Source organism: Haemorhous mexicanus, chromosome 11, assembly GCF_027477595.1.
Source record: "Haemorhous mexicanus isolate bHaeMex1 chromosome 11, bHaeMex1.pri, whole genome shotgun sequence".
NCBI classification, from domain to species: domain Eukaryota; kingdom Metazoa; phylum Chordata; class Aves; order Passeriformes; family Fringillidae; genus Haemorhous; species Haemorhous mexicanus.
The window spans coordinates 20,880,547-21,168,904 of NC_082351.1; the positions used below are offsets into that span (position 1 = coordinate 20,880,547).

Here is a 288,358-nt window from a genome sequence, read left to right on the forward strand (position 1 = left end):
CACCTGTGACCTTTCCAGATGTTTGTTTGAGCAGTGTTAGTGCCACTCCTGCAGAGACCTGCAGAGGGATTTTGAGGTATGGATCCATTTCTGTATCTGCAACTTATTTTAAAGACTAATAAAAATTGAAATAATGCTTCAGCCTCACAGCAAAGATCCTAATCCTAAATGTGCATCCTACATTTAACGAAATCTGCTTTAAATTCCCTAATTGCACACCCCAGAGCACCTGGCTTCAAAGTGAGAGTGGGTTTATTGGCTATGGGGAAGAGAGCCCTGACTGATGGTGCTGAGGCTGCCCTGGATCCCTGCAAGTGTCCAGGGCCAGGCTGGACACTGGGGCTGGGAGCAGCCTGGGACAGTGGGAGGTGTCCCTGCCATGGCAGGGGTGGCACTGGAGGGCCTTTAGGATCCTCTCCAACCCAAATTCTGTGTCTCTGATGCTGTGTTTGTGCACAGCCAAATGGAGTGTTCTACTTGAAAGAAATGGGAGGTTAAACCAGCATGTGCTTGGTAGTGGTTGTGGGTGGGTTCCCTATAAAAAATTATGTGGGACCAGAATAGAAAGTGAAATGGAATTTATTCTTCAGAGTACAAGGTCGAGGTCAGCACTTGATTCTGCTCTTGATACTTAAAAAAAAAAAAGTTAAAAAATTATTTCTTTATGGTATCCAAGGTTCTCTGTCAGCCTTGATTTTTAAGCCTCAGGGAATACTTCAAAGCTTGCCCTAGGGAGTGCTTTCTAATACAGCATGGATTTGGGGTTGTAGAGACTGGATTTGGACTTAAAATGTTCAAAAAAGTCTTTGAGTTGAGTGAATGGAGCAGGAGTTGTTGGATTTTGGGGTTGATTTATGGGCAGCAACTTCTGCTGAGAGACCATGGGAGGGCACTGCTCCCAGTGGGAGAGGTTTGCTATAGGACAAATCAATCCTGGAATCCTCGTGTGTCCCAAATGGAGCTGGGGACAGCAAAGCCCATGGGCCTCTGGGGCTGTCCTTGCCGGCAGCTGCCTGAGGCAGTACAAAGCTTTGGGAAGGGATTATTGCTGCTCTTTGCATTGCTTACCAGCTCCAGCACTGACTGGGGCTTCTTTTGAAAATCCTTTTGGATCGACTGTGGACTCCCACAAAGTGAACTTTTTTTTTTTAATACAAAAATTGTGTTCTGGAAGTTTCCAAGGCTGGGGCACCTCTGCAGCACCAAGTATTGTTCTTAAACATTTCAGCAGGAAATACTCATAGCTGAAAGAGTAAATTGGAATTGTGTTCCAGTTGGTGCCTGGCCTGGGGGATGCAGGAAATGGGCTAAAATAATCTGCTTCAGCCTGTGAGTTGTTTTGTGTGTGTGCTGTACTTTGCTCAAGCTGCATCACGGCTGTCCTGGGTCTGGTACAAAAGAATCAAGCTTTTATTTTTAGCTTCTTTGTTAATTGTATGTGAGGGAAAAATAACCAACCTTGATAGGGTCTTGGTTCTGTGAGTTTTCTGTTGCAATAGTTAAGTGGCAACACAGTGATTTATTAAAAATAAATAGATTTTTTTGCTAGAATGGATGCCTTCTATTGACTGCAACTGTACAGAACACCCTTCTGCACTCCTTTGACATTTTTCATGCATACAGTGCATTTCTAGGAAGAGTTTAAAGGTTATTTGCATCTCTGTCTGTCCCAGGTCATGTTTTTCAGTGAGATAAGAGTTATAGATTGCTGCTGGCATCCCTCCATTACCAATGGGAGGCCCATGTTGTGTAACTTGTAAACTCTTGTTAATCAACTTTTCATCCTCATTCACCTCAAGGACTTCTTGAAGTAGTTCGATAATCTCGTAGGAAGCAAAATACGGGGTGTGAAAAGAGAAGAGGGAGAAAGCAGAGCCGTGTGGGCCTGCAGCACGATGGATGTGCTGGGATGACACGGAGGGGACAGCGAGCCCAGCACGGCCTGGCCTGCCCTGGGGGTGGTCACACGGCTCAGCACGGCGTGAGCGAGCGGGAGGACGAGGATTCCTTGGATAGGTGAGAAAACTCCTGTGCAAGCTCGCTGCCATGCCGGGAAACCCGGGCTGTGGAGCTGCTCCGGACACGGGGCAGAGCACGAGGGGAAACTCCAGACGCTGCAGGAGCGGGGTGATGGAGAGAGCGGCATTCCCGGTGATGGAGAGCGGCATTCCCGGGTGATGGAGAGCGGCATTCCCGGGGGATGGAGAGCGGCATTCCCCGGTGATGGAGAGCGGCATTCCCGGTGATGGAGAGCGGCATTCCCCGGTGATGGAGAGCGGCATTCCCGGGGGATGGAGAGGGGCATTCCCGGGGGATGGAGAGCGGCATTCTTGGGGATGGAGAGCGGCATTCCCAGGGATGGAGAGGGGCATTCCCGGGGGATGGAGAGCGGCATTCCCGGGGATGGAGAGCGGCATTCCCCGGTGATGGAGAGCGGCATTCCCGGGTGATGGAGAGCGGCATTCCCGGTGATGGAGAGGGGCATTCCCGGGGATGGAGAGCGGCATTCCCGGTGATGGAGAGCGGCATTCCCGGTGGATGGAGAGGGGCACTCCCAGGGGATGGAGAGCGGCATTCCCGGGGGATGGAGAGCGGCATTCCCGGGGATGGAGAGCGGCATTCCCGGGGGATGGAGAGCGGCATTCCCGGGGATGGAGAGCGGCATTCCCGGTGATGGAGAGGGGCATTCCCCGGTGATGGAGAGCGGCATTCCCGGGGGATGGAGAGCGGCATTCCCGGTGATGGAGAGCGGCATTCCCGGGGGATGGAGAGCGGCATTCCCGGGGGATGGAGAGCGGCATTCCCGGTGATGGAGAGCGGCATTCCTGGGGGATGGAGAGCGGCATTCCTGGGGGATGGAGAGCGGCATTCCCGGGGGATGGAGAGCGGCATTCCCGGGGATGGAGAGCGGCATTCCCGGGGGATGGAGAGTGGCATTCCCCGGTTATGGAGAGCGGCATTCCCGGGGATGGAGAGCGGCATTCCTGGGGGATGGAGAGCGGCATTCCCGGGTGATGGAGAGCGGCATTCCCGGGGGATGGAGAGCGGCATTCCCGGGGGATGGAGAGCGGCATACCCGGGGGATGGAGAGCGGCATTCCCGGGTGATGGAGAGCGGCATTCCAGGGTGATGGAGAGGGGCATTCCCGGGGGATGGAGAGCGGCATTCCCGGGGGACGGAGAGCGGCATTTCCCGGTGATGGAGAGGGGCATTCCCGGGTGATGGAGAGGGGCATTCCCGGGTGATGGAGAGCGGCATTTCCCGGTGATGGAGAGCGGCATTCCCCGGTGATGGAGAGCGGCATTCCCGGGGGATGGAGAGGAGCATTCCCCGGGGATGGAGAGTGACACTCCAGGGTGATGGAGCGGGCATTCCCCGGTGATGGAAGTGTCCCGCTGCTGCCGGAGCTCAGGGCTCTGTTGGGTACAATATTTCGTGTGCCAAGGGCAGGAAGGGCCGGGGACAGGGACAGGGACAGGGACAGGGACAGGGACAGGGCCAGGGCCAGGGCCAGGGCCAGGGCCAGGGACAGGACAGGGACAGGGACAGGGACAGGGACAGGGACAGGGACAGGGAGGGGACGCGCGGCCGGCAGAGGCCGCCTCGGGAACGTGGGATGTGTTGGGACATCACAGGAGCTGCCACAGCAGCGCTGTCACATATCCCTGTCCCAAAAACAAACCCAGGAAGTTCAGGCAACTTTTCACGTTACACAAACCAGGGACCCCTTTATAGGATTAAATCTAGCCCCTCTGAAGTTCCCAGCTTTGCAAACTTTCCTCTCCAACTTCCCCCCTGATTTCGGTGGGAGCTGAGCCGTTCCTGTGTTAATTCTTTGGCTCCAGGAGATGGAGCTTTAGAACAGACAAACATCACACTGAGGGAAAACGGGCATGGAGATGCTCCAGGAGCGGCAGCCTGAGAGATGGGAGGTGCAAAAGTTTTTTTGCTTTTCCCCTGTCCTGATTTGGAAAGATGTTAAGGAGATGCTTTGTTCTCCATCGCTGAATGACTGTTCATGTGGGAGACAGACACTCCTGCCTGCACTTGGCGTCACTTATCTCCCTGGAATCTCAGCAGGGAGTGACAGTCCCTGCCACAGGGGCCTCTCTCAGGCACTTTCCACAGCCAGGATCTTGCCTTTGGATGTTCTGCTGCTGGAGAGTCCCCATAAATCAGCCCCTGGTCGGTGACTGCTGCACTCCTTGATTTATTCCAGGAGTGATTCATGTAAATCCCCAATAATTTGGGGAGCAGGAGGTTGGCACAGGTTTTCCTTGGCAAGGAGACTGGGCTAGAGGGTGATGCCCACACTTGCTTTTGTCTTTGTTTTCCTGGGCCAAAGAGACAACTCCTGATGCTGTTGAGTTAGGGACAGAAAGAAGGTAGGATTAGAAGGTAAAAGTGTTTAATGAAAGTATTGGGTCTTTTTATAATGTGACTCGCCAAGGTGATACTTGATTAGTCAAGTAGAAACATCTCACACTATTAGTAAACTATGAGTAACACCCTCTAGAGAACTATATCTGTAAACAATAGTTACAGAAAAAGAAATAATAATTGTTTAAATTCTTTAGTCCAAGTTTCTCACAGCTTCTACACAGCTTCCCAGGATTTTCCTGGGAGAACTCTCTCTCTCTCTGATTAGAAGATATGTAATTGCTGCAAACTTTGACTCCTCTTGAACAAGGGATAAACTTAAGTCATGTGGAAAAACATAATTCTGTTATTATTAGGCTCTTCTGTCTCTGTAATTGTATAATTTAGAACAAAATTCGCTTTAAACAGCAAAAGAAATGCCTTGTACTCCTGGTGCTATTGGACTCTCAGAACAGTTCTGTGTATCTCAGAGTCTCACCAGCTTCTTTCTGTTCTTGGTCTTTTGATTATTTATTCCTTTCTGCATTCTCTTTGACTCGTGGAGGAGCTCTGTGCCCTGCACCAAAGGCCTCCTCCTCAGATCTCCCTCTGTCTGCTGCCACACCCCACAGGAAGCACAGCTCTTGACTGTGTGATCCCAAAGGGGGCTGCTCTCCAAGCCCAGGGGTTTGGCTTTACCAGGGCATTACTGCAGAGCTCTCTGGGGTCTCTTGCAGAACTCTCACCAGGTTTTCCTCAGTCAGAGAGAGTGCCTGAGGCACAGAGAGCTGTCTTGTGTATCTGTGTGTGACTATGGAGAGGTGGGACCTTTTGGAGCTAACTTACTCTAAATAACTAGCTTCTAAACACAAACATTTTCTTCCCAATCATTTAAAGTGTTTACAGTGGGAATTTCACCTTTATGTAGTTTTAAATTCTTACAGCATTTTAAAATAATAACAGGAACTTCCAGTTTAGGAACTTTATGGATCTGGCAGTGCAGGGCCCTGCCTGTGGCCATGGGGGAGGAATTTGCACTTGTGTGTGTCTGATGTTTCTCTGGAAAGATTCTCTGCAGATTCTCTGCAGCTCAACTCCAAGCTCAGCTGCCCTTCTGCTGCAGGAATCTCTGCCTGGAGAGAATCTTGCACTGGGGCAGAGGTGTCAGCAAATTCCTCTCCCTCCCGCAGGCTGCTGTGCTTTGTGTGGCTCTGGAGGGGCTCTCCCCTTCCCCAGCCAGCCCTGGAGTTATTCAGGCCAGGCTGAGCTGAGGAGGGCAGGGCAGATGTTCAGAGCAGCTGGGGGAACTCTGGGGGTGATCCATGGGCCAGCTCAGAGGGGTCAGCCCTGGGATCTTTGATCAGGCAAAGCCACTTGCAGACAGGCTTGACAGGAATGCAGAATTCAGCCTGACAATGCAGAATTAAGCCTGACAGTAAAAGTGGCTTTTAAAACTTTCTCTTCCTCGCAAGTTTCTTTAACTGGAGCTCCAAATCTTGGCACATTTCAAGGCTTGTGATTTCTTCCATAAGTCACAGAGAGGGAATGTTTTATACAACTGAATTTGAAAGAGAGGCATAATTTTATGTTGGAGGCTTGATGCTTTGAAAGTATTTATGTGATGGGGAACTTGTCAGCTGTGGCTGCACAGCCTCCCTTTGACTGGCTGGTGGTTAAAAGCACCACCCCAGAGCCAGTGGCTGCACTCTGGACAGCCTTGTGCACATCTGGTGTCTTTTAAGCTTGTGGGAAGACTGGACAGCTTTTTTTTTTTTTTTTTTAATCACCATTGTTTAAGTTTTAGTTCAGACAATCTTTGTAGAAGTGCAGCAAGAAAATTATAAAGCAGAAGAAAGGTAAAACAGAGAAAAGGAGAAACTGGGGGTGGGTGAGACAAGGTAGAGGGAGAGGGAACATTCTGGGGCAGAGTGGGAATCCAGATCTTTTACTTGTAAGTACAGAAGGTTTTGCTTCCCAGAGCTCAAAGCACGAAATACTGTTTAACATTACCCTGTCCTTAGCCATCAGCTGGCTGTTCAGAGGATCTGAGTGTGTCTGTGTGGGGTTTGCTAATCTAAATCTACTGCAAATGGATGGAGGAGCTGGTTAACTTCTTGTGTGAAAGGTTATTCTCTAGCTGAAATTGCTTTAGGTGGCTCAGCTGTATTTTGTCAATAAAATGTGCCATCAATGGAGGAATTGGCAGTAAAGCTGCTCCTGTGAGCCTGTAAATGGGAAGCACGTTTGAAGGGCAGCAACAGAGTGTTTGGGGGATGTAGTTGGCAATTGTATCATCACCGAGGCTGCCTTTTTTTTGGATTCAGAATTTCAGTGTGTTTAATTGCAACGGGCTGCTGTGATTCACAGCCTGGACGTGACTCTTTCATCTCCTCTGGTGGCTGTAAAGTGAGCTGTGTGCTGTGCACGAGTGCAGGGAAGGGCAGGAGAGAGGGCACTGCCAAAGTGTTCATGGATGTGCTGGGAATGGACCCTGTCCCATCTCTGTGAGGCACAGTGGGTGGGTGTGGGCTGGTCAGGGCTCTTGGTATTGGGTCCTTTTTCACTTGGGGCACATGAGATAGGAGGAGAGGTCTTGCCAGGCAGTGAACTCCTCACACACCACAGCCAGTTTGAGTGCTGATTTCTATTTCCAGCATGACCACATGGGCCAGGTTGTTCCTTAGTGTAGCTCCTCCTCCTGAAAACACAATAATTAGTCTTGATAATAATGCTGCAGGCTGCCTTGTGCTTTTTTCCCCTAATTTTAAGGCTGAGAAATGATGGTCTTGACAATAAGACTGTGTCCTTCTTGGTTCTGAGGCAGATTTTGTGTGACCAAAGGGGAACTAATTTATCTTGCTGTATTTCTTTGGGCTGTATTGAGGGACACCTACAAGCTTTTGCTGCACACTGTGGTTAATGCAATGAGGCCTGAGCTTCTTTAGGGTTTTCAGGTGTTGTGGCAGAACAGGTGAGCTTGAACAGCACTTCAGCAGAACTCATTTGTAAAGGACTTTGCCCAGGGGTTATTAAAGAGCAGCAAGCTCTGGTGTGTGTGGAGGGAAATAGCAAGATGTGGTGCCTGGAAACTTCCAGCTGCTGTGATCAGCTCTACCAGGGTGTCTGCTGCAATCCATGAGGGCAGCAAGGGTACCCAGCCTGTACCTGGACCCTGGCCCTGAAATCCCACTCTGTAACTAATTCCTGGCAGTGTTTAGGAAATGATGTCATTAGCTACAGCAATACCAAATCTGCTGTAGCTGGGCTGGGTGAAACCCTCCCATGAGCCAGAGCAGCACTGTGTGTGTGTCTGGTACAGAGAAATTCAGGGTCACCCTTGGACCCCACTGCACAGGGTTCTGTGGCTCCCATCCCACTGGGTGGGTCTGCACAAACAAAAGGGATTTTTGGAGTTTTTACCATTTCAGGGCAAGCTGAGAAAAGAGCTGAGCTGCCTCTCAGGGCACAGGGCTAAGATGCTGTTTTCCCTGGGAATGCAGATGTGCCCAGGCTTTGTTGTGGCTGTGGTTCTGTGAATCACTTCTCCCTGCTGGAATACAGTGGTGGGAGAGGCTGGCTTTGATGGAAATGGAAATATTTCTCTGGGGGTGGAGAGGCTGCTCCACCTCTGCCTTTCTCTGCTCTTCCTGTCCTGAGCAGCAGCAGCTGGGTACTCTGGGGCAGGAGATTTGGGGGTTTAGCCTTTGTTCAGCCTTAGCTCTTTCCTGAAGAGTCCTGAGCAATGGAGATGCTCTGGGATATGTCATCCCAGCAAGGTGGTTGTGCTCAGTTTGGCATTTTGGAGAGTTCTGTCCTGCCTGATGATAAAAAGACAGGATTATGGAGCAGCTGTGTTACCTCAGGGCAGGGAGGGCGTGGGTTTGTGAAAACTGCTGGGGGATCAAGTGTCTGCTTAATACCAGGCAACCTAAAACAAAAATGATGTGTATCCAGACCAGGCAACTGACTCAAGAAATATGGAACTACTAAAACAAATCCTAATTCTAACTTTCCACAAACCTCAGGAAATAAACAGGTTTGTTCTTTGCAGCTTAAATATAGATATTTTTTATCATGCAAGCATTTCATGATTTTTCTTGTTACAGCTGAGTGTAGGCTTAAGGAGCAATACAATTCACATATGCAGTTTATATTCATGAAGCACCTAGCAGCCTCAGCCAGAGACCAGGGCTCTTTCAAATGAGATATTGTGCAGGTTTCTAAAAGAACAGTGAAAAGCCCTCCTACCACCCTCTGCAGTTTATCAGTTTCCTACAGCTTCAGACCCAGGTGCCTTCTGAGGGTTCAGTGGAGGCTTTAATCCAATGTGAGGGATGTTCTGCAGGAGTATCAGCTGAAACACCAGTTTGGTGTCAGCAGTTTTGCACAACATGGGGCTGTTTTCAGCTCTTGCTCAAAGGCAGCAGCTGGTTTGGTTCTCTGCTGGCTGCCTGGGGAGGAGAGCCAGCTCTGTGAAGGTGCAAGGAGAGCTCTGGTGGGGAATTTACTCACTCCCAGGGCAGGGTGCTTCAGAAGCACTGAGAGGGGTGGGCAGGCTCTCCAAAAATCCACAGGACACCACAAGAGTGCTGATAAAACGGGTGCAGAAGAATTGATATGTTAGCTGTAGGTGAAGCACTAATTACCTGCTGGGGGAGGGTGTCTAGGTCTGTCTGGAGAGCCAAACATTGAATTAGGCTGGATCTGGTGGGCCCTGGACTTTAACTTCTGGATTTCTGGTGTTTTGTCTCATTAGATAAAATAAAATTGGAATTTAAAAAGAAGATCCAGAGTCCAGGGTTTTGAGTCTGCTGGGTGAAGGTCCCTGTAGCTCACAGTCGGTGAAAAAATGACTCTTACAGCATCCACAAAAGTAGAATTCCTTGATATTGGGCCAACATCTTGTTTTTGATTGGTGAGTTAGTAGATATTCCAGGCTGGGCTGTGTCTGAGTTACCATTCCTGAGCCTGGCCGAGCAGCAGAGCTGGGTGGGGATGAGGAGGGAGCACAGAGCTTTTGCTGGAGCCCCACTGCCCTGGCTAAGGCACAAAGCACAGAAATTAATCCATGCCATGCAACAGGGCCATCCTGACCTGTACATTGATGTTCTCTGTGTTTTCCTCTCCCAGAAGATCAGGTCCATGGCAGGACAAGATTCTTTGTGACCCAGAAAAGGCTTTTTCAGGCAGCTATGCAGGCAGGGTTTGGTGGCTTTCTTCTGGCCTGAGGGAAGACTTAGAAATATGAAATTTGATACTGTGCTGCTCAGGAAATAGATTTTTTTTTCTTGTGTTGCTCTCTTAATTATAAACCCTGGATAAATGTGTATTTTCGTATAAATATTACCAACGTTGGCAGTAATAGAAGGTGAGCCTGGCAAATGTATCTATCAAGCCATTTCACAAGGTAATCATTTATGAACATAGCTCTATTAGTTTGTTTAGTCAGATGCAGAGAAGCAATAAAAGTGATTGACTAAAAACAATTAAAACAGTAAAAGTAAATTGTTGTGTGCATTAAAACCTGCTGAGCCTGTCAGATGAAAATTGTAGGTTTAAATGTGAAAATTAAAGCTATTGATTTTAACTAGTGTGGATGTGGCTACAGAGTCCTAATTTGTTCTAGTTTCCTTAGCTAAAAGTTGCTGAGATAAGAATAAAGAGAATCCTGAAACTCATCCCCAAAAAGGCAGAAGCTTTCAAAAAGACACATATGATAAATATTTGTCTTGTCTTGGGAAGATGGGAACGTTTTTTGGAAGACTTATCTTAACTGTCAGTATCTTGACACTGCAGAACTGAATATAAATATTTACCAATAATGGCAACTTATTGTACTTCAAAGAAGGTGAGGAATGAGACAGAGGCATGAGAGAAAATACAGCAGTGGGAGAGACCAGATTAGAGGGCTTCTTGCTTAATTTATGTCTGTGACTTTATTGTCGCTTTATTTTTATGCCTGACAGTAAATCTTGCATTCAGTGAACTATTATTCTTTAGTATTCAATTAAAATGGTGGCACAAAGAGAGGCTGTGTCCAGACAGGAATTAAGGGACAGGGCTTGGGAAGGAGGCTCCAGCCCGTGCCCAGGGCTTCAGCACTCAGTGGGGCTGGGTCAGGAGCCAGGGCTTTAAACAAGAATTAAAGGTCCTGGCTTGCCAGTCTTGAGCAACAGGCTGTGGTGTTTGCTGGGTGCCCAGGAGGAGGTGAGAGATGAGAATCTGACTCCTTGTTCTCAGAAGGCTGATCTAGTATTTTATGATATTATATAATATTAAAGAATGCTGTACTTAAACTACACTAATGATCTGCTGGGGGAGTGTGTCTAGGTGTGTTTGGAGAGCCAGACACTGAATTAGGCTGGATCTGGTGGGCCCTTGGACTTCAGCTTCTGGATTTATGGGGTTAGCAATATTTATTTACTTAGTAATATTTATATTAGTTATAAATATAGCTATTAATATTTATATTAGTTAGCAATATATATCTATATATTACTATACTATATTATATATATCTATATATTACTATATATAATATATATATAGAATATTAGTTATATATACTATATAATATATTATTACTATATTATATTATATAGTACATATTACTAATATATTATCTATCTATATTTCTATAATGATATAAATATAAATATTTATATCATTATATAAATATTTATATAATGATTATATTTATATTACTTAGTAATATTTATACCATAAAGAAAGAAGGATACAGAGAGAAGGTTTAACAAGAATGAATAATACAAACTCATGACTGATTCCTCATAGTCCAACACAGCTGATGGTGATTGGTCATTAAGTTAAAACAATTCACATGAAACCAATCAAACATTCACCTGTTGGATAATCAACCTCCAGACCACATTTCAAAGCAACCAAACACAGGAGAAGCAAATCAGATAATTATTATTTACATTTTTCTCTGAGGCTTCTCCATTTCCCAGGAGAAGATCCTGGGCAAGGGGATTTTTCCAGAAAATATCACGGTGACAACAGGTTGCTGAATTATTTCCTCTTTATACCTCTTTAAATATCACCCTCTAGACTGTACAATGGGTTATTTGATAGCTAACTACTTGATCAATAGACAGAGGCTTTTTAAGTCTTGCTTTGAGGAGTGTAAAGCAGTTTTCCAGCAGCCCTGGTTTTTCCCCTTTTGGAAGCAGACTGAGAGTTTCTGTGACCTACAAACACTGAATCTATCTAGACTAACGTGAGAGATGGGGGAAGCTTGAATTTTTCTGTGTGCTTGAGCAGGCCAGGGTTCCCAGGCAGTGTTTGCCTCAGTAGGGGATTTTTGAAATGAGAGATCCAGGTGCTGGGGCTGATTCCCCTGAGCAGTGTGGCACCCCACGAGTCCTTGTCAGCTGCTCCCCAGATGAACTCCTTGGAGCACATCCTTGCAGTAGACACCACAGCAGAGGTTACGAGGAGCTGGCAGCCCCTGCACAGCTCTGAAGTGTCTCTTTAGCTTGTCAAAACACCCAGCTCTGTCTGCAAGCAGTGGGGCAGCACTTCAGGGGTGGTGGCACTGAAATGCCAGCGAGGAAGGAGTGAAATCTGCCTGCTTCTAGGCAGCTCCTTGGTGCTTTTTGAGCAGCAGCTCCATCAGCCTGTTCAGCAGGAGCACTGGATGGGTTCAGAGAGTGGTGTTTGAATCCAGGCTTGGTGCCAAGCACAGCTGCTGCCCTGTGCAGGACAGAGCCCCAGAGCAGCACAGGGGCACCCCCGGGCAGATGTGCCCTCCTCCAGGCTGGCAGGGTCCCCGCAGGGGGTGGCTCTGGGCAGTCACAGGGAAGCACAGAGCCCCAGAGCAGCACAGGGGCACCCCCGGGCAGATGTGCCCTCCTCCAGGCTGGCAGGGTCCTCGCAGGGGGTGGCTCTGGGCAGTCACAGGGAAGCTGTCACACGGTGTCACTTCTGGGCTCTGCCTCAGCAAAGTTCAGGAACATCTGCTGAGATGCTTTGCTGAATCAAGTTCCAGCAAAGAAACTTGTCAGAAGCGTTTTACCTCTTCCCATGCAACTGTCAGGGTGATCCTAATCCTTCCAGAAAGTTCTGTGGGAAGGGTGTTTTCCTAGTAGTGACTCTCAATTCAAGGAAAGGTTTATATATTCCAGTTGTGACTCTGAGTTGAGCCACACTAGTTTTTTCTACTTCAGGCTTTTAGAGTGATGCTGTTTTCCTAGAAAATAACAAGAAACCTTTATTGAGAACAACATTAAGCCTTTGTGTCACATTGATGCAACAGCATGTTTGGAAAGGCATTGCCTTCTGCATCTTTATCATCTCTGCCATGACCTCCACCTCTGAAGGATTTTCATCTGAAACAGAGACTGTGAGGAAGAAGAGGAGCAATGACAGAAAATTAAGCTGGAGGAATTTTCTGGTGGAGCATGTTCCCTTTGTTTTAAATTCTTGGTAATAGTACAAGTGATGACTGGGAAATGCAGTGCTCAAATGGAAAGGGGAAACAAACAGCATCCCCACGAGGTGAGTGGGTCTCACTGCTCATCCAACAACCCACAGCTTACTCCTAAAGTAGTTTTACCTCATTTTCCATTAAATAATGGAATGCAGTGCTCAGGCAGTGAGCCTGCTAGGCAATGAGGATAAATGTGTGGCCACAGATGGACAATAGCTTTCCCCAGTATGCTAAAACAACAAAGTGAGATACTTAAATTTTATGGCCTTACATATGTAGTCGTTGTCCTGACTGTGCATTTTCATATAAATAATAATTTATTCACCCCAATTTTATTTTCACCAGCCCTAAAATTCAATGTGTTTTATGTTTAGCATTATCACAGGAAGAAACTATTCCCTTGAGGGCAGGAACTTAGTGAATTTTCACATAAGCACCACAGCAGCATTTCCTTCCTTGTGCAGACTGTAGCATTCAGCAATTCCAGCCCTCCTGGGAGCTGGAGTGTGGCACCTTTACAGCAAATAATTGGAGTGGTTTTGCTCTGTGTGCTGTCACTGGCAATGCCACCCTGAGCATCTGAGGCAAAGCAGGTGGGGTTTTGAACTCTGCTTTAAGAATAAGAGTGCTCCTTTTCCTATTTATAAGGAGTGACTTGGCCAGGATGAATATACTGAGGTGAAGGTCAGTTGAAAAAAGCAGAGCTCACCTGCCTGTCTGCAAAGGGAGAAGGGATGTGATGGGGGGAGCTCCTGGTTCAGTTTGTGACAAACAGCTCAGTGCCCCAGCCCCGGGTGGAGAAAGGATAATGGGAGGCAAAGGACTCTGAACATCAATGTGAACTTCTGAGGCCCTTCCAAAGGGGAGTGTCCCCCCTGAGGAATGGAGCAGGAAGGAATAACACTGATTTTCCCCTGAATGGCTTGCTGGAGGCTGGAGAAGATGCACCCCCAGTGGGATATTAGGATTATTTTGACTCCTCTCCACACGAACCATGGGCTGCTCTGTAGGAAGCAGCAATTCAGAGTGGATGCTCATTGCTGCCCTGGCTGTATCTCCACATCTCTGGTAACACTGATTCTGACATGAATTCAGTTTGGCACTGAGAGCTGGGCTCACCTGAGGAGATGATGAGATTTTGAGGGACCAAATTTTGTGATTCTAAGCATTGCAGAAATTCTGGTCTGGAATTGTGACTCCTGCTGGTATTGAAGCTGAGATGCAGCTGGAGGTGCTCATAGTCCTGAGTCACCTTCCTACCCAGAAAATTTCTTAACTGGAAGCTTAGATCCCAGGGTGCACCCCCCTCCAGATTAAGCCTTTATATTGTGGTGAGATGAACACAAACTTTTTGCAGATGTGACTTTATTCCTAAGACTCTTAATGCACCACAATGCTTTAAAATGTCAAGGTGAAATACCACTTACTAATTGTGTTTTCAGTCAGGATTGAATAACCTGTTACTTTAGGTATTACAGAAACTCAGTTTTAGTTCTTTTCCCTCCATGTATTGATAATACAAAATTCAGCTTTGTTACAGAACATTACTACATAACTTTCCCTGCAGTTTTAAATGCAAACTGTATTTAATATATATGCAAATGACCTTTTTCATGGAAGTAAAATTTCACATAAATTGATAATTAGCAATTCAGCTTCTGCTGTGTAACGTGCATTATGACATTAAAGTGCTAAACAGATCTGATTTTTAAAAAATTCAGTGTGAACTATGACTTTTGGCAGCACATTATAAAGCAGTGCAATGAAAAAATAATAAGTCCTAAATGTATAGGCCTAGTCATCCTAAAAAAGTTTTTTTGATGATCATTAGAGTGGCTCCTAAAAGCTAAGTTTTGTATATGATCACCCCTGAAGTTTTCTGGTCAGTCCTCAAGTCTGTTGGGATATATGGAAGGTTTGTACATGTGATTACCTGACATTTGCATGCTAAAATCTAAATGAAATCAGAATCTAACACGGAATGGCAGAATGCCAATTTTATTTGTGTCAGGGTGCCCTGTGGTGCTGCACTCCTTGGGCTGCAGGTGGGGACAACCAAAGGTATTGAAAAGCAGCCAAGGTGAAATCTGCCCAGGAGCTGTTGGCTCCTCCACCACCTCTTAGCCTGGAGGCTGCCAGACTTTGCACTGCTCAGGTGGGAGCTGGGTTAGCTGTGGCACTGAGGGCTTGGGAGGTGTTTGCAGGGTCCAAGCCCATCTCTGGTAGGGCAGAGCCCTGCCCAGCAGCCCCTGCTGGCTCAGTCACTGCTCCCTCCACTGCTGCTTTGACTTTTTCTCCAAAAAAGCATCTGGAAAATAAACCCCTTTGTTGCTGTGGCACTGCCTTCCCCAGCACCTCTTTGTCCCTCTGTGCTCTGCTCAAATCCAGGGGATTCAGCATGAGCTCCTCCTCAGCTGGGCTATAAATCATGAGAAATGCAAAGCTGAGCTCTGTGTTATGCATCATTGTCTCTGGAACCTCTTTTTTTGGTCATCTTCACACTCTGTGGAGAAGCTTTCTGCACATCTGCCTCCTTTTGGAGGGAGGATCTCCCAGGAAAAATGAGACCACTCCATCGAGCTGAATTGAGGGGCTTGGTGGAAACCTTACTTAATCATAGTTTTGGGCATCATTTCAAACAAAATATAAATCAGGCCAGATCTGTTTGAGCTAAAGCTCAGATCTGCCAAGAAGATTTGCAAACTTGAGAAAATGCAGTCCAATTTTTACATCTCACACTGAAACCCAAACGTGCTGTGATTTGATCACCTTTGCAGAAACTGCACAGCTCCAACAAGACACTTTTTTTCAAACACTTCATTTAAACTTTATGCCATGAGAAGATGTGAACTCCCACTAACTTCAGCTCTGCAAGGAAAAAAATGACTGTGGCTGTTGTGTTTGGAAGTGGAAGTGTGTGTGCACTTACAGGAGGGGTTTGCAGAGGAACAGAATTTGTTTCACTGCATGGCTGGGGGAGGAAAATACTCGTGAAGTGTTCCAGTCCTAACGTAGCATGTGCTGCAGTGGATGGCTGCAGCACTGCCAGGAGAGGAAATAGAACATGATGTGGTGCAGAGCAAGATAGCATTTCCAGAAATGAAGAGCTGTTTCTTCTGGAGGTTGCTGGTGGGCTGTGGATCTCCACTGGAGTCAGAAGTACTGGAATGAAATTCATGTTTTGTGCGCAGTGCTGAGGTGGTGAGCAGGGCTGCTACAGAGAATGGAGGTGCAGAACAAACCCCGAGTTTAATGTGAGTGTTCTTGTGGACTTCCCCAACTCTGGGATTTCACCTGGCCTCTCTGAGGACCCTGTGATGAATCCTGGTAGTCCTGTGAGGGGCTGGAAGATGTGTTGTGGCAGGGATGTGTGTCCTGCCTCTGGGGGTTTCGGGTCCTGGCTGCACAGTTGTGCTGGCTTTCACAGCCACACTGGCTTTCAGCTGGTCTCCTGGCTGTGGTGGATTTAATGAAGTTTATTTAATACAGGCACTTAATTCCCATCCTGCTTTTCTGCCTTACTCTAACTTGCTAAGGAGTTTGCTTAACCATTTGACAAGAAAAGATCAAATAAGGAAAGACAGTCACAGCCAAACACCACTGTGGTTTTGGCTAGCTAATTATTTTACTTCTTTCTTTGCTCTTCAGCAAATACTGGAAAAATAATTTTTACAGATCTCTTTTTATTTTTTTCCCCAGTTCTAAGAATTCTTGTGATTAGCCAATGGTGGTTTGTTCTTCAAACGATGCTATGTGTTATAAATGAGCTTTTATTTTAAAATATTTTTGCAGCAGTAAGTTGGGGGTGGGAAAAGTGCCTTTGTTTGCCTAATGACGTTGGCTTTATGGATCCATAGAACATCAGTGCCTTAATTACTACAAATGGATAATAAACACTTTCCTGGATAGGAGAATGGGAGAGGCACAGTGTGACTGTCATTAGGAACAATTGGATTTTCTCGTGATAAGTTGGTAAAAAATGTAAATACTACAAATAACTGCCTGAGGGCTTGTTTAGATAACGGTGCCAGGAACCAGGCAGCAAAACTGGGTTTTACAGAAATTGCTTCCTCTGTTGGAGCTGAATACAGAACAAGCTGAATGCACATTCTCACATAAGCTGCAACATTTTTCAGCTTCTTTGTGACCACTTTGCACTAAGATATCTGGTACGTGGTTCCCTTGAATTGCTGAAACGACCTGAATGTTGGCAGAGGAGTGGTTAGGATTGAATTTTTTGACAAAACCATCACAGGGCTGTAAAATCTCTGCACTGCCCTTGGATTCCCTATCAATCTCTGGGAAATTTCCTCCTTGCTGGAGCCCCTGGGAGCTGCCAGATCACACAGGGGAGAGGGAGAGGGAGCAAGTGCAGAGCTGGTGGCCAAAAGCTTGGCTGGCCTTTGGGTGTGTTGGCTCTGACACCCCACGATGGGAGCACTGGACAAGCTGGTCCTGCTGCCCAAGGGACATTTTGTAGGGAGCTGCCACACCATGAACTGAGGAGGAGGAAGCACAAGATAAATGAGCTGTGCCATCCTTTATAGGGGAGGTTTTATGATGTATTCTCCCCTGCCATGGACTCCCATCATACCTACCCCTTAAAATGAAGGCTGGTGAATAATGGCTCGGGCAGGCAATAAATACATAATGCAGTGCCACCTCTGAACCTTGTAGCTTGTGTGTAGGTCAAAGATTATATGGGTTGTAATCATGATTTATGCCTTCAGTCTCTTGATATTTTTTAGACCATCTTTGTTTGTCTGCTGGGATGACTTTAATTATTTAATTATTCTATTTTAGGAGGCCACTGTGATCCTTCTGATACTGCTACAAAGCACACTTCTTATTTTTCTGAATATGAAATAACTCAAGCTTTATGTTCAGTGTACAAAACCTTGTGTTTGTTAAGACAAGTATATTCAGAAAAATGTCAATAAGTACATCGTGCAAGTGTCTATATTCAAGTTTAACAATTTGTTAAAAAGAGAACTTGATTTATTACTAGTACCAGGCTTAACAACTGCCTGTCTCAGAGCAAATAATGTAAACTTCCTAATTGTTGCAGAACAGTAATTACACAAAGACATCTAGACAACTTCTGTATTAATTAATCTCTCAGTGGTTGATTTGAAATCTTATAACTGATGAATGATGGCTTGATCTCAAAGCTTCCAAGATGAATGTTGTTTGATGGTAAAAGTGCATCAATCAACCCCTAAGCAGAACTTGACACAATAATGTGATAGAGATGTTTTCACCCCTCTCCTGGTCCTGTTTCTGTGCTCTACCTGAGCTCTGGGCTCACCTGGCTACATTTGCTCTCTGGTGACATGACAGCAAAAACTGACACGTAGTTCCACTCTTTGCTCCTCTGGCTGTTCATCTGGCAGGATCTTTGCTGCAGATGAATGGAACTTGTTCCCAGCCCTGCAGGAAAGGTGCTCACACAAAGCTCTCCCTCATTCCCAGCTCTCAGGCTGAGCTGCTGAGGTGTGTGAGCACCTCGTGTCTGCTGCTGCAAGGCAGCTCCCAGCCTCCACTCAGACACCTGGCTGGACTGTTCCTTTCCTCTCATGCCCTGGGCTCTGATGGTTGAAGTCACCTGCTCTGTGGAGCAGTGGGTGCTCCTGACTCACCTCATTCCCTGCAGGATCCCTCAGTGTGCAGCTCTCACTCCGTGCCTTGTGCTGTACTTGGCAGGCTCCTTTTGTGCTCCCTGAGGATTTGGAGGTATTTTTCTCCTGGAAGAGGCTGGCTTTATGGTATCTATGCTCAAACAGGGATGCAGCAGCCAAAGAATCCCTGCATTCCTTCTCCAGGGGCTTTGTCACCTGGGGGCAATGACTGATGTGACCCTTTCCCTCCTTCCCTGGTTGTGGAGTGTCACTGGAAAGCTCAGGCTGTGCCTCAGGAGGCTTTTCTGGCCTTCTTGGCGGGCTGTGGGATGGAGGAGGATGCTGGCAGTGGGAGGGATGGTGCAGGGTGTGCAGCCTGAGTGCTTCAGCCACTGCCACAGCCATGCTGGGAGGATGCTGGCACATCATATCCTCAGTGCCAACTCTGTTTTTAAACCTGCTGCCTCTAAAACACACCACCAAAAGATTCCAAAGCCATACTGCTGTCTGCTAGCACTGATATTTTAGCCCACTATTAGCTGTACTAATGTGTTTTCACTTTGTGTTTCAGTCCTAATGGTCTGGATAATCCCATTAACTGTCCAGGAGCTCGAGCGTGGCCCATCAGAAGGAAACCTCAGGACTGCAGCACTCAAGTGTAAGTGGTCCTGAACATATACAGTTAACAATCAAGTGTAATTGCAAGGAATAGTGCTTGGAATAGATGACTGCACTCCAGCCCCAGGGCATTGTGGCAGATGCAACATAAGGTTTAATAAACTAAGTCCCTGTTGCCACTATTACTATATAAGAGCAATAATAGCAGGGAGAGTGAAAACATCCATCAAAAGCTGACAAATGTGACACAGATTATACATATGCACATGCACAGACTAAAGATGCCATTTGAATCTGATGGAGCTGCTAATAAAAATCATTGATGGTCTTAATGAAACATCATTTTGTGCTTATTGCTCCTTTCACATGAGGTTATTTTTGTGGAAACAATTATTTGAGTGTTGGAAAAAGGTGTTTTTAATTGCCAAAGTAAGGAGCAATGTGTTGCCTGATAAATCATGGACACAGTAACTCTATTCAGGGAGCACCTGGTAGTCAAAGCTTAAAGTCAAGACTAGCAGCATGGTGCATAGATACACTTATTTTTAGCACAGAGGCTGTGTCTTTCTTGTTGTGTACTCCACCAGGAAACCCTGCTAGACAAATGACTCTTGTTTCAGTTTGTGGGTGGCCTGGTTGCAGATGGGCTTTTTTAAGAACCAGGAAAAGAACATGTGTGTGATTGTAATGAATTTGTGTGTGGGGAGGTTTCTTTTTTAAACAATGTCCCAGCAGAAGTAGCAAGGAGGACATTCCTTTGAGCTGATCCAGCTACTGCTGCTGCTGGTGCCACCAGTTTCCCACTCAGGGGGCTGATGTCCTTGCTGGAGCTGGCTGTGGTACCTGCAGGACACAGCTCTGACATGATTTTGGCAGTACCTGATTATTGTAACTGTAGGGCACCCCCAGTGAAGGAAGGGATTGGTATCTGACTCTAACCCTCATTTTATTAAAACAATATTATATTACATTATACTGTATTAAAGAGAGACACTATACTATAAAGAATACTAAAGAATACTAAAAGATACTTATGAAAAGTTGTGACTGTCCTGACAGTCAGGACAAAGTTTTGACTGATTGGTCAAGGAAACAAAAACCAATTTTCAGCAGAATCCAATTACCAGATTCCTTCAGGTAAACAACTTTCTTAACACATTCCACACGTGCACAAACAGAGGGGCAGTAAATGAGATAAGAATTGTTTTGATTATTCTTTTCTCTGCTTCTCTCACAGCTTCTCTCTGTTCAGAGGCCATGTGAATATCTCACCTGATGGGCCAGGTCATCCTTCCCCTCCTCTGCAATGAAGTGTTCTGAGATCCATTGGTGAGAACCAGCGTGGGTGGGAGTGGGCTGGGGGAAACTGTTCCTATAACCCAGCTTTTATGGCAAGACTCAGTGCCAGTGTCTTATTTAAATAAGAGCAAGCTGCATGTCACAAATGAACCTAAAATGGCAGAGTAAATAAAAGCAAGGTCTGTGCTTCAGCTGTGTGCATGCAGCCATTCTCCATCTGTGTTTGCTCCTCACCCACACTGCACACACATCTTTGCAGTTCAGCCTCCAGATCAATGTTTCTGCCTGGAATTTCGAAGTGTGAGGTGAAATGCAAACCCTGGGAGCTGTGTGCCCTCCCCAGGGCTGGGGCAGCTGCAGGTCCCAGCCTGGAAGGGAAATCCTGTGCTGCCAGCTTTGGGCTGTGCAGCCTTTTCTCCCTGTGTGCCAGATAAATCCCTGCCCACTGGAACAGCAGCCACCTGGGATGCTCTGGGGCTGTGCAGGAGGAGAGGGACTCTCCCCACCAGGCAGAGTCTCAGACCCACTAGAAACCCTATTTAGCCCTGCTCTGTGGCTTGGTGAAGTGATTTTTGTCGTGCTCTCAAACACTCTGGCACTCACAGCCTGCTTGCTTAGGAATTTCCTCTTGTGTGCTCCATCAGTTCAGAGCAATTCTGGACATTTCCTGCTGGTGGTACTGGGGCATCCAAGGAAGAGCTTGTGCCTCACCAACGTCTGTGGAAGCTGAGGTCCTGATTTGGTTTTTGCTCCTGAAAAAATGTGCTTGTTTTCAAGCAAACATCCTATTTGCATTCAAATGCAAGTGCTAACAATAGTGTGAACCTGTTGCAGGTGCTGAAATGTGGCACCTGCTCCGGGGGGTTAATAACACCAGTAAAAAAAAAACCACAGCCATGAGGCTTTCTTAATATGACCTCAGAGACTGGGTTTGCTCCTCTGGAAATGTGTGCTGATGAGAGAGCTGTTCAATAAACCTCCACTTTTTACTGCACAAAATGTGTGGCTGTTGGAGCATTTAGTTTTTGGCTTTCCAAACGAATACCTTGCAGAATGTCAGGGTTGTACATGCCTGTGGGGAGAGCTAGGCAGAAACACTCTCCACTCTAGTTTTTGGATAAAACTGCTCAGACTTACAAGGCTCCTACTCTGGGAGAATTTGGAGGCCTGGCTTTGTCTTTGAGTCTTTTTTTTTTTTTGTGTTCACTAAGCCCAAGGAACTATGTGGATGTGTTTATTAATTGTTATTATTGTTGAAAAAAGAATTATGGCAGGACCTGAGTTATACAAAGGTGCTTTCCAATTCAGGAAGGTGATATATAGGCCACAGCAGAGATCCTGTTTGTTGAAGTTAATATTATTTAAGTGTGTTCTTTGTGTATCTTGTTAGACTTATTTGTGGCCAATGACCAATAAAAACACCACTGGATTTTGCTGGTTTTTTTCCCAAATGTGTGGTTTATTCACATTTTCCTAAGAGAAGGGGTTTGTTTGCATGGTTGTGCAGCAAGAGCTAATATATTAAGCATTTTCCCAAAGGATATCAGTGGTCTTTAATTAACTTTTTTCCCATAGGCCTATAATACAGAATTATACAATATTTGGTCAGTTCCCTGCTCTCCTACTCCTGGGTTGGACTTATTGGCTCTCATTTCCTGGGGGAGCATTGTGAGTGCAGACAGGAAGAATGCATCAAATGAAAAGTTAATTGTGTTTAAGCTGTGGGTGAGAGGGAAACAGGGTTGATCTTTTATTCTACCGTGCCTCTACAATAAGAAAAGCTAAATATACATTTCCTAGGCCACTCACCCAGGAAAGAGGGGAAAATTAGCTCAGCCACAGAAAGGACAAAATATAAAACATGCAGGCAGCCACAGGAAACTTCCTACTTCAGTCTGAAAGCTGTGGCAGCATGGTAGAGGTAAGAATTCCTTGATGGGGATCACTTCCTGAGGAAGGATAAAATCAAAATCCTGCCTGCTTCCCAAGGCTGCTCTGATTGCTGCTGTCATCCAGATCCCACAAAAGCAACAGCCAGGGCTGGGACAGAGCAGCTCATCCCTCTACAGACCCCTGATCAATCATGACAGAGTATTTGGTGCCAGGCTGTGGGCAGGGTCATGGCCAAGCCCTGCTGGCAGGGTTTTCAGGGGGAAGCCAAATGGGGCGGATCTGAGACGGGATTTTGGCACTTGGAGCAGCTCCAGCCCCAACTCACAGCTTCCTCCTGCAAAATCTGCTTTGTGCAAGGACACCAGCTCCCAGGGGGGTGATAACATGAGAAATAGCAGCTGCTTCAGAGCAGGATTTCCAATATCCTCCTCACTGGAGATGTCCCTATTGCTTAGAAGACATTTTCATTGGAAAAGCTCCAACTGTCAGCAGCAATTTACCCGGCCAGGGTCTGTTATTTTCTGCTCTAATCTGGTTAATGGGCCTTTGTGGTCCTCAGATGTTTGCTTGATCACTGCTCTCAGTGAGACAGTTCTAGATTTTCTTTTTTTTTCGGGTTTAGGGTTTTTGTATGAACTAAAATTTGGTGAAAATTGCTGCATCAAAAAGGTGACTTCTGCCTTAGTTCTGTGCCAAAGCACTTAAATCTTATCTTGCACTGGGGTTTCAACTTTAATCCAAATTTCTTTGATACTTGACAGTAGTTTACTCAAATTCATAAACCAGAGGATTGTTTTGCTGTGACTTTAGCAAAAGTTGGTTATGTTAGTTTAGAATTTATCACAACCTGTGGCTGGTCCTATTTCAGGTTTGAACAGTGGAGGCCAACTCCAGAGACAGAATTTTGTGAACTTCTGGGGAATGTGATGTGGGGGAGGTGGGAGAAGACAGACAAAAATGCCCCTGTGATGATTCCCTTGGAATTTGATTTGGATATTTTCAGTCTTCAGAGTGCACAGACCAACACTGATTGAGTGAGAGCACCTTCCCAGCAGTGAGCATGTGTGTTCTTGTAAATCAAAATTAACTGGTGTGCTGGGATCTAAAGTGCCAACTGCACATGGCAAGTGACAACACCACTGTGCCTTTATTGCTTGGATGCTTGTAACCTCTAGAGATCTTAATTAAGGTTTCATTGCGCTGTTCATACACTTAATTAAAAATATCAGTTCAGTCTAGTGTCCTGATTCTGCAAATACCTGCATCTTCTTACCTTTATAATGGGTGATTTTGCTGGAAATATTCATAGCATTTCAATAGAATAATGAATCAGGCAGGATGAGTACTTGTCTATGCCCCCAGGTTGTTGCTATCAGGCTGATACTGATGATAATGTTTTAAGAAAGGTGGATTATTAGTAAATATGTGCTCAGTTGTCACAGCACAATCAGAGGAGCTGCACCCCGTGCTCCACATTCATGTCCAGGTGCTCCAATCACTTTGGATTTTCCTCTCAATGTGATGTGACAGACTGTGACTGACACTGGGTAACAGGGAGAGTCACCATTGCCCAGGAACCTTGATTGGCAACCCAGGGAAATAAAAGTAATTTTCTGAAAGAAGCCTGCTGGAAGAATCTTAAAATAATAATAAAAATACTGGGGGAGGAGTATTTAGCTTTTAATAGAAAGGAATTCCTACAAGGATCAGATTTTTTTGTGAATATGTAGATGAAGTACTGAAATGCATTAAATCCTCTCTCTCCTCTAGCACCCTGGCTTTATTCAGATTGCAGGCACACAGATGCTGCTGTGCCTGACTTTAGCTGTTATGTCCATAATACTAAAACAAGATGATTGCACTGAGGCTGTTTGTACAGAACACATTTAAATTAATTTAGAAACGGTGGTTTTCATTGAGATGGACAAAGTTGATAGTTTTCTTGGATATTTGTTGTGTGATGGGCTTTTCTCTGCTGTTGGGCATTATGCAAACTCCCATTTTAAACAATTTCTTTGCATGCTGTTCTTCCCTGTAGCCCAAACAAGAACATAAAAATTGCTGCTACGCTTCTAATCCTGGTGACAACACGTTATAAAAAATATCTCCTGATCTCAGACATCATTAACTGTGATTAAAACAACTGGCAGTGGTTTGATGAGCAGCTCTAAGGGGTGTGTTTAACTGCCTGCTCACCCTTTCCTTCTCCTAACAGGACACTTAGATCAAATTCAGTATCAGTGGAACTGAAATATGCAGTTTCAGGTAGGATGAAATAAAGATGATCACAGCTTGCATTCTTTTGTGGAGAGAGCTTGGAAGACATCACAGGAATCTTTATTTGAAGTTTGAACAGGTTTTTTTTTCTTGTGTAGACAAAGGAGTTGCCTTTGAGCTCAGTTCTGTGTGGATGATGGGGGAATAATTCTCCACATTGATTTGTGACAAACTCAGGGTGCTGGTAATTCAAAGTCTGGCCTTGCTCAGCTCTTACAGGGAAATGCAGGGTGAATTCTGGATTGGTGTGCTCAGTAGTAAGCTGTATTTTTCTTCCAGCTGGATGTTGTGAGTGCTGCAGAATCTCCTCCTGAAGGAGCTTTAGTTAGATCTCACCTCACTGCCCCAGGCTGTGTGGGAGACATCCAGCAACAGCAGAGCCAGGTCACCATTTGCTTTAGGTACCTGTCAGAGATGTATCTGACAGGTAAAAATTACACATAAAGTTTGTGTGTGTGCTTTAAAATAATAATAAAATAATAAAGTTTGTGTGTGTGCTTTAAAATAATAATACAATAATAAAGTTTGTGTGTGTGCTTTAAAATAATAATACAATAATAAAGTTAGTGTGTGTGCTTTAAAATAATAATAAAATAATAAAGTTTGTGTGTGTGCTTTAAAATAATAATAAAATAATAAAGTTAGTGCGCGTGCTTCAAAATAATAATAAAATAATAAAGTTAGTGTGCGTGCTTTAAAAGAATAATAAAGTAACAAAGTTTGTGTGTGTGCTTCAAAATAATAATAAAATAATAAAATTTATGTGTGTGATTTAAAATAATAATAAAATAATAAAGTTCGTGTGCGTGCTTTAAAAGAATAATAAAGTAACAAAGTTTGTGTGTGTGCTTTAAAATAATAATAAAGTAACAAAGTTTGTGTGTGTGCTTTAAAATAATAATAAAATAATAAAGTTTGTGTGTGTGCTTTAAAATAATAATAAAATAATAAAGTTTGTGTGTGTGCTTTAAAATAATAATAAAATAATAAAGTTTGTGTGTGTGCTTTAAAATAATAATAAAATAATAAAGTTTGTGTGTGTGCTTTAAAAAGTGTCACCTGCTTCTTTGTTCTGGTGGCATTGGCAGTGGCAGGGTGAGGCACAGAGCAGGATTTTGGCTGCTGGCCCTGCAGAACTCACCCCAGCCTGAAGCAGGTTCTTTGCTCTGGAATCTTTGCCAAATTCCACAGGCACCTTTGCTCCAGCTCTTCACTGGGGCAAACCCAGCTGCCAGCAAGGCAGGCTGGTTGATCAGCCTTTAATGCTCTGCAGAGGTGGCCAGCCTGAAAATCCCAGATAATTCTTGGGATGTCCTGTCCTTTGCTGGGAGCTGTGTGAGAGAAAAACCCCCAGTCCTTGCAGAAGGGTTTGGTGCCCAGAGCCAGCTCTGCTCAGATCCATCACAGGGTGAAGGCTCATCCTGTGGAACTAAGGGGACCTGAAGTCTCCTGCTGCTCCTGTGCCTGTCTGGGCTAAATCTGCCTCTGGAGAGAGGCAGGGCCAGGGCTGCAGCCTGTCCCATCTGTCACTGGTGCTCCAGCAGTGACACAGCTCCAACAACAAAGCCCTGCACCTGTCTTGAGCAGCTTAGAGCTCCTCAGGACTAAGCTCTAAAGTTAGCACCTACCTGAAAATAACAGGAGTTGGAGAGAGAAAATCTGTGCTCTGCTCTGTGTTTGTACTGAACTTGCTTAAACTGTGCTCTGAAAGCAGCAGGATTGTTATTAGGGCATAAAGGAGTTTGTTTGTGAGTCTATATATGGATTTCCCCAGGATCTTGGATCTTGAGGAGAATTTAGAGCATCTGAATCTTTCATTATCTCAGCTCTGGTAAAGTATGAAGGCTTTTTATGCTGTGGCACAACGATATTTTATTATAATTTATTTTTCAGTAGGCCCCAAGAAGCAGAGGAATTACTTTCAAGCAGTCTAATCTGGAGTCTAATATTTATATGGGACTGATTCACAAGTAATTAGGTGTCTGTGCTTGTATTGAATTTCCTTTTAAAGAGCAATAACTTAACTCTATAGGAAATGCTGTGGGATTTCACCCACTCCAAAGCCTGAAAGTGTTTCTTTTTTCAAAGTAAACAATGGATGACACTTATTTCCCTGCATGTAAAACAATGGAAAAAACTTTTTTTGAGGGACACAGGTTCATTCTTTTAATGTCCAGCAGCCACACCCCACTGCATGGTTAATGGGATCACCAACACCAGCTGGATGATCTGCTGCCCCTTTGGGAAGCCAAACTCCCTTGGGAAAGTGAATTTGGAGATTTTTAAATCTTATCCTGGGAATTTTTTCCCTCATCCAAGTTATACAATCCACACATCTCTCTTGTGACTGCTTTGTACTTGACAGATTTTCTTTAAAAATGGCAAAATGTGAGTAAGAAAAGCAGGAGGGGTAAAAAATCAAGGGGGTTCTTCTGTATAGAGGGAGATGGTGCTGGATCTTGGTTTTGAAAAGCATTCAATAAATGGAATTACTGGGCATTTGTACACTGTATCTGTTCCTCTGACCTGCAGTAAGATAAAATGGGGGTGACTTAAAAACTTAATTCTGACTTGGAGAAATTTAGCAGCATTTGGACAAGGCTGAGAATGAGATTCCAGAATCTTAAATATATGTTAGGACAACCTGGACAGCAAGCAAATCAAGGTCTGCTTGATGTTTAGGTACTTCCCCATACAGCAGTGAGTTTGAGCTTGTGCACAAGTGTGGATTTGCAGAAAATTACCAGAATTTCAGGACTGAGCACAGTTAGTTCTGCAAAGAGCCCCCTCACCACAGGGAGCTGTTTGGGGATATTGGGTCACTGCTGGTGTGCTTTGGGTGGTGTTAATATTTGTGTTTATGGACATCTGGGTACTTTCACACTGTTAACTTTTATAGAGGTCCCTAAGGGTGTGTCTGTGTGGAATTATGTGGCTTTGTGGTCTCTATGGAGTTCTGTTACCCAAACTGGATGTAGCTGCTCTTCTGAACATTTCAGCTTCACCCTGAGCACTGAAACTTTGGGGATAGTTACATAAATCAGCCAATAAACTCTTTGCTTTTAAGAATTGGTTGGAGAAGTTGTAGAATTGTGGAAATATCTTATATATTGAAATGCCCCCAAAGCAACAAAACCCCAGCTTGCTGAAAAGCTGATTTTTACCTCGTACTTATTTTAAAATCACAAAACTGCTATGCTTGGGTTGTGAATTACCAGAGCAAGTAATATTCTGCATTGAGTTGGAGTTATAGTAATCTAAAATGTCCCACTGAATACCTGTTTGAATGATTGTAATGGTTTAGAAGCCTGTGGAGAATTTCCCAGGCAATTCTGTGCAATCACTGCCTGGCAAACCTGGCTGGGGCAGTGCCTGAGCTTCTGGAGGCACTGTTGCTGGGAGTGATGTGAAGCTGGAATGGGAAATTCCCAGCTCTGTCTGGAGCTGTCTGTGGGGAAGCAAAGAGAACTTGGTGCCTTCACTTCTGTAAAGATTGCAATGAATAGGGAAACCTTGCTTTGCCCCTGTGAACTGTGAGATTTCTAACCACCTCTTTGTTGTGGTGTGATTTTGGGCTGGTGGTGTTGGAAGAGTGAGATCTGCAAGAGGGGTCTTGATAGGCATTTTCCCAGCAATGATGGCATTTGGGTATCAAGTGAAAGATCCAATCCAAGTTTCCAATTCCTATTTACCACGAGTTTTTAGAAAACAGAGCTGAGGAGGGAGAAACCCTGAAGTGGTTGAGTGGGACATAGAAATCCCACTGGTGCTGAGGAGATTTCCAGCTCCTCAGTGGAGCCACGCTGTACCTGTCTGCAGGAATGTCACTGGCAAGGCAAGGTAGAAAATTCCCTGGGTTTCAGCCCTGGAGGGGTGAGCCTGTGTCCTCAGGGGTTTGTACCTTTCAGCTGCTTTACTTTGGCAGAGGCTGCTGTAGGAATGACTCCAATGGCATTAAACATCCCATGTGTGGATTTCTAACACACATCTGACTCTGCAGTGACTTCAGAGCTCTTGTTACCCACAAGCTTTATTTCATCACCGAGGGCTCTTTCTGAGATCAAAAATACTGCTGTGCTCTCTGCAAACACCTGCTCTGAAGGCTTGGGACGTGTCTGGGTGCATCACCTCTGTCCTCCTGGCTGTGCTCACTGCAGGGGGATGGCTGTGGGTGGCTGCCCTGGGGACAGCACAGTCCCTCAGGGGCACAAAGGATGTGCTCAGCCTGCACTGAGGTCACAGAGAGCCCTCCTGGCTGTGTGCATCAGCCTGGAAGGGTTTAAATGGTTTAATATCCTTTTATGCCACTGCATCTTAAACAGGAAGCAGAGCCAGGACTATTGCACTGTTATTTTTATTATTTGTGCCTTTATGCCCCTAGAAATTGATGGAAATGAATTCTGTACAGGGCAAAGTTTAATTCAACAAAACCTTCTGTATCAGTCTTTGGGAAAGCTGCCTGAAAACATTTCTGTCAGGACTAGGAGTTTGTGACTTGTTTGCTTTTACAGTCCCTTATGCCAAGTTGTAATTGTACTTTCATCCAGTATTTGATGTATTTTCCATTCTCCTGACTCAAAAAATAAACCCTTATCAAAAACCAAAAAGTTAACTCTTGTCACTGAAATTATTCCTTGGTGCCAACCAGAATTCTTACATAACATTTTCTTTCTTTAGAATGAAAATTTTAGAATTATGATTTTTTTAAAGATCTGCTAACTGATTTTTGAGTGAATAACTTGATTTTGCAAAATTGCCATGATTCCAGAGATGCTTCTTGCTGAACATAGAGCAGCCAGTGCCTGCTCAGCAAGATTCAGCAGGACTGTTTAATGAGGGGTGAAGACAATACAAATGCAAATCCAGGGAACAGTTGCTTTTTCACAGTTGGTAGGCTGTGTTGCAGGTGCATTTTCTTAATGAAGGTTAATTTGTCTCATATTTTAACCTGACAATACTTGGCATTGTTAGTATATGGGCTTACTTAAAGAGGTAGAGGGGAGTTTTTCTTAGGTAAGATTGGGTATTCAATTTCAGGTGTGCTGAATATTAGCTGGAGTTATTCAGAAAAGTCCTATTAGGTTTTTATGAGAGAAAGAGCCTTTTGATTATTTTGGCAGATTGGCACAAGGCCAAAATCAGCTCTTTTCCTTGGATATAAATCCTGAAAAGCTGAGATAAAGTGGAATAGGTTGGTGCTGATCAAGATTTACTGAGGGAGAACCAGAGGCAGGCTTGAGTACCACAGCAAGCAATAAAAAGGCCTTGGGCACTTTCTGTCCCATCAAACCCAGAGTAAGAGCCACTGGCCTGGCTCAAGTTGGTCAAAATCCCCTTAGAAACTTTACTGTGTGACTGTAAAAAAAATAAAAGAGAAAAATTACCCTGGGCACAGTCAGAAGAAAAAGCTTTTCTGCAGTTGCTTATTAAGCATCATGTGTAAATTATCCATTGTTATCCTACTGTACCTCAAAGCCTTTTAAATCTCTCCTGCCCCTTGTATCGACTTGTTTTCTCCAATATGAGCTCTCATGAATGTGGATGCTGAAGGACTGCTCAGAAATCAATTCCAGCTGCTGAAATATTACCTCTATGCCAGTGGCTTCTGCTTCAGGGACTCCAGCTCAATATCCTCTCTTACACCCATATAGATGACTCCTTCAGCTTTCTTATTTCTGCAACATGCAAAAGGGATATTTCTACTGTTGTAAAGTAAATAACAGCAGAAATCAACGTGTGAAAAGGGTCTTGGAGTTTTCCCCCTCTTGCCTGAGATGTGATCCCAGTGGATAATAACTGAAAGCAGCATTTCCATGGTATTTATACAAGAAAGCAATGGCTTTATTCTGGTCCTTTACAGATTCTCATGGAAGCAAAAGCAGCATCATCTGGCATCTGGGTTGAAAGTCTCAGTGAGATGTTGCTTCCACTGGCATTTTCATCTTGTGCTCTGACACAGACACAGAATTGGTAAAAGGATTTCTGTATTAAAAAGATGATTATCTCATTCAACTGCTGATTTCCCTTTAGGAGTAGGTTTTAATAAGAAATTGCCTGTATAGTAGGATAAATTCAGATTAGAATCATAGAGCAAACTACTGAGGGATAATTTGCTACATGTTGCTCATGGTGAGGCGCAGCATTTTATCCTTTATAGCAGGTTAAAATTGTGGAATACAGAAAAATCTGGATGTTTGCCAAGGGTTGTACTTAATTCATGTGACAGATTTTGAATTTTTTTTTTTTTTTTCTCAGAAGCACTTTTGAAAAGGATCTCTGTTACACCAAGAGTTTGGTTTGAGCAGTGCCTTTGGCATTTCTGCCTCCATCTACACTGTGTGTGTGTGCTCCATCAGTGGGAATTACACCCGGCCTTACTCGAGGAATCCTTTGGAGAAGATGATGTTCGAATGTTTAAATGTTTAAATTAACAACCCAAGGCCTCAGTTATGCAGCAAGAACCAAGACAGCTCCTTGGCAGAGTCAGAGCTTCTATGAAAATTGAGGATAAAGGGAGTTTTGATCAGTTTCAGGGATTAAGGCAGAGGAAACAGTTTAACAAGGTGAGATTTCAAAAATGGAGGTATTTCAGGGCCTCTGTTTTTAAAAGAAATTCTTTTTCTTCCAGAGTTAGAGCTTCTCTCACCTCACAGACTCAGTTCCTGCAGCGACCTGGCAGCCACATAAAACTGAAGATTTAAAATTTTTTGAGACAGAGCAGGATGAAGCTGACTTGCTTTGCAACAGCAATTACTGATCAACCAAACTTAACATTAAAAAACCCCCACAATGCAGCAGAAGAGGCAGAGATGAGCAATGTTGGCAGTGAGTTCAGAGCAGTGCCTGGGGCTCAGCTCTGTGGGTGAGCTGCCAGGGCAGAGCTCTCAGGAGGGGACACAGGGACAGCCCAGGGTGGCTCAGAGGGACACAGCACCTCTGGGCACCCAGAAATGTGAGCACATGAACAGCCAGCAGCTTTACAGAGGCTGCTCCCTCCCTCCTGAGTGCTGGGCTAGGCTCATTTATTTCTGTCTGGTCCGGGCAATGACAGACACAAATCTCAGCTCTGACTAAAACCAAATCACACCATCAGTCCCCTGCAGCAGCTGGGTGCTGGCCACGCTCTAAAGCAGCAAATCCATCTGAGTGCAGCTCTGAAATCAGCTTAGCACCAGGTCCTGAGCAGAATGGTGCTGGACTTCCACATCAAATGCAAATACTCCTGATTTTAAACAATTGTGTAACACCTCTTTAGGTCCTGGCTTTGAGAAAAGAGATTTGTTTCCATTTTCCTTTACTTTGCAGTGTGAAATTTCACTTGGATGTACCATATCTGTTCTTGAAAGGTGTGCTCTTATTGCATCATATTTTATGGGCATAAATAATTGTGGGTGCTGCTCACAATGATTTGTGTAACACATTAAGCTACAAACTTGCTTTTTATTTTGATTAAATTCCTAATAAACTTGCTGGTGAGTAGTGATTGCTTTTTATTTTTAGTGTTAAGTTCCAGAGCATATTTGAGGTGTGGTTAACAGCACACCCAGACTGCCCTGCTGCTCATGACCTGGTTTATTTAGGTTGAGTGCAGTCAGGGTTTCTCATTAAGGAAAGTTCTGAGTGATGCCCTGAGTTCCTTCACCTGCCTGTGGGGAGCTCAGGTGTGCCTTGGCCAGCAGGGAGGGTGCTACCTGTGATCACACACCTGTCTGTCCCACCACAGCTGTCTGTCCTCCTGGCCCCATCCCTTACAGAAAGCTCCAATGCTTTCATTAACCCTTTCTGGGGAATGTTGGAATTTCAGTGTAAGGAATTCTTAGAATTTTCAACCTGTAAATTAAAACTTAGAATTAAACACAGGATTTGAGATTTTGAAAAAATTTTCTAAATTTAAGTGATAGAAGTGAGAGCACAAATTTATAGTTTAAAATGGAAACACTTTTAAGTGTTAAGTGTTTGGGTTAGATTTCCTAAACAGACAACTAAAAGCACTGAGCTGTTTGAATGGATACTTTACCCATACATCTGAGCCTTTCTGAGGAAGCTTACTCTGGGCATTCTTCTGGATGTCCTCTGATTTATACTTATTTAAAAATTCTATTATTTCTTTAATAATTTCTTTATTAATTAAATATTTTGTTTACTTTTAATTTTTATTTATATTAAAATGATTTCAATATACTTTTATTATATATTATATTTTATATATTATTATATTTTAGATATTATAACATATTACATTTTATATAATATTTAAATAATTATATATCAATTACTTATATAATTAATACTATAATCTTAATTATATATTAATATAAGATATAATATTAATTATTGGATAACTGGGATAATATATGAATTATTTATATATCATTTATATTGTAATATATTATATTTTATTATGCATTATTATTTATTGTATATTATTCATGATATATTTTAATTATCTCATTTTATCAATTTTTCTTTTATTTTTATTTATATTCAAAATTTTAAACTTCTCTATCTTTGGTTGCAGAAATGATGAAATGTGCTGCTGTCTCTGTCACAAGCAGTGTCACAGGGCCCTGAGCTTTTGCTCTGCAGCTGCACAGGTGCCTGTACCTGCAGCACTGGTAAAGTTTCAGGCCTGACTCTCAGGAAGTTTTGTTTAGAATTCTCCCTCTTTGCTCCAAAAGGGAGCTGTAGGAGCTGCCCTTGGATGGAAATCCTGCTGCAGAGTGGGAGCAAAGCAGGTGGTGAGTGTGCTGGACTGGGAGGATTTAGCCAAGAGATGGATTATGCATTTCATTGAAATTTTAAGCTCTTCCTCCCTTCTCTTCTTTCAGAAGCTGGAAAGATCAGATGGATCCTGAAATGAAAATCTTGACGTGCTCAGCTGAAGATCTCTGCTTCAGATCACCAGAGTGCTTTGTTGTGTTTCACAAAGGACTTTGTTAAAAGCAGAAATTCAGCTCCAGGAACTGAGGAGGAAATGTGCTCTTTGTCAAACAAATCAGTGTGTACAGAGGTCTGTTTGTTACAGAGTGTTTGGGATGCAATTAGAGCACAGACCTGAGGAGGAGTAACCCAAGCATTCTCCAACATCTGATGGAGAGTGACCTGTGCAGGATGAAAGAGCTCTTCTGCACACTGGGGCTGGAAGAGGCTGCACAGGTGAATGGTTTCTAGACCCTTCTGAGGTAATTTGGGCTTTGATTACCAAAGCAGCTCACAGTGCTGACCTAACTCTGCTCCTGCTGACGCTGGAAGGGGTCGGGGTGAGGCCAAAGGTGGATTTTGGAAACTCTGCTGGGCTCTGGGTGCCCTGTGCTCTGTGGGAGGCAGGAAACTTGGAATTTTCAGGGTAAAATATTAGAGAACAGCATTGCTGAGCAGTGATGGTGGCCATCAGCAATTCTCTTCAGCCATCACAGCATAGAAAATATTCCTGTTTATTCCAGTGTTGGTGTGCACTGGAGTTCCCAAGATAACTTTTGTGAGTTATTTTAATTGACTCTGGGAGCAGGGGAGTAAATATTATCAGGTGTTTTGATTTGTTTCCTTGCTGAACAAAAGGCAGGCAGAAATTGTGGAAAAGCTGGGCTCCATCCCAGGTGCTGCCTCTTCCAAGCCCCAAACAGATGCAAATAACCAGGCTGGGAGCATGGAATGAAACTCTGGACAGCAATAATGCAAAATTGCAATGCAATTGCAGCAGTGCAGAGTCAGAGGATATTTGAAGGAATTTTGAGCAAGTTGGAAGTGGGATCTCTGAGTTTTTAGATTTTGTGGGTTATTTTTTGTATCTTCTATATAGATAGGAAGGGTGAGTTCAGTTCACATCTTCACTGCATGGTTTAGAAGGTCATAAGACCCTTAGTCACAAGGCTTTTTAAGGATTTATTGAGCAATAAAATACTGTTAATAAGGATACTTATGTTTTTGATCTAATTTTTAAATATTTTGTCTTATGGACCTAAGCTACAGTGTAAGTTTTCTTAGTCAATCATATTATGATATATAAACCTATAATGCTGAATTATAAACTTCTTGTTTGTCTGCACAACACTTCTGTGGGTTTGTGAGTGGTTTGTGGTGAGGAATCAGGCAGCCAATGTCTTAAGGGATTTCTTTGTTTCTGCAAAGAAATTTTGCTTTCCACTCCATAATTTGTGTGTGTGGGGGGTGATTTTACACAGGTTCTGTTGGTAGTTTGGAAAAAAAAAAGAAGGAAGTCTTTGTGAATTTCAAAATATGTTAATATAAGTTAATCTATTCAAAATATATTAATATAAATATTAAGTTGTGTAATAGTAATCAGCTTTCTGTTAAAAAGTTATTTAGCACAATAAAAAGTGCAAAAGGACATTAAAAGACAATGGCAGAGAAGAAGTGAAGTGCTTCCCCTGGTGATCAGTGAGGGTGGGAGATGCTGGAGCTGTGCCTGGGAGGTGTCAGGATGGAGCAGAAGGGACATCCCCTGGGAGCTGCGGCTTGGGCCACCTCCAAGCAGGCTCAGTGAGACAAACACTGTTTGTCAAAAGGATGGCTGGGGCTCTTGTGCACAAATCTTAACTTTATTTGGGGTTGGCAACAGTGTCCCAGCTGGAAGGTTTCCCTTGGGATCAATAGGAAAGGCTCAGATTGCTTTGGGGGCATCTTGCTGCAGAGGAAGTTTAAAGTTGTGTCTGTCAACAAAACTGCTGGAGAGAATCACAGGAAGTGGAATTTTATATATTCAAAGCAGTGTGTTTGTTTCAACTCTTTCAGGCATTTCTGCTCCCCATTTTTCAAAAAAGAAATGAATAAAATTTCAAAATTAGAAATAATATTTCCTTGCAAGTGTACTTGTGTAGAAAGGGAATGAGAGAGCTAGAAGGAAATCAAAATTACTTCAGGATCCCATTTCACATCTTCCCCTTCTGAGTCCCCTTTGTTTTTCCAGTTGTTTTGGGATGGGAGAAGCCTCATATCTTCTGTGGAACGAGGGGGAGGAAATTGTTCCATTGTTCAACCTCCAAAACAATCAGTAGGAGCCTGGTCAGGGTGACTCTGTCACTTGGTGTTATCACTCCTGACAAACCAAGGCAGTGGCAGTGAGGCTGTCCCTGGCAGATGGGGCTGTCTGTGGCACCCAGCTGAACCCCATTTGGGTTTCCTGACCCTCCTTGCCCAGCAGCCGGCCCCACTGCCAGGGCAGGGCAGGGATTTTGCCAGCCCTGGCAGCTGAGTTGCCCCAGGGAGGTTTTTATGGGGCTGCTCTGGGGCCAACCCACCCCAGAGCTCTGCTTTGCTTTCTGGTTTAAAAGGGCTGTGGTGCTGTGGCTGTGCTCTGTGCCTCGTGGCATCATTACCAGGAGAGATCTGTCAGCATTTTCAGGAGAAGGTGTTAATTTCAGGCACTTAAAACTCAGCAATAAAAGTTGCTTCAAGCAGGGATGCAAAATACAAGTGCTTAGTGGTGCTGTTAATATTTATGCCCAGTCTTTCAGAGCAGCAGTTTAACAATTTAAAAGAGGTTTCAGCTGAACTCTCCTCTCAGAAGGTGGATTTCCTTACTGCCCATGCGGGCTCCAGGTTTGTTTCACCTTGGGGATGACAATTTCCCTGCAGGGCACACCCAAATTTATGGGTGCCAGCAGCAGAAACCCAAAATTTGGTGTTTAAACTCCTCACAGCTTCCAGCAGCACAGGATCTCCCCTTGTGGCTGGTGAGGATCCTTTGGGGAAAAAACCCAAACCCAACACATGCTGCATGGAATAAATCCCTTGCTATTCCTTTTTTAACTGCAGTGAGAGTTTGGCTGAGACTTCCAACACATTTGCTTTCTTTGGGAGTTTGCCAAAGGTTTCTGTACTTATTCTTTAGTTTGCATCACATTCTCCAAGTTGTAATGCTGATTGGGTGTCTTTTCATGTCAAAACTGTAGTATTTTATCCTTTAAAAAAAGAAAATCTATTTTTTTTTTCAGTCTCCTGCCATTTTGAAGCAAATGGCAGCAGTCAATCTCTGAGAGTGAGTTTGCAGGGCAGAACCTCAGCTGTTCTCCAGCACAGCTCTCAGGGTTTAACCCAGCCAAGGAGCTCTGTGGGAGCTCCTTCTCCACCCAAGAGTCCCACAAGTGTAAGGGATCTTTCCAGCTTGACCATTATTTCAGATTAACAGCAGCAGCTCCTGAATTTCAAACACAGCAAGATTTGGGTGAGGTGATGCTCAGTGACTTCTCACAGGAGCACTGTGGTCACAGCTGAGCCTGTGGTGCAGAGAAAGAGCCCATAAATGGTGTTACTGACCCATTCCAGGCAGAATTCCAGACCCAAGGATGCTCTGGGAGGTTTCCCTTGGAGCTGCCTGGGCACTAACACCAGGTAAGAGCCCTCTGGACCATCTTGGCTCTCATTTTCCACCACAGCTCCCAGCTTTGCAGGTGAATATTTGGGATAACCTCAGAACCATGCAGGAATGTGGAATTTGTAGTCCCATCTCTTGTGTTGGAGGAGCCCTGTGGGTTTTGGTGTTCTGGTTTTGGTGGCCTCACCTCTACCAAGACCCGTGGGGTGTTTGGGATTTTGGAGCTTGCTCTTACATGGCCTCTACCAAAACTGGGGCTGGAAAAGCATCCTGCAAGCCTGTCTCTTTCAATATTTTCCTGAGCTGCTTGGCACACTCCTTTCTCTTTACCCTTTCCATGCAGTAAATCTGGCTCTTGCTGACAGCCCTGGTAATTGCCTTATGTAGAATGAAAGTCCTCCATTCTCTTTGTTTTTATAGTATGTAGCCTTCCCCAGTGAAGTTTAAAAGGACAGAAAAATTCATGGTGTTTGCAGTAAGAGCATGTTTTATGCTTCCCTGCTGCTGCAGCACAGACAATGCTGCCCTGATATGGAGATGTCAGGGGCACAGGCCTGTGTCTAAGGCAGTAAATGTTTCTTTTATTTCTTATTCCCCTTTATTCTGGTTGCTAATAATTTTAAACTTTTCTTGGCATTTGCAGCAATAAAAAGGATAAAATCTTGAGGCTTTTTTCTTCTGCTCCTGAACCAAGACTTAAAAGAGACTCAAATGGGGCTTGGGCTTATTCTGCTTTCAGAGACAGCTGGGAACTCTAACAAATTCATGTGAGCACTGGAACACCACTGCCTTGGGGCTGAAGGAACATTATCTGTTCCTGATGAGCTCCTCTCAGAACATGTGCAGCGGGGATGAATGGAGACAAATGTCTAAGATCATCCTAAAAAACATTAAAATCCATCTTCCAAGCCCTTGTGACTGTGGCCAAGTGTGGTGCTGAGGCTTCTCTGTGGGTTTTAGCTGCAGCCTCTGAAGGATGTGCACAGGATGTGCCTCCAGAGTGTGACCAGGGCTCTGCTGTGCCTTGTGCTGCTCAGACCATTCCCCTCTCACACCTCTCTGGGTTCAACTCCTGTGATGATTCATTTCAAACTTGTCCTGCCTTCGGCAGATCAGCCTCAGAGGAAACAATGACACTTAGCTGCTCTTGTGCCTGTCAGGGTTCCAAAGGCTTTGCAAGCTCAGATTAAGGAGTTTGTGGTGCTTGGCAGTGCTGGAAGATAAATTCAGGTGTAGGAAAGTGCCAGACGAATTTCCACAGCCCTTGATGTAATCAGGGGTATTGACAGGAGGGTTCAGCTGTGCTCCTCGGGTCCCAGACCGAGCAGGTTTTGTCATGTTAATGGAGGCATCCCCAGCAAGCTCTGCCCTGGCTCACAGCCTGCACAGCCAGGAAACAACAGCTCCTTGCTTGACCCAGGCTGTGGTGGAACTGGGCTTGCTGGGACAGGACAGGCTGTGTTCAGTCTGGGTGGGGATGTGAGAGGCTGTGAGAGCCCTGCTCTGCTCAGGGCTTGCCACAGGAGCCCACCTGAGCTGCAGGGGAGGCACAGTGACAAAGGCTGGCGCTGCCCACAGATGCTGTGGCCAGTTTTGTGTTGTTAAGCCCACACCATTGTATAAAGTTCAGCCCTGTAAATAAATATTTGTAATATAATTACGTGGTGCTGACGAATGTGAGCAGCTTGGGCTAGTGGAAGGTTCTCTGCCCATGGTGAGATGATTTTTAAGGTCCCTTCCAGCCCAAACCATTCTGTGATTTTACTGACAAAGTTTTCAGGAGACCTTTGGCCAAGATGCTGCTCCATTATGTCATGGGAAGGAAGATTCCTTCCGAGCATTCCTCTCTCTGAAGTGAGATTTCCCTTCTGTTCTGTATAAATAAGCATGGAACTGCTCATCCTTTTTTCTGATATTACAACAAAGGGGATTTATATGTGAAATAAATCTTTGTAAATCTTTGCAAGGGTGCCTAAATTATTTATGGGGGTTTGAGTTTGGTTTGCATGCCATATTGCTCTCTTGTGTTAAACACTTTATTCACCACCCAGCTTTTCACATTAATCACTGCAGGATGTGCTCAGCTATCCCTGCTCAAGAGCCATCTATTACATTCCAGTGGCCACAGCCAAATGGTCTAATTTTTGTTAGTTGTTCTATCCAATGGTTCATAAACTCATGGCTGTTATTACAGTAGCAGAGATGTTGTGTTACACCACATTGATGCATTTGTTATTTTCATGATTTTGTCATTTTCTTCTCTCCTTTTGGAAGAAATCATGATTGAAATGGAAGCTTGTTCACAGGGCTTTGTTCAGCGGGTCCTGTCCTGAATTTCTTTGTCTCTTTATGTGTAAATAGGGCCCTGGTATTTCAGCTTAGGCTGCTTTCCAAACCAGGTGATGACTGCTTTTTTGGGAACGTGTCCAAAACCTTACAGACATTGCAACCCTTTCTCATTTTGATTGGGGGGGAAATAAAAATAACCTTGACAGACTGACATCTTTTATGGTGTTGTTGGCACAGACTGGGAGGCTGATGCAGGTGACCTCAGCTGGCTGGGATGAGCTGCATTAGAATTGGCCCCAGTCCCTAAATGTGACCTCTGTCACTGTGTCATTGGAATGTTCAGTGTCTGGGCAGCTCTCTGAGTCTGTTTTAGTCTCTCTAAATCTAACATTTAGGCAAGGCCTTCTGTGGGTGTCTCAGTGCTGTGCCATCTCCCCTTGCCTCATTACAAACAATAAAAGGGGCATTAATTTGTGTGTGCCCACACAGCAGGGCTTCACTGTGCTTGTGGGTCTGAATGAGAGCTCCAGAGATGGTGAGCAGCATGGAGATGGGCAATGGGTGAAGCTGTGGAGTGGAACTTGCCTCACATACAGCTGACAATGTCTTTGAGGCTGTTTTGATAATTCCTTGGGAGATGGAATTCCTTATCTTTGTGAAGGTGAACTATGGGACCTTGAGGGCAGTGCAGGCTTGTCCTGGTGCTTCTCTATTGTATTTTTGGGGTGCCCCAATGAAGGAAGGAATGATGAATCTGACTCCATGTTCTCAGAAGGCTAATTTATTATTTTATGATACTATAATATATTAAAGAATACTAAACTATACTATACTAAAGAATACAGAAAGGATACAGACAGAAGGCTAAAAAGATAATAATGAAAACTCCTGACTCTTTCCAGATTCTCAACACAGCTTGGCCCTGACTGGCCAAAGAGTGAAAACAACTCCCAGCAGAATGCAATGGAACAATCTCCTGTGGGTGAACAATCTCCAAACACATTCCACACCAGCACAACACAGGAGAAGCAAATTAAATAATATTATTTTCCTTTTCCTCTGAGGCTTCTCAGCTTCCCAGGAGAAAAATCCTGGGTGAAGGGATTTTTCCAGAGAATGTGAATGCCCCACTTCTCCTCCCTGGTGCCTCTCCTCCCCTGCCACGGGCAGCTCAGACCTGATGCAGCAAAGCTCACACCAGGTCCCCTCTCAGCAGAGCAGGGTCTGATCACCACAAACACAAATCCAACACAACTTTGGTGGGAACAGCCAAAATGGTGCATTAAAAATACACGAGCACAGATGGCTGCAGAGTAAGAAAGCCACAGCTGTTTGCTCTCTTATGGTTCTCAGGAACTTGTTTCTAGCTAAGGTGCCTGCACCACCTAAAAACAAGGGAGGGGAAAACCTCCTGCCTTTGGGAGAAGAGCACAACAGGAGCCTTGTTCTGCTGTAATTCATGGGGGTGTTGCTCCAATCCGTAAAGCACAGCCATGTGTTCCCATCCCAAAGGGGCATCATTATTTCATGATAACAGCTCTCCCCAGAGTGGCCTTACTGGTATTTTAAAAAGCAATTATTGTGGAGCAAACCTGTCTTTTTAGTGCTGACAGTTTTAAGAATATCGAACAGTAGTTGCAGCTGAGACAGTGATTCACAGAGATTAATGCAGCTCTTCCCTCTTCCCAAGGCAGGGGGGATGAAAGAATTCTTTACATAAACAGCTGTAAAAGTACAGAACTTTGAACACCATCGTGCAAACACCAGCAGTTGTCAGGTCCAAAGAGAAATTATTCATATTTTTCTTTTAATAGGCCAAACTGTGGAGTCCTTTGATCCAAATCTCTGCCCTGGTGCTGGCTCAGGTTTTTCCAGGTGCTCTGGGAGGGCAGTGAGCAGAGTGTGAGTGGCATCTGCTTTGTGAGGGAGGGCTGGTGCTGAAAGCCTGCATGTTGTGGGAGGTGAGCTTGCCACTTTCTGAACAGCCCACAGATACTTGCAGCACTGGAGGTGGGCTTTGTTCATCCCCTTGTGCAGAAACCCATCCTCAGGTGACCACAGTGCCTCACACAGAACTGCTGCAGCCCTTGCTGTGATGCTGCAGGAGAGTTTCACTCTGACAGGCTTTCAGAAGCACATTTCAGAGCTCAGAATTCGTTCTTTTCTAAAAGTTCCAGTGAAAGAATGTATTTGCACATTTCCTGAGGTTGTTCTGTGTTAACTCTTCACCTTTCTCCAGGGCCAGCAGTGCCCATAGGAAGTGTGTGAGTGAGTGGCATTTTCTTTGCCTGGGCACTCTCCACATTTCCTCTCTCCCAAAGAACTTGGGGTATAAAAGCACAGGGTGAGTTTGGCTGGCTGGAATCTCTCTAAAGGTCTCCTGAAGCCTGGATGTCTCTCAGCACTAAATTTCCCTTCTGCTCTGGGGGAGGTGGAACACGGGGTGGTGCAGCAATTGTTTTTGTTTGTTTTTAATAACAAGCTTTAAGGCAATAACAGGCAGGCAGTGTCAGCCTGATGCATTCTGCTTTGATTTCAGGCATTACACAAGGGACCAGACTATTTTCACATCTCCCCCTAGAGCTCTTTAGCAACAACAGCAGCAATAAAAACATCCAGGTTATTAAAAAAAAAAAGAAAAGAAAGGAGAAAGCATCAGCCAGTCCCCTTAAGGAGCAGCACAAAGCCAAGGTGAAGGTGCACAGGACTGGGCATCTTTGCTCCCAGGGTAAGAACAGTGCACATAAATAACAATTTCCAGCAGTGTTGCACTTTGAGCATTTCTGGTGTTCAGGAAAAATAGCCTTCCTTTCAGTGAAGGAAAAAGGAGCCTTTTCACAAAAAGAATGCTGCCTTTTCAACCTTTGCCTGTGTAGGAAAATGAAATAATTTTCTTAAATCTCTTTAGAAGAAGCATTGAGAGAACTTAGGGGATTGCAGTGAGCCAGGCTGATGCCCAGGGTGCTGCCTGGGAAGGAGCAGTGAGTTATGTCAGGGGGGCTTTGCCTCACCTTGGGGCCTGGAGAAAGGGAGTGGCAGCAGAGGGAAGAGCTGAGCCCTTTTTAATGTGGCAGGGTCAGGGGGCTGGCAGGAGGAGTGATGAAGTGCCCCTAAACCTGCTGTGTGCAGCACTGAGGCTGTGCCAGCTCTGTGTCTGTCCCAGGAGATGGCACAGACTCACCTCTGCACTGGGTGAGTCTCCTTCCATCTTCCACAGCTTCAGTTAAGGCTCTCCTTTCTCTTTTTTTAATCTAAAATGATTAAAAAGAGAAGCTCTAGGCTCTTTTGTGCAGGAACTCTCAAGAGGATGCAGTTCTGGATTTCCTGTGTGGTTATCAGGTGTGTTTGATGCCAAAGAGAGGAGCTTATGAGAGGAGTTGAGGAGAGGGGGAGCAGTGCTGGAGGGCAGAATTGTGCAAATGTTTGGTATGGATGTTTCATCAGAGCAGGAGCAGCAGAAATGAAACTTCTTCCTGGGGTTGGAGGAGGTTGGTAGCACTGCAGAAATGTTCAGAGCCTGTGACCTTATTTTTTCCATTCAGAACCATCTGTGGGGATAAACAGAATCCCAGAGCCAGGTGGGAAAACAATACCCTGGAAGGAGCCAGGTGCAGAGCCTTTGTCTCTAGGTTGTGGCAGACGTGGAAGAGTCCTCTAAGTTTTGAGCCATCATCTGCACTCCCTTTGCCATTATGGGCAGAAGATTTCTTTCAAATCAGTAACTGTCAGGATTAATTACATTAATTACCAAGTTTTTGCATTGATTTGGCTGGGCTGACTGTCCTGAAGATCTTTGAGGCAATAGTTGTTGAAGAGTTAAAGAAATGCTGTTTTGCAGAGGAGGGTGGTTATGGCTGCCCTGTCAGCTGAGAGTTATGCTAATGGAGAGGGCCCAAGAACAAATGTGAAATGTGCACATTAGTGAGCACACTCCTTGTTAATTAGTGCTGAAACATGGGCATTGTGCTGGGATTCAAAGGCCCTGGAACATCTCTCTGACTGCAGTTCCACTGCAGGGCATTCTGCCTTCTATGAAAATGTTTCAGGAATGCAGGTTCACCTAAAACAGCCAATTTTTCAGATTGAGAGGAGCAAAGAAGGAAAGAATTCTCTTTGTTTCTTTCTTGGTTTAACCTTCTCCTTGCTCTTCAAAACAGGGCATTAATCAATGACAATAGAAACTGCTACTCTTAGGGCTGTCAATGTTTATAGCTTTGGGTTTAATAGCAAGGACATAAATATATACCTTTCATTACATTCTTGCTGTTATTTGCTCATCATCCACAGTGTCTGATATTATCATAACTCCTTGGTTGAAGCTATTAAAGTTATGGTTTGTAGCTCACACTGGCACGAAGCAGACAGAGAGCCATAAAAGCAAAAAACCCTCAGAGACTGAGATCAGCTATTAGGAAGAACTGGTCATTTTCTCCCTGGTCACACAACAGCAGCACCATAATCTTTCCTTCCTTTCCCTTCCATTCCTTCATTTCCTTTCATTCCATTTGTTCCATTCCTTCCTTTCCCTTCCTTTCCCTTCCATTCCTTCCTTTCCTTCATTTCCTTTCATTGAATTAGTTTCATTTGTTCCATTCCTTCCTTTCCCTTCCTTTCCCTTCCTTTCCCTTCCTTCCTTTCCCTTCCTTTCCTTTCCTCCCTTTCTTTTCCTTTCCTTCTTTCCCTTCCTTCCCTTCATTTCCTTTCATTCCTTCCTTTCCTTCATTTCCTTTCGTTCCATTCATTCCATTCCTTCCATTCCTTCCTTCCCTTCCCTTCCTTCCCTTCCTTTCCTTCCCTTTCCTTTCATTCCTTTCCCTTCCTTTCCCTTCCTTTCCTTCCCTTTCCTTTCATTCCTTTCCCTTCCTTTCCTTCCTTTTCCTTTCCTTCCTTTCCATTCCTTTCCCTTCCTTTCCTTCCCTTCTCTTCTTTCCTTCCCTTCCTTTCCCTTCCTTTCCTTCCTTTCCTTCCCTTCCTTTCCCTTCCTTTCCTTCCTTTCCTTCTCTTCCTTCCCTTCTCTTCCTTTCCTTCCCTTCCTTTCCCTTCCTTTCCTTCCTTTCCTTCCCTTCCTTTCCCTTCCTTTCCTTCCTTTCCTTCTCTTCCTTCCCTTCTCTTCCTTTCCTTCCCTTCATTTCCCTTCTTTTCCTTCCTTCTCTTCCCTTCCTTCCCCTCCTTTCCCTTCCTCCCCTTCCTTGTTTGGGATGGACCAACACTACAGAACAGAGGAATTCTGTTCCCATGCTGAGCAAAAGCAGCACCTGGAGTAGGAATTAGAGCAGAGAGGATTGAGGCCGTGCTTGCAGCTGGCCCTGGTGGTGCCCAGCCCAGCTCTGACTGTCAAGATCCCCTGGGTCACATTTTTAGGAGGAAAATGGAGTTTTTCTCCAATGGGAAATCTTTGCAGAGAAGCTCTTTCCTTCTCTGTGTTTGGTTTTGCCTGGCAAATTCCCCCAGCGGTGCCCTACCCATGAGCTTCTCCTCTGCATGGGAGGCCTCTCTGCTGTCAATAATTTGGCCTCTTTCCAGGTGGGTGGGTGGGCAGACAATGAGCTGATGGAGCCAACTCATCCATTAAGGATGGCCAATATGCAAACAAAGCCTTGGTTCAGACTTGTCAGGGTAGGAATGATTGAGGTGGTGACTTCATGGGTATAAATCATTCATCTTCTGGTAGAGGAGGTCTGGCTTCCTTCAGAGTGAAATAAGCAGCAAGATCAAATTCTGATCTGGCTGGAGCTGGGCTTGGTCTTGTAGTGCTGCCAGGTTCTGATAGGCACGGTGGGAAGGATCCTCCTTCAGAGGCCTGATCAAAACCCCACTGCCTCTGGTGAGTTTTGAACCAACTTCTGAGGGCTCCCAAGCACTTAATTCTCTCTATTTAAGTTTCTGTTTACACACTGTACTTCAGGATATAAATTTACAAAGAGTATCAATGCTCTTTCATATCTCCCCCTTCAGAACCTGTTGGCAGAGACTTCTGCTGGGTTTTCCCAGCTTTCTGCAAATAATCCAGGCTAATCCTTTAATAGCATAATTCTGTGTCAGAGAATTTTAGGATTTATTTCAGCCTCTAATATTTCACGTGACTACCAAATAAAATAAAACATCCTTAAAAAAAAGTCTTGATACAAATCTAATTGTATTTCTCTCTAACAGTATCATGTTTAGTGCTTCAGAACAAGTTTGATTTCTATTTCCAGTAAGGTGTTACTCTTTGTAAGCTGCTAAATGCTTGCAGTAGCCCACAGAGAGGAAGCAGGAGTGGCTGCATTTCCCATCTCCCTTTCTGCATTTGCTGCTTCCTCACCTGAACCACTGTAGGACATGAAATAACACGACGTGGACACACAATTCTTCACAAGGGTAAAAGAGAGTGTCTAATTTCTGACTCCAACATGTATGGATTTCCAAAAGTGGCAGTGGGTAGGAGGGTGACAGTGCCACCTCTCCAATGGCACTGGACAAACCAACAGTCCATCAAATTTCTCCTCCTCCATAAAAGAATGCCAAACAAAAAGTTATTTTCATAAAATATCTGAGAAAGTTCATTACAAGAATGCAAACATCAGAAGGCTTAGAAAAACTTCAAAAATCAGGGTGACAAACCAGCACCTCAAGGCTGTCTCTGACTGTGGGGTCCTTTTGTATTTGCCCCATTTGCATCACAGCCTGGAGTGATGGGGCAGACCCCAAACCCATGTAATCCAGACTTTCCTCTCTAGCCATGCTGTTCAGGAGATGCTTCTGGAACCATCTCCAAAGCAGTGCTGTAGGTTAGCCCTCATTAATTCTGGCAAATCATAGTTTGGTGGTAAGTGGAGGTCTGTGAGAGTGAGGGCCTTGTGTCAGTGTCCAAAGCAGCAATTTTGGCCAGGTGTGTGCAGGGAGGAGCAAAGAGAGCCCAGAGCTGCCATGGTGGCTGGTGGCACAGCTGCAGATGCTCTGCTGTTTGCCCAGCTGCTCACCTCCTGTCCTGCCTGAATTCCTCTCCACAGCTCAGCCCAGTCTGCCAGTCCTGAGGGTTTGTCTGTCCTTGTGGGTGAGACCTCCCAAGGACAAACTGCAGGCTGGCCCAGGACAAGGAAGGTTCCCACACAGAAATCCAGAGCCTGTGAAAGCCCTGCAGTCACTGCTTCTGGCTGCACTCTCTTCTCACTGTGGGTGCTCATTTCTAACCCCCTCTAGCCCTACATTCCCTGGGCATGAATTGCCTTGGAAAGTCCTTCCATCTCTGTAGAGAGGGACAGGTGCCTCTCCCTGAGCAGAGCACTCCTTTTTACTTGCCACAACCATTTATGTCTGAGGGCCTCAGGAACATGAGCTCTACCTGAGATCTGCCTCCAAAGAGAACTGACTTAGCTTACATAGAGAAGTGCTGCCTGTGTTTGTGACTGCTGTTGGAGTGAAAATTCATAATTTGATCCAAAGACATTAAAAAAAAAATTAGTACTTTTAGAGATGAGTGATACGCTTGGTTTCTGAGCTCGGAACTCTGCGTTCCTGGGTTTTTTTAACAAATGGTTGTTGTCACCCATCAGCCAGGAAAGAGAGAGAGGTTTGAGGGGCTGCTGGCAGAGTTTCAGGGGAATACCCTGAGCTCTTTGCTGGGGTCTATTGCTGCTCTTTGTGGGGTGGCACCTGGGCAGCCTCAGCCAGAAGCAGGTCCCCTCCTCCAGCTCCGGAGAGGATGAAAACCTGAGCTGCATTGTTAAGGCACCCTTGCTGCCTCAGATGTTGGGGATGACTTGAGGTTTAGGGCTGTGCTGGGAATACACAATCTCTTTGGCAGGCACTTGTTATTTAGCAGAATTACTGCATTTTGGGCTCCTGTACCCCTGCTGATGGCACTAATCTCCATGTCAGGAGACAAAGTACCAGCTGTGCCTGGCCCTATTTGTACCACTTTAGCCACATGGATGTGCACCCATTTAATCTGGAAATATTTCTCCATGCTCATCAACAGCCACATGCAGGCAAATGAAATTGCCACATTTATTCTGACTTAGTTTTGAAAGCGACAGATGCTGCATTACTGTAAAACAGGGTGAGAGGGTTTGCTAGCTTTGGTTTTGTTCCTTCCTTGTGAGTGTTTGATATGTGAGCTATTAATGCTGATGAGGGAAGCTACTTCTCTTCAAGGTTGGCTCCTTCCCTCAGAGCATCAGGCAAAGCTTCCACTGCAGGACTGGTGTCATTTATGCTCAGATAAAGGACTTAGAAACTGCCCTGGGACTCAGGAAGGAGAAGAGCTGGCACATGTGTGACTTGCAAACACAGGCAGATGTGTTGTGTGGTAGTTATTACTTTTTCTTAATAATGTGACTTTTTCCCCAGCCTGAATAATTCAAAGGATGCTGTTGTGCACGTGCCTGAAGGAGCAGAACCTCCTGCATCCTCTGGGTGTGGGGTGTGTGCTGCTCCCAGTGCAGGGATTTTAAGGGGGCAAATACAAAACCATCTGCCAAACCTGGTGCATCAAGAGTGAGCCTGGTACAGCTGCTTCTCTTCTCACACCTGACCACTTTTAGGGCTGTGCCATTTTGCTGGGTGAGGTTAGAGCCTTGCTCCCACTCCTGACCTCGTGGACCAGCTGTGCTTGGGTCACCAGAGGGGACAGGGACTGTCACTGCCCCTTAGCAGCCCTGGGACCCACAGGACTCTGTCCATGCAGGCACTGCCCTGTCCCTCGTGCCAAGGGCCACTCAGGTCACCTGGCTAAAACCTGAGCCTGTCAGCACTTAGCAAATCTGGAACTGGGGGTCCTAAATGAAGAGGCCTGCAAGAGCAGGACGGGAAGGACAAGCTCTAGTGTCTGGCAGAAAATGTTTGTGGAGGAGAGAAAGCCTGTGCTGAAACTGCTGAACTCCCTTTTAGTGTCTGGGTCATTGTCCCTTTGGGATCTGCCTTGAAGCTGCATCCTGCAGCACCTCCTTTGTTTATATTGTGTTTAACAATCCTTCCTAATGCCACGTTTGAGTGGTGAATGGGGCCAGAGGATCTCCAGAGGTCCCTCCCAGCCTCAATTTCTCTCTAATGCAGATGTGCAGGGATGCCTGTGAAGACTCCTGGAAAGAATAAATGAATCAGAACCTCTCAGCCTCATTGGGAAACACTGACACAGGAGAAAGCTCTGGAGTTGCAGGTATAGAAAGGGTCAGTCTTTCCTCACTAGAGACAGTTTCTCATGGCTTTGGAGTGGACATACTGAGAAAGGCTCATCAGTTCATTACCAAACAATCGTGCAGTGCCTGAGCTCAGTTTGTGAGCTCAAATACAGCAGAGCAGACAGGTGTTTCTGGAACAGCTTTGTTGTAAGCTTGCTGTTGTGTTTTGCTACATTTTACATCTGTGCTTGCAGGATTTTATGGTGTAAACAAGTTGTGTTTCTTGAGGAAATTATTTGGATGTGACCTTACTGCTTTTATTTGGGCTGGTCCCTCAAGCTCTAAGGAATATAAATTTTGGGTGCTTACACTGAACTGGGGCAAAGCAGCAATTTCATAAACCTTGGGTGCCTTCAATTTGCAGCCTTTTGATTTACTTTTATTAAACAATTGTTGTTGGATTTGCCTTTTGGGGAGCCTTTGTTTATGGCATTCAGAGCTAACAAAGGCCAGCTAAGCCTGAGGATGGATTATGGAAAATCAAAGCTAGCTCTGCTAAAGGGGACAATGGAGCCTCACCACGGCACCTGGGAGGCCCCACTCCAATATGATAAAGTATTTTCTGTGAGGGAAGGTCACCAGAAGTTCACTTTTACAGAGAAGTTCTTATTCTCAGCTAATGGGGCTCCCTGTAGCATGGTCCTGCAGTTGCTTCACATGAAAAGGATGGATTGTCAAAGAAATTACCTTTAAAGCTCCTCCCTGGCAAACTGATTTGAAAGGACAGCCCAAGTGTTGTGTCCTGGCCAGAGGAGCAGTCCCTGAGCCAGCCACACAAGCTGGGCTGCCTCTTTGCACTTGTGCACTTTGGGATTTGTCAGCAGCTTGAGCCCAGCCCTTGTTGCTGGGCAAGTGCCATTCTTTGGGCTTTGCTTTACAGCAGAATCTCCTGCCTGGCTTCCAGAGCAAGCCATTTAATCTTTTCATGCTGTGGAAATGAAGACATTTCCAGTCCTTTGGGGATATTATGTGCTTCTCATCTTGTGAGTGAGATGGACTAAGTCCTTTTTTGGTCCTGAAGAACTAAACACAAAATCAAAACACATAAGCAGAGCCAGACTTGGCTCTTGTTCTGTGTGTTACATGTGTAATTTCCTGCACATGTAATTGATCCCCAGTCATAGCTGGGCCCACACCCAACTCTGGGAGGCTGTGGGGATTATTCTTTCTGATCCTGTTCTGGCTTAGCTGGCTCAGTTTTCCCAGAAGGGGGAGAGGGATGCAAGCAGGGTGCAAGAAGTGTGACCTAAAGCCAGCATCCTCTGCTGGGAGAAAGGAATGGGCTGGTGGGGCTTGCTTCAACTTGATGGTTCTTAGAGGGGATTGAAGAAGATTCTGGAAAAATGTAGCTCTCTTTTTAAAATTACTTTGGTTTTGCATAGAAGGGAGAAATGATATCAGCCCAGATGTTTATTTGGGCACTGGCTCCACTGATTTGGCTCCATTGATTTTTTTTTTATGCTATTGGCATTACACTTTTATAAATTAAAACCCCAATTGGAGCGTTGTTGCCAAGTCATTATTAATTGATTTGATTAAATCTCCTGTAAGAAACATTCTGTGTCAGAAGATGACAGTTGTTCATAGGAAACTGGTAGAACCTTGTTCTCATTTTGATCAGTAAAAAGCATTGCAGTTATGCACTTAGAGCCACAATGCTGGTGTACAAATTTAGGTAAAAGAAATCAGGTAAACTTTTAATTCAGAGCATTCAAAACTGGCAGATTGACTCCAGTAGAATAGACACGTGGCTTTTAAATTAATTTTGGGTTTTGTTCTCTACCTAGTTCTCAGAGTAGGCAATTGCATTTGTTTTGCTGCAGGAATGAGGATGTTTCTAGTATTTTTGGGCATTTTAGGATTCCAGCAAGAAGCTTTAGACCCAAGAGCCCTGAGCAGGGCTTGCTGACTGTGACCCCACTTCATGGTCAGTCCTGCAGCAGCTGCACAATTTGTTTTGAGCTCGGGCACAGATCCCCTGGAGCTTCTGGAGGAGAGCACAGGCTGGGGGGGCAGTGTTTTAGCAGGGCTGCAGGATGGGTTTTTCTCAAGCAGTGACCATTAGAAGGTCTGTGGGAGGTGTGCAGAGCAGCAGGAAATGCAGTTGTGCTGTGATGGCCTGTCCCTTCAGTGCTACAGTGCAGGGTAATTAACTGTGTAAGTTAATAGAGTGTTTCAAATCCTCTGGGGCTGCTTGGAGTGCTTCAGCTCCATAAGTGGCTTTGTGGCAGGCCTGTGCATTAAAGCCCTCATGCCTGAGCATGAAATCAGCCCAGCTCCCCTTTCTTTGGGACCCCTTCTATTTGGTAATGTTAAATACACCCCACTGTCTCCACCACCCTCAGCTTCTCCAGTGGCCAATCCTGTGGCTCTGCAGACATGATCTGATGGTGAGATCTCCCCACAGCAACCCCTGAGTCTGGGGCTGCTTTGTGCCACTGCAGACCCCTGGAGGAAAGGGAGGCTCACTCTGCACGACTGCATTCAGAGAACACATCTCCACACAAACCCTGCGTGGCTGAGGTGCAGAAAGCACCACTGTCCCAGCTCAGCTCTGGCTGGGAGCTCACAGAGCTGCTCTCCTGAAACCCCAAGCAGAATCTTTGCTATTTTGTCACATCCCACAATTTCCATCCAATAAAACCAAGGGCCTTGGGATGGAGGTGCAGCATTGGCTGTGTCAGTCTCTGCCTCACTTTTGGTTTTTGAGTTTTCTAATTAGTTTATGTTCCAATAAATCCTTAATACAAAAACTGCTTTAAAACAATTGAAAATAAAACAAAGAGAGGAATTTAAATTGCTTATGGCTTGCTTTGTATGGCTTCCAGGCATTTGAGCAATTTTGCTAACAAGTATCCGGTAACCTATTTCCAAAGGCCACTAGCAGATAATTATATTTGGTTAATTTGCATACTTTCAGTTTATAATCCTAATTAGTTCTCCAACCAGTAGTCCCTAGGCAATATGTAGTCTTACCTCATTTTATTTGCCATCCCTACTGTGCAAGTTCTCTTAATTTACAAAAAAATGCTGTTAGGTTTGGTTCAGGGCTTTCCCATTTCAGTGCACATCTAAACCTGGCGATTCCATGCCGCTTTCAACCCGATTTGCAAAGAAGTATTTTACATTTTTATAGATTTTTACATCTGGGAGACGCTGTGCAGCTCAGGGAAGCTGACCCCAGTTTGACACAGAGCCTGTTTGCAGTGCAGAGAGCCAGCCAAATTCTGCACCAGCCTGTGTCCAGGGTGTCCCCTTGTCACCTCTGGTGGGATGGGGCTCTCGGGGGATGGGGCTGAGGTGTTGCCATGGCAGGAGCAGGGACAATGAGTGACAATGTGCTGAGGGCTCTGGGAGAATCTCCAGGAGCTGCACACACACATTCTGGTTAAACCTCTCAGCTTGGCAATTCCTTGCTCCCTCTTGGTGTATTTAGGATCTCTCCCTGCACTCTTGTTATTCTGGGATAATTTTGCACTCAGGCTGGAGGTGATGCTCGGTGAAGTGGCTGAGGAGGAAGCTGGATATGAAGTTTTATACTTCCAGGTTTAAATGAACTTCAAAAACCACTTGGAATGAGCATGGCCATGGAAGGAGCCCATCTCCCAGTGCTGATCCCTGCAGGACTCTGGAGCTGAAGCTGTGTCCAGGCAGGACCAACCCATCACATTGTCCCACAGGAGGGTGGCTGTGGTGGAGGGTTTTGGGTCTTGGGTACAGCCTGTGGTAACCCAGGGACAAAACCTCTGCTGCTGTTTGGAAATTCCTGGTATGAGAGGTCCTTTAGATAACAGCACAATTCCCAGTGTTATCTTTTAAACACTTTTATGCACTACACTGTCATTTTTAGAAAAACTGTTGGGTGAAATATTTCCTCTTAGGTATCCAAGGCTGCTTTTAGTTGGATTCATTGCTCTGTAATGTCAGGTTTGGATTAACGTTATGGTAATTTCCAGTGTTTCCTTGCAAGCAACAAAAAGAACCCAAATCTCCCTTTTCAACACCTCATTAAGTACTCTGATAGGGCAATGAGAAGTGGGATGACAACTGCAAAAGGAAAAGGAAAATCTGCAGTTTGCAAAGCTTTTGTTCAGATTTCCAGTTCACAGGTGGATCCTGTGAACTGATGCTAATTAATAAATCCTAATGCTAAAGGAGAGAGGTGATTTTTAACTGTCCAAAATAACAAGTGCAGGGAGAAACTCAAAGGTGTGAGAGTAACTCTTGGCCAATAATTTTATTTCAACACCTTAACGAATGTAAATTTTATACTGTGGATGCTTTGTTGTAATTCCTGCACATCACACAGAATTCCCAAACACATTCCTGCTGCTACCCAATGCACAAAATGCTCAGCATTGATGTCCCTGGTGCCCACAGGAACCACTGCATGTGAGGCTATTCCAAAGGAGCCTGTTTTTATGAGGAGCAGCTTGGTAATAATTATTCCTCATTAGAACTTTTCCAATCTCACTCTAATATTTCCAGGCAGACTCAAGGTGGTTTAGCTGTCTTTCCATGCCTGGTTTCAGGAGTGTTATTCCACACTAATCACAGCTCTGTACACCTGAGTGTGAGGCCTTGAGGAGGGCAGGATTTTGCTGTGGCTCTCACGCCTGCAGCTGGGACGAACAGGAGATGAACTCAGGGTGAGATTTGGGACAGAGATGGCAAATGTCTTACCCTGACAGCAGGGTGGGTGTTTTCCCCACTGTGCCACTGGTGATGGTAACAGCTGGTGCATGTCAGGTGAAACCCCAGCTCCAACAAAGTCAAGAGAAACCTGCCACAGACCACAGCAGGACTGGCTCTTTATCCCCAAGGAAAATACAGCCTGAAGATAAATTGGTAGAGGCTTATTGACAAGAATGCCAGATTACACGGGCTGGAGGGGCATTTCCAGGTATATAGAAGTTCACTGTGGAGTGTGGCAGGCACATTTCATGGAATTCAGTGCTAGTCCACAGTGGGAGCAGAAAAAAACCTGGACAAATCTGCTGTTTGCTTCTCAATGACAGACAAAATAGGCACAAGAAGCTGCTAATCTCCCCCCTTCCAGCTTTGCACTTCTATCACTAAGATTGCAATTTTTGCTCATTTGAGTTACGACAGAAAAGTCCAGATGAAAAACTTAAAAGGTTTGGGAGCAAGTTTTCAAGGAAAAAGGGAGAGGGGATGGAGAATCTGGGAACTATTCATTAATCCAGCAGAATATTCCAATTTATATCTGAATTCTTAATCAGAAATAGAAAACACAGGAAGCAATGTCATACCTCATTGACACCTCTGTTATTTTTTCACCATCTCCTTTAATTTGTATATTTATTTGCTTTAGTTTTTATATGCTTTAATTTATATATTGTCTGGTTTTAATGCAAACCCCCACTGAAGGATGTAGGTGGGGTTTATACACCACAAAGAAACCACAAACCAAAGCAAAGCAGGAGAGCAGAAGTTCTATTTCTTTCTCACAAGTCACCTTAAAAGCCTTGTGAGCTGAAGACAGGCATTGCTTGATTTTACTCTCGATATTCCATGTGCTTCTCCCTTGTCTCTTCTGTCAAGAAAACCCCAATCCAAATTCCCCCCAAAGTCAGGATGCCAAATATTCCCTCAGGTTTGGCTCCAGTGGCTGTCCAGGCATTTCTGCAGCACAGGAGCTGCACTCCATAAAATTATATTCTAAGTGGTGAAACCAGAAGGGAATGAAAAGAATTTAAAGTAGTTTGAAATATAAAACAATAATTTATTTTACTTCATTTTACTTGTTAACGTTTGTAGCTAATGATGATTTCATGAAACTGCTTTTATAATTCAATACATTCAAATCTATAAAGCAAACAGTTACTACCATGGGCTTTTCAAATTCCACAAACTGTCTTATATAAACAAATTAGCTGTACATGCACGTTTCTTCAATAGGTTGCAACATTTGCAAACATGCTTTAAAATCCTTTAAAGCTGCATAATAGTGTACTTTGCCTCAGGCTTTTCAGATGAAACCTCTACACTTCTTTCAGAAACCTTAAAGAGAAAAATGTTTAAATGTTGAGCATAACTCTAAAAACTGCTGTTTGATAAATGTTAAATCTTACAAGAGAATGATTCTAATTCTGAGTTTAAACCTTGAGCTAAGTATTGATAAACAGCACTCTGTGTAGAAGTGAACAACAGCAAAATAATATCACAAAATATGGTTTCACAAACAAAAATACATATGTGCAGTTGCTCTTGTGGGTTTCTTGCATTTTATTTTTCTAGGTAAAGAAAAGCATGGGTACCTTTTAATATGAATATAGTTTAAGCAAATTACCTGTGTAAGTATGGTTAATACATTTCTGATATTTAAACACTTCATGTAAAAGGTAACAAGTAAAAAAGTACAAGCAGTACTCTAAAAAGCACTGCTAATATTGCCTTTGAAGGAGATGGGCAAGCTTCCTCCCCACTGCAGAATGGAGATCCTGGCACCCACGGCTGTAGAGTTCAGTATTTGAACCATAAACTTGGTGACTGTATCTTATATACAAAAATCTTGCCACATTGAACGAGGCATGGATTCCTACCCCACTGGTAGTGTTTTATGTACATAATTTAGCCCTGGGGATGGATTATACAGTAGTCACTGACAGGAAGGAATTGTACACCCGCGTGCCGTCCGGTGACTTTGTTCCATGGGTTAGCAGTTCTTGGATTGTCATCCAATTGTCAAATATTTTTTTATTTCTCTTCTTCATCATTTTTTTGTGGCTCAGTTCAATGATGTTCATCTCCTTCTTCTCCTCTGCACCTTGCTGCTCCTTCAAGCACTCTAACCTGCTCTGCATCATGAACTCCCGCCGCCTCCTCTGCTCCTTGGCTTTCACCAAGTGCTGCTTCCTCTCCTCCTTGCTCCAGTACCGGCCCATCTTCATCTCACTGATGGCATCGTCATCCGTGGTCATCCCACTGCGCTCCTCCTTGATCTTTATGGCCCTTTCCCTCAGCAGCCTGTCCCTCACCGGTCTCTTGGTGATGTAGCGCGTCCCGTCGCTCCTGACCTTGACCTTCCACTCCATCCTGGGCTCGCTCTGGCCCGAGGCCAAGTCCTTGCACATACTCACCAGGCTCATCTGGCTCTGGGCGTACTCCACGGCGGATTTCTGCTGGATCAGCTGCATGTAGCTCTGGTAGTGCTGGGCGTGGGCAGGGATGTGAGCGTGTTTGTAGGGAGAGTGGTGGTAGGGGGACACGTACGAGCCCGAGGGCTTCTGACCGTGCGTGGGGCTTTTGCTGCCGTCGCTGCCTTTCCTCTCCTTGCTCTCCAGCTGCTTGCCAGGGTCAGGATCTTTAGCAGAGGCGTGGCACTTACCAGCGCTGGAGTCGTGGCTCTCTGAGCCAGCAAACGAATTCTTTTGGGAGACATTATAGGCCACTGCCCCCTCGCTGCCCTGGCAGCCGACGCCTTCGGCGGTTCTGCGCAGGGAATTGTCGGGGGAGATCTCCAGCGTCAGCGGCGTGCTGCGGCAGCTCTCGCCTGTGTTGTAGGCACTGGAGCTGTCCTTGTCAGACTTCTCGGGCAGCTCGGTGATGTCCGAGAGCTCGTGCCTGCGCACGTCAATGCTGGTGTTGTAGTTTCGGAAGCCGCTGTTGTGCAGCATCCAGGGCTCCCGGTACTGCTCCTTCAGCTGCTGCATTTTGTGGGCCCGCACGATGTTCAGGCACTCCAGCTCGATGTTGCGCAGCTCCTCGTTGAGCATCTCCAGCTCTCTGTCCACGCTCTCTTGGTCGCTTTTGCTCATCTCCAGGCTGCTGTTATGGTAGTACAGGCTGTAGGGGTTGGCAGACTTCACCTGGCACTTCAGCTCCAGCAGCTCCCGGAACCGCTCGCACTCGTCCACGGGGATGCCGAGGAAGTCGACGTCGGTGCAGTCAGCTGAGATGAACGACTCGTTGCTGAACTGCATGTCCCCACTCCCCAGGGTGTCGTGGCTGTAGGTCAGCTTCTTCTGGCTCCCCAAGGTGTTGGAGGAGGTGGTCTGATCGTCCCCATTGTTCTCCTGCTCGGAGCTCTCGTCGTTGCGAGTGCTGTCGTCCGTGCGCCCCACGCCGCTGTCCTTCTCGTGCTGGTTGGACAAAATCGTGGCTGTGTCTGTGGTGCCTCCATCCTCCTCGTGCTTCTTCTGACAACACAAACAGCAGGACACAAAGAAAAATTACTGCAAGCACGTGAAACATTTCAAGGTCTTTATTTTTAAATAGTTCTCCTAATCCATCACTTTTTACACTTTGTGTGTCCTATATGGAAAGAGTATTATTGAGAACTCAGAGGAAAGGTGAGCAAGCCCTCAGCCTGCTGTGGATGTCCTTTCCAGAAGAACCTGAGGTCTGAGTTTCACCAATGCAGCAACAGTGGTAGAAATCCCATTTTCAAAATGTTTCTGCTCCCATTTAGGTGCACAACAATATTCAATTGTCCTGCAGTGCCTAAGTGAGAGCATGACTCCTCACAACATGGAGATGGCACAGAGGATGCAGAGTTCTAGAAAACTTTAGGAAAAAAGTCTAGGCAAAAATTGAGAAACTGCTTTAATCACAGCAGAATGATGGAGAATATAAGCCCTGTATCTCTTGCCCTGCATAAAATTTATAATGTAAAAACTTTTTCTTTGTCTTTTTCCCCTTGTGTAGGTCTTACTTCAGTCATTTGCCTGAGTTGTCCATTTGGGTTCAGGGTTTGGGAGACTGTTTCCAGTCTGTGCATGCACATCAAATAGGAGATTCTGTAAATCAGCTCTCTGCCTGCTCTACCCACCACACACCCAGTACTCCTCTCAGTGACCACAGTGTTAAGGGATTTCCAAGAATTGTGATCAGGTTGTTGTAAGGGGCAAAACACAAAAGGTACTATTTTAAAACATTTCACTGTGGACAGCCATGTAATATCTTGATTTTACAGAAAGTCCTTTTGCCTTGATCTCAGTGTCACTTGAGACACCAAGTATATTCAGCCAAGCTCAATATTGAATATTGAGTGCAGTGGGAAGTTTGACAGCCCTGCACACCAGAAGGGCAGTACCTGCTGAAGCATGCTGGCAGTAAATTGCATTGCCTGGTGGTGCTGTTCCTCTAACATGTCCATGTGCAAGTCATCCAGAAAATCGTTTCTGTCATCATCCATCCATCCTTCATCCAGCTGTGTGAAAAGGGAGGGAAAAAACAAACCAATCATTGTCAAAAGAATGAAGACTGACATAAATTACTGCTTTTCTTTGTGGACAGTGGTTGGGAAATCTCAGGAGATTCCTTCCTGTGACAGTGCTGCTGTGTCTTGGGAAGGGGCCTGTCCTTGTGCTAAGTGTGGATATTGACTGTGCTACCTCCTCCCACAGCTGCCTCCATCTCCAAGAGCAGGGTTTTATCTTCAGCAGCTCTCTACATATGAAAAAACTCAGTCTTTTGATCCGTGGAAATACTTGTAAGAGTTGGGGCAGTTTTGGTTTGTGCACAACTTGATGAAGATATAAAAGCACTCCAGAGCCCAAAGCTCGAACATGCCTCCTGTGAGGCAGCATCAAACTCCAGAAGGAAAATCTAGCTGGAGTCTGTAGGACATTTTTACTGCCATTCCTAATGATCCCCACGGGAAAGATCAGAAATATCCAGGCTAAGAGGACAGTGATGATCCTGACCCCGTGTGTGCAGGTGCACTGGCAAGGGCTCTCTCCCAGCACCAGGAGCAGAGACAGATCAAACAATGCTGCTCCAGGCTGTTTGTTCTACACCTTTGTTGTGCTAATCCCTGCTCTGCAAAGGGATCTGGTTCAACCTTTTATTGCAGCTCAGGAGGCTTCTTGACAGTATTCAAGTACTTTAAGAGACTGTGTATGAAGGGCTAAATAAGAGTTGTTTTAATGAATGAATAATCAATAGCTATAGGAATTAAGAGTTCAGCATGTTCTTCAAAACTGTGGCTCAAAACCATTCATAACACCTTGCACTGATGTTTGTAATAGCACTGCAGCACAAATAAATCACCAAATGTCTTAGAAATTGAATTTTAATATAAAATATATATGTTAGTACCACGCCTGCTGAATTCCATTATTTTAGACCACATAGATATATATTTGCAGTCAAAGTGTATAATAAGGTTTTAGATAGATCTGGTAGACTTAGACAGGTTAAACAATTTGAAAGCATTGCTTTCTACAAAACAGCAACTCTTTTAATTAAGACTCAGGTGAGGGTTTTTTGTTGCTACTGTACCTGAATTTCTGGTCTTGCCACAAGTAAGGAGATATTCTTGCTCTCCTCACTGGAGAGAAGTGCCACAGCTTCCTCTCGGTTCTGCACCTCGATGCCATTGATCTTTAAAGAAAAAAAACACCACCATGAAGGGTTTCCACAGGCACCCCTGGGTGCTGCTGTGCCCAGCTCCATGGAATGCCTGGCTGGATGGATCCACACACACATCCCCAGCCTTGTGCAGAGCAGTGCTGGCCAGTGTGGTGGTTTGGACATGTGATGCTGTTCCACCCCCCTGCATGGCAGGTGCAGGGCCTTGTTAGGAGGGCAGGAAATGGAGTTCTGGGGTTTAGGACACTGGAATTCTGGGGTTTAGGACACCTGGAGTACTTCCAAAGGAGGAAGGCAGGAAGTGGAATTCTGGGGTTTAGGACACTGGAGTTCTGGGGTTTAGGACAGTGGAGTTCTGGGGTTTAGGACACTGGAATTCTGGGGTTTAGGACACTGAAATTCTGGGGTTTAGGACACTGGAATTCTGGGGTTTAGGACACTGGAGTTCTGGGGTTTAGGACACTGGAGTTCTGGGGTTTAGGACAGTGGAGGTCTGGGGTTTAGGACACTGGAATTCTGGGGTTTAGGACACTGGAATTCTGGAGTTTAGGACACTGAAATTCTGGGGTTTAGGACACTGGAATTCTGGGGTTTAGGACACTGGAGTTCTGGGGTTTAGGACACTGGAATTCTGGGGTTTAGGACACTGGAGGTCTGCGGTTTAGGACACTGGAGTTCTGGGGTTTAGGACACTGGAATTCTGGGGTTTAGGACAGTGGAGGTCTGGGGTTTAGGACACTGGAGTTCTGGGGTTTAGGACACTGGAATTCTGGGGTTTAGGACACTGGAGTTCTGGGGTTTAGGACATTGGAGTTCTGGGATTTAGGACACTGGAATTCTGGGGTTTAGGAAACTGGAGTTCTGGGGTTTAGGACACTGGAATTCTGGGGTTTAGGACACTGGAGTTCTGGGGTTTAGGACACTGGAGTTCTGGGGTTTGGGACACTGGAATTCTGGGGTGTAGGACACTGGAGTTCTGGAGTTTAGGAGACTGGAGTTCTGGAGTTTAGGACACTGGAGTTCTGGGGTGTAGGACACTGGAGTTCTGGGGTTTAGGATGCCTGGAGCACTTCCCACAGGTACCTGGATGATGCGATCCCCTTCCCGCAGCCGCCCGTCCTTCGCCGCGATGCTGTTGGGATCAATCTGCAAAATAAGAGAACTCTCAGTGCTCTGCAGGTTTGGGAGCTCACTATTCACTTCCCCTTATTTCCTGGGTGGTGCATGTCAATGGAAGGGTTTAGATTTAATTATGAGTTTCTTTCCCCAAACTGGTGCAATTAATTTGAAATGGCTCTGCGTGGTGAAAAAACTTTGCTGTATAAAATTCGACTTTTCTCATGGAAAGGGACAAGGAGAGAGAAATGGGCCCCAGATGTTTGCAAATAAAAGTGTGTGGGGTTTTTTGTAATTTATATTGTTTCAGGAATAATCAAGAATAAAAATTAAAGGGGGAATACATGAAAATACTCTGAAGGCATCATCTGAAATAGAACATTGTTAATATAATGAAATTTGACTTCAGTGGGAGCAGGACTGCACTCAGTTTGGAGAGAAGGAAAATAATTAGATTTCTTCCAATTACTGCATTTTGGCTGTTTATCCAACATGGCACAAACAGAGGGTAAATGTCTTAACTCCAACGATGCAGCTGGAAAGACAAATGGTATCTTATGGAAGGCAGCTCAATCTTACCTCACTCACATAAATACCCATGTCATCTTCATCATCTGTTCTGTAACAGACAGTGAGGCCAAGCTTGTCCTGGCTGTTCACTCTGTGTAAATCCACTTCCTGAGGTTAAAAAAATAAAAAAAAAAAGGAAAATATATTGTCAGTGGGACACTGGTGACTGATGGAAGCAATTTTTCAAATGCAATGAAAATATTTTGCTTAAGTAATATAGTGGATGTCTTTTGATTTCACTTGTAGACGAGGTTAACTTACTGAGCAAAACGTGATTATATGCTGACAATCAATACCTGGGACATTTTAGACCCTTCAATCAATGGGAAGTCATTTTGAAAATAGACCTTTTATTGATCTTAAGGAAGAAAAATTACCTATATTTCATGTGGTGCTAAGACTTCAAAGGCTAAAATACTTACAAAGTATGATTTCAATATTTGTCACAGCTGATACATATTTCCTCATAAGCAGGGTAATTCTCTGGCTTTTCAGAAAAAAACCTAATACTCTATTACTTTAAATTGTATAATTTTCATGAAGTCATCTAATAAATTTCTCAAAAGTGTGACTGAAGATCAATATATTGTCAGCAAAGCATTTGGTATTGGTAATAGAAACATAATAAGCATTTCAGTATCTTGCAAGTGTTTGCTTTCAGCAGGTCATGGTGATCTTGTTAATCTCAGAGACATTTAACCCATCTTAAAAATGTATGTTCTTCCTCTATGCTTTTTATTTCCACGAGGAATTCCTGTGGGCTATTATTTTTTTCTTCTGTGTTTGACACTGTTTGGTAGGAAGGGCTGTAAAATCCATGGAGATAGCCCCAGGCTGGGGGATGTTCCTGGCTGGTGACCATCCCTTGGCATCTTTCAGTGCTGCCTTTTTGCCTCTGAGGGATTTCCTGGGGGTTTAAGGTGTTTAACCAACTGATTGTGGCTGCTGGGCTGGTCCTGAGGATGCTGCCTGGGGAGGAGGAAGGGTTTTGCTGCACAGACAGAGGTGTGAAGCACCTGGAGCTGTGTTTTTACCTCCTCAGGTGAGGGGACTGAGTGAGGCTTGGCAAAGTCCTGCTCCTCCTCAAGCCAGGCAGATCTGGGCTGTGCTGAAAGGGAAAAGTGGGAGCAGGCAAGGGGACACAGAGGGACCTGAGAGCTGCCCCAGCCCCAGGGCAGACCCTGCACCCTCTGTTTGTGCCTGGACCTGCCACTCCAGAGGAACAGTCCTGACAACACAGCTCCTTCTTCCTGCCATCTCTGTTGCTGTGCCATTTGGAAGGGGCAAGACAATAAAACAAGCTGATATGAATAATTTATTGGTGTGTCTGGCTGACAGCTGCCAAGATCAGCAATCTCGTGTTATTTACTTGTCAACATGTGTAATTTCTTTTTTTTTCCCCCCAAAGAAGCGTAGCTGTAAATGTCAGTGACATTTCAGCTGGTATTTAAGTGGTTTCAATCAATAGTATCCATGGTGAACTGCTGTGCTTTTTTCCCCCCCTCTTTTGTTACTTAAAGGTTTGAACACAATGCTTTAATAGTGGGGTTTTCTTCACATTTCTAAAGCTTTGGAGCTTTCTAGAGAAGGAGATTCTTCAGAAGAAAGATGAGACAAAGTGGATTCTGTTCTGATCTCAGCTGATCCTCCAGAAAGTCCCTGCAGACAATGGGTTTATCCTGCATTTACCCTTGGAGTGAACTGGGCTGAGGTGGGAATTTGTGGATTGAGCCTAATTCAGGCCCAGAACGATTCCCATATTTCCTGTATACTTAAACAAACAAGTTTCATTATCTTCAGGAATGCTTTTATATTCATTTGAAAAGGTGGCAAGAAATTTCCAGTGGGGCTCATTCTACTGCTTGCCATACTAGCATTGAAAAAAAAAATATATAATGTTAGAAACCCCCACAAAACCAAACAGAACTATATGGTGACTTTGGCCATTGATTAAATAGATCCTGAGTAACTACAAACACTTGCAGTGGAAGGAAAAGAGGGAGCAAGCTGTTATTTTCATTCTTATCTGCCACATGTTTTGACTAACATTGGGTGTTTTTCCAACAGTGTACAACTATAAAGGCTATAATAATTAAAAATAAACACAGGTTTATATTTAAATTGTACTATTTGAGATGTCACCTGTGATATACTGGAAGGTAATAAATCATCTGGTGAATTAAATAATATATATTTTTAAAAATATACATTACATTTATATTTATATAAATATTTATATATATTTATATATGTATAAGCATATACGTATAAATATATTTATATATTTTGAATATATACTTTGAAAGGAAAAAAGCAGTCTGTTCTTTAAAAACACACAGAAATAAAGCAGCAAGAAAAGCTAGAGCAGAAAAAATTTATAGAGCAGGTATTTAGAACCTGAATTTTTATGAGCAATTAGTTGACAGACTTACTCTTGAGTACAATCCCTCTAGTCCTTGGTAGGAAGAGAGAAAGTGGATTTGATGCTCCCCAAATATGATAATTTTATGAACTTACACTTAGGAACAGCTGCTTTCTGTGGGTCTTTGCGTCAGTGAAGTTTTAATATAATCATAAAGGTTTGAAATATTTGAGAGATAAAAGTGTGCAATTCCAGTTGGAGTTGAAGAATCAACACCAGAGTCTTCAAAGCAAAGGTTATTTTCCATATTCACAGGCAAGTCTGTGTAATGCAGAGATACATGAAAGGGGAAACCAGAAAACTGGCACCTGCAAGCACAGGTATTATGGCAGCTTGAGTAATTGTACCAGGAGTTAATTAGAGAGAGGAAAATTAATATGGGCCTGGAGGAGTTTAAAAGTGTAAGTCCCTGTGTGTGCAATGCCACAGGACTTGTCATTTCTCACAGCTTTGTCTCAGGGGCTGCACTCCTGGGCAGTGGAAGGGGCAGACTGAGGTTATCCCACAGCTGGTCTGCAGGCACAGAAAGCAGCTGGCAGGCAGAGGTGGGAATGCTGGGGCTGGGTTAATGGCATAAATGGGAAAATTCCAGCCATGACAACTTTTACACTGGCAGATAATTCAAATCTGCTTCTTCAGATCAGGTAAAAGTGACATTTTGAGAGATGTTCAAAGGAGGATTTGGATGCTCTTTCAAAATAGTCTGTGCAAGAGAAATGTCTGAAAGATTATTGGCTGCTCATCAAATGCAGAGCCAAGGAGGGCTCACAGAGCTGGTTGCTGAAATCCATCTGGCATTTACAGCAAGACAAGAAGAAATGAACATGCCCTGTGACATTATACCTGCAACCACTCATCATAATGAATTAGGAGCAAGTGATAATAGTAAATTAACCTCTATAAGCTCAGAAGATCCTTCATTTGCAGAGGATTATTGAATTATTGTACTGCTGATTTAGAATTATGGCCTGCCTGCAGATTTATAAAAATCAGAGTCCTTTCTCTAACAAGACAGAAATGAGCAGTAGAGATCTGAAATGACAGCAGTGGGTAAGAACAGCTCAGTCTCTCAGAAAGCCTCACCCACAGCTTGCATGATTAGTGCTCTGTCCTTCTCCCTCTCTCTGTAAAATGTGGTGCATTTTTTTTTTTTTCTGTGCTGACCTCTGCCATACCTGACCAGCAGGGTTCCCTTTTTTGTGCTTCCTTTTGCTAGGCTTCAAGCAGAAAAGAAAGTCAGGGAAATAAATAAACATAAATAACTATTTCCTTTTATACTGCAAAAGGCCCTCTTGCTAATTTTTGGTAACTGACCCTGTCAGAGCAGGAGGGAAAATCTTCTTCATGCTTTCTTGAACCTAAGAAAGTAATCTTTATGTTTGTATTTTCATATCAAAGTGGTTTTCAACACAGGTAAATGGAAAAGAATCCCACCCTTTCCCTTTTCAAGGGAGAAAAGGCTATAAGCCAGATTTTCCTTCCAAAATTCTCTGCTCCAGAGAAGCAGAACTCCACCTGGAGGTTTCTGTGGCAGCCCAGCTCTGAGATGGGAATCCTCTGTCCGACCACAGAGCCTGGACCAGCTTTAATCAGTGGTGCTGGGGAAGGGAAGTTTTTCTCACCCTGATGAAAAGAGGTTTGGGATGGCTGTAAGATAACTTGGAGGATGCCAGGCTCTCTGCCAAGCAGATGGGCAGAGCTCCACAACTCAGACCTTTCTCACACAGCACGAGTGCTGAGGCCAGGCTGAAAACCCCCAGAGAGCCGAGGCAGGACAACTTTTCAGTGCTGGCTTGTGAGCCAGATGAAATGTTTTACCACTTCTGCGTTTGTTCCAAACAGAGAACACACAAATATTTGTGTTAGAAAGTACAGCTGTGAAGCTTTTTAAACCTTTCCATATTCAATCACTGCCTGGAGCAGGCCTGCTCAGGCTGCAGCTCTTTGTATTCCCAGACACAGCACTGCCTTGAGAAGCTCCTGATCTGTGCAGCTCCCTGCAGAGCAGGAGTTTTCATAGAGAAGAAATATATTCACATAAAAGATGCTTTGAAACGCTTTGTAAACCAGGATGGAATAAAAATTGCAGAGTGCCTGTGATGGAGCCTTCCAATTCTCATGTTCAGAGTCGCCTCTCACCCCCCTTGCAAACAGATTATTGGAGAAGTGAAAGAAAAGTTTCAACCAAAGGAGCAAAGTACACAAAGCGGAGAGCTTGAAACCCTGGCACTCAGCTTTTCCTCATGGTTTCCTAAAAGCAGTGGAGTATTAATTTCAGGTCTTGAAGCACTTTTTTTGTGCCCAGTGTGTCCATCTTTTGCTGATCTGCTGTTGTGGTTTCATGCTGGGAACACTGGGAGCTGTGCACCGGGTGGCCAAAAAGCTCTTTGAACGAGTTTGGTGTCCTCTTCCCTCCTTCAGTCTTTTGACAAGAATGCTTCATTTCTGTCCAAGACTGAGAGAGAGTATCAGAGGGAAATTTCTCAGCAGTAGCAAACATTTCATCTAATTTTCATCTGCAAGCTTCACTGACTTTCAGCTAACCATTCAGCTGAGTTCAGCTCTTTTCTTGGAAAGAAAGACTTACCCACAAGTTGCATATTGGGGAGGGTGAAGACAGAAAGTCAAATGGGAGGGAACAAGCCCCTTTTTGATGTAGAATGTTCTCCTTTGTAATGTGAGAAAGTTCCACTGAGAGAGCCCTGGCTTGGGCTGTGTCTGACAGCTGGACAGACTTGTTTGAATAAACATATTAATGCATAACACTGCTGGGGAATCCTGGAGTGACATTATTCTTCCTTTATGAGCCTGAAATGACTTCTAGCTGGGCCTCCGTGAAGAATGAATGTACTTTTAATTTATAATAAAATAGGAGTTCACGATTTAGTTCCTCTTTACTTGTGGCACGGAAACTTCAAAAGAAAAGAAATGGTATTTATTTATTTTTGTAGCAGAGAATATATGGCAGTTACCTCTGAGTCATCAATTTTAAGACAAATGTTGAGATAAAACTGAGAATACAATTTTGGCACCTCAGCAATACTGCCAGCATAAATTCCTTCCTATGGATATTTACATTGGAGGTTCCTTGCAAACTTGGCTATTTCACCTTTTTTGTCTTGTTTGCTTGTTACAAATCACTAACCAGTCAGTTACAGACCATAAAAGTTTAGATGAGGAGCTTCTGATTTAAATTCAAAGCACATTTTATAGACATAGAAACCCAGAAGGCTGACTTGATGGCTTTCTTACTTTCGACATTCCTGCTGCAGTCAATGAAACAGTGCCTTTGTGGTCTTTTAAAACATATCTATCAAAAGGCAAACAAAAAAGCAACCAGCCAGTTGAGTCCCTGTTAGCACTTTGACCTTACCATTGATCACAGTCTTTACAATTTGAGCAGGAATCTTTAGTGGTTTTTAAGAAACACTATTAGGCTGCAGAGAGTTTCCTAATGTTCATCTGCCTGTGTTACTGGGCTGATCACCTTTTGCCATCAAGTACTATATCAATGTCACAATTATTAATGTTGTGGTTTAAGGCATATTAAGGTTTGGCTACTGGAGTGTGTGTGTTCAAACTGTTTTCAGCTCAGCTGGTTGACCTTCTAATGGAAGCACAAGAATTTATCCATAATATTAGATTTCCTAAAAAGTAGATTTTGGAAAGATACTGGTAGAAAACACTGATTTGTTCTACATTTTTCTTTGAGACTGAAATTATATTGTATTTGTTTTTATTTAAAAGAGGAAAAAAAAAAAGGGCCTTGTTTGAAAAGTAAGGCCTTGAAGTCTGCTAGGTAGCATTTGTTTTACTGGCACTTTGATTTTATCCTGCCTTTGATTTACGTTTGTATACAGAGATGAATTGCTACCAGATCCGCAGAATTTGAGAACAGCTTGCAAACTTTTTATGGGGTTTTAGGCCTTGATCCTGCAAACACTTTTATAGAAGGAAACAACCTGGTGCTCATGGAAGGGCTGAACTCTGCTCCCACGGAGCTGTTGGTAAATCTGCACTGGTTTCAGCAGAGCTTCAGGCAGCTCAGCACTGCTTGCTGTGACAAACAGGTGTTTGCAGGACCAGGATCTAAGAAATGAGAAGTGCAAGCCAGCTAAGGGTATAAAATATTCTCTCACTGATGGTCCTGGATGGATCAGCTGGGTCAGACATTGCTGGCTGTATTCAGAACTACTGGGATACTTTGCTGCTATTTATTACAAATAATTAAAACCACTTCACTGGGTCAGTACTGCTTAAGTATCTTCCAGAACTCCACAATTTCTGTGCTGCACCTTGAATGGTTGGGAGCAGGTTATTAAAATTAGGAATAAGAAAACTGAGGATGAACTTCTGATGGGATATACAAGCACTAAAACCAAAAAAGTGTTTTAAAAAGATTTGGCAGGGAAAAGGGCTTGCATACCTTCATGACTGGTTCAACTTTTATTATCTGTAATTTCATATGTATACATATGTCACTTAAGTAATGAAAAAGGGAGGAACAGCTTAATATAGTGGCAAATCTATCCTGGCCTTGTCTTGTAAACTTAACATACTTCAAAATTATATGATCAAGAACATCTGTTTCTCAGCCAGGAAATATTTAAGGGAAACTCACACATTGTTACTGTGGTTATGTGGAACAGGTCCTGCCACTCAGCAGAGCTTTTCAGATTTTCAGAAAGCCTAAATCAGCACACTTACACAGAATTTAATTAAAGGAATCAATGACTTCATTATTTATGTTAGCTGAAGATCATCAGTGCCTGGCTCACAGTTCAATGGAGTGATAAAGGTATCAGCAAGTAGTGAACAATGCTATCACAAATATCTGCTTGGGAAAGTCTTTCCACTTCATGCAATTCAAGGACCTTGAGGTGCATATGGAAATGAAAGAGTTACTCAGATTAAGTACCTCTAATTCCAACTCATCCCGGTCCATTTCTTGATGAATTCCTCCCATGTAGTCATTTGGGTCATAGTATTCATGCACGGATGGATGGCTGGAAAAAAAAAAAAAGGTATTTTTTAGGACAGCACTCAGGAGTTCAGTGGAACTTGTTAATGCATTCCAAGCTTGTAGGGGAGATGATGGAGTGACCCCCACACCGAGGAGCTGCATGTGGTTAATTCTGTAAGCTACACCACTTACCCCAGTAAGTGTTTTAAATGAAAATTCCATGTATTGGAGGAGGACAGCCTGCTGCTTTTTACTGCTTGAGCTCTCCCACACTTCCACTGCCTTTACTTTGGAAGTTGTAAGCAGTGTAATGCTCTTGTGATCAGTGTTTTCTGTGCTGGAGTGTTTTATCTGCAGTGAAAGCAAACTCCCTGTAATTCTCTGTTAACTAGACACGAGGCTGATTCTGTAACAGCATCTGCTAATTGGCCAGGATAGTCAAGTTGTTAGAGGCAGGCAAGATTAATCTGAATGGAATTGGGAGAACTGAGAGGAAACACAGGGAAAAAATGACTTTGCTTTCATGTGCTGGGTGAGAGCACAGCCAGAGAGCTGAGTGTGGCCCTGGCATGAGAAGGGCACTGGTGACCCAGCAGCTGGGATTTATAATTCAGGAACAATATGGAGCTGATGGGGCTGAGGTGGAATAATGCAGGTACATTGCAACCTAAATCACAGAATGATAAAATCATGGGACAGTCTGGGGTGGAAGGCAAATCTTTTCTTAAGGAAAATCTCATTCCACCCCTGCCATGGGCAGGGACACCTCCCACTAGATCATTTGCTCCAACCTGTCTTGGACACTTCCAGGGATGGGGCAGCCACAGCTTCTCTGGGCAACCTGTGCCAGGGCCTCAGAACCCTCACAGGGCAGAATTTTTCCCTAAATGGTTTATCAGGAATGAATCTTTGCCATTTTCTAAGTGCAGTTGGCAAGTCAGAGGTACTAAAAGCCCCTACTGCAGATGAGGCTGGGAGGTGCAGTGTTGAGGCCCTAGGAATAATCATGTCCTCTCCACAGGCTCCAAATCCTGCTGTTTGCTCACTGCAAGCTCAAAGCTCCAGCCTTTTGTCAACTCTTTCCACTAAGTCGTGCTGCTGGGCTTGAATTTTGAGTGGGCTGGGAATAGGTGGCTGTGCTGGAACGTCTCCTTCGAGCATCAGCAGAGAGAGGCATCAGAGGAGCAGGCACTGCCATGGAAAGGTCCTGGCTCATGTGTGGAGGTTGCTGAGCTCTGACAGTCACTCAGGGGCAGTGCAGGAGCAGTGCCTGTTTGCAGCCAGAGCCTGTTTCCCAGGAGGGCAGGCAGGGATGCCTGGGGAGGTGCCCTGGGCGGGGGGCACACACCAGCCCTGCTCTCACCGCCTGCAGGATCACCTCAAAACCTCACAAAAGAGGAATTGCTGTGGCTTGACCAGATCAGCCTCTCACACACAGCAACTGAGAGGGTCAGAATCCTTTCCATTCCCTGCTCCCTGTGGAGAGGCATGGCAGGATGACAGGCAATCTGCAGGGGCTCCTTGGGGAGCTGTTTTCCTCTCCAGCAGCATGTGAGGGCGGGGGGGGTGTGCGCCAGGAGATAATTGTCATTTGTATTTGTAAGTACAAAAGCATCAAATTACCATTAACAATAATTAAAATTTGATTCTAAAACATCCATGACAACACTGGTAAGTAATTTTAGTCCCAGAAAATAACTTATTCGAGTAACAGCGCTGCAGGGTTATAATAAAGTAATTAATACACTGGAACAGAATGCAGCAGCTCTTAGCATTACACAATTTATGGCAGCCATAAAAAATAAAGTTAAAACATAAGCAACCCAAAGAGGCAGTGAGAGGAATTACAAAATGCAATAACTTTATCCATCAAATGCCAGCAAAAAAAATGAGCTTTATGAGGCCATGTTGTGACTCAGTGGCATTACTCATGTGAGTAATGTCTCACTAATGTGTAGGAAAAATGAAAATGCTGTGAGTTATGGCTCAGTGGTGGATGAATCCTGGCTATTTCTGGGAGGACATGTTTACCAGAGAGTGAGGTGAGGCTGTGAACTCATAACACACCCCTATGGAACACAAGTGTGCAAACCCAGAGCACTGGGAATATTTCTCTGTCTGCTCTGGGGTGCCCTGACCCCCAGGGCAGCACTGACTTTGACCCTCATCCATGGAGAAAGTTTCCCAGACTTCAAGATAGACTGGAATCCACAAAAGTGTGAAACAGATTATAGAGAGCAGTGTAAAGAAATTGAGAAATTTGGTGAGAAATTGAGGTTTTGGGGTTTTTACCACGTTGTGGGTGGAAGCAAGATGGAGGGCACAGGGTGTGGTCCTGGGTTTTTTCTTCATGCTTCTTCTTCCTTCTCCATGGGTTTGGGTGGCATTTTGTAATTGGGCAGGAAAGTCCCATTGAGGGCTCTTTGGGATCAGTTATTGGGTTAAAAGGGAAATAATCCAGGTGTCAGCTCTTAATTGGAGAGTTTAGTCTTAAAAGCCCTTGGAACAAGAGACTGTTGGCCATTTTGTGCCTTGCAATGAAAAGCTGCCCAACTCCCAGCAGTGAGACTGTTTTAGTGATGAGAAATAACAAACACCTGAGTCTCTACATGAATTACTGTCTCAAGTGCCTTCAATCCAGACCCAGAAACACCAACGACTGGGACCCCCCACACAAGGATTCCGAGGCTCAGAAAGCATCACTTACTCTTCGGGCAGCAGGAAGGGGTCCAGCCCGGGGACGGGCGGGCTGGGTGAGCCCATCTTGCTGAGGGCCATGATGTGCTCGAAGGTGATGTCAGTCTGGGTGCCCACATCCACCAGCTGTGGCTCGTGGGCCTTGGCACGCGGGGCCCTCCTCAGCACCTGCACCACGATGGGCTCCTTGGCTGTCTTGAACGCCTCCACCGCCTGCTCGTGGGTGGCTTTGGATAAATCCTTCCCATTGACCTGTGGGCAGAAGGAACAAAGCTGTAAGGGACCCAGGCTCAGCTCCCAGCCGTGCCAATGATGCCTCAAGGTTCAGCTTTCATATTCTCCAGCTTCCGTACTGCATTGGAACTCCAAACTTCATTTAAAATGTCAGCAGCTCTCCTCACAGCTCAGTCCCACAGAACAATCCTTTCCCAGCCCAGAACCAAGGACAGCTCAGTCCCACAGAACAATCCTTTCCCAGCCCAGAACCAAGGACACCTCTGCAGCTCCAGCCCAAAAAGTGCAAACAGCAGGGGATGGAGGAGAGCAGCCTGGGAGGGTGGGACTGCATCCCCTGGAGCTGGGACTGGACACTGAACCCAACATGGAAATGGACCCAAACTGACCAAAGTATAAAAATTCATGACACACCATCCCTCTTGGGCAGAACCATGGCCAGGCTCTAGTAGTGCCCAAGGTGTATCCTTTGAAGGCCTTTAAATAAATCCCTACTTTATTCTTTTAACTCTGCCCAGTCTCTGTTCTAGGCCAGCCTCTTCAGCATCACCAAGGTGTGAGCAGCCAGTGCCCAGCCCCACAGTCTTGTGCATCCCTCATTTTCCCTTTTCACTACAGTAACTTTACAAATCCTCTGCTCTGCCTTTTATTTTGATAGATTTTACTGGGCTTGCTCTTTGAGGTGAAGTACAAACCAGCACCCTATTTGTTTCTTGCAGATAAGAAATCCCTCAGCCCTTGTTCAGACACAACAAGTTATTGATTCTCCTGGAGTTTTTCTAGTTTTGGTTTGCTTTTTAGACTCCCTGCCTTTTTGCTGAACAAAACCAAAACTACAAAACTATATGTTTGTGTCTGATAAACAATTTTTCAGATGAAACGTGATGGTAGTAGTCAGTCACTGCAATAAATAACTCAATTTTAGAGGAGTGGACAGAAATAACAGGAGACATGCCAGGCCATGGAATTGGGGGGCTGAGCAGAGAATTCACACACTGCACTAAATACACACTATAATCCATGTTTAGTCACATTAAAGCGGGGCTTCTGAACGAGAACATTACTCAGCACAACAACTACATTTAGCCCATATTTAACATACTTGCCCAGGGCAAAAAGCTAGCTGATATAAAGAGGGTTAACTTGAGTGCAGAACAGATTGAAAAGGCCAAATTCCTGCTGAATTACCTTGTGCAACTAACACTTTTTCCCTGCTGTCATCTTGGGTTTGCCCTAGGGAGGTGATGACACCAGGATTTTTCGTGAAGCCAGCTGAGAGGGGAAGGTGTTAGCATGACATTCACATCACACAAACTCTTGCACTGCACAGCATTGCTCCCAGTAATGCACAGCGTGTGAAGTTTGGCCTGGTCAAATTAAATATCATTAACTCGCCCAATTGAGCAGATTACTTTAAATCAGTTTGTACAGCTGTAAAATTAGGTTCAGCCTAATGTTTTCTCTGGAAAAAGGAAATGCTGATTATGGTTTGAGTTTTATTATTTGCAAATTAAATGATGCACATTTTACTGTGTGCATCCTATTTTTTTTAAATTTTTTTGTACAACAAAACCCAACAAGCAATCAAAACAAAAGTATCTAAATTGCAGTGTATAATGTTTTTCAGAAATGTGCTCAGAATAACTCTTGAGCAGGAAACTATTTATGAAGATTCTTTCTCCATCTTCATAGCAAAACCTGGTAAAATCCTGCCCAGGACAGACTTCCAGTTCATTCCCAAATGCTGTCATGAACCTGGATTACAGACAGTTTAGTACAGGCCTGCATTTTAATTTAGGTTCCTTAGGACACTTTTATTTCTGCAAATCCACGGGCTGGCATCCTCTTTGTGCTCTCCTATGCAATTGTTACATAAATAATCCTAATTTCAAGGACAGCTTGATGTCATGCAGGGAACAGGCAGCAGTAGCTGCACTGTGCCATAAATTGTTACTGCAGGAATTATGCCCAAGTAGTTTCCTGACTATGTTGTCTGCAAGCTGATAATGCCATGAAAAAGCAAAGGTGCTGCACAGCCAGGAGGAAGGAAATGGGACCAGATTTTAGAACTGGGGTGTGAGCCAGCTAAATTCTAATCTAGACTCTCTCCTGCTGCAGAGGGACCTTGTGTAGAAAAGGTTTGTGACTTTCTGGCACTCAGCTTCCAATGGGTACATTGATAGCTCTACAACTGATAACTCTGCAACTGATAACTCTACAGACCTATATTTGATGTGTATCCAATTTTAAAGGGTGGGTTTGATAGGATGGCAATGATTACAGTGAAATGGAAGCATAAGTCACTGTACTGCTGTTATTATGGGCTTCTTAACCCACTTCAAAGACACGGCTGGGGATTTTGTCTTTAAAAGTTAATATTCCTATGAGCTGTGGCAGCACCCACATTTGTTAGGCAAACAATCCTCTGGACAGTAGCTGTCCACATGATGAATGGTTTTGGGGTCAGCCTGTGGATCCCTTACAGGAGGTGATTCCTCAACCCCAGCTGAGGGGAATCCTTTCAGCTCTGAGCAGCAGCCTTGGCCACTGTGGTGATGCTGATCTGAGACGTGGTCAGAACTGCCCTAACAAACGATGAAAGAACACACAGTGACACAAAAATACACTTTAAAATGCTTTACAGCAAGGAATTACATTTCTGAGTCTGGTTCCTAAAAGACCTGCAGCAAGTGCCATAATATGTGGTAAATACTGAGCAGTGAATAGTTTGTAATTACTTTTTTTTTTAAGCATTTCCCATCTCAGCACACCAATATCATTTTCCATTACAGGGAAATAAGGATGGCAGTGCTAAATATTTGGATAATAAAAAGCAGTAATTCCCCAGTCTGCTTATGCATAACAGAGATAAATTGCTTTTTAGTCTAGGAAAAGTAGCAGGTATTGGTATTTTATTTTTAGCAGCACAAAAATGATGCAGAAGAGAAATATACTGGGATGATCTCAATGGCTTGATTTCTGGTGTCTGTGTAGAGTCAGTACTTGTGGCTAATCCTGAGTCTATCAAATAGGTGATAATAGTATGCTTAGTTTCAATCTGGTAAATTTGTTACAATTGACAAATAATTATTCCTAGTGCTTAAAAGCCAATAAATACATAATAAAATAAATAAATTAATAAATCTGTACAGATTTGCTTTGATTAAAAAAAAGGGGCTTTATATTCCTAGACTTTATTCCTAATGCTGCTGAATTGTGCTCAGCAAATTTTTTTTCCTTATAAACAGTTACATCTGAAATAACACAGAAGAAAAAATAAATCCATGCACACGAACGCTTCAGAAGACTGCCAAAAAGGACAAATATGCACAATTTCTGAGGAACATGCCATGTGACAGAGACAATGGGATCTTTCATGGCACAAAGGATGGATAAATTAACTTGTCTGGAAGGGTGAAATGCTTAGCTTTTGGACCTTCTGAGCATTGGAAATGTACTGAATATGGAGAAAGCTGTATATAAAAGGCAGTGACTGGAGTTAAGTGGAGCTGAATGGGCTTGGGTGAAACTTGTGGTGCAGCCAGAGTGGGTTTAGCCACTGCAAGAGGCAGAGACACAAATACTCTGTATTAACACCAGACAGTGAATAAGGAAGGCATGCTTGAATTGATTTTTTTTTTTTAATAGAAGCTGTGCAATGATAATGAAATAAAATACCATTTACAGTATTTTATTTTATAGTATGTAGTGTATGTTCTGAAGTAGGCTGGAGAGAGGACCAAGAAATCTACAGATAAAGATGGCATAATCCTGTCTGGGACATCTGTGTCTCCTGGAAGTTTTAATACTTGGAGTGAAAATAAAATAGTCACTTGAGCTTGATTTGATGCTCACTGGAGTCAAGGGGTGTTTTGCTTTTGCAGTGGCCCAGCTCAGGCTCTGACTGAGAGAGGACATTCAAAGCAAATCAAGAAGTTATGAAGCTGATAGAGGCCAAATCAGCATTCCATGGCCAGAGTGAATAATGGAAGGGAAAATGCTGCCATGGCCAGTGAAGGTGGGAGTGATGTACATTTGAATTGAGAAAAAGAGAGATGATGCCCAAAGGCAGAACAGGGGAAGCCATGGCACAAATCCAAAAGGGTGAGCCCAGCAAACAAACAGAAGGAAACAATGCCTTCAACTCTCATTTTGATCATGGAGCTCTCATTCATTCCTACACCCAAGAAGTAAATGGTCAGAAAAATAAACAGGAATTAATGAAAAGAGGAATGAAAATGAATATGCTGTATCTGGCCCCAAATGGAAGCAGCAGAACTCCACTGAAGAACCCTAAACATCAGGGGAAATTGCTGAGGAACATCCCATGACAGCCTAGGAGGTGTGAGTACAGCAAACATGTGGGTAGAGCTGGAGATCAGACTCCTCAGAGCCATGAAAAAGGCTGGAAATGTTTGAATGCTACCTTGGAGATAAAAGGGTAAAATCAGGCAGCAGGATCTTGGAGGCTGTAGGGTTGGTAAGACCCAAGTGCCTTCCTGAGTCTGTTTTCAAATCTCTCTCTATTGGCAGCTACATATTCAGTAGAAGAAACAAATAAATCAGTGATGATTTGTGAGCAGTGATCTCAACAAGGAGAAAAGAAAAAAAAAACCAACAGGAAAACCCTCATATCTCTTCAGGCTTGTGAAGAATTTGCTCTACCTCCCTAGGAGATGGCTTTCCATATAATTTTCCAGTGCTGTGAGTGTGTAAAGCATTGGATCTGCATTGGCTTCTCTCTGCTGGAGCTGTGCAAGGCATTTGGCATCCCTCCTGTTGAAATCTCCTCCTTCTATTAATTCCAGATATGTCACAGTGAAATACCTTTCACAAGGACAGATTTTCTCACGTTTTTATATTTACAGATGTGCTTTTACTTTAACAATTGTTCTGCTGAGAGGTTCCTGAGCCAAGTGCCACCGTTTAGATGCTAATTTCCTGAGGTCAGAATTGGCACAGGGTGCAGAGGCTGGAGCCTTCCAGCCTTCCCACAGTGAGGACAAGGCTGCACCTCCTGTGCAAGGCAAAGGGAATCTGCAGCCAAGGCTGGGATGACAGAATTGTTCTCTGTTACTAGAAAACACATCCTTATTTTTGCTAGAGGTATGAGGCAGGATAGGGCATGGCTGTGCTATTACATAAATGTCATTTTATCAATAGCTGCTGTTTAATTATTGAGCAAGGTAAGTGATTTACATGCTTTATTTCTCTGGGTGGGAAGAGAAGGCTAATTAATTGCCACTTTTAAAGAGACATAAATTAGAGGCCTTCAGGTATATTCAACTATGTCACTTGTTTACAAGAGGACAAAATTTCCTCCTGGTTGCCACCAATTCTGATTTTCTTTTCCTTCTGACACAGAGCTCATGCAAAGCCCAGCAGTGGTGGTTTCTGTTTTCCTGTGAGAGCAGAATTAACACACCTGGGCTCTCTGCCCAAGGATGTGCCTGGAGCTCATTCCCAGTTTCCCACTTGCAGCCACAGCAGGGGCACACACAGGAGCCCCAGGAGGGGACACTGGGACAGGGCTGGGACAGGAAGAGAAGGTGGGGAGGGTGCTCAGGGCATGGAGTTCAGCACTCAGGCATGAGCAAACATCTGCAACAGCACAGATGAAGTGACTTCAGGCACTGGTGGAAGTAGTTACTGAAAGGCTGAGAAAGCCACAAAATCCTGTGCAGAACAGTTTAGTTATAATGAACTATTATATTGTTTTATTTTACTTTGTATTTTATTTTTGCAGCAATAGTGTGTGACGTTGTTTCCTGGATGCTGGGAGCACCCAGCAGAAACCACGGGTTTCAGTAAATTATTTTTTCCCATTAATTTAGACTGATTTCTGTGGGTTTAATGCCACGCATGATAAACATTTGTATGCATTGTACAGCTGGTTGGCTCTTCTGTGCCTCACAAATGTCACAGAAAAAAAAAACTATTTTGCCTAAGAATGAGTAAGCAGCTTTTCTTTGTAGAAATTCATGCAAATCCTTGGGAAGTGCACTATAAAAATGCTAGTTCTGTTAGACTACAGATGCCTGTGCTCCTTTTAAAATGCTCTTTATGGTCTGATTCACTCCTTTAGCAAGTTCTTAAGGAGTCTGCATACTAAGAAAAAGCAGCACAACTTTAAAGATTTTTATAGAAGCAAGAGCAGCAAAAAGCCTATTTTAAAACCCCCTTTTTCCTCAGGAATTGGAGAAAAAAGGTTCAAAATACAGGTTAATTCTTCTTGCAGATTCATCTAATCCCTCTTTTATTTCCCTCATATGTACAGTCTCCCTCCTTTTGAAAACCCCAGAATGATATTGTTTAGTAATAGACTGTTTCCATGTGTGTGCATTTCCCTTCTGCCTTGTGAGCCATGCATGACAAAACAGTTCAGACCAAGGAAAAATTCTTTTCCTTAAGAGCACAGAATACATTTGTTCTCCAAACCGTTAACTTGCAAATGGAAAATCTTGGGAAAAAAAGAGCCTGGAAATAAAGGAATTTTTATTTTGTTAGTAATTAGCACATTTAGGTATTAGCAAGGCAGTGCCAGGAGTGTCTGAGGCATACTAAGATGCTCTTGGTTGGGTTCTCAGGCTCTGCCCCTATGGATCACTCCTCCAAACAGAACCACAGGGGATTTTATAATTTCCTTCAATGAAAACACAGAGCAGTGCTGGGGCTTCTGAGACTTTCACTAGAAGCAAAGTTTACTTGGAGCCTCTTTTTCTCTTAAATATGCATCAATCGTGTTAAATGACTTTATATCAGGGCTGAAATGCTTTTCCTTATTTTTTCAAGTGATCTTTTGTGTATCTTTTCATGGCTGAATAACCCAGGTCCACCTAGAACACAGCCAGAGTTGACAGGCCTCCCCTTTCAATGCCTCTCTCTGCCATTCCTGCAGCCTGCCCCAGAGGGGGCCAATCAATGGGATCTCTGAGTGAGCTACAAATGAGCCATAAATAACCATGAATTACTAATGACTGGCTTCAGCAAGTGTAATTACCCCGTTTCTCACATCCTCTGCTTTGTCCACCTCTAGCACTGCACCTCCAGCGTGGCTCCTTGGGAAATGCTCTTGCCCTTCCCACGTGTGCTTTTCCCAAGGGGCAAAACCCATGTCTGTGTGTTCATCCAGTACAGCAAATGCCAGATTTTTATCAATGACAGCTCTCAAAAAGCTCTGTATTCTATCTTTATGTTTAAAATAACACACGATGAGAGTGAACAGCACGAAAAAGTTCAAACCCTTTTAGCTGAGGGTGCAATGTTATGTGGATTCAAGCTGAATTTGAGGAGCTTAAGAAACAATTCTTGTCCTGAATCAGACCAAAGGTCCCTGCAGAACAGCACTTTTTTTTTTTTTTCCCACAGAAAAAGGGAATGGTCAAAGACAAAGATTTGGAGGGAGCTTTCCCCTGCTATGGCCTTCCAGCACTCCCAGTTTGGTAAGGCAATATTTAACACCATACCCCAAATAAAATCACAGTAGTACAAGTTTCTGGTGTACAGAGCAGCACTTCCAACAATACTGACATCACTTCAGCAGCATTTCAGACCGTGCAAGCACACAGCCAAGGCAGGGCTGCCTCTGGAGACCTGCTCAGGGCAAACAAAAGGGATCTCGACCAAAGATGAAACACAGAACAAGTTGTGATCTGCCTGAGGTCACAGGAGGGCACAGCACAACTCAGACCTCCCACCCCACCACCCAGGCACGGTGCTTAAGATCATTCTGATTCCCAGCACCCCGTTTTCACACTGCTGGTCATTGTTTGTGGCTTTCAAGTCCATCCTCCACTCCCTCCCCTCTTCCACAAATGTGATGCAGGACAGGGGAAGAGCAATTTTGGACAGCTCTGAAGATCACCTGTGCTGAAGAGGGTTATGGAAGCTGGTTCCAAGAAAAGATGGAAAGAACAGCCTGTGCTGCTCTGTGGGAAGCCAGAGACAGATCCCAGAGGGTTTCTCAGCCCTGCTGCTTCAGGAGCTTTGTCACCTTGGGCCTTCTGCAGGCAGAGCTGAACAAACCTCAGGAGGGAGTCCCACCTAACCCTAACCCACCACCACCTCCCTCTGTGCTGCCATGGCCATGAGTTCTCACAGGGTGACATGGACAAAAACCTTTCATTTTCCTTTGCTTCTTTCTAAAACTGATGGCAGTTACCCAGATTTATCAGGTCAGACACAAGAGCTTCTGCTGAACTCTGAAGCACTTCAGCCAAATTTAAAAGTTCTTATCAGCTGTGATCTTCCAACATATGAATGATTGCTTTCTCTAAAATGATCTTCAGTTTTCACTTTGCAAGAATGTACAGACTATTGGTCTGAAGTTGCAAAAAACCCTCTTGCTGCATTTCTGTTTGTAGTTTTTGTGATTATTTGGGATAATTCTGATATATTCCAGTGGACAGCATGTCCAGTCACCTCTGTGTCCCTACCCAGGATTATCCCTGATGGACACAAGGAAGAAAACAGTGCCCTGATTCTGGCCATTTGTGGTTTGGATGGTGGCATCTGGCTTTTTGCCTGAAGATATTCCATATTAACAGGAAGTTTTTCTTCAATTGTAACTGTGTGAATTAGTGAGTATTGTAATATTTAATGTTATGTATATTTGATATTATTTATTCTGCCCCTCTCCTGTCAAATCCCTGACTTGTGCCCAAGTTCCACTTGGATCTGTTTCCCTTTGCCCATCAAGGACCAATCCAGTGTTCATGTGACTGCAGAGTTGTCCTGTCCCAGTGAAAATAAAGCCTAACCTTTTTCTTCCATTATTAATGAACACAGCAAAACACATTTATTGAATCTGCACTTTGTCATTACTCCATATGTTTCCTTTTTTCCCAGCCCATGTCTGACAGGTGACAGTAGAGCACAGAGTGATTGTCCCTGGTGCCTTCTCCCTTGTGACTTCTGCCACCTGCTTTGTAGCATTAAACAGATGTTTAAGTGTAAAGCATCACAAAACTCATCCCTTCAATCATTCATCCTTTAAAAAAAATCCTAATAAACCCATGCTATGGCTGAGCATTTTATCTGCCCACTGCAAAGATGAAAGGCACTGCAGATTTTAGGAAGATTATGCAACACTGAGGCATTTAATGTGCAAAATAGGTCAAATTAGGCATTTATATCACAGGTGACCATTAGGCATTTGTTTATTTCATATCAGATCTTGTTTATGTTCCTTTAATGGCCAAAATATCCCTCTAACTTCCCAATAAAGAATATCTTCCAGAGAAATCCTAACAGAGGCACTGCATTATTCATCATCAAGTGAAGAGGAAAATTTCAATTGCCAGTTTCTGGTAAATGTCTAATTAGGAAAGGGGACTTGTGAGCCACAGACAGGCGCCACGATCATTAAAGGGCAGTTTTCTGAAGATTATGAGTCTCCAGTCTGTCAAGCAGAGTTTTTCTACAGCTGAACTAATTCTGCAGCAGAAACCCCCGTCTAGAACAAAGCCCTTGGAATTAACATCTTGTTTAAGCAAACACATGACTACTTTGAAGTGAGTGTGATAGGTTCACAACTGTTATTGAGGTCGAGTTTAATGGTAGTGAAGTGACAGAATCGAACTTCAGTGCTAGTTTTAATTTCAGCTGCAGCACAGGCTGCACATACAGAGCACTTGAAGCCATACACTGTATTTCAAGTAGAGCAGCTCCCTATAATTGGCACCACCACTTTGGTCTTAACATGGAAAACTACTGAAATGTAGAGCAACTAATTCTCTGGCTGCCCAATTAAATTTGAGGGTGTGAAAAGCATATGTACAGAGGCAATTATTTCTGTTTTCCAAATCTTACAGTTTTGATTAGGTGGTTTTTTTTGAGCTGAATGTTTATTTTGGCAAGCTTCGCTTTGGCCCTGCTTTAGGATAACATCATTGCTCAGTAGGTTTAAGTCTAGTTAGTCTGCTTCCTTGAATTAGGCTTTCTTACTGATTGATTACTTTGGTCTCATGTTCTCAAGTCTGAACGTGCAAATGGAATTCTGATTCAAGGGGGCCTGCACTGGTGATTAGCTCAGTGCAGCAGGTTTGTGTGGGAGTTCTGCTGGAGAACAGTGCCCTGCAAGTGATGCCACTGGAAGCTGCCAATGGAAAACAGTGTTGGCTTGTTCCCCATCACTGCCGACCTCTCATTAGCACTGAATTTGGGTCTGACCTTGGTGCTTACATAACCTTGGCCACAGAGCATCTCAGTCTGCTTTAAAACACAAATCCAGCTTGCCCACTGGTGGTTTTCACCAACCCTGTCGTTTTTCCATGTCTCAGGGACGTGCCAGGCTGGGAGCATGTGAGTGAGGCTTTCAAGTTTCCGACAGGCTGCAGGATCATGGCAACAACTGTTTATTTATATATGAACTTTAGTATTTGTGAGGGGTGCCAGCTCAACAACCACGGGGCAGAATCCTCTGACCTCAGCTCAGCTGAACCAAGGGCAGTGGCAACATGAGCTTGTTTCCTGCCAGCCTGTCCTTAGCCCGGAGGGACAGCCTGCAGGAAGGGGCTGGGCTCTGTGCTCACTTTCCTCAGGGATTCTCAGCTGCAAGTGCCAGTTTGGATGGGCTGCTCCTATGGCGTCTTCCCACTGGGTGAACTCCACCATCCTAAATCCCAGGGAACAGTTCTGGGCATTGCCCATGCGAGTTTAGAGTCATCTGTGATTTAAAATTCTATGCTGGCATGCTTGGAGATTCTTCCAGTGGAAGGTGTCCCTGCCCCTGGCAGCAGGGTTGGAATTACAGGATCTTTAAGGTCCCTTCTGACCCAAACCACTCTGTGATGCTGTGAGGATTCTATAAAACACTCTGTCCATTTAGGAAACAATTTCACTGTGTTTTTACCTCCCATACTGTGGGCAATGCATGCTTAGTGTGAAAAAAGTACCAAGAAAGTTCCTTAAACTGCAGGCTTAAACTTTTTAAACTCTATTTTGCACTCTCAGAAGCTCTATCTCTAATGATTCATTCTTCTGCAAGTTTCCTCCAACGGAGTTTACTTTTTGGTCCCTCAGGAATTTTCACACAAAGGGAAAAGCCCTGATTGCTGTTATTGTTTATGTAGGAGTTGATGGCACTGAAAAAAAGCACATCAGAAACCTGATGTTAAAAACCCCCACCATTTTCTGGTTTTCTTTCTTCCCCCTTCTCCTTCCATTTTCACAACTTTTAATATCTTCTGAAGATTTCCAATTTAACCAGACACCCAAAACCCTAATAATGTATATTCCTTCAATTAATATGCTGCATTCAGCTGGGCAGTAAACCTTGGGACACATCTAAGATGGGATTTGCACCCCACTGCTGCCACACTCATCAGTGGTGACACTGCCATGCACCAAGCTGCCCCCTTTGTATTTGTAGCACAAAGCATTGAGATGCACAGCTACAACAGTCTCTAATGACGAGGTGTCTTAATTTGGTTTTTATGATGTGATTAAAGGTACAATAAGGTAAGTCCTCAACAAGAGGGAAGACCATTGTTCTGCATCATTAAGCTCACAGCGGCCCAAAAAGAAATTGTAGGCAATGTGCCAAAGCCCTTAATGAAGAGGATCTCTTTGAATTATCTATGGATGAGGAAGGGATAAAGCCTGAGCCCTGGTATATTTGATCCTCTTTGTGCTCACTGTTAGAGGACTTACAGAGCCAGCCGTACCAGACCTTCTGGAATTGTAATTTATGGAAGCATTAATTTCCCAGCCACACTAAAGCTCTTGGCCTAATAGAGAAAGTGAAGTTATGTACTATTATTAATTCCTTCGAGTGTCTTCTGAATTCCTACATCTTGGAGTCATGAACTTTAAAAAAAATAAGGATAAGGAGATTTATTTGTAAGGATGCTCGATATTCCCTAAAATCAAGTTATGCAAATTTTGTCTAACTCAGATTTCTTAAAATAGCAATGCCTTCTTATCACATGATATTAGGGTTACATGGATGACACAAAAAAAACCACTGTAAGAGACATTTTCTACTGTTGGCAGATTTTGAAACTTTTATCTTCTATATTCTGTAATTTAAAATGGCAGTGATCCTTCATCTCCCTCACCATTAAATTTTAGGTGATTGCTCTTGTGTGTAGGTTACATGAGGACATGTTTTTATAGTTGTAGTGACATATAATTATCTGGATGTGCTCCACAAGCTATAGAATTCCCTCCCTCCTGTCTTGCGAAAGAGAGAAATCAAAGTAGACCCCTGCTAAAATAATTTTGCAGTTATTTATATTCTAGAATAATCAGGGATTATAGTCTTAAATAATTCAGTTTTTGCTACGTTAGAAATCCCAGTTTTACAGGATTACATGCACCTTTCCTTTCTGTGGAACTGAGGGTATTCCAACAGTGTTTCCCAAAAGAATTCCACACTTCTTGAGGAGCACTGGGCTCTCACACAGCCTGCAGCACTTTGCAGGTTGACAGAATCCTAAACCCAAGCTCCTGCCAGGGATCTGCACCTGCAGCCAGCACTGGATAGTTCAGTCATCTCAGATATCAGCAGGAACTGTTCCTGGGACTGATTTCAGGACGTGTATTTAAAGAATGTTGTCCTGCATCTGTTGGGAGATGTCAGTAAGTTGCAAAGGTTCTCTGCCACCTTCCCTTCACGACAAAAATTGAGCAAGCCCCTGAGCAAACACAACGTTCTGATCAGGTGCTGTCTGTCTGTCCTGGCTGTTGCACTCCTGAACGTGACTCACTGACAGTCCCCAAACCCAGACTGCACAGAACTTGTCAGGATAAGGAATTACTCCCACAGCCACTGCTGGTATCTGAGCAGGGCATTCACACAGACCGTACCTGGCCCCAGGTGTGTGCTGCAGGCAGCATCTGCAACTGCTTCTCAGTTCAGAACTCTGGCCGAAAAATCTGATTACCTCCCTGTAAAATTCCTGCCCCCATCACATGCACAGCAGCTTAGCAAGTGGAAGTGTGCTGGTATAAATAGAAATGACAGTCAACATGTCTTTCTATTTGCTCCCACAGGTTTTTTTTACTCCGCAAAGCGTCAGCGTCCTTTGGGTGAGCGAGCGAGAATTAGATCACAACTACGTGGTTAAAATTTAATCACTTCCCCACTAGCATAACACACAGAGCACATCTTTTATTCACTTTGTTGTCAGTGACATCAGGGTCTGGGATCAGCTGCAGGTGGGAAGGCAGCAGGACACGGGATTGCTGAGCAATTCCCTCTGCCGGCAGCACGGAGCAGCGCTGGGAATGTCACCCAGCACTTGTCACTTCTCCTGAACCACCTCAAGAATGGCAAGGGGGAAAAGTGCAGCTGGAAGGATCTGGGTAGTGTCTGTCCATCCAGTCTTGGTACAGACAGCCCAATCCACTTTCTTAGTACTGACTGTGAGTGTAAATGTCTGAGTATTTCCAGGGAGATCTGCAGGCACACATCCTGAAACACCTGGCCATCACTCTGCAGGGCTCCATCCCCCTGTCTCAGTCCAAACTGTAGATGTGACAGAGTAAGGAATTTCAGAGGCACACAGAAGGAAAGGCAGAATCAGGAAATAAAATCTTTGCAATAGAGGTTGATGTGCTAATACATTCACAGAAAACTTCTCAGAAGGTTCATATGAGTAATTTGGTATACAAAGGTCTGTAGGGCAGTAACCTGCTGTCAGATCTGTTAGCTGGTGTTTTTACACAGCAAGGTGCAACAGCTACAAGAACTGGCTATAAACTCTCAGCGACAGGCACTCAGACCAGACTGAGCACCAGTGAACACACTGCACACAAACAAGTGGCTCTAGGTACTTGAAAACAGGTACAAAACCTTCCTCGTGCATCTCTTCCACTTGTCCAAGGAGTGTGTGACCAAGCCGTGATCCTTGACAAGAAATTTATCCTAATCTACACTGGAGAAACAAACACAGTCTTATTTTGTGATGGAAGTTTTGGGAAAAGTTTCCTGTATAATAGTTGAATTTAAATATCTGATGTTCTGCACATGTAAATGGGAACATACAGGCTAAAAACATAATGATTATCACACAGATTTCAAACAAGGCAAACTCGCTTTCATTTCCAGTTCCTGATATTCCATCCTCCCTACCCTGAGCAGCGGCCACAAGCCTAAGAGAGAACATTTCCTTTCAGAAAAGAAATCTAATTCTTTACCTGACAAACTTCATACAGCAACTTGTACTGCTCTTCTGGCTTCTGCAGAGTGCACAAACTGCATCCCATGTTTAAATTCAGGCGGCAGAAAGGATCCTCCTTATTCCCCCGAGCAGCCAGAGCGCTGCCTGTGGCCAGGGCGCAGCCAGGTGAGGATGGAGGTGATGCTGCCAGGTGATGCTGGCCCCGCAGGTGAGGCGGCTGCTGCCGGCACTGGCGGTGGCAGCACCGCGGAGCTCTGCCCGTCCCCGGCTCGCAGCTCCCTCCCTCTGCCTCTCCCGGCTCCCAGGCACGGCTATATACCGCCACTCATGCATATTAATCAGCTCTCATTGACTATTCATAACAGACAGTGATACACAAGCTATAATTGCCAGCTATGACAGCTGAAATTTCTCTAATTAACAGGCAAGTGCTTCAGTAGCAGGCATAATAAAGGACACTAACAATTTTGTAACGCATTTTGTAGCAATTACAAATAAACACGACTGCGTTTTACTACGGTCCCTCAGGATAATTCTTCCCACATTTCAGCAGGCTGGGAGCAGGGTTTAAACGTAAGGCACAGTGAAATGAATGTCGTGGTGCAGAACTCAGCCAGGGTGAAGTTGAATATGCTCAGCAGCATTTATTTCCCTCCTGGACTGTGGTGCTATTTGAGAGCCTCAGTTTTACAGCAGCAGCTGACTGAACAGCGTGTTTAACAAGCACGACAGAGAAAGGCATCTCTGTCCCTGAAAGCCTCCACAGCCTGGCTGCAAAGCAAAGATAGATGTGAATGTATGTGGATTTAGGGGAAAAAAAAAAAAACAACAAAAAATGTCTTGTATTAATATAGATTAGCTTTAGATTAATATGTGTTCCAAGTGAAAAATGGCCATTTATGCTACTGACTCCCATTGTGTATTTGAGCAGTGTAAATGACAGCTTCACATATTATCTGTGATATTAAAAATATAAACTTTATGAGATTATAAAAATACGTACAATAAAATCAGCATGGCATTTATGAGTACTCAGCATTTGAGAGTGTAGATCTGCACTAAACCTGTACCACAGATGTAAAGGATAAGACAGCAGTGAACTGCCCAATGAGCTAGAAAAGTACTCGTAACTCACAGGCTTTATGGATATTTCCCAGCCTGTGAGAAGCACTACCTTGCCTTGGGAGTGAGGACTGACCATAATTTTTCCAGTTGTTTAAGCATTCAGAAGGGGCTGCATTTTTATAACCTCACTGCAACTCACTCTGCCATAAAGAAGGTGACAGAGCAGCCAGGAGTGAGAGCAAGGGTGCCATTCCCACAGGGATTGCAGGGACAGCCTGGATGGATCCTGGCCATGGTTATCTGACTGGTTTTGACATTTGCTGAGTGAGTTTCTGTGGATCCCAAGGGAAGTGTTGTGCAAGGACCATCTCTCCTGCCCAAACTCTGCACACAGGTGCCTGCTGCAGGGATCCTGTAGGATACTCAGCTCTTGCTACAATGGCACTGACTCACAGTTTGCATTAAAATGTTCATTACTGCAGTGCAGTTCATGCTTTAGTACAACTTTGGTAAACTGAGACTGACAAGAAGGGGTCCCTTGATTCTGAGACTTTATTTTGGTAGCAAAATTTGCCTGCCTACAGAAAGAAAGAACAGAAAGAAAGGAGACCTCGTTTCATTGGTGTCCAGCAACAGGACAAGGGACAATGGGCACAAATTGAAACACAGGAAGTTCTATCTGAATCTGAGAAAAAACTTCTTTATTGTGAGGGTGGCAGAGCCATGGAACAGCTGTCCAGAGATGCTGTGGAGTCTCCTTCTCTGGGGTTATTCAAAACCCACCTGGTATGAATGACCTGCTGTGGCAGGGATGGACTGCATGATCTCCAGGGCTCCCTGCCAATCCCACCTGTGCCTGAAACCCCTTCCCAAAAGAAGTAAGAACTTCATCCCTGAGCTGTTTCCCTGTTGAGAGAACTGCTGCCATGGTGGCAGAAGCTGCAAGGCAGAGGAAGCCTGGATGTTACTGCTGCCCTCCAGGAAGGATTCAGGCTATCCCTGGTCAGATATGCCACTCAAATACTGCAGCCTTTCCAAGGCTGACAGCCAGTGACTGTGGATCTTAAACAACTGGAAAATTCTTGCATGAGGGGACTAGTGTTCCCAAAGAGCAGAAAAAGATGATGATGATAAGTGAGTTAAATAAAAAAACCTCAGGCTCTATGGAAATTGTAAAAAAGTTTATGGCTTTGATTAGATAATTTTTTGGTTATGTAATTTGATTAAGCAACTTGAGGTAAAGCGTCCAAAATGTTGTCTGTGATTTTGGCTTTCTTCTTAAATGCAATTAAGTTTCTTCTCAAATACTAGATGCCATTTAAATAAATGTTAGTGTTCTGTTCAGGTGGCTGAGGTCAGTCAGGATTTTTTTTTTTTTTTTTAGGACTAGCATGCAGCTGGATCTGCTTAGAAATAAACCAGAAACATGTGGGATATTTAATTTCCAGTTTCAACGGAAACACACCTATTTGTTATTTCCCTATAGCAACGTGATAGACTGCAGGAGATAACGTTTCATCTGATTCAGAGAGATAATCCCTAAATCAATCCAGGAGAATAAGCCCAGCAGAAGACTTGTTTTGATGTGTGAGTGGAGGGTCCCATAAATGTGATGTTTGGGATTCTCCAGCTGCCGTGGCCCCTGGTAAATGAGCTGCTCTGGAGCCAGGCCAGTGCCCATCTCACTGTAGATGTTTCCATTGTTCAAATATAACTTGTATCTCCCCTATTCATCTCATGGGCAAAAATAGTAGCACTGCCTCGGGTCAATATCGACTGGTTTTTACAGCACTTTGCCAGACTTTAAACATTTGGGCAGCAAACTTGAGTTCTGGGCTTTGTCCAGTGCTGATTTCTGCCTTTAATGGTGCACTCGGGCTGGAGCTTCAGTCATTTCCAAGAGTAAGATTACAGGGAGGAAAAAAAGTTTGCCTATGTTCTGAAATTCTGGATGCTTTCTTTGAGAGGGGTTTCAGTATCAACACAATTTGAAACGAGAATCTGAAGTTTGGCACCGGGATGGTTTGTGCTGTCCCTGTGAAATCTGCTAAATTTGGTCAGCTCCTCCTGAGCTGCTGCAATTTGTGTGTTCTCAGCACAAAGTCGGTGCAAGCTTCCAGTTTAATTCCTGAGAGACTTTGAACGAGTTCAGTGAGCGGTGTCAGGTCTGAGGAGGCCAGCTCGGGTTCCTGGTGGCTCTTTGCGAGGAGGGAGGACGGGTTCCAGGAACAAAGGGATGCTCTCTGCGCTCCCCACCAGGCAGGGAGAGCCACACGAGCCGCTGGGGTGGGCTGGGTGTTAATGATGTGACTTTTTAAATAACGTATTGACCAAGGAAGCCTTACAGGAGCGCTCCTCAGCACCTGCTGTACCTGGGGCAGGTAAGCCCAGGCTTCCCTGAGCAGGCAGCTCGTCCTGGGATCTGTCACCAGCGCTAACGATGTGCCATGTGCGGTCTCGCCAGGGCCACAGATAATGAGCTTAACCAAAAGGACAGCAGCGCAGGGTTTACATCACGTGTAATGGGAATGTTAGAGTGGTCCCAGCTGAATGGGAGCAATCCGGGCTGAATGGGAAGTCAGCGAGCCAGCTGACTGGGAACAATAGGAAATAGCCTTTGAATACACAAGGTGCCGGCAAGAGCTTTCATTAGCATTTATCTAGATTACTCACTGCCTGCCCGCCTGCGTGTGACCGCGCCTGCAAAATCCCTCTCGCCACAATACCTGGCTCCGACTCTCAGACATTTGCTTTTGTGTCCAAGAGCTAATTCCCAGGGAACAGGAGAAGGTGGGAAGCAGCCAGACTGCCACCACAAAGGGGAGGGTGCTGCTCTTGTCCCCGAGGTCCTGGACGGACAAGGAGGGAGCGCTGCCACACACCACGGGCTGGTTTTGCTTTTGCACGTGTCTTAGCTTCAATTTGCAACCTCTCGGCTTGCAACCACAAACCCAATATAAATTTTGCTGTTTCCATGTTTGATTTATTCCCTGATTAAGGCTGCCAGGTGCTGGCAGGTAAGGGCAATCCACAGGAGGCTGATGCACTTCAGGTGTCCTGCCTGTCTGCACGGGACGCTGAATCAGAATAAAGGGGGAAATGAAGCACTCATGAGGGACCTGCACCCTGGAGGGGATCATTATTAGGGAACTCAGAGGCTAAAAAGCACTCTGTGCCAGCTTTTCAAGGGTAGGGACTGGCTCTGCCAAGGGTTGGCTCTCGGACAGCAGTTCCCACCAGCAAGAATAAACTCGTGTCCTTTGTGTGAGGAGCAGATGGCACACAGCTCCTGCTCAGAGCTGGCCACACACCAAACCCAGCTCCTAATGCTGGAGTGGCTGCCTGCGATAGCACTGATGGCTTGGCATTGTTTATTTTGTTTCTTTAAATGCAAGTTGGCTTTCCTGCTCTGCAGCAACTATTTAACACCGTATTTCTGTACATATACTTAGCAAGTTCTGTTTAAACAAGTGATTCCTATTTAAGCAGCGTGATTAGGGAAGCGTTTGCTTAATGTATCAATACTTTAATTACTTTTCTTGTTTTTGCAAATATTTAAGACTTGTGAGAAACAAAAGCTAGGAAAAAGAACAGCTGTGACTTTATAAATAATTCTTGCTTTGGTGTGTTAAATAAACAGAAGTCATGGAACTGGACAGATTATGGTTACCCAGAGTGGTGTGAAAGGGAACTGTGTTACACAGCCATACTTCAAAGTTAAGTATCTGGGATTTTTCAAAGTGTGAGAGGTGTTTTTTAATTATAACCATTGGGTTACCTTTATTAAAGCTCGAGTGCCTCTGCTGGGAATGTGTTCAGACTGAGTTCTGTTTCCCCGTGTTTATTTGAAAATGTTCAATAATACAACCCACTGATAGCTGTGAAGCATTGGGTTCTTAATAATACATGTAATTAGTGCGGATCTAATTTAAAAATACCCTTCTGAAAAGTTCTTTGTTGAATATGTGAAAGCAAACCAGGGTTTTCTATGGCATCGTGCAGGCACAATAATTAAATACACACTCTAAATATAACAGCAAAAAGATCTCAATTCTGGTGGGGGTTTTTTGCATGTGGGCATAGCAATCTGCCTATGCATTGGAAGCTTCAAGACTGAGCCAAAATATTTAAACTAAAACATACCACAAGAGAGGATGTGAAAGCAAATGTAAAACTTTGGCTTTATTCCCATCAGTTAATGCTGAAGTCTTGAGATCCTTATTTGCTCCACTTAGCATCTCTGAAAGAGTTCCAATCCTCAGAAGTAACTTAAATGAAATGATACTTATTGTTAAACTGCTGAAGGAACTGCTCTGTCCTTGAAGCTCTTTAAAAGTCCAATGTCTCTGTAATTTATGCCACTTGAGGAAGGCACTGATGCCTCAGGAGCATCCCTGCACCATCCCTGTAAGCTCTGCAGGGCCAGCAGATCCAACACTATTGTGTTAATTCAGTCTCCCATGAAGCAGAACGATGAGGTCAGAATAGGGTAAATAACTGTTTAATATGCCACTGAGACCTTGTGGTGGGGAGAACCAGGAGAGCTGACCTGTGGACCAGGGAACTCCTCCTCCCCTGGGCTGCCCCTCTGGGTGTTGATTACAGCAGTGCAAAGGGGTCTTGGTCAGAGCTGCAGACAAAAGGTGATCCCTGAGCCTGGGGATGTTCAAGCTGGATTTACAGCGCTGACACTGGGAGGGAAGGGGGTGAAACAGCGTTTGAGTGCCGAGGCCAGAGAGGGAACTCATCAAAAAGGGACTGCTCTTTCACCTGAGCAGACCCAGCTCCAAAACCACCAGCTGCCAGCCCAGCAAAGCCCAGCTGAGGGAAGGACCTGGAGGCAGATCACACTCCTCATCCTTCAGCTCAAATCCCCCGTCCCTTTTCCATTCATGACACAATGGAAGCAGCCACTGCGAACCGCAAAGCCAAAAGTACGGTAGGCTGGCGAGGAAATGAGAAAATCTGATTATAGGCTGGATTTGTGTTCTAAAAGCTTCTTCCCTGATAGCTGAGACCTCAGCTTCCTCACAAAAAAGCATCTTTGATTTCCTGTTTTTGATGCTGCAACAGCCAAACTAATCTCAGTAATTTTTTACGGGTTATTTAACTGGACGGCTTCTACTTAAGAAGAATGACAAATTTAAACTTGCACAAATTGTCACTTTTTACGTGGTGAAAAGTGCTCTGGTTATTGTTAGCAGTTACAAGAATATGCAATAGCAAATTTGGAAGATTTAAAGGAAGAAAGTGGATAATGAAAGTACAGGAGTGTGGAGTCAAATGTTAGTTCTACACTTGTGTTTATAAGGTTGACATGCTCGCAAATCTGAAATTACTTACAGAGCATCAACCCCCTTTTGATTTTGCTGCAAAATATCACTTTAGAGAGACAGTATTGGTAGGCACAGGCTGCTCTGAGTGATGGTTATTTCAAAATAAGAACGTTTTCTGTAGAAGTGATAATCCCCTTTTAATAATCTCAGAGCACACCAAATGATTCGGTGGACTTGAACGCTGCATAAAAACTATTGACACAGTACTTCATCTTTAAAACTGATAGACACGTGCCCCAAAAGCTAATAAAGTTCATTCCAATACAAACGAGGAAGTAAAATAGTATATCATGGCCTCTGATAGCTTTGGCTCCTGACCATATAACTGTAGCCCAGGGACAAAGAAAATTGAAGTGATTTAGAAAGGTACCCAGTAGGATATATCTGATATTAGGCAGTTTGCTGAAGCAAAACAGTAATGTCAGAGAGACACAAAGGTGTAAAATCCATTTGACTGTGTCCAAGTGCTTCTGCTCTCTGACCTTAATGTCTCCAGATGAACTCCCCTTAGGGTCAGCTGAATAATGCTTAATAACCTATGGCCAGAAACTGCCAAGACCTGCTAAGGATCACAGTCTTCACTTCTGTGCTTTAGCTACTGTATTCATATTAAGAATTTTAAGCCATTTCTATTTGAAAAGATATTATCTATCATCGCTCAGTTTTTACTGCTCCACACTTAATATGAAACAGAGCAAAACAGGAATGCCATCTATGGTTCATTAGGTTTTATATTAACCACCCAATGAAAAGAATATGTGGGAATATGAAGTATTAATGGTAAATGGCAGGACTTGCTTATATGTTTGCCTTTGTTTTCATTTCTAGGTTCAGGGGGACAATGAGGGGCTTGATTGCTAATTCTCAGCTAGAGCTCCTGTGCAGGGAAGGCCCAGGAGAGGAGCAGACCTTCAGTGAGACAGGATTTGAGTCTTTTAGGAACAAAGGAAATGTAAGTGTTCATTTCTGTCTTTGAAGTTGGGAAAGATGTGTTCTCACTGAAGGAGACTGGCATTAGCTCCAGAGCTGGGGTGTGTGATGAACTCCACTGTGGGCTCTCAGAGGGGACAGCAGGGACTCTGCTGGGGACATCAGGCAGCAGCAGAGGCTGTGCTGCAGCTAAAGCACAGCAAAAGCAGAGCAGGTGTGGGGTAAGAGGAGAGGAACAGAGGGAAACAGGGGCTCTGGCTGGCTGCAATCCCAGAGCCAGGCTGGGCCTGTGCTGGAACTCACCTGTGCTCTCCCTGCACCACCAATCCCGAAACTCTGGGAGGACACAGCAGGTGGCTCAGGCCCTGCCCAGAGCAGATTTCCATTGTTTAGCTCATGAAACACACCAACAATACACAACAATATTTGCTTCCCATTTATCCTCTTTGCAATGTAATCTCACCAGCCCATGGAATTGCAGCAATGCTGGTTCATTCATTTCATTATAAAATCAATCCTATTGCAAAAACATTGGTTGGATAAAAGACACTCTGAGTATGAATGCCTTCTCTGACACAAGAGGGACACTTTTTATGCTTGGCTCGTCTTGAACAAGGAATTCTGGTTCAATGAGGAAAGTCACAGAAGCATTTAGGCTGGAAAAGACCTCTGAGGCCATCAGGTCTGAGCTTTAATCCCTGTTGGAGGGCACATAACTCCCAGTTTTGTTCCTTCTCCAGGTCACATCACCTGGCTTTATCTTCAGTGGCAATGGAAGTGATTTCCACCTGTTATTAGCACTGTGTTTCTGGGAAGCCCTGTGAATCAATGTTTACCTTAATGAAAGACATAAATTACCCACACTGGCTCCTGTATTGGCCAACTGCACAGAGTTATCCCACAGCTGCACCTCCTCTGCCATTTCTGCCTTTAAAACACACATTCTGATAACAGCATTGATCAGGCAGCATTGAAATGAATACACAGATATAAATATTTGATAAAAGAAAAGGCAAAGTCCCCAGGGAATCACAACCCAGAAATGATGGTTCCTATCAGAAGACACAATCACTGATCTTGTCATTTCCAGGGAAGCCTCAGAGCTGCTGGCTTTCCCTAATCCAGGAACTGCATTCCAGCTTTCCTGCAGACTGATGATTCTCTGCAGAAGTAAACCAATGATGAGACTTTTGATGAGACTTTTACAGACAGAATGGAAGTTAGACTACAAATATTAATTAATGAGGTTATCTAGTAACAAACAAAATAAGTGGTTGTGTTTCTTTGAAAGTTGTATTATGTGTCCAGAATTTTCATCCTGGTGGCTACAGCATGAAACATGGGATGCAGAAGTTGAAAGTTTGTGTGATTTATGGTGTGGTGGTATTTATTTTAAATATTTTCGTGGTTTGAGTTGCAATTTGACTGGTTTGGGGTGTTAGGTATAGATGGGAAATAAGATTTCAATGACAATCCTTATCTCCTGCCTATCTTTGCTCTCCTCTGTCGTTTCCCCAAACGAGAGGGTTCTGCAGAGAGCTGCACATTCTTTTCAAATTATTTGTGTCTGTTCTGACCATGGTGACAGAAAACTCAGACTCTGTTTAGGACACAAATGTGTCTGCACATACATCTCTAGAGGCACAATCACATGGCTGGGGGAAGAGACTGAGTTTCTGAGAAACACACCTATGAAAACATTAATTAAATCACAGATGAAGCCCAGATGATGGGGCTGCCTACTTAAAACACTACATTGGTTGCCAGAATGATGATCAACACAATTTTCTGTGCTATTTAATTTTTTTTTTCTGTTTCTTGGCTGTAGTTAGAAGGTTATAAACTGGCAGGCATGTATTCCTAAGACTTTGAAATTCAAGTTGCTCTCTGCTTTCTTTGAGTTTCATGTTCTTAGCAGAGGAGAGAAATCACAATAATTACAGCTTAAAATAGTCTCATTTCATGGTGTGGCTAACAAGTGAAACTACAAGTAATGATGTAATCTAACATGTCAAAAAAGAAAATGAAAAGAGGAGACAGAAGGCAGGACGGAGCCAAGGGATGCGATGTGCCATGTCATCTTCTAATTAACTAACTGATCCTTTAAACTGTCAAAATCAGCCAGGAAATCCATGGCCCAGTGTCTTATTAATATTCATACTGGGCCATGGGAAGCTCTGATTCCAGTCCCAGTGGTTATAGTTAAACATTAAAATAATAATAATAAAAAAGCCTGGCTACCCAGGGCTGCAGGAGCATCACAGTGATGGGGAGATGCAGGCAGGGCACTCTGCTCCCCAACCCTCCCAGGCTGCATATTGATTTCTGGATTATTTGGGGGGTCCTATATTGGAAAACAAAAAAAAACCCAATTATTTTTCCTCTTGCTACGAGCTGCCACATTGTTAATCATATTAAGCTCCACATTGTCAAAGGAAAGAAGGATGCATGGAATGTTTTGCAATATGAGCCCATTTTTAATTTTGCCCACACCAAAGGAATATGCAGTTAATAAAGCCTGGTTGTTTGGAGGAATGGGGGAATTCATTTTGCCATGTAGGATGCAATTCAGGATTGTTTTTGCAGAAATCTGGGGCCCACAAGAAAAATAATCTTCCATAATCTTCTTATAATGCAATTATTCTCTTACATTTCAGCCTGCCAGTCTCTTCCTACTCCCACTAAGCAGTTTCCTGAACCTTGAAGTCTAAGGGAGCAGCTGACATTTGGTTTCTCCATTCATTTTCTGTTTAATTCTTCATGGCAGGACAATGCTTTAAAAAAAAATAATAAAAATCCTCTCTGCTCTGAATTACATGGACTATTTTGGGGCCCACTCTGCCACAGACGGGGATGTGCCTGTGTGCAGCAGGAGATGGGGATGAGGAGGTAATTCAGCACCTTCTGAAGTCAAAAAGGAGTTTTGACATCAGCCTTTTACAATTAATTTCAAGCCCAGACTATTTTGAGGGCAGTTAATCCTGTTTTATTCTTGCCATTTCTAGCTGTGCATGGCATAGTAGAAAGCAATATATTATGTAGCCCTTTATAGCAGCATGATCAGTAAAGGAGTAGCTGAGCTGTAAATCACACACTGTACCCCTCAATGAAAAATAATTAAATTGTTGGAATCTCATTAATTGATATCCTTTATTTAATTGATACACTAAAGGAAAAATATCTTGGTTTGGCCCCTATTTCTTCTGTTCATCCCCTGCCCTTGCCAGTTTCCTCTGATATAACTTTCTGCAGTTTAACACTGCACTTAGGGGGAACAAAGGGCACATTTCCATCTCAGCCCCCACTGTGGGTGCCTGCTCCTGGGGATGAGCTGGGTGAGGAGAGGATTCCCTGGGATTGCTCTCCTGCTGCTGTGGGCTGCCCCAGCACCCCCAGCCTCCCACCAGGACCTTCCCAGCAGATGGAACTTGGGCTCTCACCTCCCAGCCCTGGGTCAGCAGCCCAGTTTGTGGTGGCCCAAGGAACTTTCCCTGGTTTTCCATCTGCCCCTGGAGCAGTGTCAGGGTATTCTGGGATACACCAGAACTGCTGCTCTGGAGTTCTCTTCTTCTTCCCTGCCCACGGATACACAAACCCTGGGGCAAGTCCTGCATCAAAACCTCCACACTGTGCCCACAGAGAGCTGGGATTTCTCTGGGAGCCACTCCGAGCTTTCTCACCCCCCAAAAAAGAAAATTTATCTTCAAGCAAAGCTACCAACCCAAATATTTAACATCACCTATTTAAGTCAGTTGTATAAGCTCTATTATGGATGAAAGGAAGGCTCCATTTAAGAAAAAAAATAAAATTAAATACTCCAAAGTGTCTATCAGCCAGGTTACACCAGGCACTGAACTGCCAGACCACAAATCTTGAATGTGTTGATGCTAAATGTCTACGAGGAGCATATGTTATGGATCAAAGAACACACTGATTAATCCAGCAGAGACAAAAGTCTGTCACTTTGGTCATGGTGCCATGATACCACAGAAGACAGCACTGAGGAAGCACATGAATAGAGAACAAATGCCAGTGAGAGCAAGAAAAGAGAGGAAAGGAGGTTACAATCTAAAATAGCAGTTTTATTGGGTCAAATGCAGTTTCTTAATGCATTTCCTATTTTTTAAAAAATTAAATTCTCAAGATTTTAGGGTGATGTGAATTTCTATCTATTTCCCTGCTATCATTTCATTAATATAATTTTGTATTAATTCAAGCAGTCCATAATTTTCCTAGTGAAAGTTGTCTACCTGAGGCTGTCTATTTACACTGGGAGATCACGAGGGAGCAGGAACCTGGAATCACAGCAATGCATTCTGAGCTGGGCTGGTTTTCTCAGGAGTTTGTTGGTTTATTTTGCATTCTGAGCTGGGCTGGTTTTCTCCAGGAGTTTGTTGGTTTATTTTGCATTTCTGCCAAGCAGTTTAGCAGAGCAGTGTCTTGTTCACGTGTAGTTTTACTTCAATCCTTCAACTGAGGTGCTAAAGTAGAACACACTCTTCTTAAAATCTACTTGAAAGCAGAGAAAGACTTCTTCCTTTTTAGTATTTTAAAGTATTTTTCCATTCAGTGTCACATCCCTATTTCTGGTATGTCTCCCTAAAGAATGCTTCAGAAAACCTTTCCCATAACTTACAAAGGAACACTTATTTCAAACATTCTCCATTTCGTTTCAGTGTTTGTTTGAAAAGTGTTTCAAACATTTGCTTTCTCTCCATTCATATCTTCTTCCTCGCTGTTGCAGCATTTAGTTTTTAATTAGAAAGGGGGAAGAAAACAACTGAGGAAAATGAGACTTTCCCAAATTCAAGCTTTAATACTGAAAATATTTCATGTTCAGGAGGTAGCAAAGCCTGTGAGGATCCCCTGCCTGTAAGCTGGGGGATCTGTTCCCAGGTTACATTCAGGGCCACCTGATTTTCTGGCAAGAATGGGATTCCCAGCACCCTTTTTAGCTTCCAGAAGAGTCTGAGGCTGAGCTCTGCTGCAGGGCTCCCAGCCCTGCTGTCACTCAGTGCTGTTTTAATGCATCCCCTACATTTTGACAAGGTGGCCACCTTCATCATCATAATATCCTGTCCATGCATGTGCAGTTGGCTAAATTAATGTATAATGCATGAACTAGGTTTCTCAAAAGTGGACTGGGAGGGGGGTATATTAACTATACACGTTTTGTCACTTTTCCATCTCATTTGGGTGCAGATAAGTTATCAGTAATCTCAGACAAGAGATATTTGTGTGTGAGTGGCTGTGCATATTTTATTCTAGCCACAGCTCCTTTTACCATTGTACCTAGCAAGCATGTCAGGAAGCACAGGCACCCTCAATTTTGCCTGATTTTATTGCACAGTGATGCCAGGGGTTCTCTGAAGGAATAACCACGGCTGTATCCTGGAGATTCCTTTAACAAGCCACTGCTTGGCTGTATTTGTCCTCAGCTTCTTTTTCTGCATAATTTAAAAGGCAGCTGTCACAGCTACCTGCTGTCCTGCCTGAAACCTGGGCAGTGCTAAATAAACCTGACATTTGTACAGTGCTGAAGAAACCCCAGAGTGATGGGGAGAGGCTCAGCCCTCTCCATGAGCCTCCCTGATCCCATTCCCAGCAGCCAGGCTGGGATACAGGAAAATCCAACAGCAAGAACTCATCACATCACCTTCCACTGCCAGAATGAGCAGGCCTTCCCTCAGAGAAAGAGTTAAAGTTAATTGCATGGTAAAGACCATGAGATCAGAATCCTGGGAGTCAGGAACTGATTTATGCACTGCAAATGTGTATATCCTTTGCAGAAAAGGCCATTTCCTGTTTAAAAATGTAAAAATACTTGATTAAACTCTGCGGTTCCCAAAGCAAACACATTACACTCTTTAGTCCATTAAAACTCGGCGAGCCCGCTCCTCCTCGTGCTGTGATGGATTGATTGTGTTTAATCTCTCCTCCTTCTGAAGTTGTTTTCATTTCCTGCAGCCCCCTGCCCTCCCAGCCCCAACACACCAGCAGGGCACTCACCGGCCGCCAGCAGAGCTGATTATAAACATCTATTGTCACTTGGACAATGTTTATATGAAAACAGCTACATTTTATGAGTCATTATTATTATTGCTATTGTTGCCACAAAGCCAGGTGGAAGCTGGAGCGGGATGGCAATAAGGACACCTGAGCAGGCACCACTGAACATTCTTGTCTTCTACCATTAAATTAAGTCAGTGTCAGAAGGGCTGATGCATTCAAATGATGCTGCACTATATTACTGTAGGAAAAGCACTCTTTAGCTGAAGCTAAACACAGAGTAAACATGTTTCTTGAAGGGAAAAAAGAAGTGGATTGTGACCTTTACTCTAACTGTCCAATAATAGTTTGCTATTTACCAAGAACAAAGGTAAATACTATTAGCAGAGCAACCTTCCCTGCTGTATTAGAAACACACAGGGGCACTGGTGCCGTCAGCCCTTTCCTTTCTCACACCTACTCAGGGACTTCTTGTACAGCTGAGACTCTCTCAGAAGTGTTAATCAGGCTGGTTCAAGGAATTTATGAAATAGAAACTCTCCCCAGGTTGGAGCACAGTGCAAAGCCCTGATGTACAATATTAGTGTCGTAGATAATTAATTTCCTTAAAGATCCAGTTCAGGAATCTTTTTCTGTGGAGTTTCTGAGTCCTTGCTCATTTCATGGTTTAGGGCTCTGTTTATCCTGAGCTTGCTGAACACAAACAAGCTTCTTAAAGCTCTTTTGCAGGTCTGTGCTTTTAAATGGTTTCCTTTCTCTCTGCCACTCGCACATTCAAAAATACAAAGTGTAACATCAAAAAAAAGCTAAACTGCAGTATTCATAAGTTCATCAGTTTCAAAAGAATGGAGTAATTTTTCAAAACCAGTGTGTGCTCTTGAAAAAATGTAATACAGATCAATTCTACTGCAGACTATTTTATATTGAGAAGGGAAACTGTCTGCTCGGTGTTTGTTTTCACTTAGAGTTCTTAGAAGTGCCCACCCTAATTTCCTCACAGCCCCTTGTGTATGAATTCCATTGGGAACCTTCTCCAACAAACTTGGGAAAATGCTGACATGGAGTTACAGACTTCGTAATTCATGGAACACCAAGGCTGGTGCTTTTTCATTTCTCTTAAGCACAGAGATCTAGGTAAAACTCAGGATTTCCATTAGTGCTTTTTCAGTTCAGGGTGGTGATCAGGAGGCAGAACTAATGGGATGGCTTCTGAGTGATTGCAGGAAATCTGAATATGTGGCTCAGACATCGAGAGCAGTAGTAAAGAAGAAGTGAAGAATTACTGCTCTGGCAACAAACACATGGCTTCTGAGTGGTGGGAGGCAAGAATTGCTGCTATAAAATATAATGCAGCCAGGAATTTCCAAAAGGGGATTTTTAAATGCCTAACATCAATTTAATTCAAAATGATGCCCCAATGGAAATGGGATTATTTTATCTGTTGACTTATCTCCAGGAATCTGAAAAGCTTTGACTCACCAGTCAGGTATAGTTAATGTTACACCTTTCAGTTCTTCAGTAAGTCATTTTTCAGCTCAGTCTGCCTGTGTGGCTTTTACAACTGACCATTTGCTGCAGAAAGTGAATCAACAGGAAGAAATGGTGTGAATTTTTCCTGCTGCTGTGGATACAGCTTTTTGGTTCCTCTGGTAATTACCTGGATCAGACCACAGGACTTGTGTGATTAGCCTGCAAACTTTGCTCTGATCTGGAAGAGAAAAGATTAATCTTTTTAATCTTTCCAAGTGTCACAGCACAGCCTGGCATTGTGCTCTTGGTCAGGGGGGTAATTTCTTAGGTTGCTCTTTGGGGTTAAAGTCTTGCTCTTGAGTTGCAATATGTGACTAGGGTTTAAGTCACTGTTATGTGTGATTAAGAGTAATTCTGAGCAATTAAAGAAAACAGTTCATTTGTGGCAGGTGGCAGAAAGATAAAGAAGATAATTACTCTTTTTAGCCATCTGTGTTAAGTGCCATTAGCAGAATTAAACTGGGATTCACCACTTTGAAATTTGAGGCAAAGTTCTTTTCCCTTAGCTACACAATATAATATTGTCTGAAGCCTAATTACAAAAAAAGGAGTAACTTCACCCTGCTTGCCATGAGGTGCCTGTTTGTTAATTTTGTTAAAAATGCTGGCACTCCAAGAGATGATAAATTGGACAACTGCTTGTACTAAATGTCTTTGAATTACGTGTTGGCTCTGAAAAGCTGTTCAACTTTGAGTGAGTTTATCCTGAAAAGCCCTGATCTGCATGATGAACTTCTGCTGAAAAGAAGAAACATTTCTACCCTTCTGTCAGGTGTCTGAAACATCCCACTGCCCTTCCCAGGTCTGCTGAGGATCTGAGCACTTCCAGTGCTGCTGGAGGGATCAGGCAGTGAGCAGTTCCAGGAATGTGTGCTGAGGTGTGGAAAACACACATCACCAAAGCAAAACAGGGAGCAGGGCAAACCTTTCCTGGAGGAATGGACACACAGAGTAGGAACTCCTGCCTCCTGGGAACCCCCAGGGAGTACAAACCAATCCTGTCTCTCTCCAGCTGTGTGATGATAGCAGCAAGCACTGCTGGAAATGAAAAGTACAATTCTGGAAAAGCAGTCATCTCTGGAAGTCTGGATTTTTTCCCAATTTCTCTGTTTTCTGCTAATTATAAGGAGGCTGAGTTTCATGACTATAGGACCTGGCTCATGTTTTACCCACTGGTATTTATCAGTTGGGTCTGCTCTGTACTCTCACTTTGGGTCTTGGGATCCTGGTAAAATTCATGTCACGCTGTCACCAGACACAGACACAGTCACTGTATTAAGGTTACTCTGGAAAAATTGCAAATAATAATGAAGATTTTGATTATAGAAGTACTTGGGCTTGGGATTTTTTACAGTAAACTTTAATCACCAGTAGGAGTTTTCATGTTCACAAGATGATCCCAGCTAATTAAAGAATCCTTCTTACTGATTAATACCAACTACATTTCATTTAAAAATGGATGGATTAGGTTAAGGGAGTTTTATCAGACTTTAATGACTGTAATGACCAATTATAAATTTAAGGGTATATTAAGATTCCTGTCTTGTGTGAAATACTTCACAATAGCATTTTTTCATAACCTGAAGAGGTGTTTATTGGCAGTGCTTGTGTAATTCTGTGCCAAAATTATTCGTTAGCAAGGACAGGAAGAGGACACCTACAAGGACACTACAGCAGGGTTGTTCAGAAGGTGCTGCTCTCTGAAGGCAGCACAGGACAGAGATCTAAAATGGTCTTTAAATAAGGAAGAGGTTCACAACCTGAACCTCAGTGATGTAACAGATGTAGAAGAAATTAAGGACTGAGGATGGGAGCCCCAAAATCTCATTTATCTCCTAAGAGCACTAAGAGAAATCCCCAGGGTTTTCTGATGCTTCTGGAGCAGCATCTCCAGCTCTGCCAGAGGTTTTGAACTTTTCCTTTTTCAGCAGACTTGATATGAATGTCAGTCTGGGTGATTTGTGTTGGCAAACTTGGATTAACAAGTTCTACATTTCTCTTAGCACGGTATTAAAATGGAGATGCAGATACAGACACCCAGAGTCACCCAAGATTCCTTCAGACATCCCTGCAGCTGGCAGGTGGGATGCAGGGCTCAGGAGCACCTGCAGCACCTGGAGGCCAGTCCTGACTTTGCACAGTGCCTGAAATGCCACTGGAATTGGATGTTGAGACAGCAAAATCCCAGTTCTGGCAGGGTATGAACGCTACTGCCAAGCTGATCAGGCTGGTGGAACGAGCTGAGTTGTAGCTACATGCAGATGAATTAAACACACATTTACCCAGATGAGATGTTATTCTGTCTAAGGTTTCTCCCTCTGTTTATTGTGCTTTGGTCTGTAAGTCATTGCACTGCTCCTTTAGCTGGTGAGATGTCTTTGTTTGAAATAAAAACAATGTTTGCTATGGAGGCAATATAAGCATGTTGAATTCTGATGAGTAGGTTTATGTTAAATATACAGGACAGTAATTCAAATCTCCTCTGTGAGCCAGATATTCTGGGAGTGATGTGCTAAGCCAGCTCTGCTGTGGAGCTGTGTCCTTCCCAGATACTTCTCCCTTCATTATTTTCTTCCTGAGCTGTGTTCTGGGACCGGTACAAAAGAAAGGAGTGGGAGGCAGAGATTGTGCAGGAGAACAAAAGCCTTTCAAATAACTCTTTTAGACACTTTTCACACTTTAATTGAATAAATTGTACAGAAAATCCCGTGTCTGTGGTATACAACTCCCCAGGTGCTCTCAGCTACCATATCCACAGCTGCTTATATTCAAACTAGGTAATTTAATACACTTTTATCTGTATATATTGTACAGTGTCTTTTAAAATCAAATGGCTGTGAATTTTGACTTGGAACAAAGCAAACACCCTGTGAAGGAACACTGCCTCCCTCCTTGGATGCTGATGCTCCTCTCTGAGTATCTGAGCACCATTAAAAAAAGCCCTTTATGCTGATGTGTAAACTCTCTTTTCAGCCCCTGTGTAATGCCACTAACACGACATCCATGCACAAAAAAATGTATGGCTCATGGCAGTTGGCAAATCAGCTCCTGCCTGGTGCTCCCCAAGGGGAGGGATTCATGCATGAGGCTTCCAAAAGAAGGGTCATGATTCAGTTTGGCAGGGGCATAGCCTGGACACATTTCCCTTTAATTGCTCCTTGTCATGTGAGACGTGGTCCTGGGTGACACAGTAGCTAGAATAATACAGAAAATAAATGCTCACTATCTCATCCATGCCAGAATCTTGAAATGCTCTGTTTGTTTTGCCATTGATCATTCAAGAAAAAATAACTGGCATTGCATTTTCTCCCACCTTTCCCCCCCCCACACTTCTGAGCCATGCAGGAGTCAACATAAAGGAATGGCAGTGCATGGAACCATTTTCCTGGCTGATCCCTAATCCTACAGTCAAACTGCTCCTGCCTCACTTTGTGACTTCATCAGCACAGGGAAGAGAGGCTAAAGGTATTTCTTAGGTGTCCCTGTAAAGCCTGATGGCCAGGGATGTCCTACAGGTCCTTCACAGCAGGGAGTGCTGTCATTGTCAGCTCCACGTCCCTCCCCTGAAGAGCTGCTCTCTGCTGAAAGCAGGGAAAGAAATGTGAACAAGATTTTACAAATTTGGCATATGGCAGAGCGACTGCAGAGGCTGGAAGTGGCTCTGCAGCTAGAAACTACAGGGAAGAACATAATTCTGAACATAATGAAACTCCTTCTGCACCTGGGCACCCTGCACACCAGGCTGGGCTCATTGGAGGTGCAGTTTTAGAACTGAGGAGGAAGGAACTGCCTCTGCTCCAGAGTGAATTTGCTGGAGATGAAGAACATTACAGGGAGGGATGGGAATGGTTTTTTTATTAACACATGACTGAGATACATTCCCAGGCAAGACATTGTGCATCCCCCAGGAAGCAATGCTAAGGTTTGCATATTATTGCAGTCTTGCAGTCCCTTTGCTGGGCTCAGATCGTGTAAACTGACATAAAACTGATATAAAATGATATAAACTGACCATGAAGGCCTGCAGAGATTCCAGTGCCACCACTGAACCACTGGTACAGAAGTGTCCTGACCTGTTTGATGGCTGAGCTCTGCCAGGGAACACTGGCCTGGCCTTGGGGCAGCTGGAGAAGCTCCAGCCCAGGGCAGGGCTGTGGGTGAGGGTGGCTGAGGGACAGAACCCTTGGCAGAGCAGCAGGGCAGGCCAGCAGAGGGGACACTTCAGACAGCATGAGCAGTGACCCAAAAAGTCATTGAGAAGAGCCAGACCACCCTGGCTTGCCAAGTGATCCTTTAGAGGCACCAGCAGCAAGGTCTTTGTCTCACTTGTCCCCAATCAGTTCCTTGTGCAATTAGCATTAAGAGTGTGTCGAGTGTTTGAAGGAATCGCCCATTTAATTGTATGAAAGCAAAGGTTTAACCACAAAAGCTGCCAGGCACTCCCACAATTATCATTTATCAGCCAAACAGAATGTCCTCAGGTTATGTATTCATCAAATGGTTATTGATTTAAGCTTTGGGCATTTTACAAGATTAGAAATTATTACTTGTGATTTAAATAGTGTTTAGAGGACAGAAATCAAATATAAAGCAGTGTGTTTATAAAATGACAGGCCTTTATAAAATTGCACAACAGAAATATTGTAGAATGGGAGCCTCCTTCCAGTGCTTTGAAACTAAAGAATGGTCTCCATACACAATTAGCCAAGTATTAAAAACACAGTGGGCTCATTTTTCATGTCAAGGGTGCTCTTCCCTGTGACTCTGTTCAGAGTATTAGAGAATATCAGGTACTCTGAAAATCTCTGGAATTAATGTGAGAACACAGAAACATGAAAGGCTTCTCCTGCTCCTTCCTCTCTTGTTCTAACAGTCTAATTAGTCAGAAGCACTTGAAAAATGACAAAACTCTTTTGGTTTTCATTTGAAATACAGAGAGCAGTCATGGTTGAGTGTCTGTGCTCTAGTGGAGTTGGTGGCTGGTCGCTCAGAGGGGGTGCTGGCAAATGATGAGGGAAATGCTCCCAGCCAGGGCAGGGAGAGCTGCTCACCCCACACAGAAATGCTGAACTCCTTGGCAGGACAAAGCACTGGCTAGCTCTGTCCAGGATGGAGATCTAAACTAATTACCTGCTGAACTAAGCCTCTGAAGCAGCTCAATCCCATCAAAGCACCCATGTCCTGAAGGTGGAGCTGGTCCCTGGGCAGGGCTCAGCGAGGACATCCCAGGTGCTGAGGATGAGCCCCACCAGCCCAGGGTGTCCCTGCCCCAAACGCCAGCCCAGAGGGGCAGCCTGGGCACAGCCCCTGCTCCCAGCCCTTCTGGAAGCTCACTGAGGGCTGTGTTTATAGACACAAAAGCTGCTCTCATTTCATGTTTCCCTTGGCCTTGCAGGCTTGGCCTCTCCGAGTGTGACACTTGTTTACAGGTGAAAGGTGCTTCAAGTGAAGGGCATTTCTCACAGCAATTTGTCTGTGTCTAAAGAGCCCAGGGCAGGGCTAGACATTTACTTACAGAATCTTTAGAGTACTTTAACCAGGCCTTTGGGACCTCCCTGGTGACCAGCCTATACCATGGCCTTCTGTAGCATTTCTCTGTGCTATTTCCTTTAATTGACTAACCTCAACTCTGGCTGTTCAAAATCACTTTAACCCAAACATGCCCCCGGTCTGAAGCGCCTAATGACCTTCCCCTGGCCCTAAACACATATGCTGAGACAATGCAAACATCATTTGGAAGATGAGTAAATTCAATAACCCAATTACCACTGCACCAAAATACCATTTATCAAAGCCTGGCCACAGCAGTTCAGATCTTTAGCTCTCTCTGTTTCGACGGCCCAGCATTTGGGTGAAAGTAACTAATCGATTTAGGAATGATTAAATAGAAATTTGTAACACTTGGCATTATTAAACCTTCAATCTTCATTACAACTGCTTAACAATTACATCATGGGCTGTGTAAAATACATTAACAGTAGCTGGAAACAATCTCATAAATAAAGACAGCAAAGGTATTAGAATAGCATTCAATAGGAGGTCTCATAAAAATACATATATTGTGGCATTATTAGGAGGTTGTAAATTCTGAACTTTGGAGGTGCTTCAAGACTGAAAAATTTAAAAAGCCCGGTGAGAATCCCCCAGCTGGTATCTAACACTGAACTCATTTATTTTAAAAGGTCTAATTTAGTGGCAGAGCCAGCAGCCTGAGGGCTAGAGCTGAACAACAGGTCACCCTCCATCCTCCTCAAACAGCAGAAACACTTCTTCACAGCCAGCCCAAACCCCAGGTTCTCTCATGGGCTGCACACTCTCATTCATGCCCTGAAGTTCAGGGAGTTTCTAGTTCCATCTGCTCCTTTAGACATGCAGGGCATGGTCCCCTTTTCCTCTTTCAGTATCAAACATCCACTATTTTATATAATTAATAAATGTTTAATATAATTTTTAAATTTTAAAAATAATTTCCCAAGTCCTTTAGAACTCTTTTACTGAATTTTCCTACCATCTTTGTCAAAGCCTGACCTTCCCATGAACATCCAAACTGGGCAAACCATTCTATTCATTTTGGAAGCCTCACTTACTGCTAAAAGAAATCACAGCATTTAAAAAGCTACCCAGGCTAGCTATTACACAGATGCATTTGGTCTGTGGGTCACTAATCTAAAATATATTTATGTCCTAACACTTGGATGCTAATACAGCAGATCTCAAAGTGAAATATTTGCCTCATTGAAATTCAGTATTTACATTAACTTTTGTGTGCACTGAATTAGCTCTAGACCAGCTCCTTCCATAATCTGACAGATCCATTATTCCAGTGAAATTAATGGATTTAGAGTAATTCCAAAGAGTATTTAGAAAAAACACAGCATATTTTGAACAGATAAAGTGAAGTTTGGTATGAATTGTCACTAAATGCATCTCAGTCATTAATGTGAAATACATAAAGCACTTTTCCCAGGCAGAGCAACGTGTGCTCCTACAGGGCTGTGATTAAACTTCCACAAATCTGATTTTGGGAAGTTCTGCTCCTCTTGCCAGCCAGTTGTGATAATGAGCAGTGAAGTCACAGATGTTAACTGTAACAATATTAAACCATGGATTGATTGTGGGCTGGGAACTGGGAAAGGTGTTTCATCTCAAGGCTACTGGTTCGATTTATCCCAGGTCAGCGGCTGCTGAAATTTGTTCCAGCTGAGCGAGAGTCACTGTCCCATGGGAAGGAGCTGGGTGGGCCTGGACCAGGATCTGGGGAATCTCATTAGAATCCTACAGTGATCAGGACCCTTAAAGCACAGCCAAGATGCTAAAAACCAAAGGATTGGCCTATTGCTCCAAACCAACAGGCTTACAAGTCCTATTGAAGTAACGGGGGAGGAAGTTTGTTTTGCTTCTGGCTCTCATGTCCCACAGTGTTTCTCTAAAAACAGAGCTTGCCCTTAAAAGGCAAGGAAAGCTGATGACAGTGATCCAGAGGGATGAAGCACATTTCTACACCCACAGCTTTAAAAGCCAAGTCCCAAAGTGTCTGAAGCCAACAGAAGGATTTCTGTAGACTTCAAACGCCCTCACATCAAGCTCTGGGGAGCACACGTGTCCCCTGGGAACCTGAAGAAAGTATCAAAGAGACAAGAAATTCAGATGCTTCCAGTTAAGTTTGTTTTATGACCACACCACACTGCATCAGATATTATCTCTGGGACTGATAAAAATGTAATTTGTGTAGGGCAGGGCTAACGTCACCAGTGCCCCAACCAGGGCAGATCACGTCCCAGGCCTGGCATCTCAAACCCTGGTGTGACAGAGTCTGTTTTCATTATTTTTCAAAGTAAGATCTTAACCAGAAAATGTAAAATATATGCCTTAACTTCCCATAGCCTAATGAGGTGTATTTGCATTAACTCCCCAGGCTTGAATATAAATTTAGGATTCTGTTGGTGGTCTGAACTAATTCCCACATCACTGTCTGTAGTCCAGAGGTTTTGAATCCTGTTGATGCAAACAGGTATTTCTAGGTTAATTACCTAAGACTGATCCTGTATTCCATGTACAAATAAACTATTTAGGTCATACACCTGTGCCTTGCATCCAACTTCACACAAGAGGCTTGTATCTGAAGTTCAGAATCTTTATTTTGACCAAAATATTTAGCAGATGTTATAAATCCGAGAATATAATGGCATCAGTAATTCAGGCATTGAAAACAGCCAGTGAGGAGCACACAACCCCTTTTAAATGAGGATTACAAAGGTGCTGCAGCCAGGACTGAGGAATTAAAGCTGAGCCCAGCCCCAAAGCCTGTGATAATGAGTGTTACTTAGTCTCTGACTGAAGGTTCTCTAACACCAGGTCATGTCACCTTGGACTTTTCCTTCAATCCCAGGATGTCTGGAGGTTGGACAGACAGCTGAGCTTGGTTAGGGGTGACAATGGCTGGGCATCTTTTCAAGTGTTTCACTTTGCTGAGCTTTGTTTAGCTTTTGCAGACAGTTTTAGAGCCGCTACTGACGTACATCCCGCCAGGCTCCGCGGGGTAATGGGCAGCAGATGGGGAAACCCTGCCCCAAGCATGGCCAGGCTGTTATCAGCTCATAGGACATGGTCCTTCCTGCCTCCTTGCAAGAAAGACACTTTGAAATGGCTCCTAAACCAGCCACATATCCCTCGTGGTCTGGCTGTAAGGACCAACTGGGAAGACCACAGTCTTGGGGATACTGGGAACAGACAGAACTCAAACACAGTGAAGATGTTTTCAAACATGAGTTCAGCTCATGTTTGAATGAGTTGATGTTTGAGTTCAGCTCTCTACACTTCCCCCTGGTAGTTCCTCTGTTTTTGTTTATTTACAGAGAAATAAAGAGTATAATGGGGAACAGTAAAGCTAATCGAAAACATTCAGCTGGGTGTGTTTGAGTTGGCAGCACAATAAAAACTGCAATCATCTCACAACAGCACTGGCTGTCTCAGAGAACGAATTCAGCCTTCACTCATAAATGTCCAAGTGTTTATGGAGGAGGATAAATCCATTCCCTGAGTTCACCAGCTGCTACTGAGCAAATTATCACCACGGTGTTTGAGATTTTCTGTAGGTGTTGCTCGGGAGCTCTGCCTTGTCAGACACCTAAATCACCCGGGCACAGGGCTGGGAGTAACACGGTGTGCTGGCTGCAAACCCATCCAAGTGTCACCTGAGTGCCTGGCACTGCTCTTATTTGGGAAGAAACCACACCCCCACTGGGGTCAGCCTGGTGTCTGGGAGATGCTGGCACAGACATCCTGATGATGTTGTCATCAAGTGTCACCTCTGTGCTGAGCCTGCTCTGTTCTGCTGTGGTTCTCTGTTTGAGGGTACAGCAGGTGTAGATGAAGAGACCCACTGCCATGGGATACCCCAATCAGTTCAGCAGGAAAATTAACAAACTGATAAGAACAGGGGAGAATTAATGGCTTTTCCTTGCATTTCAGCCTCTCCTGCTTCTCCCTTCTGAATGTGTAAGGCTGGCTCTCCAAAGCAGCCATGGAGAAAAGGGCATCAGTCTCAATGTCCATCTCTTTTGTTTGCTAGAGCCTAAAAACTGATGATTTTTATAGAACATATAGCTCAAGTGAACTCTTTAATTCATGCTTGAAATTCTGAGGACTTCATCTAAAGTTGTTACTAAATGAAGAAAAGCCCAGTGTAACCAGGTGAAATTTTTAAAGAGAAATTTCAGTTCTCAAATGTAATTTTTGTGCTGGTATCTTTGACATTCTCAAACTCAAATTTCTAAAGCTGAATTACAACCTATGAAAAATGCAGTTACTGATGAGGTACCTAAACCAGCCATATTGCATTGGTGCAAATGATACCATTCCAACACAATAATCAAATGAGTTTCTCATAACCTCTCCTGTAATCCAATAAAGCAACAGCCTTTGTTATAAAACCTTTATCAATCTCAATCTGTAATATTTACATACATATCACAGGGCATGAAAGGGACCTGGAACAACTGACAAGCAAACTGAGATAAATGACAAATAACCATCATTATGGCAAAAAAAAAAAAGCAAAAGGCAGCATTATGTAGAAACTTTATCAAGTAATTAATGATCTATCTGGGAATAATTACATGTGACTCACCACTCCTATTTTCTTAAATGAATTTTAAAGCTATTAAATATCCCCTCAACAATAACCAGCATGTGAGATGCAGCTTTGCCTCTTTTGTCCACAAAATTTTATCTTAATCAGGGAATATGGAGAGTCTTGAGGAGGAGTGGGTGAGTGGATACAGCTGTCAGGTAGTGAGGGATGGGTGTGCTTGTAAGGACAAGGCTCTGATGCCTCAGGTTTAGCTTTTATATTTTTCACATTCTGTGCTGCTTTAGTGTGTGGGTCTGGGCTTCAGGGGATGGTGAGATCTCTGCACAGAGCAGGGAGACAAAACAATTCCTGCTCCAGCTGGGGACCAAGGACAAATGATCCAAATCTCAGCCCAAGAGCACAAACACTGTGGGCTGAAGTCCTGTATCAGTTCTACTTCTTCACCCTGTTTTAGGAGGAGATTATTTTGCCTTTATTTTAATATTTTATCGCATTTATCTACCTAGACTGTAACTTTTCTGGGCAAAGTCAGTGTTGACAAAGGTATGCATGAAAAAGTCAGTGCTTCAGCTGCATTCTCATGCACGAGGAATGCAGCAGAACTCACATGCACAGACACCAAAGTTTTGTTCCTCATCAAGCAAAACTCCCTCTTACAGTATGCACCTGTTTCAGTTCATGATTACAGCTGGGTTTTCTTCTAAAGCTAAAATTTGCTTTAAAATTGTACAGGAATTTCACTTATGAGTCTACTTTACTGCATTTCATATATAAGCTAAATATCCCAGAAAAAAAATTTCATCAAAACGTCAGCAACCTTTAAACCCTATTTCAAAAGACACGGTTTTTGCCATTAGATCTTTTTCTTTTCACCCACAAAACTGTACTATGCAAACTTGGGAAGTACATGAGAGTTTATTGTCATTGTTGGTGTTCTGTATGAGTGCTAACGACCTTGCATAAAGCAGACATGAATTATTTTCACATACCATCCCTGGAGTAGCTTTATGGAAATGCCCAGAGTGATTGCGTACCGAGCTCTTCAATTAAATGCCAGAGAAAAAGTGACTTTGGTAGGGTTTTGCCATTTGATTTCATGGGATGATCCCATTCCCCAAAGTGACAGTAACCTACTTTTATGCTAAAGGGCAGTGGTTTGAAGGACCATATCAAAAATCTGTGCCTGTTGTAGCTAGCATTTAATTTCAACTCAATTAAATTGCAATTTGACTGGGGAGACATATATTTTAAATATTCAAATGCAAGCATTCAACGACAATAATTTCATCTGAAAGGAAGAAAAATGAATACTTCTGTGCAAAATTTTAAATTCTGTATCAAACCACAGGCCACGTTCATGCTGGACTTTTCACAGCACACAGGCTGGGTATGAGATCTGCAGGAAAGAGAGGTTTTAAAACATGGGTTGGTTTGATGTGGACAAAGTGCCAGGAATGTGGTACACACACACCCCCCTACTCAGTTTTGTAGTTATTCCCAAGCCAGTGTATGTAATGAGGGAAAGACAGTTTTACACAGGCACTCTGTAGGCTCACATTAAAATGGATAAATCTGTAAATGTGTCTGTTTGTGGAGGGATCAGGTTTTGTTGCATCTTTTGGATCCAGATGTGAATCTTGGAGCTGGAGCATTCCCAGCTGCCATCCTGGCTTTGACCATTTGCTGTCCTCTCACTTGAGTGCTTGATTTAAAACTGGCTTCAGTAGCACACCTGGTGTTCCCAGAGAAGCCTTCTGGAACTAACGTGCTGTGCTGGAAGGATCTCAAACAACTCCATGAAATGCAACACAATGGAGGAACATGTGTGTATCCTGTTTGTGTAACTTCAGCTTCCCCAGGTGCTCCTGGATTAAATTCTCCCATCTTCAGCAGGTTTTTTTCAAAAAAAACCCCAAACCAACCCCCCCCAGATATTCTGTACTGAGCAATAAATGTGTAACAACTGGATATATATTACTTTAATTGTTTTATATCTCAGGAAAAACAAGAAACATAAGAAAATAGTTGAATTTTTTGTTTGCAACGTATTTTCTTTTGGTATCTACTCACAGGAAAGTTAGTTTTCCTTAAAGAACTCCTCCTTTGTCCTCTTACTTTGAAGGAGAGCAGCCTTCCTCTGGGTAATAACACCTGAGCTGACAAAAAGGATTGTGCAAGCAGCTTGTGAGCTTCACTAGCTCAAGCTGCTGCTTGTGGCAACATGGAATTAAAGCCAGGGCTGCCCTTGGCCTGGGAATTGGTGCATGGATGGACTCCAGGCAGGGCAGCACTTCCTTCAAACCCCATTTCCCAGAGATAGCCGAGCTCCAAAGGCAGACACACCGTGTGGGGTTTGGAGCAATTCCCCAAGCCAGCCAGCCCTGGCCAAGGTTTCCACTTCAGCCTGACACAATGGCTCACAGTGTTCCCTGTGCCAGGTCCCACCAGCCAAGAAATGCACACTGAATTTCATCATAAGGAAAATAAACCTGGGATTATTTAATTTGACATCGATTTCTCCTGAATTCGTGGCTCAGCAATTGCACAGGGCAGGGGCTGAGCACCTCCTCCAAGCCTGGGCTTTTTCTGTGTGTAAGGAATAAAATCACAAGCTTGGAAGAGTTTCCCCCTTTCCTGTTGCCCAGCGGGAAAATATGGGGAATTGTTATCTTTGGCCTCCGTATGATGCCATGAAAGTGATGCATATAAAATACGTGTTGACAGAAAGCTGAAGTGCCCTGCTCTTTTCTTTTTGATCATCTCCACTTTAAATAGCTTCAACTCTATGTAATTCTTCCTTTCCATCTAATTTGAGAAGGAGAAGCGAAGACAACTGTTTCCAAAGATAAACTCAAGGAATTAAAATTATATTGTTCTTTAGTTCCTTGCTCCTATGCTGGTAAATTAATTCATAAATGGAAATATTAATACTTATGATGAAAATACATCCTATAATTGCCCAGCTTAATAGATAAAGAACCAGGAGAAAGACAAAGCAAAATAATGAATTAAGGAAAATTAGGGTTTTCTTTTTGGGCACGAAGTTTTGAGTTGCAAATGAAGATAAGAAAATGAACCACATTTCCTGTTTGTGTTACTGAGATTCTCATTAAGGTGTCTCCTCTTTGACCTATGCTGTTATGAGAAAGAAGCTAAGGCAAGCAAGCTTATCCTAATGAGAGGCAAGAATATCCCTGCTTTTTCACAATTAGAATAAATGTACTGGGGAGCCAGATGGGGCCTTTAAAATTTTCCACAATTATATGCCTGCTGCAGATAATGGCAAAGACCTCGCTGGCTATGGTAAGGCAACACTTAAATGAACAGATTAGGAAATTTTTGGGGTTTTAGCTTCATTTTTCCTCCTTTCGTTGTGTTTTGATGTGTAGTGAATTCTGGGGAAGAGAGAAGAGGGGGGGAAAGAGGTGATTTACTGGAATGTTTTCATTTCAAATGATAAATTTCATACAGCATAACAAAAACCAGTTTTTTACTTGATAAAAGGCGAGCTGAATGAATTCCAAAAAAAAAAAAAAAAAAGGCAAGCCTAGGGTAGCTTTCATAAGCATCAAAAAAATTCTGTCATTTCTAACTGAAACACCAGTGTCCTTGATACTTCCACAACCTTGGATGTTGCTTCTCTGCTTTCCTCACGTGTCCCACGGCCCTGGCTGCGCTACAGCAGCTCCTCCAAACCACATCATTCCTGGGTTTCACATCCTTCTCTGTACTGAGAGCCTTTTGCCTGCCTGTGGCTCTGCACATCTGCTTCTTGCTGATTTAGGAATGCCCTTTTTTCTTCAGAATACACTTTTCCTGCGTTGGTTTAGTTGTGATGTTTTTAAAGACGCTGGGACAGAGTGACAACAGGAGTCAGAGATGTGCTCAAATCCACCTTTGTGGCTCAGTGGCTTCAGAGGGACCTGAGATATTGGTAATCTCCAAAAATGAGACCCCTTCATGACACCTGAAAGTGGGTGTTACCAATGAGGTGAACAGAGACTGACTGAGCATCGTTGATTTGTGCTGTTTAGTGTAGTTCAAGCATTTATTTCCAAACCCTTCACTTGCCCTTTTCTTGGAAAGCCCCTGTAAAGAACAGGAGTGAATCTGAGTGAGTTTGGATGACCATGAGTAGGAGAAAACTTCACTGAGTCTGTCTCAATACAAGGACAGTGGAAGGTAGAGAAAAGCTGCTTCAAAATTTAAACCCAGTTGTGCTTCACTTGATTTAGATCTGAAGATAATCAGGAAGCAAATCACCAATACTTGCCCTAAACCTCCCTGTGGTATCCAGACCATGGGTTTATTTAACTGCACTGACTGCTGAAAACAGTCATTCAGGAAAGCCTATTTTGGCACCATAAACAAGGTCCAATTATTTCATCTTTACCGTGGCACCCAGCAAAATTACCAGCAAATAAAACAACTGGCAAGGCTTTAAGATCCATGAGAGGATCCAGCAGTGTGACAAACAAAACAATCGAGTTACAACTCTTATAAAGTGGGTAATAGACACAGTGGGCCCAATTTTCCCAACTTTACAATAATTTGAAAAGCCCTGCAGAGCTCTTTTCACTTGTTCATCTTCCTTCCTTCACTGGAGCTCATAATTAATTTAAACCGTGCAATTCACCAACAGTTGTTCCATTGTATTGTCAGCTTGGTGGAGTTTTCAAATTGTAGGAGCTCTTTTTGGAAATAATGATGGAAAAACTGAAATTGTGGTTGCATCTACCTTGGCTGCTTGCATTGAATTAGCATTGTTCAAGGGGTGCACTCAAGCACAGTGTCTCCTGAATGTGGAGAAGATGTGTTTGCACAAAGCCCACAGCAATCCCTCCACAGAAGTCTAAATTTCTGAGGGATGGGTGTGATCTCGAGGTGATGGAGATGCAAAGGTTGCAGCCTGGCACGGCCCTGAGCAGTGCAGGCTGCCAGCCCCTCTCAGGGACAGGGAAACTGGGCTGGATGGGATGGGAGCTTCTAGACAAGAAGTTATTGACAGTCAGCTGATGAATGGGAACTCATTAAGCCGTGGGAATATTATTGCTTGCAATGCTCTGTCCATACAGCTAATCAATTTTCTAAGTGAATGAAACTGCATTAGGGTTACTTTAATTTCCAATGAGAATGTCGACACAAGCACTTAGTGAAGTTTGACTAATCTATTTAAAACAAACTTAGATTTGTTTCTCTCAGTAGCTGTACGTAGGCAACTCTTGGACAGGATCAACACAGCTACTTCAGGATTAACATGCCGAGGAATTCTGCCATTTCTCATTTCTCAAAGTGTATTTCACCTCAGCATCTTCCAGATACAGCTTCAAGCACCTGCCCTCCAAGCTGATGTTGAAGATTTATTTCAAACCCAAAGGGACAGCAGACTTACTTTGATTCATGGCAAATGTTTTTATTTTTTCATTATAGGGTGAGATGGAAGTGGCAAGAAAGTGAAATTAAGGAAGAAAAGGAAAAGAAGAACAAAGGTTTAATAAAGACCAATAGTTGTCTTATCAAGTAATCCACAGGAAACGTGGGAAAAGCAGAGCATTAGCATAGTGTGCCACAGAGAAGAATCTCACACTGAGCCCAGAGAATTGAAAAGGAACCCTCATCTCCTTGAAGCTGATGGGAATTTTCCCACTGACTTGGTGGAGACGGGTTTACACCCACACTGTCTGAGGGGAATGCTTTGCTGCTGAAGCACACCGTGGCAGCCACCCCAGAAAAACAGCAGCCTGCTGCACCAGGACAGATGCTGACTCAATCCAAACCCTGCTCTTAGCTCAGTCACTGAGTTTTTGGCATGGCTTTGTACCTGCTCCTCTTTTATTTCCTACATATGTGGGGATGGCACAAAGCTCAGGGAGAGAATCTACTAACAAACGTGAAATGGAGATCACAGAATAGCCAGGATGTTGAACAGTGGCAGGACAAGAGAAGGCAAATGCTAAAGGAAATAAATATTTATTTCCTGCCCTGAAATATTCAGAACAAAATCAAATTATTAAACCTTATTTCATCCCATGAAAAGATAAATTTTTTGAAATTTTCCTGTGTTCAAAACATTCTGTATACAAAATCAATCATTTTTATTTATCTAGTTCCTTTCTGTGGAAGCAGTTTTGCCACTGCCCTGGATGTTCTGGTAGGCAGAAAATCTGGTCAGGGATAAAAAATACTTTGTTGTACTGACTGTTAAGAGAGCCTCAAAACATGGCCACTGTCCTATTTCTGACTTGTGCCTCAAGTTACCCATCCTGTTGGTTTAACATGGATTTGTCTAACAAAAGTGTCAGATTATTTTAACTACTAACCAGCCTCCAAGGAGTAATTACAGCAACAAAAGAAGCAATCACTTGAACACAACTGGGAATCTGTTATCTCTTACTGGTCACCCCAATGGCCCAAATAAATAAACCACAGCAAAGGCCCTGATTAGTTCTGAAACTGATGGTTCAGCTCACAACAAAGCCTTTAACCCTCAACAGCAGACTTGGTGCACCACAGTGAAGAATTCCTTGTACTTGTACAAGAAATTCATGTACCCAGGAACAGCTGAGTACAAAAGGCTCAGAGTTTTGAAGTGAATCTCAGCCAGTTACAGATTTTCTGCAATCCAAAGGGGCACTGTCCTGGATGGACTGTGAGGAGCCGTGGGCACAGGGTTTTCCTGGAAGCATCCCCTTGCAAAGGAGCTGCAGTATGAAACTCTAGTGAGTGCCCTTCCCTGCTTCTCTCCAGAGCTGTCTCCATGGAATCCATCTCAGCAACCTTGTCCTGGCTCCGTGTGAGACAGGCCAAGAGGTGAAGGAGGGTGAACCTCCTCTGTCCAGGGGGATTGTCAACCATGCACAAAGAGTATTCAAATGATCTCATTAGCCAACAGTCCTGCTTCCAAAGATCCTTTCAGATGCCCACAGAAAGACAATTTCTGTTAGTATGGCATAATTTCCATCTGATATTTTTTTCTTAAAAAGAACTGTGCACAGTTGGCCACAAGCTTTTCATGCTTATCTGGGAGTAAATACCATAAATTTGGGGCTCAGCAATGTTTTAACTTCTATTAACTTTTCTTTTGATTATTTCTCACATGAGAAAAGATATCTAGAAAATCGCTGCAATATATTTCATACCATGCAGGAAATCAGCCTGCACCTAACCCAACACAGGCATGAGAGGGAGTCAGATATTATGGAAGGGAAAAAAAATATTGCTTTTAAAGTATTCCAGCTCCATTCCCTTCTTGCTGTTTTGGATGCTGAAGAGCCATCCATCTCTGCATGTCTACAGCCAGAGCTCATCCCTTTCCCAGGGAAGCCAATGCCATTGATTGGGAGGAGAAGTGCCTGGTTAGCCACCTATCCATTCTGGAGGAGGGAGAGGGTAACACACTGCCCATGTGTTACATCCTCATCTCCAGCACTACAAACAGGCCCTGCTTTGCCTGAATTAATGGTCACAGACACATCGATCCCATGGCAGAAAGGTCACACTCCCCAAAGCCAGACACATAAAAGAGAAAAATGAAGATGAAGAGCCTTCCCTCTTCCAAGTGAGCACTCTGTCTGCTGAGCTGCTCAGCATCTCTCCAGAACTCTCTGCCTGCATCCAGGCCTGGGAGCTCAGACTTGCCTGAGCTGAATATCCCAGTTTACACAGCCCAGTCTGCAACATCCCAACCTTTACAAGGCTCACTGTGATTACAGCAAAGCCATGTTTTAATCACAAAGAATGTCACCTTCATGTTAAAGCCATCCAGACAGTTTTCAGCAGATGTGGTTCAGCAGGGTCCTCTGAGGCTGCAGTGTGCCCATGGTATTATCATTGTTTTATGCTGAATGAAGAAAGAAACTAATTCACTGTCCTTTTGTACTGGGAATAGAATAATGCATGTGATTTTCCACTTTGAAAAGACATTTATTAATCCCATTTAATGTTGAGTTAAACATTTCATTGTTTGCCATGACTAATCCACAGATTTGAAGGGAAAATTCCACTTTAAAGTGTAATGGAGCTTCTCTGCTCCTTCACTTTTGAATTAGTACTAACACAATTTTAAAAATAAGTACCAATTTGTGGAGATATTTTGCAGCACGTGTCCTAACACACTTATCCTAAGTGCAGTTAAATAGAGGGTGCTTTGGATAACAAATGCAAATTCGGTAAAACCAGTGCAATCTTCACACAGAGAAACCTTCTAATTAAATGAATAAACTTATTCTGAAAGATGTTCAATGAAGGATGCAGAATAGGATTATTCTACTCCATCAAGCATCCTTTTGATGTTTAATGAAACTACAACACCAGGTAAATTATGGGTTTGTGTTCACTGCACACTTTTTAATGGGATTATAAAGAAAAATCCAATATATTACAAGTGGGTTAAATATATTTTTATATGTCTGTCTGGAGAGGCAACCTCCAGAATGATCATTTAGAAATACCCAGCTGACTACTGGAAAATATTGAAAGAAACACACTGTTATTAAAACACAAAAACCACAGAACTGTTGCTACTTTCAATCTGTCATGGCCAGTGAATACAATACAAAGATGTGTAAATATTTATGGGTGCACAGTAATGACCTATAATAACAAATTCCATTGCAGTATTTTTAAAGAAATACAACTGCCATAGCCATTTTTGCTATTTCCATATTTATTTTTTTAAAAACACTGTAGGTGTCAGGATTAAGAGGAAAGAGGCACTGAAGCCTCAGGGGCCATGAGGCGTGTGCCACACTGCACGAGGTTACAGCCCTGTTAACATTTCTTAGGAAATGAGCCTTATTATTCAAATACTTCAATTACAGGAGCTCTCTGCCAATTTGAAGCAATTGAAAATGTCACACCTCAGTGCAGAGGGTGATCCTGGCACCAAATGGTTTCTGTGTAACCAGCCCTGCTGCTTGGTGACAGCAGTGATGGAGCTCCCCGTGACTTCCAGGGGTAGTCAGGCTGTGGCAGCTCCCACCTGGAATAACCCGTGGCACCAAGGCAGGGATGCTCTGCTGTGTCTCACCTGATCTCCAGAGCAGCTCCCAAGCCCACCCAACCCCACTGAGCTTCCCCAGAGAGCTTTGCCATGATCACCACCTTCTCCTGAGCAGAAGTGACACTGGCCAAAGTGGGTCAGCACCCAGCTTAGCTTTAAACCAAACAGAAACATTTCATCACCCCTAATTCTGCCCAAAGGAGGAGCCCAGCCCAGTGTGGGTGGGAGCAGGACCCATTTACCTGGCACCTCCTGTAAGGCAGGCACTCTGCTGCAAGGCAAAGTCTTTAAATCCTGGCCAAATGGCTAAATCACTCCTCCACTTGTCAGTGCTTGCTTTGGGGGAAAGCCAAGTTGTGTGGGGAGGGCTGGATGCACATCCCAGCAGTCTGAGCTGGACACAGACTGATTGGGAGCTGCAGGGCAGATGAACTTCTGCCACCCCTGCTCTGCCAGCTGGGCAGTGGCCCCACCAGCAACCAGAGGAGGGCCAGATGGAAAAGCAGGGTTTGAACACCACAGAATTAATCTTGCAGTTTCTCCTGAGATTTTGGTGTTTGGTGGCTGCAAAGCAACACAGACTCCTCAGAGGTGTGACTGGAGACACACAAATGAACATTTTCAGACACAGATTTGTGAAATTTGGAGAAAATTTAACTTCACTTGCTTCTGGAACCTACATAGCTAAACCCACGACTTGTCTGATAGCCAGGTGACATAAATAGAGTCCCTGTATTCAGCAGTTACAGTTTTGATAAAACTTTTTCTTTTACCCAGAGACTTTGAGTCATTGATGACACCAGTTCCAATGCTAAAAGCACCTTCATACAATAAAACTTGTACCTCAGGAAAAAGACTCTTTTTCACTGAATCAAGAGGAAAAAAATTGGTTACCAGGCTTGGAAATACTGGAAAAGAATTTTTGTTTTCCCTAAAAATACCAAGGTTATGCTTCAGCCTCACTCACTGCCCGCCCTATGGACTGGCTGCTGTCTCTGAAGAAGGAGAGCCCTGCCTAAAACAGGTCTTGAGCCTTAGCTCATGTAAAGTACTGAAGGAACATCAAACACTGCAATAATGTCAGAAAACAAAACTGCAAGTAATTTCAATTGAAATAATGAAGTGGAAGCTGCTCACTTTGACTCCTTGATCAAAACTGATTCAAACTTGGGGAGTTTTGGCAGGCTTTGGTTGAGGGATTAACATCCATGAAGTGGATGAGATTGAGAAGGTGTTCAGTGTTGGCAGGGCTGGACTGACACATGCACAGACACACAGACACACACAGACACACACAGACACACAGACACACACAGGCACAGACACACACACCTCTGCAGGTCTGGTGACACCTTTGGCTCCTGCTGTCACCCTCAGCTTTGGCTGTTGTCCCACCCCAGCTGCTGGCTGTGTGTCCATCCCTCAGCCTGGCTCCCCCCAGCATTTCACCCTGCCCCTGCAGTGCTGCCAGCTCACACACCAGGCTCTGCCCTGGGCCACCCCAGTGCTGTCACACGTCCCCTTCTGTCACCCTCTCCAGAGGACCTGGTGCTGGCAGGCAGAGAGGCTTTAGGGGAACAGCTGGAGGTGCTCCTGTCTTGGGCCACTGCAGCTGAACCTGCCAAAGCTCACCAGGCAGAGCACAGCTCACACATTCGACTGCACTGCCTGAGGATGATCAAATTGCTGCTTCAAACACAATGCATCAGCCTGGGTGAGACTGATTAAAGAAGAATGCAAGTAACAACCAGAACAGCTGAGGGCTGCCATAGAAAGCACACTGCTAATGCAATTTAGGGAAAATACAGGATGCCTAAACTTGGCACGTAATTTAATAATATTCTTCAGGATAAAGGAAAAGAAAAAAGATGTTATCTGCTCTCTTGATAAATGCTTCAAACTTACAGAGATCTGATCTTCATCTGGTTTAACTCAGAGTGACTTCACTTAAACTCAGAGGAGCCACCAAAGTCAACAGCAGATGAAGAGCTGGCCCTAGTTTGCTATTCACTAATCTTCAGGGAAATAGTAAGATTATGGACACAATACTTTCTTTCTCCAAGATAAGGAAATATAATATCCCTAGAATACCTCTTATCTACCCTCCAATTCAATCTGGAAAGTCTTTGCTCTTTTCCAAGCTTTCTGTAGGATTCTGTTCCACGAGCACAGCCCCTCCAAGTTTACTGGCATTTTTAATGTGTTAAAGCTGTCACTCCATTTTTGGCCACTGCTCTTTCTTTTCCTGAGTCCTCTCAAAAAATTAAAATCCTGTTCTTTTCCTGCTCCTTCCACTCTTCAGAGAAATTTCTCTGTTTTTGTGGATGGAAATGTTTGCTCCAGTTAGAATCCCCCTGACCCTCTCTGTGGTGTTCCAGGTTCTGACCTCCTCAGTGAATGTGTGGGACAGGGCCAACCAGTGTGTGTGAGCTGAGATCTCAGCATTGCTTCTCCGTGGCAATTCTCATCACCACCACAGCTCCTTTATGGTATAAAAGCAAACTGGATTCCAGATAAACTCAGGAGCACGTCCGTCCAACATTCCTGGGGCTGTGGTGCCATCTAGTGAGTTAGTTACAATACTCTGTGCGTCCATTTTTGCACAAAAATCAACTTTATTATTAAATGTGATACTAAATAAACATACTGCTGTCCTCTGGCAAAATTCCATCAACAGAGTAATCAAATCAAATAAAATTTTTGCCCAAACAGTGCCCTGTAGTACTGCATTCCCAAGGCACTGGGGCTGCACATGATTTAACATTCCACTGAAAGTATCAAACTGGAATCTTTGATAAAGTCATTCCAAGCAGAAACAAAGGTGCTTTAGTTGGTGGTGCCCAGCTTGTAGACTAAACACATCACTTGTAGAATCTGTCTTTAAAAGCCCTTTACACTCTTTGCCACGCTGGCAAAGGGATGTGTAAGGGCCTGTTATCTGCCTTGAGTATTTCCTTGAAATCTCAAGTCCTGCAGAGCTTCTTTGTGGCAGATGCTCCAAACCACCAAGAAAAGTGGCTCAGTTTGAGCCCAAAGGCTTCAAAAATTGGAAATTTTCCATTTAACCCTTCCTGTGCCTTCAGGTGGGACATGGGGTTTCTTTCTTTATGTCTTCACCTCCTTCAGGTGAGCTCACTCTGAGCCACAACAGGGGCCTGTGAGGGGACCCCAAGACACCCCCAAAGAGTTTTTAATGTTCCCCTGCAGCCTCTGAGCTCCCCTCCGAGCCCAGCAGCTCCATGGCCAGCTCCCGGCCAGCCCAGCCTCTCTCCACTGCACAGAAATGAAAAACCAGTGTCCACCTGGTCCTGTTTGATCCTGGATATCACCAGCCTCCAGCTCACACAGTTTAGGAGAGCCACCAGTGAAACCACCCAGGCATTGTTCAAGGCTCCATCATTGTGTCATCTTTGCCTTAGACCTCCCGTAAAAAACACCGCGCGAACGACCAAAAGCGCTTTCTTCTGTCTCACGTGCTCCCATCTCACCTCTGCCACTGCTGCTCTTTATGGGACTGTAAACATCAGCCCAGCCCTACAAAACAGCTCTCCTGTGTGATGGCTGGGACAGCTCAGACAGCTTCCACCCAAGAGACTGCAGATCACAGATCCGATCCGAAATCTGCAAGTGAACATCTTCTCAGCCGTCTCACAGGGGTCTGGAGTAGGCCTAACACCAAAGATGTTGTCTATTAAGTTAAATTCTGTTTTGGATGACATTTTGGAACTGTTGGCATAGTTGATATTTCAGTTTCCATTGTCTGCAAACAGATGAATTTAATATTTTACAACAGTTTTACGTAGAGATTGGAAATCTGATTTAAGTTACTCCTCCTGCTGCTTTACTTCATTGAAGGGAATTGCTATTAAATTGTTGGATATATTTATGTGTCCACATTTGTTACTACTTTAGTCTGTCTGAAGTACCTGCAACCTCCCATACTTCATTCTCACCATTAATTAAAACTTTTCCAAGCTTAACACACCCAGGAAGGAGGATTGGGGAGCAAGCGTTGTGTAAGAGATGAACTCATATAAAATCCAAATGTGATTTAATTAGTTGATAATGGATCATTAATTACAAAGCTAGTGAAATGAAGCACATTGTTGTGGAAACACATAATGGAACTATTGAGAAAGAATGGATTTGTTTTTACTGAGTACTTGTCTGCTAAGAAAACCACCTGTGCAAATAACCGGCTCAAATCAGATGACAAGCAGATTTTTTATTGCTCAAGAAAGATTTGGGTTTCCATGACAACACACCCAGGTCAAACCAGCAAATTATATATTTTTCTACAATAAACATCTCATTTACTCTAAAAGGTTTAACGTCCAGGTTTATAATGTGTCTAAAATATATTTATTAGCTAGGAATTATTTAATACAGCAGCTTCTGCCCAGAAATGGCTGTCCAGTGACTGGGGATTCAGCTCCAAGTGTATGGGATCTATCCTAAGCCTTCTGGCATTTTAAACAAATGCTGTAATGCTGTTTGGCTTATAGTAACCTACTGTAAGCTCTGGGGAGAACTAAGCAAACATTTTAAATGTTATACAAAAATTTTTATTTAATTGAATTCAAGCATTTATAAAATTACATTAAATTAGGTCATATTCATAGGTTATCCAGTATTTAACATTTTCACCAGTAATTGCCTATCCATCTAATTTAAAATTTAATGACATTATTTAAGAAAAAGGTTTTCTTGATCTGAGGGCAAGTATGCTTTATTTATAGGCCCCTTCTTAGAGGGAGAATGGAAAGTACAAATGTGTTACTCATTAAGGCCCACGTTGTTACGTGGCTGCATGACTGAATCACTGCTTCCCCAGGGTGCCTGACCAAAAACTGCTGCAGTCAGCACAAGGAGGAGAAGAGGTGTTCTCCTCTCCAGCCTGCTGAATGGAGAGAGCCATGAGTAAATCTCCCAAATAATGAGGGGTTCCATCCACCAGAGCTGCCTGGAAGTGGCTCTGAGCTCCAGCTCTGAGATCTGATGGAATTTTACCTCAGCCAGGGTAAAAAACAAAAATCAGGGGACAGGCCACAGGCTGAGCCCAGCTTTGCTTTAGGTGTGACACTGTGCCTTAGAGATGCTGCTCTATAAAATCCTCTCCTTCTCACAACACTCCTCATCCTACAGGGAGGAGAAGGAGAAAGGGAAGGAGAAAGGGAAGGAGAAGGAGAAGGAGAAGGAGAAGGAGAAGGAGAAGGAGAAGGAGAAGGAGAAGGAGAAGGAGAAGGAGAAGGAGAAGGAGAAGGAGAAGGAGAAGGAGAAGGAGAAGGAGAAGGAGAAGGAGAAGGAGAAGGAGAAGGAGAAGGAGAAGGAGCCTCCTCAGTGTCCAGCAAATGTTTTCAGGTTCTTTTTAGCCTGAAATTCCGCTTGTACAAATGTGCTCTCGGCTCCTTCTCAAAACTTCTCAAACTCCTGAAGTTTTTGGTGTGCTGGGAAGCCTGGCAGCTGCCCCAGCTGTCCTGAGAGCTCCTCTGAGGACTCCTCAGAGCACATTTTGCTCTGAGGAATCCACAGCATGTCCAAGTGCTGCCTGGTCACAGAGATATGGGGCTGAGGCTCATGTGGGAGAGGGAAACAAAGGAAAATCCTCAAGGAAAAATGTCTTTAATTGATAGAGAAACAGCTTGATGAGCATTTCTGGGCCTAGAACAACTTGTTTTCTTCCATGGGATCAGCCCAGGCTAGATGGTAGAACACACCTCCTTGCACCTGGAGTGACCACAGTGACAATACTGACTCCTTAACCAGAGACCACTTGTAGAAAATCTTTCTTTCACAAAGATTTTCTCCTTGTTTCAGTCTGAGCTGTGCTCAACAAGGGGTTAAGGCAGGGAGAGTGGGTGCTGCACCTCCAGCCCTGTCTGGGGCTGTGAGGGGCACTGCAGTGGGCACACAGCAGGGCCAGCTGATCTCTGGTGGCACTTAGGTGACACACAGGGCTTCTCCCTGCAGGATCCCAGCTGGGCCTAAGGCTGGGGCAGCTCAGAGGAGAATTGCTGCAGCAGCAGCAGGAGAGGCAGGGACTGGACTCCAGCCACAGCTCTGGAGAGCCTGGGCTGGGCTGGAGCTCTGTGAAGGGGCTTAACAGGGTTTTATGGTCACTTTGGAAAAGAAAGTGCAATAATCACTCTCGAGTCTGGAATTCAAAGGTAGATTGTTGTGTTGTGAGGGAAAATAGGCAGCTGGATCAAACACCTTTTAATGCATGAAATTTTTTAAAAAAGACTCTCTGAAGATAGCCTGGGTCAGCTCTGTTCCTTCTTTTCTAAACTTCCAACTAAAAGAAAGACTTTTCCTAGTTTCAGTAAGAGTACATAAATACAAGTCACACCCCTCCTGAGACTTCTTTAGAACAAAACCTGAATATAAAATTCTCGATAAAAAGAGAAGTTTGCTTTACCTAATTCTGCTCCCAATATCCACAACTCCCAAGTGGCTTAAGAATAACAAAGTAAAGCTTAAAAGGTGAGACTGAGAAAGAAGCAGTGAAAAACAAGGGCTGGTGGAACTTAGGAAAATCCCAGCATGTTCAAACACCAGACAAGCTGCTTCCCATCCTCAGAGCACATCCTTTAACGTGAACAGCCCTTGCAGCAGTCACTGGGAAGTGTGGAAGGAGTTTAGGGGATTAGCTGTGCCCTGCCCAAACCTCTGGTCCCACACACAGAAACATTGCACAGGGCAGGGAGCATTTCCTCACCCTCCTGTCTTTATTAATATCTGTAGCCAATGTGCTAATTACTATTCAAAATAAAGGTTAGATTCTGGGAGCACTGACATGCAATCATCAGAAGAACCAAAACATTTCTACATCCTGTCAGCTTCCAGGACTGGACACAAGCCTGGGGCAGTGGGTTTGGCACATCCCACGTGCCTTGGTTTGGTTTGGGGTGCAGCTGGGCAGTTTGTGTCACCCTCCCCTTGCAGGGACCAGGCAGGCACTAGATGGCTCCCGAGCGACAGGCTTGGTTTGTTTAGAAATCCAGCTTTCTAATGATACCTTCCCTTCCTGCCTTGGAAACTTGTTCAAAATCTCTGTTCCCTTCTCACAGACTTTTTTCTACAATTTAGCTTTGCCTTCCCAGGCACTGTGGAGTTGGTTGTTTCTTGAAGTGGATGGGATAAAGCAGGGCTGCCCTGGGTTTGTGGCAGTCTGGGACTGCCAGGGCTGCCCTCACACAGCTGTGCAAGGATTTCCTGACTCTGAATCCTGCAGAACTGGGTTAGCTCAGCTGGGAGCCAGCTCCACTGGCACCAACTGGCCTCCCTTGGCTGGTCATGTCTCTCCAGAAGTGACTTTCATGTTACTTTTCTTGGGCAAGCACGTCTGCTCCTTCTGAGAATGTGACAACACTCTCACCCTTTCCCAAGGCAAACAGCTACTGTCAAAATCAGCTTTTCGAAAGAAATGGGCTTTGTAAACAACAGAATGCTCTTGAAATCCTCTCCCTGTTGTGATGTGGTGACCACACAGGAGTACAACTGCTCCCAGCAGCACAGCTCCGAGTTCCACAGAAAATCTGCACACTGAGAGCTTTAGGAGCCTTTCTCCAGTAAACAGAAATAAACAGAAACCTAATTTCCTCCCTGAAAAGAGGCAGAGGAGCACACTTTCTAAACATGGCACGCACTTATGATCCCAAGGTAAAGCTTCCCACATGGTGAGCCTGTCATGGAAAACTAGGTCAGCTTGCCTGTACTGGATTTGTGTTCAGTGGCTTGGACACAGGCACTGGTAATGTGGAAATGCTGGGGAGCCCAAGCTCGGTAATGATGGGTTTAGATGTCAGTACAATTGTCTGAATATTGTAACACTGAGAACACTGAAGTTTCTGGGCCATTTAATGGTGGCTGAGTGACAAGGGCTGGCCTTGGGAGCTTTTCAGGACATCATTTGGGTGATCATTTGGTGTTACCCAAATTCCCATTCTCCACTCTGCTCCTGTTGCTCCTGGAAGGGAAGGTGTGGGCAGAGGGGTCCCAGGGGTGGGCTGGCAGCAGGACTGCAGGACACTGCCATCAGCTGTGCTGGTCACCTCTGCTCTCAGGAATTGTCTGCTGTAATTTCACAGCTGTCTGGGTGAGGAGAAATGTATCACTGCAGTCTCCTGCAAGTCCAGTCACCACTAAAAGTCTTTCTGGATGTGTGAAAAGGGTCTAATTAAGGTCACCTCAATAGTCCTGAAGCCCTTTGCTGAGATGGGACCTACTGGGCACTGCACTGAGCCCAGCTGGACTGCTCAGAAAGAACAAAGCCCAAACTCAGCCCATTAAGAGCAAACATTGGGGAATTACCATGAACACACAGTGGAGGCCCAGTGTAGAAAATATCAATTCCTATTGAGTTCCTCACTTTCCCACTCCCTGTTAGGGAAACAGTTCACAGAACTCCAGCAGAGAAGTTGGAATAAAGAACAGTGGCAGCTCCTTGTGCATATTAAATAGATTTCCTGAGTCCATCCTCCACATTAGATTAGGCAATACCAACGTTTAAAAGTTTTTAACCATTTGAGTTTGGAGGGATGAGGCAGGGTAAAACGTGGCTGTGCTGCACATTAAACTTATAAAAGCATGGCTCAGTATCCCATCACACACCAGCAGCCTTCCAAACTCAGACAGGAAACACCTGGACCTCTGTGGTCAAACATCACTGGGAGTGCACTGTGCATTTTGGAACAGATCATTTCGAATTGTTAATAAATATTCATCTTATTGCACTAAAACACTGTGTGTCCCCTGCTATAAACATTGGTGGAGCTAAATTAAATATGTGCAAGGTTAGTCATCTTGACTTTTTTTTCCTCCATAAAAAAAAAAAAAAGAATGCTTGACTTCCCCTCCAAGAACATCCAAAGTCTTAAAACCTTTAAACCCCTGAAGATAATTCTATGGGATATACAATTTAAATATCTCCATTTTGGTTGCATTTATTCTTTGTTAACACATTCTTCCATCTTTTCTGAAAGGCTCATTATGAAGCTCCCTAAAATGAAGCCTTTGTTTCCTTTCCTGGGAAAAGCCTTGCACCTTGGCAGAGAGAGCCCTGTGGGCTCATACAGGAGTTCACTGTCTCTCCCCTCATGGTCTCAATTTGAAAAACAAATCTGGAGATGTCCCTAATTAATGTCAGAGCCAAAGGGCAAAATGCAAATTGTGTACAAATCCTCAGACCTTTCCTCAAGAAACTGCACCAAATCCCTGCCTCTAGCTCTGCTGCATTCATTTGAGGTAAACGGCTCCAGAATCATACCCAGACTGAGATTTCCCAAATTTTAAGATTAATCATGTAATTGTTGCAAACCAGCCCTGAACTGAATGAAGCCCTGAACTTTCTGCTGCTGAAAGAGGCAGAACAGATGATCCAAATTGGACTCAATTCCAAATCATAACAAAGATTTGTTAAAGATCATTATTTACAAATCTTGCTTCCATATCCTTATATGTAAAGCAGATTCTTTATAGATAATTTGCACAGGTTTGAGGGCTGTTTCAATGTTTCTCTTGCCTCACTATCTTTTTTTAGAGCTTGCTTGCTAATACTGTATTTCCATGTCTTAACAGCTTCCATTGTTTAGATTTAATATAAGCATTCACCAATTTTCTACTAAAATATATTGGCTGTGGAAAATTAATGTATTTTTCTGCCTTTTCTCAAAGCATTTTAATACTCAGGAAAACAAGATATCATAAATCTAAGGAAAGAAAAGCTGCTTTCAATTGAGCAGAAAAAAATAAAAGGGAAATCTGTTGTGCATGTGTGTCAACAGCTTTGAAAGCTGCGAGTGAAGCACAAAAAGCAATCAGAAAAATCCTACTGCTCATACAAAAAATATTTCCCTTGGTGAGAACTCCACCAGCACTGAAGCAGCCTTAAAACTTGGCTTATTTTGTCTGTCTGTAGCTCCACAAAGAAGACTACTTGTTTCTATTTTCTGAACGTGTTGAAAAGTAGAACATGGCAGCTGTAATTCTGCTGCAGAGCTCCCCCAAACAAACAGCAAAACAACCCTGGCCACCTGTTTTGAGCAGACTTCAGCTGTGGAAAATGCCTCTCCAAAGTGAAAGTGTTGGAGAATATTTATGAGACCCTAAAAGCAAGTGGGTTCTAGCTGAGACTCTTCTATAGGCTGTGTAATTTATTAAATATCTGTTGCTTTGACCCCTCTGCCCCAGGGAGGTTGTTTATTTGTGCAGTCATCACTGCTGGGAAGAGCAGGGTTTCTGCACAGGCAGATGCAGGATGCAGGCAGAGCTGAGATTCCAGCCTCAGTTGTTACTGCTGGGCTGTGGGGACAGGAGGAGGAGGAAGATGGACCTTCTCCTGACCTTCTCCAGACCTCCTTGTGACCTTCTCTAGACCTACTCCTGACCTTCTCTAGACCTTCTCTAGACCTACTCCTGATCTTCTCCTGACCATCTCCAGACCATCTCAGACCTTCTCCAGACTTTCTCCTAATCTTCTCCAGACCTTCTCCAGACCTTCTCCTGACCATCTCCAGACCTTCTCCAGACTTTCTCCTGACCTTCTCCTGACCATCTCCAGACCTTCTCCAGACCTCTCCCTGGGCTGGTGGCTCCTGAAAGGGACCTGTCAGGCTGAGTGCTGGTGAGAGGGCACAGGATGTTGAGCCAGGGGCAGCACCATCCCTGAGCTCCAGCTCTTCTGAAGCCACCTCAGGTGTGTGAGCCTGGCCAGGCAGGCAGGGAATGAAGCTGGAATCAGTGCAGCTTTGCCTCTCGAGGGGGTCGGTGACATCTGGAATTTGCAGCCCTTTGGAGTGACACAGGAACTGCTCACACACTCCTACTCCCTCTGAACATGGGTGAGCCACCCTGCAGAGCATTCCCTGGATCCTGCAGCAGTCCCAATATCCAATAATGACATAAGTGGAACCACAGTTGGCACATCTGCTCAGCAAATTGTCTCTGAACCCTCCTCTTTTCTCCCAGCAGTGATTTTTTTGGACTGTACCTTCACAGTGCTGTGGATAAATAATGCCCCAGCCCCCCTGCCCTCCACCCATCCATTGCCTGAGGATATCCACGGAGCTGCTCCTCACCACTGCTGCTCCCCACACCCTCCCAGCTATTGCCACACTCAATTTCCTGCCTTCTGTTGACACAAATAAGCTTCCAAAATTGCAGACATTCTGGAAGGCCATTGTGTTCCACAGATATTGGTATTTCCATAAGTATTCAGGCAGCCTGGGATTTACAGGACACAGAAAACTGCGTGAGACGCCCAAAGTGTTCAAATAAATAAATAAATTCTGAAAATGAGTGGTTCAAGAGCTTGGAAAGGCCCATGCAAAGCATTCTCTGGAAGTTTGTAAAGCTCTGGTTAGCAGCATTGCCTGCAAAACAGGAGGGATGAGTAACAAACTCACTCAGCTGAAGATGGACAGAGAGAGGTGGAAGAGCTTCCTCGGTGGCTGAGCTCTCTTCCCTAAGCCATCTAAACAGAAGCAATTTTCATGTAAAAAAGAGATCATAGATCATCTGACATGAAGACTGTTTCAGCTGAGTGGCAGCTAAGCAAATCATCCAGTAGCTTGATTTGTTTTTTTGGCCAGTGTGCTGGAAATGAAAAGGAGGAATGGCAGAAGATTAGCTCATCCACCTTGAACAGATTTAATAATCCCTCTTTCTTAATTTTTTTTTTTTAAACAACTCCCTACTCTAATTAGCAAAGAAGGAGAAGCTCTCATCAACCCCAGCCCAGCATCATTCCCTGCCTGTCCCCACTGCTGGATATCCCCATGTTTCCCATCTGCTGCCAGGCTCGGCGGTGACTTCACCACAGACACTCATGTGCAGACCAAACCTTTTCCCTGCAACCTTCCAAACATTCACAGCCTTCCTTGGTACCTAGAGACCTTTCACTTCAGAATGTGTTCCAGCTGGACTGCAGAGCTGGGCTGGGATTTCCTTGCTGGCCCTGCCCCACTGCCATGAATGCTGTGTTTGTGCGGAGCTTTTGCCACCAGCCCCAGCACGGTGAACACTCTCACTGTTACTGTTTAACTGCAGTAAATCAGTTAAAGGCTAACTGTGGTGTTCCACAGAAATATTTTATTTCATGCAACCAGACTGGCCTGCAGTCATGGACCTGAGTGCCAGGCTGGAAGGACTATAAAGAACAATGATTTTGGACTTCACTGAGTATTTTTCTCTATGACTTAAACACACACAGAGTAAGGAAGAGAAGGACTTTGTGCCATAGCAAGCTCACATGTGAACACATCTGCCTTTTCAGGTAGAGAAAACAGCCTGCTGGGTCTGAAAAATCAGCAAATAGGTATTTTTAATGAAAGATTTCATTGTGCATTTCTCCAGCAAACTAAAGAGCTAACAGCAGGCATTATTATGGTAACTCCTGAGTGACCAGTTCAAACAGGGCAAACACGGATGTTAGGATAAAAGCCTTTCCAAGAAACCCTCCAGATTCTAAATGACAGCATTTCATTTTTCCAGGAGCCTCTCAAGTGCAACTGTGTGGATTTTCAGTGGCAGAAATATCCTGCTCACAGCTGATGTTTTGGTTTTTTTCCCCAAGCCAAGTCAGGAGAAAACACATAAATATTCTTCCGAGCAGATCACTTATTTCCCAGCTGACATGCATTCTGCATTCCCCTATTTTCACTCTATTTTCCCTACACACACAGTCCATATTGTAATAGGGAAAGCAGTTTATATGAGAACACTGGCCTGGCAGAGCTTAAATTCTCCTCGAAAATCTTGAGTAAAAAACTATGTGGGGCTCTTTTCATTGGAGACTGGAGTATTTTTATTTAATGTGAAGCTGTTAGGGAAGGATTCAACTAAACCAAAGTTTAGTTTGAAAACTAGAGTTTGGCAGCAGCTAACTCTAGTTTTTGTTTGTTTTCTTTTTTTCAAAAGACAGATTCAGATTATATCATGGGGACTTTTCCATGCAGAGAAACCCTTAAACTCTGAATCCTTTTGAGATCCAAGGCTTCCTGCAACCAAACTGCCCAACTTTAGGATACAGAGAGAATGGTAAGTCTGTTTTGCATTATTCACCATCTGAATAGGGACTAATCCCACTAGAACATGCAGCCATAAAGCAGTGAGGGATGAAAATCAACTCAACTGATAGGTAGGATGTCAGAGGAAAAGGAAAACCCTTGATGCAAAATACTGGAGAAAATGAGTTTTAAATCCCTGTATGAAGAGAACAAACTTCTGACATCTGGAGCATGATTTAATACTCCACCAGGTGCTGCTGCATTTGGTGTTTTCAGAAAAGCATATGACAATCTTGTATAGGATTTTTGCTTTAATTATCAGTGTGTGAAAACAGCATTAAGGAGGTGATCACAGTAAGCCTGAAGCTTTGCTCTGATTAACAAATTAGCCAGTTCTAAACAGATCAAGTAACAGTCAGAAAAGCTGATGACCCTTGAAAGCAGGCTTAAACTTTCATTGGGCCACTTATTACAGACCACTTGCTTTGGATGCAAACCATATCAGGTGTGCCCCCCTGGACCAGAAAATCTCTTTATTAAAAAATGAAAGAGCCCTCGGTTTCCACTGGATGCTTTGAAGTAACAGCAGTTATTCCAAATAAGAGGGATTTTCAGGAACCAAAGAGTCTGTATTTAAAAAGAGATTGCTTACACTGGCATACTCCAATTTAATTAACTCAGATTTATAAGAAGAAAGTCTGTGTTAGTTGCATTTGTAATAGGAAATTAAAAAAAAAATTAAAAGAGTTTGTAATGAAATAGAATTTATAGAAAGGGAAACAGTATTTTAAAAGTCAGCCTATCAGAAATATGATGTTGTTGAATGATGAAGAATTCCTTTTTTGTATTGGGGGAGACCCTTTGCAATGTTTTTGCCAAATGCTGAATGACTCTAAAGTGACATTTATAGGAGCACTTTCTTGGACTCCAGCAGGTGCTGAGCTGGGCAGAGGCACACTGAATAATGAAGCTTTATGCTTTTATCTCTGTCATTTCTCAAATTTTAAAATACTAAATCCTTCAGCTTCTCCTCAGTCTTCAGAGGAGATATTTGTCAGGAAGAGAGATGATTTCTGTGCTGGAGTAACTCAGTGTAGCTGAGGACCTGTCTGGAGGATTTACTTGTTCAGAGATAATGTTCTCCTACACACATTTAAACAGGTACAAATTAGGAGGAATCTCACAGGCTGGGTCAGTGCATTGCCTCACAGTTCAGCATTAATGAAGCATTTAACAAACCATTTCAATGATTCTATTTGTGGAAAATTCTGTTTGTGAATAATTCATTTATGGCACAGAGTGAGACTAGGACAGTACAGCAAACGACAGCGTGTACTGAGATTACAGCAGTGTAAATTGTCTGTTCATTAATTATATCATTGATTACAGCTCCCTGTGGGAATGGCATTCCTCCTCTGAAGCTACACCATCATTTGCTGTAGCATTCAGTCATGAGTGGTTTCACCATTAACATGCAGCTCATAATTGCTGCTGGGAGAAAATGTAGGTCCTGACCTTGCAGGTACTTCTGCATGAGTAACTTTACAAACAAATGTAGTGCACAAAGAGCTCTCTCTGGAAAAGCAGAATGCCTTTCTCCAGGAATTAGAGAGTGGTGTGTCAGTAAATACCTTTACTAGGGGAGGGTGACATGGGACAGAGCCACCAGATTAAAGCTGAAAGCACACCCAGAGTTCATCTCTGTAGGACACCCACTGCAGAATGCACCCTGTGATGGGTAGCCAGCTCAGGGGCATCTGACTTTATTCAGGGCAATATTTATTCAGAGTCCAGAACATATTTTCTCAGTCTCCAGGTTTCAATCTGCTACAGGATTTCAGTTCCAAACTATGATCTAGTCTAGCTTGGGAATTTTCATGTGAAGGCTGTTCGTGCATCTGGTTTGATTTGTTTCTAATCAACCACTGTGGACTTTTAAAATGTATTCCCTTGGAAAGTTTAGCTGATATTTTCAAGGAAAACAATAAAGCAAATTCAGCTTTGACATGCACATTTTTTTTGCTTACACAACAAAAACTTTTGCTTTCAAGTCTGTGGTGTTCCAGAGACACTGGGGAACAGAACTATTTTTTCATGCCAAAGTATGCATTTCTGGTGTAAGTAGATTATTTAAAGAAATCTGTCCTATTGAATGAAAACCCTCAGTGCATCAGTTCATAAATGAACATTGCCAGTATCAAAAAAAAAAAAATCAGAATAGTCAACAACAACAACAAAAAACATTGCAGATCTTTGTATTTTTATCAGCTACTGAAATTACCTGTGAGGAATCTTAATTTTCTGTGAGTCAGATCCATGCCCCAGAAGGTACAAGACCCAAGGAGGCACCAGGGAGCAGATTTTCAAATTCAGCTTCAGCAGGCACTGCTTACACTTCACCCTAAATCTGTGTCCCTGTGCTGGGCTCTGATTCTCTGCTGCCTTCTCCTCGAGTTTTCACTTGGCTCCAGCATCACTCTGTTGGTTTCCTGCTCTGTGTCATGTCCCAGCTCCCATTTTTGCCTGGATATTTGTCTTTCTCCTGGTTGCCCTCCAGCCTCAGTTGCCTGCTGTAATTAATGGCTTTGATATCTGCCTTATTTCATCCCTAGCACTTTCTGGATCACTGAAATACAGCCCTTTGGAATATTTACCCACTTCCCTACCCTCTGGTGGGTGCCTGGCTGCAGAACATGCACTGCTCAATAGAACTGCCACCCTTTCCACACAAAATATAAAATAAGTAGGGAGGTTTCCAAAACAGGATTTTGGAAAGAAACAGCACCCTTTTATTTATTATATGTTTGAGATTGGTAAAGATACCTGCAGTTAGTCATCCTGGGCATCTTTTCAGATTATTTTTAAGTTACTCACGCTTTATCAGCTTTATCCAGGAGGTTGAAATTATAAATTATCCACATTGGATATCTGCTTTACATTTAGTTTTGTGGAAGAATTTTCAAGAAGGAAAAAAAAAAAAAGGCTCATCTGCTCATCTGTTTCTGAGAATGAATATAGGGGAAAATATGCTGGTTTGCACACAGGGAGTGTTAGGACATCAGTGGCAAATTGTGCTTGCACAAGCAGGGTCTGGCTGGGGCAGGAGATTTAAACTACGGGGTGCTGTGCCAGGGAAAAGGAGCCTGAGGGACACAGAGAATCATTAAAGGTAGAGAAGACAATGATGGGAGAGTTTTGGGGAAAGTATGGCCTGTTTTTTAAAACACTCAAGTCTTGCTGCTGATCACTGAAAATGAGATTTTTGCAGGCGGCCCCAAGCTGGACACTGCCCACCATGTCAATGCCCAGTGTGAGGCCCCTCAGCTGGCGGATCTGGAGTGCTGCCACCCCACAGCCTCACAATACAGCCCAGTCCCTTCCCTAAACACCCAGAGTTATGATGTAACTCTAAATCCTCCAAGAAATCCCGTCTAGGGCTCACAACATGCCAAATTTCCTGTCACCCACCACAGAATTACTTTTTTCCCCGTGTTTCAGGTTTGTCTGGCTGTGCACTTGAGGAGATTAGTTAATGTTTGGGAAAACGCCACAAAAGGGGACAACTGTGGCAAAATTAGCAATTCTGTCCTTGCAGCATTGTGTCAGGGAGTCAGTCATGTGAAACAGCCACTGAAGAGTTTGGGGAACACAAAAGTCCTGCAAAGCTGCTCGTCCCAGCTGGGCTGGCCTTGTGTGCCCTGAGGGGAGCTTGGGGGGACAGGCTGTGATCACAGGGATAAAGGGAAGGCCACAGGGCTGCCCTGCCCCTTGGGCCTTTGCATTTAACAATTTACCAATCCTTTAATGCACTTGGGGTGTGTAAAGGAGCACACGGAGCAGCTTCTTGCTGTTTGCTTTAGGAATTCCGAGCTGCCCGGCTGCCGCGGCCCCGCACACACAATAACCCCGACAAATTGCTCTCGCTGCTGATCGAGGTGCCAAGGGCCAAGGTCAGAGTTCAGCTCTTTCTGATGTCGAGGGCCTTCCATGGAGCCCATGTGATGCAGGGCTGCTCTTTAATGCCAGCTCCATTAAGGGCTGCAGCGTTCACGCTCCGCTGGAAGCTGCCTGGGACATTCTGCTCCACACGAGGGGGTGGGTGAAGGCTCCTGCTGGTTAATCCCCCCAGCGGCCCACTGGCTGCTTTCATGAACTCTACTGGCAAGATTAAAGCTGCCTGATTTTCTTTTCCCCCCTGAAGTTCAAGAGAAACTGCCAGTGTAATGCTAAAAACCCGCAAGAGCGCCCAAAAATGTGTTTGAAAGAGCAACAGGTCTGTGAGGGATGTGGATCCTGAGTTTCCTGGTTTTCAGACCAGCTTTGAGGGATTATTTAACACATATTATTCAAAACATTAGGAAAATATAGATTATATCTCCATTATAGTTGGGGGGGAAAGGCAAGTCTGATACTCAAAGCTTTTCTCCTCCACAGCCAAGCTTTTATGTTCCCCAAAGAAAGCTGGCATGCCTAAACAGATTATAGGGAATATCTGACACTTTTATTATTGCCTTTTCAGGAAGAAGCTAATATTCAACATGAAAGAACACTTTGCCCTTCAAACTTTAAAAACCTGAGTGTTAACTGTGACATTTATAATTCTCACCTCAGCAGTGAAAGTCCTGCTGACATGTGTGAAAAGGTGAAACCATAGGAGCTGCAAGGCAGAGTGTCAAGCTGGGTTTGGCTCTTCTGAATGTTTGGTGCTTATCTCCTTTTACTGGATTGAAAAGTAGTTGGGTACGTAACTTGGGGGTCCGGGTTTCATTAGGCAGCAGGGATCTTCACTGGGGGCTGTGGAGCTCAGGTTTGCATCATTCCACGTTTATTTTTGGCTCTAAAATGGGATTTGGCTGTGGTTCTGATATTATTCCTTCTCATCTCAAAAGCACCCCAAGGTTTTCTGTGCTGCCTCCTCCTCTGTGGCTGCATTCCACATGAACTGGGGTTTTCAGCTTTGAACAGTTGTCATTTTGGATAAGGTTTTGTCTGTGCAGATAAGCATGATCCCTTGTGTCACCATTTCTCATGATGACCAAGAACCAACACAACTAATTCTCATATTCAATCCTGTAGGTAATCCAAACCCTTTTTCCTTCTAAACTTGAAGTTAAAAGTAAGAACAGGATAAACTAGTTGTTGTACTTTTCATTCTTTGAAATCCTCTCCCTGCTTTCCTATCTCTTCAGCCAGTGGGAGAGGGTACAGAGTAAGTGCAGTACAAATCAAGGTATGTGACTGATCTGTTTAAATTCAAATTAATGGTCTCTATCCTTTCTAGCTGATGTTTCTGAGTCCTTTCACAGTGTTTCTTCTACTGCAGGGGGCACTGGGAACGCCCTTGGAATCTCCATCCCACACTGTTGCTGCTGTTTTGCTGGAGCTTGGAAATTTTACAACTTGCTTTTTCATCCTTATTTGTAAATGGTCCAGAAAAATCAGCCAACTTCTTACCCACACGTTGGCCATTCTTCTGAAAGTGTGAAAACATGACAGCATTTTTTCCATCTTAATAGAAAATGTCTTTTTCAATGTAAATATTTGCAGATGAAACTCCCTCCTCATTTTCTCCACTAGCAGCTTTTTTCTTCTTCAAAGGGCAACTTGAAGTATTTATAACTTGAGCTGATTACAAATAGCCCATTATTTTAGTTCTAGGAAATTTTCTCACTACCAGTCAACTGCTTTTACCACTTTGTACTCCACTAATACACTAACAAGAGGTATAAATAACTAGGAATGAAGAATTCATAGGTCTGCAGAACAGATTCTTGCAATTAGAGGACAAATGCTGCTTTTCATACATACATCCTTAATTAATTCATCTAACACAATCATATGGGAAGGCAATCTGATCCACATCTTGCCTGTTCAAAACTGTTTATGGTACATGATTAGTCTTCAATAAGACAAAAATGTGAATTTATATTTTCTTTTGCACCCAGAGAAGGCTACAAGTAAATATTATATGACTTCAGAGGAACTTAGTGTATAATAAAGCCAATCAAAAATCCAGCCAATTGACTGGGAGAATAAATATCATCCATAACTCCACAGATCTTTAATTGGAATAAGAACAAAAATCACTGTGGTGGGTTGATCCTGGATGGATGCCAGGTGCCACTAGAGCTGCTGCATCACTGCCCTGCAGTAGTTTGGAATTATCTCTGATCCCCAGCTGGGCAGGGAGAGGAAAGACAAGGAAGGGCTGGAGGGGGGTGAGGGCAGGGAGATCCCTCATCAGTGACTTTCACAGGCAAAACAGACTCCACTGGGCAGACTGGTTTCATTTATTGCCAGAGAAGAAGGATAATGAGGATTCAAAACTAAACATTAAGACACCTTCCCCTCCTCCAGCAGAGGCCTTTCCAAGGGATGCAGCTTTTCCCCTTCTCAAATTTGTTATCCCAGAGGTGCCACCACTGCTGGGGCCTGGCACTGGCCCCACTGGGCACAGGGGGAGCTTCTGGAAGCTTCTCACAGAAGCCACCCTGGAGCCCTGGCTACCAAAACTTGCCCCAAAACCCAAAGAATGGTCAGGCAGCTTTCAAACAACCAAGTCCTGTGAGAGACAAGCATTATCTCTAAGTTTGGCTATAACAAAAAGGAAAAGATGAACAGAAAATGAAATTGCAAGGCACATCTCCTGGTGTTCTTTTTCCACTGAGCACAGAAAGCAGTGCTTTATATTAGCTAAAAACCCAACCTGTCATTTTTTTAAGCGACCATATTTTTTCCAGCACACTCATGAGCTGATGACAGCTGCTCAAGGCTTTCCCATAAATGACATTCCTCAGCATTTTACTGACACAGGCCTGAGCTGCTCCAGGATTTCATCTGCATGAATTAATCTCTATGAATTAATGTTATGGCTGCACCATACTCATTTACCATTACTTACACGCACATATATTCCATGACTACTTGTAAAGGAATAAGGTTCACATTTTCTACATAAATACATTCTCTTCATGTCTCTCCTGACTTGCTCTCATTAGCTCTGCACTAAATGATGTTAGACATGAGACCCAGGCAGTGCTGCCTCTGGAATGCAGCAGTTGCACGTGCTTGACTGGCCCCTTTGCTAAGGTTTATAGTGTGCTTTTGTAGCTCATAATGCAGCCAATCTTTACAATCTAACACCCCTGCTAATAAAAATGAAATTGTTATGTAAGGCCACTGCTAAATAATGAAACCACTACTATCTTTAATTTAGCTATTAATTTCTGTGTGGCAGTAAATGCTGTTATAGAGTTTGTTATTAATGTGAGTAACCTCAAGATTGCTGCCAACACTTCAAACATAAAATTTCTGTTAAGATGTTGAAAACAAATGATACAATGCCCTGCAACTTGGTCCTTATTCCACAATCAGGGGCAGGCTCCCAGTGATTAAATGTGAGTCCCAGTAACATTATGGAGTGCACTGGAATGGAGAGAAGGAGAGGATGTGGAGCCCACCTGCTGAACCACCTCAGGTGCCTCCTCCATGGGATTTCAGCACAGTTTCATCGCCAGTTGTTCTGGATTGACTCAGTTCAGTGATTCATGTTCACCTTTTGAGTGGAATCATGGAATGATGGAATAGTTTGTGTTGGAAGGGACCTTAAAGCTCCTCTCACTGCAAATCCACCTGCCCTGGGCAGGGCTGCTGTTCACTGCATCAGGGCCTCATCCAACCTGGCCCTGAACACCTCCAGGGATGGGGCAGCCACAAACACATGAGTGTGCATGAAATGCAAGGAAATCTCACAATTGTGACAGTTTATTGTCAAACTTCCACTTATTTCCTCTAAGGACAGTGTGAGACCTCCAAAAAAGATGCCATAGTGAGCCCCACTGAGCACCAAGATGCTGTGCCAGGCTGGGACAGCCCTCTCACAGAACATAACCCTCTCCAGCTCCAACCTCCTTGGACCATGGTAACAAATAGCTCTTTGTTATAACTAAAGCATACATAACTGTAAATTGCAATTATTATCTACCTTCATAATGAAGGAACTCTGAAATAAAACTCAATAAATAACTAAAAGAAAATACAGCAGCTTTAACAAAGTTCTGCCTCAACAAATCTTCACTGTGACCCTAGGATTCAATTTTAACAAGTTGGTTTTAATCCTGTTAGTTTAAGATCAAAGGAAAAGATTCATTGGCAGGGTTAAATGAAGCAACACTGAAGGATTTGGAAAAATAAGGCCAATACCCACACCAGTCCTTCTGTCCTAATTAAGTTTATATTTTTTCTAAGTATTACTGGCAGGAATTAATACTCAGAGACCTAAGCCAAAGTAGCTCACTTTAACCCGAGGACATTTTTTCACTTACTCTGACTGTAGTTCAAGTTTTCCATTTTGAAGTATTTAGCTTAATTTCCTACTTGAGAAAGTAAAGCTCTTCTCAGCAACTCTTCAAGTAACAACTATTTTCCTTTTACATGACTGAGTCCACACTGCTGGGCTTGACATTAACCTGTTCTGGTCTTTCTGAACAGTTCCCTCCGGTAAAGGTGCTGACCAAACCACGGTGCAACTTCCTCCTCAAAAGGATATTTATTTCTGTTCCTGCAGCTGCTTTATCAGTGTGAGAAATGGTGAGACAATGGATGCCAAATATCATTGTTCTTTGTAGTTATGGGCAAGTAAATTCTGACATGCAACAATACACATTTACTGTTCACTGCTCAAAAGGGAGCCCGTGCTGCTCCCGCTCTCAGTGGAACTTGTGCCCACTCTGAACATCTGGCACCACTCAGAACATCTGGCACCTGGAGGCAGGTGGGCTCTGCCTGCTCTGACAGTTCAACTGCTGTTCAGATTATCTCCAGCTGAAAACATTCGGGCTACTGGAGCTGGTAAAACCTCAGAGCTTTGCACAGAGGAATTTATTCCTGAAAATACTCCCTGAGAATGGGTCACCTGTGGGCTTTCCCTTGTTGTAGAGACACTGTGAGGAGGAGGGGAGGTTGAAGGGCAACCACTCTGCACTCAGCCGACATGTAGAATAGAAACAGACAAGCCAGATTCAGAAACCTCTGAAAGAGAAGTGAACATCTAAAAGTCCTACCTCTAATAATTTCATTTATCTTCTAGTCCTTCCAGCTTTACCTTGCCTGTCCCTGAAAAAAGAGCTGTCCTCTGGGTTCCCAAGACAAACACTTCAGTGCAAGTTAAGTACTTGTTACATCCCCATCCTGTTTCTCCTTTTGTCTGTACAAAAGCTTTCATTAACTTTCACTGATCTCATCCTATACTGTGGTCTGGATAAATGCTGCAGGAGTTGCAATTTTGGCTGCCTCTTTGATCTCCCTAAGATGAAGGATAATTTCCATTTTTAAGTGGTTTTGCTTGGCTCTCATACAGCCTAGCACATGGTGTAAGATTGTCCTGAGACAAAATGGAGAGGCTGAGAGGTGGTGGTAAAATATCCAGAGTGGTAATGTCAGTTCCTTGTGCCCCTCCTGAAAACCAGGAGACCAACAGTTAACTCATCCATTTCTGCATCTGTGTGTGTACATGTCATGCACAAACTTAATTAAAACCAATTGTAACTGCTGAAGTGTAACATTACTGAGCTTAACATGTATTTTGTCATGACTTCAAAATGAAAATGTGCCTTTTGACTTGTTATGGAAGTCCTGCTTGCCAGACATTTCTAAATAAAGCCCAGGAGACTGGATTTACATCTTCCCTCTCTTAACCCTTCTCTTAATCACTTCCCTCTAATTCCACTTTTTTCTTTTTCAATGTGTGTGGCTTGAGCAAAGCCTCTTCTCTGTAATTGTCTTCTAAATTGGCAAAAGGACAGTGCAGGGTGTGACCCTCCTCCAGTTTTTGTGCACAGTTGTATCCTCCTGGGCCCCATTCTCCTACGAGCTCTCCCACATCTCTGTTAAGTAGCCAAGATTATCCAAAGCAGTCAGATTGCTGTTACACATCTGTGCCCTCCTGCAGCAACTGGAGCCATCAAATGAGTTGTCTTTGTGGCATTTGATAATATTCTGAGCCAGAGGCACTGTATGTTCACCTCTGGGACTGAGTGGGTTCCCTCCTGAGGTGCAGAGGATGGTGCATCTCACTTGCACACAAGTGGCAAGAGATGCAGCCAAGGATTTCAGAGAAAACAAAGGGAAATGTTTCTTTTTGTCAGGGATCCACGTTTAGCTGTTTCCTTTACGGTGTCTTTTGCAGCCAGGGCTCAGCTTTCCCTGAGTGAAGGTTCTCTCAGCTCCTTGTGAGCACTGAAAATGCTTTTCTTGCCTTGGGGCTGCACAGGCACATCCCATTCCCTGCTCACTGCCCTTGAGCTCGGGATGAGCTCCAGGGTTACACACCAGAGTGCAGCTCCCAGCCAATGCAGGAACAACAGTCCATACTGCGTTCTGGAGGACCAATTTTGGAGAAAAAACATACATTGTATGTTAGTCTAAAGTTGTTGCTTTTGCCCTAATTCTCTTCTGTTTGCTAAACCCAATGTTTTCAGCACCTGATGCTCGGCAGTGAGCAGGGCTGACAGCTTCTGGCGTGCACTGGTTTTTAATGATTACCATCCCCTGGCACACACTGCCTCCTCTAATAAGTACCAGCCACAGGCACACATACCAGGGATGTAAAACACTTTTATTAAATTAGGTGGAGGCACAAACAATCACAATTATTTTCTAACTAATAAAGGGAAATGTTTGCATTTATTTACACTCTACTGAGTTCAAGCTGAATACCCCGTTGGCTGTTTTGCAGTGCCTCCCCACACGAGTTTTGATGGTTTTCAGAACTGGGTTTTCTTACCAAACACAGCACTTCCCAATGTTCTGACTGTTCCTAAGGGCACTGTCCTAAGGAGATGCAGCAGCAGTTTCACACCCTTGGCTCCAGCCCCAGCCCTGCCCTGGGGTGAGGTGTCGGTGTCACCTCTGTGTCCCCACCAGGGGCTGGGTTCACCTCGGTACAAACCCAGCAGTGCTGTGTGCTCAAGCTGCTCCATCACCTGCACTATGCCTGATTCTTTCTCCTGAGAATCCAATTTATCACCTCAGTGACTGGAATTCAGTGCCAACAGAAGGGAGCCAGCACGAGCTGAGCCCTGTGGCTGATCCCAACTGCTCTGCTCTGTTTCTCTGATCCACCAACAAATACCCAAATATCCCTCAGCCCCAAAGTTTCCCAAAGTGTGGAGAATCTTTTGTTCCTCTTCTACAAGCATCAGCCAAGGCTTTCACTGGTTTTTCATAGCAGGGTTCCACTGCTATTTAACTGGAGCAGTTTAGTGTGCCAGGCTAACAGAATCCCACTGATGGCTGCCTTAGGTGTGGGCTGTGTACATCTGTAGAGGTGACCTAAAAGTGAATCAAAATGATGATGAAAGATTAATCTAGGCCCCTTGGCCATTGAATTTTCTTCATGGCATCACAAGTGCAGTGAGAAAAGCTTTTTGTCTTCAGGATGCATAATGCAACGTGGTTTTATTTCTGTTCTTTGAGAGAAGTTTACAGGAAAAGGATAAATGGATTTTTATTCACTATTCCCTGAACACTGGAATAAAAACTCAATCTGCTTTACATGGGAATAAGTATTAGGAGCTAGTGCATACTTTTCCTGCAGAAGCAGCTCTTCAAAAGAACTAGACAGGACAATATTCTTTCTACCAAAATACTTAATAATGTTAAAGAACAATAGGATGTTATGTGAGATGCATCCTGTTATATTTAGAAACTGCTATTGTTAAAAAAAGACCATTCACAAAAATGTGATCTTCCAAGTGGTGTATTTTAGTACTGTGAGTAGGGGCTGGTAAAACCATGGTTACTTGAATCTTGCAAATAGGGCACTTTTGAACAGTTTCTATCAGCAAATATGAGTATTTTGGAATTATCTCTGATCAACCATCCTACCAACAGCCATACCTAATTCCTCCCTTTTTCCTCCTTTTCTCCTTGTAAGATTTCTGAGCAACCAGGCAAAAATGGGGTAAGCACGGGAGCCAGCAGATCTCCCAGCAGCACTGACAGAAAGATTCTCATGCTCCAGTGTCACCTCAGTAAGAGTGTTATAAAATCCACCCCGAGTTCCCAGTGGCACATCCCCACCCCTTCCTGCTGAGAACAGCACTTGGCTCAGAACCCCTGGCTCTCCCTGTGGATGCTGCTGCTCTAGGGAATGTGGGATCCAGATCTATGAAACACTTTGCTACCTCCTGCTGCATTTTCTTTTCCTATAGTTCAATGTGTTTCTTTCAGGTAACGTGATCTCAGGCTGGTATCACTATCGTGCTGCTTATCTCCAACAAACTGCCCTTACTGAAGTCATAAAACCACAAGATTTATCTGTAGGTATTTGTACAATCTCAGTATTGTATCAGCATTTTATAGGGTGTATCTAGAAGTTCCTCTGATTTCTCAGATGTCTTTAATTTTCTGCAGTAGTGTAGGTAAGATTAAATGCAAATCTTGGCAAACAAACCTCTGGCATTGCAAGAACAGAGAGATATGGATTTTTTTTTTCCCCCTCTATTATTCTGCTAGAAAAACTTGGAAAATGCAGGTTTATTTTCTCCCTAAACTCTTGCAGACCATATTTTGTGCAGGATTTTTATCCACTAGAAATTAGAGTTCTATGGTGAGAGTGGCCTGGCTCTCCCAAAGGATGTGGCATTGCCATGGCTGCACAGACATGGCCCCAGGTATGTCCCACACCCTGCAGGATCTCCTGCAGCAGATTTTGCCACAGAGGGAATGGGAAAAGGAGCAGAAATGGGCTCCTGTGCTCACATGGCTGGTGAGCTCAGGGAAAGGCTGGGGTGAATTCCCAGCTGGAGTCAGCCCCACAGCCCTTGATGTCAGCGGATCTGCGCCGAAGAATCGCAAACTTGAGCACATTTGGATCACACGCTGCTCCTTTCTGGCTCCGTGGATGTGACAGATTTCCTGCCGGGCCCCAGCTGCTCTCACTTTCCCGTTCACAGGGCAGATCCCCAGCGAGGGTAAAGCCCTGGAAGATGGGCCAAGCCACGGCTCTGCCCGGAGAACAGCTGAACTCCCCGGGAGCTGCATGAGCTGGGCAAAACCACGAGCACAGAGTCAAAACCCAGCGAATATTCCAGCCTTGGAAATGTCTGGAATGAGCCTGGACGGCCGGAGGAGGCTGTGGACTGTGATTTATGTCTGCTTCCAGGTGCATGTACATTTTCCATCCCCCATATAGACTCGAGCTCTGGGCTACAGTCACAAGAGATTAAAATTCCTGTGTGTTTTCTGGAACTATCAGCCCCGCTGAGCAAGGAGCATGGGAAGCAGAGTTTGTTTGGTGCTTACAGGGATCCTTCACAGATACATGTATTTTCTTAGCATTTGGTATTAGCATGAATTAAAATATTCCATTTGGGCGAGATGTTATTTTAGCTAATTTCCTGCAGGCTCTCTCCAGCCCGTTCCTCTGTGAATGGTGAATAACTCTTCAGTGGAGCCCAGCACTTTCAGCCCCTGCTGCTCAGAATAGCTCCCTGCTTCTCTAGTATTAATTGTGTCTGGTTATGTTTAAATGTCATTAAAATATGCAGCAAGTGATCTACGGGGATTCATATTTCTACCCAAAATCGAGCCTGCACCTTCACTTCCCTCTGCAGGAATCTGGGATGGGTTTTTCCCGCTGTGCCTGTTGCAAACATCTGCCACTTCTGAACACTGAATAGAGCCCTTGCAATCCAAATTTTAACGTTGTAACCCAACGCTTCTGAGAGAGAATATTGCTATTTTATTCATAAACTGTTTCGAGAAAGGAAAGGGGGAGCAGAGGCGAGGAAGGAAGCCAAGAGAGCTTTGAGTCGCTTTCTGTTTTCAAGTGTCTTGGGGAGTGCTGTGCCAAGAAAAACAGAGTCCAGAGCGGTGAGCAGCGGGGAGATCCTGTTACAGCAGCCCAGCACCTCGGGAGACGGGGCTGCCTCCGGCAAGGAGGAGGAAAGGAGGGGAGGAACAGGGACCTGGCTGCCCCTGCACCCCAACAGCTGCTTTCAGGGGGTGGCTGATGACAGGGACCCCATTCTGCACGCCACGGCAGCTCAGCGGGGCGTTCGCGTGGGCAAGACAAGCAAAGGCTGGCCCTGGCTCCAGAGCTTTCAGAAATGGGTGACTGGGGAGAGGGAGAGGGCTCGTTATTATCAGAATAATAGGCTGAAGGAGGAAAAGTATAAGTGAACTTACACATGGGACTGCAAACTGCTGCACAGCCAGTGTGGGCAGCTCTGGGCTTCAGAGCTTCACCAGTGAGCTCACTGGAATAAGGGAAGGAGAAGAAAGTCTCCCTTTCCCCAGCACAGATGTGTATTTTCTCTGCGTACATTTGTTAGTCTTATGTGAGAAAATGAGTATTTTTGTCTAGTTAGGGTAGAGATTGTGCAAAATTGCTCAGGACAAGTCAGCAACTCACCCTATACATTTGTACAGGGAGCTGGGGCAAGCCTACAAAGCTCCTATTTATCCCCTTTTAAAAAGAAAGCAGAGCTGCAAGTCCTTCCAGGCAGGCTGAGAGGGAATGGGAAAAATGCAGAGCACATACCAGTGAGCCTAAAGATGGAGCCTGGTCAATGCCACACTGTCCCCCCCTTACACATGAAGTCTGTCTTTCAGAGGGATGATAAAACACAAGGAGTTACATTAAATAGTAAATTTGTGGTGCTGTTGTAAGCAGTGACACCAGCCTGGCCACTGCCCTGTGCTGTCACTGAGAGGGGCAGAACTGGTGAGCCCAAGGAACAGGCCAGACCCCGTGTGTTTTTGAAGGATCATTATTTTATGAGGGGTCAGGGCTGGAGCAGGTGCTGTGTGAACTTTCAGAGGGGGCAGTGACCTGCAGCAACCCTGCTATTCCTGTCCCTTGTCTCCAAGGGCAGCTGCCACTCTGCTGGTGACAAGGAGTGCACATGGCAATGGCACAGAGGGGAGTGACACAGAGGGAGAACATGGAGACAAAGCTGTGCTGTTTCTGGACAGCAGAGATGTGGCACTTCAGGGGTCTTGCAAGAACAACAAACTCTCTCCAGATTCAGATTGGGACAATGTGGCCCAAAGGCACCCTGCCTAATGAACAGGTCTTTGTGCTGCCCTGGGAGGGACAGGGAGTGCTGAGAGCCTTTGGAGGCTTGGATGGCCCTGACCAGCCCCACCTGGGCTCTCTGCCCACCCCCAGAACCCACTTAAGCTCAGCTGTGGGGCTTTGTTCCCTTCCTAAGCCATGCTGGGGCTGTCCTGCTGCCTGTCCCTCTTCCTGAGGTCTTTGTGCTCTTTGGCTTGACCGTGGTGCTGCCTCCCTGCCCTGGCTCTGCCTGGAGATCACCAGCCATGGGTAGGACATCTTGTTATTGCTGCCCTGCTTTATCAGCTGTGGCTTTCTTTTGATGGGCTGCTTTACATTGCTATCAAGGCTGCATGCTAGTTGTATCAGGTCAAGATTTGCTGTCTGTTGCTGGTTGAGTCTTGCTGGGGTTTGGCACCTTGCCTGCTACATTGGTTGCATCCTAATGAAACCTAATTTCTAATGCAATCCTAATTCCTCTTTGCTAAGGAAGACAAGGAATGGGCTCAAAAATGATCTGGAAAAGGTTGTGTTTCATGGTGGGTGAAAGTCCTCATTGCTGTGGTACAGCTCCAGGCACACAGTTAAATCCTGGTCCAAGCCTTTCTGGGAGACACTGCAGTGTCTTGGAAATGAGGATTTCTCCTTTCACATCCTTTGGCTGGGGGGATTGTTTGAGCCCTTGGCAAACTTGGAGCAGTTCAGGTTTGCTCTGATTTGTGCCCACAGTCCCCAGCTGCCAGGGATTGCTGGGGAAGAATAAGTGATAATTTGCTTTAGGCATTTCCATGAGGTTTCAGCCTCTGAAACTGCTCAAACCATCCTCTTCCTCCCTTCCACTTGAACAGGGGAACTGTGATGTGGCCCTGGCCACTGGTTTATAGATGAAGAGCTTTGTGGATGATAAAATCACTGACAGCATTGCCAAATACTCCCCAGAGCACTGAACAATCACAGGGATCTTTATTGTGGCTTCCCTGCCATGAAATTGTTGGATGTTGCTGCTTATTTCTGAGCACAGCAAAAATAGCCAGTGCAACTTGAATGTATTTTGTAGAACTGACTGAGCTTCCAACCAACCCTTTAAATCTGTATGGAGACAGGGGAATCCAGTGGTTGGAGCACAGAAATAAGATCTAATAAACTGGTTTCTAGCACTGCCTTCTGGCCCTTGCATCACTCTCCCCACCAAGAGATCTCCATCTGTAAAAGCACTGCCAGCAGCACTCAGCCACCATCCCATCCATGGCTGGGGTGTTCTGATGAAAAGGGATCTTAACATGTGAAAGACATTAATTAGACTGCAGAGAGAGTAAAAGGCATCAGCCAATATCCAGCCAGGAACACATTAACTGTAGTTGCTCACTGCTGGCCCTCTCACAGAGTGCTTTCAAAGATAAGGTACAAAACACTGCAAGCAAGCAGTCCAGAAACCTAAATCTGAACTCCAGTTATCAAGGGAGAGTCAATTATTTGGGATTACAGAAGTTAATGCACTTCAGGATTGATTAAGTGAAAGATTGTTCTGAAAAAAACCCCTGTAATTAAAAATATATGTATTTTTAAGGAGCTTTTCTTACTCTGAAAGCCTTGTATACAGTAGTGGGAGGAAAGCTTATGTTATATATGTGTGTGTACATGCACTACCCAAACTCTGCTATCAATTACAGATACAAATCTGGAACAACTCCAGTGCTATTTGCATGGGCCTGAATTAGAACAGCCTGTGGTTTGTTAACGAGGTGTGTGTGTGTGTTCAGAGCTCTTTGCTGCTCTGTGAGGGCAGAGACTTGTGCAAATCAGCTTCTCATATTTACTGGTGGCATCAGTGCTTGAGGGATCTCTTCTACAGCACTGAGTGCAGTTGTAGTACATCCACTTCCCAAAATTTAAAATTATCACCAATGAAAACTCTGTGGTTGCTTGAATCTGCCATGATGATAAATATTTTGCATGTATGAAAATCTCTTACTGGTCAATCTCAGTGCTTTTATTAATTTTATTCTGATGTCCCCACGTGTATTGGGTTATTCATCCTGATTCTTAGCCAACACTCAAGGTCTTGGTTGTTTTCCAGGGTAGAACTTTGCATTGCACTGGGTTTGTCTCTGAATCACTGTGCAGGTTTTAGCTTAAATATGGCTCAATAAGGTATTGGAATGATATGCAATTGGAAATATGACCTGTATTTTCAGAATCCTTACCACTGGACCAAGAAATACTAAACACTGATAGATGTTTGCACAATAAGGCTTGATGCACACAAGAATTGCTTGAAAATTAATTTATTTTTAAAAACTAGTGTCAGTTCTGCTTCTACTTTAATTCTTTACATGCATCCAGTGCAAGCTGTGCTTTACTACATTCAGATGGCACTTCACATACCACAAAAATATAGTTTGTGACACTAAGATTATGCAGCCATTTAGGTCAGAAAACATAAAATAAAATCTTTTAAATAACTTATTACATCAGCTCCAGGAGGTGAGGAGAAATGCAGTAATAAAGGATTTAAGCACTGCTCATTTTTCATTTTATTCTTGCTAGAAAAATCTATCAAATTTTCAACTATTTTCTTTAAAAGGTGGAAAGACAGGGTGGGTTAAGCTCTTCCACTGGTGTGAAAAGGGAGCTGCATTTCAGTCATCCCACGGTGAAAGAAATTTCTCCAGCTTTTAAAACTCTAGTTTTGAACAACCTTGATCAGTACCAGAAATAAGCAGAGGAAGTTGACAAAGCATGTTCAGCTTACTAAAACCAGACCCATTTTCTAACAGGCCAGGGCAGCCTTGTGTGGCTCAGACAGTGCAAGGGAAATAACTGGCATGGCAGGGACGTGTGAGCTGGGCTTGTCAGAGCCCACCCAGCCACTCATGCACACTGAGGACAGCACAGTGGCACTCAGCACACTGCAGTGACTTCTGGAGTGTCATTTCAGAGCATTTCTGTTCAAGCTTTGGGCTGCTGATTTTTAAATCGTGAGTTCCCTACAGATAAGTGATGGCTCACAACTAACAATGCAAACTCCTCCTTCAGCATGCTCAGCTTTTTGGCCTGGTTCTGAAAGAAAACATTCTGCTGGTTTAGGGAAAGCAGCTGGTTTGTGTTTCTAAAATTTGCATTATCTTTACTTGGAGCTGGATCATCGGCCTTGGGTTAGAAAATCTGGAAATATTTCCCTGGCTCTTTCTGAGCTGATTTCCTCAGCCTGGCTGCAGGAGCAGGATGGACCATGTGGTCACAATTTATCCTTGATTTCCACCAGCAGAGGTGGATGCTGAGAGCAGGACTTCAGAAAAGTTTTAGGGTGTAGTTCTTAAATACTAACTATGGTAGAAGTGTTCAAATCATCCTAATTGTTACAGGAGGAAAGGATTAGCTTTATTTATTCACTTGTGATTTTGCTGTATTTTTTTTCCTTGTCTTTTTACATTTTTAACTTTACAAACTTCTCCTAATAGAGTGCCCTTCCTTTCTTTATTCCTATTATGAAGTAATGAATCAAGTCATAATTGCCATGAAGTCAAAACCAAAACAAGGGCAACATAAAAACCTTTCATAAAGTGTAATCACCAAAAATCAGGAAATCACTAATTAAAACCTGCAAAGATGCACTTGTATTATCACTGTTGTATCAATATGAGTGTGGTCTGCTCTCCTGGACCAGGGACTGAGAGAGACACCAGAAACCCAAATCTGGGTTTGTGTTTTTAGCAATGACAAACACCTTTTAGTCACCATCAACACCAAATGGCCAAAATATGGTTTAGGAGAGTTGAAGGTTTTGCAAATTGAGTTTACATGCCTCCAAATCAGCAATAGTAACAGCTCCAGGGGAGTTTGTTTAGCCACCAGGAGGGTGGGAGGGGTGCTAAGAGCCAGGATGAAAGCACAGTACCGTGGGCAGTCAGTGACAGGCGAGGCTGAAATGTCATTTCTTGCAGCTCTGGGGTGCCTCCTGCAGAGTAAACCAGCTCCTAGGACAGTGGGCTGCACACTTGGAGAACCTCACAGCTCTTACAGCTGGCAACTCCTTTTGGTTAACAGCACCACCAACTGCTCCATGACCCAGCCCGAGCCCAGCCTGGCCACTGCCTTCCACAGCAGCTGGACAAAAGCCATAACTTTTATTTCTGAAAACATTCTGGCTGTGTGTCCTGATTGAGCCAAAAGGAATGTTCTTACAGCTACAAATGCCCTTAAATATTTCAGCACAATTGGATTACAATTATTTTGCTGTGCTTAGCCCTGGAGACACTCGTGTATCCATAACAGAGCTGAGTGCAATCAGATCCCACAATAGGAAGGAGTTTTTCTCAAAACTGTGGCATGATTGTATGTATTTTTTAAAGCTCCTAAGGGTGAGATGTTTCAAGTCTGCAGATGTATGCATCTATTTTGGGAAAGCACTAAATCATAAAAGCATTGCCCTGAAAGTTGTGTTCAAGATGTGTTTACATGTGTATGTTTTTTGGTGGGTGTTATTTAACAGTTAATGTGACACATCTGCTGGTCAAGAGCTGTTTTAGCTGGGGATGATTGCTCAGGTGTTTTGAGGGACTCTGGAGTTTGATGTAACCAGACTGATATTTGATAATGCAGACCTTGCCTTAGGTGGCTTCCATGAGAGACAGGAGTGTGAACATTTGAAAGGTTATTGCTGTGCAGGCCACGCTTCCATGGAGCATTTTGGTTGCAAAATATTTCTCCAACTGGCCACTTTTAAGGAGTGAAACATCAAATAGCTCTGCTTAAAGAGGATGTAAATGATCTCCATCTGACATTTGTTAGCAAAGGTTTAAGTCATTTTGCCATACACCTGTCTGGATTAAATTTGTTTCCTGACATAAGTATTACATTGGCTTAATCACTGAGTATTTTCAGGGTTTGATGCTCACAAATATTACCGTAACTTGCAGCATGTAACAATAGGAGGGAAAAGGGAAGGTTTTGTTGTGTTAAATTCCTCCTGCCCCAAAGCACTTGTCAGATCTCCCTAGGAGAGGTGCAGGAACAGCAAAGTATGGATTCCTTGGTCGGTGCAGTTCTAAAATCCTCTGCACCTGAGGATCAACAAAGCCCACATTGGACTGTCTCATTTAAAACAGCCCTGTCCTGAAATGCTCTGAAATCCTTCTGTGTGTTCAGCCTGACAGGCTGGTACCACCTGCCTGGGGCCTCAGCCAAACACAGACTTCAGATGCAAGTGTGATTTTCATGAACCACTGAACTGTTGGCAACCAAATGTTTTCTGGATCGTGCTGCTGAGAGCACAGAGCTGTTTTCAAGCTTAAACTTTGTTCCTAACACTTTCTGGTAACTTCTGCTTGTTCTAATAATTGAGATGTACCAGGGAGATGAAATAATTAAATCAGGCTGTGAATGTTCTGGATCATTAACAAAAGTATTCGTGGCATTAGTCTGAGATATCTTCAAGAAAATAGGGTGGTATTCATTCACTGTAATGCACTGCAGCCAGCAAGTGGATGAAGAGAGTGACTGCAGATCACTGTGAATATCAGATTGGGCTGGCACACAAAGTCCCTTCTTGCTGGGGGGCTGCATTTTCCATTTCTGTGCATTTTCTGTATTTTTCTGTATATATATATATTTGCCTATACTTGAGGGTAGGAATTTCTCCATGGATTTGCCCATGGATCCTTCCTTTGACTCTGCCACCTCTGTGTATACACTTTCCTTGAGCTCTGTGAACAAGAAACTGGGCAGATATTTGAGTCAGACCTAAATGTCTCAAGGCCAAGATTCACAGCATCAGTTCTGGCTCTGATTCCTTATTTTTGGTGCCTGTAGGAAAATCTTGAGCTTCCTTGCAGCCTGCATCCCTTGGTGGCTGGCAGCCAAAGGAGGAGTGTGACAGCCTGCTGTCCCCTGTGACAGTGACAGCTTTTCCTGCGAGTTCCTACATCACTGTTAGATATATTCCTGTGTCTAGGAAACCTTTATGTACTTGCTGGGCAATCAGGACTTTTCAAAGGCTAGGAACCTTAACAGATGATCACTGACTGTATCAATGGTTCCATTTTCTATGTTATGAATATTTTTATTTCGTTCTGTAAGGGCATGCTGTGTTTGTGCACATTTTCCTGCTGGAGCAGGTCCCTTCCATCCTGCCCTGTTCTGTGCTTTTGTCATTTAAGTACAGACATGGATCTTTTGTTCTGGGATTGTTTTTGTTCCACTGCAGGACTCTGAGACACTTCTTTGCATAAAGCCCAAGCAGAATAATTATAGAGGCTCCAACAAGACATATGTGAATAACAAACAAGACATAATTCTTCTCCTCTTGCGTTACACTGTCAGAGATTTCTTGAAGTGTACTAGCATAAACTTTTGCAATTAATAGAAAATCATCACCAAATACTTGCAATTAAATAGCATCTAGTGTTAGGAACTATTGCACCAATCAAAGTTGTGTTCTGGAAGCCTTCATGCAGTGATTTACACTGAGTTTGCCTGGAAAGGGCTGAGGAGATGCCTCGGTGCCTTTGGAGGAGAGCAAAGAACAATAAATCAAGCTACTTTGGATTTGATTTTACAACTGGAAAAGATTACACTGATCTTGACAAAACAGAGAGGCCAGTGCTCTGATGCACAGAATTTGATGGTTGCCACTCATTTTTGTCATAGAGAAGAAAGGAGCAAATTGCCCATATGCTTTTAAATAGTACTGTCAACATACTGTGTTTCTAAATCAGCCTAATCCCCTTTGCTATAAATGGAAACCATGCTTTCAGTATTTCTGGTGGGAATTAGTTAACTAAGTGCTAAAACTTGCCAAACTGCATTTTATATAAAAAAGGAGCTTCATGAATCAAAAGCATTCATGAAGCTGCACGTAAACAGGCTCCCAGAAAAACGTATGCCTTGTAATCACATCTTGATAGTCTAATACCTTCTATAAAATCCAGAAAGTATTTTTTGCATCTGACAGTGTTTACAGCACGGAGCCTGAAGTCTGCCCTCCCATAGTTACTGCTGGATACAACTTTGTTTATGGCAAAAAACTGAACAGGCTTCCTGTTCACAGCAAGGGTATTGATCTGTCAGGTGAGCACCAAGTGTCCAATTCCAGTCCCCCTTTCTGTAGGATGTGAGAACAAATGTAATCCCAAGCAGAATGTAAATTGTCAAATACCTGTGGGCGTGCATAAAGCTCAGCATCCAGTGAGGATTGTCCCTCAGAGTTTAGACCTTCTATGCAAGGACAAAACTTTGTGTTTATCCCAGTGATGTTTTGTGACTGGGGAGGCAGAGGCTGCTTGAAACCAGAGAGAAATAATCTCAGCTGCACACAGAGCAGGTGCTGGATCAGTATTTTACTGCATTACCTGGAGCAAGGAGGCAAAAGAAATGGCAAGGGGGGGGGTTGTGTGGGATTTGTGGAATTAGGTTAAAAGAGTCTGGACAAATATCCCATTTGAGGCAAAACAAGAGGGATGCTCCTGTGAACTGGACCTGGTTGGGCTGGGCACTCTGGTGTTCAGCCTTTAGATTCCCTCTGGTTATTCTGGCCTATGCACTGCAGGTATATTTATGTCCCACAGGGTTTCCTGTGGATTATCAGGTGCTTGTTTTGCTTTCAGCTGCAGAGGCCCTTTAGGGGGGAGGTACCTTTTACTATCCACTTGACAGCAGTAGATTTGATGGATGTGATTTACAAAGAGGGGGAAAAATGGAGTAAGTGCTTGGAGCTGATTGACAGCTGCAGTAAATCTAAGCCAGCCTTTGAAGAGCAGTAACGAGTGGTGGGGCAGATGCAGCCCCATCCATTCCCTCTCTGTGGAGGCATTTCAGCTTGTGAACAGTGCCCTGACTTTTCCATGTGCTGCTGAAAACCAAACAGATGGTTCTGCTCAATGAAAACAAGTTGGAATCACTGTCAGATGAAGCCAGATGAAAACCAGAGAAGTGACCCACTCAGGCACTGTGGCACTGCTGCCCTCCCACCCAGCTGAGAGCACTCAATGCCTCCCTCCTTCTCCCAGGCTCTGCTGGGAGCACCCTGGCAGCAGGAGAGCAGGAAATGTTCCTGTTGAGGATGATGTACGATCTCCAAGCACTTTGCACAAGAAGCAGCTGGTATTGATGTGATTATTTGCTGAGGAGAACACGCTATCACTGCGTGGCCTCATGCCCAGCCTTTGTAAGGGAGACTCGGTGCTGGCACAGCCTCTGCTCTCCTCCTCAGAAATCAGGAGCTGAAGTTGTGCAGCTCCCCTGGTGAACAGTAACCCTGATGTAATAATGCTGTTTGTCTCCTTTTCCACTGCTGGTTTTCCCAGGATTGTTATCCCCTCCCTTCTCCAGGGGTGCAGCTCACCTTCCCTGCAGGTCAGAGCTCCTCCTGCCTCATCTACTGGGTGGGAAAGCTGACTCTTCTGCAATATCCATCTTCCAGTGCCTCTGCCAATTCCTCTGTTTGACAGGCCAAGTCCAGCAGGGAGTAAGCCCCTGGAAACCTGCAAAATCCCCCCTCAGCATGGGTTATTTTAAGCAGCAGAATAGAGGGAGCCTGTGTATAACAGCAGGGCTTGTCCAGCCCAACGGCTGCAGCTTTCCTCAGGAGCAAAGCTTTGCAAGGCACATCTTGAATTCACTGGAACAGCTGCAGCTCTTAAATCCCACAGGAAGCAGCTTTGGCTTTCAGGATAGGGTGAGACCAGCCTCTAACAGGCTGCTGACCTTGTGAGAACAGCCCCTCACAAAATTAAGCTTTTTGCAATAAAACCACATAAGGAGATGACTGCATTGCAATCATAAAGGGTGCAGTGCTGGAATTACTGCTTTAAACTATTTAGAAATATCTTGCTTTGTACATGAGAAGTTTATATGGATCCCAAAATGATTTATAATCCTGCATTTAGGTAGTGACCAGGATGATCAGTGTGCCAGTCCAGTGCCAGTCTGGGGGTTGGTGTCACATCTGATATGTTTCCTATCTGATTTCCATGAGTCTGTGATATGTAATATCCATCATGCTTTGCTGGGTTAGATCACATCTTAGAGATCTGGTGCAACATTTGTCAGCTTCTTTACAGAGCAAAAAGAAACCCAAGGAAACGTCCTGGTGCACTGCTGATGTTTAGCCAAACATGCAAAGCTGGTAATATTCAGCTGCTCCAAAACCCCAATGGAGTTGGTAGCAAATCTGATCTGAGAATTTCCTCTTCCAGAGAAACTGCAATTCCCATTTACAAATCCCAAACCTTAGTCTTCATCCATTTACCCACAGATTTAGGATTTATTTTTTGGAGGAGTAATGATATCACCTAAAAAAAAGTAATGAAATAACATGGTTGAACAGCACAAGGAAGGAACATTGCTGCTTTAAGAGGGAAATCCCTGAAGGAGATGCACAGTTTTTTCTGCACAACTTTGCTCAGAAGCAGCTGAAATCCTCTGAGTGAAAGTCTGTGGTGCTGCTCTGTGCTGCACTGCTAAAGGTTAAGTTGCTGGCTGTCAGAGCTCAGTTATCCATCACATTTCTGGGGGAAGGGAGCACCAACTGCTCCTTTTCCAGACTCTCCAAAGAATTTCCTGCACTAGGCTCATGTAAGAGACTAAACTGTTCTAATAGAAGGAATGCAGTTAACTACAACTGATAGACAAATACCTTTTCTTATCACTAATGGATTACAACACTTGACTGCAAAAGCAATTTAAACTTTACAAATGGCATATTCAAACCCCCACCAGCAGCTGCGCAGGGAGAATTGTTGTTAGAGCAGCTTTTCATTACATTTTTGAATGTTTGCACTGAAAGTTGATTGCATTTTTGTTGAAAAATCAGCAATATTGCTTTTTATACCCTGTATCTCTGCAAATGATAGTTTAATGAGAATATTCTGTAGCTGTGGACAATATTTCATGTTTAGCAGTTCATACTGACACTGAGCAGCAAAACAGTGATGGCTCAGGAACAGTTTAATGAAACAAAAATCACTATATTTATTAAAACATCTGAGCTTAGTGTCCCAACATGATGGCAAATGTTGTGGGTAAAAGCTGCAAATGGGGATGCACATAAATAATCCCCAAAGACATGAAAGTATCACAGGTAAAATGGGATTTGCCTGACATTGCTTAGCTCAGGGGACTGGGGAATAGAAACAGGAGGGAAAACTCCTCTTTCATGGGCTACACTCCTCAGAGTCAGGCAGCAGAATTGCTCCTTCCTCTTCTTCCTCTGAACTGTCATTTGTATTCCTGTGAATATTCAGTGTGTGTGGAGGGGATGGGCCATGATGAGCAGCCAGGACAGTGACAGGACCTCCAGGGGTCCCTTGCAGGCTCTGTGGATTCCAGGGGGAATCACTGGACAGAAGGACCTGTTTGTGCTCTGGGAATTTTCTGCTATTAATGCAATCCTGGTTTTGTGTTGTTCTACACTTACCCTACTCAAAATCCTAATTACTGACAGGTTATCTCAGCCACATCAATTTTACTGTAAATCTGTGACTACACAAATCAACACTTTCTGACATAAAGCACAAATTATTCCTTTCCACATTTCTTATCTGAATTATGAATAATAGCTCCTAACCTACAAAGGTATATTTGGCATAAATCATGTCACTAAGCTGAAATGTGTTATTCCAATGTATTGAGCCAAAATCATCCTGGAAGTCATGGGCTTCAGCACTCTGGGGAAGTAGAAACAAGGATTTAATCTGAATTTTGTGCCTCAGCTGCCTACTCAATGACTACCTAATAGTTCTGGGTGAAATGGATTGGAAAGGTGCATCTTTTTCTAGCTAGTGGCACAAATCAAAGCTCTGTTTATCAGATCTTCCAAGGCTGCAAAACATTGTGGATGGGAACCCTGGGGGTTTGCTGGGGAGGCAAGAACATGGAGTGAGCAGAGCCTCCAGGGACAGAAAGCAGAAAATCCATGAACAGCTTTTTCTGCACAGAATTCCACCTGCACTGAGTTTCCTTCCCTTCTGCTCTGTACCCTTTAAAATTACAGTGAGTGTGAAACACCACCACTGAGAATAAGTGTTTTACACCTTTTTCACATTAGATAAAACAACCACCCACGGGACAAGACAAGGGAGAATATGGCCCATGGGAAAATTTATCTGGAATAACTTTTTCTGAGTGTGACAACCCCCTGAGATTGTCTGAGGGCTCTACCTTGACTCAGTGACTCCTGGATTTGTGGGGAGTGTCTTCTCTGGATCCTGATTTTTCTGCTCCCCAGGATTAGAGGCCCAGCATGTGGGGGGTAGTTGTGAGCTGCAGGTCTCAGCCTCCTCTGCATTTTAGGCAGCATTGCATCACTGCTCTTCCCCCCTGTAAACACCAGCAGCTCTGGGGCTGAGCTGTCTCTGGTGAAACCAGCAGAGACGTGGCAGTGCTGCAGGCTGTGCACACCAGCAGGTCCTTGCTGGGTGAAGGGGTCAGCAGACCCCCAAAGACATTCCCTGAGAACACCTCCGTGATATGTCACTTCCCACTGAGAAAACTCAGCACAAATGTCAGGCATGGCACTGGATCCTCACCCAGCCTTTGGGGGGCAGGCCATGCTGAGCCTGTTTTTTGGGAGGGGGTGCCATTTGTTGGAGCCTGCCCTGAGCTGTCACATACCTTCCCCATCACAGAACAGCTGCCAGACTGATATAGTCCTGCCCCACAGCCCTGCAGAGCTCATGTGCCCCCTCTTATCTCCCAGGGGCTGGAGCTGCTGATACCAAATCACTAAAAATGGCAGCAGAAAGAGCAATTTGGGGCTGGCCTGACAGCCAGGGCTGAAGGGAAGCCACAGCCCACCCCACCCTGCATTCCTTGGACACCCCAATCTCCCTCTGGGACTCTTAGGTACACACAGAATAAATGTTTTCTCCATCTGACACTGGTGCACGTTGTGCTTTTTATTTAAAGGAGTAGTATTGTTAGAAAGAAATCTAGCAAGCTGCAGCTGAACACATAATTCATGGAAAAACCAAACTTTAATACAACTGGAATTTTAAGCAGCTGTTATCCAGGTCATGGGTGCTTCCCATTCATGAAGGAAGTGCAGGTATATCTTGGTTTTAGGGTAGAGAACTGCAGGTGCTCAAGCTGTGGCTCAAGAAGTATTTTAGTAATCGAAGTATTTGTTTCCAAGACTTTTCTGAAAAGATCCCTACTTTGTCTCAGACTTACTGCTCTCTTAGTCTCAAGGTATCTGATGTATATTTTAAGGATGAGTAAAACTCTAAAAAAACATTCTGTTATTAATGAAGGGATATTTTCCCTAATTTTCTCTGTGTTCATTTTTCTGTCACTTTAGGCTGTGCCCTAATTCCACTGATTCCAATTGTGTTAGAACTGGTTAGCAAGTCTGGTCTAGCATGACCCAAAAAACCCCAAAACCAGAGTAGGTGTGATCTGTACTTTAATACAAGCTCAGCTGGTCACACTGAAAGTGATGCCTCCCTAATCCCTCCCCTGTCTAGCTCAGCATACAGTGATTTATGTCACATGTGTCATACATTGAATTTTTAGAATTATCTATTTAAATCTTAGTCTAGACAAAGGCACTGTGAAACTACCACGAGCTTCCATCTCTACCCAGGAGCAGCACTGAACCTGGAGAGGATTACAATTGGGAATTTATTCCCCCTCCAAGGGAAGCTGCTGCCTTTGTGGTTAGATCACTCCCTGGACTAAAACCTTGGGGTGCCAGCCCCTGGAAGTGGGTAAATTGAGATTCTGTGGGTCACTTCTGACAGCAATTGTGACATTACCCCTCTTGGCTTCACCCTGCTGAATATTTTGGAATATTTGTGTTTCAGTTTATTGGAAATAAGCTCAGGTGACAATGGGGATTTGATTTCTGTGAGGGTCCCCAGGCACTGCTACAGAATAACAACAAATGCTGAGCCCCAGCCTTGGATTTTGTGTGAGTGTTCTGTGGTGGGTTAGAGGCTGAGGAGAGCAGGAGGTGCCCACCCTCTCCAGTGCAGAACGTGTGAAACAACCCCACTGCAGCCCTGTTTTATATCTGGTGAGCTGCTGAAATAAACCTGAGGGTTCCCCTGGGAGAGCTGAGGAAGTGAAAACCCCTCGGATGCCCCGTGGCACCCACAGAGCTGGCTCTCAGCACCTCCTCCAGGCATGAGCTGCTCTGAGGACTGAGAAAGCCAGAAATGGGAAGAGCAAAGGCTCTTTATCCCAGTGCAACAGCTGTCAGGAATAACAAGCTGGCTGTAAAACTGTCAAATATTTGATGTTTCTGTAAAATACTGTTATTTACCTCCTGTTGCTCGAGTCTGTTCTGCTCCATTCACCCCACTCAGGTCATTTCTCCACTCAGCACTGGCAGTAGGGACACAATTTTAGCAGGCCCTTGTTATTACCAGAATTTGATCATTTTCCTCTCCCACCTCCTCACTGGAAACAGCAGAGGCAGTGTGGCTGTGCTGAGTGCAGCAGGGAAGAGCTGTGAGAGCTGCAGGTATTCCAGGAGGGCACTGCTGGGTGAACCATGCTATAAATGAGCACAACTCTTTTTTCAGAAGGATTTCAGGCATGAAACTGTGGGGGTTTAGAACTGACAGCTGGCACTGCAAGAAGAACCATGAAACCTTCACGTGGGCCAGTTTCTGATGTGTACTTGTTAAAGTATATTCTTATATTCCTGGGAGAAATAGGAATGGAGATTCTTCAAACCCCTCTGACCCTGCAGGGCTGAGGGCAGCCTTAGTTCAGTTTTCAGGCAGCAGTTCTGCTCTTGCTGGGTCTTGGGGCCCAAATCTGGTTCCATCCAGAGGAACAATAAAAACAGAAGAAACCTCAGAAAATTTTCCTCTCACTTCAGGCCTCGAAAGGAATTGACATTAATTCAATGTAAGAAAGCCCTTGAGAAGAGTGTGTATCTTGCTGGCTCATCCAGCTCTGTCATCAGGAATCCTTTAACTGCCCAAGTTCAAGTTGAACATTTTTAAAGTGGAAAGAATTTCATCTATGGACTGGAACAAAAATATTTTAAAGTATAAACAAGACATCTGGTCATTGTGCTGCTGCTGCACATGAGATGAGATGTTTGTTTGCTCACACACATTCTGAGGCAGAGAGAATAGAAATCACCCTTGCCCTGGCTGCTTATTAGAAAAAGCAAATAGAAATTACGTGCACAACTTGCTGAAACTCCTGCCTCACTAAATGAGACATAATTCATGGGGCTCAAATGAAAACCTTGGAAAGACTACAACTTTTCTGCACTGCAGTTTGACTCTAACCACCTGTTGCAAGGATTCAAAAGTTTCCAGTGTCCTTCCACGTCCCAGAGCTCAGTGAGAGGGGTCTCTTAAAAGGGGTCTTTGAAACAATCCCAGTCCCCACCTGGAAAGGAAAGTGAGTGTGAGCCTTCACAGCAGCCTGGCAGCTGCTCCTGTGGAATTCCTCCTCTACTGACAGGGCAGAAATGGCCATTTTGATTTATAACTCAAGTCTTACCTTGGTTTAAGAAGGTAAAGTGAGAAATTTGCCCTGGTGCCTCTTAAAATGGATTGGACATCATTTTGCTTCATTGAACCTATTGGCTTTTACAGGCTGACAACTGATTCTATCAGTACAAAACAGCCACTGCAGGAACATCTGTTTAACCAGAAAGCCTTCAGCTCCATCTTGAACAAAAATCAGCTTTTCCTTCCTCCTGAAAACTTCCCTGGTGTCCCCTGCAGCTGTTCTGCCATGAAACAATAGCTGGATTCAGGCTCACCCAAAAGAAGAGATCACAACCCAAATTTCATCCCCTCAGGGTTACCAAAGCAAGAACTCCCTCACTTCTTGCTGGCTTGCAGCACAGGAGCACAGCCTGTTCCACCAGCCAGGATGTGTCCACTTGGCCTCTGCACTTGTGCTCTTGGATTCCCCAGTGACTGGGATGGAGATAAATGTCTTTGGGAATAAAAGGTTTTATTCCCCTCTAAATTCCTCCCCAGTGTTCTCATGGAAGCTGAGCAGCCAGACAAACAGCAGTGAGGTGTAGCTGTTGTCTCTGGAAAATATTCTCAGTGAACTTCCAACTTCAGCTGACAGCTTTTCTTATTTCTGTGTTTTTTTGAAGTTTTTCATGCACTCAAATGGGTGCCCTAAACTGGCTGTGGTAATGCCCTGCCTCGAGTTCAGTGCTCCACACCAGCCTGTGGTTTGGCAGTCAGATTCTCCTATTTTGGGAAAATCTATGATTTGCAGGGGAGCAGGACCCCCAGGGACAGAGCTGCCCCTTAGTCTGTGTGTAGAATGCACTGTGCACATTGCCCCAAAGCAAACCAGGTTATTTAAGGGTGAATGTGAATAAACAGGGTAAATATTTAATCCAGAAGTGAATTTTAAGTGAAGAGACATCTATTTGTCACCAACTGAGACTTTATAAAAATAGTTTCTAAATAGTTTCTAGATAAATTGCTTGTTGAGGTCCCAAAAGAATTTAAAACCTCTTCCCTAAAAAAGCCTCTTCTGGAGAGATGCATGCTTTGTTTTCTTTCCCTTCCTTATCTATTTACTTATTTTCCCTTGTTTTAACTGTAAAGTCAAGGAATTATGTAAGACAACATCTGAATAAGCACAGATTTTATAACAAGTTAAGTGTATAAAATTATATTAGGTCTGTCTAGAAAGTCTCTAAATGTCTAATGGCTTTCCCTTAAGTGGCTCCTTTTGCTTTTTATTTTCTCCCATGTAAAGCTGTTCCAAGTACCAAAGTGTTACCAGAATGGAATCATATTTTATTGTTCCACTAATTTTCCACTAAGCTTTCCCTTATTTGTTTGTTGCTGGGCTAAGGCTTTTTTCTCTCTCAGAATTTCAATGACTCTCCTCTCAGGGTAGGTGGTCTGTAACACTAAACCATCAGGCAATCAGTTTTATGCTTTCCTTTCCAGCCCCAGCTTTCTTTTCCCAAACAACGGTAGGAAATCCTCTGTCTGACAGTGCAGGATAAAGAAAAACAAAAATCAGGCCCATTTGTGATTCAGAGATATGCTCAGTGCTCTTAATGCCTAAAATGCCCCGTGTTTTGGTAGAACAAAATACTTTAATCCAAAGGCAATTTAAATGATGGACAAAGTCATGGTTGGGAGAGAACAACCAAAATAAACTGGAGCTTTAGAGCTGACCTTGATCTAGAAACTGTTGAATTTGTACATCCAAGCAAAAGAAAACTTTTAACTGTGGAGCTGAACTATAAACTTGAACAGAATAAATCTAGTTAGATCATGACATGCACAAAAAATTTACATTCAGAGAAAAGTGATTTTAAATAACTTGGATGCCTGACAGTAACACAAGTCTGATGTCCCTCTAAATCACCAAGAGTGGTAGAAGTCAGTGTGTTTCAAAGTCATTACTCCAGGCTCCAAGCCTGTATCTACTCTGCAGTTAATGACAGAAATCAAAATTTAAAATCAGGACTAGAAAATGACTGCACTGTAAAAAAATAACAGGGATATTCTAAAAAGGATATTAAAAACCAACCCAATGTTTTTCATTTTCAGACATTAAGGTAATGCTGCATTTGCTTAGAAAGGAAATATGTAGCACTTAGGCAGCAACATAATACATTGTGGTTCACTTTCTCCTGTCAAAAATCTGCTTTATTGGGAGGATAAAAGCAGTTGCAAATGTGGATATTAGGAACTGAAGGAAGCAGAAATGGAGATGTTTACAACAACTGTGTTGTTACAAAGTGGGAGACTGAACTGAAAATCTGACATTGTTTTCCATAGAATTCTTCTCAAGTGTCAAATCCCACAATTTGGATTCTCCAAAGATGAGTTAATGTTTTAAGTATTCAGAATAAATGGAAAATACATTTGTGCCTGTTACAGATCAGGAAATTTGCCACTTGTAGATTATTTTCCCATGTTTATGGACTCTGACACTGAGCAGTGCCTAAGACCCAGTTGTTGTTTATCTAATGCATATCCTTTAATTTAGGCAACTAAGTAGTGACTTTGGCTGTAGTAAAACAAATCCCCCCCTTAGCCTGAACATCTCAAACATGCTTCAGTTTCTGCACTGTGATAGACAATTTATGGGGCAGCTTTATCCCAGGGGTGTCTGCTCACTACAGGTCCTATAGGCTTGCACAGAACCTCCAGTAACAGTTCCAAAAAATAGTTGTAAATTTACTTTTTATCCCTAGCTTAGAGCAGACTTTATGAATGTGGCCATCAGTTCCCAAAAAGTCCCTCAGTGAAATCTTCACTGCTGACTTCAGCTAGACAGATATCAAATTCATCACACATTGTGCTCCTTACTTCAGGGCAGCGTTTGCCTTTCAATTTTTAGCAACTTTTAAAACACCATCCTTGGCCACCCAGCTCAATTTCCTTGGAGAAGGGCCTTGCCTGGCTTGAAATGTTGTGGTTTGCAGCTGACAAGTGATTAACACGTGAGGGATAGACACAAACAAAGGCATTCATTCTTCCAGCACGTTTCACTGGCCCACTTCACTTCCCAGTCCTTTTTGCCCCTGCAGGAGATGATGTACATCACCTGATTGCCTCAGAACATGAATGACCGGGGGTGATTATAAGCCTGGAGGCAAAAAGCAGCCAGGACCTTTCCCAAGACCTCCATTTATAACCTTAATTTGCATTTTCCTACAGGGATAAGCAAATTCTACCATGGTTTATCGCTTCACTGACAACTGCCTTGAAGCAGCCATGATAATTGCATTTTTTTCCTGAAACACTTCCTAAGCAGTTAAAAGCTTTTGGGCTTAGTTTTTCTCCAAAGGTTTTCTAAAGGAGGGGAATTCAGTCCTTGCAATCAGACACAAACAAGAGCTGAGCACCAGTGTCTGCATCTTGTTCATGCTGAAGAGCACCTCAGGCAGGGGGACAAACAAAAGTAAAACAAGTTATTTTTAGTTATTTGGGACAAAAGGGACAGAGGCAGTGACAGGTGTATCATCCTAGCTCTGGCTCCTCTGTTCTGTGAATCTGTTCAACTTGTAACACAGCATTAAAGCAAGCAGAAAGTTTAAATGATGGAATGTCACTCCAGTCTGGAGGGCTTTTCTCTCAAGATTATGCACAAAATTCGTTTCATCCCAAAAGAAACTTCACAGCATCTTCTCAGCCTCCCAGCTCCTATTTCTGAAATAGTGAGGGCACTAAAAAAGCCACTGAGATATTGAGTCACCAAAGTGTTTCTCATTAATCTAATGAGTTTGGGTGTCTAACAAAGAACCAGAGCAGGGTCTGGGGAAGGCAGGCTGGGAAAAGGAGCTGGGCTGCAGTGCCAGAGCAGGGAAAGTGCTTCAGTGGGCTGGAGATGTGCTAGAGGCTGAAATATCCTGTACTGCTCTCTCTGCCACCCTTGGTTTGTAACTCACTTTAACATCAGCTGCTCTGCAAGTCTGCAAATGCCAAAAATGGGGCAAAAAACTTGCTTTTGGGTCAGCTTAGAAGCAGAGAAAGATAGAGAGCATTTTAATTGGCAGCAGGACATAAAAGTGGCTAAAAGTGAAGAGGAGGTTCTCATTGCTAGAGGAAGGTTTGTAATAGAAACAGCGAACGATTCCCCTGCTGCAGAGGAAACTTTGCCTACAAAGGTTTTCAGGGGAAAGAAGGAGGCCAAAATGAAGGGAAAACAATGAAAAGTTGGATTTAGAAGTGGCTCAGTATGTGCTGGCTCCTTCAAACACAGGAAGGAATCACAGGGCTGGCTGTGTGAGCACTGAAATTAAAACAAGAGCTGCTAGCAGGACATTGCTGGGCTGGGAGTGCAGCTAGCACAGCTCAGTGCATCTGTTCAGCCCCAGCACCCAAGGGGCCAGACCTGCACTCCAAAGTGAGAGTCACGGCTCTTGACAAGCTAGCAGAGAAAAGACAAGAGTGAGAATTACATACATTCACTTTTTAATCCTATTTTATTGTGGTTAAGAGCTCAGCTCAGCTGTGGGAACATTACTGGGTGCAAGGCAGAGGCAGGCTCCAAGAGGTGCAGCTTCCAGAGCTTCCCTGGGTGCCAGCAGCCTTGGTTCCTCAGCAGCATCTCCTATTCCATGGTATTATCATCACCTGCCTTTGTTTGTTTGGGTTTAGGATGAAGCAAGCTTTAAGAGTCTGACACACAGGGTTTTTTTAATTCAATCACTTAAGCCTTCCTTGTAACTATAGACAGGAGATTTCTTTAAGACTTACAAAATAGGAATGAATTCTGAATGAGCTACAAGGGAAAGATAAATAAATATGCAGTCAGTGAAGAATCCTGACAAAACAAATTTTTTTTTTTTCTTTGCAAGAAAGTTGCTTGGGAAAAAAAAAGTGCTGTACAGAAAAGGAGTTATTTGTTCTTAGGTTTTGATGAAGATGATCAGCTTGGGCTTTTTGGTTTTTTTGTTTTTTTTTTTGCTAAAGGGAAACACAACTAGGCAGAAAGCAATTTCATCTCCATATGTCACACATCTAGAAGAGGCTGACAATTTTCAATTTCCAATTTCCATCCCTCTGTCAGCAGATCAGGTTGGGTGCTTGGGGATTTCCAAACAGGACCTGGTCTGAGCCAAGAGTCTGTGTCCAGTTTTCATCCAGAGTGGCCAGGGAAGCCTTGTCCTTTCCACCATGACCCTGGCAAACCACAATGCTCCTCCATCCAAACCCATGCTCCCAGAAATACGGGCCCTAAATCTCCATAAATAAATATTTTTTATTGTCCATGGCATGGCTTCTTACTTACGAACAGTAACAGAGCTTGAAGTAGCAAAAATACAAATAATCACCTTATTCACTTAACTGATGAAAGCTCTGCCCAGAGCCCTTCACCATTAGCTGTCAGATCCTGGGCTTGAGAAAAGAAAGGAGAAAAACATTTCTGTTTAGGAATCAAGTTAGAGAAAAACACTTTGGAGAAGGCTGCAAGGGTGGAGATCAGATGATCTTTGTGTGTTTCTTTAGGAGGAAAAAGAAGTTATGCAATTCCAAGCAGTCATGTGGTATGGCAGCTGCTAAAGTTACTGCTAATTTTTATTAGAGCTGGCCAGAGCCAGAAAAAGGTCTGCTTTATAAGCAAGACCTTTTAAGAAGTAAACTAAATCTTCCTGAGCTGGGAGGCCTGCAGAGCTGAGAGAAGGAAAAAAAATAGCACTAAAAAGTTCTACGTCTTTTTTTTTTTTTTTCTCCTCCCACCTTCAGGAAACATTTTCACTCTCCCTTCCTGTTGCTGGTTTCTTTCTCATATTCATCCAATCAATCAAGCAGATGTAGAATATTTACCAGTTTGCAGCTCAAATTCCTGCTCAGCCCAAAGGACTATTCAGGTGCAGGATGTGTGTGAGCTTTCATTCCCCCCAGGCAGACTCGTGGCCCTGGGTCCAGGCTCTGGGAGCAAGGGCTGGATTAGCTGCTCTCCAAAGGTCCTCTCCAAGCCCAGCCATGCCATGATCCTTGGAAACACCCAGGGATGTTACTCTGTTTGTTAAAACTGGAGATGGCATTCCAGTGCTCCCAACAGCCTTGTGGTATTTTCCAGGACTGAGCACCTGTGGCTCCTGTCTTTGACATTGTGTGCAGGAGTTAGACTGGACCCTGAGCCAGGCTCCATCCCCAAACTGCTCCTTGCTTTCAGCTTTGCACTTTTGTGCCCTTCAAAGTCATGGGGAGGATGGCAAAAAATCATAAAGACTAAATGCAATCACTATGAGATAAAATTCACCACGCTGGAGAGACCAGACACAGCTCTTCACATGGCATCTAATCTCTGTCCAAACAGGATTAATTTTGTACTGCTGTTAAATGGAGCATGTAATTAATGTGGATACTCCTCTGGGGCTGTGAGTGATAACTGTGCCAGGGGGAAAGGGAATGCCCTTCCTGAGATCCACAGGTCCAGTCCTACTATAAGGGATCTAGAAATTAGTGGGTTTTTGGTTTTTTTAAAAGAGTATTTTAACACCAGGCTCAATTAACTATGGAAAATGGGCACTAACAAAATACACTGTTTTCCATGCTCTGCCTCTTTTCCCACCTGCTTCACACAACTGAAGCACATTTAATGCACAACTTAAGCTGGAGATGAGACACTTGCACTGTTTGCACCCTTTGGGACCAGGAATGCCCAGGTCCCTCACAAAGGGATGTTCCTTGTCATGTGCACAGGGATGGGATGTTCTCCACCATTTACTGCTCAGCCCACATCACCCTCCTGCACCACTCCTCCTTCACCCCAAAGGCTCAAATTTCCTTTTTGGATGGAATATTCCCCCACACAGCCTCTAAAACCAAAATTCCCCTTTCAGAGGTAAATTCCCTTTAGAGATATAAGACTTTACAGATAGAAGCTACTTGAAAGATGGCACTCCTTTATATGAAAGCTAACACAACACAAATTTACTTTGGATACTAAAAATGTACAATAAAAGTCTTAAAAGGAAAATACTGTTCTCATTTAAAAGCCTCAGTGGTGAAGCAAAATTTTTCAACTGCTATTATTGTCAGCCCAGTCCCATTTGTATTTATGAGAGCCTAAAAACTTTACAAGTCCTGTAGTTGCACTTTGTAGTGGAACATAAAGTAGTCAGGTTACATTGTTTTGAAATTTATCAAAACATGCAGAAAGTAAAGCAGCACTCAGCCATGTTGGAACTAAATTCCCAACGTTGATAAGTTGTCACCTCTCAGTGTTTCAAGCCCAGAACTGCAGTTAATTGTGGATAATTTTTCATAGTGTAAAGAACTGATTAATTAAGCAAAGGAAAAAGCCTCATGTATGAAGGAGAGCATGAATGTAAAGCTGTGATTGCCATACAATTTTCTAGAGTACATTTGATAAGCTTCTATTGAGCTCTCTCCTTTTCCAGGTTTCCTGTCTGCAGTGTTTCTTGTCCTACCATTCCCCCACATTTGGCAACTTTGATAAAACAAACAAAAACCCCCACACCCAGTACTGGAATCGATTTTGTTTACTATTAAGCACCTTATTTGTCATTAAAACTATAAAAACCACTGGGCAGGAGAGACTTGGTACTTCACACCAGAGCAGCACCACGCTCTTGTTCTGAAGAAAACTCCCTCCACCCAAAGGAGCCAGGGCTGAGCTCCAGGATCAGGATTTGGGATCCCCAGGCAGACTGGGTCATTCTCCCACACTTGGCATTTTTCAATTGCTGAACAAATTCCGTTTTTAATTCCAAATGAAGAATTATGCAAATGGGACTCAAGTGCCTTTTGATAGAGCTGGTCTGAGCTTGCTCCTTTTGTCAGTTAATTTGCACTTACTTCATGAATATCTTTAACCCAACTGGCATGGTAATGTGCCACATATGCACTAAATTAAGGATGATTGTGCCTGATTGCCCAATTATGATACCAAATGTGTGAAAATAGTCGATAGGACATTCTGTGTGTTTTCTCTAAAAAGACTCCGTGCATTCAAAAACCTAAAAATAAAAGCTAACAGTTAATCATAATGGTTTGGCTTGAAATGTGGAAAACTGATGAGAGGATTTAAAATGCAAGGAATTGCACCACAAATGAAAAGATGAAATTGTCCCATTGTTATATACTCTATGAGCATCCTTTAAAATGCCCCAACATTTAAGTCTGACACGTTTCTCCCTGATGGGCTACAGAGGATGTACCAGCTATTTTCCACTTCTTTGACAGAGTAATAATTCCTAACCCCAAATTCTAGATTGACAGGTGGTTTGTATTTTGAATTCATCACAAACCGTCCCAGGTCCCAAGCCAGGGCTGACCTGCAGCCTCCACGTGTCACACCAGGCTTGGCACAACTTCCCCCTGCCTCACCCAGGGCAGGCAGGCACCCACCAAGAGCTGGATTATCCAGGCAATTAGCAAGGATTGGTTCAGCAGAAAACAGCAAACACAGCTGAGGGAGGATGGATGAGGGAATTCACCACCACAGGAGTCAGTGGAGTGAGCCCCTGACTTCTTGTGTGATTTGAGTGGAAATCATCAAAGCAGTTTGCATTTCCTCCCCAGTCTTGCTCCTTGTGGCCCCAGACAAGTTAACCACACCAAAGAGAAACAACACTTGCTAAACAATCTGTGACTTTCACTGTGCTTTAAAACACTGTATCAGTAAGACCTTTCTCCCAATTTTTCCAACCTTACAGCAATGAAAGGTCTGAGGCAAGAGGATCTAACCTGGAAAGCAAATTCCTCATAATTGACTCTCCTTTTTCTCAAGAGCAATTTCCTGTTTAACTGCAATTCCAACACAAACATGAGCAACATTTTTTAACTTCTCTGCAAGGACTGTGGATGCTCCATCCTACTAAAAAATCTGGCACTCCTCCCAGTTCCAGCAGTGGCAGTTCTTTTCCTGATTTGTGCACAGTTGTCATGGTCCCTACCTCGAGAGCACTGATGGTTTTATGGCAGAGATTTCATGCTGGCTAAAGACTGAAGTTATTGTTTTCAAGCAGACTGTGTGAGCAAGGAAAGCAAAAGTGGAGGGAAGTGCAGGGGAGAAAGGACTCCAAACCATAATCCCATTAATTTAAGACGTGTTATGCATAAGGGATCTATTCCTGAGTTTAAGAGAGCTTTTTTTGATAACTTAATTACCTCTTATTTATCCAACACACCCTTGAGACCAATATCCTAAGCTTCCACAGATTCAAAATGCCCACATTACACTTAGGGTCAGCATGATGTGGACTTCTATTGAAGAGAAGAAAGAATAAGATGGTGTGGAAATTTGAGGGGAACCCACACAGGACCTTTCCAAAAGGTGCAGCATGAAATGTGCTCATAACCTGAGCTCTGCAGCCTGCAGGTCAGAGAGTGCTGGTCCATAACATTTGAAACAACATTGCTTTCTTTATTTGCAACACTTATATTTTCATTCCATCCAATTTTTTCATGGTTTTGCTTGTGGGAAGAACAATATTACAGTATTTAGTGTAGAAATCCCGTTGCACCTCTTTGGTTGGTTCTGTGGCTCATCCCCCTGCTCTCCCCACCTCCCTGCCACAGCTCAGCCTGCAGTGCTGGTACAAAATCAGGGAAATAAATTTAGAGAGGAAAAAATGCAGTGATAACCAAGGGCGCCTGTTTTCATTTACATTCTCCTCTCCGGGCTGTTATTATTCCTCCCTTTCTCCCGAGCTGTGGGACCCGTGTTTCAGCACAGGCACGATGCTGCTTTGAGAGACACCATCAGCAGATATGGACAAAGGCCTTGGAAAGTTTTCTGGGAGCACAAGCTCCAAAAAGAGCTGACTCTGCTGGAGCTGCAGCGGCTGCCCCGCCGCGCTCGCTCCCCACAAACGCTCTCGTGTGCTTGCGTGTCCTGGCAGGAACTGCAACAGCCAATTTTAAGTCACTGTCTGAAAATGTTTTCTTCTAGAAAATTAATTCCTGAGCGTATGGAGCTGCACAGTAAATCTTGTTGGCAGGGCTGAGTTTTCCATTCAGGACAATTCTGTTTAATCCATATCCTTGTCAGGGTTCAGCTGGCACCGAGCGTCCCGCGAGGAGCTGCAGGCTTAGGATTATCCTGCTAAAGCTGGCATTGTTTTAAAAAGTGCTCACCAGCAAATCAGGAGTTGAAGGTGGTGCTCAGACAGTAATTTTATGGAGTGATTATGTGTGGAAGCTGCCTGTGAGTGGTGATAGGTGAGCAGGGCAGCAGCAGTGTGCAGGGACAGTGCAGCCAGAGCAGCACACTGAGCCCTTTCAGCCACAGGCTCAGTCTGCTGGAAAAACGAGACCATCACGCACCACCAGACCACAAGGAATGCTTCTTCTTTTATTCATTCACTCAGTTTTACAGCCATCCTTGCTTCACTTTGTGTCACTGGCAGGGAAAGGTTCACCATGCTCCTGCCAGAGTGTCCTTTCCTGCCATTCCTCTGCGGCTGATGGATTCCTCTGTGCTGATGGGACTTTTCAGAGGCTGTGCTGTGAACACAGCTACCAAATTAATCTGCCTGAAATCCACCTAACCCCCTCCTGCGAGCAGAAAGTGGCTCTGCCAGAACACCACACTTACAGCAGGGTGAACAGGCAGCAAACGGGAAATTTTGTTTGTACATCCACGAGATTTGCTAAAAAGTTTCATTGTTCTCGTGTGTAATCTGTGAAGAAATGCACGTCCTGGAAAAGCAGCCTGTAATTTGTAGCACATGAGTGTGCTTTGGGGAAAATCAATCAAATGAACTAAGACGTGTTCTCAACTCCTAAACTAATGATCCTTCCTGTGAGCAGCATGAAACACCGGGTGAGTCCCAGATGGCATAAATCCTCCAGGTTTCAGCAAGGCTGTGACAGCTTAGACTACCTCAACAGTACCCTAATTGTGCTGCAAACTTTTTAAGGTGGCCAGCAGTCAGCCTTTTCAAAAGCCTCCTTCTTCCCCAGCAGTCCCAGGGCTAAACAAACAAGTTTACCAGTTAGTGAGAAGAGAATGCCAGATTTAATTTATACTCTTTCAGGGCTGATGGGCTTAAAAATAATAACTCTGAAAATCTGATTTTGTCTTAAGAAATGCCAAGCAGCTGCGTAGAGGCATTCAGGGCTGGGACCTGAACCAACTTCTGTTGAGAGAGGAAATTAGGACCATTTTGTTACCCTGACAAAAATGAAATCTATGAGAACAGTAATTCCTTTGCAGAAAAATCAATAGTTTCAGCATGTTTTTAACGTGGCAATTTGCTGTGGAACATCTTAACAATACCTCAGTAAATCACCAGTTGAAATCAGCTGCTGGCTTTGATTGTGCAAGTACAGAACTGCGTGAAAAATGTGTAGTCAAAGCAGAGGAAATCTCCCAGAATTGTGACTTCCTCACTCCTAAAGTAATTGTGAAAAATCTGAGAACAGATACAGGTGAGAAGAAGCTTTGCTCTACACAGAGAAGTTACAAAACCACCAAAATCCAAATCTGTAACCCTAATCTGGCAAGAACTTCCAGAACTTCTTTCCCTCTGTGCCTCAGATCACCCTTTTGGAGTAAGGCTGTTATTAAACAGTGAGGGGAAATTATTGAGCAGTCATTAGCCACAGCATGATCTTCACAGTCCTATGTAAGCACTAAATATCATTATCCAACAGATTCTGTAAAAGAAAATACAAGAAAAAGGCTATTTCTCTGTATTTGCTACATGCTGCTCTGATGACTGAGTAGTACAGACCACGCAACATTCATCTTGGTTTTTGTCATTTAGTAGTAGCAAAATAGGCCTCACAGTGCCATTACTTATTTCAATGATATGAAAAGGGCCAAAAAATTGCTTTTAAAGAAAATTCAAGTCAATTCTTAAACCTGATTAACTTTGCATTTAACCTTCTGAAAAATGCAGAACAGGAAATCCAAATTACACAAGGAAAATATGTTTAAAAATTATCTCTGACATAATTCCAAGGTTATCTCTGGATCAAATTGTCAGGGGATAGGATTTGCAAGCAAACAGCAATAAAAAATTGCTTCTGCTATCAGCTCTGAACTGTACCCTGATGTGTCTGTATTCCACTCTGCCCAATCCCTGCTCAGTAATTAGAAATGTGGTGGCAGCTCTGAAAATGAGAAGTGACGCTCTGATTTTACATGTGCTCCAAAACACATCCACCAGATCTGCAGCAAAGAAACATTTTCCAAGAGGAAATCAAATGATTTGTGTTTTGCTTCATTGTAAATTCTCTGTGATGGATGCTGGAATTAATTCAGGAGATGTTATGCTCAGCATCTTCTACTGGAAAAAGAATTCTTTGAGAAGAGTCTATTTAGAATCATGCTGATGATCCATAAAACCTTATTGTTGAATGGACAAGTTAAGGGAGCTCTAGATAGCTAAATTCAGTTCTAGGGAAGTAAGCTGCCATCTTTCCTCACCATCTTTTATGCCTTTGAAAGCAAATGTGACCTGCTAGGATGCTCTGCTCTGTGCCAAGTTCTCCAGCTGTGTCCTCCTAGCTACAGCTACATCTGTAAATAATTTTTGAGTCAAACTCCCAAATCAAAACTTTGACAGTGTGAAGGTTATTAAAAAAACTTGCCTCTAGAAGGACACCACCACTGGCCATTACTAATTCTCACCTAGATTGTTTACAGGTATTTCAATTATCTAAGATAATTGGACACCAGGATGATAAAGCTGCCTTAGATGCCTTGATGCAGGAGGGATCCCCTTTTTCCTTCTCCAGAGCAAGGCCAGATAAAATGTGCTAAATATAAACTGCAGAGAACACAGGGTGAAACAGCTGCTCTAGGAGCTGGTGTCCACAGTATCTGTGTTTAAAGGGCTCACTTTTAGAGCACTCCAGTCTAGTGCTGTGAACTGGATGCCTGTAGTGGCTGGGCTGCATGAAACAAATGAATTTATCTAGAAGAGCATTCCATCAGCACTCCTGGAGACTGCTCCACCGTGGGAATCAAACCACATCAGCTGGGCACCACTCAGGGCTGGCTTCCACAGGGCACTCCTGGTCCAGAGTGAGATGCTGGTCTGGAGGCACCCAGAGCCAACTCTTGGGAAACAATGTACTCCATTTTCATCAGCATTTTGTGTATATTTAGAGGTGAGAGGAGTGAATATGACAATGAGTTTGTGGTCAGCACAACAAGAGCTGTCAACACGTGTCAGCCCCATGTCAACACATGGCTTCCTGCTACCCTTGGCGAGTTATTGATCCAACAAATCCCTCAAATGTCTTTGTTCTGGGCTCTTCTCTTGGCTGAAAATGCAGCTAGAACTGTGCACAAGGCTCTGCACCAACCCTGCTGGCATGGCTCTGCCCAGGGAGGGGACAGGGCAGGAAAGCTCACCCAGCCTGTCCCCTCGGGTCCCTCTCAGCTCCTCTGGACACTGAGAGGGGCTCCTTCCTCAGCCTGCACCAACACCAAGCTTGGGGAGGAGTAAGGAAGGAGCAAAAAATACAATCAGAAGGAGGGAGGTCCCTTGCAGGGCAGCAGAGCCCATGGAGGCTGGCTGCCCTTGTCCCTGCACTGTCAGCCAGGGTCACTTCCACAACTCACAGAGCCTGAACCAGGACCAGCACATTTCCCAACCTTGGCATTTGATCTCCCAGAGTTTTGGTTTTCATACAGTTGTTTGGTTTATATGACTGTGCACTACTTCAGAAACGGATGTCAGCTTTCCAAGGAGGCTGTGGGGAAATTCAGGCTTATGGGAAACCTTCAGCTCAAACAAAATCACCGAGTTCTCACAAAACTGTCCAGACCTTTTCGCAATTATCTTACATCACACACAGGGTCTGAGCAACTCTGGATCATTTCACAGCTCAGCTTCTTATCTTTTTATAGTTCTGCTACTGTGGCTCCATTCTTTCCCATATGAAGAAACTTTTATTAATATTTTATATCCTTACTAGATTGTGAATACAATTTGCCATAACAGTACAGAAAAAGCAAATACACTTTGTCCCCTGCCAACAGAAAATCCTTAACAGCTGTTTGTTGCTCATTTGCAAAACATAAGAGCAATGGAATTCCATTACTTAGAGAAACTGGCTGTTCCATGATATCCTTGGCAACAAACACCACACTTATCTTTTTGAACAATGGACTCTCAAAGTTTCTGCAGCCCACAAAAATAAGACAGTGAGGAAGACTTTTTCTTAACTGCAAAATGCCAAACAATGGGAACTGACTCACCGTCAGCTGCATTGTGTTTCATGAAAATGAAACTTTTACTTGTTCTCTCTCTCCCCCCCCTAAAAAAAAGAAATTTGCTCGCTGCAAATTTAGAGAAAAGTTTCATGCAACCATCTCCTTCACAGGAAGAGCTTTTTATTGAGGTCAAGACTTTGGCAAAATGAGGAGAAATTCAGACTGCAATCTGAGTAATGTAAGAACTCACAAACAACATTAAAGGAGTTACTTAGGTTTATGATAAACCATAGAGAAATCACAGAGTGGAATTTTCCCTGACTCTTCAAAACTTAAATACCAAGCAAAACAACATCATGCTTTACACCACAGATATTTCACATATGGTTTTAACTAAAGAACTTCCAAGTTTCCAACAGCTTAAAAAAGAACTGTCTATGGCATACCAGAGAGATGCGAGCTCCTCAGAAAGCCAGGACATGCACATACCATCCATAATCTGGTTTCTATATTTAGGGAAGGACTATACCTAAAGCCCTGGAGGTCAGCACTGACTCAAGCCCAGCATATTTTCACAGACAGATGTTCTAGACAGTGTTTACCACGGTCCACTCTCCCAAACCCACAGCAAATGTGCCGTGTGAGGACCTGAGCTGGAGCCTGCACTGTTAAAAGTTTTATTCTCTTACCTCAATAATCCTGTCGTGGATTTGCAGCCCTCCTTCCTTAGCAGCAGGCCCAGTGTCAACTATTTTGGATACAAAAATTCCTTCGCTGGATGAGCCATCCTGATTGTCCTTCAAGGATGAAAAGGAGAACACATTATTGTCCCTCTCACCTGCCCTCAGCTGAAGCTTGTCCGTGTCACAACAGTGCATGTCATTTGAGAGAAATATTCTTCCTGATGTCTTAATCTGGAATTGCTTTGTGCTAATGAGAACACCTGATACTCTGATTTTGGAAGATTAAGCAACCAGGGATGGGCTTCCATTAGGTAAATTAGTTGCTTGATAATCATTTTCCTCTGGCTTAGGCCAGCTCAGGAGTAATTGTCATGACAATTATTCTCACAGCAAAATCCAGTGAGACACAGCCTGCTTGCACATCAAACATAACAGGGAAATTTTCATTTTTAGCTGCAGAGCTTTTCCTCTGGAGACTTGAAAATAAACCCATGAAAACACCTTGCACCTAAAAAGGTACTTTCATATTCCTGTGTATTGTGCCTCTACCAGTGCAGAACAATGTCTCAGAAAGCTGAAAAACTCTAAAGAAAGAATAACTTTCAAATGAATTCACTAGGAATAAATCATGATTAATGTCAGATTTCTGAGCAGCCAAGAAGTAGTTCTGAATACTTTCTAAATTACTAGGACAAGGTATAATCCACTCCTTGATGTAATTAAAGTCATATGCAGCAGCTCCAGCCAACAAGCATCCCAAAAAAATACATTAGTGAGTGTGTGGTGCAGGAAACATCTGCTGAAATCACAGAAGTCAAAACCAAGCTGTTCAAGTTCCATCCCTTCACCTGCACACAGGGCTGCTGGATCTCTGCTGGAAAGGAGAGTAAATAATATTTTTTTTTGAAAGGGCTTAAGTTGTGGCTCTGAACCCATGAACTTCACAGCAGTAGGGTCCGAGAAAGAGACGCTGTGGGTTTTATCATGTTGGGAGTGGCACTGCTCTGGGATTAGTGGTGCTGGCTGTGATGATATGCAAGAATAAACAGGCAGCAGGAGAAAAGGCAGCGTGGTTAATAGACATCCACACAACCTCAATGGAAGAACTGCTCTGAAAGAATCCCAAGAGGACCAAATGCTTGTCAGCAACATTTTTCCTCTAAGGGTTGACCTCCATGCTTTTCCCAACTGGAAAGGGCAAACATATTTTAACAATTAACATACCACGCATGGCCGGCCACCAATAATATTAAATCCAAGAGATCCAGAGTCCCGATGAAGGACCAGAGTCAGTGCTTTAGTTTCTTCACCCTGCAAAGAACAGACAAACACATTCAACACATCGTGTCTGGGGGGTAAAACAGCACAGGTAATACTTCCACCCAGGTTTTTTGCTGGGTTGGTTTCTCATTTTTGTTAAATCCCCTTGTAGTTTGGAGACAAAAGTTTGGAATAACTCTGCAGCTCCCAGTGGCTGCTCCAGCCACCCCACTGAGCTCCAGCAGCAGAACCTCCCCTAAGATTTATGTGGCTTTTTTATTGAGATCTACACTGAGACACTTAACAGCAACAGAAGGGGTTTATATGAAATTCTGGTTCCTGCAACTACTTGACCCAGTCATATGTGATGTGTTATGTAAAATACTCCACGTTTCCAGTAGTCAAACTCTGACTTTTCTAGGGCTGGGGGGGTGACTGAACCTTAGGACTGGAGCCTTGCATTGCCCCTCTCTCCTGCTGACTACGTGACATTGTTTTAAACAGTATCAAACGCAAAATTCTCTGCAGAGTTTTAGAAAACAGCATTAAACAAAACTGTGACAAATGTTGCCACAGGCCCAGAATGTCAATTGCTATCCACAGCACCTGCTGTGCATGGTTTTTTTTTCCTCTGGCATTTTAAGGCCAGCAAACCAGAAATCTCCCATCACTGAAATTCATTATGTTAATCCCCTAAAATATGAAATTCTGCAGTGAATGGTTTTCTGGACAAACAGCATACAACAAAGATATACTGCAAAGACATGTAATATCTGGGGGGCTGTGTGAACAGGTTTTGTTATTTTTGTTATCCTGGTCTCATCCCAGCTTGTTCCTAGCTAGCAACTCCTACAAAATGTCCTTTATGACACAGGCATGCTACTTAGGCCTATTAACTTTTATGAAGACAAAACTAAGTGCATGAACTGTTAAAGACAACTAAATGTTCACAATGTTCTCCCTTCAGTCTGAATCTAGTGTAGTTATTTACAGCAGAGCACTACAAAAAGTCCTCTGAATAACAACATTTAGAGATCAGAATAGATCAGTATGTGCATCTAGAGATACAGATGAAATTTTCCACCTCCAAAACCATTTTCTTTGTTTTATGCAAGGGGTGAAAAAGTTATGAACACAAAAAAAGCTTGAGGAAGTTGTCTTAAAAGTCTGGTTTTCATAACCAATTAATGACAAAAATTGCAACAGTTACATTGTAATTCAATGCAGATGGTTTTAGTTTGTGCATTTTTCTTCTAACATGTCAATTTGAAGTTGTCAATCAAATATTAATGTCTATTAAAGTCATAAAAAATGTCAGAGTAATCCTGGATTACTGAATTACTCCCAGAGATCTGGGGATGATAAGGAAGCCCAGTTCCCTGCCAGGGTGAGCTGGCAGAGCTCCACTGACTGCACACTCCGAGTCCTCCTGGGGGAACTGCACCAGCAGCTCCACCTGAAATGTGCTTTACAACTGCTACGTCACTTTCTGATCAGTATCTTCCCTAATGACCCACTCAGAAATAGACTTGGACCTGATACAGAGCAACATGAACAAGCTCTGGCTGATTTCATTTGAATCTGCCTGCACTTGGCAGCAGTGAGAACCAGGTATCCAGAAGAGAAGGGGAAAATGAAGTAAAATCTATTTCCCTGCAAGTCTACAGACCCAGACCTCAGACAGGATTTCAAGGAACAAATTTCCAGTCCTGTGAGACCACTTTCAAGCACTGCTGATTCTGGATTTGAAAGACAAGCACATGCTAGCATGACTGTTTCCTTCTATTATCCCTATTTAAGAAAGCAAATCAATTACAACAATCAAAAAACAATTACAACATTGCTCTCAAGACACTTTCAGTAATTGGAGTTGCCTGTTTTCATTAAAGCCTCCTTATGAGGCTTTGATTTGACACTTTTACACCTGGCTGAACAAGTATTTAAGCAGGTGGGATTCAACCAGTCGGGTTGTGAGGGAAAAGAAACAACTAATGCAGCTTTCTGTAGGTACTTCTGCAAAAGTACTTCTGTCTACAGGGGTTTTAAAGACATTTCCAGGTTTTTCTGGTGGCTTTGTGCAGTGTCCCCATGCTCCCCATGGCAGCAGTCACGTTCCAGCCCCACTGTGGGTGCAGAACTGCCCAGCCCTGGGAGGCAGCAGCGCCTTGCCCTGACACTCGGCCACTTCTGCACACCCACATCTCAGCTCTTCAGGACTCCTCCAACAACCTTCCCCTTCTCTTCAGAAGGAAGCCACGATGCAAATGATTTTTCCAGGGCTCTGCCTTTCTCTCCCCCTCCAAGATCTGGCATTCCAGCAGAGCAGTCATTAAACAGTGAGGTAACTGTGGAAATGTGGTGGCCAGGGGCCAGCCCTGCCCCGGCAGCTGCTCCGGCAGCAGACCTGATGGTTCCTGGCATGTTGTATTCCCACAGCTGAACAGAACTCTTAAACATAATTCTTGAAATTACTGTACTTCCCAGCTGAGTAATGTGCAGCTAATAGACTGCCTTTCCCTTCAGATAGCAAGGACTAATGTCTTTGGTAGTGCTGTCCTGGTAGGAAGGTCTGTCCTCACCAGAGGAGGCACCTCAGCTCCTTCCTCACTGGTGAAAGGGCTGCCAGGACCAGCCTGGCCCATCCTGCTTGGGGACAGGCTGAGAAAAACACATCATCTTGCTTTAAAGGACTTCATCTGGCTCTTAGAGAATTCAGATCTTTGTCACCACCACCACAGAGGTCCTGAATGTCAGATCATAACTGGTTCTCCTGGCTGATCCGTTTAAAGTCAGCTCCTGTCTCTGGTTGCCAGGAGAGCAGAAGGGTTTCCACCCTGGGCTGTCAACTGCTTCTGATTCCCTCTCCCCTTGCCCCTTCCCAAAGGACTTTGCTGGCTGTGTAAATAAGGGATTGACCAGATCAGCTTATCAAGAGGTGTGCACAGGCCTGTGTTTCACCAAGGATTAAGCCTTGTTTGAACTGTACAAGTGTTTTTTCTTGATTGTTTAGACTTTGATATTTCAGGATTGACATGTCTGATGGAAGGACACATTTTGAGGGAGACACTCCACCTTCCCTCCCACTCCCTCCTCAAGCTCATCCTCAGTAAGCCTCTCCTCTTTCCACAAGGAATAAACAGTCATTGTCTGAACAAACCTTGGAACTGTACCTGGTAAAATTAAAGTGTTCCCTCAGTGATAATACACATGGGCAACACAACTGGGGTCATTTAAGGCACATCTACCTGCCCAAGGGGCTTAAAAAATTGTGAGATGCTTACAGATGAGTGTGTGTATAGAAAATATATTTATTTATGTCTTCTCTCAATATGGTTATAGTGCTAGTATAGAACTCACCTCAGCAATGATTGATGAAAGCACAGCAAAGCTGTGATTCATCCTGCACCACAAACAAGGTCTATGCTAAGGTGAATCCCCACCTGGGTCTCCAAAGCTGCCAAAAGACCATGAACTTGGGTCTTTAAAGAATGATTTAATGTCACTCAGTATTGTATTTCCCTTTCACTAAGCATTTAAACACAACTGTGTGTGGGCATTTCTTCTGTTTTGACTACAGATCTGATTTATTCTGGATTGGTTCTACATCTGCAGCAACAAGCAGCCATCAGGCAGGAAAGCCAGCAAACCCTTTTTTCTCCATCTACTGAGGAGCCAGAACATCCCAGAGTAAGTTCTGCAATCACCACTTGTGAGCTATGAACCCAGATTGTTGGTGCTCAGCACAGACCAAACTACTCCATCTGAGCATGTACGAAATATGAATAATGGCCATTATTTAAATAATGACAGCAAATTGGTTATTTCACACTCTAATCCCTGTGTTCAGGGACATAACCCTTAGGAAAATTTATACATCCTGCTGAGTGCTCCTGCACAGTCTGTGCTACTGTCTCTGAGAAAATAACCCCACACTTGGAAGCCTGCCACAGCCCCAAGGAGGGAAAGCATCCCCTGCACTAGGTGATCACCACAGGTCTTTTACTAAACTCTCTGTGTCACAGAGATGCAAGTTTGCTATTTGTGCTTGCCTGGGAGCTGGGCAGCAGAACTGTTAGTGTTGGCCAGCTGCCCAAAATGCTGTGAAAGACAAGGAATTGACTGACCACGGGCCCGGGGCTGTGGTGACATGACACCTCCCAGCTTTCTCCAGACTGGTGGCTGCTCCAGGGAACTGCACAACAGCCCTTTGTAACGGGGCTGGACCCAGCACAGGGGTCTGGGCCAGCTGCACCCATAAATCTGGTAGAAGTATAGCTGAAAATATGTGTCATGAACATTTGAGCTGAGAAGGAGCAGCTCTCAGGATTGCAGCAGCTCCTGATACTGTACAGAGCTAAAAGATGCAAACCCCACATCATCAGCACTAGCCACGAAAAAAGGGTGGTGTGAGAATAAAGGAGATCAAAGATGAGGAGGCAGGGATGGGCGAGATGGTTTCTGACAGCAGGACAGTGTGCAGGGCTCTCCTGTCCTCAGCAGTGGAGATGGAGCTGTGTGCCAGCCTGTGGGAGCAGAAACCCCCCAGAATGCCATGGCAAAGTGCTGCAGGAAAAGGGGGGACAGAACTGTCCTGAACCTTTGTATGACTGTGAACCCCCCATTTATTTGGATGGTATTACAAAGATTTTGACCAGCACACACCCAGTATTGCCTGAAGTTAGAACAGTTCATTTAGTATTGAAATATTTTCTGGTTTGAGTTAGGAAAACAGGATGGGTTCTGTCCTGGATTCCTAAGGTTAAAAAACAAAAGATCCTCTGACATGAAGTTTTATTTCCTTTACACAGCTTTTAGAGCCTCAACATTACCAGAGGTGTGAATACAGATGTTTGACAGTTTTGAGCAGTTTAATACTGCTGTGTCTGTGGTAGCACATTCCAGGTCACTGGGAGGACTCTGAATGTCTTCATTTAAAAGATAATTGGCTTCCAGGGCTTCCCTCGCTGGGGAGCCTCATTCCAATTAAAACTTGGGGATTGTTGCAGCTCTGGCTTTTGATTCTGGTCATTTTATAAACGGTCTAATTTTGAGGGGTTGAAATCAAGTTAATTTTTCCCTTCCTAATTAAAGAACCCTGTGTGACGCTGTGAGAGAAATGACAAGTACACAGCAGATGTCTTGTGTTTGGATGTCACAAAGATGATGGCTGCAGATCCTGAAATAGCTGCTGAGGTGTCCGAGTCAGATCACAGTTAATCCCAAAGGCTGCATTTTGTAGGAAGCCCTACAGTGGATGCCAGGTGAGCCCGGGCTCTGGAAAGCATTGGGTCACAGCCCCTTCCTCCAATGCACTCCACTTTGTGTGCCTCCTGGGAGTCAATTTCTGCTGCTTTAATACCATTTCCAGCCCTGGAAATTCCACTTTTAGAGTTTTCTTCGGGGAAGAGAACCAAGAGAAAACAGTAACACCGCAACCTTGTTACTTTTCTGTGCGATTTACTCTATGGGGTCCAGCCAGCAATGACGGTCACACTTAAAACCGCACCTACAGAAAGATGCACCTATAGATGCACCGCTTAAAGATGTACCTATAGAAAACACCATTTTACCGCTATTAAACCCCAAAGCTCAGCTATTTGAAAGGATTTGCGGCCGGATCGGCTCTCCGGGAGAAACCCTGCACACGGGAACGCCCCGGGCGCCGCGCACGGGACAAGGAGCATCCCGAGGGACAAGGAGCATCCCCAGGGACAAGGAGCATCCTGAGGTACAGGGCGCATCCCGAGGGACAAGGAGCATCCCCAGGGACAGGGCGCAACCCGAGGGACAGGGCGCGCATCCCGAGGGACAGGGCGCGCATCCCGAGGGACAGGGCGCGCATCCCCAGGGACAAGGAGCATCCTGAGGTACAGGGCGCATCCCGAGGGACAAGGAGCATCCCCAGGGACAAGGAGCATCCCCGAGGGACAGGGCGCAACCCCAGGGACCCCGGGCAGTGCGGGGCCCGTCCTTACCTTGCCGGGGGAGGCTGCGCGGGCGCGGGCCAGCGCGTCCAGGCGGGCGCTGTACTGCGTGAAGCGCTTCTGGTAGCGCAGCGCCGTCACCTGCAGCTCCAGCTGCGCCGCCGCCAGCCGCGACAGCAGCGACTGCTCCCGCTTGCCGGCGCGCAGCGCCTCCTTCTTCAGCGCCTTCTCCAGCGCGGCCGCCCGCGCCTGCAGCGCGGCCCCGTGAGCGCGCAGAGCCCGCAGGCAGCCGTGGCCGCCGGCCCGGCGCTCGCCGTGGGTCAGCACCAGCCCGCAGCCCTGCTCGCAGAGCCCCGCGGGCCGCGCCTCGCAGCGCTCCCGCATGTGCGCCTCCACATCGCGCAGGTTGAGCACCTGGCGGCAGCCGCGGTTGCGGCACTTGGCCGGAGAGAAGTCGCAGGTCTCGGCGTGCTCGCCCAGGTGCTGCAGCGGCACCACCGCCTCGCAGCCCCGCGCGTGGTTGTCGCACTTGATGTCCAGCTTGAGGATGAGGCTCTTGAGGGGCAGGACGTGGTTGAGCTCCTTGGTGGAGATGCGCTGGCAGTTGACGGGGCAGCTGCCCTGCTGCACCACCCAGGGCAGCACGCAGCCCGCGCAGAAGACGTGTCCGCACGGGGTGGTCAGCGGGTCCTCCAGCACTTTGTTGCACAGGTTGCACTTGAAGTCGGGATCCACCTCCCCGCTGAAGCGATCCAGCTCGAACCCCATCCTCCTTCCGCTCCGCCGCGAACAACCGAAGAAAAGAAAAAAAAAAAACCAACAAACCAAAAAACCCAGAAAAAGTACCCGGAGCGCGCAGACGGGCCGGGGAGAGAGGCGGAGAACGGGAATAAATAAGAATGAGCCGCTCCCGCCGCCGCCCGAGAGGCAGCTGAGCCCCCGGCCCGGCCCGCGGCCGTGCCCCGTCCCCGCGGTCCCGGAGCGCCCGGGAGGAGCCGCGGCCGCGCCGCCGCCTCCGCGCAGCGCCCGCCCCCGGCACCGCCCCCGCCGGCACCGCCCCCGAGCCCGGGGGTCCCGGCCGGACAAGGGGGCTTTGTCTGGGCCACGGGCGGGGCCGGCTCCGCGCTGCTGCCCCTTCCCCCGGAGGGGCAGGTAACGGGGCCCGCGGGGCAGAGCGGCGGCAGCAGCGGCACACGGGAGGGGAAGGGGCCGCGCCTGGGGAGGGGAACGGGGAGAGCGAGGGATGGAGGGGAGGGGGAGCGCAGGGAGGGTCGCGGTGGGGTGTGACAGGGTGAGACCGACCGGGCTCGGCCGCCGGCAGCGGTGACGGACGGGATGATCGCTCGGAGCGATGTGGGACACATGGGCTGGGCACAGGCACAGGGCGGGGGCTACACCTGGAGCTACCTGGTGCAGTGGAGGTGTCCCTGGCTGTGGCAAAAGATTTGGAACCAGATGATCTTTAAGGTTCCTTCCAACTCAAACCATCCAGCGGCTCTGTGATGACTTTTGGAGAGGGCACTCATGGAGTTGCCCCTGCGGTCAGGTCCTGGCTGAGCTGCTTAGAAATTGGGCTGTTCAGTCCTCAGGTGAGAATTCTTGCATTACCGACGGGGAAAAGTGCAAACAGAACAATCTGCCAGTGTGTGAAGGACTGAAACTTTAAGGGTTAATGATTTGCAAAAGCACCAGGATGCTTTGCTGAGGCCGGGTTTGCACCCCGCAGCCGAAGGGGAGGTGAAGATGTTTTGGGGGTGTGGTGGCAAAACTTCTGATCTGCCCAGATACAGGAGAGATGGACACACACCGCCAGAGGATGGCCACAACAAATCAACCTTTGTTTAGCAACAAACTGAGTTTTGGGCTGGTAAATACAGACCCTGTGGAGGTGGGGTGTGGCTTTCTGTGGTGCCCATGTCCTCCCTTACACACCTGGCTCAGGTGTAGATGCCTTCCCAGGGGAGGTATCGGGGCATTCACACGCAGACCTGAGCATTTTTATCCCTTCTGAGAAGGCACAACTGACTCAGCTAGGAGTCATGTCTGAGAAGGGGCCATAAACCACCAAAGATTCCCAAAGTGCCCCCAGACTCATGATCCACAGTGCTGCCACAGAGATTGGAAATCTCCCCCTCCAGGGCGGGCACCAGCACCTGAATCTGAACGTGTGTCATCCCACCAAACTTTATGTTCCATGGATTTCCTCCAGCCCTGATGGAAGAAGGCTGAGACCATCACTTTGACAAAAGGGCACCAAAACTGCAGCAGTCAAATCTTGGTTTTGGATCCACGGGTGGTGATATCTTTCCTCTCCACTGTCTGCTCTTATCCTTTCTCTTTGTTCCTAATTATTTTCTTCAGTGATCTCTTTATACTTTTCTATTGCTCTATTACTATAGATAATACCCAGAAGAGCTATGTACCTCCTTTCCCTTGCATACGAACTGTTCCAAAATAAACTTGCCATACATTTTATATAAATAAAAACACTCCATTCGGTGTCATTTCATTCTAATGCCCCCAAGGGATCTGTGAACAGGAACCTCAGTTCACAGAGCACAGTGCTGTCCACATCCTCATGGAAAAGGAATAAGATTGTTCTGTGTTTGCACAGGCTGCTAATGCCCTGTTGCTGCCACTTGGATGTAGCTCATTAAAAGTCACCCCTTTTGTACCCATTTCTGCCCAAAAAAAAGCTCTCCTGAATATGCTGTAAAAAGCCAGCCAGACCACACCTGAAGCACCAGACATAGCATTAGGCAAAAGCAATTTCTCCTACAAGGCAGATATTCAAGTACTGAAAAAAAAGCAATAAAAGAGACCAGCTTTGTTCATTGTGGATGGTGATGCAGAATTCTCACGTGCACCAGAGCAGCTCAATTGTTCCTTTAATGTGTTTAGAAGCCAGCAAGAAACTTCAGCTTCAAGTGACCTTTAGTGCATGTCTGTGATGTCCCAGTAAAATGACATTCTGGATGCCTGGGATGATTTTTTTGTGTGTTGGTGACCTCTAGAAGGTAATAAGACTTGTGGTTACACAACTGTGTTCCCATTTCAGTCCCAGGCAAGTATTTTTTAGTGCTAAGGTTTTTCCTTTTTCAAATCTGAATTCCATCTGTAGTGCTCATTCTAATTATTAATGTTCCATAAAGCTTGAGGTTGCTTTTGGCTGCATACATTGCCCTGCTGAAGGGAGCATGCATCAGTATTTAGGGTGATATACCTAACTAAGGAATTTTTAACAGATTTGGTCCTTTTTTTATAAAAAAAAAGCAGATGATGTAATAGAGAACTGTGCATGTAGGTTTCTGTTAACTCCATCTGAAGGTTGTGTGCACTGCAGGGTGATAAAATTTAATTAATCCATGTATATTGCTGACTTTTGGATTATTCTAATTAAACTGTAATAGTGATTCTCTTACTTCTTCTTGTGCCTCACTGCCTTTTTCATCTTCCTTCTCTTTGCCATCTGTTTCTCCTCAGGATATCTCAGCTCACATGTCCCTCCTGCCATTCCCCTTCCTTCAATGCCCTTCTCCTCCTGCATCCCCTGGGGATGCAGCCCTGCCCTGCTGAGTCCCCACACTTCAGCTGCAGTGGCACTTCACACTTCCCTAGCAGCACTCTCTTCTTTTGCAGTTTGCCACAAAACCTGGGATTGCTGTTAGCAATCACAGCATCTGCTCCTTCCAAGGGCATTGAAATGAAATAAAACTTCACACTCCCTGCTCAGGGGATGCACAGAGTCCAGCTAAGGGGGTTCAGTGCCCGGTGCTGTGTCCTCTGATGGGGAAATCCACCTGGTTCTGAGCAGGCTGGTTTGGGATTGCTGCTCCAAATCAGCCACCATCGCCTTGCAACCCTTTACCCCAGTTTATAAACTGCCCCATGTGCTCAGGATGGTTGTAAATAGAAAGAAATTAATTCCTTCAAGGATTGCTGTGGAGGTTTGGGTTTAGGATTTCAAAGTTGTCACCCCAGGATGCTCGAGGCCACTGCCTGAAGGCAGAGGCAGAGCTTTTATTGATTTCCACCAGGGTGACGTCAGGACCAGGTTCCTTGGGCTATTTGAAACTACACAAATATTTGGATGGAAAATAGAGGCAAGAACTGGAATAACATTTGCACTTGGAGCCATGGCTGGGCAGATGCTGTGCTGAATTCTGTGATACACTTTAATGTGACATTTATGTAGGAATAGATACTTTATTTATAAATTAAAGCTTTTGAAGGCCACTGCAGCCTTGCACTGAGATTACAGCTTGGAGTCCTGACAGGGAATTGAAGTTCCCCTCTCCCTGCTGCCTGTATCCATGGGAGAAGGCACAAATGGAGCTTTCCCTACTGGAGACACATTTCTGTTCTCCCTTGGAAAAAAAAAGAAAATTCTGAAAAGCAGTCTCTCCACATGAGCCTTTAATGTTCTTTTCAAAGCCTGAGGTTTGTAACTGACGAGAGGTTTGGCTTCCAGGGCTGAAATTACACTGCCCCAGCTAAGGAAGGTCGGTTTTATTTAGTAAGTTCTCCCATCCTCAGAGGTAGTGCTGGGGTGGGAGCACTGCTGAGCCATTCAGGCTCTCCCATTTAGCTTTGCTGCCCTGTCAAAGGAAGGGTGAGGAAATCTCAGTTTGGGATGTAGCACAGGCAAAAATGCCAGCTCTCAAAGGGCTGCAGGAATGAGGGGTTTGCTGCAGGTTTCACTCAGATTGTGGATTTTTTTCCTGCTGCTGTGAAGTTTCCAGTCCCACAGAAAATCAAATACAATTCATCTTCAGCTGCCTTTTGTCCATAAAGGTTGGCATCATTTTAAGCTGGATTGTGAAGTCTTTGCAGGAAATCTGATTTTTTTTTTAATTATTTTTTGCCTCAGTTTGCTTTTAAAATGGGGGAAATGATGAAGTAATGCAGAGAAAGTGTTGAGTCCCTCTCCATGTCAATCATCTGGGTCATTCTGACAAATCCCCTGTGGTTTACAGGACATGGCCATTGTAACATGCCCTATGGTTTCCTCATGCACTTAATTCATGAGTTGGACCACTCCCAGTGGTCCTGGGCATATTTCAAATATATTTAATGTGTCTAGAATAGGTGCAGTATCTTAAAATGTACCTAAAATGTTAAGATCTTCTCAACATTCTGTTCATTGCCAAGCACTGTAGAGAGTTATGAAGTTGAAAGTTTCTGTCTTCTTTGACATTTTATGACCTTTCTTGTACTATGTTTGTCTTACATGGGTTTTTTTATCTCTCTATGTAGCTCCTATCATTAAATTTCATGTGAAATTGCCTCGATCCTTTATTTTTACTGCTGGCAGAAAGCTAAGTTTGCATTAATGGAAGGTGCACAGAAGAGCTGGGGAGCATGGGCCAGATAAAATGTCATTGTGTGGTGGCAGAGCCATCAAGCCCAGCAGAGATGGTTGATAATGATAATGGTTTATATGACATTTATAGGCAGTATTTTGTGAAAGGTCAGGCTCTGACTTGGCAGCTGAGTGACATTTCAGGGTTTTACATGTGCAGGGAGAAGGTGGATGTGAAATAAAAATGGGTTCTTAGAGATAAATGGGATTTTAACAGACCAAGCTGTGTGAAGAATCCTCACCAATCCCCTCTGTTTCAGGAAAAACATCTAAGCAAGAAGTGAAAGACAGCACTTGAGCATCCTTCCTGACATTCCAGATGTGTTTTTGTGTGGCTGCTCTAGAGCCACTTCAGTGCCTCAGAAATGTTGCTGTCTTCAGACAAACTTGGACTGGCAGCATCTGAGCCTGTTTCCTAACTGGCTTCCTCCTCCTCCTCTCTGCACACAGCTAATGAAATAGAAGGGTTTCTATTTGATTTAGGAATAGTTGAGAGGAAAGAGCCACAAGAATTTTGGCTCTAAATACACATTCCTATATTAATATGGATAGAGAAAAATATAAAATAATTCTCTTCTTTCTGGGGCTTTTTAGGAAATTTGATCAGCCAGCCACGCTGACTTTTGCTGCTCTTTGCCTGAATAGTTACATTATTCACCACTACAACATCTGAGCCTTAAAGTTATTTATTGTGCATTTTATTATCAACAGCCCACTTTGTGATATGGGAGAGTTAGCCATGTTTAAAAACTGGGCTTAATGTAATAGAAGTTGTAATGCAGCAAATCTTTATTTGAAGTGCTAATCTTTGTCTGAAGTGCTAGAAATTGAATTCTGCTTTTCCTGAGCTCTTCTTCTCTGGAGCCAGTTTTGGTGAGCAGTTGCTTACTCTGAGCAAGTCTGGGATTTGAGAGCAAGACTGAGGCCCAGACCTGACCACTGCTGGAAACTGCTCTGGGATTCCAAATTCCCCTGGAGGCTACATCCCAGAAAGGTTTTGGTGCCACAAATGCTGCATCTTTGGCTTTCCCCAGCACTACAAACCCCTGCAGTAGGTATCAAATTCTGATGTAGACACCACATTTTGCACTATATAATTTCTTGTCTTTTCCTCCCTTATTTAAACAATTTAGAGCGGGAGAACTGACATCATGTGCTCCTCCTCCCCTTTAACACATCTTGCACGTTGTAAGTAATGATAATGTTTAAATCCAGACTGTGACTGATGGGTGGGACACAAAACCCAAGCCATAATTTAGAGGCACATTCTGCAGGGGTTTGGAGGGTGAGTTCAGCCATGGTGGGGGCCAGCCCACGTCTCACAGGGTGGATGGAGAGTGCTGAGGGAACACAAATTGCTGAGCATCCTCTCCCATCTCTCACTTTTCCAGGCGTGTGGATGCTGCAGAGCTGGCACTTGCTCAGGCAGTGCTCCACACCAGTAGGTGTGCTTGGGATTGCCCTGAGCTGACAAATCTGATTGCCCTTAATTGACAGTCTGGCCCCATGAAAACCAGGTGAAGCTCTATTTATCCCTGTCTGCTCACACACAAGCATTCCCTCAAGGCTTTTAAAGTCCAACCTTCCTCTGTCGAAACATGAAAAAAAAAAAAAATTCCTGTTTTCAAGAGCAGGGATGGAAACTGATTCACTTTTCATAGTGGCAGGATGGCTGTGAATGATGTGGAATGTTCTGGTTTTTCCACATCAGCAACGCTGCTTTATCTCAGGATGCTTTTGTTCCGTTTCCAAAATAAACAACTCTTAATTCTTGCACGAGGTGTATTTGACAAGCAGGCTTTTGGGATCATCCACCATTCCTTAGGTAAGCAGTCATCCTGCTTATGTATTTACAGCTCTGTTTACATTTCTATAAACGAAGGGAAAAATCCCTTTTTAAAACATGTCGCTTCAAAACCAGAGGCCTCATGGAAAGCCCAGGCTGTTTAGTACAAATTCTGAATTTTTGGGTCAGGTGAGCCCAAAGATAGAAAAGAATAAAAGGTTGGGGGGTGCTGGTTTTTCCTGATGAGTGTCACAGCAGGATGTTGCAGAGCCCAGAGCTACCTGTGGGTTCAGGTAGGCCTTGGAGCATCTTGGGGCAATAAATCCAGCTCGTGGTACTGGCCTCTATCTCCAGAAGTTTCTAAATCCCTGCTTGCCAGGAGCTGGGAGAGGATCCCGGTAAACAGCCCCTGCCATTATCTGTGCAAGATGAGGATCCCCAGCTGATTGCTCTTAGGAAGGATTCTGGGCTCAAGCTCCTCTAATTTGATCTTAATGGAGCTTTTGGCTGCTTTTTTTTTTTTTTTTTTTTTTTTTTTTTTTTTTTTTTTTTTCTCTTTCTGATAGTCCAGTTGTTTTGGAAAATGCTGGTGGTTTAAGGCAGCCTTTCAATTCTTGGACCTTCTGTGCAGTTTATATTGCTTTAAAACAAAAGTCTTCAAAAAGGAAGCTCCAGTACTTGGTGAGCACTGATCTCAGAGTTGTTTCTTCATTTCTGGTCGTTAAGGGGGGTGGGAATAAACTGAGGCTGTGGGTTGAGAGGTGGAACAGGGCTTTGTGAAGCTGTGAGGTTACACCAGGTCGGGCCATTGTTCTCCTCATTAATATGCACCAATATTTACCCTGAACTCAGCACGGTGGGAGCTGTGTGTGTTTGGAGCCCCAGGCACTCAGTTTAGAGCAGGAAAGAAGGGACACCCCAGCTATTGAACATCCTCAGCCTGGCTGTTCAGAGACAAAAGGTACTTTTTTTTAACATGAGGATGTTTTGTGGTTTTTTGCTCTTTAAAAACCCCCCTAAGCATTCCTAAAGGTATGAAGACTCTTCCTCTTTGCATGAGCAGAGTCCTCAGCAAGCTCTGAATTTCTTTGGGGTGGTGGCTGAGTGGGTTCAGGGACCCAAGGCCTGCCCTCAAGGGTTGGTTTATTTATTATTTATTTGGGTGATGATGTGGAGGGTCAGGAGCTTTTAAATCCATGTTTGTGCTGAGAAGAGCCCAGCACTGAGGACAGTCCTACAGCACAGGGCACTGGGCACACCTACCCCACTGACACCCCTAAAAATTCATCTCCAGACCTCTCTCCCTCTAATGAAAAACATTTTGTGGAGCTCTCATAACTATTTCACTTTTAGCCTTTTATTTTTGTGTGTTTCAGATATCTTGATCCAGGCAGCTTCCAGCTCCTTTCTCCTTTTTTCTTGAAGAGGGACTTTGTGCCAGGGACAGCCCCAGTGCCAGCTGAGGCTGTCCCCAGCATCCTCCCACACACACCAAACTGCTGAGGGACCTCACTGATGTTTGCTATTTAAACAGCTGCATTTTGGGGCTGGGAGGTGCCTTTCCTGCCCAGTCTGCTGCTGGATCCTCAGGGGAGGGAGGGCTGCCTGTCCTCCCAGATGTGTCAGTGTAAGGCCCTGCTTGCTCTGCTGCTGGCAGTCAGTGGAGCTGTGCTCTGCAGCCCCCAGCAGCTCAAACTCCCAAGCCTGTCCCTTTAACCCAGCTTCTAAACACTAAATTATTTAGCTCTGAAGGCAGGTATTACATAAATATATTTTTTTTTTATTCTGCAATGACTTCATGCCTTCCAACCCCTTTTTTTTTTAATCCATAGTGGGCTTTTTCCCCCCCTGTAATATAAAGAGAAATTCAATAATGTTTGTAAAGAAAACTGGGCTGCCTGGTGAAAAATCATCAAAAAAACCATGGCAAAAATAGTTGTTTTATAGATTATTGAAGCTTGATGAAGTAGGCTCTAGTGAGTGATTTAAGTCATTGAATAACAAGATAGAAAGTAATGGAAAAAGCCAAAGGTAACAACCTTGATGGCAGAGTTAAATGATTTATCTGACTGCAGCTATTCTAAAGGCAAAGGTTAGTGTACTGAGCTGGTGTTGGGAATTATGGCAGGAGGCATGCAAAGCTCTTTCAAGTTGCTGAGATTTGTTTTTGTTGTACATTTGCCATTCCCTTAGCCTTAGCCTCAGTTATTTTATAAAAGCACTGCATTGACCTCTGCTGTGTGAAGTTTGCACACGTGGTGCAAGTACCAGGAGTTTATTGAAGACAAAGAGATTGAGAAAGGAGGGCAGTGGCAAAAGCAGGGGCAAAACTGCAAATAGTGGTGGTAAAACTGCAAATAGTAGTGGTGAAAATGCAAATAGTAATGGTGAAACTGCAAATAGTAATGGTAATGTTGTAGGTGTTTTTTTATACACAGTGAAATTCTGTGATCACAATTTCATGTTTTCCCAAACATCCTGCCCGTGTCAGCTCTCCCAGCTGCTCTCCTTTTGTTTCTCCTTCCATTTCTCCCCTCATTTCCCTGTCTCCCCCCTTTCTGCTCATCCCACACTGCCAACCAGTGCTGCTCCCACTCTGTGCCTTTCCAAGCCACCGCATCTGGTTTTACTTGGCTGTCCTTGGCAGGCCTGTTCTATTGCTCAAGGGGTTGGCTCCTTCCTGGAATATCCACCCTTCTGGGGCCTTGGCTGGTGACTGTTAATGCTCAATCTGTGTCTGCACGCTGCTGGTGGCATTTTGCAGTTGTTCTGGCTCTTGGGAGGTGAGGCTGTCACAAGGGCAGGGGCTCTGTGTGCTCCCAAGCTCTGAGGTTTCTGCACAGCAGGGCACAGCAAAGTGACCTGGAAAAAATGAAAAAAGGCTGAGGTGGGGTGTATATAACTTTCAAAGCCATGAAACTACAGAGAAAGCTTTGAAATAGAGCAGTAGAGAGAGGTGGAGGCAGGTGCTGAGTTGGGAAAGCTGCTTCTCTTGGGTTGGGAAGTGTTCCACAGGGATCAGGACAAAGGGAGAGGGGTATAATCCTTAAAATAATGGTGAAGAAGAAATATATTTAAGGAGGGAGCTACACCACGAGTGAATATAAATTTCTGAAGTGACTCAGTTCTGCACGATCCAGAGCAGGCTGTTTCTGTTAAAACAGTGCCTGCCTTCTTGAAAATTCACAAAAGCTGGGTAAAATTAATGATAAGCCAAGAGGGAGGAAGGTGAGAGACTGCCAGATTTCTTGAAATGTATGGAGACATTGGTGTGTCTCTCATCTTGGTGGAAGTAGCAATGAAGAGAACTGAATATAGAAACAACACAGGGTAGCCTGGAGCTTCCCTAGCAAGAAATGCTGCTGCACACAGTGTACTGTGCCCTAGCACGGATTTATCTGAGGGATAAATCAGCTTCTTTCATTATTATTTGTTGTTGATTTTTTTCACATGGCTCTCCTACTTGACTGCTATTTTCCCATAGCATTTTCCCAGCGTGCCTTCAGAAATATCAGAAAATACTCACAAATGCTCCAGGAAAGTGCCAACTAAATATTCCACAAAGTGCTTGCAGAGCTTGTGCAATGTTTCCCCTGGTCCCTCCCAGCTGTTTTTGAGCATTGATCTGATATTTCCCCCGTGAGCAGTTAGCATTTTTGGGACATTAAACATAGTGGGGAGGTCGTGTTTCCATGTGTGAATAAAGTGACTGATCTGATTTTTCAGATGAAAATAAATGCTGAGTGTTCCTCCTCACCAAAAATTGCTGCCTGAGGGTTTGGTTTCTCCTGCTCTTTTGGGGTTGTCTGTGGCTTCTCCAAAGGAAATAAGGTATTTTAGTGTTACAATTCAGACTACTCCAAATCCATAGCATGTGACACTTTGGTTTCCTTCTGGCATTGGATCAGGCTCTTAATAGTCTTTATAATATTTAAGCAGATTACCTGAGGTATTTTTCAATATACCTAAAGAGGAGGTGGCTATGCCAGCTGTCTGCAGCAGGAGGAATTTAGGCTTTATGGATGTAAATAGAAGTCATACAGGTCCTATCCACCTCATGAAAAACTTTGCATTCATTTTACCAACAGTTCTTCTCTCTTTTCTTCCCTACAAATTGTGCCTAAACAACATGACCCGAAGAAAGGCTGACAAAACCAAACAAGCACAAATTTTGTGCTGTTTGCTCAAAGGTAATTGGTTCATTGCAGGTCAAATCCTGAATTGTAGCTCTGAACCTGTTCAGGTAAAACATGTGGTTTTGGGAAGCACAATAGTCATTATGCAGAATCAAGCCTCTAATTAGACTGATAAAATCCCAGTAATGCATAAACTTCAGCAGGATGGGTGACACCCCTGTTCCAGTTTGCAAAGCTTGTTGTCTTTTGAGGAAAAACATTTTTATACAGTATTGCAAAGTATTCAAATCCATTTCTCTGTGATTATAATTGGCATCAATCAACTTGTGCCACTTTTACAGAGCTAATGGATGTCTTGAAAATGTTCCAGCTAGATCTCAATGTGGCCTTAATGCAACAAATGTGCTGTTTAGTAGAACACATTGGTGAAGCCCCAAATTGCTTGTCTGGTTTTTCACTTCAGCCATTTGTCAATTTATCCCTGATTTCATTGAGAAAATGTTGACCCAGGAGATGTCAAAGGCAGAAATTGTAGTGTAGGCAGCACTTTTCTGGGTATCTTCTTCAGCCAGCCCCCAGGAACAGCCAGTTTCAAGAACCAGCACTAAAAACTAAAACTGTATCAGTGAGAATACGTGTAGAGATGTTACAAGAAAATTCATACTATGAAAAGGATGTGCTTGTAATGCAATACTGTATAAAAATGTTTTTTCCTCAAAAGCCAACAAGCTTTGCAAACAGTAAAAGAAAGGAGAACAGTTGACTGGTAGGGACTGAAAAATCCCCAGTGTTGCAGCTGGCATGCAGCACTTGCACTGAGTGGGAGCTGGGGTGCAATCCCTGGCTGTAAGTGCTGTCTGCAGACTCCCACAAAATCTCTATGAAGGAGAGTTTCTGTTGACTTGAAAAATGACTGTTAGCAATTTCTTTTTCCTGGTGATTGGCTTATTTGTTCTCAATACTGATTAATTAGAGAGGAACCAAAGCAAGACATGCTCCAAGGCTTTCTGAGCCCCTTAAATCAATCTAGAGAGACCACTGCTCCAAATAAAACTGCCTGTATAAACACACCACTGTATAAATGTTTGAGAGATGCTATTGGACTGGAACAATATGCCAGACATCACTTCTAGGATTTATTGTCTGGGAATCTGAATAATATTCTGTAGAATCTCCATTATGGCTCAGGCCACGATCCATTTTAATTGACTGGCAGCACAGAGTGCAGCTTGTTCTTTGTGCTATCTCCTTAATCCTAGGGAGAATAAACCAGTCTCTGGAACCAGCAGTGAGGGAAGGAACCCTCAGGGTTTATATAAACCAGCCTTGGGGTTCAGAGCCCTCTCTGGGCTCAGGAGTCCTTGCATGAACAGCCCCTGGGGAGCCTTTGTGTCTTTGCTCTGTGCTGAGCTGCAGTGACCCTTCAAAGCTCATTTTTGTCCTGCTGAGCCCAAGCCAAGGCAAGAAGCAGCTTCTGTGCTGCTGACAGCCTTTGAATGTCCCCGGGCTGTGGGAAGCAGGATTCTTTCTGCAGCAGTCTGTGCATTTCTGCTCCAGGGTGATCTAGTCCAGTTGAGTTGGATGTTTGCACGTTTGACTTCAAATGTAGTCCTTGCTGAGAGAGAGATCCAGGTTGCAGATGGCATTGGGATGCCTAAATAAGAAGACAAAGCGTGCTGAGCTGCCCAGGGAGATGGCAGCTGTGTGAGTTCACAGTTAGTTTTCACATTTCACAGAGAGGAGTTTACATTTAGGCCCTTCCTCAGGGAGCTCTTTGGCATCCTTGTGTAAACAGCCAGGTCTTCCTTGGCCAGGACAGCTCCTATCCCAATCTCAGCAGGCACCCCCACACAATCCACGGGATAGAGCCCTGGGTGTGCAGGACCTGCAGCACCCCACCTGAAAGTCTTCCCTGCCAGGACCCTCCGGAGCTGCTCCAGGGGTCCCTGCAGCTCCCAGGCAGAATCCCAGCTGGAATACATCTCAGACCTGCTGTCCCTCCAGTCAGGAGCAGGGCTTGGCATTCCTCCTGTGCCACCCCTTCTGGGAGGAGCTGTGGCTGCATCTCCTCATTGGGAGATGCATTGTGAGAGAGATGCATTGTGTCCTTTGCTCATTGGGAGCCAAAGGACAGCTGGGGATGGCTCAGCCTTCCCCCAACTAGTTAAGCAATTTAGTTACTTAATAATTAACCTGCTAGACTTGCCCTAAGGGGGGGAAAAACCTGACAAAAAACCCTATGACTGATTTATTTTAAATGGAAAAATGCACAGTTGCCAGGGAACAATAGCAGCAGCTGGATGGGGGCTGCCTTAGCTGGGGTGCTCTGTTGATATTTTCTCCTCCTGAAAAGCAGGAGGCAGAAACCTCGTGGGCTGTGGTTATCTGTGGGTGTATCTGGTTATCAGGGGTGGTGTAGGACTTGTGTAAATACCCACACAGCCCTTGCTGAGCTCTCTGCAGTGGGGGAGTTCCTTGTGTTTTGGCTGAATGTTGTATCATTGTCCAAATAAGCCATTTGTTTGGAGTGGAAAATCTTTTAAGGCAGAGCAGTTTTCCATCTATTATTAGATCAATTGATTTTGTTAAAAAGAACACAAAGTTTTCTGGCACTCAGGACATTTTTTAAAAGATCTTGTGGGATTCTTTAGGGTCCTTCAGTGACGTGAAAATGAATTATCTGTTCCAAATCTGAGCATTTTTTTTCACTGTATCATTCAATCTACTAAGCATTATTCCATCTTGCAGGCCTTGCCTCCCCTCTCCTCTTGGAAACATTGCAATTTGAACTCATAAACCTTCACTTGGGAATTGCAAAACCTCACATTACAAGTCTTATTCATTGAGGAATTTTAAAGGAACCCCTGGAGTCCTACTTGCCACATTTTCATAACACTTAAATCTGATTTGTTGTATCATTCTCCAAAGCTTAATTGGAATAGTTTTCAGCTGAGTGGATGGAGGGAGGATCCAGGGATTTATTTTAAAAATATCATGCAAGTTACTTAATCTACTTGAAAGAAAGACAAAATTGTGGCTGGACATGAGCCTGATCTTTCAGATGTGGTGCCTCTCAGCTGAGTCTGGTGAAGCTCCAGAGCTGGTGCTTAGTGATAGTTAGAGGTAGCATAAAGCATCAATTTGATTTTTTTCCAGTCACTTTTTAAATTCCCTGTCTTATGCTTAAAAATATCTCTCCTTTTTTTTAGTACTTTCAAGCATTTTTCAGAAATTTGAAACTTTTTTGGACTCATAGTTACTCTGAAGGTGTCTGGCATAGCACAGGTTCATTCTGATGGTCAAAGCCTAATGTGAACCTCCATGAAAATGTTCTTGTGGCTTTTGTTTTCTTTTTTTAATTTGAGGCAAATATCTGCCATACTGCTGTGACCACTGCAGTCACAGAAAGCTGCCAGCATTTCCCAAGCCAATAATGTTAGGGAAAAGCTGGAATTACAGGGACATTTAGGGACATTATTTTTAAAAATAGTAAGATGCTGAATGGAATTGATCTGCAGAAGTAACTTACTGAATTCTGAGTGAACTCTCCCCACAGCAGAAAATTAAATATATGTGGACACAGATGTGTGCTCAACTCTTTAGTCAGGATGGTTTGTGTCCTGATCAGTATATTAAAGATGTTATATATGTTATCTATATTACACTAGATGTGTTCTGCTGATTTCCTCTGAAGCTGTTTCTAATGCCAGAAGTTTAACTGAGATCTGAAAAATAGAAAAATAATTTCTAAAAGCTTCCCCTTTTACCCTTCTTTGTTGCTTGCTAGCAATAGTTTCAGCCCAAATAAAGCTTGAGAACTGAAAGAAGTGTGGTTTTTACTTTAAATTAGAAAATATAAAATGGTCAGACCAGAAATCATCCAAACCTCTTTGCAGGACTGTTTTCAGAATCAGTTTTCCCCAAATGCTGCAGGGGAAAGAGCCAGCCCTTGGCTGCTTCCAGTGGAAAATGTTAGTGCAGTTTGCATGGGACGTAAATTACAGCAGCAGAGTCGTGGGGAAGCTGACAGCAACTGGGGCTGTTTGAAAGAAAACAAAGTGAAAGTCAGTGGGAGCCTGGCTGCCCTGGAATGCCTGCCCCAGTTGTGAACTGTGGGATCCAGATGGTTTTCCTCCTGGAGCAGGGAGCACAGCACAGCCAGGACACAGCTCCCAGGGCTGCTCCTACCTGGGCAGGGAGGCTGTGCCCCAAATCCCTGCTCCAGGCTGTGGGGAGCTCCCAGGCTGTGCCCCAAATCCCTGCTCCAGGCTGTGAGCAGGGTGTGCCCCAAGTCCCTGGGGATGGCTCCAGGCTGTGGGCAGGTTTTGCCCCAAATCTCTGGGGATGGCTCCAGGCTGTGAGCAGGTTTTGCCCCAAATCTCTGGGGATGGCTCCAGGCTGTGGGGAGTTTTTGCCCCAAATCCCTGGGGATGGCTCCAGGCTGTGGGAAGGGTTTGCCCCAAATCCCTGGGGATGGCTCCAGGCTGTGGGCAGGTTTTGCCCCAAATCTCTGGGGATGGCTCCAGGCTGTGGGAAGGGTTTGCCCCAAATCCCTGGGGATGGCTCCAGGCTGTGGGGAGTTTTTGCCCCAAATCCCTGGGGATGGCTCCAGGCTGTGGGGAGTTTTTGCCCCAAATCCCTGGGGATGGCTCCAGGCTGTGGGCAGGTTTGCCCCAGATCCCTGCTCCCAGCTGGCTGCAGGCTGTGGGGAGCCCATGAGGGTTTTTCTCCTCTCCATGAGGAGAAGCAGAGGTGCCCCAGCTCTCTGGACAGGGAGGAACAGGAGGAATGTGGCAGGGACAGCATGATGCAGTGCCCCAGACTGGGGTAGTTTGAATGTAAAAGGAGCTGAAATATTCCAGATATTCACCAAATGAAAATGCCCTGTGTTCTGCAGAAGACTGTTTCTATTCAGAGGCAACATACATTTTGCAGGTTTGCCAGTGTGATGAAGCTTATGTGGAATTAGCAGCCCAAAGGAGATGATTCAGGCTTCTCCAGGGTCTGGAAGTGGATGATAACCTCCTTGTTTGCTCTGGGCCACCTAAGCCAGCATCACTCTGAGTGCCAAATGTCCTTGGGAGAATGGTGGAAGGATGGGGGGCAGGTCCTGCCTGGGGTGTGGATCTCTGATCCTTGCTCATCCTTGCACTTGGGTGTAAATATTGTTAAATATTGTTTTCAGACACATGTCCAACCCCGTGTGGGTCCTCTCCACTGACAGGGGGTGGGAGAGTGGGCCCCTGATTTTGGGGCCCTCTAAGATGTTAACAGTGCTCATGGTGTAACTGGAGATTAAAGAGCACTCTCAGAGGACTCTCTGCCTCCTGCACTTGCCACAGGGCTGCAAGGTCACGTCTGATGCTGGAAATTCTCCATTATTTTTCCTGAGGAGTTGGTGTTAATCAGCTTTCAAGGGCAGGCTGGCATCTTAATGGAAATATCTAATGCTCCTGCTTTTCCTGGCTATCTCTTGCCTGCCTTCCTTTCCCCCATCCATCAAGATTAACAAGAATTTATTATGCTCAGCTTCCTTTCAAGAGGTGTCATTAGAGGCATGTAACCATCTGTAAGATTTATTTATTCACCCCAAGGATGCTGGAAAGGTGTGCAAGCTCGAGGAACACACACATAACTCCATCTGGGATGGGGGGAAGGCTTCATCTTATCAGAATTGTTCCTTAATGAGGAATAAATATCAGCCCAGGGCACCTTTCTGCCCAACACCAGTGTCCCTCTGAGGCAGATGCTCTCTGCTCCTGGTGGAGTTGTGTTTATACAACTTTTAAATCAAGTTTGGCTGCCACCAGGAGGCTCAGAATACCCCCAGTGCTGCCTGTGGCTCATCTTTAACTTCTCCATGATGGATCTCATCTCAAAACTTGATCCACCCCCTCCCTGGCCTGACTAATTCACACCCTGGGAGGGGATGCAGAATCCCAGAGCCTCCTGTGGTGGATTTCAGGAGTGAGCACAGCCCAGCAGTAACAGAAGTTCTGGAGCTGCTGGGGCTGTGATATACAGAGTGCTGCAGGGTGGTTTGCACTGCTCCATGAACCATCAGGATCCATCTCCCCACACATCCATCAGGGCCTGGCAGTCCCAGGGCACTGCTCTCCTTGCAGGTGTGTGGCAGAGTTGATCCATATGTGGCAGGGCTGCTCAACATCTGGAAGTGCCAGACAAACTTACAAAAATCCTCCTTTTTTTTTTTTTTTCCTCAGCAACATTTGTGGGTGGGAAGGATTTGCCTCATTCACTCATTCACTCATTCATTCTTTCATTGATGTGATCCTACACTTGTGAGTAAGCCCAAGGAGGAAAATGCATGGAAATAACAGACTTTAGCTGTAACTTCTGGAAATTCCTTTGAAGGGAATTAAGGAAATGGAATTTTAGTAGCTGCTTCCTTGTTTCCAAAACTTTATAGAGGAGTGAAATGAATACAAGATATTGAGTTCCTCTGTTGAGGAGCTCTGCAGATGAAGTGTGGGGAGCTGATGGAGTGTTTCCTGTTTCTGTGACTCACTGGAACAGTCTCTGTGACCTTGATGTCCTTCAAAGCAGGTCATGGCAGTGGGAAAACTAACTCAGGCCCTTAGTGATGCTGTTGATATTCCTGAATTTGAAAATCCATGTACCTGAATAAAAATTTGGGGAACTTAAACAGTGCCTATGTCAAGAAGGTCACCTGGAGCCCATATGTAAATTATTAAATACTACATTTAACGGAACCCAATATTCTTGGAACATGAAGCAGCAGCTAAATGGAAACTTTGGCTATTACCATATTCATGTTTCATGCAAAAATATTTTCAAGATCAAAGTTCTGTTATTAAAACAATGGCCATGAAAATAACGAAATTACTTTTCATAAAACAAACATATTCTTTGTATCTGAGAGGCTTTTCACAGAAATCTGTATTTTGAAGCAGTAATATATTACAGATTTCTTTGCTGCACTACTTTGATTCATTCATTAAAATAGTTTTGATTTTGGCATGTTGCAAAGGTCTAAATAAAAGCATTTTAGTTACATAAATACAGACTCTGTGGATTCAACAGTAATACAGTACGTTTGGAAAAGTGTCATTTATTCTGAAAATACACAAAGACCAAACCACAGACAGAATTTTCTGTACATTGTAAACATTCTCACAGTATGGGTATAAATATCCCTTTTTTGATTCATTGCATGCCAGGTCGTCAAGCAAATAGATAGAAAAAGAAGCTAAAGAAAAGGGATTATTAATCTACTAAGATGCTTAAAGGCAGTGAAAGCCAAACAATAAAAGAGCTTATGAAGTTTTAAGTCACTGTATACAGACAGGGCCATAAAATTACAATAACAATAGCAGATAAAATAATCTCATATTTACATCGCTTCCATCCACAGGATCCCCACAAGCTGTGGCGTGTTGAGGGGTTTGTGCTGGGGGTTTGGTGTCTGGTGGGTCCTGGCCAGAGCTGGGCTGCTGTCCCAGCTCAGAGGGATGTTTAGGGAAGGTGGAAAAAGGTCTTTCTCCAGTTTGCTGCATTTTCAGTCCCAAGTATTTTGAGCCCAGGTCACAAATTCCCTTCCCTTCCCTTCCCTTCCCTTCCCTTCCCTTCCCTTCCCTTCCCTTCCCTTCCCTTCCCTTCCCTTCCCTTCCCTTCCCTTCCCTTCCCTTCCCTTCCCTTCCCTTCCCTTCCCTTCCCTTCCCTTCCCTTCCCTTCCCTTCCCTTCCCTTCCCTTCCCTTCCCTTCCCTTCCCTTCCCTTCCCTTCCCTTCCCTTCCCTTCCCTTCCCTTCCCTTCCCTTCCCTTCCCTTCCCTTCCCTTCCCTTCCCTTCCCTTCCCTTCCCTTCCCTTCCCTTCCCTTCCCTTCCCTTCCCTTCCCTTCCCTTCCCTTCCCTTCCCTTCCCTTCCCTTCCCTTCCCTTCCCTTCCCTTCCCTTCCCTTCCCTTCCCTTCCCTTCCCTTCCCTTCCCTTCCCTTCCCTTCCCTTCCCTTCCCTTCCCTTCCCTTCCCTTCCCTTCCCTTCCCTTCCCTTCCCTTCCCTTCCCTTCCCTTCCCTTCCCTTCCCTTCCCTTCCCTTCCCTTCCCTTCCCTTCCCTTCCCTTCCCCAATTTCCTTCCTTTATGGCCCATTTTGTCCAATATCCTTCCTCTGGCAGCTCCAAGGGTTCCTTCTTTCCCAGAATGGGAATGCACCAGTTGGCAATCAGATCCTGTGCTCCCAGACATGGATTCTCCCTGGTTTGGGTCCTGCAGGACCCAGCAGGAGCGTGTCTGACATGCAGGACTGCACCAAACCTGTCCCAGCAGCAGCAGCAGATGCTCTCATAGCCCACAGCCAGCAGGGCATTTGGAATGACATTAATATCTCTCATTCTGCTCCACCTTGTGTGTATCTGGTGTTTGGTGGCCTGCAGCACTCATTGTCTTGGCCAAGGGGTGAGGAGCAGATGCAGACTCCTTCTCTTGTGAAACAAACAATTTTTAAGGAGAGGGCAGAGATTTGGGCTGTTCCCTTGAGCAAACACCCAGGAGAAGTGACCCCAACTGGACCAGCCCATGGCTTCCCCACCCCACTGGGAATGGAGAGGGAGAAGGTCCCTGGAATGAGGGGAGGGAGCTGCTGGGGGCCCAAAGACAGGATTCCACTCCCTGCCAGGCAGGGGAGCTGCATAAAGCCTCATTTTACATGTAAATGTATGTAAATTTTGGTGGGTCTAAAGGAAATTTAGAATGATTTTGGTGCCTTTTGTTTTTTTTTCTTTTATCTATTAATTGTCTTTTAAATATGCATTTAAAAATGTACCAGTTTGTGCCCAATAGAGAAAATCCTGGAGCCTTTCTCCAGCTGAATTCCTCTTAGGAGCCTTGTTTGCTCTTTTCCTGGCAGAGCTCCCAATGCCTTGATGGCAGTTTTATCAGAGTAAAGCCCTGTGTATTTGCATGACACTGACGAGCTAAAATTATCTCTAAATGGAGCAAAAAAGAAATTGCCAATATATATTGTTCTGAGAAAGATTGCTCTTTGGTGGGCCCAGAGGGGACATATTGTAAATATGATTTAAAAATGTCTCTGCTACTACTGTCTGATCTTATCATCAGATGTTGCTGTGGAATTTGTCTGCACAGACCCCAGAAAAGAAAAACAGATTGAGAACATTAACTTGTACTGTGAGAAAATATCCCCAACTTACTTTGTCTGGCACCAAAAAAAAACCCACCAACCCACCAACTCTGCATTAGAAATGTGCTCTAAAAATGGAAACAAACATTAAAATGCTGTCTGTCTGCTTTGATCCCTCTGAACTGAAAATGTAAGTGCTGCTCATGGATTCTTTGATGTCGGGGAAGTGACATTTTCCCCTGGTTCTGTCTGACTGTTGTGATGAACTTCAGGTTTGCATCTGTCTCCCTGCCACCAAGGGTACAACACAGCTCTGAGCAGGATCCCTGCCTGGAATCTGATTACAGCAGCCAGGCAGCCAGCTCTTCTCAGGCTTCTCGATGTTAAAAACCTTGTGTTTGGCCAATAAATCATTAGGTGTCTCACAGACTGGCCTAGAGAGAGGCTGGGTTTTGTCAGCTGAGCTTTTTTAGCTTAAGTCAGCAGCATATCATGCAAGAAACCCCCAATTTTTGGGGTTTTTTTGAGGAGATGCTAATAATGCAGCACTGGGCAGTGAAGATGACCAGGCAAGTCTGAAGTTAAATGCAGTTTAAGAACTAGAATATGTAATCAGGCAGACATCACAATTAGTTTTGTAGAGCCAAAAGCTTTGACATTTTCTCGTTTTATAAGCACTGAAACATGAAATAATCCTGGAAATAACAGAGAGGCTGTTATTGAGAATAACATTTGCATTTTAAAGTTGTTTTCAATGAACCTAGGAAAGAGAGAGAAATTCTCAGGTGTGAAGGAATATGTGCAATAATCTGGCAGGATTTCTAGCATGTCTTCTGTGTAATTCATACCTTGGGGTCTGTCTTTAAGCTGTCAAAGAGGGTTTCACAGGTAAAATCAATGTCATTTCTGGGGCTGGCAGCAGTGTTGAAGGCAGGATGGAGAAAATTCCAGGGCACACGTGCTGAGGGTCTGTGGGCAGGCTCAGAGCTCTGCCACCCATCCAAGGCCACTCATGAATTCCTGTCCCATGGCCCAGCTGTGTCTCAGCACCAACACGAATTTGCCTGCTCTCAAACCCTCAGCTGGGGTGGAGCTGTCCTGTGGTGAGATCCCCCAGACAGCAGTTATAATTAAACTTCTAATGAAGATAAATGGAGGGAAAATTAAAAAAAAATAACATTTTTCTGGTTCTTTTTGCCCTGTAGGGTGCTTGGTGCATGGCTGTCCACAGCATGGCCATCCACAGCCCATGTGTTGTGCAGAAATCTGCAGTGAAAAGCATTTTCCTGTTCAAAGAGTGCTGACCAGGCAAATATTCTAGGGTGAGGACTAGAAAAATAAGTCTTGGCCCCAGGACTTGGATATATTTGCCACTTCAGGTTGCTGATTGAGTGGGATTAGCTAGGCTGGGTCTATGTGTCCTTCAAGCTCCTTTCCAGGCCCAAGCACACACACAGCTCAGAAGGAACAGAAAGAGGTCACCTGGCCTTGTGTCCTTGTTCTGTGCCAAACTTGGTGAAAAGTGCTCTCCATGCCATCCTTCTCAACATGGGATGCCCTCAGGGCTGCATGGATTTACCCAAAAACCCTGCTCAGTCAGCAGGGAGCAGTGATTTGGGAGCAGAGCTCTGGGCACAGGCACAGAGCTGCTCACACAGCTGGGGCAGCCAGAGTGGGAAGGAGCAAACTCTCAGAACACAACATAACTCAGAGTTTAGGCTTCAAACTGGGCTACAGCAGAGCTTACCAGGAGCTTCTGTGCCCACAACTGTGGAGTTCAGGAGGATGCTTAGCAGGGGTTGGTGTGGTTTGAGAAAAAATAAATGTTACCTGCAGGAACTCAGGTTCTGCAATCAGAAATAACTCAGGAACTCAGGTTCTGGAATCAGAAATAACTCAGGAACTCAGGTTCTACAATCAGAAATAACTCAGGGACTCAGGTTGTGTAATTAGAAATAGCTCAGGTTCTGCAATCAGAAATAACTCAGGAACTCAGGTTCTACAATCAGAAATAACTCAGGTTCTACAATCAGAAACAACTCAGGAACTCAGGTTGTGTAATCAGAAATAGCTCAGGAACTCAGGTCTGCAATCAGAAATAACTCAGGAACTCAGGTTGTGTAATCAGAAATAACTCAGGGACTCAGGTTCTGGAATCAGAAATAGCTCAGGAACTCAGGTTCTGCAATCAGAAATAACTCAGGAACTCAGGTTCTGGAATCAGAAATAGCTCAGGGACTCAGGTTCTGCAATCAGAAATAACTCAGGAACTCAGGTTCTGGAATCAGAAATAACTCAGGAACTCAGGTCTGCAATCAGAAATGGATCTGAAGGTGCAGGAATCTCTCATTCATTGATTGTTCTGTGTGAAGAACAGAGTGATGAGTCCTACAGGCTCTGTGTAGTCCTTATATTTTTATAGATGAGTATTTATGGTCGAAGGAGTTGTGCACTTGTGTGAATAGAAGCTTCCACGTGAGGTTTGTCTATTTTTTATTATCTCAGCTGCTTTCTTGGCTTCTCTAGCTGCTGCTAATGCATTCTGTGGCTCATCTTTTCTGACTGGATTTTGAGACGACTGGGGCATCATGAGGAGGAAAATGTTTCTGGAGTGCTTCCCAAGAGTGCAATTATTTTGAGCAAAAATTGCACAATCAAATATTTGGAAAAAACCCTAAAATATTTCACATTTTGGTAATGTGTATACTCTGCTCTTTTCTTGTTTTTATTGTTTTATTTCAGGAAAATGGCAGAAATCAGGGAAGTTGTTACTGTTCCCTCCCACAGAACAATCAGACCAAATGGCAATGGCATGAAAATTTCCTGTGCAGGAGCAGTCAGTGTAAGGGCATCTAAAATAATCTGTCTTCCCTAGATTCTGGTTTGCAGTTATTTGTTTCCATTAAGGTTGTTAAAGGAAGAATAGAAATAAACTTGTTTAAGTTTATCCTCAATGCTAGTAGCTTTGAAGTCATAGTGTACATCCACTTTTCTGGTTTGATTATTTGGGGTATTTTAAAATGCAGAGATTACATAGAATAAATCCCAATAAATACCATTGGAAATGTCCTTCCTTTTCCCCTGTGTCTATTTTGGAGCAGGCTGGAGAATCCCAGTGATGGCAATGTGTCATTTTGCCTTTTGTTTTTCTGACTATTTGAATTCCAAATGGAACATGACAAGGGCAAACTACACTTTTGAACTCTGACCCCTGCTTTAAATCGAATGTGAAGTCTAAATATCTCCCTCTTTGACTGTATCCAAAGAGAGGTTTGTCAGAGACATCTTATAACCTTGTGGCTGCAAGGCTATCCTCTATTAATTAAAAAAAGTTTTCTGAAGAAGTTCTGAGGGGGCAAACGTGGGGAAGAAAGGCACATTGTTCCCATGGACAAAGACAGGGGATCAATTTTCATAAATCTGCATTCCCAAGACAACTGTTCAAATCTGGTAAAAGGTCCATTTCTTTGAACTTACATACCAGAAAGCTTTTATTCCCCTGCTCTGCAGCAGACAGGAGAGCAGGTTAACTGTGTCTCATCAATGTCATGCTTTAGATGTTCCAGAGAGAAATTCTTTAGTTCAATGAGGGAAGGTACCACCTACCTCAAGGAAAAAAAATAAAAAAAAGAAGAAAAGGGAAGAATGAAAGGGTTACCTGTGGTGCCAGACTATGTTTTAGAAGATTCAGTTTCTCCAAGTTTTCAAAGCCCAGCTTTTAAGCTTCATGGTTTAAAATTGCTAGATGTTATAATTAAGGATTTAATGTCACTCAAAAAATTGCTTTTCTATTTCTGGAATATCACGTATCAAAATTCTAACCACGAGTGTCCTGCCTAACCTCAAATCTTTTGCTTTGGAGTTCTCACTGCTATTTGTTCACTCTTTTGAGACTAAATGATAGTAAAAAATGAACTTTACTTAACCACAGTTCACTGCTAACACAAAATCCACACCACTTTGCAAGTTCTCAGCAGCATTGCACTGGAATGATGTGCTTGGCCACTCATGCAGAAGAAGCATATTTTTATTTCCAGAGCTTGTGAAGCACAAACATTTGCCTCAGTATTTTCTCCAATAATATTAATATTTATTGAATATTTTTGTTAGAGGAGCTTCTGGATATCCTGAGTGTAAAGAGACCACAGGTACCTGCATTTACATATGACAAGCAGGGCATAGTCTAAATTTAATCCCAATCTCAAAAAAATTAAAACAACCAAGGCAGAGAGGGAAGATTTATTTGAGTTATTTCCTAGACCGAAATTCATTCTGTCCTCTTGCCCTTTTGCTGCTCTTCATTCTCTTGTTTTCAGTCCTTTTTTTTTTTCTTTTTAATGTTTTCAAACTTTTTCCCACCACCAGGAGGGCCAGGAATAGGCTTTCCTAAAAATGAGTCCTGGCACCATCACAGCACTTCCACAACTGGGGCTAAAAGACAGGAAATCCAGGAAGATTGGGGCCATAATTGGGATCTCTAGATCAAGTTTGTCTGTGCCAGAAGAGAAAATGCCAGGAGCTGCTCTCAGGTTCACAGGGTGAGGAGGCAGCAGAGCTCAGCCAGGAGTGAAAACACCAAGAGCTTCATTTGAACACCAGCAAATTAATTGATGAATTTCCTGGTCTGAGCTCACAGACTGCCAAAATGCTGCCAAATCCAGGGAGTGCAACCTGTAAAAAACCCTGCTGAGCTGTAAAAATACAATTTTTTCCTGTTTTCTTTCTTCTCCTCTTTGATTCCCTGACTATTTACCCCTCATGATCTTTTCCTCATCTCTGCACATGAAGGTTCAGCCAGACTTTAATGAAGATTTTACTGCATCACCTTTGGATCTGTACAGGTGTGTTACACCTACCTAAAAGTCTCCTTTTCTCCTCTGGCTACAGGCAGGCACACCCAATTAGTTGGTTTGTGTTTTTCAGACATTTTTAATATTAAGAGAAATCATATCCACGAAAGGAATGAGGAAAAAACCTCAGAGGAAAAAAACCTAAAAAACCTGGCAACAGAGTTTTAACGACAGCATCTCTTTGTAGGTATATATAAAAATATATATATATAAAGATATATATGCACTTATGATTTAAAGACAATTTGATAATTAAAGTAGCTGATCAGTATCTTTACACTTTTAAATAGAGGAAGCTTCTCTGAATTGGTGAAATTTGAATCAATTATAGAACCAACTAATTAAGCCCAGTGTCCATAAAATAATTTGTTATAAGGAATAGTTATAGCTGAATGCCCCTTTTTCCCCAGAAATAAAGGCTCAGGAGTGTGGTGTAACCAAAATTTCACTTCTCACCACTTTGGCCATCTGTGCTTTGATCCTTGTATTGTCACAGACAGTTCTCAGGAGTTATCCTTGGGCACTTACTCTGTGGCTTTTTCATACACATTTTAAACCTTCTTTCATCCTCCCCTCTCAGTGTCTTAGAGCCTCTGCTTGATTGAAAAATCTGCAGAGATTTTGAGGAATGAATTCTGCTCTCTGTGCTGCAGCCTGGCTCCTCCTGGCTTTGGTGAGAACTGAGCTGTTGCAACTCCTGCACAGGATCCCCAGCAATTGCCAAAACCTAAACAGACTGTCACTTCAAAAGGATCAGCGTTTCCTTGGGAAAAAATCAAGTTAAAAGAAACATCAGGAAGGCCCAGGATGACAGAAAATATTTGGAATATTCCACAGGAAAGGAGAAACTCCAAAGCAGAGGATTTATGTGGTTTAACTCCACTGTTTGTGTGTGGAATTATTATAAATGCTTTTCATCAATGGGAGGAGTTGAAATAAGGAATTAACTCCTGATGAATTGGAGATGGGCATGCACTCCCAAGTGGAGAGTGTAACCTAAGATACAGTGGCCCTTTAATCTTCAGGTTCACAAAATAAGTGATGTATTCCAAGACTTTCCATGCTGGGTCATCTGGCAGGCAGTGACCATGATGGTTTTCATTAGGAAAGACTGAGGGAGATAAAGGCTGAGGGAGATAAAGGAGATTCACAGGCCCTGCAGGCTTTAGACAAACACAGAACTGATTTGTTAAGGGAATAGCTTTTTGCTTTCTGGACAAAGCAATAAAACTGCAGTCAGGGGAGAGGAAATGCTGGGCCCTGGAAGTGTGGGATGTGGGAAATGGGAAGGTTTGCACTCTTGGGAGGTGGAAGGTGAGGGTGGGATGTGGGAAATGGGAAATGGGAAGGTTTTCACTCTTGGGAGGTGGAAGGTGAGGGAGTCCATGGCTGCCAGTAATTTTAATGTGCTGCTGGGTTCCATGATGTGCTATGCCATATATAATGGGCACTGATGGGTTATTACCAGAGCAGGAGCTGGCTGGCAGCTCTGGCTGGATTTATGGAGTGGCTCTGTGGAGAAGGCACTGGATGAGGTGCAGTAAATAACACACAAATTAGATTGCAAAGCAAGGAAGGTCATTCCTGAATTGTGGCCCAAGGACTCGGGCTGAACGGATGGGCAGGGCTCACAGAGCTGGCTGGGAGCTGCAGGAGGCTCCAGGAGTGTGGAATAACCAGTGGGACACATAAGAGAGCTGCAAGTACCCCAGCAATTGTTCATTTGTTCTCACCCTGTGTGCTGAGGATGGGCAGAGCTGGCACAAATGTGTCCTGCACCCCCACACAAGCTCTGCTGGGCAGAAACCCCACAAGCTGGTGATGTTTGTCCCTTTCCCAGCCTGAGCTGAGGCTGTGGCAGGTGTGAGTGGCTGTTGTTTCTCAAGCTGAGCAGCCAGATTAGAAGGCCATGGTCAAGGCAGAGAGCTCTGGTCCCTGAATGCTCAGCAGCACTGGTGGTAGAAAGCACAAAAATAAAGCACAAAAATCTCTGTGGTTTAAAGAGATTTCCCAGAGAAGGGCTAATGTGTGGGTAGAGGAAGAGAGAAATTGTGAGGTGATGTAGCAGTGACTATTTAAATATTGATATCAAGTTAAATCTTGAAATTAGTGCCCAAGCTTGGTGCTGTGTGTGAGTTCAACACTGATGGTCTGGTGAGTGCAGGGGACTGCCAGCAGTGGAGTTCTCCTTGTTCCAGCAGAGTGAGCCACAGCTAAGCCTGCTGTAACCAACCCAAGTGAAAGGATTCTTTCAAATTCCATGATCTTAACCTGTTTATTTATCATTGACATTTATGGAACTGATTTCTGCAAAATATTTATAACAGAAGACTGAGGTGGTCAAACTCTCCTTAAAAACCCTGACTTGGTTGGCCAGCCACAGTTATTAGTGTTTGCAGAGGGAAAGAGTTATGAAAATCCCAGCATTTCCAAGTGAGCTTTCCTTAGCTTGGAGATAGACTCTCTGTGTTTACAGAAAACTGAAGTTTTAGAAAGTGATTTCATAGTTCCCAAGGAGAACAACAACATCACGCTTCTGTCCAAGGGGAAATGGATCAAAAGGGGTTTGTTTAGAGAGCAGTCACATTTCTTCACTTCACTTCCAGTTGTTGCAGGGCTGCTGTTGCCACATCATCACCCCTAGAAGTGCATCAGCCTTGGAATGCCATTAAACTTTCTCTTGTGGCTTGCAAAAATGGGTTCTGCTTTCTGCTCAGTGCCTAGGGGAGGGGGCATTTTTCTGAACCCATTAACAATATAACCAAAATGATGTGAGGAGGTTTTTGAGCTGGAATGTTTATGCAGAGGTGAAAAAACTCTGTGCCTAAGGGCCTGAGACAGGTGTGAGCTCCATCCCACCTCAGCCATGTGCAAATGCTGTCCTTGCAGGGTGTCAGGGCAATGCTGAAGGTGGATTTCCACGCTGGAGGTGTGTCCCTCCTGCTGCTCTGCAGGGCTGCAATGCAGCTCCAGGGGCTTGGAGGGGCTGGAGCTGCACAGCCCCAGCCTCTGCCTGCCTGGGCTTTTCCCTTCCCTCAGTTTGTGCCAGCCTGCAGCCCCAGCTGATGCCTCAGGGTTTCAGCTTTTCTATTTCCATCCATTTGTAACCCTGCAGTTCTTTAGTGTGTAACTCCAAACTCCACACTCAGTGGGAGCTGCTGCTTCCCCATTTGGGGCAGACACAGCAATTCCTCCCCAGGCCTGGCAGCCAAGGACCCCTCACTGCCTCAGGGCCCAGAGATGGGAACAAAAGTGAGTTGGGGGAGCAAACCTGGGGTCAGTGACTTCATTAGCTGGAGCTGGAATTGGCAGATGAACCCCCAGAATGCAAATGGACCAAACTTATCAAAGTGTGCAAACCCTGACCCATCATACATTTTTGGGTGCAGCCCCTGGGGCTGCCCTAAATGTACCTGCAGGCCTTCAATAAATAGAACAGCTTCAATAAATAGAACAGCTTCAATAAATAAAACAGCTTTTTATCCCCTTAGTTCTGCCTGGCCTCTGTTTTTAGGGAGCCCCAAAGGCATCACCCTGTGGGATGTGGGACTCTCCTTCCATCAGCTCTGCTGGCTCAGGCTGGGGGACTGGAACTGCCTGGTGCTTGTTCTGCCCACCCTCCACAGCAGCAGCACTGCTGCTTTCTGCTTGTTTTCCCCCAAAACCACTTCCCAAGGCTGTTTCTCCAGTTACAAGGGATTCTGGCTTGCAGGTGAGCTGGTAGCTGTGAGGAGAGAGCTGCTGATCCACTGGGTGCACCCAAACAGCCAAAGCAAAACTGGTTTGTATTTACCCTGCAAGGCTGTGAGGAGATTTAATGACAGCTACAAGCAGCATTCAGATGATGTGAACCAGGATAACCCTGGCCTGAGTTTTGCCATGAAAACACATTTTAAAAAATAAATTAATGAGGATTTCTACTTTTATCATCAGTGGAAAAAAAATCTTTTAAAAGTTGGAAAACAGTATGTTTTGTTTGCTTCTTGTTTCACAAAAGTTTAGACTATTTTGAGAGGCCAATAAAGATTCCCTGACGTCAAAATGGAATATTAAAGGCAGATGTTCCTGGTTAGCTTAGTTACCCCTAACCACTTCTCCTGATTTATTTATTTTTTTTGGTTGAGAGATAAGTCTAGACTAAACCAAGCACATTTCTGAAGTGTACTTTTAACTGGTTACTTGGTTATTCAGTGATTTTCAGCATAAGGCTATCAATTTTATTTCCTCTACCTAGTTTCATTATTAATTAGTGGGTGACATTTTGATTAGCCAACAATATAACTGAGCTTTATCCAGGGGGGGAAAGTCTCAGCAGTGTTATTAGAGACAGATGAAATGTGCCACTGGTTTGAAAAATCAAACATCTGCAGAAGATGGATGTTTAGGTGAATGGTATAAAAGAGCTTTAAGATTTAGATAAAGCAACAAGATTAATAGATATGAAGAATGTTGCCTCAGTGAATTATTTGCAGTTCATTCCCTGCCATAACCTCAAATATATTGTACCCAGATTCGTTTCTCAGAGGAGGCAAACTCAGGGCTGGAATTTGCTTCAGAGAAGGGTGAGGAAAGCTGAGTAGCAGCACCCAGGTATCCACAGCACCCTGTGCTGGTCAGAGAAGAAATACTGCTCCATTAGCTCTCATGCTAAATCTGCTCTGGATCAGGACACCAATAAATATAAATATAAATATAAATATAAATATAAATATAAATATAAATATAAATATAAATATAAATATAAATATAAATATAAATATAAATATAAATATAAATATAAAGATGGTTGCTGGAACCAGTCTGGCCCATTTGCAGGAGCAAAAGCCCTCAAGGCTGCTTCCAGTTATGGCAGCACATTTTAGGCAGCTGGTGCAGCCCTGCCTACATTCCTTTTCCACCAGGAAATGGATTTTGCCTCTGACAGAGGTCACAAGGGACTGAGGCAGCAGATGGAGGGATGACAGGCTGCAGGCTTTGCCTGCAGGAGGTGAGGATCAGTTGTTACAGGGTTCAGTCTGTGTCCCTGCCTGGGCTGTCCTGCTGCACAGCCTTTCCCCTGGGGGGCTCCTGGGCCCAGGGATGGTGTGGGAGTGAAGTGTGGGAAGGAGGAGCAAACAGGACAGGGACTCCCCTGTGCTCACACCCCAGCCTTCCTGAAACACCTCCGTGCCCTCCTGGCTTCTTCCCAGCCCTTCCTCCTCAATCCCTTGTTTCATCCCCAGTCCCCCCACCTAGTTCACATCTCCCTGTTCCCCTTCCCCAGGAAAAGCCCAGTGCCAGCCAGACTGCCCCTCAAGCCCTCTCTTGTATGAGGGATGGGTGAGTGAAGCAACACAAACTCTCAGGTGCTCAGGAGGTAAATGTAAGTTTATTAGATAGCATGTATTCTTTTATAGACAGTTACATACAGCTGGACCTGACTGCTCCTTAATCAACCCCCATTACATCTTTGGTTAATTAGGAACAGCACCCTTCTTCTAAACATCTTACAAGAAACCAACACGTTCAGAACACCAGCTGGAAAGATTTAGAATGGTTTTAATTTTTTCTCTGAACGTTCCCAAAACTTCCCAGAGCAAGGCCTGGGGAGGTTTATCTGAGTCTTTCTCTGCCTGGACTTTCAGCATCCACACTCTGCCCATCTCCCACCCCCAAATCTGGGCTGAATTCTGCCTGTGGTGCTGGGCAGCCCCAGCACTGCTCCTCTCCCACCTCCTGCCCTTCCCAGTGCTCAGCTGCTCCTGCCCATCCTCCCAGCTCCTGCAGCCTCTGCACTGTCCCACACCTGATCTGGGGCTCAGTTAAACCCAGCCAGGGTCTCCTGGGCAGCCTTTCATTAGCTCTGGGAGTAGAAGCTCTGCTGTCAGCCTTGGAGCAGCCAAGGATCCTCGTGCTCCTCTTGCCAGGGTGCTGCAGCATCACCCCACATTTGGCTGAGCCTGTGCCTTGGTCATGAGGCTTTTGACCTTTTTTCCTGCCTGACTTAATGCTATTTTTAAAACTCAGCCAGGATTTCTTTTCCCCCTTGACAGCTGGATTTGGCTCAGTGTTTCTCTGTGATTCCATAACATCTTTTTACAGTATTATCGTATTACTTATTTTCATTTTTAGCCCAGGGCTTCATTTGAGGGCGCTGAAGGAGTTATTGTAATAACTAACATTCCACCAGATGTGTAGAACAACAGCCAATGGCTTCAGACAAATCTTTTTATGGTTTTTCTATAATAATAAAACAATAAACTTTGAGTTTATGTGAAGACACATTAATGTAACTTTCCACATGTAATTCAGCTTATAGAAATCTTAAACCTTGCAGAAAATAATGCATAAGTAGATTAACATGAGCCTTACTTGACTTTTAAGGGAATATATTTATTAAAATGTACTTTGGTCATGGGAATGTGCTTGACTTTAAACGTGCAATTGAAACCATTTCAGAGTGGACCCTGCCTGCTTGTGCTGCTGGGCTGTGACTTGTTCCAGCTGAAACCAAGAGGTGACTGCTGGAAGGATTCAGGATTATTTCACCTGAAGTGCCAGAGCTGGGGCTGCTATTGAGGCAGCTTGTTATTAACAATTAGCTGATGATGTGGAACGTGAGCAGGTGTGTCTAGATGGGACCTGCCCAGGGCAGGAGATGGGGTGTTCCCACAGCCCTTACTCAGGGCTTTGCTACGAGCTCATTGCTCAGAGACTCTGCTTCTCCTGAACAAACTGGGGTGGGCTGTGCCTCTCAGCCACAAGCTTTGTCCACTTTTCCCCTGTTCAAGGGTGCACTTGCAGTTCTGGGAGTGGGTAGCACACCTTCTCTTATCCCTTGGTGCATTTTGCTTCTTAAATACCAGGATATTTCCCCTCCAGACCTGCTGCTTTACAGCCCTGCACATCCTCTGCTCCTCAGCTCCACTGCTCACTCCAGACACTGTTCTCACACTTTTATCACTTTTCCTTCTCCAAATCCTCTAGAGAGACTCTCTCTCCTCAAGCAGTACCTTCCTTCCCAGGGTTACTCCAATTCTGTTGCTCTTTATTGTCATTTTAGGAGTGCCAAAATCTGGAAACAGTCTCCTGCTAACTGGAGCAACAAAGAAGCTTTGATTGCAGTAAAGCCTGAGCAAAATATATAGCATGAAATTATGGGATGATCCAAATAAGTGGGAATGTTGCCATTGGCTCCAACAGAGCAAAGATTTCATGCTTCTTTAAATTCAAAAGCTGAAAAGCTGAAGGAAGTGAAAATGTCATAAAAGATGCTGTGAGAAAAAAAAGCCCCAAACCACTTAAAAAGGGCTGATTTTCTTTGAAGCTCATTTCTTGATAGCTAAACTGAGCCTGGATGAGCATCAGGGTCTCCAAAGAAGAAGTTGGGTTTGGTGGGGGAAGAATCTTCCAACACAGATAACATAAAACATAAAAGGGCTTGGACAGCAGAACATGGACATTTCTGCTCCTTCCTTTGTTGATCAATTATGATTTCAGTCGATTCCCCAACCTCATTTTCTTACCTTGAGCTCTTTTAAAAGAAACAAATGTGAAAGGTGGGTGCCTGTGAAACAATAATGTCAGTGCACAGTTGCTCCACTGAAACCCAATACATTCCTTCACATTTTGGGCCATTTCCTTGAGAGCAGAGTTTTTACTTTCTAATCTGTCATGTCAAATTCTTTGGCACTCACACATAAATAATCACTCCCAGGCAGTTGTTAAAAGTGGCACTGCACGAAATGCTCCCTTATCCAATACTTCCACAGAGCCCTCTGTTCAGCTGTGAGTTATTAGGGAAGAAGAACAGATGTGATTAGCTCTGAGAGCCAGTTCAGCCCAGTTGCTGCTGTTATTTCATGGAAGTCTTGCTCACCCTCCAAACTCCAAAGCCCTTCAGCAGCCTGGCAGCTTTGCAGCTTGCCCCAGTGATTTTTCATCCATCTTTTTTACTGCTGGTAGCTCACATTAGGAAACCATGTGTTTCTTTTCCTGCAGAAAGTTTCATCAGCCCTCAAACACCTTGGGAAGTCTTGCAGCTTGTTTAACCTGGAGTCTCCCAGGTTCTTGTCAGGTGTGGGAGCTGAGGCTGAATCCAGGGAAATCTCACTGCTGGCTATTAGGAACAGGTTCATTAAAGCAATTCTGATCCAGCCTGGGGCTTTGCTGAGGCTCAGCTTTTCAGGCAGAGCTGCTCACCAGGAGCTGCAGACTGAGAGTTGTTTCCTGTGTTTCTCCTGTCTGAACATCTCATTCCAGGGAGAGGGACTGTGTGGATAACCAGCTTTGCTGCTGTCTGACTCCTCCTCTGCAAACCAGGTTGGATGTGGGTTTGGTGGCAGCTTTAACCTGGCCAGCTTGAAAATAGGAGAGATTTTACATTTCCCTTTTGCACCTTAATTATTCAGGTTTAAAGGGAAAGTTTAAAAAGTATAACTGGATAACTTGAAAAAGTTTTCTTCCCTGTGTTCCTTCCCTTTTCAGATTTATCCAGAAAAATTCTTTGGTCTGTTTGTGTGGGTACCTTAATCCCAGGCTGTTCTGTTTGAGTGCTCCTTGTTAAAATCAGCTGTGCTCTCTCTGCTTTCCCCACTCCCCTCAGCTCCCCTTGTCCCTGTGGAATATCTGGGTAATTTCAAGGACAAAGGCATTTGTTTGTTGGGATGGCTGGTGCTCACCAGGTCTCCCAGGTCAGAGCCAGCAGAGCACGAGGAGCAGAAATGGGGTAGAAATGTCTCAAGATCATTCCAGACCTCCAGGTTCTTAATGCAGCATTAGAATATCTCCTACAATTAACTCTCCAGCATTGCCATGCAGCTATCATAGCCATAAACCTACACTTTTATGAGGATTTCAGCCCAGCTGGACTCTTCCCACTGCACATTTTGCTCCAGTTGTGAATTTAAGCAAAGCCACACAGTGTTGGAACAGAGGGCTCCATTTCATAGGAGTTCACTGGGCTTGCAGATCACTTTGTGCTCCAAAATGAGAGTGCAACACACTTTTGGGTTCTTGAGGCATGAGATTTTTGGGGGTAGGGATTATTTTAATACAGCAGCAAGTTTTCAGTTTAATATGATTTTGGTCTGAAATGGATTTTTCAGTTTTATATTGTGTAACATGAGATTAAAAGGATTGAAAAAAGTGCATTTCAAAGCAGAAAAGTTCCACTCAAAGGAAGTCTGAGTCCTCAATCTCAACCTAAGCCCTAGTCCAGCATTTTTCAAAACGGTGTCACTAAAACTGACAGATTTCTGCAAACATTTTGGATTCAAGGAAACCAAATTTCCTCCTGGAAGAATGTCCTGCTGGAAAACTTCTCACCATCTCCCTCTCATATTACTTGGCAGATTTCACATTAGGCACTGCTTGTTTCCTTAGCCTGATTTAATACTTTTCTTGGAAGTATTGCCAATTTTTCAACCCAAATGTGGGGAACCTTAATATGTGAGGAAATTCACATCCATAAAACCCTCCTGACTGCAGTCAGTTTGCCTGTGGCAAGGCACAGCTGAAAGGCTGGAGCCCTGGGTGCAGGGAGCTGAAGGCTCTTTGCATCCACCCAAGGTGTGAGTTCCTGGCACAGCAGTGCTACCCCAGTTTATTTGTGGCACTGCTCGTTGGGCAAGTATTTCTTTCCAGTTTGTGTGTGCAAGGGCTTTTACAGGACATTTGGAGTGGCATTAGGCTCTGGAAAGCACTTAGAGAAGGTTTTATTAGTGTGGCTACTCCAGCTCAGGGCTGTGATGTGCATCTGCTCACCTGCAATAGCAGCAGGCTGGTCCTTCTTCCCTTCTCCTGGTTTTGTTCCCCATTTCCCTTTGTCACACACAGCAATCCCCTTCTGCCTGCCCAGTCAGGCACCAGCACAGGTGAGGCTGATCCCCATCCCTGCAGGGGAGACATTTCTCTGCAGAGACACCCAGAAATCCTCTCTCCCCATTCCTGGCCAGCTGGGGCTGTGGGATGAGCTGAGGTGAAGCCTCTCCCTGCTCTGGGACCAACCCAGCCTGCAGAAGAGATCATCCCACCCCTGTGATGGTGTCAGGTCCATCTGCACCCCTGGTCCCCTCTGCCCCAGCTCCTGGGCCACTCTCTCCTCACAAGGATAAGTCTTTTTTGTCTTTGGTGCTCCCTGCCAGCCCCTGGCAAAAATCAAATCAGCTGCCACACTTCAAGCTTGCTGTTAACACACACAGGCCATGAGAGATTAAAGGGCACTCAGTTCCTCTCTCCACATGAAAAGGGTTTGTAAACTCTTTCAGTGGCTATTTTTTTTTCCCCCAATACTTTTGCTAAGGAAATAGAGCTGAGTCAAATCATTTTGCAAGATCTAAGACAGAGAGCTCGGGGTTATTTTGCACCCTGCCTTGGGTAACATAGCTAATAACTGATTTCCCAATGCTCAGGGCTGTGAGAGAGGCACAGGGAGCTGTTGTCAGGGAAGTGCAAAGAAATGCAGGAGACTTCAAGAGACACCTCAGAGCAGAGCTGTGAGCTTCTCAGCAGCTCCTTAGCTGGGCTGGAAGTGGAATTCCGCTGTGAGTGTTAATGTCATCACCTCCACAGACTTTGGGATTGTAAAGTGACACTTCCTGCAGCACTGGAGGAAGTTTTCTGCCTCCATTTGGGCTTTTGGATGTTTGCTTACTCTTTTTTCTTCAGCTTTGAAGTGTTGGTTTTGATAGCTGGTACATTTTGGGGAACCAAGCAAGAAGAGCAGCCCTTGTAAAGCCTCTGGATATAAAAGAGACTCTCTTTTATAAAAGTGAGGGATCTGATGGGTTTGGGTGAGCATCTCTGGGGCAGACAGGCAGCAGCATCCTCTGTGCTGGGTGCTGAATGCCCCCCAGCCCACACCAGTGAGCTCTCCCCTCCACATTAGTGTGCAAATTAATGCCACAGCATGAATGCCAGTGCCACTCTGGGAATGTACAAACACCCAGAGCAGCTCTGGGCTGTGCCTGTAACTTGTGCTCCTTCTCTGTGATTTTCCTTATGGGCTGTGGTACAGGCAGGGATTTGTGGCTGAAGGGTGCCTGCTGTAAATCCCCTCCACAGGCAAAGCTGAGGGGGGGATGTGCTCCCCAAAACTCTCTTCAGAGGCCAGCTGGAGCAAACATCTGACTTCAAAGCTAAATGAGCTCTGTCTTGTCTAAAGGAAACTTTTCAAGCTGATCATTAAGCAGAATTAATCCCCCCACTATGTTTTTCTGTGAGTTGAAACCAGAGGCTCTTGCAGCAAAATGGCTGCAGGTTTTAATCCCTTCTTAGAAAAGTAACTTTTTCAGACCAAATAAACAAACAAAGAGAGAGGAAATGTAAGATGATTAAACAGGATTCCTCTCTGTTCCCCTGCGTTCAGCAATTGCTGTTTCTCTTAGGTCATCACCACCATGAAACCAACATTTCAGTCACAGACTGATTGCAGCAGCTGCCTGAAGCCCTGCTCATAACCTCAAAAACCAAACTCCAAAAAATATCCAGATGAACTCAGTTTAATTTGCTCAATATATTTGTAAGGGAAGGCGGGATTGCAGATTGGCATTGAAGTTCCAAATTTCATCTGCATTAGATAAGGGAGGAAAGTGCTACTTCATACAGCAGAAACTGCTCTGGGTTTAATTCAATAAATTGTAATCATGTGCAGCGTGCTCGTGTTCACAACAAATGTCCCACATATCCTGGAGAGAAAAACATGAAAGGCTCCATGTCTTTTAGCTCTGGAGTTGTTAATCTTCCTGAATTCATTTGTTTGGTTTCCCTTGGTGGAGCACTTAGTGTATGTAGAGCATGACAGTGGTTCAGTGAGCATGGCTGGTGGGTCAGAGCAAACAGTGTTTTTCCAGTTTTAAGAACATTCCCATCTGTCTGTGGAGTACAGGTTCTGCCTGGTGGAGAAGGAAAAAAATCCCTTTTCTTCCAGCTTGTGCTGCAAGCCTGCTAGGTCAATGTGTGTGTCTGCAGTTGAGTCACTTTTATTGCAGTTTCTGAGCACCTCTGTGTTTATTTTAATAGAACAAATGAAAGCACTGATTGGAGCAGGCAGTGGAGGGGGATGTTGCAGGAGATGTGTGACCCTCTGAGGATGTAAATCAGCCTGAGCTGCTGCTCAGACTGCTGGACCATTCTGTCTCTTGTGGCTGGGCAAAATCAGGTGGTGATGGGTTGTTACTCACCTTGGAAGGGGAGCAGAACTGGAGGAGACAGATGGGAAATTTTCTCTGTTTTATTCCAGCAGAGTAAAAATGTACAGGCTCTGTGTGCTAGCTGTTGGGCAGGGCCCACCAAAAAAGTCTTTAAAATGAGTCCCCATTTTCCCAGGATGTCCAGCTAGAGAAATCAACCTTTGCCACTCAACCTTGCAAATCACAGAATACTTAAGATTGGAGAAGACCTCAAAGATTATCAAGTCCAACCATGACCCAGCACCACCACCACGTTCACCACTAAACCGAGTGCCACATCCACACATTTTTTGAACTTCATGAGATAGTGACTCCTCCACTTCCCTGGGCAGCCTGTTCCATTCCTTTACCAGCCTGTTTGTTGTTTTTTTGTTCCTCATATCCAGTCTCGACCTCCCCTGGTGCAACCACCTCCTCTCATCCTATCCAAGCATGCAGTGGGTGATGCTGCAGTCAGCAGCACGTGGGCTTTGGGGGCTTCCTAAAGCCAGGAATGTCCCTCTGGGGTGGTGGGCAGCATCCTGGGCTGCCCCTGCCCTCAGAGCTGGGTGCCTGGTCCCCACTGGGCCAACCAGGAGCTGCTGTGGTGCTGTCCAGTGGGGAGGCAGCACGGATCAGAGAGCACGGGCAGAGTTCCACAAGCTCTGCTACCGAGGCTCAGCCTCCAGCAGCTGCTGCTGAAAGAGCTGCTCCTTGTGAACACCCCAAATCTCTGGCAGAGAGGTGTAAGAGCTAAGCTGCTTTGGAAATCTCCTCCTAAGACTTCCTGCCCTGGCTCTGGTACAGGCTGAGGTCATCGCTGGGCTGCTGGACTCTGGCTGTTTCCATCCAGGGAAGATTTCTGTAATTAGGACGATTCCAAATATTTCTATTTGCCTCATGCGCTTTTCATTATTTGTTGTTTATTTTCCCGCATGAAATCGTTAAGCTGCTCATGGCAGGAAACATTTGCATGAACAAATATTTTGCTAGTTGTGCTCAGATCAGGCAGTCCCCCAGCAGGGATAGTGCATTTAGCTGCTCTCACTCTCTCTTTTAAAAAACTCATTCAGAGCCCCATTACCCAGCATGGGGCAGCAGTCATTGGCGTTTCAGTGAGAAATTTCTAATGATAACCGAGGAGCAGTTGGCTCTCCATTGAAAGTCATTGAAACGCCCCACCTGTCACAGCAAATTTACACATTCATATGCTAAAAAGCCCCGAATCAGCTGGCGCTGTGCTTCCTCTCCAGGCAGATTGTTTGCCTGTCACCCAGGAGCAGATATTTCCTGCAGGAGTTCCAGCTTTGCTCTGTCTGATGTGCTGGGAGGCACAAGTTCCCCACCTGGGCGTGGTGTCCTGGGGTGGAAGGGAGAATCCTCAGGGTCCTGTGCAAACCCTGGATCCTGTGTGGATTTTGGGATGGATTGTGCCAGGTCAGTCTGGGCTGGGGGGTTTGGGAATATCTGAACACAGCTCAATTTGCAGTTCCAAGGTTTAATTCACTCAGGAGCATGTATCTCATTTTCTAAAGATGTTCCTGAATCTGCTGCACCCTCTACCTCGTGAGAAGGTATCTGAAGGGGTTGGGGCAGGTAGATTTTAGGTTGTGGCCAAAATCATGCATTTGGGCTCTTTCCCCAAGGTGAGGCCCTTTTCAGTGTGGTCACAAATTTCCCAGGCTCGAGCTGGTGCACAGGCAGAGCACACACACACACACATCTGTCTGCACCCTGCAGTGCAATCAAAACTTATCTGAGCCCTTGAGAGGCTGCAGCACTTTTGCTGTGACTGAAATTCTCCATAACTGTGAGCACATCAGCCTTCCTTCTCCTCCTCCTCCTCCTGGTGCTCAGCACTCACAGGGTCCAACGCTGCATCTCCCATTCCCATGATGTGTCCAAGGGCTGAGAATGTCCCACTGGACATGGCCTGGGCTCTTTGCCCTGTAATTAATCAGATTTATGCTGGAAAATCTCCACCCAGAGCAGCAGAGAGACCAATGCCACCAGGGCATGTGCTTTGGCATGCGTGTCCCTGTGTCCCCAGCACTGCATTTAGGTGTTTCTAAAAAGTAAATGTGGGCGTTTCTAACAAAGCAGATTTAGATTTCTAACAAAGCACATTTAGGTGTTTCTAACAAAGCAAATGTAGGTGTTTCTAACAAAGCAGATTGAGGTGTTTCTAACGAAGTAAATTTAGGTATTTCTAACAAAGCAGATTGAAGTGTTTCTAACAAAGTAAATTTAGGTGTTTCTAACAAAGCAAATTTAGGTGTTTCTAACAAAACAGATTAAGGTGTTTCTAACAAAGCAAATTTAGGTATTTCTAACAAAGCAGATTGAGGTGTTTCTAACAAAGCAGCTATTTCTGTGGGAAGGATTTTGGCTGCAGCCACCTGACGGGGGACGGCTCCCGACATGAATGATGACTAATTGGGCGGCGGATGTGTAATTTGTCTTTATTGAGGCTGCATTTGTGCTGGCAGCTGCAGTCGGGGAGGCTGGGCCGGGGCTGGAGGCGATGGTGGATCCAACACTGCCACCTTCTGCTCCAGCAGGGGAAGGTGGGGAAGGTGAGGATGGCTGCAGCTCCTCCTGCTAAACCAGCAAGGGATGGGGAAGGTGAGGATGGCTCCAGCTCCTCCTGCCACCTTCTGCTAAAGCAGTGAAAGGTGGGGAAGCTGAGGATGGCTCCAGCTCCTCCTGCTAAACCAGCAGGAGATGGGGAAGGTGAGGATGGCTCCAGCTTTTCCTGCCATGTTTTGCTAAAGCAGCGGGAGATGGGGAAGCTGAGGATGGCTCAGGTCCTCCTTCTGTGGAAGAGGCTGACAGCTGGTGTGTTGGCCAGAGAGAGTTAGTTGAAAAAGAGAAGCTGATAGTGTCATCTTTGCCCCTGAAAGGAGTTCTGTCAGGGTAATCAAGGAAAAGGGAGGAGAAGAAAAGATAAACAGGGTGGAAAACAGTGTTTGAGACCACCTTGAACCAATGGACAATATGTTGATCTATGGTAGCCAATGAATAGGTATAAACTTTGTGAGAAGGTATAAAAAAGACAGCCTGCTGCTAAACTAAACAGAGAGAAGCCTTCTCAAATACATGAGGTGTTCTGCTTTGTACAACTGTCTCAACAGCAACATCCTGCCACCTTCTGCTACAGCAGGTGGGGAAGGTGAGGATGGCTGCAGCTCCTCCTGCCACCTTCTGCTACAGCAGTGAAAGTTGAGGAAGGAGAGGATGGGTCCAGCTCCTCCTGCTGTGCCAGAGCCCACAGATCCATCCCACACTGGGACATGCAAGCTCACCCTCCAACTCTGCACTCACTAGGGTAGAATTCAGTCCTCCTGCAGCTCCCCAGCTCACCTTCCCAAAGTCCTGTAGGATGTCAGTGTGTGCAGGCATTTGGTGTTAACTGAGGAGGAAAAAGATTAGATTTAAGCTCCAATGTGATAGGAATAGGTGTAACTTGTAATGTTGCTGCTGCTGAGTTGTATCAGGAGGTATTGCTGATAAACAAAAGTTAGTTCCACATAGAAATCGATTTGTATTGCATGGGGAAGTCACTGAAAAAGTAAAGCAGCTCTAATGAAAATGTAAAATAGTTTGAAGTGGGAAGTTTTCATCAGCTTAAAGACCCTGCTAAGAGAAACTGCTCTGTTGTTCTAGGAGGGACTGGGCAATGGCTGATACTGCTTAGGGGTAAATTTTGGCATTGAATTAAAAGACCAGCTGAGAAATATTTGTGCCCTAATAGATAATACAGCCTGGAAAGTGTTCTTGTTGCACCCAAGGTGATGTACCCTGATAAAGTGAAGAATTTGGTGCTGACAGGGCCTCAGAGGAGATGGGGAGCCCTGATGGGGTGGAGGAGGGAGCTCCTGATCTGGGCCTGGCCTGGGGAACACTGGCCTCAGAAGGGTTAACCTGCACTGGCTTCCAAGAGCTCTTTGCACAAATGTGCTTCTGCACGTGGACCCACTGCCCTAGAGATCCCAGGGCAAGCTTAGCACTGAGAGTGTGTGAGTTCATGACATTCCTAAAAGGACTTGAGTTCTGGAAATTTCAAATACTGGCAGACTGGAACAAATGTAATTCCACTTCCATATGTTTCCTGCTACATACAAAAGAAATTCAGCTTATTTACTTCATGCTCACACAATGGAAACTCAAGCCATTAAAATATTTCTTTTCCATTTGAAGAGCAGCAGTCTGTTTGATTCCTTCTGTCACCACCAGGCTTCTGGGATGAGCAGAGCCAGTGCAGCATTAATTACTCCTGAAGATGACAAACAATCTGAGACCAGTGTGTGGCACGGGGGAGAAGGGGGGTGGTTATCTCTGTGTTGCACTGATATCTTTCCAGATTTCTCCTTGCTATCATCAAAGCATGATGCTTCCTTTCTTCCTGAGGAGAGTACTCTTCCATGGAGTCCTCTCTTTGATTCCTCCCCTCCCTTCCTGCTCTGTGGCAGCTCCAGACCTGCTCTCATTGCACAGGGAATTGGTCCAGTCTTTCCCACTGTTGTTGTGGAGTCTAACATCCAAAGATTATACTGAGGCACAGCTTGGCTGGATGATCAGAGTTACCTTGACTGCCCTGCTGGCTTGTCCCTAAATTGTCTCTCATCTTGGTTTAATTGCAGCCTGCCTCAGGCTGGGTTGTGTCTTCACTTCTGTGCACAGTAGATCAAAGCACTTGACCAGAGCTCACAGGTCCTGCAGTAGCAGGATTAATGAGAACATTCTGGAGGTCTGACAGTATTCAACAGGGTCTCTTTGGACACAAAACATCTCTAAAATTGTCTTCAGAACAGCAGGATTTTGTCTGTCGTGTTTGCTTTTATATCATTCAATCCTTTGGAAATATTTACTGTGTTTGGGAGTGATTAAGAGAAAAGGATTCTGTTGAAGTCTGTGAGGAAGGCAGTGCCAAGCCCAGCCAGCCCTTCCACATCACACCTCCTCCCTGAGCTGCTCTGCAGGTGAATCTGAAGCTGAGGAGGTGCTCTTGTCTTTAGCTTTAAAAATCAACCAATGGCTCACCCTTGTAGTTCCAAAAGGGCTCAGCTCTGTGTCCCCACCCTGCAGTGCCTTCCCATAAATACAGCCTGCAAAGTCTGCACACCATGAGGCAATATCAGCAAGCCAAGGTGATGTCAAGGCTGTCATCTGGCCAGGGTTGAATCTCTCATGTTGTCTGGTGTTCTGATGCTCAGAAATGGGCACTTAATGACTCTGTGGGTGTGTTGGGAGGACTGTGGGAGCAGGAGGAGGAAATGTTTATTCTAAGCTGGCTGTTTGATAGTTTCTCTACCATGAATTGCCCCAGCACAGGGGGGTGCTCTGGTCTCTCCCCAGTGGGCAGTGACCTCAGAAATCCTGTCTGTCTGCAGCTGGAGGGGTCTGTTCACTCTGGCTGGTCATTCTGAATATCTGAGCACTCTGTTCAGCTGTGTCACAGGGGAGCTGGTGGCTGGGAGAGCATCCCTGCTGTAGCCTGTGTCTCTTTCTCCTGGCCTCAGTGCTCTGAAAAGCTCCCAGGAAGTTCCAGGTCTCTGAGGATGATTCTGAGACTCAGCTACACTCAGTCCTTAGGAATGATTATTCCATATTTACACCACACTTACTCTTTTTTTTTTTTTTTTTTCCCTAAGCCAAACATTTGTTCTCTTCACGTGGAAGTTTTAAGGGCTCAGTGCAGGTGCAGACTGCTGTAATCTGCTTTGCTGAGCAAGCCTCCCCTGCTGCCCAGGGAGTGCACTTAGCAGGGAGCACACCACAATATTTGCAGCACAGTTCTGCCCAGCCAAGGGCTGCCCTCCAGCTCCTGCAAAGATTTGAAATTCAAATCCCTTGGAAGGCCCTTACTGCTGTTATTCACCCCCAAACCTCAAAAGCCCCAGCCCACACCCATCCATCTCTGAAATGATGAAGGGTCTCTGGCTGTGGGAAGGGGACAGAACTGCAGGAGCTGCTGTGTGCAGTGGGCACAGCCAGGATTTTGCAGTTTGCTCTCTGCCCTCAGCTCGCCTCCCCTCCAGGGCTCTGGACCATCCCTCACAGGCAGAGGCAGCATATTTTTGAGATTATTGGGTTTTGCTGCATTGCCTTTCCTAGGCCTTGTTCCTGTTGCTCATCAGATGAGCTGCTGTGGAGAGTGCACAGTATTCCTATAAAAAATTTAAGATGTTTGTGTAGCTACAGCCCAATGCACTTGCTGGCCTAAGCCAAATGCAAAGAGATGTTTAAAGGCATGAGACTTAAGTACTCAAATAGGGCCTAAATGTTGCTTTGGGACTTTGAAAATTTGACTTAATTTCTAAGGCACTTGGGAATTGTTGAAGACACTCCCTTGGAGCTGTATGAATCCTGTTTCTGGCCAGCTTTGTATTTAATTTTCTGCTGGTGGTTGGAGCATGTATTACTGTGACCTGGAAAAAGAGAATTGTATTAAATTATGATGGGGGCACTGGGGCTATTTTTCTTGCTGCACGCCAGAAGGTGTTTGAATAAATTGACAGTGTATTTTCTTTTTGCTCTTCATCTTGATTTATTTCCATTCTTGAACTTTCCTCCTTTGGAGAATCCAGTTATAGGTTTTCCTCCTGAGCAGTACACAGAGCCAGCCTTCTATGAGCAGTCTCTAAACACATGTCAGGAGATTGAATCACTGGCTTTTTCCATTTGTGTGGAACAGATAAGACAGATAGGGGTTACTCTGAAACACAAGATTTTGAAAAGAGAAGGGGAGCGAATTCAGAACAAAGACCACCCAAAATATTTTCAAGCTCAAGACTCCAGTGAAAACAAACACAACAAAAATAATGTGCTTCTGATTAGCTGCATAAATTAGCTGGTATTGTTCTTCTTCCCAGGGCAAATGATTTACTGGTTTATCCCACCCAACGTTAAATGTAAATTGGAAATGTGTAAAATTACATTGGACTGTGGAGCACACAGTGTGTACACGCAGCTGGGGACAAAGCCAGCCCCACATGTTCTTTCTGAACATGACAGGGACACAGTCACAGAGTCATGGCATGAGCTGCCAGCTGCTGGGCCAAGGCAGGAATGAGCTGCACCCTGAGAGATATCAGGTGCACCAATCTGGGACAGCTGAATAATGAAAACATGGTGACATTACTGGACCAGCTGCGGGCTGCCCAACTGCTCAGTTTTCCCATTTGCTGCATCTTAAAAGGAAGTTGTGTTCTTGGTTTCAGAAAGAGCAGGGCAAGATGGACCAAGGAAGGAAAACTTCTGGGATTTGGGGACCAGAATGCAGAGGGGGACCCACAAGTGGCCATGGGCAGAGCCTCCTGCTCACCTGAACAGCCCCAGCTTTGGCAGCTCCTCCTGCCCTGGGCTCCTGGCTCAAGGATGGTCACTGCCAGCTCCCTCCCCACTCTGGGTGTGCTGGGGAGGGCTGAGAGAACAGCTCTGACAGCTGCTTGGCTGAGATAAGCCTTTTGCTGCTTGTTTTGTGGATCCAGACTGGCCTTAGCATGCAGGGAACTTTGCCTTCAGGAGTTAGGATGTAGCCCAGTTCTCGAGTTCATTGTCCCTCCCCATGTGGAACTAGATGGTCTTTAAGGTCCCTTCCTAGCCAAGCCATTCTGTGATTTTATGAGAGGCTTCAGCCAGTTCCCACTAGGGTGAAACAGGCTCTGCCATGAAGAGACCTTCACACACTACTTGAAATTACTCGAAGAGGCAGAGGGCTTCTAGAAAAGGGATATTCTTTGCTCAGCATGAGGCCATCCTGTCACACCCTTTTGGTTTAAGCTATGTTCCTTTCATATTTTATCACAAAACAACGCCACTCTGCTGGAGCAAGAGCTTTTATTCTCTTTGTTTAGCACTGAGCACCAGGAGTTTGTGCTGTGGTGTCCTGTGTGTGTATATCCACACACGTAGATGTGTTCAGGGGCAGCTGAACAAGCCCTGCTTTTTTACACACCTGCCTTCATGCGGGATGTTCATTGATTGATGGCGGATTTCAAAACATTCCTCTTTCCCATGTATTGAGTTTGTGGTGCATTTATTTATTTATTGTTTGATTTGTGCCTCTCCCATTCGCTCTGCCTCGTGTTTTCCTTATCGGTGTCAGTTGCAGTCAATTACTCGGAGTGAAAAGATTGAGGACCTAATTTATGGCATGATGACACACAGTAGATACACTGTTCCCATTAGAACCTGATGAAACCTCTCTATTAATTTTCTCAGTGTGCCAAGCCGAGTCACAGAGGGTAGACCTTTGATGAATAAAGCATATTTTCTTACTTAGCTCCATTCCTAACTAGCTCAACTTCTAGAAATAACATCGGCTGGCCAATGAAAACACTTCTTTGATAGTGGCAGGAATTTAAGATAAAAAACAGCTGGGTGAGTTTTTTTAGACGAAAGGAAACAACTTTGAACTCTGCAGACAATGTAGCTTAAACCCAAACAGATGTGGTTTAATCTTGTTTTTGATCCTCTTGTAGATTTTCTTTTAAAATGCATGCATGTGCACAGAAATGATGACTTTCAGATGGCTGGATGTAATTGGTTAGAGTATCACCTTGGTGCATAAATCTTCTCTGCCAAAGGCTCCACGTCTTTGAACATGGCCTGAAAGGTACCAGAGGGAGTTGATGTTGTTCTTTTGGTGCTATCCTGCAACTGTGTAATAGGAAGGTAAAGTCTGTAAAATGAGAAACTCAGATGTGCTTTTGTGGTTCCCAATAAATCTTTTAACCACCAGGGCCTAAAGTAACTCTGAGACAGAGGAGACAGTGTGAGACTCACTCCAAATCTGCAGAGCCCTTTGATCTGAGCCCAGCCCTATCTCACTCTGAGAGCTGTTAGTCACATCTGGCATTTTCAGATGCTAATTCCCCTCTCCTTTCCCTGTGTATTAACACAAGTGGAAGTAAACACATAAACAGACTTCCCTTCAATAGATAATCAGCTTTCCATATAAACGTGGCAGTGGCACTCTCAGCACATGTTCCAATCACCAGCAAACTTCAAAGCTTGGTGCAATCAAGACCTGCTTCTTCCCCACAGCCAAATCAGAGGATTGAATACAGGAGGGCTGGCTACAGATGTGCCTCTGCACAGATGTGAGCTTTTCTTTCTCCCCATCTCTTATCCTTCCTAAAATCAGGGAGGTGGGATGAAAACCAGCACAAAGAACAACCTCTTTTCTTCTTGGCAGAGGTAAAGAGCATTCTGAAAAAGAAAAAAAAAAAAAGATGATACATTATTACTTTAAACTGAGGTTTGGGAGCTGCAGCAAGTACCAAGGAGAGCTGGGAAGAAGAGCAGCTCACAGACAGTTTTGAAAATGGGTGCATGTTTTTAGTGAATCACATTTTGGCCCCCAGCTCTCAAGCATATTTAGGCCTTCATGCACTTTGAATCCAAGGGGAATTAGTAATTTGAATAACTTTTGGATGTCTGAGCCTTGCCACAGTTTTCCTAAAGTCTCTGTTTCTCAGATGAAGATATTACATGAGGCTCAGTAAGGGAAAAATTTGTTTTTGTAAACTACAGAGTGGAATGGAAAACACTGAAGATGTCTTGAAAAAACAAAACAAGGCAGAAAAATAACCAAGTCCATTACTTTAAAACAAACAAAGAAACAAACAAACAAGTTTTCTGATTTCTGGTCATTCTTTTTGGGTGGTTGATTTGTGATTTGAGAACAGAATGCAAACACTGCTGGCTGGGATGTGTTGGTGCTGTCCTGGCAGCCCAGCTCTGAAATGAGCCAGGCTTTTCCTGCCTCACCTCCTCTGGCACAGTCACTCCAAGGCAGGGACCTGGAAGTAGATCTTTTTAAAAGCTAAGGGTAAAACCATCACATGATTTCTAACAAGATTAAAACCAGAGCTTCCAGCAGAATAAACACAGCAGATATCCTGGCTTTTCACCATGACCTAAGCAGTTGCTATTTTAGCAGATAGCAGGAAATTATTGGGAGCACATTCTCAGAGCCTGGTGGAAACAGGGGTGAAGCTGCTGTAGATTTGACTCTTAAAGCCTCATCTGGACCTTGCCAGAGGAGGCATCTACTATTTCTCCATTTCCTTCCAAATCTTCAGGGTGACACTGTGTTTTATCAATATTTTCTTTTTCTTCTTTGTTTTTTCCTCCATCAGCAATAAAGGGCTATTTTTTTTATACAAACAGATTTATTTTATGTGACCTTTTAAAGATCATCTAGTTCCAAACCCCTGCCATGGCAGGGACACCTCCCACTGTCCCAGGCTGCTCCCAGCCCCAGTGTCCAGCCTGGCCTTGGGCACTGCCAGGGATGCAGGGGCAGCCCCAACTGCTCTGGGCACCTGTGCCAGGGCCTCTCCATCTCACAGAAATTAATTTCTTCCTAATATTTAGTCTAAACTTGCTCTGTGTCAGTTTGAAACCATTCCCCTGTGTCCTGTCCCTCCATCCCCTGTCAGTTGTCTCTCTCCAGGTTTCCTTCAGGCCCTGCAAGGCCGCCCTGAGCTCACCCAAAGCTTCTCCTGTGCAGGTGAGCAATGCCAGCTGTGCCAGCCTTTCCTCCCAGCAGAGCTGCTCCATCCTCTGCCCATCCTGGAGCCTCCCCTGGGCTCTCTGCAGCAGCTCCAGCTCCTCCTGGGCTGGGATTCATTCTCATTCCTGACAGTCCCCGTTGGTCCTGCACAGCAGCTTCAGGTTGTGCTGCACCTTTTTCACAGCATGTCCCCAGAGTGCCCCAGCCCAGGGATGATCACACATCCCAAACATCACCATCCCCACCTGGGGCAGCCCCAGGGCCCTGGTGGGGCTGCTCTGCTGCTCTTGGAGCTCCATCCCTGCCCAGACAGCACCACACTGAAACGTGAGCTTGGCATCCCCGGCAGGGCTGACAGCCAGCCAGGAGGGAGGGGAGGCAGCACTGAGTGGCAGGAGCACCCACTGGCACACAGGACTACAGCAAACCTGTAATCAATTAATGATTTGCATGTTCAGAACGGAGAGGAGCTGAGCAGTAAATTATTAACTGCACTCTGATAGCTGCAGCTCGATGATAGCAGATAATTTACTCTGCTTACATTAGCAAATAACTGAGGCAGGCAGGATACAGCAAAACCCAAAGCTGTGGAGTGGAATCAAAAATACAGCTTGAGCAAAATTTCTCTACTGGCATGTCTTTTGAAGAAAAAGGGTTTTTTCCATTAAGTTTTAACCAATTATTTATCTTTTAAAAAAAGTTTTTTCTTCCAAGAAAAAGGAAGAAAAGCCAGAAACTTTCAGCCTTCCTCTCACATATCCACTCCCTCCAAGGTCAAAAAAAAAAAAAAAATTAATTAAAATTGAATTTTGGTAACTCCTCTGAAATTTTATGAATAAGTTCTTTAAATCTGCATTTTGTGCTTCATCTACAAGGACATGTACAGTAAAGTGCCACTAAACTCCCAGCTGCACCTGTGAAACATCCTGCCATGCCCACCTGGAACAAATCTGCTGTGGACACCAGAGAGGACCCAGAGCTCTCATTGTCTTAGAGGTGGCCACGTTTTCAATGATCTGCACCAAATATTGCCTAGTAACACAAACACAGCCCATGCTTGTTTGGTTTTTTAAAATTTAAAGCTGTGTGTAAATTGCAGGACATCTAATTTCATGGCAAGCATGAGAATCAATTAAAGATATTTTAGTTAAGTAAGGAATGGGATTTCAAGTCATTGATTTTCTCCTTTTATTTTACATTTTCAGGACCATTTCCCTCATTCTGCTGGTTTGGGGGCAATTCAGTTTTTTTAAAGCATATTGTAAAAGCATAAAAACTGGGATTGATGAAATAATGGGAAATATTTAACAATGAAACAGCTGGCTCTGTGTAGCAGCATGAAGTACATGAAGGGAGCCTCTTGGTCAGTATTGTGATTAAAATATTTGCTTATGTCTTGTAATTCAAGTATCACTTCCACTTCAAATTGGAGCTTTGAAGCTTGGCCCCTCGACTGCTGGCAGCTCTTACCTTGTCCTGAAGCTTTTTAATGGTTACACAAAGTTATGCCAGTGATACCAAGAGATTCTGGAATATCTGAGCAGCCAAATGCTGGATAAAATTCTGGGACTGGGGGGCTATGATCTTTTCTGATAACATGGATTTATCCTGCTTCTTTTTCTTTTAATTCAGCTCCTCCCTGCCAGCGGATCAGAGGCAGCAGAGCATGATTTCTCAGGTATAAAAGGCACCAGGAATTGCATTTCAGAGGTGAAAATTTCTGCAGAGGACTTTGCAGTGCCTGCCATGGCCTCAGGAGCTGTGCTGCTGCAGCACCTTGTCTGTACATCCTGCTGGAGTCACCTGAGGATAATTCTTGGCTGCAGGCAGAGCTGAGCAGATCCTCCTGGTTGAAAAGGGTCTGTGCACATGGGCATATCTGCATCCTCATTTTCAGGTGGGTGGTTGTGTTACAGAGCTCACCCTTGCCTGCTTTCCATCTCTTTGAAAGGCAGGAACTTTAGCCTGTCTCATTATCCATCACTTGCACACTTCCAGCCTGATCCATCCATGATTTTCTCTCATATCCTCTGGTGCTCTCAGGATGATCCTTTGTGAAAAGAAATGGCAGGGAGAGACTCAGTGCCATTGAAGTTTTATTTTTTTTAAAGCCAGTGCAATTTCCATCTGATAGGAATTACATCATGAGCTTTATATCTTTTCATTCTGAACAAGCACCACTAGAAGAGTTTGTTTCTAGCACATTCTTACCTTATTTTTCCCATGTGCATTATTGTCTCCCATTTTCTGAAGGAAACCTGGGAGAATTTAAACTTAAATTAGTCTTAAACAATTTAAAGAGGGAATAAATAATATCCATGAGATGCCTTCTGTCCTGTAGAGGACTTGGAGGGTGCCACAATTCCAGACTAATTCTTAAAAATAACGAATCAGCATCACAACCTGCCTTGAGAATTTCTCCTGCAGCAATTGAAGATGGGAACACTGTGTGGCAGCAGCAGCAGGGATGGGAAGCTGCTATGGCATGAGGTGGAATGGGTGTTGGGAATTTTTTGCTTCAGAATTTGGGGGGTGTGTGGATCTGAGCTGCTGGATTTGAATTTTAGTTGTTTTTTTTTTTTTTTGACAAAAAACAGAGCCTTTTGTCCCACTGTTTAAGTGACACCAGGGGCACTTATCAAATTTCAGTGTTTACCAATCTCAGGGAACATTTGTACTTTGAAATTTTTCTAGGCAAAGCTTTGCAAGACTTCTTGAACTCCTTTGTTGGTGTGTGTGTTCAAGCACACTCCAGATTCTTCCTGCTGCAAAGGAAAAAGTGGGAATGCTTAAACTGCTGAACACCAACCCGTGAGGAGTAAATGCCAGCAACTGATCCTGAGGTGGGAACAATCTTCAAATGCAGAACAGAGAGCTCTGAGCTGTCACTGCCTTAGAAGAGCCAACAGCTCCATGGGAGCACTGTGCCCATGGGTGAGGCTCCTGGGGTGCACTGGGGTTTCCATGAGATGCTCTCACCAGGACACACCTTGATTTGGGTCTGTCTGGGGACAGGGAGGTGCCCTGGTGTGGCAGTACCAGCTGTGGGTTTTTCTGGGTCTGGATTGAAGGCACTTGAGACAGTAATTCATGTTTGGACTCAGGAGTTTGTTATTTCTTATCAGTAAAACAGTCTCACTGCTGGGAGTTGGGCAGCAAGGCACAAAATGCCCAACAATCTCTTGGTACAAGGGCTTGTAAGACTGAACTCTCCAATGAAGAGCTGACACCTGGATTATTTTCCCTTTTACCCCAATAACTGATCCCACAGAGCTGCAATGGGGACTTTCCTGCCCAATTACAAAATGCCACCCAAACCCATGGAGAAGGAGGAAGAAGAAGCATGAAGAAGAAACCCAGGACAACACTCTGTGCTCTCCATCTTGCTTCCATCCACAACATACTAAAAACCCCAAACCCTCAATTTCTCACCAAGTGACACATCTGCACTGCTCTCTATAATCTATTTCACAATTTTTGGATTCTAGTTTATCTTTAAACTTTCTCCATGGATGAGGGGCAAAGTCAGTGCTCCCCCAGGGGTCAGGGCACCCAGAGCAGACAGGGAAATATTCCCAATGCCCTGGGTTTGCACACCCCGGGGGTGGGAAGGCTGAGGTGGGGCTCAGGTGGGCCCAGGGTGGGTGGTGCTGCAGGGAATAATGAAAAACTGATTGGGCAGCACTTGGGGCTCCTCTGGCTGAGCTGCTCAGAGGTTGCTGTGTCCTGCTGGAGAAGGCTCTGAAGCTTTAATATTTATTTCTGTCTCCAGTGTGGAAGAACTTCCTTTTCCCCAGGATGCTGGTGCTGTTCTTGTCCTCCTGGCTGGGTGAGTACAAGGTGTGCTGTGCCATCAGCTGTGTCTTTGTTTTCAGAGAAAAAAAGCCCTCAAAGGGCTGCAAGTGCTAATTCTAGAAACCCAGCTTTGATTCTGGTTGCACAGAATAAATTTTTTGTGCATCTGGGAGTGAGAGAGAAGCTCATGATCAGTGTTTAAAGGCCACAAGAAGTATGAAATTGCTCTGTGAGCACAGAGTGACTGAATCATTCCAGGATTTGGTATCTGAAGGTCTCTCAGCTCCAGGACTAATACTAATAGGAACTTTTTCCTATTCAGGGGTTTTTAAAGGAGGAAATTCCTGAGTTTAGTGCTGAGAATCTCTTATTGGTACAGGCTTGAGCTCTGCTGTTGTTGGTCTTAAGCCAAGGCATTTTTTGGGGGAAATACCTTTTCTGTGCAATATAAGCTGCCACTTTTCTCTGGGGAAAGCAGGAATAATTTCCTTTCTGTGCTGAGCTGAACTGGAGTATTTGAGCACGAACTAAAATCAGAAAGCATTTGAAAATCCAATTTCTGTGAAAACATGCTGGTCAGCTTCCTAGTGGTACTTCATCTTATGCAGGGGATGGAAGTGGAAAGGGCTGGTCCAGAAGAAGGGTAGATTTATTTCAGATAGTTTTAGACTTTTCTGTGCTTTTGCATGACCACATAAGCTGTTCTGTCACTTAAAGACTGAGTGTGGAGCTGGGCTCCTGCTGCTGCTTCAGCAGAAACCAAGGGAGTCCCACACACAAAAACCCTGTGATGCCATTTCTGGGGGCAGCACTGTGTGAGCACAGCAGGCAAAGGAGAAGGAGCCTTTTCCACCTGGAACAGCACCAGAATTGTGCTTTTAGCTGTGTGCAGCTCAGGAGGAGACTGCTGGGCCTGTTGTAAGCCCAGGACTGAGCTCTCCAGGTGATGTGAGCCCAGGTGTTCCCAGGCCAGCAGAGGAGGAGCTGGGCTGCAGGAAGGGCAGTGTCTGGTGTGGGTGGCATCCCCATGAGAGCAGGTGGGTGTGGGAGTCAGGGCTCTGGGGCAGCTGGGAGAGGATTCCTGGCTGGTGTTTCCAGCTCTCATTCTGGCTGGAATATCGCTGATCTTCAGGGATTTCCAGCTTTGTTGCTGTTATTCTGTTATTGCCTCCCCATGGCTCTGTGGCAGCACTTTTGCCATGCAGCTCCTCAGGGTGGGAAACTTCTCCTGCCAGGGCACTGGGAGGGATGTGCTCAGCACAGTTTGCTCCTTGGTAAAAAGCAGCACCTGAAATGTGGTGAGAAGTTACAGAAAGCTGTTGAAGGTGGGGAGGAGCTGTCCCCTTCCTGACCCAGGCTGGCTCCCTGGTAGCTCCTGTGCAAGCTATGGTTTGGTTTTTGTTCCAGAGCTCTCCCACTCCTTTCTAGGTCTGCCCTTTTCCTTGCACTTCAGGGTGCTGACTCTGACTCTCCCCACTCTCTGTGCTGCTCTGCTCTTGCTTTGCTCCCTTTTTAGCCTGAGAGCCCTGCCAGTGTGCAGGAGGCAGCAGCAGCACTGTGCAGCTGCAGGGAGCTCTGGGTTCTTATGTCCTGGCTAAAGTGGAGACATGGGCTTGTAGCTATTCCACCCTGAGCTATGATTATGCCTCAGACCAGAGGCTGCAGGCATCTCCCTACAATCTATTTTGGCAGGGCTGAGATGATTAATGAAGCTTGAAGCATGAGAAGGCAAACTCTGGGAAAACTCCTTTGCTGCACTTAAAATATCTCATGTAAATGAATATTTCTGAAACATGTTGTCTGCTTTAAACTTGGACCCAGGGGAGAAAAGGTGCTGATACATGTGAGAGGTCTGATTTCCTTCCCAAGCTCAACAGGAGGCTGTGCCAGTAAAGGGCAGCAAGGAGCTCTGAGCAGAGAAAATAGAAGTTTAATGTTTCTAGCTGTTGACTGAAAGAATTGGGCCCTTGTGGAGATGACAGAAGGCTGGAACTGCAGCATCTGAAAAGCCCTTCAGGGTTGCCTGATGCTGTCCCTTTAAAAAGTGCTGTATTGGTGTAATGGTCCTTGAGGTAATGACTTTTTAATGTATTTAAGGGAAACAAGCCCACCCTGATTAACTGGAGTTTTATTTTCAAAAGAGTTGTGATTATGAGATGCTGTCATGCCATGAATCACTTGATTCTCTGGCTGAGGCACTGCAGGCTTGCTGCAAACCCATCAATTTTAGTGGTTGGGCCCCAAAATGTCTTTCCCATTTCGTGGCAGTTTGGCAGCTGAACCAAATCTAACAATATTGATGCATTTTTTCCTCCTGGAATCCATGTCCTGGTGGCTGGAATGTGAAGACAGTCAGATTTTTGTGTTGGATGGTGACAGTAGGGCTGGCAAAGGGGATGCTGTGAGCACTGTGGAGGGGGAAATATTTGTGGGGAAACTTATGGAGCTCTTCTGCCTCCACAGAAGTGCAGTAGAACAGATTCTCTGTCAATTCCCTTGAGCAAACCTGTGTAATTTTGGACAGAAAGATAAAACATCCACTGGACATGGATGTTCCAGGGGTTGTTCTGTGCCTTGAAAAAGCTGCTGGAGAAGGAAATCCTTCATGGCTGAGCTGTAGCCTTACAAGGTTTAGAGAAAAGTGTCCTTGCTGGTTTTGTCCTGTTTTTATGCACGTACACACGGGCTACAGGCAGAGAATGGGGCTCAGCTGAGTGTGTGTCCATGTGTGAAAAGGTAAAAGCAGCTGTGGAAGAGTCAGCAATGCCAGCACAGGGGGATGGGACAACAGCCCCTGCACGTTGGGCTGAACTTCTAAAGGGACAGCTGCCTGCACAGGGCCATGAAAGAAGTTCTGGTTTTTAAAGGATTTTAAAGTTTTTTAAAATAATCTGATTTTTTTTCAGTAATTTTAAAGGATGTTTCAAGCTGAACAAACTCCATTTAAGTCCCCTGAAATAGTAATTTTCAGTTTGTTCCACCTGGAGAGGTGACAAAAGTGACTGTACCTGCATCCTGTGGCAGCCTGGCAGAGGGGGGAAAATCCCCTGTTAGGGGTGAAAAGATTATTCACTGCAAAAACTTGTCAGTGAAAGGCCATCAAACTAAAATTGCTGGCTGGGCTTTAATTCCCAGGATGGGCACTGCTTTGTTGTTTTTAGATGTTTGCTGCCTTTGTGATCAATATGAGCTGTACTTTTCATGAGTCTTCATATTCTGCTGTTCTGAGCACAGTGCTGGTTGTGTATTTCATTGTCAGTCTCCTGTAACTCATTTTGTGTTCTCCAGCATTAATCTTTCCTTGTCAATGTTTTCTAAATCTAATCCAGCACAGCCTCAGGAAAATAAAGCAATTGTTTAAATTGATGGCTTTGAACAAAATAAATCATAAATCAGTCTATGATCTTTGAAACCTCTCTCCATCTAGAAAGTGTGGGGTTTTTTGGCTTCTTTTTTTCTTTTTTCCCTCCTGGAATGTGATTATAGAGCATGGGTTAGAGATGTGCAGGAAGGCCATGCCACCTGCAGGTGCTGGGGAGAGGCTGCAGCTCTCAGCAGTGTCCAGGGCTGGCTGAGCTGCCCCTGCACAGCTCTGCAGGTGAGCAAAACAAACACACCCCTTTTCCTTCCTACTCCTGCAAAGAAACAGCAGTTTGTCTCACATTCCATGCTTTCTGAATAGGATAGAAATATTCTATTCAGAACAGATAGAAACAACATTTTCTATCATATTTCATGTTTTCTGAATAGGATAGAAAGATTCTATTCAGAATAATTCCATGTCTTATGAATAGGATAGAAATATTCTATCCTGAATAGAATATTTCTATCACATTCAGAAAACATGAAGTATGATAGAAACTCTTGTTCCAGAACCCCTCATTGACTAAGTGTGTGTGAAGAGGGGCTTGGATGAGGCAGGATTGGTCAGGGCTGGTTTTCCTTTCTGTTGCATTCTCAGGGAAAAGCCTGTGCAGCCCCAGGGTCCCCATGGGCCAGAACCCCCATGCTTTGGTTAATTGGCTGCTTTATTAACTGGTGCTCCTCTCTAATGAGAGCCTGGTGTCTGGCAGGGAGAGCTCCAGGATGGAGCTGTGCTCCTGCTGAGGATGAGCTGGAGCCCCCTCGGGCTCCTGGCTGCTCAGGGTCAGATTTTGGGAGTGGCTCAGTGGAGCTCCAGGTGTGTCTGGCTGCACAGTGACACTGCTGGCAGCCAAGCTCCTGTTCTGAGGGGTCTGAACTGCCCCCAAATAACCCCTGAAAACAGTGACAGAGAGCCCGGGTGGGGAGTGAGTTAAGGGGAACAAACCCAAGTGATGGGAGGCAGCATGTGCTGCTAATTGCCTGCCATTGTGATTTTTCAGTGATTTTTCAGCCGAGCTGGGTGGGCACAGCCAGCAGCAACCCAGGAGTGCTCGTTCTGGTCTGTGGGCATGAGAAGCACTGGGATTGATGTTGTGTCACTGCTGATCCTGGTTTTCCATTTGGGATTGTGCTGGAGCTGGGGGAGAGCTGCTGGAGCTGGATAGCTCATCACAAAGTGTAATTGCAGAGAGATGATCTGCAGTGGCTCCCCAGACTCAACTTCTGCTTGTAACTGGCAGATGGAAGAAGACTCAGAACAATTATCTGAGATTAATGATATCAAATGCTTTTGTACTTTTGGATTTTCCTCATCTTTAAAGTCTCATTTCTTGATGTGACCAGAGAGCAGGAGAGGGAGATGGTAACTCTTTCAGCAGGTCTGTCAGAGGCTGACTTGTGCCCTTGTGCTTGGTAAAACATCCCTCAGCAGCTTCAGCTTTGGAATTCTCACCATCTTCAGACACCCCACAGGTGCCTTGGGTCAGCAGCACCTGGTCTGGACTTTGCTGGGCTTTGTGGAGGAGAAAGCCCAGAGCTGAGCTTTGCTGGGCCTCCAGTGCAGTCCTGCCTACTTAGGCCTGGCAGGAAATTCAAATATTCATTTCAATATTGATGCTGGAACTGTGGGCAGGTGCTGAAAATGCAGCCCCTGAAGCAGAGTAGTGCCACCCCTACCTCAGTGAGAGAGGAGCTCTCCACAGCTGTGACTTTTACTGATGATTGGTGCTGTCAGGTGAAGAAGGGAGAAGGGGATTCAGAGGACACTCCTAGCTCACCAAACACTTTGAGTTTTACTCTGGCAGAAGTATCTCCAAAGTTGTAGCTGCTCTTGCAGGTGAGACTGGACAGTAACACCAGCCTTGTTCTGCCATGGTGCTTTCCAAAGGTGTGGGGATGTTTATGGGCAGGAATTCTGACACAGCTGAGCCCTGCTAAGACACCTCCTGTCAGGCACCTCTCTGCAGCTGCTGAATCCTGTGCAAGGGCAGGAAGAGCTCCATCCATCCCAGAAAAACCAGCAGCAGGCAGCTCTGTGCTGGAGGTGTGTTATACACAGATCCTCCTCTGGGTTTGTGGGACTGCTTCTGGACACTGGCAGTTTATTTCTGTTTGTTTGTTTGCTTTCCTCTGCCTCTCTGTTTGGCTGTGGCAGCTGTTATGGGATGGCAAGGGAAAATGAGAATGAATGGTCCCTGGTGTAAGGAGCTCACCTGCAGTCTGTGAGGCAGAGGAATGCTCTCTGTCCTGCTCCAGAGGCTGTAAAACCACTGCCTGTCAGCTCTTGTGAAGCTGTAGCAAGCCTGCAACAAAAATGGACCTAAGCAGAGCTCACATCGTGGCTTGGAGTTACAAGATTGAGTTTTCCCACCTCTATTTGTCCTTCAGGTTTGTTATTGGAGATAAACCCTTTTTTCCTTAGGAATCCAGGCAGGGAAGATGGAAGTGGTCAAATATGAATGCATCCTTCTCTTGCTCCTGTTTATTTAATGTCTGTGGGACTGTGGAGAGCACCTGTCTGCTGAGGGTACCATGAAAAATGGTCCTCAGCCCCTTCTAAAGCAGGGTAATAATATGCAATATTTACTGCATGTGTGGAACGCTCAAAAATGATGTTTTGGCTGAAGTTGATACCCGGCCAGGCCCCTGGAGGGCACCAGCAGCCAACGTTAGGATTTTTCACTCCCTTTTAGCTCTTGCCCACTGACATGCAGCGCTGTGAAGACAGCAAATCTATCCCCACGTACAGATGAAAGTGAACTTGCTCTGCCTTGCATAATTTGAAAATTCAAAAGACCAATTTCTTAGTGTAATTGAAAACTGCTACATTTCAGGCTTATTCATTGAATCAGTATTTCCAGTTAGAATTCAAATTAATCTCCCTACCTTCAAACAAGATAACGAGGGTGTAGTTATATTTACTCAGCTTTTGAACAATCAGGTTCAGTGTAGCTGCACACACACAATTGCAGGAGGTGAGTGCTGCTGGCTCCAGCCAGGAGGGGAATTCATCTCCAAAGGCTGAAAATCTGAACTGACAGTTCAACACTCAGCCTCATGCCCGAGTCCCTCTGGAAGGGAGAAAGGGAAGGAAGGTGAAGTGACCAGCCCAACAGAAGAGCCCTGTCAGCCTCTCCAGGATTCCCCGTGGACTTTTTTATTTTTTATTTAGCCTGGAGGCCTCTTGCTTTAAAGTTGCCTTAATGCAACTTTGCTGAATTAGTTCCAACACCTGTCAGGGAGATGTGGCATCCAGGAGAGCTTGTGGAGCACATCTGGGGGTCAGTCAGCTGGAAACACAAATCTGGGGTTTGTGCACTCCCTGCTCTGCCCCACAGGGCTCTGATGTGGGGGTAAATTGGGGGATAAAAATCCTTAATTCCTTGAAATAACAACAGATGGGTTTTAAGAGCTCAGCTCTCTAAAGAGAAGCCTAAGGGATAATTTGTCCAGTCTCATCCTGAGACCTTGTGGACCCATTTGGTCTTGAGGGGGCTTGGACCATGGCCTTGGTGTTTCCAGCAGCATCATTCCTCTGCTGGGTGCTGATGTCAGGTGGGACTTGGCACCTTCACTGCAGGCCATGAGCCCATCAAGGGAAATCTGAGATTTGGACGTGAGAAAATGGGGATTGAGTTTGTTTGGGCACCCCACAAAGCAGTCCCTGTGCTACATTTAACTTTTAGGGAGTCCCCTGTCCAAAATCTTTCCCCTGAATTGCTCAGCATAAACTGGAAAGAACAGAAGCTGTGCCCCAGTCCATTATTTTTGAAAGGCTGGATGTTGAGCTTGCTCTGTGAAATCCTCACTTGAGCTACCTGGGGGTTTTCATTCTGGATGGCACCTTGCATATGTTTTTCAGTCACAGACTGGAATAATTCCAGGGGAGCTGCTCTGTTCTGTTGCCTAATTAATAATGCATCCTTTTAAAGAATAAATAATAAAAGAAATCAGTGCATATTTAACTGATAAGCCAGAGTAACTTCAAAAGCACAGGTTTGGGCCATGAGCTGCATAAACAGTGCTGTGCTGCACTGAAAACCCTGACTAGAACCAAACTTGGGATGCCTGAGTTTGCATTGTGCTTTTTTGTACTTGGATGGTTTAATGTGTTGAATTTCAGGAGTTTTTTCTCTCCTCTCGTAGAGAGAAAGGATGAAAACCACAGTTTAGTGAGCTAAGGGAAGCAGTGGAGGTACAACTGTCACTTTTCCAAGAGGGATTTGTAGCTGAGATGAAATCTGCAGCCCAAGGTGGAGCTGTAGAGCATCACCTTATCCCCAGCCAGCTGTTAGTCAACAAGCTGCCCTGGAAAGCAGCTTAGTGACCCTTCCCTTCTGGTGAGGAATGCAGGGTAAAATATGGTGCAAAACTGGGATTTGGGGGAGGATTTTTACCTGCTGCTGTCGCTGTCCCTGTGCAAGGCTTCTCTCTGTGCAGTTTCTCATAAACAGTGTGAGAGCTGAGCTTCTTGCATGAACTTTTGCCACTGTCACTTCTGATCCTTGCAGCAGCCACTGACACTGGGTTTTGTAATAATTTTACTGGGAGAGAAGAAAAAGTTGGTTTTGCAAAGATTGCAAATAATTGTGAAGATACAAGTTATTTTTTATTCTTTAATGGCAATTGCTCCTCACCAACACAAACTGTTGGCATGGGGAGAGGAAATGAGCAGGGTGTGGAGTCCCAGTGGGAACTTCCCCAGCAGACCAAGTCTGCTTGTGTGAAAATCTTTAGGTTTGTTTCCCTCTGGAAATATGTCTCCATACTTAGAGATTTCCTTGGTTTCTAGAAGATTCTTTGGCAGAGGTGATGAGCAACAAGCAGAACCTCTCCATCTCTGCCCTCCTGCAGCTCCTGCTGTGCTCATCTTCCTTTTCCAGAGGTTTACTCCAAAATTCCCAGGGCACAGGGGGGCTCCCACTCACTCTATCTTTCACATGATTCAAGGAGTAGCAACCAAGACCAAAAAAAGGGCAATAATTGTATTTTGTGATGCTTCAGGAGCTGCCTGGACACAGGTGAGCCACCCCAGGTACCACTCATGGCCCAGTGGCATCAGGGATTCGAGGCTGGAGCTGCCACAGGATCAAACTGCACATCCTGCAGCCCAAAGCAGGATTGCTTTGATGAAAGCTGAGGCTTCAATTTAATTTGCATGGGCAGTAGATGAATGGCCTGAGTGATGAAAAGGGATGGGGCTGTAAATAGGTTCAGAGAGCTGCTGAGAGAAGGGAGCTCAGCCTGGGGTTCAGGGGCAGGACCCTGTCCTGGCCTGAGCAGGGAGTGATGCTGGCAGCTTTTCCTCTCCTGCTCAGCAGTCAGGAGCTCTGACAGCCAGCTCAGCTCTGTCAGATTTCAGCTCCAGGGCAGAGGCAGGGCTGAGGTAACCTCATGTCTTGCAGGGTGCAGGAATCTCCTGCTGTGCCCTGTGTGCCTCTGGAGCCCCAGCTCTGCCTCCTTTTACAGGCTGTGGTCAATGTGAGCCCCAATCCACAACCCAAACTCAGCATTTACAGGCTGGTGTCAATCTGAGCCCCAATCCACAACCCAAACTCACCATTTACAGGCTGGGAGTCAATCTGAGCCCTGATCAACAGCCCAAACTCACCATTTACAGGCTGGTGTCAATCTGAGCCCCAACCAACAACCCAAACTCAGCATTTACAGGCTGGGGGTCAGTCTGAGCCCCAATCCACAACCCAAACTCACCATTTTCAGTGCTGTGGTCAATCTGAGCCCCAATCCACAACCCAAACACCATTTACAGGCTGGGGTCAATCTGAGCCCCAACCAACAACCCAAACTCACCATTTACAGTGCTGGGGTTTCATCTGAGCCCCAACCAACAACCCAAACTCACCATTTACAGTGCTGGGGTTTCATCTGAGCCCCAACCAACAACCCAAACTCAGCATTTACAGTGCTGGGGTCAATCTGAGCCCCAATCCACAACCCAAACTCACCATTTACAGTGCTGGGGTTTCATCTGAGCCCCAACCAACAACCCAAACTCAGCATTTACTGGCTGGGGTTTCATCTGAGCCCCAACCAACAACCCAAACTCACCATTTACAGTGCTGGGGTCAATCTGAGCCCCAACCAACAACCCAAACTCACCATTTACAGTGCTGGGGTTTCATCTGAGCCCCAATCCACAACCCAAACTCACCATTTACAGTGCTGGGGTTTCATCTGAGCCCCAACCAACAACCCAAACTCACCATTTACTGGCTGGGGTCAATCTGAGCCCCAACCAACAACCCAAACTCACCATTTACAGTGCTGGGGTTTCATCTGAGCCCCAATCCACAACCCAAACTCACCATTTACAGGCTGGGGTCAATCTGAGCCCCAATCCACAACCCAAACTCACCATTTACAGTGCTGGGGTCAATCTGAGCCCCAATCCACAACCCAAACTCAATCATCTCGATGGTGTCCAAAATGGAATGTACTAACAGCCACAGAGGCCATTGCTTTAGGAACCTTAAAACCCCATTTCTTTCCAGTGTCTAAAGATTTACTGAGGCAGTTCAGGCTGGAGATGTTCTCCTCAACATGAGATGTCCCTGAGATGGCAGGGATAACATGCAGGTAAAAATTTGGGATCAAAGGAGTCAATTTGATCCCTTTAAACCATCTCAGGTGGTCAGTTTTGTACAAGGATCATTAGGGAATAGATTCTTTCAAGCCATCACCAGCATTTTGTTAAATATTTTTCTTTGACAAATGACTTCTACAAGTGGAGATCATCTTTATTTAAAAGATGTCTGATTTTGTCTTATGGCACTGAAATTGATCTCAGAAAAGGCCAAAGATTCCATTTTTCAGTCATCTGGTTCCTGGGAACCATCTGGCTGCATTAAAGGTGAGAATTAACTTACTTAGCTAGTAAGTTAATTGATCCTAATGGGTCCCTTCCAACTTGAGATATTCTATATTAAGCAAGAATGATTTGGGAGCCTTGCCAGTGAATGACTTGGAGGAGATCTTGCATTTTAATTCTCAAAAATGGTGTTTAAACTCTTTATTTGTTTCCCCAATATCTCCCAGGCTGGATATCAAGCGATGTTAGTTAAACCTTTATCACTTCTGCAAAAATTAAGTCTTTCAAAGGGACAGCTTTAAAGATTTAAAGGTCTCTGCCTTTCAAGGGTGCTTTTAACAGACGTATCTCTGCTGAAATGTTCCTTAGCACAATTGCAGTGCAGTTAATTTACCACCCTTTGGAACTGACTCCTGAACTGGATAATGGAAATTACCCCAACTTCTCTGTGTGCTCCCAGCTGCTTAAAGATGGTGATTGCAACAGCAGGGAAACAAACAGCCCTGTGCTCCCTGAAAATGAGATTTATCTTGTACCACTCGTGCGCTCCTGAGGAATCCTGGAAATTACTTTCAGTTACCAAATCCAGCTCCTGATTTTGAGAGCAACTGTTACAAGAGAAATTCAGAGGAAAAACCTGGAAGGATGTTGGAGAGGTCATGTAACTCATCCATCAGCCCCAAGGCAGGATGAGCTGTATATTAATCCTGACAGATATTTATTCAATGTGTTCTGAAAGATCTCCAATGGCAGAGAGATGCTCAGCTAATCTATTCTGTCTCCTCATCCCTGCTGTTAGAAAGGTTTTCTTGACATTTACCCTGGATGTTTCTTCTTGTAATTAGTCAGGAAAACTGAGTGACTTGTCTTGTCTGTCCTAGGTGTGGAAAAAGATGATCTTCTGCCCTGTGTGTGTGAGGACTTTGAGGTCCCCCATGAGTTGTCTGTTCTTCAGGGCAAACAGACAACAGTGTTTTTAATCTTCCACCATGCCACATTGGCAGATCTCAGTCTCGTTGCACTCCTGGTGCTCTCTGCAGTCAGGCTGTATCTCTCCTGATCTAGAATGTCTTTCTCAGGTGTCTAAAACAGCCTCCATCACCCACTTTTGATTCAGTGGCAGTGTTTGGAATATGTATGCTATCAGCATTAAAGTAAACAAGTGCTGTTATTTAAACATTATTTCCTCTAGCAGGAGCATTCTTCCCTAGTAACAGTAGCCCTGGTAAAATTAAGCATAATACTAATTGTTAGTTTGGAAAGAAATGTGCATTTTGAGGTGAAAGTGGAGTTCTGAAGCAGGATTTAGCAGTGGCAAACTCAGTATTTTTCCCCAGTGATTTGGATCCACAGAGCTTTTGTCTTGGCCTTTCCAAACTGATGATTCCCTCTCCTCTTCTCTGTTTGCTCAGCTCTGAACACCCAGGGTTTCACTCAGTTCTGAGTGTGTTTCTATTCCTTCTGTCAGGTTCTAGATCTCTCTTGTTGTGGGAGTTACTCCTCATTTGCACACGTTCCACGATGTGACACCTTCTTTAATAGCAGGTGACACTTGTTGCTGATTCTGTCACATGAAACTTCTTCAGAGCCTTTTTTCCTCCTGCAATTAAATCCTGCATCTTAGTTGCTGCCTTTTGTTTCCTTTGAACTCATTAGGGGAGGAATATAATCAGATATTTGAAATTACAATCTTGGCTAAGAGGCAACACGAAGGCGACGAGCGCTTCACATCTTTGTTTAGCATTCCAAAGCTGGCCAGGAGACAGGCCAAATAATCTGCCCTCATTTCTGAGCAACCATTCAGGATTCTGGGGGCTTGGACACTGCCCTAAGCAGCTTTGAGGAAATAAGATTCAGCTGATCAAGGTGGGGGAATAAATCTGCAAGAGAAGAAGCTGGAGAGATTTAACAGCCCCTCCCAGCTGAGGGGTGCATCAATTCTAATTCTTCACCCTGCTGCAAGTTAGGGCTGTGCAGAGGTGGAGATGGCAGGCATAACATGCAGGTAAAAATTTGGGATCAAAGGAGTCACTGAGACCTTTAAACCAGCCCAGAAGTCTCCACAGAACCTCTGGCTCTCCCCAGTGAACCTCTCCACATCCCCAGGGGGGTGCAGCAATGAACTCCAGGCCCTCAGCAGGAAGGTGGGGAAAGTTGAGATGTGCCAAGGGGAAATCAAGAAATGGGAAACTCTCACTGGTGCCTTGAACTACTGAATTAGCAGCAAATTTGCTAGCTAGAAAAAAGTCCAGCTGGTGCTCAGAAATGAGTTGCTTTCCCAACTTCAAAGCCTCCACCAGGCTGTCCAGGGAGGATAATTCCTTCTGTGAACAGTTCATTTAACTCCTGAGCTAAGTGAGCCCCTGACAGAGGTTTTCTTTTTTTTTTTCATGTCTTGCAAAGAAGTGTTGAGCAGTTTGGGTTTAAGGTGAGAGAACACCTCTTTGGAAAGGTTTTTATGGAAATTGCTCCTGTAACAGAGTCAGGGAGAAACCTCTCTGCTCCACAATTGCAGGAGCAAAGGAACCATCTGAGTTACAGCTTTATTTTTGAAACTGTGGTGATTTCCTTGGGAAATTCATTCTTCAGGATGTGTGCCAGGGGCTTTTGGGACAGGTTTTAGCTCTGAGCATTGCTTGGATTTTCTTTGTCAGAGCCCTTCTGTCCTGGGCCTGTTGTGAGGGGGGAGTGGGGTTTAAGTGGATTATGGAAGTGTTGGTCAGTTTGGATGCTCCAGAGCAGGCAAGGAGAAGATAATTTCTAGGGAGACTTTGGGCTCAGTCTGGTGTTTATTCTTCTTTTTGAAGGTGCTGCAGTTAGTAAAATTCTGGCTAATTTTTGTAACAGTGAAGCTTCCAAAATGGCTTTATCCTTACGTGAGCTGGCTTTGAGGAGCGTTGGCTTCCCTGCCATTCTGCACACTGTGCTGAGTTCAGGAGGGCTTTTTTTGTGCTGAAGTGCAGCTACAATAATTTCTGAGCTCTGTGCCTTGTTTCAATTATTTACCTCTGCAAAAGAGATTTTTATAAATCCTCCCTTCTCTTTCATATTATTAACTTTCTTGTCAAACTTTTATTTAAACCACAGAGACAAAGACAGATCTTTTCTTTATAGCCCTGCAAAGTTAGATTTACTTCTCTGACCTGTTTCAGCGTGATTGAAAGCTAATCTGTCTCCTTTTTATTGGCTTTTGGTAAAGCATGTATTTCTTTGTTTCCCTTTTTCATTTTGTATTGTCTTGTGGAAATATGTAACTTCACTTTGGGCTGTAAAAAATTATCCTCCTACGGGAAAGGAAAAAAAAAAATGACAACCCTTGATCCAATCCAGGAGAAGCTTTATGTCTTTAATTAGCTGCTTGGATTGCATTCATGGATGATTCAAGTCAAATGAACTCTGAGCAATGATAAAGGTCCTGTGGCCACCTCTGACCTTGCAGAGAGGAGCTCTAAAGCCAGAAAGCTTTTTTGGCTCAACATCATTGACAACTACTGGAGTTTCTCTTTTTTTTGGGGAGTTAATTCTGCCATAAAAGCCTGTGGAGTGCTCTCACTGCAGTTAACTTGCTTGGCCCAGGGCACGCTATGGGCTCTGGGCTGCTAACTCAGAAGATTGATATTTTAAATTGTTGTTCTTCCCTTTATAATTAGTCCACTTCATAATCAGTCTTTTTGGTGCTCTAATCCTACAGCATATGGTGCTAACCCCTCTGTAGGAGTTATTTACCTTTTTTTTTTTTGTTTTTAAAGCACTTGAGGATATAAAATTACTTTATGTTAGAGTTTTAAATCTTATATATTATCCTTTCTAGAGGCTGCTCATGTTTTGCCTCACCCAGGTGGATTAAATAGTGATTATACACAGCATTGTACCAGGCAGAGAAGATTCTGCCCCGAGTATTTGGAATTCTTTTTGTTTCTAAAGAGCTGAATGAGCACAAGGGTAATACCCAGGGATATTGATCCTGGGACTTATTTTGGCAGAAGGTGCTGACTCACAGCAGCAACCCAAAATGGATCAGTTTTCCTCCTGTCCAGTGGGCAGCATCTCTGTGGTGTCTCCAACACACTCCTGACCCTCTGCAGCAGGGCCAGCACCTCAAAGTCATCTTGCCAGAGTTAAAATCTTGCTATTTGCAAGGTGTCTGCAGAACTGGGAACACCAATAAAATCTGCACACTTGCTACCTGCAGGAGTTTAAATTTATCAGAGCATTTTACTTCTTTTTCTATTCAGTGGCTTGCCCTGTGAGCGTGTAGATAAGTGCTATGTAAGTGTAAATAATGCCATGTATGTGCAAATAAGTGCTGTATTTAAGTGTAAATAAGTGCTATGGCTGCTTTCCACTTGTTTTGGGGGATGAAACAGCATTTTACTGGCATCCAAGGGCAGGTTCATGTGCCTGAAGCAAAGAATCAGAGGGAGAGGATATAGATAAATAGATATATTAGTGTAGCCACTGTTCACTGCTGCTCTGTTGCTGAAGGTGTGAAAGCACATTGCACCCAACAGAAGTGTAAACAAAGTAGAATAAATGCTGCTAAAATTAACAGCTGTTCAACCTGCCAGTTACTGACAGAAGAACCTTCAGAAGACCCGTGTTGTGAAGGGGACTGACACGTTCTGTGGTTTGTGGTTTTGGGCTGAGAGTGTGGATACAGGTTTGCACTGATCCTCCTCTTCATTCTTCAGGCATATTTTGTTCTGGTGCTCCTGAGATATTTAATAATGCATCTTGACTTTCTTTAAATATGTGCCCTTTTTATATGGACTTTAAAAAATAATTGTAAAATGCAGGTTAATACTGTTTGTTCAGTACTTTCACCTTATTTATGAACAAATTATTTATGTTGGTACATTCCTTATGGTGCTGTTAACCTGTAGATCTGTATTTCAGTCCCCAATTCAAACACCCCACCAACAAAAAGTCTCTAGAACCAACCAAAGAACCCCAAACCACCTGTTTAAACCAGATTTATTGATATGTAAGGCATCTAAGTACTGCAGGAACTGAAACCAAATGGCTGGGTAATACAACCTGGGAAAGCTGAGGAGTGGTTCTGAGCACAGGTGCACATTCCTGAGTGAGAACCTGGGTTTGAGAAGCAGCTTTGGCAAAGCTCAGCATCCAGGGTTGGTTCATGAACGTTGAGGTGGTCCTGGGGGAAGTGGAAGGCTCAGCTTTGGGAAAGAGAAGGCTCAGGGAATAAAAAAGAGAGGGGAACTGCTCTGGATGACAGAGGAACCAAAGTATTAAAAACTGAAAAAGAATGTGGATGGGTTAAAGTGCTGCAAAGAGAATTCAATTTTTTTACTGGCTAAAAAACCCAACAGAGAATTGTTTTCCACAGTCCTCGTGTAGCTCTGGAATAATGGTGATATCCCCATTTTAGTCCAGGCATTAATTTATGATCTACCTTTCCTCAGATTTCCACCCAAAGGAAAATACCTATGGAAAAAATTCCTGATTAGAAATCTGGAGGAGAAACACCAGTGCAGAACTGGCTGTGCTGAGGGAATTTCAGCATCTGAACATCCCCTTCCCTGGCAGAAGAGTTTTGAGGAGGGATTTGAGTTCAGGGGTTGTGTGGGGGAAGCTCTGCCCAAGCATTGAAGGCAGTGGGGAAGGAAATCCAAAGAAAGGACAACACCAGTGTGACTCAGTGTGGCCTTGGCTTTCTATTTGATGGCTTTTTTGGGTTGCAAAACTAAATAGAAATAAAAATGGCTGACTAGGAAAGGGAAAGAAGGGAAATGAATGCAGCCAGATAGAGAGTCTTTGATCACAGATTACAAAGATTATTTCAGTGCATATCAATGCAAAGAGTAATGATGTCTTTGAAGAATTTGTAGCACTACACTCCATGTACCAAGTATAAAGAATGGAGAGGGGCAAAGGATAAAGAAAGGGAAAGAATTTGTGCATCATTAATGACTGATGAGGAGTAGAAAGACAAATGAAAAATTTCACTGCACAGAATGCCAGCTTTGATTCTTTTACTGAGCCACTTGCTTAACACAAGGATTTAAAGAAATAAAAGATGGGAAAAGCACAAAACTCCTGTCTGTATCACAAGGTGAGGAAATGGTGGCAACCGTTTCCAACAGGAAAAGGAGCCAAGATCCAATGAAAAAGGTAAAATGGGATGTTCTGAGGAGGGCTGTGCTGCAGCTGGGTGAGCAGGTGGAGCTCAGGGTGGTGCTGGCCCCTGTTAGAGGCAGATTGCACAGGGGAAGGGCACAGGGGAGCCCAGTTTGGGCTCTGCTGGCACAGCTGGCTCTTACCAGGCTGTCCATGTGCTGGGGAGGGATTGCTGGCAAAGTGTGGAAGGGGGGAGCTCCTGCTCCTGGTTTCTGGAAAAATCCAATGTGTGGAGCTGGGAGCTGGGCTGGGGCTGCTCCAAGGCCAGCCTTTCCCTGTTCCCATGGCACTGCTTTCCCTGCCAGGAAGTTTCTAGGCAGCGTTATCTTTCCTCCTTTTGCTGCTTCCTGTAGGACTGGCAAAAGTAACAACAAAAAAATCAAACACAGGAGGTCTGCCACTTGCTTTTATTAATTCAGGATTTTCCCAACACACAGTTTCAGCTCTCCTGGGTGTTTCTACCTTGTCCTGCTGATTATTTAGCTGTGCTAGTGAGATCTTCTACCATGTATGATATGCTACCTTAGAAATATAGTGAATTTCCAGTTGTCTCAGCAGGTATTTTCCCCTCTCTGGAGCAACTTTGTAAGCCAAGATTTGATCCATTTGCTGCCTATTTATTGCCCCCTCTCATCTCTTCTCTGTGGAGCTTTGCTGTCCCTGTTAGAGCCTGGCAATGGGAGAAAACTTTTTAGTCTGTAGACTGTGAATCATTGGTGGAATCAACAGAGTGTAACCCAAAACTTGTGCTGGAGGTTTTAAGGAGTCCTTAAAACACAGGCAGGAAGAGAAGAGGCACCAGGACCCCTCTGGCTGCCTGAGATGTGAGCAGGGCTGGGCTGGCAGCTCCATCTGGGGTGCAGGCTGCTCCAGAGTGGAGCCTGAGGTGGATTTTGGGTCCTTCTCCAGCTCTCCTGGAGCAGAGGGGGCTGCAGCAGGGCTGTGTGAGTAACCCTGCCCCCATGACTGCCCTGTGCCCCCCAGCAGATGGGGAGTGGGGAGGGCAGGAGGGGCAGGTTTGGGAGCTGTGTGTGACCATCAGGGAGCTGGAATTCCCTCCGTGGGGTTCACAGGGTAGCCCCAAGGGCTGCTTGCTGCTGCTGGTGTCCAGCACCCAGAAATGCAACCCCATGGCCAGAGCAGCTTTCTAGAGCTCTTAGGAATTTTAGGAATATCTTATCTGCAGGCAGTGAGATAAAGGAGTTGTGGAATGCCATCTGCCTGCTTGTGCTGGCTATGCTGAAACTGCAAAGAACTCGGGTTTGCTCAGGTTTATTTCCCTGTTTGGGTTTCTTTTTTGGGGTTTTTTGTGGATTTTTTTTTTTTGGTTGGTTGGTTGTTTTTTTTTTTTCTTCCAATAAGTTTTTCAACCCCATTTCCCAGCTCTGCTCTTGGTTGTATCTAAAGGCAAACATTGCAGGTTTGTGGACAGGACACAGCCTTCTGTTCACCCAGTGTTCTTCAGGGTGCACAGTTTGAGGTTGGCTTTAAATGCAAAATGTAACAAGGGTTTTACTGTGAGGCATGATCAAAAATTTGTCACCTTAGTGCAGAAACTTCTTCCAAGTGGCACAAAACCCCCACAACTGTGCTGCACTGCATCAGCACATATGTTTTGGTAATTAAAAAGTATTCCTTCTGTGATGGGCTCCCATCTGCTGCTACCTCTGATAAATTTAATGCTGCTTTTGAACACTGAAACACAGGGATGCTTTGTTCTGGCATGTGCTGGGCGAGGAATCTTGATTCTCACAGGCTGCCCCTCTTGTGGGTGGCTCCTGTTGAAATCTATAAACAATAAGAGGTTTGGGGAAGTTAAACAAGAAAAAGAATCATGGTTTATTTATAGTTTGAAAAAATCAAACCCATCTGAACAGCCCCACCCTTTTCTGCTGGCCTGTGCAATAATGGCTCTCCTGTATGAATTTGTTTTAAAGCAATTTTTTAGCAGCCTCATAGGCAGATGATAAAGTTTATACTGAGTGAAGAGGCTTTTCTCTTTGCCTTTAAATCACTGCAAAGCCTTCACCTGCAACTGCAGAACCCAACTGATGAGGAAAATCTGCTCTCTGCTGCTCTGGGGGTGTCTGGTCCAGCTCCTGGTGCAGGGCTGAGGAAGGAAGGATGAACTGGCAAATTCCTGGAGTGGAGGGTGAACCCAGAATCTCCCAGTACAGGAAAGAATTATAATCACCGCCCCCCCCAAAAAAAAAAAAAATTCAGTTGCTAATTTGAATACATAGCATTAAATTTTTTTATTTGTTTTTCCTCATTCTTCTCCCTCAAATGGTTAGATTTGATTCCCTCAGCTAATCCCAACCTGTGAAAGCCCCAGTGCCTTCTTCATTTTGTCTTGCAGAATCTGGAATAATTCCACAGGATAGATGTACAGGTTCAATCTCAGTCTGGCTTTGGGTCATTAAGCAGCTTCTGCTTTGGGTTTTGCTTTGGCTGAAGTCACAAAATGAAAAATCTGAAGCACTTTGCTGGTGGCAGAGGAGCTGCTCCAGTGTTTCCCTCCCTGGGATTGGAGTGTTCTGGGCAGATTGGTGCCTCCAGTCTGGGCAGTGCTTCAGCCAAGAGCAGCAACTGTCCTAAAATGTCTCTGATGATCTATGAGGCCAAAAAAACCCCCAGTGACATTTTTCATTTCTGAAAGCTGAGCCTTTCCTTCCCACTCGAGAGGTGGTGGATGGAAAATGAGGGTGCTCAGGACACAGCTGGATCGAGGAGCTGATTTGGCTGTGTCCCTCTTTCCTGGCTTCTCCCTTGGCATGCACTTCTGCAGTCATTTAATACCTTGCAGGCTGATTGTGGAGTGATTGCAAAATAGAACAAGCAGGTGGTTTTGATGGTCTGAGCTCATCTTGAGCTCTCTTCTGGCAGCAGCAAATGAACACAAAGCAGAGCTGAATCAGGGCCCCAAAGAGGTTTTATTAGAAGAGTTTTATTTTTAATGTGCACCAGATGAAAAATAATATTTTTGTATTGTCATATCACTGAAAATCCCTGTAAGGGACAGCTCAGTGACTTATTCAGGAAGGTTCAAGATATTTGCAACATCCCTGTTATTGTCCAGTGGCATCTTTTCTCCTCAAAATGCCCCGCAGAAATACATCCAGAGGGTCTGTGCTGGCACTGACAGGCAAGTCAGGGCAAAACATGAATGAAATGTAATGATGCTGACAACAAACATGAGCAAATAATTTTTTTTTCTCTCAAATATTCCATTTAATGTGCTTGGAAGAGGTAAAGCAGGACCCTGAGGAGCAGAATGGCTCATCAGCATAAACACATGGCTCTTCTCTTGCTGCCTGGACATGGTGGCTGGAAAAATGTGGTTGGGCAAGGCCTTGAAAGTTACTAAAACATCCAGTGGTCTTTGTTTGGTTTTGTTTTGGAAGTAATTATGATTATTTGACAGGGCTAAGCAGAGAATAAAAAGGTTCCCTTTAATCTTTCAACTGTTATTAACTGGAAATCATCAAGTTAAGGAAATTCCCATGAACCAGTGATGCCCTGCCTATGTCAATATCTCCAGTCCATAATTATTTGATTAGAGATGGATGCAGCAGCAGGGCAGAGCTAGATACCCCAGGGTGCAGAAAACTCCTTTATCTCCAGCAGCTCTAAAATCAGTAAACAGAAAATGTTAATTTGGGAGCTACAGGTAAGGTGAGACTATTGAACACGTGTGGCAAATAATTTCCAATGGAGCTGAACACCAGGAAATCTCTAAAATGCCTTCCTTTCCTGAAAATTGTGATTAGCTTAGGGCAGGCATGGAGCTTAGGGGAAGTTCACCAGAATGGAGCTGTAATCCTTGGCAGCCATCAATAAAATCAGGAATTTCATGGGCTTGAAAGGAGTGAGTTTAAAAAATAAATCCTGTTAATAAGCTTATCTTGCCATGGGGTGCAGTGGGCAGAGGAGACAAAGGTGTGGCCCAGGCAGGCTGGGAATGCTCACTATTGCCTTGCAGAAGATTTGGGCTGGGCAGTTCCTGCAGGGGCAGGTCCCACCTGTGCCACCTCAGCCAGGTGTTTGTCACAGCTTTCAGAGCCCAGGCTGCTGGGAGAGGTGACAAGGAAACCAAGGAATGGTGTTTTCACCCAGCTGTGGCTGGGCCAGGGTGGTGACACTGCAGGGTCTGGGCTGGGATGGAGCAGCCTGGAGGGCTCAGTGATCCCTGGGAGGGCTCAGTGATCCCTGGGAGGGCTCAGTGATCCCTGTGAGGGTCAGTGATCCCTGTCAGGGTCAGTGATCCCTGTGAGGGTCAGTGATCCCTGTGAGGGTCAGTGATCCCTGTCAGGGTCAGTGATCCCTGTCAGGGTCAGTGATCCCTGTCAGGGTCAGTGATCCCTGTGAGGGTCAGTGATCCCTGTGAGGGTCAGTGATCCCTGTGAGGGTCAGTGATCCCTGTCAGGGTCAGTGATCCCTGTGAGGCTCAGTGATCCCTGTGAGGGTCAGTGATCCCTGTGAGGCTCAGTGATCCCTGTGAGGGTCAGTGATCCCTGTCATGGTCAGTGATCCCTGTGAGAGTCAGTGATCCCTGTCAGGGTCAGTGATCCCTGTCAGGGTCAGTGTGCTGCTGCTCTCAGGGTCCCAGGACAAGGGAGAAGATGAGGATCTGACTCCATGTTCAGAAACTGATTTATTATTTTATGATATATATTATATTAGAACTATACTAAAAGAATAGAAGAAAGGATTTCATCAGAAGGATTTAAAGAAAAAAATGGAATGATAATAAAATCTTGTGACTGACCAGAGAGTCTGATTGGCCATTAATTCAAAACAACCAGATGAGACCAATCCAAGATGCACCTGTTGCATTCCACATTTACATTTTTATAGTTTAAAATGTTTGCATTTCATTTCTGAGGCCTCTCAGCCTCTCAGGAGAAAAGATCCTAAGGAGAGGATTTTTCATAAAACATGTCTGTGACAGGTCAGAGCAATAAACACCTCTGGGACTGACAGTTCTCTGTTCCCCACCCACAGAATGGTTCTGTTCCTTCAGTTCCCAGATAAACTCTAAAGCTGGTGACAATTACCCACTCTTAGCACGTGAAAATGCCCCAAATGGTTTCTGGATGCTCAGGAGTGCTGCTGGAGATGAGCTAAAAAACATGTTACACACAGGACTTCAAACAAAAGGCAAACTGCAAGTCCTGTTAGGAATAAAGGAGATTCTGGGTGACTCCATGGATCCTCCACCGTGGCTGCTTCAGCCTGGCACGGGCTGCTGTGACTGCCCAGGCATGAGGACGTTGGGAGAGCTGGGAAGGGGCAATTATTTTAATTGAAAGGGCTTAGAAATCCCTCTTGACTCAGGGGGTACCATTAGAGCTACCTCTCACCACCCAAACACGTCTGGTTTCACAGATTGCACTGTTCCCTTTTCCTCCAGCCCCTGAGATAAGAACAGTGAAATCTATTGTGGAAAGGCAGCCAGGAGAACTGGATGCTAATGCTAAAATGTTCTGTTACAAGTTGGTTTTCAACTGCTGCAGCACCTGCAAGAGGCTTTTAAAGGAGAGAAAAAGGAGAAAACCCCTCTGATAATTTTACTGCAAAATGGATACTTCATCTCTATAGAGAATAAAAGTGTCATTGATCTCTATGATAAATTGTATCTCTGTGTCTGAAAATATAGACCTTGTTTTTTTTCATTATAAGGATGACCTTGCCTCTGTTGTAAATCAAAAGTAACCAGGGATTTGTGGCTCTTCTAAGATCTACAGGGGGGAAAAAATGGCTCAGAAGCTGCAGCACATTTGGAGCTGAGGGAAGGTGAGGGCAGAGCTCCCAGCTCCATCAGGGATGGATTTCACTGCCTGCTGGAGGGATGCTGAGTGCTGCCTGCCTTCCAAAGCCTGGGATGAAAGCAGCAGCACAGGAGGGTTTGGTCTCTGGCCAGGAGAGGGGAGAGAAATGCTGATTCTCCCTTAATCAGAAGAATTTCCAGAAAGTTTCTCCAGCTGAAGTTCATGTGCCAGCTGTGCCCTGCTGAGGGACTCTGTTTATTCATACACACTGCCCTGGTGCTGAAAGCTTGATAATTTAAAGCATTTCTCACACTGCCCCTTTCAGAGTTTGAATTAAAAACTGAATAGCAGTGCCTATTTTAGTTTTATAAATGGTGAGGGAAAAGCAGTGGTTTAAAACATTAAATGGTTTTAAATTGTAGCAAATTCCAGAGCACAACCTCCTTTGTAGGAGCCTAGAACTGGTACAGGAGAGGGCCATGGAGATGACCTTAAAAACTGGAACCCTAATTGGAAAAACAGGCTATTGTATCTTAAATGAAATTGCCTAATTTACTTTTAATTTCCTAATTTATTTCAGATCTGAACCAAAAATGTTTTGCCTGTCCTGGAGGTGGATAATGGTTAGAGCTGGGATTAAAGGCCAGTTAGTCCTGGGATCAATCAGACCTCCTGGCTGGGGCTCTTCAGGCCTGGCTTGGAGTCAGTTGGCCAAGGAGTAAAAGTTTTGGAAACAGTTTGCATCACTGGAAAAATTCCTCTGGTCTCAGAAAACCTGATTTTACTGAGAGTAAAATCTTTACCAGTGTCAACCAGAAAGTCACCCACACTAAACTGGGATCATTTCCACCGGGTGGAGCTGGATAAGCATCAGACCTGGGGCTTTGTTAGAGCTTGACCTTGGCACTAAACGTGGCTGTGGGGAGTCTGGGAAATGCAGCTGTGTGGTTTTAGTCAGAGGAATGTCTGTCGTGTGAGTCTCCTGATTGTGGAGGTGAAAAAGGCTGGAATTCTTCCTGTAATTCCCTTCTCAGGCTGTGGAGCATCTTTGGTACAAGCAGACAATCCATTTTCCTGCCTTAACGTTGCCTGGGCTGTAATCCCACAGACCCCACAGCTCCAGCCCTGAGCTGATTGAGGCAGGATCCTCAAACTGAGCTGGTGTTCAGGTAATTAAAGCCCACATCATTATGCACAGGCACGAGGGGGCAAATTGAGGTTGCAGAGCCAGTCTCAGGCCTGACATTTCCAGCTTGGAAGTGGTTGGCTTTGCATCTCCACCAGTGGCAGAGAATGTGATTGCTGCTGCTCCCTCCACTCACCTCAGGCAGAGGAAAAGTTGGATTTCTTTAATATCCAACTGAGAGGTGGAAGTGTTTTGTGGGGAAGTTGTGAGGTAACTTTACAACTTAGCATTAATTAAAATTCCCCTTTTCTGTTTATTTTGGGAGTTCAGTTCCAGCCAGCTGGAGCTGTCCCACTGTGGGACACATGCAGTTAGTTTACAAATCCTGCCTTTCAAACAGCACCAGCTACTTTGCTTCAATTATTTCAAATATACTTCCTGCCTTGTGCCAGCCCTGTTTCCCTGGAAGTTATTTTCATGTCTCAGTGTTCTTCACAGCTCCCAAAAATACTTCTGTGTAGTTTGAGTCAGAGAAGAGTGAAGATGCAGTGAACCTTGATTTATGTAACTCTCAATCAGGAACTGACAAAATGCTGCAGTTAAAGGGCAAAAATACATCCCAAGCTGCCCTGGAAAGCACAGAGAGCTCTGCCAGCAATTTTAGTGGTGGTACTGTGCCCACTGTTATTGCTGTGATATTGATTCAGAGCCTGCACTGTCCCCCCAGTGGGGTTTGCCCCCTCTGGGGGTGGCAGCAGAGGGGACAATGGGCACAGGGGCACTTGGGCATTGCTGTGTCCTGACCCTGGCACAGGGACAGCCCATCCCTCCTGCTCCAGGCACATCCTGTGCTTTGGGCACAGAGCTGGAATGCCAGATAGCCAGAAAGGAAAAAAAACTCTGCTTGGTATTCGATAAGTGGTTTTATTTCTTTTTCAATTTGTTTCTGAGCTGGAAGGATGGGCTGCACCAAAAATTGTGGTGAAGACCTAAAGGCAGGAATGGCTCCTTGTTTTATGGAGCCTGAGAGCAGCAAGGGTGGGAGAGGTGCTGTTAAAGGAGCTCCAATCAATAGCTCTATTTACAAAGAAAGCTAAATCTCTGTTCTTTGAGAGTGGTATCATGTATCATAATAAAAAGAAGAACAGTCCAACACGGAATCCCTTTCTAGACAGTTAATGGTGTGTTCTGGGAAAGTGGACGTGCTCATCCCTGCATCCCACTAGACAGGCTGGATTTTTCCTGCAGGAGCTGGGCTGTTACTGAGCTGAGTGATGTTAACAAGACATCCAGGCACAGGTCACAAGCTCTTGTGCTGGATGAGAAGACAATCAGCCAATTCTCCTCTGTTCTTCACATGTTTCAAGGACCCTTGGCTCCTTGGGAATGATCCAGGTTCTTTCACCCAGCAGTTAACTCTGAGCAGAGTGACTTCCCTGCTCCACTCAGGCTGCAGCACTGGGGGATTGAATGAATCTTTTTTTGTTTAGTGTTTTCGAGGTGCTGAAACTGGTGGAAAATGCAAAGAAAGCTCTTTGAAATTTCTCTCTGAAGCTGTTCTGACAGAGCACCCAGACATGGAGGGGAGTTTCCCTGACATCCTTGTGCCTGGCTGTGGAAAGGAGTCGTGTTTAGGGCTTGAGCACTGAAGAAATGTCAGGAGGCCAACACAGATAAAACACTTTAAGAAAATAATTGCAGCAGTTCAGCGCTGGTTTGCATTTATGATCGTGTCAAAATCTACTTTGAACATTTATTAACTCATGGCTGAACAAATGAATATTTTACAAGGCTTGCATTTAAGACTTTTGTTTGTTAGAGGAGGATTTGTTGCTGTTGAATAGCAATGTTTCTCCTGGCTTGTTCCTGAAATGTTGGTGGCTCAAACCATTCCTTTGAAAAATGCAGCAAACAAACTCAGAGTTCATCTTCTTACTGGGAAAAACACCCCAGTGGGTGTTGGAAAATTTATCTGCATAAGCTAATCAGTTAGGCATTGTGAATTTGGTAGATGATTATGGCAGTTTCATCATAATATAATTTTATTACTTTTTTTTATCTGAGGGATTATGTGCTTGAGTAGCTGTCTTTGAAATACCTGTCACAGAGCAGCCACTGCACCTGTGACAGTTTGTTGTTCAGAGCCTTTGAGGAATTTCAGCACGGATTTTTAGAAGCCAATTGAATAGCCAACCCCCAGAGTACAGTGAAATAACTTTATTAGGCAGCCTAAGTAGTGCCATTGAGTTTGTTTTGTGTCTCTTATTAAATCAGCTCAGTTAGCTGTTTCTCTGGAATCCCTGTAGCTATTAAGTGCTCATCCTAGAGCAGAACCAATCTTGGATTAGCAAGGCTGTACAAATGAAGTTCCAGAGGTCCAAGGCAGAGGTCTCCTGGCTGAGCTAAGGGACCATCAGGTTCCTTTGGATGGGGTTTGGTGTCCTGGAGGGATGCAGGGAATTCCTGCTCCAGCTCTGACTCCTGGCACTGTGACCATCACTGCTGCCTGCACTGGGGGCCAGGGTGAGATTTCTGAAATTATCCAGGTAATCATGCCCAGGAATGCCCTTCAGAACAGGGCTATGCTCTTCTAAACTCCAAAACCTCCATTTGCATCAGGTGAACAGCCCGGGGTCTCTCTGCTGGGGGGCTCTTCACCTCCAAAACACCTTCTGAGGACTCCTGGACGTGACTTGTAATCCAAATGTTGGGCATCTCACAGAGAACTTTGGTTGCTGGGCCTTTGCTTTGCTGTGGTGTGAGCCTGGTTTGAGGAGGGTGCTGGGAAATGTGGGGAGGGGAGGGAGTAGGCTGGAGAATCCCAGCTCTGATCAGTCAACCAGGAGCTGCCTCCAGCCCCTCTCCTGCATTGCAGGTGGTTTCACACTGGGGATGTGTGTGCAGTGGATGTGGGGATGCTGGAGGGTTGCTGATGGGTTTTGAATATTCAGAACATGCCTTTAATGAGGCAGTAGTGTTAGGAAGCTTGGACTAGTTATTTCTTCCATTTTTCAGAGTAGCTTTAAATTCCGTGGTTTTTAGGAAAGTATTATAGAGCGAATTGAATTTCCTTTATTGAATGAAATAATTTTTTCCCTTGAAAACTAAATGTAACAAGAATTTAATAATTCATGAATTGAGCTTCAACATCTTTTAAATAATAGATGGACTGTCATGCCAAGTTCAGCTGCAAACTTACAGAGCATACGTTTTTATGTTTTTATTTGACATTTCGAGGAATTACAGAACTGCAAACATTTATTTTGTATTTTTGCTCATTGCAATATTTTATTCCTTTCAGGTTGATTTAAGAAATGAAAACAACACTTTAAAAAAAGTAACTAGCTTCAGGTTCTGATGGGAAAAGAGAATAGAAGGGAAAGAAGCTCTAGGTACACATTCATAAATGATTCACTGGACTTTTGGCTGACAGATAGAGAGCTTTCATAATAACTTTGTTTATTATTTTTCTTATCAGTGGAATCAAATGTTAAATAGCTCTACTGGAAAGTGCTGTAAGGTTGACTAACAATTACACCTCTGTCACCTCTGCTGTCTTTGTCCTTTTCAAAATAATCAGGCTGGATTTATTTCATTGGTTCTCTCTCCCCCCACCATGAGACAGAAGTGATTTTCAGATGTGGTGAGCTGCAGGAGCAGTCTGTCTTTCTGTGGTATTTTTGGAGATGAGGAGGATGGGGCAGCTTTCTGCTTAAAGCAATAGGAACCCAAATTTGCCCTTGCTGCTGGCTTTGTGACTTTGGCTGCTCTGGGTGTGAGGTGTCCCAGGAGAGCTGGAGGTGACCCTGTCCCTGTGTTCCAGCTCGGTGCTGTCCCTGCCTGGGCTGATCCAGGCTGCTCTTTGGGCTGCAGCTCTGTCCTCAGGACATGGGCAGTGTGTGACCAGGGGGGTCTGTGGGGGCTGGGGTGCTCTGCTCTGACCAGCTCTGAGCCCAGGGGGCAGCTCTGGCCAGCAGGAGCTCTCAGCACAAGCTCCTACAGCTTTTCAACAATTAGGATTTTAGCTTGTTGATGTTTAAGATTTCCCTGCTCTTCCCCATCCCAATCAGGCAGAACCCAGACTCAGCCTGTTAAACATCAGATAATCTGCAGCTGGGGGTGATGCTGCCAATGTTCCAGGAGCTGCAACCCCAGAGAGAAACCCAGCCCAGGTCACAGCTCTTGTTAGGAGCACCCAAACCCGCTGCTGCTCCTGGCATTCGTGTCCCTGCTTGTGAAATCAATTCCAGAGAGCAGCCACTGGCTCTGAGGTGATGGATTGCCTCATCTGTCTTGGCAAGACCTTTCTGAAATCCAGAACAACTCCTGCAGGTTTCATGAACAGGTAGCCTGTTCTCTGTTGGTTTGGGAAGTTCTTCAAGTGCCAGAAGTGAAAAGAATATTTTTTTCTTTTATCCCCATGAAAGTGCATCTTCCTTTCCAACTCCTCCTTCTTCTGTGCAGTGGAACTCGAGGCTGGAGTTGGTGAAAACAAAAATATGTTATTTTTACAGGTATTTTTTAGTGTGTCCTATTGTGAGCAGGGCCCAGTCAGAGGTTTTGAAATAATGATTGAAGATTTTGAAATCATGATGTTGCTCTGCTCTGTTGCACCAAATGAAGGAACCAGGCAGTGGGAGCTGGTTGAACAGATGCAGCTGCCCTTCTGTAGAGTTCTTTATAAGAGACTTTAGATATCTCCAGCAACAATTTGGGTTGATTATTTCAGCATTACTGTTTTAATTGTCCTGCTCTGCAGAACAGAAGCAGCAGAGGGGGAAGAAGTATTTAAGAACCTGATGCAGATGATTTAAGTGGCAGCACTGTGCCTGTGCCTTTGTCTCCTACTATTTACAAACTAAAAACTTCTCTTATTAGTCAAAGGGGAACAATCCATTTTCCAGGAATCATTATCTTTCCACCAGATATTACAAGCGTTGAAAGAGAACATTGGCACTTACAGGGTATTAACAGGCAAAAATAATTCACAGCTTCTCTGTGATAAATGTTCCCACTTGTGAAATTACAGGGAATCTGTATTCAGTTCCAGCTTGTTCCACCCCAAGGAAACACTTTGGTAATTTGGGTGGTTACTTACAATAACTCATCAAGCTGATAATAGTGTTTATTGCACCATATGTTATCACTTAAGACTTGAACTGTAACTTTTACAATTCCACTGAAGGGGAACTAGGTGAATATGGAAATCAGAGGAGCTTGGGGTTCCTTTCTTTTCTTTTAGAATCCTGAGCCTATTTCTGGGAGTCTCCAAAAATGTTAAAGGATTAGGAGAAATCCTATTAGCTGTTTTTTGCACCAAGCTGGGCTGATCTCACATGGGTTGTTTTGCAGAGAAAGGACAGAAAAAGTGATTTTTAATTTTTTTTTTTTTTTATTTGGAGCTAATAAATAAAGCTTTTCTCTCCACTGCTCATAGTCTGGAGCCCTGGGAGAAGAGCCAGCTCAGTTTAGTTTCCAGCTCCATCCCAGCTTGGGCTGTTCCTCCCTGGAGAACCTCACAGAGGGAAGCAGGCACAGCTTGCCCTGGCTGGGTATTTTCAAACAGATTCACCCAAATGTTCAGGTTCTCATTGGTGGGCTTGCAGCATGATTATGCCCAGGAGTCTAATTTCCAGCAAAGATTCCTTGAACCATACAAGTTGCTTATTTAAAGGTGGTCTCTGTCCCAAACCATTTCTAGCACGTGTAGTTTGAGATGCAAATTATGTTATCTGGCATGAAACCATTTATTCTTTGTAATATCATTTGAAGCTGTGCCTCCATGTCCATTTCGGATCAGTTGGTTTTTTTTTTTTTTTTTTTTTGGCTTTTTAGGTAAAAAAAAAATCTGTTAAAATTAAAGTTTTTCCTGACTCCATCTTTTACTGAGCACCTTTTCACCCAGAATGTTTCCTTTTCTCTTTGGGAACATTGCAAGCAACTCAATCCCAAGGGGAAGAGAGTGCTAATATTCAATGGGGGAAGAAAATAATTTGAGTGTGATAGCACAATGGCAGGAACATTTTGATTAAAAATGCAAGAATATTCAATCATTCTATCTCAGAGACCATATGCACATGAAAAGCCTATCTTCATTCTGATCATTTGGGTGCTCCTTCTCAACAGGATGATTGATTGGCAAGATTCCTATTTCTACACCTTTCATCTATCTTCAGTACTTTCATAAATGTTGAATTAAGCAGTTTTTATGGAACTTATCATAAAATGGAGTGTTCATTGAAAGTGACTGTGACAAAGTGGATTCCCTTACTCTTGAACTTCAGCAGCAATATTGCACAATACATTTATTTCTGGCTGCTTAAAAGCACTGCATGGTTTTTTTTTTTCCTTGTGCATCTTTCACCCTGAGGAAATTATAGAGAGGGGAAGCCTGAAGGGCTTTTGAGAAGAGCAACAGTATCTTGGAATGAGAATTTGGCTCTTTCTGCAGGGACTTGGAGAGCAAGACCATTGACTCTGTGAAGCTGACTTCTTTCTTTTGTTCTTAGCAATGTTTTGTTTTACTCTGTGATTGCCTTTTTGTGGAGGTAATACCTCGCAGCCTTTGTCTGGCTTGGATTATTTCATGTCCTTGGAAGGGGCACAGCCTTCTGATTCATGCAGATTTTCTCTGATTAAAAGTAAATCATGTTCTGTTAACTCTTGCCTCGCAGGTATCCTGTATCAACACAAAAAATTGCTGAGTCAAGTTAATTTTTTTTGTTACTGGCACCAGATTTTGGGCTTTAGGAAGGGAAGATACTCTGAGGAGATTTGGAGCTGAACAGATCCACTGACAGCTTATTGCAGCTGACAAATTTCCACTTGGGTGACCCTCATGAGTCTTCCCAAGTCAGAACTGGATAGGATAAATTTCCTGCTTCCCCTACAATGATGCAAATCCAGTCATGTTCAAAAGCTCAGTGGTTTTGGGCATTTTTTTCCTCTGGAGGTGTTGGAACCACATCACATCTGCTGGTACTGCTGGTACTCTGATGTCCCATTAAGCACCTTCCAAATTGGGTTTATGGTTTTCCCAGGAAAAAAAAAAAGAGACATAAACACTTGATTTATGGGAACACATGGCATTTGCAGATGTGTCAGTGTCACTGCTTCCTCCAGTAACTGAATTAAATGGCTGGAAAAGGACAATCAAGGTGGCTGTCACATGCCATTGCATGGAAGTTAGCACAACATCTGCTTTGCCTGCTGTTTCAGGAGTCACTGGTGCGTGGCAGAGTCAGGAGGAGAATCTCGAGCCCTTTTTTCCTTGTTGGTGCAGACCATGCATGGGAAATGTTTTCAGTTCTGCTGAGATGAGCCTTTTGTGAGTTTGTGGCTGCAAGTTGGTATTTTTACCCAGTTCAGCACTAAAGTTACAAGAAGCTCAGGAAAAGAGCATTTCTCTCTTTCTGTGCTCTCTCTTTTATCTTTCCAGCACCTTCCCAAGCCCCTGATGCTCTTCACATCCCTCCCCTGGGAGTGCCCCCCTTCATGGCTCAATGAGGACTTTTTATCCACACAGCAAATTAATTGTAGCTCTTAATCACTGGCAGGGGTTGATGTTTTGCTGTTGCAATTTGGTGTTTTCCCCCAGAACCATTAGAGGAGGATGTGATATAAACTGCTGGTTAAAAGCTCTGTGATTCATGGCCTTTCTGGAGGCAGGAGGGAAAGCGAGCTGTTGGTAGCAGAACCTCCAGTTAGAAACATTTATGGGGCTTCCCCTGGGGACTATGATGGGAGAGTAAAACTTTTACACTCTCAGATGCTTGTAAGCAATTCTCCATCTGGGACTTTAGATTGGAATAGCTCCATTATTCATTTGTAGCCCAGAACTCCTTGGGTAATAATCTGCATCATCTTCTAGCTGTGAGTGGCCACAGTCACACGTGCTGCTGGGGGAAGCACAAATGAAATGCTGCTTGCTGGCCCTGGAAACCACAAACTGTATTTCTTGCACTACCAGATGCTTCCTGCAGCATCTTGGGCAGTCTCTTGCTGATAAAATCTCTTTAGATGCAATTAACTCTCTGCACACATCAGAAATATTTAAGTGACTTGTTATCGAGGTGATTTCTGTACCTGGCTCTGCCCCTGGGATTTGGGAGGTGACTCCAGGAATGTGACTGAGGTGGGGGGAAGGTTTCAAACCTCATTGTCCCTGCCCTGGAAGCACAGTTCTGAAATGAAATGATGGTGTAGAAGCAGGAGCACAATTCCCACCTCCTTTTTCCATGATTGTGCATGACCTGGTTTGTGAAGGGTGTGTGCATTTCCAGCCTGCCCTGCTTTCAGGGAGGCTCAGGGAGAGTTTCAGGGCCAAATCATGCTGCACCAGAGGGACAAAAACATCCTTGAAGGGGAGTTTATCATGTTGTGTTCCATAGTTTGGGAAGCAGTGCAGGAAGGAATCAGCCCTGAGCACTTCTGGCTCCAGGAACAGCAGAAACCCTGCTGGTGGTGACTGCATCCATTTCACAGCAGGGCTGGCTCTGGGGACGAGGTGTCCCTGCCTGTGCAGCTCTGGGCTCTGACCTTGCAGGCTGGCTGCCTGCTTGCTCATTACCCCAAATTGGATTAATAGATCAGGGAGCAGCTTCTGGAAAAAGCAGCAGAATTCAGCGTTGGGTTTGGCTGCTCTGATCACCCCTGTGGCCACAGGGGCAGAGGGCTGGGTGTGGCCACAAGGTCCCCAAATTGTCAGGGACATCAGAGGGCCACAGCCAGTCCTGGTGGGGAAGAGCTGGTGACTCCAACAAACCAGGCACTGAGGAGCCCAGGGGTTTGAGCAAAAGGAGTTTTGGGAGGATGAAGTTGTGCTCAGCTTATCAGTGCCACAATTTCTGTTCTGAGGGCACTGCCAGGGACTGCACCTAATGTCTGTCACAGCAAGAGCCTCTGAATTATCCATAAGTGACTCGAGTGTGCAATCCTGGAATATGAGTGTCTGCCCACCCCAAACCTGTCTCCCATGGAGCCTTTCCTGGCTGATGGAAGCTGTTGCTGCTCATCAGTCCCAGGGTGATATCCAGGGGCTTCTCCAGCTGCCCCAAACCCAGCACACCTTGCTGCAGGCTCCAAATTCTGCCCAATTGCATGTCCCTGCCCATGGCACGGGGTTGGAACGAGATAATCTTGAAGGTCCCTTCCAGCCCAAGCCATCCTGGGGTTCTATTCACTGCTGTCTTGGATTGCACTGGGCAGGAGAGGTCCTTCAATGCACTAAAAAGAAAAGAAAAAAAAAATTTTTTGTGTGTTGAACAGTTGGTTTACTCCACAAATACTGGCTCAATTGAAATTTTTACTTACCTTGTGGTTGAGGAGGTATCTCTGAACCTGTTAGTGTAGGAACTGAAATTAATTTGTGAGTTTATCTTTTAATGAGTTTAGTGCAGCAACATCAAATAATTTTTCTCACAATTTAGCTCAACATTGATTCCTCATTTAGTTAAAAATTCAAAATCTTACAGGCTACACAAGAAATTAGGTTCTTAATGACTGTTTTATTCAATTATTACAGAGATACTCGTCCTATCGCAGTTAATGTTCCATTGTGAAATTGGTTTGAGAGGGACTGTAAAATGTTACTTTTCTCCCCAATACCCTCATGAGTAATATCCTCACATGACAATTTAATGAAGATTTCAGCCACAGTGGATCTCCTTTGTGTGGTTCTGTTTCAGAATTTTAACCAAGATAGTATTAAAATGCAGTTTAAATTGCAATTTAAAAGCTTTTTGTCTCAACAAAGATTGTTTCTTACTAAGTTTTTAGCATTTTTTCCAAAAATTCATTAAAAAACCCCAAACATTCTGTGCTGCTTGTCTTAAGATAAAAGTCTCCCAGTTTTTTATTTCTCAAGTAGCAGTAAATGAAACTTAATGGTTCTTGTAGTCTTTTTGTTGATAGATAAAATTCTCTAACAGCAATTGATTTATAGAAAACTGCTAGGTGAATCTGACAGGATTTAAAAAGCAGGAAAGAATTTTCCAAGGGGTGGAAGGTTTTTAGGATAATTTTTAGACATTGTCCCTCATGACTGAGAGCTGGTGGTCAGTAGTTAAAGAGATAACACCTCTGGACTTCCCAATTTTCTGTATTTAATAGAGAAAATCCAGGTGGTGCTTGAAATATGGCATGAAGTGTCACTTTGGTCAAACTGAGCAAGGAATGGCCTCAGGTGGGGCAGTCCTGGGGTGTAAAAAAGGAGCTTGGGCAGGCAGGGAAGGGCTGGGAAGGTTCTTGCATCTCCATTCTTCTCTCCTTGCTGAACCAGGGCTGATCCTTCTTGGCTGCCCAGGTCGAGCTCTCTGCTGTGTTTCAGTCTGACATGAACCAGGTTTATCCATTCTGTAACTTCACAGGCAATGATAATTCAACATTTTGTCACTTGGCTGCATGGCCATCTGGCTTTTATCTTTTGAAGGCAAGAAATGGTGGAGTTTGTTTGGGTTTTGTTTGCTCTTTTTTGTTATATTTTGGTTTTGCATTTTGTTGTTGTCTTCCCCCTGCTGCTGAGCATCCTGTGCAGTCCACTGCACTGTGGAGCAGCCTCTGTCTCCATTCTGTGGGCTGGACACCTCCTGGAGCTCTGTCCTGTGGGTTTGTAACCCAGCTGACAGCTTGAGCACAGCCAGCCTGCAATTAAAAACCCGCAGGGCTGGTAATGGCAAATTAGGGTCAGATGGATGACTCAAAGTTACAGCCCCTTCCCACCTGATCAAGGCATTGCAGCAATCACTTGTTTGCTGAAGCAGAAGGGTTTTTCTGGTGGAATTGCAGCCATGAGAGACAGCAGTGAGTGCACAGAGGGGCTGGGGCAGAGCAGGGCACGTGGGGAGCCAGGATCTGGGACCTGCAGGGCTGCCCTGCAAAGTGATCCCTGAGCCATACCAAAACTGCATCCAACACCTCTGGGTCCTGCTCAGGTCTGATTCTCTCAGTCTGATGCCTCAAGGCTCAGCTCTCATGTTTCCCAGACTCTGCCCTGCACTGGTGTGTGACTCTGAGCTGCACACCCAGAGCCAGCAGCTCTCCTCCCAGCTCAGTCCCACAGAACAATCCTTTCCCAGCCCAGCACCAAGGACAGCTCAGTCCCACAGAACAATCCTTTCCCAGCCCAGCACCAACAGCTCAGTCCCACAGAACAATCCTTTCCAGCCCAGAGCCAAGGACAGCTCAGTCCCACAGAACAATCCTTTCCCAGCCCAGCACCAAGGACAGATCAGTCCCACAGAACAATCCTTTCCAGCCCAGAGCCAAGGACAGCTCAGTCCCACAGAACAATCCTTTCCCAGCCCAGCACCAACAGCTCAGTCCCACAGAACAATCCTTTCCAGCCCAGAGCCAAGGACAGCTCAGTCCCACAGAACAATCCTTTCCAGCCCAGAGCCAAGGACAACAACCTGGGAGGGTGGGACTGCATCCCCTGGAGCTGGGACTGGACACTGAACCCAACATGGAAATGGACCCAAACTGATCAAAGTGTGAGAACTCCTGACCCAGAGCTCATCTTGGGTGTAGCCCTGGCCAGGCTCTTGCACTGTCCAAGGTGAATCCTTTGAGGCCTTTTAATAAATCCCTACTTTATTCTCTAACTCTCTCTGCCCAGCCTCTGTTCCAGGCAGCCTTTTCAGGCATCCATTCCTCCTCTTTAAATTTTCTTCTCTGTCCCCCTCCCCTCTTGTCTCCAGTGCTGTTTCTGCAGCTCCCACCTTAAGGGTCACTTCTGGATCTCTGATGGGTAAAACATCACTTTGCACTGATTTTCTCCTGTAGTTCTTGTCTCAAAGGCTGTGTCTGCTGCTCAAGAGGACTTTGCTTCACTTCCATGTAATTAGGGCAAGAGACAACCTTTTAAACTCCCCTCATGTGCAAAGGCTCTGCAGGTTGTCCTTTCCATCCTCAGGATTCTGGCTCCAGTTCCAGCTGTGCTGTCCAGAGAAATGCTCTGGGGACAGAGAATTACCAAGATAATGTGGTAGTTGGCACCAATTAGGATAAAAAACAAAGACAAAATATAAATACATGTCCTGATTCCTTTAAAGTAAAGTTCTAACAACAGCTTTATGTTCTAGACAGGTCAAATATCCTATGGAATGTAGTATTTTGATATATGTGCCTTAATGTGCCCAAATCTGTTGTTTCAGAACAAGTGCTTCTGGGTTCTTATTGGTTATAAAATGGAACTTGAAAATGGGTTGGGTAATGTTTATTCTCCAGCACATTTTTCTGTCTTCTAAACTTTAAGAAAGAATTATCCAGATGGGGTTGCTAAAGAAACTCAAGTGGCTGATGCATTGACTCAAGTGCTATCCCAGGGTTTTTAAAAGCTCCCACAATTGCAGGTAGCAGTGTTAGTCCATTGTGCTCTGGCCCCATGCAATGAGCCAGGCTTTTTAAATGGAGAGCCCCCTGATTTCATACATTTCTGCTGGGGAGTGTTACCTTGGCCACCAAGGTGGCTGTGGCTGGGCCTGCCTGTGTGGGAGTGGAGCTAACAAAACTTTTTAGAACAGCTTACATGGCAATTAATATTAAAGACTGCGTGCAATTATCCCATCCCTATTTCTGGAGAAATTAATATTCATTGTTGAAATAGAATGGCAAAAGTTGGCTTTTTTTTTTTTTTTTTTCCTGTACCATTTGCAGAATTTGGTTAATGGACAGCTTTCTTTTTCCTGCCTGATTTTATTTTGGATGGTAGTTGAGTGATTCTATCCATCTCTTCCTCTGCTATTTCTTTGCCATGAATCACAGGTATCCCTTTGAAAGGAAGGATAATGCAAGAGTTGGCTGCTGCCTGCAAACACCCAGCAGAAATGCACATCCATATTTAATTATGTATTTCTTCCCATCTCTACAGGGTAAAATAAAGGTAATAAATGGCAGGTCTGCAAGAAAGCAGAGTTCTGTTTTATGAAGAGGAGTTGGATGAGCTGTGGCACAGGGAAAAGGTGGGGAAGTGGTGGGGATGGCTGTGGAAGGGAAAAACATCTCCAGAGTAAACAATGAACAAGTGACAGCTGGGATCATCAGGGGAAAGTCGTGATTCTTTTTGTGACAATCATTCTTGGTGGTCTATATTGATTTCCCAAATCTTAACACAGAAACACCACCTGCATTTTGGGACTGCTGGGGCTGCTCCATGGGCCTTTCCTTCTGAGCTCCTTGCAGTTTGCTTTGGGTGGCCTGGCAGAGCCCTGCTGAAGCTCTTGGTTTAGATTTCTGTTTTTCTGCTGCTCTGAGCAAATCAGCTTAGTGGGAGTTTACTCTTTTGTACCCAGAGCTCTCAGGCTGGCAGAAGAGTTTAAATATGAGCCCTGAAATTAATCTGAGTGCTCTGCTCTGTATCCTGTGAAGAGTAATAAGATGCTTATAGATTTGCCAGCACTAAACATGGTACACAAGAATACAATAATCAATATGTGCTGTAGGAATACCAACTCTTTCATTTACTGCTTATTACATTGAATTGGATTACAGTCTGCTTTGTCTTTTCCTTTGCTTTAGTGCAATAACCTTTAAACCCTGGCTTATTTGTTCAAAATAAACCCAAATCTCCCTTTCTCTGTTTTTTTCCCCATCAGTAACCTGCTTTATTTAACAGACACTTCCAATTTCTAGTCTCTTTGCTGGCATTTATCTGCTTGCAAATGGATTTATCGTGGAGTAATCCCAGTTTTGAACAAAATGTGGTTTGCTATCTCAAAACCCCAGGCTCTGCTCTGTTTGCTGTGCTCCCAGTTAAGTTGGGTGGGTCAATGAGAGCCTTTTCCAGAGCATCCAAGGAGGTTGTGCAGAGGGAAATCCTCATGGCTGCTCTGGAGCTGGTGCTCACTGCACACAGGTGTTGGAAGAGGCAGGGAGGATGGACAGTTCTGGCAGCAGACTCCTTTATTCCTCCTGCCTCTTTTCCAAGGAGCTGTCCCATGTCTGGAATGCTGCAGTGAAAGATTTCTGAAAATTAGGGGGAAGTGTAATAGTCAGCTGAAGGAGCCCCAGGGTCACCGTGATGCCATCACCACTGTGGCAGCACCAAAAATGGTGTTTATTTACTGTCTTCCCATTCAGAAAGGGGGAAATGTTTTAAATGCAGTGATGAACCACCAATAAAATGGGGTTTTATGTGTGTGATAGGGAGTTCTGTGGTCAGAATGCTCTGGCAAAGGAGAGGGGATGGGGATTACTGGAGTGGGGAGTGCCAGGGCTGCCCTTTTCTGCAGTAACCTCATCTTAGCTTAGCTTAACCCAAGGAAGTTGCTATGATGAATTTGCATTTTTGTCATGGCTCTGTTCCATGACACATCTGCAAGTCCTGCCTTGTGTTTCTCTGCTGGAAAATGTTTCAGGTCCCTGTGATCAGGTCAGGGCTTGGACCCAGTGGGAAAAAGTTTGCTGATTTCACTGCGTGGTGCACTGAGCAAACATGAGACTGTAGGGACTTCAGTTCTGCCTTCCACATTTAACTGTGACCTTCTTCAGCCTCAGGATCCATCACTATTCACAGAGATGAAAGTGTCCCATCTCCACAACATCCTTCCCCACGTAGGAGTTGTTGATATTTACACTACAAATTGCTGTAACAAGTGAATTATTGTAAGCAGGAGGAAGCAGATAAGAAAGCTGCCAGCCATTTACTCAGACACTGGTCAAAGGAACTGCATTTTATCCCAGGATAATTGCAAAAGTAATTCCATCCTGATAGCTCTGATACTGCAGATCTTTCTGTTGGAGGGTTTAGAGTTAGGGACAGAGATAAACTCAACTGTAATCTTCAAATTTAACAAAAAACAAAAACCCAAGACCCTCAGGAGAATCTCTACTTATATTTTGGTTTTAGCAGACCTGGACTAATATTTGTCTTTCTCTTACATGTGCAGGATGAACTCCCTATGCCTGCTTTATTTTGAGTGGTATTTTTGGGGTGCAGGTATTACACATTGAGGTGTGTGAGGATGTTCCTGAGCTCTCTTTGGGAGGTGGAGAGAATTCCTGGCAGAGGCTTCAGCATGCAGCAAACTTACTCAGCTCTGCTGCCTGGCTTGATTTAGCATTCAGAGAGGGAACAAGCATTTAAGATTTTGAAAAGTCCAAGAGAAATTGCTTAGGCTTCATTTTTTACACTGTCTTGACGAGGATGTTGAGAGGACTTTCACTACATGGAAGACAGTGAAGAGAAATTTGAAACCAATGAGAGAACGCCACACTAATCTGGGGCCAGCAAGATCACAACAGGTTTAAGGGAAAGACAAATGAGCAGTAAGCAGAGCTGAATTTGGCTTCATTTGGGAATGAAGGCAAGTAAAACCCAGTTTATGTCCTGGAGGGCTGTGGGTGCTGGTTCCTGAGCACACCCATTTCCCAGCACACTCACTTTCCACAGCATGGGAAACCCTGGTCATGGGTAGGGATGCAAGGAAGGTGTGCCCAGAGGTGTTTGGCTCCTGCAGAGCAGTGGTCAGTAATCTGGAGCTCTTTTGCCCCGTGCCAGAATCTGCAGCAGCAGCAGCTGCAGGCAGTGCAGTCCCTGCAGGTGGCTCAGGGTGCCCTTGGGTCAGGGGTGGGTGACCCTGGCGTGGAAGGGTTTGTTTTCAGTGGGGTCTGGGGACTGAGCAAACCCTCAGGGGTCTGAGCACACCCTCAGGGAAACGTGGTGCTGTCCACTGAGGAGCTCTGTGGCTCTGGAGCAGGGCAGGTGCCCAGGGACAGCCATTCCAGAGAGCAGCTGATGGCCCCAGGGAACCCCCAGGGCCACTTCGCTCCTGCTGCTCCTTGTCCTTGGGCTGTGCCCCTGCACTCCTTGAGAGCTTTCCAGTAGTCTCAGTCAGAAATCCTGCACAAATGCCAGCCCTGTAAGATCACACAATGAGCTGCAAGATGTGATGATTTGGATGACATTGTGCTCCTGAAGTCAGAGGAGGGGTGGGAAGGAGAGGATGCTCCTGGCATCTCCTCACAGAAGCCACCCCTGCCAGCCAGCCAGACCCAGTGCAGCAGCACTTAAATAGCTCTGAGCATCTCCCTGCTCTGTAGTGCAGGAGGAGAAGCCAGATGAGGAGATGGAAGGCTGGAAGGATCTGCCAATAAAGTGGCAGGTGGGGCAATAAAGAAGAAGGGATGAGGTCAGAGTGCTGGTCCAGGGTCTGGAGAATTACCTGATGAAGAGAGAAATGAATATTTAATCACTCTTCATCACCATAATGGCAGAGTGAAAAGGCAAAGAAAGAAGTGGGGAGCAGTGGGCTGGGCCACAAAATGTTCCTTTGGTGGTGCTGTGGGCTTGCTCTGCTGAAGCTGCCTTGTGTCTCACCCAGAGAAAAGGAGCTGGCTAACGATGTGCTCTGCAGATGGATCCCTGCTGGCACAGAAACCCTTCCACAGCCAGTGCACAGGTGTTGGATTTTGTTTTTGTTAACGAGCCAGTCGCAGGCAGATTCAGGGAAAATGGACCCCAGCTCCTGTGGAGAGACAGAGTTTCTCTGGCTGCCTGCAGTCCAGCCCCACCATATGTTCAGTGAGAGCCCCAGCACGTCCTGCAGTCAGTCACCACCCCTGCAGGGCTGGGCAGAGGGATGGAGCTGCAGCTGCCCAGCCCTGCAGCCTCCCCGTGCTGGTGGGCTTTGCTGAGTTCAGCCAGGGCCTCTGACAAGGCTCCCTGATTGTTTGTCTTGTCACAGACTCCTGTGGCTTCTTGTTGTTGCTTGTATCCCTTCCAGAAAACACTTCACAGCAGATGTTGGCTAATGCAGGAAGTGCTGGAGAAATACTTGTGAAGAGTAGATTTCAAGGGTTTTTTATATATATATATCTATGTACAGCAGGTGCAGTTATTCAATAGGAGGATTAAGTAAAGAAGTTGCTAGAATTGGCAAAGTCTTCAGGTCTATTTAAAATTAACTGTGAGTTTTCTCTAAGAAAATGAGGGAATCAACACAGTCTGCCCACAGACCTAACAGAGAAAATGCAAGCAATGTCCTGATGGACAGTGGAGGAAACACGTAGGTGTTCCACTGGATCAAGAATAAATAAACTCAGAAATCTTTGCTGAAACTATTAGTGAGAGTTTAGGAGGGATACTGGCAAAATCCCTTGTGCCTTTTGAGGTCAGTTTGTGAAGAGAATGGGAAAACAAAGTGAAAAATGCAATAGGAAATGAGTAGTAGGTAAAATGTCCTCTCCCATACCTAGGGATTCTTGCAGGCAGACTTGGTTAAAATTATCACAGGTAATACAGTGCCACTGAGTTTTCTCAACATAATCCAGATCATTCTGCATGTTCTCTTTACAGGAACCTTTTTTTATCACAGTATCTTATTTCTTGCTGGAGACAAGACAGGAAGTTGTCCTTCTTACTCACCCTGCTCTTCTCAGGTTCTCTTTCCTTTTTTTAAAAAAAAAACCTCCCTCCACACTCCCCCCCCCCCCCCCCCCTTTTTTTTTCTTTTTAATTTTGGTTCTTTGCCCTTTAGAAGGAAAGGCTCTTTCTTGGTCAGTTTGTCACAACTGGAAAGGAAACCATGGCAATACCCTTTATCTGCAGCGTTACAGAGACAGTTTCAGAGTTGATGGGAGTCACTCCTTGCTTTCCTTGTTATCTTCCATCCCTGCCTGATTTAGAATGCAGCTAATGCCTCTCCCCGGGCTGCTGACTCACTATTAAAGTACATGCTAAACCCCACACATGCAGTTTGAGTCACAGGGGAATATATTGTCAGAAAATAGCGCTTTGATTCTTTCCTCTGCTGGTGTAAACAGGGTGAACAAATAAATCTGGGTACTTTGAAGTCACACAGTGCTCCAGGGAGAACGGGGAGGGGATGCAGTAACAAGTCTGGGCAAACTCTTTTAAGAATGACCAAAATAACATGCTCTAAGAAACTCAGAATTCAACAGTTCTTCAATTCAGACTTTTAACTTGCTACCATCATTTTATCTTGGATCATTGCAGTTCATTGTGAAAGTATTGTGGTGTGGCAGTCAAGGGATGCGTGGTCTGTTTTAATCATATTTATGATCGTGTTGTGAACTAATACCTTAAATTTTTATGGCACAAAGTGGCATTTATGAATAATTCATTGATGATATGGTAAACTGAACTGTAGCAATTCCTTCACACGGGTCATTTGGAAGAGCTATTGACAGTAAGGAGAACAGGCACTTGAAATCCTTCTGAAAACTCTCTGGAAGTGTTGGAATGGGATCTGCAGGCTGTGCCTGGGCTGACCTGGAGCTGGGAGAGCTGCCCGTGGATCCAGCCAGCAACAGGTGGAATAGGGATAGGGCTTTCCCAGGCACTGGGATTGGGGGGAAAATGAGTCTATTTTCTCTCTTTTCCCCATAAACACTAATTTTCAGCGAGCCTGCTGGCAGGATCTTGCTTTGCCCACTCTCTGCTCTCCATCTGCTGCAAACCCTGTGTGGGCAGGGGCAGGACAAGGTGCCAGGGGAGGGAAGCTCTGCTGGAAATCCCTGTGTGTGAGCAGAGCCAGGCTCCTGCCAGCCTGGTGGATAAACCCTGGAAGGCAGAGCAGGGGCTGCCACCCTGCATTTCCCTGCCCCAGCTCCGGAGGGTGGCTCCCAGCAAAGGCACCGATTTCCCCCTGCTGAAACCCTCCAAACCCTGCCCCAGTGTTTTCCTTCTGCTTGACAGTTGTTTCCTTTATTGTGTGGCTGCTCAGGAGGGAGTTGTTTCATGGGGATTTCAAATGTGCTCCTTGTAAAAGCTGCAGCTTCTCCCCCGTGCAGCAGATCGGGCGTTTTATTCCTCTCGCCGGTTCATTTTTCCTAAACTAAGCACTTTGCTTCAAAAGGGTGTCCTTGTAAATCTTTGTCCTTTTAAATCCAAAGGTCAATGATACTTTCTATATGCAAATTCAGTTGTTAAATGTATTGCACATTACTACTCCTGGCAGATGGGGGAAAACTGCAAATTTATCATGGTGATGGCTTCAGGAACAAAGTAAGTAATTATAGACACAGTATGACAACTCACAACAGTGTCTTTTATTCTCTAGTGTTCTCAGTAGCCTCTCAAATGAAAGAAGAGAATTGGAAGGTTACCTTAGCTATGTGTTTGAATCTAGCACTGTATTACCTGAAACTGCAGTGCATTGCCTTTATTATTACCCATTAGAATGCAATTTAACTTCTGGCCCCTCAATAAAACCCTTCCCATAGATGCATTAATAAACAGAAGTTTATTTGGTCCTGAACTTTGCTTTTGTTTCTTGTGCAGCATAAGGAGTTCTAGGCTGTTGGAAGGAGAATATTCTGCTGAGAGGTTTTTTTTTTTTCCTAGTTATATTTTATATTTGGATAATCCAGACTAGTACTCAAAAATATGAGATATTTGATAGAGTAGCTGCTTTGTTTTTGTGGCCACGAGTTTGGTGTGACCTCCGGTGTCACCAGAAGTGCAGCACCCAAAATCCAAACATGCAGGTGGCTGTAGGGGCAGGGAAATGCAGGCTTGTGGTCCTCTTGGTGCAGGTGGGATTTTGGAAGAGCTGTTCCCCATTTCTGGAGGGACAGAGAGGGGCAGCAGGGCCAAACTGCCCCTTGGGACTGTGTGTTCCTGCCTGGCCAGGCTGGATCCCCTGGCACCCCCAGGCTGGGCTGGGAGCTCCCCTGAGCCAGCAGCAGATGCCTGGGGGCAGATCATGTTCCCATGTCTCCCATCTGCACCCTCTCAGCTTGGATTTAGGCTTTGTCTATCCTGATAAACTCAACCATATTTCCTTACCAGCTTGCTGTCAGTTGCTATATATTGATCCTCAGTGAATGCAGTGATCTGCACTCCAAATGACTAATTAAATATGCCATAAATCTGCAAGAGAATGAGTGCTTCAAGCACCAGAACTCCTTTTTTGTGTAATAAAAAAACCCAAAAATATCATGTTCTAACCACAAGTGATTGAAACCTAGTTTGAAGTTATTTTACCAGAGACAGAACTGTCTAAACTGTTGCACAGTGATGTTTACAGAGCTGCAGACATTGCACAGAAATTCAGAGGTCAAAAGTCCAGTGGATGATACCCAAAACCAGTGAAAAGGAACAGATGTAATCAGGCTAACACCTTCTGTACCTCAGATGTTTTTGGAAAACCAAATTAATTCCCTTGGCACTGATGCTTTTGGAGAAGACACCAGTTTGTGATTTTTGGGATGTAGATGAAGAGCCCAATCCAAACAGGAGTTTTTGGCCATGAACACCTGTGGGTGCTGTGTTAGCCTGTGCTGACAAGTGCAGCACTCTCAGGGGATCTCAGAGTGCTGTGGCCTGTCCTGGCACAGAGAATTCAGCTCCTGAATTCACCTCCTCCCCTGGAAGGAGGCTCTGATAACAGAGGATTAACCCTGCACCAGTTCAGTTATCACTGGCAAGCAAAAAGCCAGTCCCTCCCCAGACACAGGGAAGGATTTTCAGGGGAATAAACTGATATTTGATGGCTGCAGGTTGCCAGAGACTCCTGTAGTGCTGATCTGGGGCTGATTTATTGCTGAGGTGAGGAGCATGGTCTGTGTCTTGTGTCTGCAGTGAGAGTTTTCTTAAAAAAACCCCAAATACTGCTCTCATCCCATGGTCAGCTTGGGATCTCCTCCTCCTTTTCCTCCTCCTGGCCTCTGGCAGCAGAGCAATGTTTGTCTTGACTGAAACAAAATCCAATTCTTGTGCTTAAACACATGCTCTTACAGGGCTGAGTGACTCCCTGTCCCCTTCCATTTGCATATCCATCTATAAAATTACACTGATAATTCTAAAACTCTTTCAAAATTGCTGTAAATCAGCAGAAACGTTTAGGTAACAAAATGTGTGTTTATAAGGAAGAATTTAATAACCTTTATACAGGTTTTAATACAGAATTTAATAACCTTTATAACCCTTTGTTGATAAGAAAATAGTTAAAAATTGAAATTCGCTGGTTCTATGATAGTGTAGGCCTGGAAGAACTTGGATATAGAAAAAAATATTAACATTTTGTTACAGCAATGTAACTGCAGCAGAATTTTAGTCAAAACCAGTTGGCTTCAGTTTGCAGTGGGTGCTGTGGGCTCTGCAGACAGTTCTCAGCAAATACATTCAGAAATGAATTTAAATAGTACAGGTAAAGGAGTTCTAAAAATATAATAAATTTACAGGAAATAATATAAATTATGCAAAAATATGCATTTGTAAGTATGTAGCAAACACAGATTTATGAGATAAATAATTAAAGCAGTATGAATAAGTATTTATCTTCTGGATTTTTAATTTTTGAGAAAATCCCTTATATTCTGATGGAGTTTTGTCTATTCCATTCCCTTCATTGCACTGTGGTGATTTTATCCAGTTTAAAGGGCAGGAGAGTTGAGACCAAAATATTTCTGCTGTGATCTCAATTGTTAAGATCAGTGATCTTTTTGCTCTCCTCTTTTGGCTTGGGACATTTCTGCCTTTCAGTGACATTTCAGGGCCCATTTCTGTTGACCAAAAAGTGGAATTCCCAGTGACTGGCACATTTTTGTTCCAAAATGCCACAGCTTCAGTGGGAGCTTGCTGAGTATCAATCACAGGATCAGGATTTCTGAAGCCAAACACATTCCCAAAAATATTTACTGCATCATGGACACTCCAGGGGTGCAGGATGTGGATGTCAGCACTGCTGAACAGAAGTGTCATGCCATGGAAAATGCCCTACAGATACAGAATTACAGAACTCAGAGTCAGAGCTGGGAAAGATCTCCAGGATAACTCTGAGTCCCACCATGACCCCAGTGCTCACCACTGAGCCACGTCCCCAAGTGCCACATCCACACATTTTTTGTCACTTCCAGGAACTGTGACTCCACAAGTGCCCTGGGCAGCTGCTCCAATGCTTGGCCACCCTTTCAGTGGAGGAATTTTCCCTAATATCCAACCCAAACCTCCCTGGCACAACCTGGGGCCACTTTCTCTCATCCTGGCAGTTGTTAACTGGGAGAAGAGCCCAGCCCCCAGAATTTGAAGCTTTGGCTGTTTTGGGGGTTTAGAGGTTGCAGAGCTGTGAACAACCTTCTTCCTTGGAATTCCTTTGGCAGGAGAAAGAATGGTGCAAGGAAGTGTCACATTTTCAAAAGTAAAATTCAAATGCAGCACAGCTACAGTGGCTTTGATTTGAATCACAAAGATTCTGAGATGAAAACAGAGCTTTGAAGTTCCAGGGAAATGTTAAATTTTGCTCTCCTGTTTCTCCACCAGCGTGGCTTTGTCTGGGTGTCCAGACTTAAAAGCTGTTATTGACACACACAAATCTCCTTTCAAGTGGGTGATCAGCACTGGGGCTCTGCTCTTCTGCTAAGCAGATTGGAATACAGCTCTTAAAAAATGACCACACATGAAAGGCTGTTTTCCCCCTTCAAACCCATCCTGAACAAAGTGAAGCTGTTCCATCTCATAAAGACAGATGATTGACATTATATAGTGCGTGAAATTTTCCTTTTCAGAATCATGACATTTTTTAATAAAAGTGGAGATAATGCTGGGAGCTAGTAATTACACTATATCCACCCCCAACAAAAAAAGATCCATTGGGGGAAGAAATGAAACAATATGTCTTTACAGAGAATGCAATTAAATAGAGTCAGATTAGAGGAAGCACTGAGGGTAAGCGACATGCCTTATTATCTCCAATGTGTAAATTTAATTTTCTTTTTTCCTCATAATTCTTCTTTCCCCAGCATTTCTTCCCTCACTCCGTGGAGATCAACTTGCAACAGCTTCATTTTCCTATTGATCTATTTAATATTTTTTCCATTGTGCATAATAAAGCACCAAACAGGATTTGCTATCAATGCGTGAGCAGCCTTTCTGTCTCAGAAAAGAAAGATAATATTGTTGCAAAAATGTTCTCCCTGGGGTAGATGATGACATTAACATTTTTGTTAGGGAAGGAGTGGCTCAAAATTAAATCTTGAAATTACCAGTATTTATCAGAGCCACTCACAGAAGTGGAGGGGAAAGGTGAGATGGCTGAGTAAATATCATCTTCTCTGCATCTCCAAAGGTGATGCTAAAAAGGTATTAAAATAAGGAGAGAAAGAGTCCCCTCAGGAATATTTATCAGAGGTGCTTCATCTCGATGACAAATCTAAGACAAGACATGCATGGCAATATCTGTTGATGTGAAGAACTTGTTAATGGCAGGTTTGGTTTTCTAAAAGTGAGATTTTTGTCCCCGGGACGAAGCAAAACTGGTTTTGTTAAAGGCAAGTATGTATTGTGGATTAGTTCTGCACAACTGGACAAGGGAAGGAGTGGCACCATCTGCTCACCAAACCACTTGGAGGCTAGAATTCTGTGAGTGCCCTTTCCTTGGTAAAAAGGAACTGGTGTCAGGGGGGTGTGTAAGGAATTATGGTCACTCCTGATGCAGGTTGTAGGAAGGTTGGAAGATCCTGTCCCATTTTATTCAAAGATCTGCATGTGTGTTATCGTTTTTGAGCTCTTAGAAACACAAATAAGACCTTGACTATAAGCATTTGTAATTCTAAAATAATCAGTGGATCAAAACTCCCTGTTGCTGAAATAATGAAATATTTTGAATGACGAGTCCCTCTGAGACTGTGGCAGTTTGTGAGCAGGAAAGGGAAAATCACTGGTTGTGAGTTCCTCCCTGACTGGTATTTGTTATTATTGTCCTTGAAGAAGGTCCTGCCCTGAAGCAGTGATGATGAAAGGTGATGACCTCTTGCCATTAAAGCCCTTGAATGATAAAAATGTCCGAGTTCATTGCCATGGAGCCAATAATGGCAGCAAAACAACACCAATTTCATGTGCTCCAGATGCACAAGGTGCATTTCCCTGCTGCTCAGCTGGTGTAGGAATTGTTGTGGTGCAGGGAGTTGTGCTAATTATGGATGCTGCACACTGAGGCGTGCTGGTTGTGGATCTTGGCTTGGAGAGGAGCAGACAAGACTTTATAAATGAGATTCGTTTAGGCAGCATGTCATCAAGTGACCTGATAAGTAGGGCCTCATCTGGGTAATGATTAGGTTTTATGTACTATTACAAGGATTGATTTCCTAGAAAGGCAATGAGCAAAAAAAACCATATCTACAGCAGATTTTATCTGGCTGAGCAAATTACCTGACAAGATAGGCAGACCCAAACCAGGATTTAATTCCTGAAAGGGCAAGATTTTGATGCCTTATCCAAAATGCTCTGTGTCCTATACTGTGGATCAGTACACTTATTTTGAGAGGAAAATAATATCAGTTCCCACAGAAGTATCTGACTGCCTTCAGTGCCCAGCTAAAGGGATTTCTTACACACTGGGACAAGTGTGGAAATGGTCTTGGAGTGGCTTCATTGGAGGTTTTCAGAATGTAATCTTATGCTTGTGAAACTCAAAGGCAAAAATTTCACTGACAGTAATTCTTTGTGGTGTGGGCTTTCACTTACAGCCTCAGGAAGGTTTCCATGAAGGTATGAGTTGGGTGTTATCATAATGCAGGTATTTTGGATGTAAAAATTTATTTCAGTGTAGGAGAGCCACAGAGTTGTTACTAATCTGCTTTCACTTGCTTCAACTCCAGAACAGAGTAAGCAGAAATTTCCCTGGGGTGGTTTTTGTTTTTGTGGTTTTTTTTTTTTGTTTTGTTTTTAATTTTTTTTTCCAGAGCCAGAGAAAAACAGGCACTGTTTCCTTTAAATTGACTTAGACAAAGTTTACCAACTTTTTCTTTAATGTTGGCCCCTCCATTACCCCAAAAATATGAAAATATTACTGTAAAAAAGAGCTGAAGAGACTTAACTATTCTCTGCTCCTGGGATTAGTAAAAGTAAAAGAAAACACTCACAAATTTTCATTCAGCTCCAATTAGAGCAAAATGGCACATCCTTCAGATCCCCCTCTTCAATGGGTGTTAATGGAAGGCTGGGCCTTGGTTTTGCCTTCAGGAATCCTGAAGAAATAATTTCAGTGGGATATAAATATGAATCCCATGCAGAAAACCCCATATAACCCCCTACAAGTGTTCAACTGGAAGCTGCATGGCTGCTCTCTGATCCAAAAATAAGGAGTATTTCATTGAACCAGCTCCTGGAAGCCCACAGTTTCTTTTTACATTGTTTTATTTTGGAAGATATGCACCCATGAGCTCTGGGGTCTGTAGATTTATGGCTGGGCTCGGCAGAATTACACAAGGCATTATTTCAGCAGTGGAGATGTTGTGATGAATCATATTCCTAAAAAACTCTGGGCAGTCTCTGTGAAGCCAAAGCCAGATCTGAGGCTGGAGGTTGTCTTTTGATGCATCCATGTAAATAGGGGGTTTGGAAATGAAATCTTAATTCTGAATTATTCATGTAGGATAGGGGACTTTTATTTCCACTGCTGCTGACCTCTCCATCTTGGTCTCCTACCAGGTAATAATTAGCATAGGCTCTAGGATTCACAGAAGGCTGATCAATATATTCTTAAGAAGCTTATTGCTCTTCTATAGACAGTTATGATCCAGCTATACTTGACTGGTCCTTTAATTAAAACACCATCACCATTGGTTAATTAAGAATCCACCCTTTGATAAACAAATCTCCATAACGTTCTACATGTTCACAATATCAATGTAGCAAGTTGAGAATTGTTTCTCATCCTTTTCTCTGATCTTCTCACAGCCTTTCTCAGGGTGATGCTTGGGAAAATTGTCTCTTTCTCTCTCTGTGGCCAGAGAGCTGCTGCCAGAGTCTCCCTCTTTCATTTCCCTGTCTTTCCCCCTAAATTTACCCAAATAACAGGACTGTTTGTGAGCAGGGTGATTTCCTCCCCACTTCCCACACCAGGTCATTCCCTCTGCAACTGGAGTTCATCACAACCAGCCGAGCTGTGACACTTTTTATGTGCATTATTTATGTGACACATTTTATGGTCCTGGGCATCCCCCCTGGAGGCAGAGGGATTTCCCATCACAGGCAGGGATTCCTGAGCAGTTTTATGGGATTTTTCTGGCTGCTGAGGCTGTAGAATGTGCTGACACAGAAGGAAGCTCCCTGGTGTGAGTGCTTTCCCTCAGCTTTGCTGTTGACTTCAATCCTCCCAGCAGGAAGGGAACCCTGAGGGATGAACACAGATTGTGCTCCCTGGGCTGTAGAGGTGGGGTAGAGGTTTCAACTTGGTGACTGGGAATGGAGGGAAAGGGGAGCAAAGTTTTAGGCTTGAAAATCGTTGTGGTTTGGTTATTATATTTTTAAAATTTATTTATTTATTTATTTATTGTTTACTTTTTTTTTTATTCTAACCCATCATTTGATCCAAACTCTTTGGTGGTAGTGAGGGCCATTTCTGTTAATTCAGTAACATTTTATTCATGTTAAAAGCCTTAATTCAATCAATACAAATTGAAATGGTTGGTAATAAAGTTTTTCAAAACCTCCAGAACGGGAGCTCAGTGCCTGAATTTCTCTTTCTGTTGGATTCAGTATTGATTTGCCATCTCATTTTGCCTCAGTTCAACTTGAGTTCTGGAAAGGCAGCCTTGTGTTATGATAGTGTTCTTTTGTCTTTTTTTATTTTTTTTCCTTGCAAAAAGCTGAAACAAGCATGATTAATTTGAAAGGATGGGATTTATTTCAACTTAGCAGATGTATTTGAGACCACTTGTAAAACAACTTCGAGGCCTTGAACATAAATGGCTGTTACAAAGATCCTTTGTATTTAAAATAGAAGCCTAGACAGATATTAATAATGAAAAAGGCCAATAAATGACCTTTTCTTCACTTTTATAGAGTAAATGCACTATTGAATTTTTCATCTGTTGTTTTCTTTTGAAATGTGAAAGATCACAAGAATGAAAGCAGGTGAATTAGATTGTATTCTCCACAGACACAGCCTTGATGCTGTAGCAGTGTTTGGATACAAGAGAATTATTTTTTCATTTATTCTGTATATTTTCTTTATCTCCATGCAGTATTACTGCTCCACATTTTCACAATCTAATTTTATTCGTTTTTACAAATTTAATAACATTTCTGTTGTTGGTTTCTCTGAGCTCCTTGTGCTGTCACACTTCAACTCTGAGCAAGTTTATTTCTCTGATAGTCAATGGGGCACCATTCCCTGAAATAAATCAGGACAACCCTGAGCAACCCTAGAAGAGAAATAAGTTTGTGGCTAGCAAAGAATGACTTCTGTCATGCTATCACCTCTTAGGTAAAAACCATAACTCTGTGAATTAGGAGTGTTCCTATCATGCTATCACCTCTTAGGTAAAAAGCATAGCTCTGTGAATTAGGAGTGTTCCTATCATGCTATTACCTTATAGTTAAAAACCATAACTCTGTGAATTAGGAATGTTCCTATCATGCTATTACCTTATAGTTAAAAACCCTAACTCTGTGAATTAGGAATGTTTCTATCATGCTATCACCTCTTAGGTAAAAACCATAGCTCTGTGAATTAGGAGTGTTCCTATCATGCTATCACCTCTTAGGTAAAAACCCTAACTCTGTGAATTAGGAATGTTTCTATCATGGTATCACCTCTTAGGTAAAAACCATAGCTCTGTGAATTAGGAGTGTTCCTATCATGCTATCACCTCTTAGGTAAAAACCCTAACTCTGTGAATTAGGAGTGTTCCTATCATGCTATCACCTCTTAGGTAAAACCCATAGCTCTGTGCATTGGGTGTGGTTGCCAGGTGAAATGTCAGCCCTGGGAGGTGGGGGTGGGGTCCTGAGCAGGATGAGAGGGAACAGGCAGAAGGGACAAGGATTTGGCTGGGTCAAATCCCAGATTGGTTTGGGTTGGAAGAGACTTTAAAGCTCATTCAGCCATCGCAGGGACACCTTCCACTGTCCCAGGTGGTTCCAAGCTCTGATGTCCCAGGCCACTGCCAGGGATCCAGGGGCAGCCCCAGCTGCTCTGGGCATCTGTGCCAGGGCCTGCCCACCCTCATTCTGAGCAATTTCTTCCTTAAATCTCATTTGAATCTCCCTCCTTTTAGATATCCACGGGGCTCCTTTTGGTCAGACAGTTTTACCCTTCCCTGAGTTGTTGGCCTGGGAGGTTTATTTCTGCAGGTTGTGTTATTGCTGTTGCTCTCAAGCCCTCAGAGGTGGTTTGGAGCAGCCTCAGGCTCTGCCCTGCCAGAAGGAGCTCATCTCTGAGGTGCCTGCTGGGGAGGAATGAGTGCAGAGGAGGAGCAGCAGAACCCCTGGTGCTTTGGCTAATGAAACCATTCCTATTCTTGCAGAGTACCTTGCAGTAGGAAACAGAGGTTGGAGGGAACAAAGCCTTGCCAGGGGATGGGGCTGTGGCCCTGCAGCCTCTGGGGGGCTGCAGGCTGGGAAACAGAGCCCTGGGGTGTCTGACTGTGCCCCCAGGTCAGACTTGCTGCAGATTTCAGCCTGGTTTGCTTGCATAGGGGATGCTGAGGCCAGGCCAAGGAGCTGGTGGGACTTGTGTCAGTCAGAGTAAAAAATCAAAGTGTTTTCAGTGGTGGTTTCTGTAGCATCCACATTCTCTGAAAAATCCCTTCCCCCAGGATTTTTCTCCTGGGAAGCTGTGAAGCCTCAGAGAAAAGGAAAACAATTCTTGTCTCATTTGCTTCTGTGTTGTGCTGGTGTGGAATGTGTTTGGAGATTATTTACCCACAGGTGATTTTTCCATTGCATTCTGCTGGGAGATGTTTTCACTCTTTGGCCAATCAGGGCCATGCTGTGTTGAGAATCTGGAAAGAGTCACCAGTTTTCATTATTATCTTTTTAGCATTCTGTAAGCATCCTTTGTGTATTCTTTAGTATAGTTTAGCATAGTATTCTTATTTATAATAGAGTATCATAAAATAATAAATGACCCTTCTGAGAACATGGAGTCAGCTGCATCATTCCTGCCTTTGCTGAGGCATTCCCAGCAAATACAAGAGGCTTCTTGTCAGCTCGGGCTGAGTTGACCAAAGCCTAAATTTGTTCTCTCTCTTGGGCAATGCAAGGGATGAGTTGTTTTAAAAATGCCCCATCCCTGCAGAAATAACCCTCACTGCTGGTGGGGCTCCTTAGAGATGGTGGGGCAAGACCTGAGCCCAGCCAGCTCTGCTTTCCAGGACTGAGAGGCTCACACATGAGAGATTCATGTTCTTTCCCCCAGCACACAGCAGAGCATTTTGCCCTGCTCTAACTCCTTCCATAGAGCTTCCCTTAGCTTTTAGCTCTTTTCATGGCTTTGATCATTCCTGAGCCATTAAAATTGCTTTTTTTTCCTGGCACATCTGAGCTTGGCCATTCCTGTGGGATGCAGGAGGTGAGGAGCTGAGATGTCCTTGCTGAGAGGTGTTGAAGAGAAACAGAGCCCCAGAGAGTGCCTGTGCATGAAACCTGGTGCTTACTGAGGGGGAAGAGCCTCCTGGAAAAGGACTTGCAGAGCCTTTCCATGCCTGGAAGGGTGAAACCTTCTGAAGGACCAGGAATTAACCACAGCTTGTGCCTGTGGTGTGCTGCAGGGCTGCACCAGGGGCTGATGCTGATTTCCCTGCCCCTCCTGCAAGCCAACAGTGCAAATCCCTGCCAGTTTTATTAGTTAACATATTGATTGATTGATTGATTGGTTTTAAAGGTTCAGCTCCTGAACAGCAGGAGCATGGTGGTCCATGTTTAGAGATGCAATGCACAATGGTCCTTTGGTGGCCCCAGGAGCAAGAGCTCAGCCTGGAGAGCTGGGCTTGGGCAGAACACTGGTGTCAGCATCCCTGCAGGAATGTGGAACAGCAGGAGGGGACAATTTCTTGGTTATTTGAAATTTAAACCTCGTGTCTTTAATGGTGTCAGGCCGGGGAAGTGGAACAAGGCAGAGAAATTTAACATGGAAAAAAATCAGAGAGAAGAAAAGAGAAGCAACAGAGCCTTCAGGTCTTGTGTCAGCATCTTGTAGGACTTGCTTGGCTCTCAGAATCTGCACTCCAATTATTCTGCACTCAAAGGAAAAAAGCCTCTAGTCATGGCTGGAAAAAGCCTTAGAAAGATATACAACTGAAATAACAGGATGCAGGGTACTTATTGCAGTTGAATATGCATGTTCATGGATCCAAACCCAAATGAAGCCAATGAAATTATTCCCTAAGCTTTTGGTTTTTCATTTTTGGTTGATATTTTCCCCCATACCTAAGACTAGATGTAGCTTCCCGAATTTTAATGGATGAGTTCCAGTATCTCTGTTTGCAGCAGCTGATTACAT

At 44.4% G+C, this 288,358-nt stretch overlaps 1 protein-coding gene across 2 annotated transcripts; it reads right to left on the reverse strand.

Moving 5' to 3' along the window:
* Nucleotides 1-54,025: 54,025 nt before the first annotated feature.
* On the reverse strand, nucleotides 54,026-184,193 carry PDZRN3 (PDZ domain containing ring finger 3). Of its 2 annotated transcripts, XM_059856829.1 has the most exons (10): nucleotides 183,271-184,193; nucleotides 177,260-177,346; nucleotides 176,042-176,149; nucleotides 70,417-70,658; nucleotides 67,665-67,752; nucleotides 60,334-60,432; nucleotides 59,722-59,784; nucleotides 58,549-58,650; nucleotides 57,359-57,475; nucleotides 54,026-56,462 (listed from the first exon to the last, which is right to left on the reverse strand). In XM_059856829.1, the coding sequence occupies exons 1-10, from the start codon at nucleotides 183,985-183,987 to the stop codon at nucleotides 54,912-54,914; spliced, it is 3,174 nt and encodes a 1,057-aa protein (XP_059712812.1). In that variant the 5' UTR covers nucleotides 183,988-184,193; the 3' UTR covers nucleotides 54,026-54,911. The 2 variants fall into 2 exon arrangements, with proteins under 2 accessions (XP_059712812.1, XP_059712813.1); XM_059856830.1 differs by lacking the exons at nucleotides 176,042-176,149; nucleotides 177,260-177,346; nucleotides 183,271-184,193 and adding an exon at nucleotides 84,783-85,046.
* Between the last annotated feature and the right edge of the window lie 104,165 nt (nucleotides 184,194-288,358).

Coding starts and splice junctions, on each gene's coding strand:
- PDZRN3 (XM_059856829.1), bottom strand. CDS start 183,987: ATGGGGTTCGAGCTGGATCGCTTCAGCGGGGAGGTGGATCCCGACTTC. Junction 67,753..70,416: donor CCCTTCCTGCTGCCCGAAGA/GTAAGTGATGCT, acceptor TTTTTTTTCCAG/CCATCCATCCGTGCATGAAT. Junction 60,433..67,664: donor GGGATGAGTTGGAATTAGAG/GTACTTAATCTG, acceptor TTTTAACCTCAG/GAAGTGGATTTACACAGAGT.